Source organism: Tachypleus tridentatus, chromosome 5 (genome assembly GCF_004210375.1).
Source record: "Tachypleus tridentatus isolate NWPU-2018 chromosome 5, ASM421037v1, whole genome shotgun sequence".
Classification (NCBI taxonomy): domain Eukaryota; kingdom Metazoa; phylum Arthropoda; class Merostomata; order Xiphosura; family Limulidae; genus Tachypleus; species Tachypleus tridentatus.
In genome coordinates this window covers 54,824,801-55,108,268 of record NC_134829.1, presented here as the reverse complement: position 1 = coordinate 55,108,268, position 283,468 = coordinate 54,824,801, and the positions used below count along the sequence as shown (strand labels likewise).

The window sequence follows — 283,468 nt, the reverse complement described above, 5'->3', positions numbered from 1 at the left end:
AAAACACTCACAGAAAACGTGGATAGGGTGGATGACAGGTATCGTACTGGTAGAAACTTCACTGAATTTTCTATGGACTGAACACATTTACTTGTTTGGCTCCTAAGAACATAACAGCTTTTATCAGGGTCACATGAATTGTCCTCTTCGTTGTCCTTCAGAGCCGCATAAGTTGTCCTCTTCGTTGTCCTTCAGAGTCGCATAAGTTGTCCTCTTCGTTGTCCTTCAGAGTCGCATAAGTTGTCCTCTTCGTTGTCCTTCAGAGTCGCATAAGTTGTTCTCTTCGTTGTCCTTCAGAGTCGCATAAGTTGTCCTCTTCGTTGTCCTTCAGAGTCGCATAAGTTGTCCTCTTCGTTGTCCTTCAGAGTCGCATAAGTTGTTCTCTTCGTCGTTGTTCTCCAGTCTCATAAGTTGTTCTCTTCGTCGTTGTTCTCCAGTCTCATAAGTTGTCCTCTTCGTCGTTGTTCTCCAGAGTCGTCTCATAAGTTGTCCTCTTCGTCGTTGTCCTCCAGAGTCACACGAGTTGGTGTCTTCATTGCCAGAGAATATGACTAAAGAACTTTATACAGAACTGAGAACTGGACTAGTATTACGATTATACAAACACTGAGACTGATCTAGGATTTCACGTATATGCATTTTTAGTGACTAATCACATCTGATATGTATTGTAAATGTTCAGTGCTACTGTCTTACATTTGGTACCAGTTTCATCTTGTCGGTTTCCACAGACCGAAGTCAGTTAGGATCGTTGGTACTAAACACTAATAATTAGTGTCTAGTTCCGGAATACCAAACGAATAAACTTTCAAAAAGACTGTAATCCAACGTTTCCGAGTTGTTCACAACCTTTTATCAAAATGTATTTTGTTATCAATAACTCCTGATCAAAGCACATTAACCATATAGAAAACAACTAATAACAACTCTACCGATGTGGTAATTTCAAAACCTTTTACTTGTTATTTTCTATCACGGAGTAACATTTCCGGAAGTACACTCTAAAACCATTGAGGTAATGAAGTCGTGATTCTTTGGATTAAACCTGAAAATCCATCAGAATAATTCTCGTGTTATCCAAACACAAACACTATTGAATGTAATCCATCACATGAATTCCATAAAGGGGCGTAATTTTGAAATTTGTTGGACTGGTGTATAACTCTCTTTTTCTACCAGAATCTTGAGAAATGCCTCTATTCTGCATTTTCACCTCTTGCCAGTTTTGCAGTATTAACAAAAAAAAAAAAAAATGAAATGTTTGCAACCATCCAGTCTTTGAATCTCGTCAAATTTAAAAACGTACTCTTTTGATAGTTGTACATTGCGTACCAAGATTTCGTGCCCTGTTTCAGCTTGTTTCTAAATATGAATTCACATAATATACCCTTTCACCTTCGCGGCTCTAGAAACCATTTCCAATAATTTTTTTTTTCAATGTATAGATTTTCGACATGATGTTGTTTTTTGAATTAAGCACAAAGCTACACCACGGGTATCGAAACCCAGATTTAAGCGTCGTAAGACCGCGGACATACCGCTGAGCCACTGCGACACCGTGTCGCAACCAGAAGCATAACTATGTGTACATTCAGTAGAGTAAGCGAGTGTAAGTAAAGCGGGTTACAGTATACTGTACATTCAGTACAGTAAGCGAGTGTAAGTAAAGCGGGTTACAGTATACTGTACATTCAGTAGAGTAAGCGAGTGTAAGTAAAGCGGGTTACAGTATACTGTACTTTCAGCGAGTGTAAGTAAAGCGGGTTACAGTATACTGTACATTCAGTAGAGTGTAAGTAAAGCGGGTTACAGTATACTGTACATTCCTGAGTAAGCGAGTGTAAGTAAAGCGGGTTACAGTATACTGTACATTCAGTAGAGTGTAAGTAAAGCGGGTTACAGTATACTGTACATTCCTGAGTAAGCGAGTGTAAGTAAAGCGGGTTACAGTATACTGTACATTCAGTAGAGTAAGCGAGTGTAAGTAAAGCGGGTTACAGTATACTGTACATTCAGTAGAGTAAGCGAGTGTAAGTAAAGCGGGTTACAGTATACTGTACATTCAGTAGAGTGTAAGTAAAGCGGGTTACAGTATACTGTACATTCCTGAGTAAGCGAGTGTAAGTAAAGCGGGTTACAGTATACTGTACATTCAGTAGAGTAAGCGAGTGTAAGTAAAGCGGGTTACAGTATACTGTACATTCAGCGAGTGTAAGTAAAGCGGGTTACAGTATACTGTACATTCAGCGAGTGTAAGTAAAGCGGGTTACAGTATACTGTACATTCCTATGTCTATGTACTCTATAAAGTGTAGCTATTGGACTTGGAGGCAGTTGTTAGAGAATAAGTGTCACACTTGTGTTTATATATTGTACCTTTTCTATGGAGTAAGAAGAGAACAGTGACGTCATCTATTAATTATGATAATTCTTCTATTAATGTTTAAATTTTACAGATTATGTGACTTTCAGATATCATATGTACCACCACAAAACACATCAAAAATAAAAGCGAAATGTTCATTTAGCATAACATTCCCCATATTGTCGATTTCTCTAAAGTAGTCCGTTAGCGATTCACTAGGCGTGAAGCGACGTGCACCAGAGGGCGTTATTTGGTTGAATTAATGGATGGCATCAGAGTTATTTTGTTGAATTAAAAGTTCGGTACATATTTGCAAAAGGTTCAGTAAAACAAATGAGACATTTCTGAGATGCCATATCTAGTTGATCAAACATCAAATGAAATATTTAAAGGAAATCGGACCAGAACGTAAAGCCTTTCACGTAAAATGCAGATGCCTGCAGTCATTTATTTAAATATATAATTGTCAAAAGACATAAATTCCAGGTTAAGTATAGTGGTAACACAGACGAACAGAAATCGAGATGTGTCACAATGAGATTTAATAAACGCTTTGTTTAAAACATTCAGTGTTAGTGTTGTATATGAATAATTACGTCGCGTGCAGCCAACTTCCCTTTATAAAGATAGATAATGTGATATAGTCTAGGAACACATTCAATACATATAGATGTCGCTATACAAACATAACAACGCGGAGATCAGTGGAGTGTAGGATACAAATCTGATGAAAGTTCACACACTTCAAGAAAGCTGCTGACGTGGTAACAGTACGTATATTTTCCAACATTTTGGTACCAATAAAATGAGTTTAATGGTGTACGGTAGCAGATCGAAAATATGTACAAATATTCGTAAGATAAAAAGCATATCTGTATTCTGAACTGAATTCTACTGAACATTTACTAACTCCAATCTCCTTTTTTGTTTTGTTTTATAAAGTTAACCAAACAACAGCGTTATGAAGGTCTTATTAAGGTTTGTTGGGGAAAATGTTTCAAACCAATTTACCAAATATTTCAGAATATGTATTCACGTCTTAGAAAAATAGAATACCGGTAGACAATAAAGTTTAAAACGTTGTTTCTACAAACTTACACGCGCCTTGCTTCGTTTGGATACGCACGTTGTTTGTAGGGCACTGTATAAAATGTTTTCCAAGTGCTATATGTTCTATTTAATGAATATTTTAATCGTATATGATGACACTGTTTTATTGTGTGTAAGTGTTTCACAACATCTTACTACTAAACTATAGAATTATCTTGTTACACAATAATGAGATACTATTGTGTTCTATGTTTTCAAATCTATATTTCTCCAGCGCTATAAATACAAAGTTGTTTAATTAAAGTTTTTTTTACTGTCTGCTAACGTGGTGTTAATGGTCGAATTATTCATAATTATTAAAAACCTTTCTTAACCCTAAAGGTTAATGCAGCTTAACACTTCATTTTTTTAACTTTCAAGTGTTTGTCAATAATTGTTAAAATTGCTAATCACGCAGTTTGTAAACCGTTCAATATTTTCCAGTTCTTTTTGTACCGTGATATTATATCTTTGGTGCTCAGTGTTAACAGTAGTGCTATGTCTATGTCCTTATCGTAGTTTTCGTATGTGTCATAATAAACTGTTTGAGTTGTTTTATTTTGGTTTAACTGTCATCTTTCTTGTTAGTGTATCGTTTAGGAGTTCAGTCAACTTCACGATTAAACGTACGTGCACATACGAGGGCTGTTCAAAAAAAATACGCGGACTGACGTCATAAAACAAAATGTACTTTATTTAGAAGTTACAGGTCTGGGACCCCTTCAAAGTACTATCCTCCCCAACGCACACACTTATCCCAACGGTGTTTCCACTTGTTGAAACAGTCCTGGTACGCTTCTTTTGTAATGTCCTCCAGCTCCTTCGTCGCATTTGCCTTAATCTCGGGAATCGTCTCAAATCTTCTTCCTTTCAAGGGTCTTTTGAGTTTGGGGAACAAGAAAAAATCGCAAGGAGCAAGGTCAGGTGAATAGAGGGGGGGGAAGAACAGTGATCGAGTGTTTGGCCAAAAACGCATGAGTTCTGAGGCACAAATTTCGCAGCAACGCGGTGCATCTTCAATTTTTCGGTCAAAATCTCGTAACAAGATCCAACTGATATCTCACACTCTTCAGCAAACTCCCTGACAGTCCGACGTCGATTTGCCCGCACCAGTGTGTTGATTTTGTCGACGTGTGGGTCGTCAGTTGACGTGGAAGGACGTCCAGGACGCTCATCATCTTCAATGGACTGTCGACCATCCTTAAAACGTTCATGCCACTTGAAACATGCCGTATGCTTCATAGCAGCATCACCGTAAGCCGTGTTAAGCATAGCAAAAGTTTCAGTCGCAGATTTTTTCAAGTTTAACACAAAATTTCACAGCAAGTTGTTGCTTCTTCAGGTCATTCATTCTGAAATCCGCCAAACGAAAAAATCGCACTTAACTTAAAACCGCGTAGCTAATACACAAATGAAGATATCTGCAATCGGGAAATGGCGTCGTAATCAGCTGATCTGTGCGAACCTAGCGACACCAAGCGGATTCTCCTGGAACCAACTGGAGCCGCGCAATTCAAACAGTCCGCGTATTTTTTTAACAGACCTCGTATAACGGATATTAAATGGTAAATACATTAAACGTACGTGCACGTATAACGGATATTAAATACATTAGGTTCAGCTTGTATATTTTCTCCACTCAGCTGTTTTATTATTGAAAATATGTTTCCTCGACGCTGTGGATATTGAAAAGACACAGTCATTTTCCAGATAATTACCAATACAACCATCTGATACTACTGTACGTATGGTGTTTTCACTCGCCACAGTGAACCTATATTTATATAGGATTATAATTATATGCAGCATTCATGCTAGTAATTAATTTTTGTAAATTATTTAAAAGAGAAGCTGTTTAGAATAAATATGAAGCCCGGTATATGATTGTATTCATCATTTGCACTGAGCTAGAAATACAAATTCACTTTGGTGAGTGAAAGGTAACTAAATACATTATGACATATCATTCCATCACTATATGATGTTTATTTATAACAATACGTGTTAACTTTGGTAAAGAAATCATTCACATAACAGACATTCCATCTCTGAATGATGTTTATTTATAACAATACGTATTAAGTTTGGTAAAGAAATCATTCACATAACAGACATTCCATCTCTGAATGATGTTTATTTATAACAATACGTGTTAACTTTGGTAAAGAAATCATTCACATAACAGACATTCCATCTCTAAATGATGTTTATTTATAACAATACGTATTAACTTTGGTAAAGAAATCATTCACATAACAGACATTCCATCTCTAAATGATGTTTATTTATAACAATACGTGTTAACTTTGGTAAAGAAATCATTCACATAACAGACATTCCATCTCTAAATGATGCTTATTTATAACAATACGTATTAACTTTGGTAAAGAAATCATTCACATAACAGACATTCCATCACTAACTGAAGTTTAATGATCTTTATAATAGTAAAGATTTACTTTCTGGTAGGAAGGGATACTAAACTGGTAGCTAATAGAACATCATTTCAAATGTAGCTCTCACATTTCAACAGGAGAATTAAACATATCTTGGTTGTTATAATAATCTAAGTGTTTTAAAACACATCGAGGTTCTATATTGCAACAGAAGTGGGTGATGTTTAGCATATGATTTACCTCAAAAGACTCGTACGATTATTTTATACATTTGTCACCAAATCCACATAAATTAAAAAAAAAAACGATTTACATTTTATATCAGAATACATTTGAAGGAAATGTTGTAATGAAAAATCTGTGATAACAGTTTTGCTGCCTTCTTTAAAATTCTGTCTAAAGACTTAGTAACTCATTTCTCCAATATTTTGGATTCTGAAAACCTTTTTACATTATTTTTTATCATTTATGTCTCTTGCTCTCTTTGTCAAAACAATTGATTTTTTTGTTTTTACTTTAGTAAACTTTAATTATGAAAAGACTTCAAATTCTGGTGGTTATTCTATTTAGCAATAATAAAAAAGACAATGATATAAACCTGTCATTTAATCTTTGTCAAGAAGACAGATTACACACCCAACCCCTTAAAAAAATGTAAGTTTTCTAGCTACTACCTAAAAAAGTACTAACGTAACTAACTCTTTTTTTTTCAAAACTATCATACTATAAGAGAACTCTTGCTTACATGATACTGGAAAAACCTTTTTATTATGCGATGTGCAAACCCAACTTCGCGAATTGTTTAGCTTGTGTACATGTAGATTTGCAACATGGGTAACGATTTTCACGTTTTGTCTCCGTTTTCTGTCATGAAGAACTCTATTTATTTCCATTTTTAGGGTGCAGATATGACCTTATGAATACATCTCACGCTGGTCTAATGCACTAGCGCCATCTATAGAAATATAATCGTACTGTTTGTTGTATATCCATGTAAATACTTAGCAGTGTTATGAATGTTTTTGGTTTTTTCAACCACTACTTTGTACCTATTGATGACTCTTCACCAAATTTGGCCCATTTTGTGTTTTGCTGTTTTTATAGGCGTTTGGGTTGTTGTTGTTTTTAATTATATATAAAGGAAACAACTTTTCATATCGTAATATAGCCTTTCATTAATCATAAATTTATATAACTTTTGTCCAGGGTACGAATACCCCGGCTAGTTATTATAAAATTCCTGTTTAAAAGATGACAGTTTATAGTTACAATCAATGGAAAATTTCTTTGTCTTCACTAAAAAAAAAATTGAATAGATTTTGGTTACTCGATAGTGATTTCAAAAGAATGTAAGATGTACAAGTCCGTTTAATCTTAAACTGGGTAACTGAGATTAGTATAAAAACAACAAAATGTTTATTAAAATGTTTCGCAAAACATCAATAACCTTTAAGAACATCTAAACAAAATGATTTAGGAAAAATATTTTATTAATTCATTTCAATGTTGATTTCTCCTCACTGAAACAACACAAACATATAGACTCAGAGGAAGGTATAAGTAAGTGTCCCAAAATATCATCATAATATAATAGTATATATACGATATCTGAAAGCGAGAAGTCTCATGATTTTTATGTGCTTCTACAATGCATTGGCTTAAGTGTTCCTCCTTGTTTAACTTCTTACAAATATCTCGTTTATTTCATTTAGGGAATACTTGCAAGCTATTTCTATCTTAAGTATTTCCATTTCTGTTTATAAGTATAAATCAGGATTCAAACTCCTCTAGAAAGGGGTAGAGTACATCACGTAGAAATCAAGGAATAGCATATAACAATCTAATCCTTTGTCTTTCTTTCAATCAAATCTTAACATGGTTTAGTGTTAAAAGGGATCTGACTGAGATAGGATCGGTAAGTGTTGATCTATTATTTATCTTCTCTTTTTGTACTTAATAGTGAACAATAGTAAAGCTATGCATTCTCACAAAGTATGAATCATCTTCAGTTAAGAAAGTTTCCTATTGCTAACATTGTACTTTACTTTTGGAATGGATTGCCTTCATGTGTGATAGCTGTAGTAAATTATAACATATCTTGAGGGAAACGTGATAAATATTTGAAAGATAAAAGCTGTTTAATGGATGGGACAGTCCAGATGGACCAAGAGATCCGTTATTTCCTTCATTGTCAAGTCTCTCTAAGATTCTTTCCAGTAAAAACAAATTACTAAATAAAGAAATGTTGGCAAATGTTGGGTCATATTTATCTAATAAATGTTTACTTTTCTGACATTCTAGTTGGTCTTTGGAAAGCATGTTCCATAATTTCTATTTCACCGACAGTTTGTCGGTTTATTTTACACGAAATATAATTATAATAAATATACCTGAGTTTAATTCTGATTTATATTGTTAATATTCATTGAACAAAATCTTAATTTCTTTCCTAGAATTACCTTCAGGACCAAAGAAAGAAATTTAAAACTCATGGAGATTAAATAATTTCCTAATCCGTCTATATCAATAGTTTTAAACATAAACAGTTCTCTAATTACAAAATACGTTCCACAATTTTAATCTTGGTTGATTTTCAGCTTTGATTTTTGCATCAGTTACTGGTATGTACACTAGAAATATACTGGAAAACTTCTACACAAACAGCAAAACAAAACATGTTGCTCAGCTGATACTATCTTCATGAACACTGTTTAGTTTAATAGTTAATGCACATGACGTAAAACCTTAAAATTCGCAGTTTGTTTGTTTTGAATTTAACGCAAAGCTACTCGAGGGCTATCCGCGCTACCCGTCCCTAATTTAGCAGCGTAAGACTAGAGGGCAGGTAGCTAGTCATCACCACCCAGCGCCACCTCTGGGCCTACTCATTTACCAACGCATAGTGGGATTGACCGTTACATTATAACACCACCACGGCTAACAGGGTAATCATTTTTGGTGCGAGCGGGATTCAAACCCGCGATGCTCGTATGACGAGTCGAACGCCTTAACACGCTTGGCCATACCGGGCCCAAGTTCAAACAGAAAACAAATTCGACTGAACAATACCATAAGGAACAAAACTTGCAGTCTTAAGAATACCACTTAGCCATTGCTGTGTATGACAGAATTAACAATTAAAACCAAAATAATCTACTAAAGTAAAGACATTTTACACAAAGCACCCTTCAGTGTATCTTCTGCTACATATCAAGACGGCCAGTGGATCAGCAATTTCGTAATACAGTTATTTATTATACATACACTGTTTTACCTCGACACACATATCTGAGTACAAATTACACTGCATGTCTGAGAAATTCACAGAAAACATTTATTTTGAGCCTTTATTTGGAAACTTGGTTGTCTTTAGAAACTATGACTGTTAGAAACTTGCTTTATTCCATGGGAATCAATAATTAGCTTAACGACCATCAGACACCAAATGAATCATTAAATGTTAATTTATATATGGGTAGGAAAAAGTAAATCTAATTAGCTACTCTCAAAACCAGGTTGATTTTGTTTTGCTCTAAGTAGTTTGCTTGCTCCTATCAGACTTTAATATTTGTTAAAATAATAATATTAAGCTAAAATTCGACAGTAAAATTAAATGTTTTTAATCCTCGTAGTTAGAGGTTTCATCCCAACAAAGGTAAATCTCAAATAAACTACATATACGAACACAAGAAACCTACATTTACGTTACTTGTGGATTATGGCTGGTTATACACTTATATCATAGCCGAGTAAGGAAAAATCTACCTGTAAGGCTTCACTGATTCAGTTAGCTCATGACCAAAATTATATACGTATGGATTCCTTATATCCAAGTCATACTAGGTCTTTCTAGTAATCGCTGGTTATGAGAATGTTCGAGCATTATCCCAAATACCATGTGTTAGTAAGGAGTACAAACACTGTGAGAAAATGAGAAACTGTCACATTCACAAGTGATGGTAAGGAGCTTATATAGTTCAACACACCTATTCTCAGGGAAAAGATATCAGTGGCTCAAAAATAGTGCAGAAAGATCCTCATAGCAAACAGTCACTCCATACAGTTAGAAAACAAAAATGTACTGACCACAGTAGGGTTCATTATACCTGCAAGAGAACTTGTTATATCAGGAAAGGGTTTGGTTTGTTTTGCACTTCGCGCAAAGCTACACGAGGGCTATCTGCGCTAGCCATCCTAGGTTTAGCAGTGTAAGTCTTGAGGGAAGGCAGCTAGCCATCACCACCCACCGCCAACTCTTGAGCTACTCTTTCTCCAATGAATAGTAGGATTGACCGTCACATTATAATGCCCTCACAGCTGACAGGGCGAGCATGTATGGTGCGATGGGGATTCGAACCCGAAACCCTAGGATTACGAGTCGAGTTTCTTAACCACCTGGCCATGTCGGGCCTTGGAAAAGGGAAAATATTTATGAATAAAAACAATCACTACAGTTGATAGTTTCGTAGAGTCTATGTCCCAAGGGCACTCCATCATCTTCACAACAACTGGACACTTCGGTGTTAAGAAGACACTAGAAAGAATAAGATAATGCTTCCACTTGGTTGAAGGCCGGGTATCTGTAGAGAAGTGGTATAATTCATGTGAACTATGCTGTGATTGAAAGGCCTACGAAAAAACTACAGTGACACTGTACTGGTGCATTACTTGAAGAGAGTAGCTTGTTTGTTTGTTTCCTCATAACAAAGCCACATAAAACTATCTGCTGAGTCCACCGAGAGAAACCGAAACCCATATTTTAGCGTTGTAAATCCCTAGACTTTCCCTTGCCCTATTAGGGAGACACTTACTTCTATCACACTGAAATTTCTTACGCTTCTTTTGGTCTCCTGAAGATGGTGGAATTTTACCTACCTAAACATGTAGTTTTTTTTTTAATTGTATACTTTGCTTTTAACTTAAGGCTCGGCATGGCCAAGCGTGTTAAGGCGTGCGACTCCTAATCTGAGGGTCGCGGGTTCTCATCCCCGTCGCGCCAAACATGCTCGCCCTTTCAGTCGTGAGTGCGTTATAATGTGACGGTCAATCCCACTCTTCGTTGGTAAAAGAGTAGCCCACGAGTTGGCGGTGGGTGGTGATGACTAGCTGCCTTCCCTCTAGTCTTACACTGCTAAATTAGGGACGGCTAGCATAGATATCCCTCGAGTATCTTTGTGCGACATTTAAAACAAACAAACAAGCTTTTAACTTTATGCAATAAATCATTGTATATTTTTTAAACGTTGGAGTTCTTATTTATTTCAGGAAATCTATGCAAAAGAATCGTCATAAAATATATTAAGCTAATCTATTATTATTACATTATTTTCGCAAAATAATATAAAATTTTCGCCTAATGAGCGAACACATTACAAAAATGTAGCTCTCTACTGGAACAGTGGTATATCAGCGGACTTAGAGCGCTAGAAACCAGGTTTCGATTCACGTAGTGGGCAAAGCACAGATAGTCGCTTGTGTAACTTTGTACTTATCTTTTGTTTGTTTGTTTATTCAGTTACTCTGTCACTTATAAGTAGTCAGTGAGGTGTTAACACTGACTAATTCACTCTACCAGATAGAAACAACTTTACTAACCCTTCGTCTAACTCCACATCTATAATCTCCATGCTCTTCTGTCCCCATATTTATAATATATCCTCGAAAGTTCTAGAAAACTTGGCATTAAATCATTAGGACTTTCTAGGCTTAATTTAACGTCATCATAATAACATGATTCTCTCTTTAGCTAAAATCTAAACTAGAACATTAAAAATATAACTTATAACACCACTCTCTTTTTCAGATTGTGAAATCCCTTGGACAATCCTAACAACAAATAAACATTGACCAGTCGCCAAGTCTTTTTGGTGGGTTTTTTTCCTTTTAGGACTATGATATACAGAAGGGATGATGTCTTATCACTGGCCACCTTGTTGCTAAGGGAGTTCTTCCTGGGTAGTTCGTTGAAGGAATTTGCAGGCAGCTCCATCCTTGATGATACTTTAGACAAGAGATGTAAAATACTGAGTTTCTACTACCAAGTTCTTCTCTAGAGTAGCTTTTCTCTTGCTGACATACTTTCAAACATATTCATATAGTATGACATCTGTCATGGATCATTTGTCTTGCTATATTATGTAAACCACTTCATTGATTCTTCTCAGCACAGCATATGACACCTCCTAGCACCTGCTTTGTTTTAAAGCTCGTCTCTTCTTGCAGTGCAGATTGTGTAGTCATTTCATGGCATCTTGATGTAATCCAGTATTATCAACATTGTAGCAACTTTTTATTTTATCACTGATCAATTTAAATCTTTCTCAGGTAAAGTCACACGTGACATCGGTGGTATTCCTCAATCTTTTCACACATTTTGTGTAAGACTCTTCTGAGGAACAGTTCTTTGGAGGTTCAATGACACTTTAATTTCTCTCACAAATGTTATGATGAAGTATTGCCAGTGATGTCATGAACAGTTATTCAGTAACTCATCAGAATCAGAGGAAGATAATCATTCGACATCTTCTGATGATCGTCCACACATATGGTAAAAATGATTTAACAGCAGGTGATGTATCACTACACCTTGCTATCAGAAGATGAATGAAGGGCTGTTATTGTGGTCTTTTCAATCCCAAGGATCTGACATTTTCCTGAGGAAAAAACTTTACTCAGAGTTTCGTTCCTGATTGCAATAAAATTCTATGAGCACACCAAATTTTAGAGAAATCCGTTGACTAATTTTGTCACTAGAATTTCTACCTTTTGGTTGGAAACAGTATATTATTCTGGCTAGTTGGTGAAATCAGTGGTGGGATTCAGCTGGTTCACACCGGTTCATAAGAACATGTTCTTAAAATTTAACGAGTTCGCCGAACCGGTTCTTACCGACTCTTAGCCCTCTAATGGTAGATGTACAATATTTCGACTGTCACTATGGGGATTCATGCTACGTAATCGATTGTCGCTATGGGGATTCATGCTACGTAATCGACTGTCACTATGGGAATTCATGCTACGTAATCGACTGTCGCTATGGGGATTCTTGCTACGTAATCGACTGTCGCTATGGGAATTCATGCTACGTAATAGACTGTCGTTATGGGGATTCTTGCTCCTTAAAGTCACGCGCAATAACACAATCGTAAATTAGTACGATAACTTTTGAGGCCGAATTTGCACGGGCCTCTACAAGTGACAGATCAGCCATCTTAGACAAAGGAAGAAGAGCATTGCCGTAGACTAATGTAGGCCTACATTTTCCTGTGTGAACATTTGGTATCAGTTATCTATCATACCTGAAGCAGACAGAGAAAAGAAGGTAGTCTATGTAGACTTCTACGCTATTAACGTTAAATCGTAAGGTTTAATGTTATTTTGTAGGTTTTACTATTCTAAAGCAAAATTTGGATTGATGTTTTCGTCATCGGTCTTTTCAATACTGATTGGTTAATATTGCTGCCCCTCATCTTTTTATAGGCAAATTGTGCCGGTTAAGCATTTAATTTATTCAGACACGAACAAGTTATTTTAATATGCATATGTCCAAAAATGTTAAATGTAGATGGCGTCTGACCGTCTAAGGGAATAAAATACATCTCATGTTTTTGCCCAGGTTACTGAATCTCTCTTTACTTGAGGCCTGGCATGGCCTAGCGCGTTAAGGCGTGCGCTTTGTAATCTGAGGGTCGCGGGTTCGAGCCCGACCCACGCCAACCATGCTCGCCCTCCCATCCGTGGGGGCGTTATAATGTGACGGTCACTCCCACTCTTCGTTGGTAAAAGAGTAGCCCACGAGTTGGCGGTGGGTGGTGATGACTAGCTGCCTTCCCTCTAGTCTTACACTGCTAAATTAGGGACGGCTAGCACAGATAGCCCTCGAGTAGCTTTGTGCGAAATTCCAAAACAAACAAACAAACTCTTTACTTGTATTTTCATACTGACAGGATACGAAATTTGGATACTAGGCTTAATAAGCTGGTACTCAAGTAGAAAAATATTCCAATAATAGATATAAACATGAACCGTAACACCATAGTACTACATTTGTGTTATAATTGTATGACTTGGTAAAACTATATTTCACAATATTTATACTTGTTCATATATACTAATCATATGAAATCAACTACTGTAAGCGGAACAGCGACACCTAAAAACAATATTTGTAAAAACAGTTAAACGTTAAATTAATTTTCTTTGTTCATATGCCACCAAAAAAATTAGAAGATTATTATAAAAATAATTTGAAAATAATTTATATTTTTAGCCCTTTTGGTAAAAGTTTAATAAAACATTATATTAATACATTTATTTTTGAATAAAGGAATTTTGGCATTTCAGGCTTCAGCCCTTGAAATGAAGCGACAACATGATATACTGGAGTTTGTCAGAAAAACCCCCAAGAACTGAAACTTCAAAGTAAGATCCAACTGAACATCTAACACTTGCAACTTCAAGAAGCGATGAAACTTTCGCTTCTAGTACTGCCCAAACTAGAGATGATTGCTGGAGCGTGAAGCAGGCCGAGTAGTTCAAGAAAAATATGATGGGTTGTTTGTTCGCAAGAAGAAACTTGGTTGTAATGACTGCGCCAAATTTGATTCTATAAACATGAAGGAACCTCACGTATAGATGGATAAGTTACAGTGTTGAAGCATCAGGAAGGAATAAAACTGTCCAGCAAGCATCTCTCAGAATAAAAATGAACGAACGTTTTTCATCGAACGCTTGTTTGTTTTTAATTTCACGCAAAGCTACTCGAGGGCTATCTGCGCTAGCCGTCCCTAATTTAGCAGTGTAAGACTAGAAGGAAGGCAGCTAGTCATCACCACCCATCACCAATTCTTGGGCTACTCTTTTATCAACGAGTAGTGGGATTGACTGTCACATTATAACGTCCCAGAGCTGAAAGGGCGAGCATGTTTGGTGCGACCAGGATTCGAACCCACCACCCTCGGATTACGAGTCGAACGCCTTAACACGCTTGGCCATGCCGAGCCTCGTCGAAGGCACACAATATATGTGTAATACAATTGAGAGATTGTGCAGGTGATGCAGTTACCAAATGCCTAGATAAAATAAACCAAAATACATCAGCTCGACATGTAAAGTTTTTAGTACAATCTACAATGTAGTAAAACGAAGCAGGCCACTTTCTGACGTTGAAGATGAGATTGAGCTACAAGTAAAAAAATGGGTTAAACATGAGAGTGGGACTTCATTCTCGGAAAACTTCTGTTAAAATAGTTGATTACATTGCAAAGGAAATTAAAAATGAAATGTTTACTAAAACAATTGAACAAAATTCAAAACTCTGTCTTATCATTGATGAAGCTTCAACCATATCTAGTAAACCAGTTTTTCTTGATTTGGTTGAGCTGAAAGGACAGAATGCTGAAACTATATACACATCTCTATTAAAAGGTTTTCATGACGCAGGATTTGATAATGGATATTTGAAAAATAATTTGGTCACATTCTGCTCAGATGATGGAAGTTCAATGATTGGCCACAAGTCAGGGGGTCAGCACTAAACTTAAAAATTATTTTCCTGACATCATAATTTGGCATTACTTAAATCACCACTTGCAACTGGTTTTAGATTATTCTATCACTGATATAAAACAAGTGACTCACTTCATAGGCAAAATATACACGATATTTCAACAATCAAACAAAAACCAAATGGAACTTTTCAACATTTTGGAAGAAACTGGATTAAAAATTTTGAAGTTTGGTAGAGTTTTTGGACCCAGATGAGCTACTTGCAGTATAAGATCAACACTTGCTGTATGGCGTGCTTATCCAACATTTTACAAATATTTTTCTCCTGAGGAAAATATTCAGGAATGGCTAGCTGTCTTTGCAACAAATTGTTGCTGGAGGATTTAGCAATAATGCAAGATATAATACAAAACATTATTTTACTTTCTGATGCTCTTCAAGCCAGAAATTTAAACTTAGCAAGACCTGAAAACTAATTTTAAAAAAGGCCATTAAGGCATTTGAAATGCTCAAAGAAAGTAAGGAAACCTTTGAAAAGAAAATTGGTGAAACCCTTGCTTCTGACGCCTTTAAGAATATTGAGTTTGTTGAAAACCAAAGATATGTAGACAATAACTGCTGGAAGCATTAATTAAAAAATATGAAAGCCAGATTGATGGACTGTGATAAAAAATAATGTACAAGAAAATCGCAATAAAATTCATGAACTGATAAACATACTTGAACCAGATTCATGGAATATTGATGAAGTTGTTGTCCCTTAGAAAGCCGCTGAAGTTGTTGTCCTTTGGAAAGCCACTGAAGTTGTTGTCCTTTGGAAAGCCGCTGAAGTTGTTGTCCTTTGGAAAGCCACTGAAGTTGTCCTTTGGAAAACCGCTGAAGTTGTTGTCCCTTGGAAGGCCACTGAAGTTGTTGTCCCTTGGAAAGCCGCTAAAGTTGTTGTTCCTTGAAGAGCCGCTGAAGTTGTTGTTGTTCCTTGGAGAGCCACTGAAGTTGTTGTCCCTTGGAGAGCCGCTGAAGTAAAACTGTAAGAATTCAGTAAGCTCTTTCATCATGAAATCAGCATTAATGATTTCTGTGATTATGTGGAAAATGTTCTACGAAATCGCTATAATCATAAGATTCCAAGAACTGTACAAGAGGTTAAACATATCATCAATACTGTTGCTCTTAGTTCCGCAGAGGAAGAAAGATGTTTTTTTAAAGAATGAATATCATATGTTCAGATAAAAGAATCCACCTTACAGTTGAAAATATGGCAAACCTGATGATAATTAATTTGACTCTCTTCCCATTGGATTCATGTGATCCCACTTCTTCAGTTCAAATGTGGCTAAAAAAACTACACAGCTGATGACAACATGCTCAAACGTGGAAGGAATAAATATTTTAACGATAATGAAGAGGCGATTTGGAAATATTTAATGCATGCTAAATAAATTATTTCAGTAAGATGTTCTTATTATTTTTTCATTGCAAAAAATGGAGGTGTACAGCGAGATAGAAACGGTTGTTAAATTTTTGAATCCCAACACTGGGTGACGTAGTCCATTATATTCGTGATTCACTTATGTATCTTTTGTGTCCACTGAGAGGAACCGAACCACTGATTTTAGTGTTTAAATCCGTAGACTTACCGCTGTCCCAACAGGGAACAGCCACAACAGAAATAGTGGATAAAGTTCTTAACTTGGTTATATATACTAAAAAATTGCCATTAGATGTGAATCGACCAAAAGCAAGCAATTTCAGTGGAAGTTTGGATATGAATAAAGTTAATATTAAATGGGTTCCAAGAATGTTGTCATCTGAGTTGAAACAGATCCGAATTGTTGAAAGCCAACGTATACTCCAATAGACTCGTAACTATATGGATGAAACATTGTTCACCACTTCGACCTAGAGACAAAAATGCAAAATTTGCAATTTTGGAAACGCCCAACTTCACACATTCTAAAGTAGTTCAAGTCACAACCCTCTACTAAGAAGGTTTTAGTTTTTTGTTTTTGTTTTGTGGTGGTATGCTAATGACGTTGTACTACTTATTATTTATAAAGGGACCAAACTATTACAGGCTATTATTATGCATCCTTGGTTTGGTTTTTGAATTTCGCGCAAAGCTACACGAGGGCTATCTGAACTAGCTATCGCTATTTTAGCAGTTTAAGACTAGAGGGAAAGTAGTTATTCATCACCACTCCCGACAACTCTTGAGCTGTTCTTTCACCAAAAAAATAATGGGATTGACCGTCATTTTATAACGCCCTCATGGCTGAAATGGCGAGCAAGTTTGGTGTGATAGATATTGGAACCCGCGACCCTCGGATTAGGAGTCGAGTGCCTTAACCACCTGGCCATGCTGCACCTTATGTATCCTTCATCAACAACTTGCATCAAGAAATCAGAGAAAAAAGAGGGTTGCTTAATATGTTTTTTCATCAGGACAACACCCATCTCACAAATTGTGTGTTGCTTTGTACACTATCCATTATGCTGGCTTCGAATTATTCAATCACTCCATTTTACTCATCAGATTTAGCTCCAAATGACTTTTTCTCTTTTCTGATCTTAATACATTGTTGAAAAGTAGACTTTCTAGTCATGATGACCTCATGCCAAAGAAAAAAGATACTTGCAGAAGGACACAATGGCCTTAGAACACCTTTGGTGCCAATTTGCAAATCCAGAAAGAGCATGTACTGAAGAAATAAATTATAGCTGAAGCAATGTCTCTTTAATTTATATGTCAGGCCACAAGCTATTCTGAAGCAATATCTCTTTAATTTATATGTCAGGTCACAAGCTATTCTGACATCCTTTGTAGATGCTCTACTCCCGATAACCATCAAATGGTCTGGTATCAGATTTATTTTTCTTTTAATTGTTTCTAAAGATAAAAGAAAAATAATTAATAATGATGTTTAAATGTAACGGACTAAAATAAAATGCTACTACAACCAAGATAAAATAAAACCATTATTAAAATATAAACGTTAAATAAACTTACACCTGCACGTCCTTAAAATTAGAGAGGCACTCAGTAGAGTATTTACCTCCGCCACCCAGCGTTGATATTACTCGGCTTCCCAGAAATTCAAAATTATGTCCGTTGTTAACAACAAGCACAGACTATTCTTGGCAGCGCAATAAAGAATAATATTCTACATAAATTCAAGTTTCATCAGTTTATTTGTTTTGTTTAATTTGGCGCAAAGCTACACGAGGGCTATTTGCGCTAGCTGTCCCTAATTTAGCAGTGTAAGACTAGAGGGTTTGGTTTGTTTTGAATTTCGCGCATAGTTACACAAGAGCTATCTGCGCTAGCCGTCCCCAGTTTAGCAGTGTAAGACTAGAGGGAAAGCAGCTAATCATCACTAGCCACTGCCAACTCTTGGGTTACCCTTTCACCAACGAATAGTAAGATTGACCGTCACATTATAACGTCCCCACGGCTGAAAGGGCGAGCATGTTTGGTGCGACGAGGATTCTAAACCGCAACCCTCAGATTTCGAGTCGGGTGCCTTAACCACCTGGCCATGCTGGGTAGTTTCACCAGAATCTGATTATTTCCAACTCTGTTATATAGAGCAAAAGTAGTGTGAAAAATCGGTCCTCGTATTAACAGATGAGGATTTTTTTTCACTTTCGTGACCTTACTTTCCAAAAATTGATCATATATCCATGTTGGGCCATAGATCAAATGTATACCAACTTTCATGCAAATCCATCATCAACCGTTATCAAGAAATTTTGCTGACAGACACACAGAGGAAGGGAAAATCAACGTCCTCTAGTTAAATGATAAGTTAACGTTTTAATATAATGTAAAACACGTAGTTAAACGAAACGATAGAATGAATAATAAATGAGCAGTAAACAACACCATAACTAATTAAAAGTAGAATTCGATGTCTCACAGTACCAAAGAAATTCCAAGAAATGTAAAATATATCAAATGTTTATATTAACAAACACTTATGGTTATCCCTGCATTTTTTTTATTTTTTGGAACAATAACACAAATTCATTTTAACACTCCTACGAAAATTGGGGCCTAATAGGCCCCAAAGCAACTTGAAAGGTTATTAAAATGAGGCTAATAATTTTGTATTTAAATGAAATTGCCATTAACTGACCCTATCCTTTATATTTTAAGGAGCAATAATATTTTGACTTTTCAGACATTTGCGAAATAATATTTTAAAAAAAAAATTAAACATCCACTAAAGGTATTTTGGGGCCTATTAGGGCCCAGATCAAAAAACATAAAAATGACTTTATTTATTTCCTGAATAATTCTAGAACAGGCCTGGGCAACCGAAAAAAAGCAAATTATAGTAAAAATATATTAATTTTACAACTTCTTTTCAAAAGATGGATATTTAGGATAATAACTCTACTCCAACAATAATTTTAGACGGTCCTGATTATTGCCTAGTTTGCCCACGCATGTTCTAGAACATTCTAGAAACTTTACAGAAGTATTTAGAATAATCTAGAATATTCTAGAAGAATCCACAAATCCTATATATATAGGAGCTGAAATCCTCAAACCGTGTCAAAAAATGATATCTCTTGATGAAGCTGTACATTTACTGACCAAATCATCCGACGATGAAAGTGAACATGATAATGTCGAAGACTACTCTGAAAATTGTGATGATGATCTTTCTGAAGCCGAAAATGAAGAACAAATCGCGCCGTACCCTTCTGAAAGTGAAGAAAGTAATCAAGAAGATCTTACTACGATGCCAGTGAACGAACTTTTGTCCAAAGATAAGAATTTTAGTTATTCAACAACACCTTCAAGGATCAACAGGAGAACCGCAGCTCTCAATATATTCAATGGGAACCCAGGCATTACAAGGCAAGCTGCTCCAAGAGTCTCTACACCATTCGAAACATTCAAAATTTTCATTTCTGATAATATGATGGAACAGATCATTCACTCAACAAACACCGTCATGAAAGAACCAATTTTTGAAGAAGACCTCTGGAAATGGATCGCAGCTAATCTTTTCCTTGGAATAAGCAAATCCAAAAATGCATCGATAGACGAAATGTTTTCAACCGAATTCGGTTTGCCATTTTTGCGAAAACTGATTACACAAGACAAATTCAAAAAAATGTGCTCAAAAATCAGATTTGACATCCACTCTCAAAGAAATAGAGAAATCAAAGATGCCGCCATCTCTGGAGTCTGGAATTTTTTCATTGAGAATTGCAAAAACAGTTACAACCCAAGCGAATACCTGACAGTGGATGAACAACTATGTAACTTCAAAGGAAGAGTTGGCTTCAGAACATACATTCCGACAAAGCCAGGCAAATACGGAATAAATATTTGGTGCCTAACAGATACAAAGACAAGTTACCTTCTCAACGCTCAAATTTATACTGGAAAGGTTGGAAATACGACAGAAACAAATCAAGGAGAAAGAATAGTCAGAGAACTGAGTCAGCTATTTCTTGGAAAAGGAAGGACAATAACGACAGATAATTTCTTCACAACAATGACACATGCCAAATACCTACGAACAAAAAAGAACAGGACTTGTTGGAACCATACGGAAATCAAGAACCTTCCTGCCTCCTGAAATAAATGCAAAATCTAGAGAGTTATCACCAAAGTTTTTCTACCATGACGACATCACTCTTCTCAGGCACTCAGACAAACCAGGAAAATATGTACTACTACTGAGTTCTCAGCATCAGTCTGGTGAAGTAGAAGAGAATGGAAAGCCCGAAATCGTCAATCTTTACAATGCAACGAAGGCAGGTGTCGACACTCTCGATCAACTGGTGAGATATTATACAACAAAGAGGCGATCAAAACGCTGGTCAGTCTGCATATTCTATAACATTCTAGATCTTGCTGCGTACAATGCTTTCGTTCTATACTCGACAAAACATCCAGAATTTCTTCGTCAACATAAATCAAGAGCCAGAAGAGAATTTATACGGCAATTGGTGCTTGAAATCAAAGAAATTTACTGCAAAGATAATGACAAAACAACCTCATGTGAACCGCCTGCAAAGAGGGCAAAAAGAGGACGATGCCATTTGTGCGGCAGATCAAAAGATAGACAGTCGAAAATTGTTTGCTCAAATTGTAAAAAAAAATGTTTGTCAGAGCCATTCTAAAGTTGTTTGTAATGAATGTTGCTAAATCACTGTGTTTCTATTGGAAAAATATATGGGGCCTGATAGGCCCCAAAATCACTTTAGTGGATGTAAATATTTTTTTCGTAGGAGTGTTAAACATTCTTAAAATTAATTATCTTTATTGAAATTCTTTTACAGTAAGTTGTTTCTTTCGTTTTTTTTAAGCTTGTCAGACGTTTAGCTCTTTCCTTTACTAGTTCATGTGAAATCGCAAGAAGCGACTTGAAATCCAGTAAAATTTATATGTGGATTTATTTAGTTTAAATTTGAATCCAGATAAAACTGAAATGCAATGACGTCACTCCGTATTTGTGATATACATGCTATGTGGCGTCATATGGTGAAACTATCAAATTAGGGTAATAATATTGTGAGTTGATGTCGTTAGTCTGTATTTTGAGTGAAAGGGAATAAAACTTTAGCAGGTAAAATTGTCTTTATATAATCAGTATGTAATATAATTGTTTATCTATCTAAAAAGCTTATTCTTCCTATACAAAGTTAGGATGGACTTGTGACTCGTTAATTTTCGACATGTTTCGTAAGAACATTAATCATGTGATTTATTAAGCTTCTAAATAATTATTTGAGATTAGTGTCAGACTATTTTGAATTTTATTCAGGAATATAAGTTAGAAACTATAGCAAAATTATTATATGAAGATAAGTAACTTTTGTGACTGCTAGTAATATAAAACATGTAGAAGAGTATATCACGCAAATGAGCTTTATCGATATTTGTGATTATTATAATTGTTATTCGTATTTGAAATTATGTTTTTATCTCTCAGAAGGAGTAGTGGAAATTTATTAATGAAACATTTGATTTTTCTTCTAAATATTTATTTAATATCTTAAAAAATTCCCACCTCAAATTGTTCCTGTATTGCCCAAAATTGCAAAATTACATTTGAAATTGAGGTATTTGTCATAATTTAAAAGTATTATCCAGTGCTTTTCATTAATAGTTCTTGTGTACATTATTTTCACAGAAGTAGAAAGCTCCTGGTGCTAAAAATACTAACTGTACTTGAGAGGATAAATGTTTAACTGATTCTGAGTATGCATGATTGATTTAATCTGTGTAATTACTTTAGGTTTATAATGCTTCATATTGTATAATTATGTTGAGAATGCAGTTCTTTTAATGAATAACCTATTTGTTAGTGGAAATTATTCTTTCAGTGAACCAAAATTTTCAGCACTTACAGAAATAGAAGAGCTTATTGTAGTTTTATAAACTGTTCTGGATAAGAATTTTCTTCTATCCATACACAATATTTTTCAAAATACAATAAAATCCAATAACAAAAGTAATATCTTAAAGCCTGCTGGTGTAAATAACTTAATAGTAATTAGATTAACAGTGATGAAACAAAATGGTCTAAGATCAGCTACATTGGAAAACCTTGCAAAATATATAACACACTGAACAAAGAAATCAACCAAATGGCCATCTACTGTAAAAACAACTTGGGAAAAAGGTTGTGTAATGATAAATAATCAAAAAGTGGTGTTTACCAAGTGATGTATCAAAACTGTAGTAATGTATACATAAGTAAAACAGGACATCCCACAGGAACTCAAATTAATGAACATTTTAGAAGCTGGAAATTAAGGAAAATGAATTCAACCTTTTGTATTCCACCTTATTGAAGCTAAACACCAGTTTGAATAGAAAAAAAAAGCATATTTGTACATATATATATATAAAAGGTAAAAACTTAAATAGTCTAGGAATTTTAGACATAAACAAAAGTATAGAAACAACTCAAAACAAAGTCTCAAATGACCAAACCTCACTTGTCTCAAGGTGAATGTCAAGGCTACATCTAGTTCTGTGATTAAACACATATAAACCTATTTACTAATAATTTGACTGCACTTGATGTTTCCTTTACTGGCAAAGCTGTGGTTATTAATAAATGACTTATTTGTAAAACCTACAATTGTCTTTGTTTTTTTCCTCAGTTCTTTAATTATGGAGTTTCACCAAGTACCGAATGTTTTGAGTATTAGTTGTATAACTACTAGTTTTTGATGATGTCCGGTTATGTGAGCTAAACAAGTCAAGTAATTCTTAATATTTTATTAATATTTCACTTATTTTTCTTTTCAAGAAATATTTTCTGCAAGTCTTGAGTAAAAAAAAGACACGTGAAGAAATTCAATCAATAATGTCTTTGTCGTCCATGGAAAGTATCCTTGAAACTGGTTTTAGTTTTCAAGTTCTGATGATGAAGTTAAACATACATTACTCATTCAGGATAGGAGAAAATATATATTAATTGTAAATAAAAAAGATGTAGTTATCTGATTTTAAGGAAATATGATATATTTATAGATCATTTATAGATTTTGGCAGAGTATCTAACATAAACTACCGTGAAATATCCACTTACAAAGTGTGATCAAAGAGTTCTAAGACTTTACTTTTATTCCGAAGAATAATGTACATACATCAGTATTGTATGCTGTATCATTCAAAGTAATCTCCCCCAACTCATACACACTTGTTCCAACGTTCCTGACATTTTGGGAGGCAATGCTGGAAGTCTTCAACTGTTATGTGACTAAGTTTTGTTTTCACCTTATTACAAATGGTTGGAATGTTCATTAAATATCTTTTATTTTAGCTTGATTTTCGGTAATAGAAAAAAAAATCGCATGGGGTAAGATCGTGAGAATACGGGGGGGGGCGTCACAGGAATGTTTTTTTTCCCGAAAATTCTTGAACAGACACTACAGTGTGTGAAGGCCCATTGTCATAATGAATAAACCAATGACCATTCTCCCACAGCTCTCGGCAGTTTCTTCTAACATACTCCCTCAAGTTTTGGTCATCTGTCAACAGCCTTGGAACAAATTATGCTGACATTCGACACATGCAGAGTTTTTCAATTAAAATTGGCTGACATGATGCAAAAGAAATGTCCAGTTCATCAGCAATTTCATAGATAGTTAACTATCGATCACTTCAATATTTTTTCTTTCACCTCGGCATCCGTTTCATAAGTGGATGAAAGAATGTGGGTCATCTTTGACCGATTCCCAGCCATCTTGGAAGCATTTTATCCACTGATAAATGACATCCTTACCTAAGCAATCATGTTCTTAACATTTTGAGAATTTCTGTTTTCCTTTACCAATTTTCACACAAACCTTGATGCAAACATGTTACTCTTCTTTTCTGTCCATTTTTATTATGACAGGAGCAAAAGATATGTCTGTCTTTAAACACAGGTATAAGGTCTGAAGAAGTGGCTTGTTCTTCGGGTAGATCACTGCCTCTGTACTGGTACCTGTAACAGAAGAAATCTTACAACTTTTTGATCAGACCTCTTATATGATGTCACATTTATTTTCATCTCCTTTACATTGAATATAATTAAACACAACAGAACTTGGTGTATGATTATAATAAACAATTGTATGAATGTAATTTACTTATTTTGCAGGAAAAAAAGAGGTTTTTATGACATTTTCCTGAAGCATTTTATATATCAAGCAACTTTCATGTCTATTAGAATAATTGTAAAACCTCTACCCTTATGTTACTTGATTTTTTAAAAAGATCTATAGTATTCAAAACAGTATGTCCTGCAGTTTGTAACTAATTGTCTCCAACCAGCCAATATATCGGAGAGTTGATTTTCCTACTTGGATGAGCTGACCGTGTATCAGTTTATAGGTCTTGTTCCATTTTAATTTGTTTTATTTAATATAAAACTAAAACTACTTCTGTTAATGAAACATCTTCAACGTGAGTGACAGTTTGATAGAAGAAAGATGTGTTATGCTAATGTTTTGAATCCCTATTTTGAAACAAAGAAAGTGACCAGCTTCACTTCTGAGAAAGCTAGGAAGCTATTTGAGAAACTTCTGAACAAAGAAAGTGACCAGCTTCACTTCTGAGAAAGCTAGGAAGCTATTTGAGAAACTTCTGAGCAAAGAAAATGACCAGCTTCACTTCTGAGAAAGCTAGGAAGCTATTTGAGAAACTTCTGAGCAAAGAAAATGACTTTGCTCCCAATTATTTGTGATGATTTTGCAAGGAAGAAATCTGGCATGGATAGATCTAGTGAAAGAGAGAGAGAGAGAGAGAGCTCTGTGGAAGACCCTTCAGATGTGAGTGCAGGCGGAGGCAAAAAGAAGACCAGTACGTGGAAAATGAAAGAAGAGTCTGGATCTACACCTCACAAGAGGAGAGGGACAGATGTGGAAAGAGATTTTTGGGTATAATGAAGATGAAGTAACATGAAGACCAGTTGAAGAGAGACTGATGTGAACTTTTCATTCCTTATCACGCAACAAAATATAAAGCTGGAATTGGATGAAACCCATTCACAACTGGATTTCTACAAAGTCTGGAATTGGATGAAACCCATTCACAACTGGATTTCTACAAAGATTTTTGTGAAAAAGATTTTTGAGAAAAACATTCTTCCAACAAAATTATCATCTGTTGCCTCATGGATGCCATTTACCTCTTATGAATGGTTAAAGTTTAGTTTTGATTGCTGTGAATTTTGACCCAAGATCAGATAGTATTTGTACACTACTTGACATCTCCATGCATCAGGTGTTGCTAAGGACATATTTGAGATAATCTACTACAGCAAACTTCATACTTGTGAACCAGATGCTGAAAACAAAGAAACAATTGAGCTATTTGTGGAAAACTTGCTTGAAAAGTTCTGAGCTGTCATCTACTCTTTTGAAAACTTATGTTGACGAGATGGTTATCAAGTGGAAAGGTAGATTCAAACACAAGCAATTCAGTGCAAGCAAGTTCCAGATATATCGCATCAAGACTGTTAAGCTTTGCAATTCTGCAACAGACTGTGTTGTTGATTTAGAAATTTATTTTAGAAAGGACACAGCAATACGATCCTGACCTCAACCCCGGCTGTAGTCATGTTGTCTTTCAGGTTTTTTGACACTCTTCTTAAGTCTCTCTATAGCAACTCTTGTAGATTATTTGCACAGCTTCAGTTACACTGGCATGTACAACATCAACTGTGTTGGCTTTGCAGCAGAAATGGAAAGTCAGAAACTTGATCATCAGGAGGTGATGTGGTTTTTGGACTTGGGAAAGAAAATACTGTTTGTTGGTAGGAAGGACAAAAAGGTAAAAAAGCCTTGTGTATTGATATCAACCAAAACTGAAGTGCAAACTATTCAAAAGGAGCAAGAATAAGTACCACTATAAAGCAGAAAGTTATGGATGACTGCAATATATCAGTGAATGTATGTAACCACATGGACAAATCGTAGGATATTATAGTATGCACAACTGCAAAATCCAGAAGTGGTGGAAGAAAATATACCACTGGATTATTAAAGTAACCCCATGACTTTTATGGTTTATGGCAATCAAATGGGTCAAAGAAAGCGAGTCTGCAAGCTTTCAAATAAAATCTCATTGATGGCCTCACAAATATAGCTGTAGAGGTGACAGACACCCAAACACATCATAAGCTGTCCATCAGAGGATTCAAAACATAAGACAGGGGTGAAGTGAATAGTGTGGTTTGAATCAGACATCTTGTGGTATGTCAAGGAAAGGATTGAGACAGTGCACAGTGCAGTGGTCCTGGAAAACAGTGTCATTCCAGTTGTGTTTGCACAGGATGCATGGACAAACCACATCTGTGTTCAGAGAAGTGCTTCTTTACAAGTTAGCACATGATCTATGTAGTACATAGACAATATATGTTTATAAAACACTATCCCTGACTTTATTTATTTATTACTTCCCTTTGGCATAATGCCTACTGATGTACTGTTCTTCAATAAAATTTACGTAACTGATGGTTTCAAGGACAATTATGGATATACGTGCTAACAGTCCTCATCTACCTGCCTTTCTCGAACTTTTCCAGAAGATATTCACCATGGAATAAGTGCTAGGACTTGGTATATTATGGTTGTAGGAATATTTCTTCACCTTGTTTATACCCTTCATAATAAAAAATTTATTTATCTTTCACAAAACCTTCATATTTTTAGAAGAATATGATCTACACCCATTTCGCTTTACCATAATATATAACATTATAAATAGATATTGATAGCTAAACTTGCCTAGATGGCTTTGAAAAAGAAACTTCTTCCAATACGCTTTCTTGTGTCTATTTTTGCTCTGTCAAAAGTGTGTATTTGCTCCAGAGATAAGTTAAAAGGCTGCTGGCAATCACATCTTAGAAGAGGGGGAGGGTCATGTTAATGTTTCAAATAACAAGAGCAGTGACCTCTGGTGAAACATTGCAGAGACACTAAAGCCAAATGTATTTTTTGTACAAAACTAAAATGTTGTAAGTAGTATACTGTATAGCAGTACTGTAGTGTTTTTTGATACCAGAATGGCGTAGTCATTCCAAAACTTTTGTTTCTTAATTGTATGTCTACATAATGTCATTCCAAAACTTTTGTTTCTTAATTGTATGTCTACATAATGTCATTCCAAAACTTTTGTTTCTTAATTGTATGTCTACATAATGTCATTCCAAAACTTTTGTTTCTTAATTGTATGTCTACATAATGTCATTCCAAAACTTTTGTTTCTTAATTGTATGTCTACATAATGTCATTCCAAAACTTTTGTTTCTTAATTGTATGTCTACATAATGTCATTCCAAAACTTTTGTTTCTTAATTGTATGTCTACATAATGTCATTCCAAAACTTTTGTTTCTTAATTGTATGTCTACATAATGTCATTCCAAAACTTTTGTTTCTTAATTGTATGTCTACATAATGTCATTCCAAAACTTTTGTTTCTTAATTGTATGTCTACATAATGTCATTCCAAAACTTTTGTTTCTTAATTGTATGCGTCTACATAATGTCATTCCAAAACTTTTGTTTCTTAATTGTATGTCTACATAATGTCATTCCAAAACTTTTGTTTCTTAATTGTATGTCTACATAATGTCATTCCAAAACTTTTGTTTCTTAATTGTACGTCTACATAATGTCATTCCAAAACTTTTGTTTCTTAATTGTATGTCTACATAATGTCATTCCAAAACTTTTGTTTCTTAATTGTACGTCTACATAATGTCATTCCAAAACTTTTGTTTCTTAATTGTATGTCTACATAATGTCATTCCAAAACTTTTGTTTCTTAATTGTATGTCTACATAATGTCATTCCAAAACTTTTGTTTCTTAATTGTATGTCTACATAATGTCATTCCAAAACTTTTGTTTCTTAATTGTATGTCTACATAATGTCATTCCAAAACTTTTGTTTCTTAATTGTATGTCTACATAATGTCATTCCAAAACTTTTGTTTCTTAATTGTATGTCTACATAATGTCATTCCAAAACTTTTGTTTCTTAATTGTATGTCTACATAATGTCATTCCAAAACTTTTGTTTCTTAATTGTATGCCTACATAATGTCATTCCAAAACTTTTGTTTCTTAATTGTATGTCTACATAATGTCATTCCAAAACTTTTGTTTCTTAATTGTATGTCTACATAATGTCATTCCAAAACTTTTGTTTCTTAATTGTATGTCTACATAATGTCATTCCAAAACTTTTGTTTCTTAATTGTATGTCTACATAATGTCATTCCAAAACTTTTGTTTCTTAATTGTATGTCTACATAATGTCATTCCAAAACTTTTGTTTCTTAATTGTATGTCTACATAATGTCATTCCAAAACTTTTGTTTCTTAATTGTATGTCTACATAATGTCATTCCAAAACTTTTGTTTCTTAATTGTATGTCTACATAATGTCATTCCAAAACTTTTGTTTCTTAATTGTATGTCTACATAATGTCATTCCAAAACTTTTGTTTCTTAATTGTATGTCTACATAATGTCATTCCAAAACTTTTGTTTCTTAATTGTATGTCTATTTGTACTTATTGCCCCTTCTCAACCAGTGTTATTGTCTGTTCTTTACATACAGATATTTTTCTAGGTTACTTTTGATAAATGTAGAAGATTACAAGCAATAACCACGAACAGCAGATCACTAATATATGTTCTTTTTATTATTATTATTATTATCAGGAATTACTGATGAACTTTAGAAAAAGATTGCTCTAGCATAGTGGAGTGTAGCAAATTCCACAAAATATTTTGTTTTATCTTTTTAACATTATGGAAAATGTTGGTGATTAGAAAAAGTAAAATTTGATTAAAGCACCCCTGAATAAATTTATTATATCAAGTAATTATTTTTACTGTATTTTCAAGATAGTGCATACTGGAATAAAAGTAAACTATTTAATATTTTTACAACAGTTTGTAATGAAAAAGGTGGGACTGTAATAAATTGGATTCTTATTATGTTCTTGGACAATATGAAGTTTTAATGTTTAAAAAATCAAGTTTCAATGTTACTGAATATTTGTGATCAATTTAAGTCAGATTTGTTTTGTATATCTCCTTAATATTTGTTTTTGTAAACAGAAAACCTGTTTAATTTAAAATTTGCTGCCAAAGAATTGGTAAGAAATTCTAAAAAATCTGAAAAAGAAGAAAAAACAGAGAAGTTAAAACTGAAAAGGGTAAGTCTCCACAAGGGTTAATATATACCACACTTGAGAACATGGAAGTGTTATAATTGTGACAGTCAAATCCTACTGCTTATTCAGTCAAGAGTTGGCAGTGGAAGTGTCTGTTTTAATAAGAGAAGATATGATCAGTATATTTGATGTTTGGTATTGCATGGAAAATATTGAAACTGACCAGAATGATGTGTTAAATGTCTTAGTCTTATTTCTATAGTGTGAAAGGTTATAGTTTGATAGAAGTTCTAGAAACTCCCACAGGAAAATATGAGATCGTAAACAAAATCAACATGGCCTTACAAAAAGGAAATTTTGGATTTGTCGTGTTTAGATTTTCAGAAACTTGATGATGTACCATCTAGACGTTCAGCTAAGAGAGTCACATAACATAGTTGTATTGAAGGGTGACTCGGTGAGAGAAATCAAAATGTTATTAATGGAGCCTAGATAGACTGTACATTTATAATTAATTAATGGTGTGTAGTAAGTAGGTTCAAATTCACATAATTGGGTCACATGTTTAACAAATAGGAACCAACTCAGTTACATAGCTGATGTAAAGGTTCTTGGCATACTGAAAGATACACCACTGAAACCAATAAGATAAGAGTCCATTTTTAGTAATAAAATTAATAGAATTTTAAATTTATTTACAGACATATTGATTACCACAGACATTGATTATAAGTCTAAAGAATTTCATTGAATAAAGTTCAAGTTGTTTACTTCTGAAATTGGTCATTAAAGAATTCAAGGATCCACTGGTTGTTTACCTCTGAGATTTGTCTTTAAAGAATTAAGTTACCTCCCCACGTTGGTCCAGTGGCAAGTCTATAAAGATTCACAATGCTAAAATCAGGGGCTCGATTCCCCCCTGGTGGCAGATATCCCGATGTAGCTTTGCTATAAGAAAACACACACAGACATTTTTCTAAAAATATTTCATTGATTCATGTAACTTGTAAAAGATATAATGAAGATCTTTTAAAAGAAATTTAGGAGTGCTGAAAAACTTAAAACTACAAAAAATGAGAATGTGTGTAAATTGTTTAAATGCACATGTACAGTATGCTTTAGTTCTGAGAATGTGTGTAAATTGTTTAAATGCACATGTACAGTATGCTTTAGTTCTGAGAATGTGTGTAAATTGTTTAAATGCACATGTACAGTATGCTTTAGTTCTGAGAATGTGTGTAAATTGTTTAAATGCACGTGTACAGTATGCTTTAGTTCTGAGAATGTGTGTAAATTGTTTAAATGCACATGTACAGTATGCTTTAGTTCTGAGAATGTGTGTAAATTGTTTAAAAGCACGTGTACAGTATGCTTTGGTTCTGAGAATGTGTAAATTGTTTAGCGTGTACAGTGTGGTTCTGAGAATGTGTGTAAATTGTTTAAAACGCAACAGTATGCTTTGGTTCTGAGAATGTGTGTTTGTTTAAATGCACGAGTACAGTATGCTTTGGTTCTGAGAATGTGTAAATTGTTTAAATGCACATGTAAATTGTGTTAAATTGTTTAAATACACGTACAGTATGCTTTGGTTCTGAGAACGTGTGTAAATTGTTTAAATGCACGTGTACAGTATGGTTTTGTTCTGAGAATGTGTGTAAATTGTTTAAATGCATGTGTACAGTATGCTTTGGTTCTGAGAATGTGTGTAAATTGTTTAAATGCATGTGTACAGTATGCTTTGGTTCTGAGAATGTGTGTAAATTGTTTAAATGCACGTGTACAGTATGCTTTGGTTCTGAGAATGTGTGTAAATTGTTTAAATGCATGTGTACAGTATGCTTTAGTTCTGAGAATGTGTGTAAATTGTTTAAATGCACGTGTACAGTATGCTTTGGTTCTGAGAATGTGTGTAAATTGTTTAAAAGCACATGTACAGTATGCTTTGGTTCTGAGAATGTGTGTAAATTGTTTAAATGCACATGTACAGTATGCTGTGGTTCTGAGAATGTGTGTAAATTGTTTAAATGCAGAATGTGTAAATTGTTTAAATGTACGTGTACAGTATGCTTTGGTTCTGAGAATGTGTGTAAATTGTTTAAATGCATGAGTACAGTATGGTTTGGTTCTGAAGTTTAAACTGATTAGTTATAACTTAAGATCTAGTAAATATCACATATTTTCACAAAAATAGTTTTTAAATCTAGAATTGACATTCAGTATTAATGTATATAAACAGTTCTAAAAGCTATAGATGAATGCTGTTAGAGTTTAAAGCTGTCTCAAAATGTAGATCTTATAGATTTCAGTAATGCTAATGTTGAACATAAAAATAAGATTTCAAATGACATAAGGTTAAAACAAATAAAAAGCTGTTTTAAGTGTGAGAAGTTTAGTGCACTTGTGTTCTTAGAAGATCCAACTTGTATCATTTATAATATCTTAGATTATCATTTAACTCAGGCTTAAGAATATTTTTTTGTTCTTATATGAAGGCTATTCAGAAGAATAATGTTGAAGGAGCTCGTATTCATGCAGAGAATGCAATCAGACAAAAGAACCAGGCTCTAAACTACTTACGCATGAGTGCAAGGATTGATGCCGTGGCTAGCCGAGTCCAAACAGCTGTAACAACCAAAAAAGTTACTCAGTCGATGGCAGGAGTGGTGAAGGCTATGGATGCAACAATGAAAAGCATGAACTTGGAAAAGGTAGAAAAGAACCCTTCCTTGTCGTGTCAACTTTCAACCTGTTCTATTTAAATAGATACTGGGCATTTTACTGATACATTTTGTTTAAACTGTGTATAAAATTAAATATTATGTTTGAGTGTGTATTATTTTTCTCTTAAAAGTGACATGTTTGTGTGGCATGAACAGTGTTATATGTGAACCCAAACATGTAGACTTGCACGAACTAGTATTTACAGATATGCATAGATCTAAAAAAAAATGTTTTGGCTGAAGAATTATTCAACATGCCCCTACAAGAAAAAGAGTATTGTTCTTAAATTGCTAGTTTGTCACAGAAGATTTTCTCTTGTGGTTGGTAAATAATTCTAGTTGTAATATTTTTTATAAGTAATAAAATTCTGTTTGTTTTTTTTAAACTGGCAGTTTGAAACTTGAATAGTATATTCGGTTTCAAAGAGAGCTATAAGAAATTAAGATATTAAACTTCATATAATAGTTTTTTAAAATACAAACAAAAATATTGTACGATAAAATGACAAAATACCACTAAAATTCTTCAGTCCATGTGCTAATTTTGTAATGTTGTTTTTAGTGTTTTGAGGTTGTTCATACAGGTGTGTACGTAGATTAAAAGTCACATTAGTTTACATCAAAACTTTACTTTTAACTTTCTCATAACAGCGACCTTTATTATGTGGTGTGAACTAGCACTAAAATCATGCTATTTTACACCAAAATGTTTCTTGTTTGTCATAACTATGGCCTCTATTAGGTGATGTCGATTATTATTTAACTTATTATTATTTTAAATATTCTGGTTTAATAAGATGGTTTTATTTGTTTCTTAACAAGTAATTTGGTTTTGTTTGAATGAATTCAGCCAATGTGGAGAACAATAACTCGTTTACATTTTGAAACTTAATTTTTTTTTCTAATTAGAGCATACTAAAGAAAAGTTGTTTTATATATTTCTGGAATTTAACATATTTCAGTTACAACTAACATATTTACAGGATTTATAAAGCAAAATAAAAGTGTAGAATGTATTGTTTTTGTACAAATTAACCTGTCATTAATTTTTGTTCTTTACAACTACAGATGTCAGCGTTAATGGACAAGTTTGAGAAACAGTTTGAAGACTTAGACGTCCAGTCTTCTTACATGGAAAACAGTATGAGTTCCACTACAACAGTTACTGTACCACAGAACGAAGTCGAAGGACTTATGCAGCAAGTGGCTGATGAAGCTGGGTGAGACATCTAACAAAACCATTTATCTAAATAATTATTGTTATTTAGTTGACCATGAAACTGAAATATTATTTCCTTGTAGCTTACTCTCTAAGACCAGATTCAGGTTTATATTATATGGTATCTGTAAAAAACAAACACAAAAAAATTAGAATTATATTGTGCATATCACTGAAATTATATTAATGCTTTTCAAAGTTTGAACATCTAAATTTCATAACATTAGATAACAAATATATTTTAATAATTCTTCTTAAGTTACTTTCAACCATCACATGTATTGGTTTAAAGTCAAAACCTCTCTCTTTCAAGTCTGACTTGAATTATACCTCTTAAAGTTTGACTCAAAACCTACATTTTAACCCTCAGTTCATGGGTGGATAAAAGTGTTTACAAAATGTAATGTAACTGTTTTATTATAAATTTATTTCAATAAATTTGGTATTCAAATGTGGTTAATGAACCGAATTTTAATATTTTAATTTCCGAAGGAAATATTTAAACACATGGCTCAACATTTCTGTATCACATGACTTTTATCACTATGAATCTCACAACATTTATCACTATGAATCTCACACGACATTTATCACTATGAATCTCACACGACATTTATCACTATGAATCTCACAAGACATTTATCACTATGAATCACACACGAAATTTATCACTATGAATCACACACGAAATTTATCACTATGAATCTCACACGACATTTATCACTGTGAATCTCACAAGACATTTATCACTATGAATCACACACGACATTTATCACTGTGAATCACACACGAAATTTATCACTATGAATCTCACACGAAATTTATCACTATGAATCTCACACGAAATTTATCACTATGAATCTCACACGACATTTATCACTGTGAATCACACACGACATTTATCACTGTGAATCACACACGACATTTATCACTATGAATCACACACAACATTTATCACTGTGAATCACACACGACATTTATCACTGAATCACACACGACATTTATCACTATGAATCTCACACGACATTTATCACTGAATGAATCACACACGACATTTATCACTGTGAATCACACACGACATTTATCACTATGAATCACACACGAAATTTATCACTATGAATCTCACGACATTTATCACTATGAATCTCACGACATTTATCACTATGAATCACACACGACATTTATCACTATGAATCACACACAACATTTATCACTATGAATCACACACGACATTTATCACTATGAATCACACACGACATTTATCACTGTGAATCACACACGAAATTTATTCACTGTGAATCACACATTTTAAGCTGTCTTTCCACCCCAGTTGAATATCTGAATTGTATTGCACATTACCAACTAATATTGTAGGTAATGCTTACATTATAACATTCAGTCATTTTACATATATATATATAAAGTTCAAACCAACTTTCTTTGTCTTTCAAAAAGTTTCAGTGATTCTCTCTGACATTTGCTATTATATTGGTTATAACCAATAGAAAGAAAAGATTATAATTTACTGACTTGTAAGTAATGCTGGTTCACTTTCATACAAGTTTTTGAACTATCTTGTGTACAGGTTGAAAGTTTTTATTGCCAAGTTCAACTCGACCAGCTGAGGAAGTTATTTTAAAACATGTATGGCTTAGTTAGAAAGCCGGTTAAATTATAATAGTTATTGAGAATCATTTGCTGAGTGTATGTTATTATTTTGTGTTTAAATTGAATATTTCAAATAACGAATCAATGTCGTAAAAAATTGGGGTTAACTTTTATCAGCACTTAATGTCTTTGACTAAACAAAATGCATGTGATTACTAAAGTTCTTGTTTTTCACACGCTTATATTTTACTTCTTGTTATAGAATAAATAATATGTAGAAATTACAAAGTTACTCAGTTACATAAAAAATATAACCTCAAAAAATTAGTTAAAAAATTCTCCACCAGATATTTACACGAGTAGCTCGTGTTTACGTAATTCAGTTTGAAAAATTTAACTATGTGTTTGCCAGTTGATTTCTAGCATGGTACATAAGTTTAATAGATAGATAGACACTATCAAAGAACATTTGTATAAACTATTATGAGCCTGAAACTGTTTAGGAAAAACAGTTTTAATATTTTGTTGCATTCCATAGTCATTCTAGAAAAATAAAAACATAATTTAGATGTATTTCTTTTTATTTGATGGTCACAAGGTCAATCAAATGGACTGCATGTGTGTAGTGTTAAGGTAAAGATAATAACAGATCAGATGTAAAGTTTTAATTATAAAAAACTTAATATTCATTTAGAAAGATTCTAAAGGCTATGCAAATGAAATTTGAAAACTGTAAGATGGAAAAAAAATTTTTTTAATTATCCATATGAAAGTAACTTTAAACTCTGATATTTTAATTTAGACTCTGACTTTGTAAATTCACAGACAAATCTCTATTAAAAATACTTGACTAAAAAATTAGATTATTTTTGTACAAAAGACTTGCATTTAATAAGATCTTGTCAAGTCTTGTAAACTACACTAAAAGTTTTTTCCCCAAAAGGGAACTAAATGCCCCTTGGAAAGGTTGTCTGTTTTTACCATGTTAGTATATTGTCTGTCAGTCAGTAGACACTAAAACATCACATAAGAGAGGTTAATGTTACAATTTGTACTGTTGTGATATCATTAAAATGTGAGTATGTCATGAATCATGAGAAGCAGTATGCACTCTGTGGGCTAAACACAGCATGACATGTGAATCTCAAAAGCAAGAAATAAACATTTTTTACTCTTCGTCTTCAGACTTGGGTACTTTTAAAACAGAAAACTGTGTTTATAGTTTCATGGTAACCTGGCCATTGCAAGGTTGATCAGAACAATAAAGCCTGAATAGAGAGGGTTAAAATCTGAATAAAAAAACTTCTCTTTCACCAAATATCCAAACATTGTGTACACATACACATATATACTTATATTTTATTATGAACAATGTTTACCACTTCATTCTCTTATTGCTAGAGAGCATTTCAAATTCAAAGTATAATGATTTTCTTTGAAGTTATTTGTAATTGAGTAGGTAGCATATTAAACATTGTGATCAGATGAAAGTCTTTTTATCACATAGGTCATGGTGTTGTAACTTTGCTCTATTTCAGTAAATTGTATAAAGTTAAAAAACTTCAAATTCTTCATTAGAAATAAACACACATTAAATTCTTGTGTGGTACTAAGTTAGTGTTACAGAAATTGTCCATATTTTAACTCTATTAAGCTTTGATGTTTCAAGAATACAGCAGCCACAGTTAAGCCTACACTATGAAATAAAAACTCTTTAACTACAAGATTTTGCCAGTAACAAGATGTCACCTGATAATACAAGTTACTGTGTTTCTTATTTCAATTAGCAAAAAATTCAGAGACACTTTGATTTCAGAAATACTTAAATAAAAGTTATAAAGATTTTTTTTGCAATAAACTTGTTTAAACAAATAACTAAAGTTATTTGATAATAAATTTGTTAGTTCACAGGGAAAAATCCATAATACTTGTAAATGTTTTATGTGCTAACTCTGGAAAGAAAATACTGACATTTTGCAGACTGAAAGTGTAAACATTGATACAAGAAAACTGTAAAGTTAACTACAATAAGAAACAACTTGTGTAAATAGAATCTGTTGTTCTGAGTTTTTAAATATTTTGATGAAATCTTTGTTGTGTATATTATAAAATTAAGCCTTTCAGAAATCTTTGTTATGTATATTATAAAATTAAGCCTTTCACAAATCTTTGTTATGTATATTATAAAATTAAGCCTTTCAGAAATCTTTATTATGTATATTGTAAAGTTAAGCCTTTCAGAAGTCTTTGTTACATAATTTTTAAATATATTTCCTACAGGCTGGAATTAAATATGGAACTACCACAGGGAGAGTTAGGATCAGTTGGAACAAGTACAGCTGTGTCTACAGAACAGGTGAGACTCTTAAAGATTCCTTGATATGACTATCAAATTTGTTTGTTTTAATTTCATGCAAAACTACACTTTTATATACATTTTTATTATTACTTGCATTTATTTTAACTTTGGTCTGTTACATCAGTATTATGTAGACCTCTGTTTATAAAACACATTTATTTGTAGCAACAAATTAAATTTAAACATCAGTAAATATTATTAATGTGTAGACATAGTAAAACAAAGTTACTATTATATCAGGTTTTCAGCATGTCCCTTCTGTCATTACTTGGATTAATTTTAAAGTCACAGTTTCCTTTTTTTTCAGTTTTTTACATTGAATAAACTTTTAAGTTAGTAAATGTAGTTGGTTTATTGTGTTGGTTTAAAATCACTACAGACATTTAGATATGACTTGTACACGCACATCCAAGTGAAATTTTTAATTCAAAGTAACTAAAATATTTTAATGAAACTCTGAAATGGCCAAACCTTTATCATTAGTTTTAATTAATGTCCAAGGCATCAGATAACACAAATGTTGTTTTTAGCACTCCTACGAAAAGACGTTTCTAGTCCTGATTTCTCCAAGCCCATTCCTCTTGCTAGATAGTAGATAGGGACAGTGGGAATCTCGTTAATCCGTTCATTAATGGATTTAAATCACAATTTCATTTAAATACAAAATTATTAGCCTAATATTAATAACCTTTCAAGTTGCTCTTGGACCTATGAGGCCCCACTTTTCGTAGGAGTGTTAATAGACAGCATGTTATCAGTGTACTATTAAGATCTTTACATATGTAAGTCTGATTTATTCTGTGTTAAATATTGAGGAGTACAGAATGTTTCCCGTCCAAGGCTGGTGGTGACAAGTAGACAGGTATAACTTGTGCAAGTAATAAGTAGACTGGTATAACTTGTGCAAGTATTGATTATTCAGGAGTTGCAGTCTACACTTATGTGGAAGGTGATCCCATGTAAAGTCTTGTACAAACATACTGGTTTATAACAGATTAAAGTAGCTAAACTGGACATGCCCACATCAGTTTAAGTATTCCCAGTATCTTTCTGATTTAAACAACAGTCATATTGTAACTACCTTTCTAAAAATTGCTTGATAGGCTTACATAGAAATTTGATTGTGAAGTATCCAGTCTTTAATGAGAGTACAAAAAAGTTTCATACACATTATTAGCAGTTGAAAAAATATTCTGTGTGCGTATGATGTGAATGAATTAATATCGGATTTGTATCCATTCTCTTGGATGTATTTTCTGCTTCCCCTTATAAAGTATCAGTTATTAAATGGTGGAAGAAGAGAGAGTGTTCATGTTAAAATGTGTGAGCCTGTAGGAGAGACTGGCCATTTATAGGCTTTGTTTAAGGTAGATGTAGTCAACGTAGTAAGTTGTATTTTGAATACAAATTCACAAAATTCAGGACTGCAAAATGTGTTGTTTTTTTTTTTTTACATAGATTTACAACCAGGGACATGCTCGCTAGATATATACCAGCTCTGGACAGTCCATGGCATTATGAAACAAATGTGTCAGATTAATTTTTAATTGTGCTGAAAGTTAATTGTAACATATTTTCCAAGCCCCTACTTCCTTCCTCATTATTTATTCTCATCTGTTTGGTATGATTAACCAATAAGCTGTAACAACTTCCTGTGAAAGAAAATGTTAATGTTAGACCATGCATTTTGACAAGTTTTCTCCAGGTCCTCCACTGTATGCTGATATTTCTTAAAAGCACAAAAGTTTATAATGGTTGCATCATCTTAGTGTTTACAAATATATTACTGTGGTTCTAGGTTCTTTGGACCTTGACAAGTATATTGCTGTGGCTCTAGGTTCTTTGGACCATAACAAGTATATTGTTATGTTTCTAGGTTCTTTGGGTCTCAACAAGTATATTGTTGTGGTTTCTGGTTCCTTGGATCTTAACAGTATACTGCTGTGGTTTTAGGTTTTTTGGATCTTGACAAGTATACTACTGTAATTCTAGGTTCTTCAGACTTTGACAAGTATATTACTGTGGTTCCAGGTTCTTCAGACTTTTTTCCATGAAAAGATTTGTTGATTTAATCGTTTGACTATAAGTTTGTTAGCTTCTAGTTTTTGAACTTTTTAAATATCAAATCTTTGTTTATTTATACCAGAAGTTGTTCTCAGATTCATTGCAACAATTTTTTTTTTCAAAGATATAACATTCCTCACCATTGCCTTAACCAGAAGGATGAGAAATTTGCTCTAGAATGGTTTATGATGTAGATGTTGGAACCTTTTGTTGTCCAATGCTCTTCCAGTTCTTCTGCTTGTAAGGAGATATCTGTTGCTTCCTTCTTTGAAATGTAACATTTTTTGGTTATGTATAATCTGTCTTGGTGCTTGAGTCATTTTTTAGTGTATCTATCTATACATTAGTTTACCTGTGGCAGCAGTGGTGCATTGAATGGTTAGAAATTCTCCATGAACCAGATGTAAAAGATGCCAAACTTGTTATTAACAATGTCACAGAACATACTTGTGTAACCATGCTACTGAACACAATTAGTCCCTATAAAGTGTGACTGAATCTCTGTTTTAACCATTCCTCAAATTCCTGTTCCATGAAGCATATGTTATTGAAATATTGAAGTTGTGAGTAGGGTGTTTAGTGTATCTTCATATGTAAAACAGGTGAGTCTCTGGTAGACCATTAGTTGGCTGTCAAGAACTGGAAGGTGAGATTTTTCTTATCAGTCTGTTGTAAGACAATTAGTTGGTCTCTAATAGACTAAAGGGTGAGATTTTCTAACAATTATGTAGGCAAGACCCTTAGTTGGTCTTTTAAAGAGCTAAAGGATGAGATTTTTCTTATGTATCTGTTAGTATCTCCATTTGTTTGTCTCTAAAAGTCTGAAGGATGAGATTTCATTATCAGTCCATAGATAAGACTATCAGTTGGTCTCTTGAAAATCTGAAGGGTGAGATTTTTTACAACAGATGTCATTGACTAGTACTGTATTTGTAAGAGAGGTTCATAAAATTCCTAATTGCAAAAGGTTTTATGTTTGTTATTTACATCTAGAAACCAGCACTGTAGGACTCAAGATCAGCCTTAGGAGGAATCATTCTCAATGTTTCACAGGTTTTGAAAATGAAACCAGCTAAATTTAAAAGTTTTAACAGTATTATACCAGTCACCTACCTGGTCTTTTTAAGTGCTAAGCATATCACATGAGGCACACTGTATCCCCAAAAACGTTTTACTTAAAGTAAAAAACCCTTTGGTAGTTGTTGGTACACCTTTGAAGTGGTGTTTATATTGCCTCACTTATTATTGTTTATATCATCAACTACCATAGTTTCTGTACCCCAATCCCCATTTATAGTGTGCTATTCAAAACTAACTGCTACCATACATTGCATTGCACAGAGGCATACTGCAAGTCTGTATGAACTTCATCTGGTGTATGTGTTTATGCCATACGTTGGTGATTATTCCTGTTATTTAACGTATCAAGTAGATCTGTTGGGAACTTTAGTTTCAAACATTATAAAGAATGTACTGACACCAATAATGGTTTTAGTTTTATTTGTTGACCTCTTTTATTGATTCGTTAAATTGTTTTGTTTTTCTTCATAGGAGGAGATGCTAAAACAAAGACTGTGGGGTAAAAGATTTGTAGTTAAAATATTAATAAAATTTGTATGCATGTGATTTCTTGTTTTATTTTTCATTATGTAATATACTAGGAGGTCATGGTTGAGGAGTTTGAGGCCTCAACTACAACACTAATAGAGACCTACCACTTGGATATGTCAGTCAATCATACAGTTATACTTTCCTTTCCGTCTTCAATTCATTCTTGTGCTGTATACCGGTTTTGAGACTATAATATTTGAAGTTTAATAACCACATTATATACACCACATAGCCAAAAGTGTGTGGACACCCCTTATAATTAGTGGGTTTGGCTATTTAAGCCACACACATTGCTAACAGGTGCATAAAAATCAAGTATACAGCCATGCAATTTCCACAGATAAACATTGACAATTGAATGGGTCGTACTGAAGAGCTCAGTGACTTTCAACGTGGCACTGTCATAGGTGCCACCTTTCCAACAAGTAAGTTCATCAAATTTTTGCCCTGCTAGAGCTGCACCAGTCAACTGTAAGGGCTGTTATTGTGAAGTGGAAACTTTTAGGAGTAACAACAGCTCAGCCATGAAGTTGTAGGCCCACAAGCTCACAGAATAGGACCACTGAGTGCTGAAGCACGTAAAATTCATCTGTCCACAACTGCAACACTTGCTACCGAGTTCCAAACTGCCTCTGGAAACAATGTTAGCACACAAACTGTTCATTTGAAGCTTCATGAAATAGGTTTCCATGGCCAAGCAGCTGCACACAAGCCTAAGATCACCATGCAGAATGCCAAGCGTCAGCTGGAGTGATGTGAAGCACACTGCCATTGGACTCTGGAGCAGTAGAAATACGTTCTCTGGAGTGATGAATCACTCTTTGCTAACTGGCAGTCTGATGGACGACTCTGTGTTTGGCAGATGCCAGTAGAACACTACCTGCCTGAATGCATAGTGCCAACTGTACAGGTTTGTGGAGGTGGAATAATGGTCTGGGGCTGTTTTTCATGGTTTGGACTAGGCTCTTTAGTTCCAGTGAAAGGAAATTTTAATACTACAGCATACAATGCCATTGTAGAGAATTGTGTGCTTCTAACTTTGTAACTGCAGTTTGGGAAAGCCCCTTTTTTGTTTCAGTATGACAATGCTCCCATGCACAAAGCAAAGTCCATAAAGACATGGTTTGCCAAGGATGGTGTGGAATAACTTGGCTGGCCTGCACAGAGCCCTGACCTCAACCCCATCAAACACCTGTGGGATAAATTGGAATGCCAACTATGAGCCAGACGTTCTCACCCAACATCAGTGCCAGACCTCACTAATGCTCTTGTGGCTGAATAGGAGTGTATCCCCACAGCCATGTTCCAAAATCTAATGAAAAGCCTTCCCAGAAGAGTGAAGGCTGTCATAGCAGCAAAGGGTGGACCAACTGCATATTAATACCCATGGTTTTGGAATGAAATGTTCAACAAGCACGTGTATGTGATGGTTAGGTGTTTACATGCTTTTGGCCACGTAGTGTATCTGTACAAGTTTCAAGGCTATAACATTTTAAGTTTAATAACCACATTATATCTTTGTTAACAAGCACAAGTAGTAAACAGTTATTTCCCATGGATAAGTAATGTAGAAACTTTGAGGAAAAGGTTATTGTAACACATAGGTATAGCTTATTACTGATGTAGAAAATGACATGTTAAAGAACCATTCCAACTATCAGAACTCTAAGTACATTAAAAGTAAACTTTACTTGTTCAGGGCAAAGTTGTTTTTGATAGGTTAAAGTATACCACAGTGTGTTCAGAAGAGACAGCAAGAAATTAGTAGGTTTCTATTTTTGAATAATGATGACGATTTGTCACCAGACAGTTTGGCAGGTAGAGGGATTCACCGAGTGATTGTTTATTTCTATCTTCACATTACTTAACGTTATCTTCATTTGACTTTTTTTTTATCGTCTCTTCTTCAGGATGAACTTACTCAACGATTAGCAAAGCTCCGTCAAAGCTAGGATTGAAGTGTGACAAGAGGAGGGGTGCATGCTCTATAAGAAATAATATTCTCTGTCATCCAATATTACACAATAATTAAAAACTAAATAAATTTTAAATATACTAATTTTACATGAAGTTGCTGTAAGAAACAAAACTTTGCATATTTAAGATGTATAAAATCAAAACCAGAACTTTTGTGTGAGGTATATCTGTGTATAAAATTACCTTATAGTTGATAGGTCAGTGTAGAGTATTTTCAATATGTATTATTTTTTTTGTGTTGTCATCATTAAAATTTTTATATCAAATACATAAACTTTTGTTGTTGTAATATTTTGCAATTAAAACCAATGCAGTATTATGGACAATAAATATTTGCATTTTGTGTCTGTTTCAGGACTAAAATGTATAAAAACTAGCTTTAGAAATCATGTTTAAGGATATAAAAGTGGTGTATACAAATAATTTATTGTAATATGTAATCTTAAAGGATAATATAAACACCTTTCTTAAGTGGTAAGACTTAAGAAGGAGATCAAGTGATTAACAAGGACGTTTAAAGAAGCTACTCTATATTATTAACGACAAGTTTACTTAAAGACGTTTCTTGTTGATGGAGTAAGCTTACTCAGTTCAGTTTTTTTCATCTTTAAAATAAAAGGAGTAGAAACTAAAATGTATTATTTGTTGATGTTTTAAATAACTAATAAAAGTTATCTTTAACTTTGTCAGAAATGAAATCTTTGAGAGTTGAATTAATTGATGTTAACTGCTAATCAGAGCAGGCTGAGCACAAAATGAATTTGAAAATGAACTTGTTAATCACATAGCTAATTAAATATACATTTATATAGATAAAGAGTAGAATAAATGTTTCGTCAGTTGGGTACTTTCACTATGAACAATATTTTCAGATGGAATCCGAATTATATTATTTTGCAAGGCCTGGTCATATTAAGAGACAAGCGGTTAGCCCTAAAAACAGATATTAAGCTGTGTAAAAGTCTTTATAATAATAATAAACAATAAACCTAAATAATGGCATCTGACATAAGAGGTAAAGCAATCAATCTCATGAATGAAAGTAACAATAAATATTACCTAGGAAACACAAAAACTAGCTACAGATTTCAAGTACTGGCTTGAAAACAATCATAAAACAATAAAAACCCTATAACCCAAGTTCTTTCAAAAGGTGGACTTCAGTTTGTCCATGAAGAACAGGTGTCCACCATTTCAAAGTACTTGGGTTTTTATTGTTTTATATTAAAACTTCTTCAATTTGCATGTTTTTCTTGCATGTTAAAAAGTATCACAATACCATTGTGGAATAATTTCAGTCCATTATGTACTGTTTAAACTGTATTAATCTTGTATTTGATAGTTGTAAGCATATATGTCTTTGCATTGGCTACAAGGCATCATCAGAGGTAAGCACTGTTGCAGAGCATTTGTTATTTCTGTAGAATATAAATGCTTCAAACTGAATTGTGAAAACATTATATAACTATCTTTTCTTTTTAACTAATTACATTCTGAAGGTTTCTCATCAGAGTTTGTTTGTTGTTTTGTTTTTTTCTGTTAAGCATTTATATTCTCCGAACAGACATTTAGATTTTAACAAAAACTCTATTTTCGTCAAAAATTAGAAATCATTTCCTGTAATGTTATCTGTACAAAATACCTCACATTATAGGTTTGATATTCTTAAAGTTACACCTTGTAAACATTAATTAAGACTGTTATCATTTTTTTTTTCTGAGTTGCTTGAAGCAATAGATCATGTAATACTACAGGCAAGTGATAATTAATTCAATATAATTTAGGGTTTGTTACACTTGAATACAAACCAAGTTAATGTAATTTCATGTCATGGCAATAAAAGTTAAGATCAGTAAGTTTTCTCCTGGGGTGGGGGATTATTTATTTCTTGTCAATGCAGAATTATTGTGTAACTGAGAATTTGAACATATTATAAAGAGTAGAATAAGCTGTTAACTTATTCATTGGTCTTAAATTAATTATTTAGTTAATTTAAATAAATTACTAATCGTTATTGTCAGAAAATTGTAAATAGATGTTTACTAAAATGAACTTTCACATAAGTTTTTTGTCAATATACAGTGTTAAACATGTATTAAATACATAATTTAAAAAGTTACCAATCTGTTATTGAATATACAAGTTTCTGTCACCATATCGTGTATATTTGTAATATATTATTAAATATACAAGCCCCTAATACCATATCGTGTATACTTGTAATTTGATGTAGAATATACAACTCCCTGTTACCATATCGTATATATTTCTTGATAACTACAGTTTTAAAACAGAAACAATTCTGACTTACAGCTTGACTGAAACAACTTTTGTAAACTTGTGTCACTATAGGACAGCAGCCAATATTCGTTTCTTTAATTCAGTGAGGTCAATTAGTTTGTGTAAAATACTGCTTTATTATAAACATCCTTCAGTAAAATTGATATGTAACACTAACGACAGACATATACTCAATAGTTTCATTTGTTGTGTTCTGAATGATTTGCAAATAAATAAATAAAAATAGTTTTTTATAATCCTTCCTATTAGATTCAAACATTTTTCATCTGACATGTTTTTGTCAAAATCCACCATACATATCATGATGAAGAGTAAAGCCAAGGTTGTTCGTGACTTGTCCCTCACAGGACCATGTACCTTTAACCACTGAAATAAATAACTTTTAACAATGTTGGTCTTTGATACTACAGGTAGTTAAAGTAAAGTAGGAGTTATTCTTGACTTGTCCCTCACAGGACCATGTACCTTTAACCACTGAAATAAATAACTTTTAACAATGTTGACCTTTGATACTACAGTTGGTTAAAGTGAAGTAGGAGTTATTCATCACTTGTCCCTCACAGGACCATGTACCTTTAACCACTGAAATAAATAACTTTTAACAGTGTTTACCTTTGATACAACAGTTGGTCAAAGTAAAGTAGTAGATATTCATCACTTGTCCCTCACAGGACCATGTACCTTTAACCACTGAAATAAATAACTTTTAACAATGTTGGTCTTTGATACTACAGTTGGTTAAAGTGAAGTAGGAGTTATTCTTGACTTGTCCCTCATAGGACCATGTACCTTTAACCACTGAAATAAATAGCTGTTAACAATGTTGGCCTTTGATACTATAGTTAGTTAAAGTAAAGTAGGAGATATTCTTGACTTGTCTCTCACAGGACCATGTACCTTTAACCACTGAAATAAATAACTTTTAACAGTGTTTACCTTTGATACTACAGTTGGTTAAAGTGAAGTAGGAGTTATTCTTGACTTGTCCCTCACAGGACCATGTACCTTTAACCACTGAAATAAATAACTTTTAACAATGTTGACCTTTGATACTACAGTTGGTTAAAGTGAAGTAGGAGATATTTTTGACTTGTCCCTCACAGGACCATGTACCTTTAACCACTGAAATAAATAACTTTTAACAATGTTGGTCTTTGATACTACAGTTAGTTAAAGTGAAGTAGGAGTTATTCATCACTTGATACTACAGTTGGTTAAAGTGAAGTAGGAGATATTCATCACTTGTCCCTCACAGGACCATGTACCTTTAACCACTGAAATAAATAACTTTTAACAGTGTTTACCTTTGATACTACAGTTGGTTAAAGTGAAGTAGGAGATATTCATCACTTGTCCCTCACAGGACCATGTACCTTTAACCACTGAAATAAATAACTGTTAACAATGTTGGCCTTTGATACTACAGTTGGTCAAAGTAAAGTAGGAGTTATTCCTTTGATACTACAGTTAGTTAAAGTGAAGTAGGAGATATTCATCACTTGATACTACAGTTGGTTAAAGTGAAGTCGGAGATATTCATCACTTGATACTACAGTTGGTTAAAGTGAAGTAGGAGATATTCATCACTTGATACCACAGTTGGTTAAAGTGAAGTAGGAGATATTCATCACTTGATACTACAGTTGGTTAAAGTGAAGTAGGAGATATTCATCACTTGATACCACAGTTGGTTAAAGTGAAGTAGGAGATATTCATCACTTGATACAACAGTTAGTTAAAGTGAAGTAGGAGATATTCATCACTTGATACCACAGTTGGTTAAAGTGAAGTAGGAGATATTCATCACTTGATACCACAGTTGGTTAAAGTGAAGTAGGAGATATTCATCACTTGATACAACAGTTAGTTAAAGTGAAGTAGGAGATATTCATCACTTGATACAACAGTTAGTTAAAGTGAAGTAGGAGATATTCATCACTTGATACAACAGTTGGTTAAAGTGAAGTAGGAGATATTCATCACTTGTCCCTCACAGGACCATGTACCTTTAACCACTGAAATAAATAACTTTTAACAATATTGACCTTTGATACTACAGTTGGTAAAAGTGAAGTAGGAGATATTCATCACTTGATACTACAGTTGGTTGAAGTGAAGTAGGAGATATTCATCACTTGATACTACAGTTGGTTAAAGTGAAGTAGGAGATATTCATCACTTGTCCCTCACAGGACCATGTACCTTTAACCACTGAAATAAATAACTGTTAACAATGTTGGCCTTTGATACTACAGTTGGTTAAAGTGAAGTAGGAGATATTCATCACTTGATACTACAGTTGGTTAAAGTGAAGTAGGAGATATTCATCACTTGATACTACAGTTGGTTAAAGTGAAGTAGGAGATATTCATCACTTGTCCCTCACAGGACCATGTACCTTTAACCACTGAAATAAATAACTTTTAACAATATTGACCTTTGATACTACAGTTGGTTAAAGTGAAGTAGGAGATATTCATCACTTGATACAACAGTTGGTTAAAGTGAAGTAGGAGATATTCATCACTTGATACTACAGTTGGTTAAAGTGAAGTAGGAGATATTCATCACTTGATACTACAGTTGGTTAAAGTGAAGTAGGAGATATTCATCACTTGATACAACAGTTGGTTAAAGTGAAGTAGGAGATATTCATCACTTGATACTACAGTTGGTTAAAGTGAAGTAGGAGATATTCATCACTTGTCCCTCACAGGACCATGTACCTTTAACCACTGAAATAAATAACTTTTAACAGTGTTTACCTTTGATACAACAGTTGGTCAAAGTAAAGTAGTAGATATTCATCACTTGTCCCTCACAGGACCATGTACCTTTAACCACTGAAATAAATAACTTTTAACAATGTTGGTCTTTGATACTACAGTTGGTTAAAGTGAAGTAGGAGTTATTCTTGACTTGTCCCTCATAGGACCATGTACCTTTAACCACTGAAATAAATAGCTGTTAACAATGTTGGCCTTTGATACTATAGTTAGTTAAAGTAAAGTAGGAGATATTCTTGACTTGTCTCTCACAGGACCATGTACCTTTAACCACTGAAATAAATAACTGTTAACAGTGTTTGCCTTTGATACTACAGTTGGTTAAAGTGAAGTAGGAGTTATTCTTGACTTGTCCCTCACAGGACCATGTACCTTTAACCACTGAAATAAATAACTTTTAACAATGTTGACCTTTGATACTACAGTTGGTTAAAGTGAAGTAGGAGATATTCTTGACTTGTCCCTCACAGGACCATGTACCTTTAACCACTGAAATAAATAACTTTTAACAATGTTGGTCTTTGATACTACAGTTGGTTAAAGTGAAGTAGGAGTTATTCATCACTTGATACTACAGTTGGTTAAAGTGAAGTAGGAGATATTCATCACTTGTCCCTCACAGGACCATGTACCTTTAACCACTGAAATAAATAACTTTTAACAGTGTTTACCTTTGATACTACAGTTGGTTAAAGTGAAGTAGGAGATATTCATCACTTGTCCCTCACAGGACCATGTACCTTTAACCACTGAAATAAATAACTGTTAACAATGTTGGCCTTTGATACTACAGTTGGTCAAAGTAAAGTAGGAGTTATTCCTTTGATACTACAGTTAGTTAAAGTGAAGTAGGAGATATTCATCACTTGATACTACAGTTGGTTAAAGTGAAGTAGGAGATATTCATCACTTGATACTACAGTTGGTTAAAGTGAAGTAGGAGATATTCATCACTTGATACCACAGTTGGTTAAAGTGAAGTAGGAGATATTCATCACTTGATACTACAGTTGGTTAAAGTGAAGTAGGAGATATTCATCACTTGATACCACAGTTGGTTAAAGTGAAGTAGGAGATATTCATCACTTGATACAACAGTTAGTTAAAGTGAAGTAGGAGATATTCATCACTTGATACCACAGTTGGTTAAAGTGAAGTAGGAGATATTCATCACTTGATACCACAGTTGGTTAAAGTGAAGTAGGAGATATTCATCACTTGATACAACAGTTAGTTAAAGTGAAGTAGGAGATATTCATCACTTGATACAACAGTTAGTTAAAGTGAAGTAGGAGATATTCATCACTTGATACAACAGTTGGTTAAAGTGAAGTAGGAGATATTCATCACTTGTCCCTCACAGGACCATGTACCTTTAACCACTGAAATAAATAACTTTTAACAATATTGACCTTTGATACTACAGTTGGTAAAAGTGAAGTAGGAGATATTCATCACTTGATACTACAGTTGGTTGAAGTGAAGTAGGAGATATTCATCACTTGATACTACAGTTGGTTAAAGTGAAGTAGGAGATATTCATCACTTGTCCCTCACAGGACCATGTACCTTTAACCACTGAAATAAATAACTGTTAACAATGTTGGCCTTTGATACTACAGTTAGTTAAAGTGAAGTAGGAGATATTCATCACTTGATACTACAGTTGGTTAAAGTGAAGTAGGAGATATTCATCACTTGATACTACAGTTGGTTAAAGTGAAGTAGGAGATATTCATCACTTGTCCCTCACAGGACCATGTACCTTTAACCACTGAAATAAATAACTTTTAACAATATTGACCTTTGATACTACAGTTGGTTAAAGTGAAGTAGGAGATATTCATCACTTGATACAACAGTTAGTTAAAGTGAAGTAGGAGATATTCATCACTTGATACTACAGTTAGTTAAAGTGAAGTAGGAGATATTCATCACTTGATACTACAGTTGGTTAAAGTGAAGTAGGAGATATTCATCACTTGATACAACAGTTAGTTAAAGTGAAGTAGGAGATATTCATCACTTGATACAACAGTTAGTTAAAGTGAAGTAGGAGATATTCATCACTTGATACTACAGTTAGTTAAAGTGAAGTAGGAGATATTCATCACTTGATACTACAGTTGGTTAAAGTGAAGTAGGAGATATTCATCACTTGATACTACAGTTGGTTAAAGTGAAGTAGGAGATATTCATCACTTGATACTACAGTTGGTTAAAGTGAAGTAGGAGATATTCATCACTTGATACTACAGTTGGTTAAAGTGAAGTAGGAGATATTCATCACTTGATACAACAGTTGTTTAAAGTGAAGTAGGAGATATTCATCACTTGATACAACAGTTGGTTAAAGTGAAGTAGGAGATATTCATCACTTGATACTACAGTTGGTCAAAGTGAAGTAGGAGATATTCATCACTTGATACTACAGTTGGTTAAAGTGAAGTAGGAGATATTCATCACTTGATACTACAGTTGGTTAAAGTGAAGTAGGAGATATTCATCACTTGATACAACAGTTAGTTAAAGTGAAGTAGGAGATATTCATCACTTGATACTACAGTTGGTTAAAGTGAAGTAGGAGATATTCATCACTTGTCCCTCACAGGATCATGTACCTTTAACCACTGAAATAAATAACTGTTAACAATGTTGGCCTTTGATACTACAGTTAGTTAAAGTGAAGTAGGAGATATTCATCACTTGATACTACAGTTAGTTAAAGTGAAGTAGGAGATATTCATCACTTGATACTACAGTTGGTCAAAGTGAAGTAGGAGATATTCATCACTTGATACTACAGTTGGTCAAAGTGAAGTAGGAGATATTCATCACTTGATACTACAGTTGGTTAAAGTGAAGTAGGAGATATTCATCACTTGATACTACAGTTGGTTAAAGTGAAGTAGGAGATATTCATCACTTGATACTACAGTTGGTCAAAGTGAAGTAGGAGATATTCATCACTTGATACTACAGTTGGTCAAAGTGAAGTAGGAGATATTCATCACTTGATACTACAGTTGGTTAAAGTGAAGTAGGAGATATTCATCACTTGATACTACAGTTGGTTAAAGTGAAGTAGGAGATATTCATCACTTGATACTACAGTTGGTTAAAGTGAAGTAGGAGATATTCATCACTTGATACTACAGTTGGTTAAAGTGAAGTAGGAGATATTCATCACTTGATACTACAGTTGGTCAAAGTGAAGTAGGAGATATTCATCACTTGATACTACAGTTGGTCAAAGTGAAGTAGGAGATATTCATCACTTGATACTACAGTTGGTTAAAGTGAAGTAGGAGATATTCATCACTTGATACTACAGTTGGTCAAAGTGAAGTAGGAGATATTCATCACTTGATACTACAGTTGGTTAAAGTGAAGTAGGAGATATTCATCACTTGATACTACAGTTGGTCAAAGTGAAGTAGGAGATATTCATCACTTGATACTACAGTTGGTTAAAGTGAAGTAGGAGATATTCATCACTTGATACTACAGTTGGTTAAAGTGAAGTAGGAGATATTCATCACTTGTCTCTCACAGGATCATGTACCATAAGCCATTGAAAGAAAGAAGAAAATTTCAATACTACCGTTGGTTGAAGCATAAACGATACAGGAGATCTGAGGTTTAATTGCAGTGAAGTTCAATGTATATTACGTTATGTAATTCTAAATTTCTTGAATATATTAACTGTGCTTTTACATGATTGATATGGCTTAGTAAAACTAAGAGTACTATTGGTGGATAAAAAGAGTTTAAAGTTTACTTTGCTTCTCAGCATTGGAACTTAATATTCCATTGTTATCGTTAAAATTAAAGATACATTGAATTCGATGCACAGATACACAGTTGCTGGTTTATATCTTTGTTTGTTACAAAATAATTTTGAATTACCTTGGTATACGTGGTTGTAGTTCCTGTCATATAGCTATTAAGTCGTTTGTTATAATTCTTAATGTGGTATGAGTTTGTATGTCTTTACCACTTCTAGTTCTCAGTGAGTCAGCGGTAAGTTTACAGATTTAAGACGTTGAAATTCATGACTCGATTCTCAGCACCCGGCACAAAAACAAGAGCAACGTTTTGTCATTCCATCTGGATGTAAAACGTTGTTGCCATTGATAACATTAAGAACAGTTTTTAATACTTCTGAAACAAAACCTTTTAAGTCTACGAACACTTCATAAACCAGAGCATTTAATAAACAACGACCTTCATAACAGTGGTTATTATTCGTTTCAGAGTGTTATCACAATATAGCAATCGGATCTAGCGAATTTTTTTATACAGACAAAACTTGATTTCAGGCGAAGCATTATGTTTGTGAAAAGATTGTCTGGCCTTTCGAGATACCCACTTTCTGGTGTAAAGGTAAGTGGTACAAAAACAGCGCGTGCATGTTTACATCTAACTGCAAAACGTGTGTGTGTTTTTATTTTTTTGTTTATCGTATCTGTTTCTTCATGTTACACAAGTAACTTGGAAAGATGTATCGTGAACATATAGTCCAAATTATTATAGTTAATTTTGTGATTGTAGGTCATTTGAATGAGGTCACACCAGTAAACGTGTGTACACGAGTTTTTTATTGCATTGTGTTCGAATAAACTGTACCGTTATTCGTGGGCTTGTAATATAGTTAATTAAACAAATATCAAGTTTATTTGGGAACACAATAACAAGATAAATAAGGACTTTTAAAACTGAGTGCGATTAAGTCCAACTTCTTGAAAAGAAACAAAGAAAACTAATTCCCTTTGAAACGGCTTCGAGAAATGCAACACGGCAGATCTCGCGTAATTCTGCAACGTTTTACATGTAGTTTATTTCTCCTAGCAGCAATTTGTTTTTCGTATTTCTTCAGAAGCTGTCAAATAATAAATCGTTTACGTAACTGTCTAACGCAATGTAGGATGTCCACGTTGAAAACTGGCGGGAAAACGTTCGTATTTCTTTGTGTTTGTTGTTGTTTTCCATTATTATCCGGTCTTACAACTAAATGGCCCGGCAAGATCAGGTGGTTAGGGCGTTCGATTCGTAATATGAGGGTTGCGAGTTCCCCATCACTCCAAACATGCTCGCCCTTTCAGCCACGAGGCGTTATAATATATGGTCAGTTCCATTGTTTGTTGGTAAAAGAGAAGCCCAAGAGCTAGTGGTGATAACTGGCTGCCTTCCCTCTAGTCTTACACTGCTAAATTAGGGAAAGTCATCGCAGAGAGCCTTCGTGATACTTTAAAACAAAATCAAAACCTACGTGATTTCTCTAGCAATAATAATTTAAAGTAACGTGATGATTTGTATCTGACAGACAAATACTATTTATATACGTACAAATTACTATGTATGAAGATACTTAAAGTAAAGACAGAACGAAAATTTGTAATTCTGGTTAAGGCGTCCTCTGTGATATTACAGGTCAAACAAATTCCGATCAACAACTTTGTTTCAAACTATATTTAAATTAAGATCTACCAAACGTTTCTGGAGTGTTACCTATACTAGGGGACTAAACCATCAAAAACAGCAACCAAGGTTGCCAGCAAACCTATATTTTCGTTTCTGCAAGCTGTTTATTTGTTTTAAATTTCGCACAAACCTACACGAGGCCTAATTTAGCAGTGTATGACTAGAAGAAAGGCAGTTATCACCACCCACTGCCAACTCTTGGGCTATTCTTTTACCAACGAATAGTGAGATCTACTGTCACATTATAACGCCCAAACGGCAGAAAAGGTGAATATGTTTGGTGTGACAGGGATCCGAACCCGCGACTCTCGGATTACGAGTCTAGTGCTTTAACCACTGGGCTGTGCAACCTGTTAACCACATGAAAAAGTAACTGAAGAGTTACGTGGTGTACTGGCTATAAACACGTATGTATAGACACACCCACGCTAATTAGCTACAAGGACAGGATTAAATATACCTCTCAGTTCGTTACATCTTTCACAGAAATAACGTTTAACTTGTTACAAAATTTTGAAAAACTATTTAAATAAGTATATTTCATTTTCTATGTTATGAAAAAGATACAATCATACCAGTTCCACAGTACAGAAGAATGTTTTCTTATCACTCGTATCTTAAATGATACTTAACCTGTTGACTGCCAAGTATTTCAGCTGCGACAATACAACTCTAATGCTTCTTCATTTTGTAACTTTTTTCGTGACGCCATTTTGGATCGAAAGTGAAACAATTTGTAAGTAGGTCAATTGCATGATTGGTGCTGACATCTAGCGTTGAAGTTAGGTATTGTTGAGAACGAATTAACTTGTCCGTGGCACTGTGCAAGCCGATCGGCTTGGAATAGTTATCTCGTCTACAGCACTGAACATGTTAAGGTTATTTTAAGCCACGAACATTTGTGTTTAATGAACTTTAAAGAGTGTATTTTCTTATAGCAAAGCGACATCTGGCTATCTGTTGTATCAACCGAGAGAAATCAAACCCATGATTTTAGCGTTGTAAGTCCAAAAACTTATCGCTGTTCCCGCAAGAAACATAAACCGTAGAAGTTCAGTCAATTTTTAATTAATGCAAATGTATGCTGAATGGCTTCTTTATTAAAGCGTACCCACATAAAGTTAGATTTGACCATCTCTTGCCATAAAAAAACAACTTGTATGATGAAATGTGCCTTGTTTGCAGTCCATTCATTGAGCAGTTTGAACTACAATTGATTGGGGGTTAAGGGATGTAATGCTTAAAGTTAAACTTTTTTTGTCCAAAGAAAATGGCTGTGGTCTTGAATTTCGAATGCTACAAATTTAACAGATTACTGTATCATTGTGTCAAAGAAGAAACCTTGTACATCAAAGTGAAAATACAGCTTTATTGGGTGTACTTCACCGATAAAAGAAATGTTCAAGAACGTTCTTCATATATTTGTTCTTCTAAAAGAATCCAAACAATCTCTAATTTCAAATACTTCTCCACACTGTTACTCCACCTCTGTCTTCTTGCAACGTCCGAACAGCACAAGCAAAATTAAATGGCGCACGAGAACACATTGTACACAGTTATTAATACTCTAGGTATCCATGAAGCTCCTGTCTCCATCTGAGAAATCGGTCTTCAGATTGGTAGATAGCTTTCACGGTTTTGTAATGTATTTCGCTTGAGACTATGGGGCGTAACCAGGATTACGGTTGGGGGAAGAGCATAACGTACCAATTTCTGAAAATACTTTTACCTTCCTTTTTTAAAAGGTTAGATCACCTGAACATTGAATAAATATGCAATAAGGATATGATACTAATTTAATGATTTTTATTCGCTAAAACTAAAGTGAATAATTTTTTATCATCTTCACAGAAAATTATCTAGTTAGTGACATTAAGAAACTGCATGCAAGTAGTTATTAGTCGCTATGATGTAATCTATTCTCACTTTAAGCTTCTGGTGTCATTCACAGTAGCGTAATTACTTTTGCTTTTAAATTTTGATTTGACCGTTTCTTGTGGACATGTGTCGCTTGGTCAGTCTGATTTCATTGTTAATCCCAGCCAAGTTTTCAGTCAACACCAATAAACTTGAAGAGGACCATGGTCGCCTCTGGCCCTCCCCTTGTGACGGCTGGAAACAGTTGAATCCTGACCTCTATTGAAGATATCAGACAATTTTATGTGTGCAAAACTTGTTAAATCATCTTTTATATCATCAGCGGGTTCAGAGAATTAATTTCTTTCTAGTAATAAATGCGCACCATTTTGATTGCCACTAGTGTAGTAACGTCCAGTGATAGATGTGTAATAAACAATGAGTAATAACGCTCCTGAGTAATAAACAACGAGTAATAACGCTCCTGACAGACTGGCCCTCAATAATAGAGAATATAGAAGTGATTCTTGATTACGAGAAACCCAATTGAAATAAATCTCAAGATTCAACAAACTACAAAACCTTACACTATACGTACTATATGTTCCCGACATCAGAAGAGATCCTTTCTCCCGACAAAAACATACATACATTTACTGAATAAACACAGTTTTAAACATATCTGTAAAGAATTTTAAAATATGATTGGATAGACTAGGAATTCGGTTATCACATATTCATGAAGTACACTGCATGGCCAAACGTATGTGGACACCCCTTCTAATTAATGAGCTCAGCTATTTCAGTCACATCCATTGTTAACAGGTGCATAAAATCAAGCATACAGCCATGCAATCTCCATAGACAAACACTAGCAGTAGAATGGGTCGTACTGAAGAGCTCAGTGACTTTCAACGTGGTACTGTCATAAAATGTCACCTTTCCAACAAGTCAGTTCGTCAAATTTCTGCCCTGCTAGAACTGCCCCAGTCAACTATAAGTGTTATTATTGTAAAGTTGAAATGTGTAGGAGCAACAACAGCACAGCCACGAAGCGGTAGGCCACACAAGCTCACAGAACGGGACCGCCGAGTGCTGAAACTCGTAAAACTCGTCTGTCCACAGTTGCAACACTAACTACCGAGTTCTAAACTGCCTATGGAAGCAACGTCAGTACAAGAACTGTTCGTCGGGAACTTCATAAAATGGGTTTTCATGGCCAAGCAGCTATGGAAAAACCTAAGATCACCATGAGCAATGACAAGCGTCAGCTGGAGTGGTGTAAAGCATACTGTCATTGGACTCTGAAGCAGTAGAAACGCTTTCTCTGGAGTGATGAATCACGCTTCACTATCTGGCAGTCAGACGGACGAATCTGGGTGTCGCGGATGCCAGGAGAACACTACCTGCCTGAATGCATAGTGCCAACTGTAAAGTTTTGTGGAGGAGGAATAATGGTCTGGGGCTGTTTTTCATGGTTTGGGCTAGGCTCTTTAGTTCCAGTGAAGTGAAATCTTAATGTTACAGCATACAATGTCATTCTAGAGAATTGTGTGCTTTCAACTTTGTGATAACAGTTTGGGGAAGACCCATTTTTGTTTCAGCATGACAATACCCCCGTGCACAAAGAGAGGTCCATAAAGACATGGTTTTCCGAGATTGGTGTGGAAGAACTTGCTGGCCTGAAAGAGATCTGACCTCGACCTCATCGAAGACCTTTGGGATGAACTAGAATCCCCGACTGCGAGCCAGACCTTCTCGTCCGACATCCGTGCCCGATCTCACTAATGCTATTATTGCTGAATAGAAGCGAATCCCCGCAACCATGTTTCAAAATCTGGTTCAAAGCCTTTCCAGAAGAGTAGAGGATGTTATAGCAGCAAAGAGGAGACCAATTCCTTGATAATAAACATGGTTTTTGGAATGAGATGTTCAATAAACACGTATGGGTGTAATGGTCGGGTGTCCACATACTTTTGGCCATGTGGTGTAAATATACTGGGCTTTTGTTGTTTCTGTAAACTTTCAGTTCCTTTCGTTATCACGAGTTGTGAAGGTATTTGTGTATTGAATTATATATGTTTAAAAACTGCAAACATTTTATATTGTTGAGAACACTTCTGATAACTTGAGGTAAGGTAGATAAACGTATACGGTTTGGAGAGGAGCTGGAAAACTTCACAAAAATTTAACATCTTAACAAACGTAAAATGTTTGGAGGTTTTTGTAATACTCAGATGTAAATAGTTTATTTCTAATTGCAATTATTACATGTTTTAAATACAAAGATTGTTACCCTCATTGTGAGAGTAAAACATGTATTAATTCTTTAATTATGAATGTATTTAATTTACAGAAAATGAGTATCCATATACCCCATATTTGAGAAACAAACATTTGCGATCGCTTGGTAATATTTGATTAACATTAGCGATTCATCCGCCTTGTAGTAAATTGTGAATAAAATGTGAAAAAATTTGTTTTGTTTGTTATTGTCGTTATGTTGTTTTTTTTTGGCAAATGCGCAAATTACGACCTTATAGAACAGACTTATCATGAGAAATCATAGGTAATTCGAAAATTAATTTAAAATAATATCATTGTAAAATAAAATATGCAACGTGTGTTGATCCAATGGTTGAAAAAGCAAGTAAATACTTTGTTTATTGTTTTAAAGGTTGTAAGTGATTAATAAGCGTGTCGCTTAATCTATTAGCAACTATCATTCATTAATCGCCCAGTTCTACAACTGTATCCACAATAATATCTTTGTTTATTTGTTTGTTTCTGAAAGTTGCGCAAAATTACATAAAGTCTATCTTTGCTAGTAATTTCTGATTTGAAACATTTAGACTACTAAGAAAACAATTAGCCAATAATTAGACTACTCTAATCAAATAGTGGGATGTGACCGTCACTCTCATAAATGCAACCACATTGCCAGAGTGTAGAGCTTTCTTTCACAAGATACTTTCAAAGTGAAATAGCTATATTTATTAATAATAAACTTTCGTTATAACATAAAATAAATTACAATTTCCAAACACTCATGTTTTGGGTTTTTTCTAATTAGATGAAATTATTATTTATAAGTAATTCTTTTGTGTCTTTAATTTTAATTCAGTACACGTTAGGGTAGTCTGGCATGACCAAGTGCTCGATTCGTAATTTATAAGTCGCGCGTTCGAAGCCGTCGCTGAATTCGTTGGTAAAGAGTAGCCCAAGATTTGGCGGTTGGTGGTACTGACTACCTGCCTTCCCTCTACTTGAGCGTTTGTTGTGCAAGAAAATTAGCGACAAGTATATATTACGTACCAATTTGCTATATGAACAATAATATATATCAAACTTTAAGGCAAGGCAGAGATCCACAATTAACATGATTTTTAGCTGAAGCATAATGACTCATAGAATGGTTATGAAATTTTTGTTTTTTGAAAGAACAAACTTTTAGTTCATAGCTCCGTCATCTATTGGTCAATTCGAAATCTAATTACAGTTCTGAACTCGGGAGGCCGAATCCGTTATGTATTTGATCATGTCCAAGGTCTCGTGGATTAATTTATTCTAATTCCGCTTAAAATAATTTCCGTTTGAGGGTAGGCTGGTAGAAAACCTGATGAGTTAATTGAACATATTTTTCGTCAATGTAGTATATTTGATAATTAACCTTTGTACTTCTTTTTTTCCCTTTAAAATATTGTATCATTCTTATCTCGCAAACTGTTTAATAAACGTAGATTATTATTTAGTTACATGAATAAAATATATGCTGTTTATGACTATTAAAACTTGGACTGTACCAACGTTTAACTTTGGTATTATTGTTCCTCGCTCTCGATTCCTATTTTGTGAAAACTATGCCACGCCTATGTTGTTAAAACTAAGGTAAGTGTTATATGTCTTACGAACTAATTTATAAAATAATCTGGCTAGCAGCTTATGTTTCCAGAAACAAAGATTTGGTTTCTCGTATGCGCAAAATAAACCTCGTACTTAAATATTAGACAGAACTGTGTTCTTTAAATTCATGACTTTTTTTCGGTTGTACATAGTACAACGTTTGTTTAATTTATTCACAAGGTTTACCTGATCTTATCAGGTGGGATACAAGAACTGAATTTGGTTAAAAACTAATGTGAAGTGTAATAATTACATTGAATATATTATTAAATTAAATAATATATAGTGCAACTGCAGAAAAATACGTTAGGCCTATAACAATGATTAATTGATTTTGTTTACCTCTGCTTCAAGCTTGCGTTTTTTAGAACATGGTGACTTGTAAACAGTAATACTATAAAGAAACATTTTTACAACCGACATTTGTTGTTTCCCAAACCTTTTCAGCTTGCCGAGCATTTTTAATATCCAAATTTGTGTCGCATGTTCGTATGACAGGCCTAGTAGACTGTCGCAAAACACTGTTACATAAATGTCTAAATAAATCAAATTTGAAATTTAAAAATTATTAAATTGATAATAAATTTACATTTAATAAATAAAAATTACTTTAACTTCCGCGGCACATAGTTTAGGAAGCACTGCTGTATAGGGTGGCCCGTAAGTCCCTACCCGTCCATATATCTGATGTATCTGTGTGCTGTCCTTCATTCTCGCTACATAATATTATGCGACGCCATGTTCTGCGAGACATTTTCAAGTGTAAATGGGCTTACATCGGCCATATTTCTCTGAAACAAATGAAAAAATTTATAATACATGCGTAATTGAATATAACATATTAACAAATGGATGGGTAGGAACTTACGGGCCACCCTGTAGAACACTTGATTGTGCTAGATTATTATATCCTGTTGTGATTTGTAATAGGGGCGCTCTCTATATAAATTTGTATTGTCGAGTTACTCTAGTACAAACCCAACGTGGGTTGATGTGGTGTCGTTATGATTGTTGCTGAGACTATTATGCACGCAAGTAATCTGTGTTTGTGGAGCAAAGTTAACGTTGCAAGGTTTTGAACATCGTTTAAAGTATCTGTTGTTCTTAAACTAGTTTTAGCTTCAATACACTGACAAATTGTCAGATTAATAAATACTACATCTACCGGGCTTTAAGTACAAATCGATTAAGTTTTCATTTCCGTCCTACGAAAGGATCCACAAAGAGTTTGTTTTAAATCCGCTGTTGGGACAAAAACGAAATAAAACTTGTGGAAGTAGCATGACTGGTTTTGTATCGTTGGCTTATCGCTCCAAATCGCACATTGTATCAATTGGGAGGTGTACGTCATTCGTATATTTTATATAAATTATAGACGACCGGAATAATTCTTTTTTTACCTCACCTTTAAAAACCAGTTAGTGGTAAGTTGACGCCGACTAACGGAAACTAGTTTTATGACTCAATGAATTTTATTGTTTTCGCTCATGTTTTATCATAATATAAACCGGTTCTTTCGAAGAACTATTTGGATTCGTATAGTGTATAGAAGCGAAATAAAACTCCTTGCGAGTTTTCATTAATTTTGTACTTTTACTTTCTATATGTTTTTATATGACGAATATTATATTTTACGGTCTCCGGTTTTTCTATATTAAACATGTTCTCCATTGGGACAGCGGTACAGCTCTAAAAGCAGAGGTTTGATTCCCCTGGGTGGACATAGCCGAATGCTCGACGTGGCTCTGCTATAAGAAAAACGCATACTCCCTCATATTACACCAATTTCATTGTAACCAATAAGAACTAACTGCTTCTAACCTCTTTGGACGTAATAAACAAATGATTATTAATTCAATACTGATTTCTCTGTAATGGGACTATTGTTATTGAAATTTTAAAAATGCAATGATAATATTATAATATTCTTATACCTTTTAACTCGCACCTTCTGTGCAGTAAATCAAACGCTGTTATTTGATTGGTATTCTCTGGTAAGTGGGATTTAACAGCCAATCAGAAAGCATATAATATTTTGCCAAAAAGAGGTTTTTACCAATGAAACTCATTTCACTTACTCTCTGATACTGATGTACGGCGGTGTCTTGAAATACCCACTCCAACTGTTTCCTAAAGGTGGCTGAAAGCGATATTAATTAATATACAAGTCTGTAAGTCAAAAAATCACACTTCAGGTCGTATTTACAGGGTTGCGTGAAGATGAATACAGACGTCATTTTGTTTACTGGCGTAATACTATCACTGTTTTCAGCTTTGATGTACAGCAACGTGAATGGCCAAGAGTCTCTTAACTCAACTCTCTCGTCGGCTGCTAAGAACGAAACTAAAATGGAAACTGTAAAGGTAGGTGTGAAGGAATATCCAGAACATATTTCCAGTAAATTATTAAGATCTTTGTGCAGCTGTGATGTAATTTAAACCATAGCTAGTTTGAAGCTTTGCTATATTCACTGTTATCAGTGTTAAGCTACAAGGATGTTTTGTAAATACCGATATTAATGTCTCTCACTTTCTAACCACGATTTTTGCACGTTATGTAATTAAAATAAACCACAAATTCACGTGATTGTTATTACTTTGATATTGGAACCTGATATCTGTGTATCTAGCTACAATGTGGCATTAGTTTTACTGAGTTCTCGCCGTCACCTCATTCTCGTATATTTTATTTGGAGGGGTAAATTGTTATACTAACCATCTGCAAATAATTAAGTTGTAGCTCTGTCTCCATAATGAGACGAGTTGATCGACAATGTAGTCAGCTAGGTGATAAGGAATGTCAATTATTTTTTTAAAAGGTTAAATATTTCTCTGAAATGAAAACGTAGGAACAAGAAAGATTATTAAACTTTTAGAAGTATATACTGTACATTTATTAAATTGGTTATGTTTCAATACATTATACCAGTAAGTTGTTTAAATTGAAAAAAATTTAAGTTCGTTAAGCCTAACAGTAGAAATTATATACAAGCAGGTTCATCGAATTATTGAATTTTAACATAACCACGACTATTTTCCTATTACATCACACAACAGCAGCTGACCAAGTGATTTTATTCAGTAAAACCTTACACCAAATTACCAACTTTTTAAAAGTTACCTTATAATAGCACAAACTTAAGTTTGCTTAAAACTGAACAGGTTAAAATAAAGTTGCTAATAAAATCAAGGAAGAATTGAACATAAAAACAAAAAAGATATTCTCAGTAACTAAAGGAGTTAAAATAATCTTAGGATTAGAATGACCTAATCTTCGAGACGTTTTAGTATTATTAACAATGTTCCTGGGCGTCAGCAATATCATGCGTGGTGCACGTGTTTACTGAATTCATTTTTATTACTTACCAGGATTTCTTCCAGCTTATCTCAAATTAATAGTACAGATACGATTAGGGTAAATTAATTTGAGACCTTGAATGTGATCAAATACATCAATCGAAAATTGTGATTGGATCTGAAAATGGACAAGAGATGACCCATTTATAAGCCGAGGCCTGGTTGACCATTTTTGTGTTAAAAAAAATGTATGAACCCAAATCAGGCCTTATTGAGTATTCTTCATTTCTTAAAATGTATACAAGAACCTTCATTGTAAATGAGTAACATTGTGCAATTCATGTAACATTGTGCGATTGATGTAATATTGTATTTATTCTTAGATTGAACACTAATTTGCCGCAACACAATAGTAATTGCATAAGACGTTTCTTTTGTATATTCATGGAGGGGTTGGGGTGTTTTATAATATATTTCAGAGCAAAGCAACATAATAAGCTTTCTGCACCGTCCATCGCACATAATTAAACCCGATTTTTAATGTAGTGTTCAACTTGTTATTGAAACACGGTGTTCCTTAAAATTGAACAGAACAAATTTACGCAAGTGTGTTTTGTGTATTAGAATTCACTGTATCTAAATTGTTACAATTTTTTATTATTAAAACTCTGTGCTTTTACTGTGTTCACAACTCATATCCAATTTGTTACATTATAACTAATTTATAATGCTTAGTTCATTTTTTTCTGAAATATGTATGCCTTAAGCAATTTTTTCTAACCGTTTATTTCAAAGACCACAAATGGCAACCAAACTATGTGGACTACATATGATAGCAGTACAGGTAAAATGCAGGATGTTTTGTCTGCAGTGTCAACGTCAAATTCAGTTGAGGTAAGACGTGTACACTATTACACAGTATTTTTTGTAGAACAAGACTTTAGTAAGTTTTCAGTATTTTCCATGTTAGAAATTTAGTGTTATATGTAGAAATAACCATCTATAATTACCAGGATAAGTGAATTGTTAGTTAGTAACCAGTACATGACACACTTTACTGTCAGTTAACATGTAAGACAGTAAGAGTCGATGTCTGAGTCATTGTCAGTGAGTCAGCGTGTGTTTATCAGTCGATTAATGAGAAAATTCTGCTGTTAGGTGTATTAATAAGTAAGACATATGTACAGTTAACCTAGGAAATGTTATTCAAATATTCTGTTAAGTTACGTCTGCTATTGAAAGTAACCTGTAGGAAATGTTATTGAAGATATTAATTTATTATCACGTGGTCTGGACTTCACGTAATTTTTACTGAGTACTTTACAAGAACCCTTCCAATGATAATATGTTAGTGAATATAAAGATTGTTGCTGAATGCAGTTCTTGTTATAATTTTTGAAACAAAACGTTCTTCCAAACTATGCCTAAAGACAATAACACCTTACGGTAATTAGCCGATTATTCAACCACTGTTTCTGTGAATAACAGATAATACATAACTCATGTCATAAATGAAAACAGTTAAAATGAAAACTTTTTAATGTAGCAAACATTGTGAGACAGTTTGCGAAATACATTTTTCATTCCCCGATGGTAAGTACAAAAATCTGGCGAATGTATCATAAACCCAAGAAATGTGTGTTTTACTATCGCGTTTAATGTATATTCTAAGACACAGCTTGGTAAATTTTTTGATTGCTTCTTTTTAAAAACAACTTGCATAGTGTTGGGTCATTGAGTGTCATCTCTCTTACTAGTACATGTATTTAAATGTGTATTCATTTACCTATAGTATTTCTCTGCAGCCGTGACTCTTTCCTCGAATATCTTTATTCTTCTCAAATAACCGAGGTGATAAATATCCAAATTTTATTAACTAGAAATTTTTATAGTAGAACTTAACAATTCTATTTACGTTGTAATGGATTAGTTCGTTTCAGATATTTGAGTAAAATTTTACAAGTCGGTAAACAGTAGCCACTACCAAAATCCTGGGCCACTCGAACCCAATACTAGAGTTCGAATGTCAATTTACAACATACTAACAGCCCCAAAGTACGGAACGCGATTTTTTATGTGTCAACGGGACGCTAGCCAGTAGGTCACGCCACTTCGCTTAAAAATAACATTTACAAGTTACGTAAAAATTATATGAAATGCATATTTTTAGTTATTTTGGTTTATAAGTTTTTATTTTAAAAGGTGTTTAATGATGATGTTCTTTTTTAGATGTTTCGAATTTCAGAAGTTTCTCGATTTTGACTCTTAATTTTATGATGGATTATATTACAAATATATCAGTAAGTTTAAATGTTTTAAAAATTCAAATGACAGTTCTAAGCAAATGAAACCTGTAACGTAGACGAATAGTTTCTGTATAGTTCAGTAAGAAGGTCTTGTTTCTCGAATGTGTGTAATCATGAATTTGAACTAAAAATAACGGATTTTCGTCAGCTTTATGTACTTCCACCTGTAGGATAATAAACACGAAATGTCAGGTAAATTTCACATCTGTGCTCTCGTACTCGTTAGCTGGTTTAAAAAAAAAATTCTGACATATGTCGTTTCTGGAACTAAGTTTGGTGCAACAAAGGCAGGTTTCTAGTCTCGTGTACTTCTAAGTTTTTATATACTTTTTAAACCACGAAGTAATCAGTAAATGCGTAATAATTATTAGTGTTATACCGTAGTAATGTTTATTTTTAATACTATGAATTATTAGAAGGAAACTTGTTTCTTGTTTAACACAAAGCCAAACAATAAGCTTTGAGTTTTGCACACGGCACGTATCGAAATTTTTTTAGTGTTAAGCCTTATACTTACCAACAAACCATAGAAGGCTTTAGGTAGAATGTGTAATAACTAGATTTGTGTGATTTAATATCAAAACGTCTTGTATCTCCAACCATTAAAACTCAACATATGAACAATAAGGGACCATTTAATCATTCAAGGATGTCCTTGCATTCCCATTCTTGAGAAAATAAAATTTTCCAGTTTCTCTTCAGTTTAGAGGAAATATTCGCTTTCTCTCTTCAACCTTTACAAAACACTGTCCTCCATTATTATGAAAGGCAACGGTTTCCCAAGTCAATGACCTTGTAGAAAATAAATGTCAAGCCTGTCTTGACTTTTCAAAGTCTTAAACTCGTGACGTCATGGCCTGTTTTGTTCAAAGATATCTGAAGCCTTTTTCCTATTGATTCCCAGATAATCTTACAAGCATTAAGTATATCGTTGTGACTTCTTTCCATCTTTTCTCAAAATAAACTGAAATATCTTAACCTATCTAATTAAGATGACCCCCCACACACACACACACATTGAGGATCATTACAGTAGTTCTGATCGCTTTTAACAAATATATGCCCTTCTTTTATGTAAAAAATACAAATATTGTAGGTAAGGTTGGTTGGTTGGTTGGTTTGGTGGTTTATGGCGCAAAGCAACAAGGTTATCTGCGCCTTGTAGGTAAGGGCTCTAATAATGTCTGTAGATTGATGTTTATCCCCTTTAACATTAAATCAGTGTCTTTAAATATAAAAATTAGGTTTATTGTTCCACATTAGGTATATCACAGATGAGTCTTTTTCTGTCGCATCCATGAAGATTAAATCAAATGATTTTTGTAATCTAAAGTCTAACCACAGACGTACTTAAAGTAACGTAAGAAACTGTCATCAGTTAGAAATATTTCTACACAGTGATCTTTTACAATAACAATTACTTCTGAATCCTCTTGTCACCACTTAACCATTAATATATTAACTTGCTGACAATTTCAGACTTCAACAAGTAAAGAAGGGAATTCTGGAAGTTCCTTGGGATTTTCCGCAGTGATATTTACTCTAGCGTTAATAATGACGTTGTTACAGTTAGGACCATCAAAGTAGGTCAGTATGATTTCTATATATAAAAAGGTCACAATTACTTAGATGTATATCTAACTTTTACCTGCGCTCACAATTAGTATTTCAAAACCTGAATTGTGTCGAAAGTTTGATTTCGAATAATTCGTACTACTTGGATATAGATTATTAAACTTAGACGAATATACTATTTGCTGTTTTACGAAATTATATTATTAATAGATCGAGCACTTGTGTGAAGAAAATAAACAAAAAAGCTCTGTTATCATTTGGAATTAAATAAATACAATAAGCAGCTTTTATTTTTTATTTGAAATAAAATATTTACCGCTGAAGTCATAGATTTTTCTAAAACTTATAAAACAATAAACCGACATTATTGATCTCAAATCTTTTGCAATAAAAAAACAACTAAAAATCTAGAGTGTTTACAGAAATCAGTGAAATTTATTCTATCTGTTGGGTAAAAATAAAATATAGCAACAGAGGGCGCAAAACTCGAAAATTAATTCAGTTGATTATACTAAAAATACAGTTTCAAATCTCTAGTGAGTATATAAATCGATAAAATGCATTTAGTTGGTAATAATAATTATAATTAATATAAAACTCGGTAAAATTCATTTAGTTCTTTATAATGAAAAACTTTTAATTATTGAATAGTGAATATAATATAAAAATCCTTAATTTTTTTTCAGTTGATTAGTATAATAAACAAAATTCTGTACTAAGTAGAGAAATTTTTAATTTAGTTCATTATGTAGTTACTGTTACTTTATTATTTGATAATTCTCGATCTTTCATTAAAGGCCCAGCTAACCCTAAATCTTATATTTTGAAGAAGTTTAATACAAGTTTGTTTGTTTTTTCTAGCAGATATCTAACTCGAGAGAAAAGGAACTTTTCTTGTCCGACGATCAACTTCTGAGGATACTATATAATGAAACTAAAAGTAACTGTTCAGTTGGAGGTCTTTGACTGCAATCGTGTTTTTGTTTGTTATTGTTTAACTCAAAATAAAGTTTATGACAAGCCAGTCATCCAACAATAAACATGTGCCTTGATTTATTATTCTCCTGAAAGATGGACAGGTGACGAGGCACTCGAATCGTAATCTGAGAATTCGAATCCCTGTCACAATAAACATGCTCACCCTTTCAACCCTGAGGGAGTTATGTGACGTTCAATCCCACTATTCGTTGGTAAGAGTAGCCCAAGAATTGGCGGTGAGTGCTGATGACTAGCTTTCTTCCCTTTAGTCGTGTACAGCCAAATTAGGAATGGCTACCACAGGTAGGCCTCATGTAGCTTTACCCGAAGTTTAGGAACCGAACAAACGAACTTTCGTCATCGTATCATCTGCAGAAAACTGAGGGAAACAATATTAGGTTGTACGTGGCTGTATAAGTCAAATACAGAACGAAGGTATATCTTTCTAGCTTTACAGTTTGTTTATTATTAAACGAGAAGAAGCTTAGCAGACGATAAGATTTTGTGAATCTAGATGAAGACATTTCTAATAATGAGAAAGTCATTTCAGTATGGTTAATTTTATAGAAAAGTGTTTACCACCTCATAAGATTTACAGTAACCAAGTATAAACACAATTATTACTTTTACAGTAACCAAGTTCTATTAATTTTCCGAATGACTTGTATCTCGACCCCTCCCTCCCGAAAATTAAGGTGCTTTTAGCAACCTCTTATACTTCCAACTTCTCACTCTAATTGGTTAAGGCACTCGACTCGTAATCTGAGGGTCGGGGGTTCGCATTCCCGTCGAGCCAAACACGCTCGCCCTTTCACCCGTTGGGGCGTTATAATGTGATGGTCAATCCCACTATTCGTTGGTAAAAGAGTAGCCCAAGAGTTGGCGGTGGACAGTGATGACTAGTTGCCTTCCCTCTAGTCTTACACTCCTAAATTAGGGACGGTTAGCGCAGATAACTCTCGAGTATCCTTGTGCGAAATTCAAAACAAACCAATCTCGCTCTGAAATCTTCAGTTGCCACATTGAAGTTCCTTCCTGCCAACTGCTATGTTTAAAATAATTTATCGAAGTTCTTACGAAGAAATCGGAGTTACCTTTTAACTTTTTTTTCAACATATTATCGTATTTAGTCGTGTTATTAAATTACTAATGAATTAAAAAGTAAATGACCAAAGTGTTTATATAGAAAAAATCGTAGCTTGAAACTGAGGTCAAATAAATTGAAGTATTTAAAAAGTGACAATTTAACAAACCCGACAGTTTGATTGCAATGATAAGTCTGTTTACCAATTCCAATAGTATTTCGTTAATCACTTCACAAAATACTTATGTTAAATTTATATAGATATTTTATACTGGCTAACAGTAATGTAACGTGATTTAACGTCTAATTTTAATGTGTATAACGGGTATATAGCTGAACGACCCCGTGTGGTAAACTTTTGTATAATTTTATATCCTTATTTTTGAAATACAGATTCAAATAATCGCAGAAATTGATTTTAGATAAAACTAGTGACGTATATATAATGTAACATATTCACTTGTTAGGCGGGGTTTTCTGATCATTTGGTGAAAATGTCAAATTCAGTACACGTGACAATAACGATATAATAATGTTTGGCACACGTTACATTCGTAGGCCTGACTTCCCAAACAACACTGCAACAGAAATTCTGAAACCGATGCACGCCTACTTTACTTGTGTGACTAGTCGCAGAATTTCATCACCAATCGACTGTGTGTAATTAAAAAAAAAAACAAAAAAAAAAACATACCGACGAACTCGCGTACACTAACTCTTACAGTCTAACTCACTAAATGACATTGAACTGAATCGCTGATTAATTAAATAAATAACTGAACCGTAACTTATGTCTTTCTCTTATTTCTACGTTTTCATGATCTTTCTAGATAATATGATGGCCATTACCTAATGGTATTCTCACCGTAATAAATACCTCATTAAAATCATAACTTACAGGCTCGGTGGTTAAGGCACTCGACTCGTAATCGGAGAGTCATTGGTTCGAATGCCCGTCGCACCAAACATGCTCGCTCTTTCAGCCGTTGGGGCTTTATAATGTACGATCAATCTCACTCTTCGTTGGTAAAAGAGTAGCCCAAGAGTTAGCGGTGGGTGGTGATGACTAGCTGCCTTTCCTCTCGCCTTACACTACTAAATTAGGGATGGCTAGCGCAGGTAGCCCTTGTGTAACTTTACGCGAAATTCAAAAAACAATACACTTAAATTTAAACTCCTAGTAATATTTGTGACACTGGGATAAAACTACTTTATATATATATATATATATATATATATATATATATATATACACACACACACACACGCAACAAAATAAAAAAAATCCACAAACTTCTAGAATATTTTATAAAACTTCCTTAAAATCTTACATTCGTTGTTATTGGTCGGTTTTTATACTTAGTGAATGTCGGTATCACTTAGTTCTAAAACTAGGTCGCTTTCTGTAATCCATTTCTTAAAAGTAGTACAGGAGTAAGTCTGCGGACTCTCACAGCTGTGTCTCCCGCTGGTATAGCGGTAAGTCTACGGATTTACAACGCTAAAATCGGGATTCGATCCCCGTGGTGGGCAGAGCACAGATAGACAATTGTGAAACTTTGCGCTTAATTCTAAACAAACTTAATTAAATCACGGTAATTCTGAAATATTTTTGGATTTTCAGGTAGCGTAGAACTGGTGTGAAGTGTATATGCAGTTGCGTCGGGTGATTTGCGATGGGGCTGTTAATTCAAAGTTTTATAGTTCGCAGCTCGTTGCCGCAAAAATGAACTCCGTTTTTTGGGTCCATGTTCTTCTTCTACTCTATTAGTTCAAACTTAGGTTTGTTTTGAATTTCGCGCAAAGCTACTCGAGGGCTATCTCTGATAGCCGTCCCTAATTTAGCAGTGTAAGACTAGAGGAAAGGCAGCTAGTCATCGCCACCCACCGTCAACTCTTAGGCTACTCTTTTACCAACAAATTGTAGGATTGACCGTCACATTATAACGCCCACACTAGTGAAAGGACGAGCATGTATGGTGCGAAGGGGATTCGAACCCGCGACACTCAGATTACGAGTAGAGTACCTTAACCACCTGGCCATGCGGAGGCCTCAAAATTAGGTACTGTTCTTTGTTGTTAGTCCATTGTGTCGCTTTGCATGAAAATTATGATAAAAGAAATCGTTATCTTTCACTTACAACTTTATCTTACTCCCGTATTGATGTAATGTAGTTCACTTTACACGGTATAGTTAGATAGCATCCCCAACAGTTACGCCTAATGAATGGTTGTAGCTATGTATCACAGTCATGGCTAACGCGTTGTATTAGCCTCTTGTACAACTTGAAAGAAGCAGATTTCGCATTTACGTCTCGGATAACAAAAGTTTTCTGCAGTTAAATAAGTTTACTTTTGTTAAACAGTATCAGTTCTGATTGTTCTCAGATATCTAGAAAGATTGCGTCCGAATTCAGGTATTAATTACACAGTATTCTCATGCATGACAGTAATTGAACGTCTACAAGTCAAAATAAAAACAACAGTTGTAAAATAAAAGTTGTTTTTTTCCCCTAAAATCTTGTTTATTATTATTATTATTAACATCCGGTTTTCTTTAATGCAATTTCAAACCAGATTACATAGGCAAAAAAACAAAGGCTGACCAAAGTACTAGCTAAGAGCAAGTATTGCCATCTGGTGGTTTGAGAATCTTCTAAATTACTAATAAATCATCATTTTTATTATAATAAAAATGTTAACTTCATTTTGATAGATTTATTCTGCACATAAAAACTTTAAGTAAAAATGAGACATCAACTAATTAAGGTAACTTTTCTTTCACTATGTTTATTTAGAAATACTTAGTATGGTTCTTGTTTGTACTTGACATAAGTTTCTTTGTTTCAATAATAAATCCAATCAGAGACTCTTAAGTAAGAGTTCAGTCACTTTTTTTGCAATAAAATATACGATAATGTGTGTAGGAGAATGACCAATAGCTGACTTGATCACGTGGAAATCTAGTCTCAAAATGACCAATAGCTGGCTTGATCACGTGGAAATCTAGTAAGACATTTTCTGTCTTATTCTGCGTTCCAACATCTCTTGATCATTACGAAACATTTACGTGTGTTTTCTTAATGTAAAGCCATATCGGATTATCCGCTGTGTCCATCGAGGGGAATCGAATGCCTAATTTTAGTGTAGTAATTCCGTGGACTTGCTGCTTTACCAGCGGAGGACCAACATTTAAGTAATTTAATATGTGAGGAAAATGTATTTTAATATTTCTTATGATACAATAAAAAATTACTTCTTAATAATATTCGTTGGATAATTTAAATAAAGTAGAAAGTAAAAAAAACCAAAACGAATAGAATAATAATCACCACTGATTCTTGTACTTTTGTTGGTTAGAAATGGTTTTCTTCACAACTTTTATAGTAATAAAATACTTTGGTTTGTGTTGAATTTCGCGCAAAGCTACACGAGGACTATCTGGTCGAGGTGTCTGTAATTTAGCAGTGTAAGACCAGAAGGAAGACAGCTAGTCATTACTACCCACCGCCAACTCTTGGGCTACTCTTTTACCAATGAATAGTGGGATTGACCGTCACCTCATAACGCCCCCACGGCTGAAAGGGCGAGCATGTTTGGTGTTACATGGATTCGAACCCGCGATTACGAATCGAGCGCCCTAACCACCTGGCCATGCCGAGCCTGAAATGCTTTGGAATCCTCAAACACTTACAATATAGACACAGTTTCAACACTCTATGTTTACTTGTTTATATTAAAGCTATAAAAGTAAATAATAGTCCTATATTTAAAACGACTTGCCAGTGTCTTTAATAATATCGAGGTATATAAATAAAACGTGTGCTTGATATTTAAAGGGAACATATATTCCTAAACAACAACTCCGACTAGAATTGACTTCTTTAATAAAATCTGAAAGGTAGATTTTTAACAAATTTAATAATTGCCTTAGAAACTGTACTTTGGTTAGGTATAATTCCTGTGTGGTTGCCATATTTTTAAACACTTTAGTTTTTGAGTAAAAAATGAAACAAAATATGCGGGTTCTCGAACTCAAGTTCCTCTCGGCTGTTTCCGTGACGTTTTACAACTATGACGTAATAATTGCCAAACACGCTTCGTTGCGCGCCGATACAGGCTGGCAAAATGACTCTATTCAGTTTCCTCGTCTTTTACATATCCACCTGACAAATCTGCGATAAGCTAAGTATGTATATAGCCTGAAAATGCAAAATTACAAACTTATAACTGTAATAGGAAGTCGCTCTTCTCTCCCAGCTATTTTGAAATTCTATAGATATTGTTTTGAATCCATAGATGACCATTTCATGAATATGAGGAGAATATTTTCAAATCACGCAGCTTGAAAAATAATAATATTCAAATCAAAATACCCGGTGCAATGATTGTGGAAGAGCCGAGTATTAGTTACCATAGTCGGCAAAGTATAAACAAAGAAAACCCAGTCTGTGATACCAATAATTTATAAATACCAGACAGGTTTCGAGATGCTTAAAATTGCACGTGAAATAATACAGACTATATTTGTTGTCATGATTAGACTTACCATTCTTCCACTGGAAGTATGACCGACTCGCAACCGGCCTGGGCGCTATCAGTATCACTCACAGTTCTGCTACTCTCGCTCGTGGAACTGTCCTCATCACTAGAACTTGTCAGATCTGTGTCAAAAGTAACTGTTCTAGGTTCGTTCAGAGTAGGTTCGAATTGATATGGTGCTACTCAACACTGTTCAGAACCCAAAGTCAAAACAGACTCCGCCTTTGTTTCTCCGTATGCACTGGCCATGTATATTTTCATTCAACGCGGTGGCGGTTTGTTTGGCAACAATTACGTCACAGTACTTTTCCGAGCGGCAAACGTAAAAATTAAAACATTCGAATTGCCGCTCGGAAAGGGCTCTTTCTGCACAAAGATCTGTTTCATATATTAGCACATATTTTTTATAAAAATGTGAACCTGCAAAATTATTCAGTATGAGTAGTTCTTTTGACTGCAAAGTTTTCTTTTTTCTGTAAAATTCACCTTCAAGGCTAATTTTCTTGTGTATATAAACAAATTTTTTGATTTGTTGTAATTTAGCCAATGACGTAAAGTACAAAACCTTGGCATGCTTGTAATGTGGCTGTATTTTACGGTCACTGCTGAGCTTCCAGTGAAATATTTCACGGTAATAAATAAAATAATAAAAACAGTCGTCACTTTAGCACTTTATTTATAAAATAAAATCTTTCTCCCAGACGTTCAATATATGTTACAGCTATGCATTCGGAACCTCTTTTATTGAGTCAAGAGCATATTTAGGACCAACGTCTAGAAACGTAGTCGTTAGACATTGATAATGAACAAATAAGGGTTTGTGGGAAAACCCTTCTTTCGGCCAATTTTTATGAATATAACCACAAGAACTTTCAAAACCACAATACACATGGTGGAGATAGAACATTTCCGGTATATTGCTGCTCTAAGCACAGAACTTAAACTGTATACCTATAACATTCTTTGGCTATTATATGATGTTTTCAGAACATATTGTATGATATAAAGGCTAATCATAAGCTTTCTATGGCACGCCAATATGTCTGGGGACTTACAACTATGCCCACGATGGGTAGAGCATAGATAGCCGTTTGTACTTGACCTTAAACAAATAAATAGTTTTTAGTTTACAGACTGTAATGGCAACAACGTGTGTTCCAGAAAGTCAGATTACGTTACTCTAATTGCTTAGTTTATCTGTCCATTTTGCTTTAGGCCTGGCATGACCAGGTGGGTTAAGGCACTCAACTCGTTATCCGAGGGTCTCGGGGGTCGAATCCCCATCGCACCGAACATGCTCGCTCTTTCAGCCATGGGGGCGTTATAATGTGATGGTCAATCCCACTATTTGTTGGTAAAAGAGTAGCGCAAGAGTTGGCGGTGGGTGGTGATGACTAGCTGCCTTCCCTCTAGTCTTACACTGCTAAATTAGGAACGGCTAGCGCAGATAGCCCTTGAGTAACTTTGCGAGAAAATTAAATAAAAAACAAAAAACCTATTCTGCCTTGAGGAATATTACAGTAATATATAAGATTGCCTCATTTGAACGCTACCATCAGTTGCCACGTGCACTCGAAAGCGATATGGGTCAACTAGTCAAAAAACACACATGCAGTCGAAATATAAATTTAACAAGACTACTAAAACAATCATTTAAATAAAATAAATATTTATTTACATGGGGAATAGAGCTATAACAAGAGGATAGATGATATAACATGAATACAAAATGTTCGATATGTCAAAGACAAAACACATCATATATACGTATCTACTCTAAATGTCTCATACTTCAGTCTGCATTGTTTGATTTCGAGCTTTTTTCCGATCGTAATGTAGAATTTTTAGCGTGTATATCACAATTCCTGGAATAGTCATTGAATTTTCAAAAATCGAGCCCAGAGTGAGCAGGTTTAACGCAACTCTAAACCTGCTACAATTAACGTCATGAGATATCTATTCCTTCGGACATTGAGTTGTATTTTGGTCTTGTAAACATTCTTGGAACCTTTGCTCTCTTCACAAAGTCAAACCATTTCCTCTTTAATGACGTCATTTATGACCAGATATATGCAATCCCCACTGGGTTTAAAAATAGTCACTAGTTTTCTGTGCAACCGTTAATATAAGTGCCTAGAAAACTGTCTATGTTACTTTAAACCTGACTTGTACAAACGCTATAGCACTTTCTTGCTATTTCGACTACCAGGCATATTTTCAAATTCATTTTTTATGTTACTTCCCAATATCAGGTTCACATCTGAGCTTGATATTTGGATCTTCTGACTTTGCACTCAGAAATTCCCACTTTTTATTTTATTTTAGGACAAAGTGTAATGATTTTAGTCTCTGCAGCCACGTACCGGTGAGTTAAGCAACATATAATACTACAAATTTTACGAAATTTTTGACAGCCGAGGGTTGACAACTTTATATCCGAGAAAGCTTTATAACCAATGACGTTATAACAAAGTAATACTATACAGCATCCAGAATGAACGATTCGGAACTGTATTATCCTTTCGTGGCCAATTATTACGTTGACTAAATGTGACAGCCAATCAATGCTGTGAGGGAAAAAATCACACAAAGAGATGCTGTCAATTGGACATAAAAAGCGAGTTATCCTGTTGAATTCAGGCACACTTTCTTTTGCCAATTTCTATTGGGAAATCATCAAGTGAAGACTTACTTCAAGAAATATGCTTTCGTTCTTTGGAGGAATAACTGTCACTTAGTCTGCGAAGATACATAATCGTGTTTTCTACTTACTTGTTATAATAAATATTTTATAATTTATTTACATTCATCCATAGCTGCTATTTACCACTTAAAGATATTTAGTCAAGTTATTCATTACAGAACACTTCCCATTATTGTTTTTATTACGTCTGCTCGTACTTGCTGGTATGGCCCGGCATGGTCGAGCGCGTTCGGCGTGCGACTCGTAATCCGAGGGTCGCGCTAAACATGCTCGCCCTTTCAGCCGTGGGGGCGTTATAATGTGACGGTCAATCACACTATTTGTTGGTACAAGAGTAGCCCAAGAGTTGGCGGTGGGTGGTGATGACTAGCTGCTTTCCCTCTAGTCTTACACTGCTAAATTAGGGACGACTAGCACAGATAGCCCTCGAGTAGCTTTGTGCGAAATTAAAAAAACAAAAAAAAACAAATACAAATAAATATGAACAAATTTTTCATTTGTCAGATTTTTGGCACATTTGTTTCAGTGCTTGGCTGTGCTGTGAGGGAGCCCTTTTCGACATTAAAACATGCAAACGAAATTTAATCCATAGCAGTTTTTGCCCGAAATATTGAATTATTAAATGCAACTTTATAAATTGTGCCATCTAATGGCCAAATGTTCCCGGCATGGTCGGGCGCGTTAGGCGTGCGACTCGTAATCCGAGGGTCGCGGGTTTGCATCCCAGTCGCGCTAAACATGCTCGCCCTTTCAGCCGTATGGGCGTTATAATGTGACGGTCAATCCCACTATTCGTTGTTACAAGAATAGCCCAAGAGTTGGCGGTGGGTGGTGATGACTAGCTGCCTTCCATCTTGTCTTACACTGCTAAATTAGGGACGGCTAAGGTTTCTCCTCCTGGTTGGGGGTTGTGCGGTAGGCTAACAATCTGCTCACTTAAAAAACCAGCCCGTTAATGAATCCGCAAGCGATTGCGGCCCTATGTTCCTTCATGGAATCGAGTGGTATAATACAATACAATGGCCAAATATACAATCTTAAGGTTAAACTAGATAGCTGGAATATAAGTCTGTTGATAAATTAATGAAATAAAGTTCATAAAAGTACTGTTGTAAAGATGATCTTTGTTGAGGCATTCTTTGTAATTATGTGTAAAATAATTTAAAGTTTAGTCCATGTAAATGACAGCAAATTAATTTATCTCTGATTTGACGCTTTAAGGTAACAAGCTTCCTTCAATTATGACCTAATGTAACAAGGAATATTGTGCTAATTTTTCGATACCAGGTTAAAAATCAGGTTACCTCTATACAGTAACTCAATATTCGTGATCAATAACACAGATAACAACACATAAACACACTGCCTAATTCATTTTACGAGTTTACTTGGGTAATTTATTGACTAGCTAATTTGAATTTATAATCTAACTATGAGGCCTGGCATGGCCAAGCGCATGAGGCATGCGACTCGTAATCTGAGGGTCGCGGGTTCGCGCCAAACATTCTCGCCCTCCCAGCCGTGGGGGCGTTATAATGTGACGGTCAATCCCACTATTCGTTGGTACAAGAGTAGCCCAAGAGTTGGCGGTGGGTGGTGATGACTAGCTACCTTCCTCTAGTCTTACACTACTAAATTAGGGACGGCTCGGTGCAGTGGGCTAACAACCTACTCACTTAAATACCTGTTGAAGAATCCGCAAGCGATTGCGGCCCTATGTTCCTTGATGGAATCTAATGGTGATAACTAACTAACTAACTATTCTAAGTAGAAATACAAAACGCCTAAACCTTTAAAGTTCTAACGTTATTCACTAGGATTACCAGGTCTCCCTAGCAAACAAACAGTAAAAATACAGCTAAAAACAATGTAATAATACGTTATTACTTTGAATTTAAGATGTCCTCTAACTTAAGACGTGTCCAACTTTTAAAAGGGGATTTACAGGAAAAACAAATTAGAAAGGAGTAAATATATTTTGAAAGAATAATCAGTAATGTCGAGAAAACCCACTTGTAGAGAAATATGTATGTAAAAACGGCTCGTTTGGGTTGAGAAAATATTTCAAGTAGAAGAGCGAACAACGTTTCGACCTTCTTCCATTATCCTCAGGTTCACAAAGAAAGAAAGAGTTAACTGACTGGAAGCTGACCACATGTTTGAAAGAGGTTGTGTAACTGAGTGTCGGAATGTAGAGGGCGGTGTTAGATGTATAATTTTATATTATTTATTTTATTATATTTGATATAGGTAGGTGCGTTCCTTTATATTGGTTTATTTTGGCGTTTATTTATAAACCTGACGATGACCGAAGAAGGTCGAAACGTTGTTCCCTCTTCTACGTAAAATATTTTCTCAACCCAAACGAGCCATTTTTGCATATATATTTTGAAAGAGTTTATTAACGAATCAAAAATGCCAACAATGTACTTAAAATGAAATATTATAAAATATACAGTAAATTAAGAATTTTCATTAAAATAATGTTTCTTAATTTAATCACAATGTTTCTTCCTGCTTTCTTTATTTAATCAGAATGTTTTTCCTGCTTTCCTTATTTAATCAGAATGTTTCTTCCTGCTTTCTTTATTTAATCAGAATGTTTATTCCTGCTTTTTTTTATTTAATCAGAATGTTTATTCGGTGTTTCATCTGACTTACTGTTATGTTCTGAAGTTGAATCATTCACTACCGAGCCGTCCCTAATTTAGTAGTGTAAGACTAGAGGGAAGGCAGCTAGTCATCACCACCCACCACTAACTCTTGGGCTACTCTTTTACCAACGAATAGTGGGATTGACCGTCACATTATAACGGCTGGGAGGGCGAGCATGTTTAGCGCGACGCGGGCGCGAACCCGCGACCATCGGATTACGAGTCGCACGCCTTATGCGCTTGGCCATGCCAGGCCGTGAATGACTTATTAATGGACATAAAGAGGTTGTAACTGACCTCTCAATTCACCAAGAATTATCACCAGATCACTGGTTTTGTTCCTTAACCTACTCTTTATTTTATCGGAGAGATGGCCACGAAATGCATTCATTACAAGCAAGCTCTGTTGCTTAAACAATGCACTAGGCTAACATACACACCCCAACCACTCTCACATTAACACTGATGTCATTCATGCATTTTTTTATGCACAAACTATTACATTTTTGTAAACACTTTCTTTTGGCAATGTTTTTCTTGTTTAATATGACATACGGTGGTAATTTATTTCCATCTGCAGTTAGACATAGCATGACACTAACTCTTAACTTTTCATAGCCAGTAATATTGATTTTCATATATTTTTCTCCATTGGCATTTATTGTGTAGTTGTGCGGCGTGTAGAAAAATCTGCCGTTTCATCTGCATTACCGATTTGGTTTAGGGAATATTGATTCATTTGACGTATGCCAATAATGCAACGTTGGTATTCAATAGCTTTTGTTTCAAATCTAATGGCAATTTCTGACTAATTGTTGTCATTCGACTTAACGATAAACCTTTTTTCATAAGTTTCTCACACCAGCCACGACTAGCCTTGAAAGAAACACCACTATTTTCTAAACATTCTTTTCTTGTTAACGTTAACACTTCTCTTGTTACAGGCAGTCCTTTATTTCGTAACTCTCTCGTTAAATCGACGACATCAATTTCAAGATGTCTTCCTTTGGGGGGGGGGCAGAAAATGACTTTGTACTTCTCTTATGAGAAATCAACTTGGTTTTTCATACTACGTCAACTATGTGCATTTGCCTCACTCACTGTATACTTTTTACCGGCTGTACGAGTCCCAATCTGTTCGGCGCACAAAATAACTTTTCTTTTAAATTGTGCATCGTATGAAAAGCGCTTTTTTATGGGTAGAAACTCAGTAGAAACACACACAATAAAAAGCGTCTGAACAACAGGAAATTCAAAGACTAAGGACAGTGGTGTCCAACTACATCGCTAGAAGCACTGACATCGTCAAATTGACGTTTCGTACGTGTGTTTTTTTTTTATTTTCCAAGCTACGTTCTTTTTAACATATAATCCAATTTGTTTGTTAATGCAGGATTTTTCTCGAAAATTTTTGTTGTTCGAGTAAAATGATGTTTCTGAGACTTTTGAAGAGCGAAAAATAATACTTGAATATAAGACGCACCCTAATTTTCAGTTCGGTGTGTGTGTGTGCTTTCGTTTAGCAAAGACACATCAGGCTATCTGATGAGCCAACCGAGAGAAATTGAACCCCTGAGTTTAGCTTTGTAAATACTTAGACTTACCACTGTACCAGAGGGGGAAGTTCAGTTCGGCAAAAACTGTGAAAAAAGGTGCGTTTTCAATTCGAAGTAATACGGTAAAATGTACTTCAGGAAGACAACAGTAGTTGTAATTATGTTGATGTAAGAGTTAAAGTGTTTTACTATATGAAGATAATATGCCAAACTTGCTCGTCTTTCTGTGTGAATTATTACATATAGAAGTCTAGAGGTATTGAGGAACAAAAATATATAATTTAAAGCAACATCTAAAGCAAGTTGGATATTTTCTACCGACAATAATATTAACTGTCAGTTTTAAGTTTCAAAGGCACTGCATTCACGATTAAGAGTCAACATATTTTAGTTTTATCGAAAAACAAGAATAATATAATTAAAACAAATATAAAGAAAACTTCCTTCTTTGTATCGAAAAGTGTTTTAAACTGACGTATTTAAGGTTATTATAAAATTATAACGAAACACATACGTCCTTTTCTCTTTATACTTTTACCCCTTGGTAATTCTATAGTAACTCTAAAAGTTTATAACACTGAAAACTGATTTTGATACCTGTGTGACTAGGGAACAGATACCCTGTAGTGTGAGAAAAACAAATTTGTATGCATGCCCTAAAAAAAAAAAAATGAAATGTGAAACTAGACTACTTTTAATAATTAAAATATTTATAAAGCCTGTTTCAAACACCTGAAACCAGCAATTCATTAGAAATCACAGGCCTAATATTTGTGATGTTAACTACGAATGTATTTTTTCGCATTTATTTTACTTTGTTCATTCCAGATTGAAAATCAACCGTTTAATGGCATTTGAGATTTATATCTGGTTGCGAATTCGAAATAAGTTGTGAAGAATATGATGAAAAGCGTAACAACGTACAGGTGCATACAGTTAACTTGAATGTTAGGCTTAAAATATTTATATATTATATCAGATATATATCATTTTTATAATATACTCCTCGCTAGAGGGTGCTTGCAGTTTTCAAGAACAAAAACGGCGAAAAGCAAATACTGTTTAATCCTCGTGTTGTTTGAGCGTTTACTTTAGGTCTAAATTTTTATAACTCAGCTAATATAGGTTTGTAAGAGAAACTAGAAAAAATGAGTAATGTTAGTGTTTCTATTATGGCGGGGAACAGTGAGGCTGAGCGTAAGCGTTTTATTGCTGCATCAGATAACAATGAACCTCATCAGCAGAGTGTGACAGAAAGAAGTGAACAAGGCCAGGAGAAACCGCCGTCAAACGCACCAACTTCATCAGCTGGTAGTGGTGATGAACAAACTAGACGTTCTAGTAGACGAAAGAAACCGCGGGTAAATGTAAATGAGTGATTATATAAATCTGCTTCTTGTACTATAAGATTGTAAAATATTTAGTGTTAGTGCTTAATAATAGAAATAGTGTTACCAAGAAATCAGTCAGGTTAAAAGATTATAGATGACTCATGCAATAAACAATATTAAATAACCCCAGCAGTTTTAAAAAGTAGACCCCAAAGAAAGAACAGGTCTATCGTCAAAAATAAAGCACACAGATTACACTTGTAATTATGAGTGAGTTAATTGTTACCACCCCTGAATATTACTAAATTGGATAAGGAGCATATTAACCTGAATCTTTCATTTTATGTAATATATTCTTGAGGTCATATGACATCCAGTAACTTAACTCTCCCACAATGCATTATTTGCAAAGCCACTGAACCAAAGGGGCAAACAAATAGTGAAATGAAGGGAAAATTCTGTTCATTCAGTTCATTGCCCATCATCTAGATTCATGTTCGTAACAACTGTTTGTGCTCATGACAATCTTTTGTTGTTCCAGACCTGCAGATATGCTGAAGAGTTGTGTAGTAAATTGCATCAGTAATGAGTTTAATAACTTCTATTTGAATTCACATGAAACGTGTGATAGGACTTTTGAAAAAAAAAGCATTATACAATCCTACAAGGTTTTATACTCATTTAGAAAGTGAAACAAATTTCATATGAACACTGTGAAAAAAACCTTGGTAAGCACTGAATAGGTTCTTGGAGTATATGCTGCAATGTAAAACCTGGATGAAGACATTACATATAGGAGTGATGTCTGTAATAGTTTGAACAATTTTTATTCAGATATCGATTTAATGCTACAACTGCTGCTAAAGTTGTATAAACAAATCTTTCCCACTCTTTTCAGAACAATTATTCATATTGATTGCTATGCAACATAGTAAGACATATTTTTGTTTATTCTAGAAGTATATGTGTATTTAGTACGTGATCACTAGACTGAAGTCATTAAGTGAGTGTTGACCATGTCACAGTGTAGTATTATCTGAAGTCATTAAGTAAGTGTTGACCATGTCACAGTGTAGTATTATCTGAAGTCATTAAGTGAGTGTTGACCATGTCAGTGTAGTATCATCTGAAGTCATTAAGTGTTGACCATGTCACAGTGTAGTATTATCTGAAGTCATTAAGCAAGTGTTGACCATGTCACAGTGTAGTATTATCTGAAGTCATTAAGTAAGTGTTGACCATATTACAGTGTAGTATTATCTGAAGTCATTAAGTAAGTGTTGACCATGTCACAGTGTAGTATTATCTGAAGTCATTAAGTGAGTGTTGACCATGTCACAGTGTAGTATTATCTGAAGTCATTAAATGAGTGTTGACCATGTCACAGTGTAGTATTATCTGAAGTCATTAAGCAAGTGTTGACCATGTTACAATGTGGTATTATCTGAAGTCATTAAGTAAGTGTTGACCATGTCACAGTGTAGTATTATCTGAAGTCATTAAATATGTGTTGACCTTGTCACGGTGTAGTATTACCTGAATTCATAAAGTAAATGTTGACCATGTCACAGTGTAGTATTATCTGAAGCCATTAAGCAAGTGTTGACCATGTTACAATGTGGTATTATCTGAAGTCATTAAGTAAGTGTTGACCATGTCACAGTGTAGTATTATCTGAAGTCATTAAATATGTGTTGACCTTGTCACGGTGTAGTATTACCTGAATTCATAAAGTAAATGTTGACCTTGTCACGGTGTAGTATTATCTGAAGTCATTAAGTAAGTGTTGACCTTGTCACGGTGTAGTATTATCTGAAGTCATAAAGTAAATGTTGACCATGTCACGGTGTAGTATTATCTGAAGTCATTAAGCAAGTGTTGACCATGTCACGGTGTAGTATTATCTGAAGTCATTAAGCAAGTGTTGACCATGTCACAGTGTAGTATTATCTGAAGTCATTAAGCAAGTGTTGACCATGTCACAGTGTAGTATTATCTGAAGTCATAAAGTAAATGTTGACCTTGTCACAGTGTAGTATTATCTGAAGTCATTAAGCAAGTGTTGACCATGTCACAGTGTAGTATTATCTGAAGTCATAAAGTAAATGTTGACCTTGTCACAGTGTAGTATTATCTGAAGTCATTAAGCAAGTGTTGACCATGTCACAGTGTAGTATTATCTGAAGTCATTGAGCAAGTGTTGACCATGTCACAGTGTAGTATTATCTGAAGTCATTATGCAAGTGTTGACCATGTCACAGTGTAGTATTATCTGAAGTCATAAAGTAAATGTTGACCTTGTCAGTGTAGTATTATCTGAAGTCATTAAGCAAGTGTTGACCATGTCACAGTGTAGTATTATCTGAAGTCATAAAGTAAATGTTGACCATGTCACAGTGTAGTATTATCTGAAGTCATTAAGCAAGTGTTGACCATGTTACAATGTGGTATTATCTGAAGTCATTAAGTAAGTGTTGACCATGTCACAGTGTAGTATTATCTGAAATCATTAAATATGTGTTGACCTTGTCACGGTGTAGTATTACCTGAATTCATAAAGTAAATATTGACCATGTCACAGTGTAGTATTATCTGAAGTCATTAAGTAAGTGTTGACCATGTCACAGTGTAGTATTATCTGAAGTCATTAAGCAAGTGTTGATCATGTCACAGTGTAGTATTATCTGAAGTCATAAAGTAAATGTTGACCTTGTCACGGTGTAACACAATCTGAAGTCATTAAGCAAGTGTTGACCATGTCACAGTGTAGTATTATCTGAAGTCATTAAGTGAGTGTTGACCATGTCACAGTGTAGTATTATCTGAAGTCATTAAATATGTGTTGACCTTGTCACGGTGTAGTATTACCTGAAGTCATAAAGTAATTGTTGACCTTGTCACGGTGTAGTATTAGCTGAAGTCATTAAGTAAGTGTTGACCATGTCACAGTGTAGTATTATCTGAAGTCATTAAGTAAGTGTTGACCATGTCACGGTGTAGTATTATCTGAAGTCATTAAGTAAGTGTTGACCATGTCACGGTGTAGTATTATCTGAAGTCATTAAGCAAGTGTTGACCATGTCACAGTGTAGTATTATCTGAAGTCATTAAGCAAGTGTTGACCATGTCACAGTGTAGTATTATCTGAAGTCATTAAGCAAGTGTTGACCATGTCACAGTGTAGTATTATCTGAAGTCATTAAGTAAGTGTTGACCATGTCACAGTGTAGTATTATCTGAAGTCATAAAGTAAATGTTGACCTTGTCACGGTGTAGTATTATCTGAAGTCATTAAGCAAGTGTTGACCATGTCACAGTGTAGTATTATCTGAAGTCATTAAGTAAGTGTTGACCATGTCACAGTGTAGTATTATCTGAAGTCATTAAGCAAGTGTTGACCATGTCACAGTGTAGTATTATCTGAAGTCATTAAGCAAGTGTTGACCATGTCACAGTGTAGTATTATCTGAAGTCATAAAGTAAATGTTGACCTTGTCACAGTGTAGTATTATCTGAAGTCATTAAGCAAGTGTTGACCATGTCACAGTGTAGTATTATCTGAAGTCATAAAGTAAATGTTGACCTTGTCACAGTGTAGTATTATCTGAAGTCATTAAGCAAGTGTTGACCATGTCACAGTGTAGTATTATCTGAAGTCATTAAGCAAGTGTTGACCATGTTACAGTGTAGTATTATCTGAAGTCATTAAGTAAGTGTTGATCATGTCACAGTGTAGTATTATCTGAAGTCATTAAGTAAGTGTTGACCATGTCACAGTGTAGTATTATCTGAAGTCATTAAGCAAGTGTTGACCATGTCACAGTGTAGTATTATCTGAAGTCATAAAGTAAATGTTGACCTTGTCACGGTGTAACACAATCTGAAGTCATTAAGCAAGTGTTGACCATGTCACAGTGTAGTATTATCTGAAGTCATTAAGTAAGTGTTGACCATGTCACAGTGTAGTATTATCTGAAGTCATTAAGTGAGTGTTGACCATGTCACAGTGTAGTATTATCTGAAGTCATTAAATATGTGTTGACCTTGTCACGGTGTAGTATTACCTGAAGTCATAAAGTAAATGTTGACCTTGTCACGGTGTAGTATTAGCTGAAGTCATTAAGTAAGTGTTGACCATGTCACAGTGTAGTATTATCTGAAGTCATTAAGTAAGTGTTGACCATGTCACGGTGTAGTATTATCTGAAGTCATAAAGTAAATGTTGACCATGTCACGGTGTAGTATTATCTGAAGTCATTAAGCAAGTGTTGACCATGTCACGGTGTAGTATTACCTGAAGTCATAAAGTAAATGTTGACCTTGTCACGGTGTAGTATTATCTGAAGTCATAAAGTAAATGTTGACCATGTCACGGTGTAGTATTATCTGAAGTCATTAAGCAAGTGTTGACCATGTCACAGTGTAGTATTATCTGAAGTCATTAAGCAAGTGTTGACCATGTCACGGTGTAGTATTATCTGAAGTCATAAAGTAAATGTTGACCTTGTCACAGTGTAACACAATCTGAAGACAGTGAAACAAATTATTATTATTTTGAACTTTCTGCCATACTTGTGACGTCAATGTTGTCATTACTTTAAGAATAAAATCATATTTTTGTAGAGTATAAAAATATTATTTTGAGAAAAATGAAGCTGAGGTTGGACAGCTCATTTTATCTGTGTAAAAATGGCTGAACTTGATGATGACCAAAGAGGGTTGAAATGTTGTTCGCTCCTCTGCAACCCAAACCAGCTGTTTACATACATATTATTCTCTACAAGTGGGTTTTCTCATCATTATTGAGCTCATTTTATCTATGTATATGTTATGCATCATCAGTTTTTGTGAAGTTAAAAGTGGCAGTAGTTATGCAGTTTACAACAGGAAAACTTCCTGCTTCATTTGAAGCACTTGGGTCACAACTGTACTTGCTTTGCTGTTCTGTGCTCTTTTCTCAAGATGGAAATAACGTCACCAGACAAAACCATCAAAATGTGATAGCACGATGACCTCACGAATATCACAAAATTGGTAAAATAAAAACTCCAGTTAAATGAAATTCATTATTAATGTAAATGTCTGGTATCATGTTGAGTAGGAAACTCGTGGTTCCTGTTGTGTGTGAACTTTACCAAAACTGGGAAGATCAGTGAATTATATTACACATTGTTTGATAGACTGTGTAGAAAGTTATGATGATATGCTGCTTGTCAGGTTTAGTTGTATTCATTTCTGATTACATTTAGCCCACAGGAGAACTATGAGAAGGGCCATCCAAGTTATTGAGTTTCTTATTTGTAATGTTGTAATATCTGTGCCAAAATTTTACCCCTTCTCTTGTTTACCTTGAGTAAACAGCCTAAGACATTGTTATAGTGTTAAGTCAAACAGATTACAAGTTAATGACAGTGTCACTAGTTTAAGAATTAGACCACAAATTTTATTTAGTGTCACTTATATTGACCGTCTGTGTTGATAACTGGACGTGAATTAAACGTTGAGATGATAAGAATCATGCTACACTTGTTTTTTTTCTCAGTGTGCTGTAACACTATATAAATAATCCTTACTAAACAAATTGTTTTAATTAATATTTATAAAGTGTTGTCTCGGAAAAAAAATATTACTTTGTAAAGCTGGGTGAATTATTCGATAACCCCTCGGTAGCAGTTACTGAAATTATTATTAATTTTATGAAAATATCAATTAATTAAAATTAGTGTTTTCTATTATTACCTATTTCTATTATTCCAACAGTCAACTAAGCAAAATTAAAATTAAATAAATCGTCACAAAAATAATTAACAAATCAAAATTTCGGTTTTTGATTCAAATATCAAAATATTGTAAGTATGCGTGTTTGTTGAGCACTAAGCTACATAATGACCAGGTGGGAAAATGTTTTGTAATTTGAGGTTTTTCAGGTTTAATTACCATTACCACTGAAGTCACTTGTACTGTTTTTATTATTTCAAAGCTACTGAGGCTAACTACAGTGAAGACAAGTGAGTGATAGCACACACCATGTAACTTTCTGGCTGAGTAGAAATAAAGTGTAAACTTACTGGCTAGTTTTTCTTTGTTACATTTCTAACTTGATTGCATATATACATTCTTTAACCCTTCACAGTAGGCTCAGTATAATGTACACATTAAGTATTTACCATATAACTTTTGATACAGTATTGTACCTTCACAAAATTTGGCAAACTTTTAGTAAAGATTACAAAGTTTTTGTACACAAAAAAAAGATTTTTTTTTTCTTGAAGATTGTTAAAATACTGAGTCTGGTTACTAGTCCAAGGGCGAAGTGATTTCATGTTATGATTAGAAAACTATAGTTCATTCTAAAAAATCTCAAATATTATTTTTGTAATCTCTAAAACCTCCTAAATACATTTCAAACATTTGTTTTCAGAAATACTTTATATTTTTTTATTTTCTATACCCTGTGTGAAGTCAGTCAACTGACTGACTTCATTGTCATCATAAAAAACTAGGAAATATATTTTTTTCTTTGTGCGAGAATGACTACACATTATAACATGAAAACAAAAAATATTTAGTGTAAGTAGCTTAAGTTTCATAATGATGTACATATATATTTAGTGTAAGTGGCTTAAGTTTCATAATGATGTACATATATATTTAGTGTAAGTGGCTTAATTTTCATAATGATGTACATATATATTTAGTGTAAGTAGCTTAAGTTTCATAATGATGTACATATATATTTAGTGTAAGTAGCTTAAGTTTCATAATGATGTACATATATATTTAGTGTAAGTGGCTTAATTTTCATAATGATGTACATATATATTTAGTGTAAGTAGCTTAAGTTTCATAATGATGTACATATATATTTAGTGTAAGTAGCTTAAGTTTCATAATGATGTACATATATATTTAGTGTAAGTAGCTTAAGTTTCATGATGATGTACATATATATTTAGTGTAAGTGGCTTAAGTTTCATGATGATGTACATATATATTTAGTGTAAGTGGCTTAATTTTCATAATGATGTACATATATATTTAGTGTAAGTAGCTTAAGTTTCATAATGATGTACATATATATTTAGTGTAAGTAGCTTAAGTTTCATAATGATGTACATATATATTTAGTGTAAGTGGCTTAAGTTTCATGATGATGTACATATATATTTAGTGTAAGTGGCTTAAGTTTCATAATGATGTACATATATATTTAGTGTAAGTGGCTTAATTTTCATAATGATGTACATATATATTTAGTGTAAGTAGCTTAAGTTTCATAATGATGTACATACATATTTAGTGTAAGTAGCTTAAGCTCATAATGATGTACATATATATTTAGTGTAAGTGGCTTAAGCTTCATGATGATGTACATATATATTTAGTGTAAGTAGCTTAAGCTCATAATGATGTACATATATATTTAGTGTAAGTAGCTTAAGTTTCATAATGATGTACATATATATTTAGTGTAAGTAGCTTAAGTTTCATAATGATGTACATATATATTTAGTGTAAGTAGCTTAAGTTTCATAATGATGTACATATATATTTAGTGTAAGTGGCTTAAGTTTCATGATGATGTACATATATATTTAGTGTAAGTGGCTTAAGTTTCATGATGATGTACATATATATATTTAGTGTAAGTGGCTTAAGTTTCATGATGATGTACATATATATATTTAGTGTAAGTGGCTTAAGTTTCATGATGATGTACATATATATTTAGTGTAAGTGGCTTAAGCTCATGATGATGTAAATACATATTTAGTGTAAGTGGCTTATGTTTCATGATGATGTAAATATATATTTAGTGTAAGTGGCTTAAGTTTCATGATGATGTACATATATATTTAGTGTAAGTGGCTTAAGTTTCATGATGATGTAAATACATATTTAGTGTAAGTGGCTTAAGTTTCATGATGATGTACATATATATTTAGTGTAAGTGGCTTAAGTTTCATGGTGATGTACATACATATTTAGTGTAAGTGGCTTAAGTTTCATAATGATGTACATATATATTTAGTGTAAGTGGCTTAAGTTTCATGATGATGTACATATATATTTTAGTGTAAGTGGCTTAAGTTTCATGATGATGTGTATAATATATATATTTAGATCTTAAAAAATATGAAATTTCAAACAGCTGGAAGACACAACCTGCCTTTTTGAAATCTTGTTTCAAAGGAACGTGGTAGCCTTTTAATAGATTAAGATGGCTGAGAAAACCACTAGGGGGACATTCTGAACTGTTGATTGGTTATATATTGTAGTAAGAGTGTATAAGGGACCATTTCTAAAAGTGGAAAGACGTGAATGGGCTACTATGTTTGATTCAATTGATAAGCCATATCTCAACAAAATAAAAAGATACGAGGTCCTTATTTTATATTCTAGCTTGTCAACCTCAGTAATTTGAGTTCCTAATTTGTACAAAACTGTAACCTAATATTATGACATCACAAACATCTAATTTTAAACAGTGCTGCTTGCAGCATATCACACAACTCACTAAAATCTATATTAGAATGTGTTTTTTAATATTTATTTTAAATTAAGAAATTAACTCGAACATAATATTAAAGTTTGGATTATAATCTACCATTTGATTCCAAACTTACTGACATAAGTTTATAAAATAGTAGTTCAATAAACTTTTGAATGTAAGTCAACAAACATAATGACATTGTTTTTGACCCATGACTCATTGTGAAAGTGTTAATGTATAAGCAGGAGTCAGCATATTAGTTTGACAAACATTCAGACCCTCCATCCTCTAGTTTCAGTGATAACTATTTCATCTAATATTTTAATAAGTAGACACATATCTAAGGGAGTCCAAACCATTCCTCTTTTCTTTCTTTCCTTTTTGTTTCATAAATTAATAGACAATATGCAATAGAATATCAAATATTATGTCTCAGTTTTTACTTTATCCACTGCTGGTACAGCAGTAAGTCTACAGATTTACAATGTTAAAATCAGGGGTTTGATTCCTGTTGGTGGACACAGCAGATGGCCCAATGTGGCTTTGCTATAAGAAAAAACACACACAAACAAACCATTGGTTATTGTAAAAATACTTTTTCTGATTTTTCTGAAATGAACATAATTATATTATTAGTCAGTAATTAATTATTTTAGATTAATCAAATAATATTCAACTGTATGTATAAAACCTAAAAAAAACAAAATTTCATATCTCCACATACAAAAGTTTAAAATTCTTAGCATCTGATGTCAAGCTGCAACCTGGTACAAAGGTCATACCTAGAAGATAAAATTGTTTGCTTTACTTATTTATTTACTGTTTTATATTTCAAGAAAAGTTTCATAACTTAATTCTAAAGAGTAATAATATATGTACAATAACTGAAATGCAACTTTGTGTTACAAAATACTAGTTCACTAAAACTCAGCCAACACAGGGTCACTTTGTAAAGATGAAAGGTCAATTTCATATTATTGGATACCGTAATGCGAGTGCTTTTGCACTTTGATGTAGGTTATTGGCCATTCCATGTCAAATCATCCAGATTTTGGAAAATTTTCCAGGTAACCCCCTCAAAATGCCTTGAAAAAATTCACATGTGCTCATCTACCCATATAATGAAAAATTACCAAAGATTAGATCAATATCTCTAATAGTTTCTGATTTACAGCCCTGTAATTAATTTTTTTATTTTTTTGGTGAATTCATTTTCGGGCAACTTTGGCTGCTTAAAGCTGCAAGAGTAATGATGGTAGAAAGCTGAAATTGGCTACACTGACTGAATTAATCTCACAGAATTCAAAAATTGTCTCAAACCAAGTTTATCTCTCTTACGATTTGCAGAGTGAGGCTGTAAAATCACCTGAAAACCCAGAATGGTAAAAAGCATTGGTTAATGTAATTAGCCATAGCTCTAAGACTTAATATGATACAAAGCTGTATTTTGTTTTCTAATTTCTTATAACATATCAGTTGATAAATCAGCAATTGTTGTAATTAAAAGTCTATTAGATCTGTAAATAAAATTAGTTGCATGCAACTTTTTATGATTCAGCTAAAAATAGCCCTACTTCAGGCCACAGTTTGACCATGTCACCAGTTATTCAGCCTTTTTAGATATTTACCATATATTCTTACATCTCTGAATATGATCTACAAAAAAATCAGGATGGTGTTCAACCTACTTTTTGAGTATAATATTTTAAAGTATCTTCTGACCATACGTTTTTTTTAAAAAAACATTCAGTTCAGGTGTGTTACTGTGTGCAAATATATCCATACAATTTTAAAATAATTTATGAATCCCATTGAAATATTCTATGAACCTTTACTGGATATATTCTAACATCTCTGAACATGATCTTAAAAAATGAAGATTGTGAGAAAATAATAAATTATTAAATCCATTTCTCTGATAAGTTTATTGACATAACCAGTTCAGATCATTCATGGCTTTATTGTTAATCATATTCAGTATGCATTACAATTATGTAGAGTTTGATCTACTTGAGTGTAAGAAAACACAAAACTAATAAAGGTCACATCATAGCTTTATTCTCCACTATCAGATGATGATGTGTACACAGTTGTAACAGTTGGTAGTAACAGTGAAAGTGATGCTACAGCAGCTCAAATAGGGTCTAATGATAGCAATGACAATTATCAGCCAGGGAAATATGTGGCATGCATATACGATCATGAATGGTATGTGGGAAACATTAAAGATAGATCACATGAACAGTCGATGTGTTTAGTCATTTATGAAGAAATCAAGAAACGAACTGTTCTCATGGCCTGCATTATCTTGAGATGAAACTTGATTCTTAGAACATATTCTTTGTTTGATAAGTGCACCTACTGCAAGGCAGTAGTGCTCACCACTTGTCTAAGTCAAAGTGATCTCAAGATAATCACACTCGCTTTTCAGACATCTATTTAAGCTGTCCATAACAAAGCAATGTTTATTTGATGTTGTTAAGGCTAATTTATCCAAAGCAGTTTTAGAAACATTTCATCTGATGATTATTGTAGTTTGTTGTGACTATAATCTTTCTCAGTTATCCCCTATATGTGCCTCTGTGCTTTTTGTGTCTGATTTACCTTGTATTTATTACATTATGAATCTTAAACTCAGCCATATCTGCATAACTGTAATGCATACACAATATATTTGCATTGCCATGTGGTCAACTAGTTATGCCAATAAACTTGTTCAGAAATGATAGCCTTTTCTTGTTTCTTACAACTTCATTATTTAACATTGTGAAAGACTGGTTATAATATTTCAGTGGGATTCATAAAATTCTACATATTTTTCAAAATTGTATTGATATATTTGCATACAGTAACACACCTGAACTGAATGTTTTTTTAAATAAAAAACGTATGGTCAGAGGATACTTTAAAATATTATTACTCAAAAGTAGGTTGAACACCATCCTGATTTTTTTTGTAGATCATATTCAGAGATGTAAGAATATATGGTGAAAATCTGAAAAGGCTGAATAACTAGTAGCATGGTCAAACTGTGGCCTTAAGTAGGATTATTTTTAGCTGAATCATAAAAGTTGCATGTAAGTAATTTATTTAAAGGCTGATCTAACAACCTATTTACAATTGGATTCATCAACTGATATTCATAAGAAATTATAAATACAGCTATCATATTAAGTCTTAGAGCTATGGCTTATTAAATAAACCAATGGTTTTTACAATTTTGGGTTTTCAGGTGATTTTACAGCCTCACTATGCAAATTCTAAGAGAGATAAATATGGTTTGAGACCATTTTTGAATTCTGTGAGATTAAATCAATCAGTGTAGCAAATTTCAGCCTTCTACCACCATTACTCTTGTAGCTTTAAGCAGCCAAAGTAGCCCAAAAATGAATTTGCCAAAAATAAAAAAAAAAATAATTACAGGGCTGTAAATCAGAAACTATTAGAGATATTGATCTAATCTTTGGTAATTTTTCATTATATGGATAGATGAGCACTTGTGATGATTTGACATGGAATTACCCTTATGTAATGTTAGACAGGAGTGACTGGAAGGTAAATATAATAAAAATAATAAATATATGATGTCATGAGACTTCAACTGTTGAGACTAAACATTTGTATTTTTGTGTTATATTCTATAGTCATTCTAGAATGATAAAAGTGTGATTTATATTTATTTACTCATTTTTTTTATGGTGGTTATGAGGTCAGACAATTTGACAGACCATCACCTAGTTAGGGTAGAGAAAATATAAGAGAAAAGACAGTCTTACTGAAAAGAAACATTGAAATATATTTAGAATGTTTTAGAGGTTACATAAATAATACTTGAGATTTTTGGGTCAAAGAATAGTTTTTAATAGTAACATGAAGACTGTTTTGCACTTGGATCAGTAATGAAACTAATTTGATGTTTTCACAAATTTTTAGTAAAAATACTTGATTAAAAATTCTGATTTCTTGTGTATAGAACACTTTAAATCTTTAATGAAAATCTACCAGATCATGTGAAGCTACACATGCTGCATCGCTAGTTACAGGATAAATATACAATGTGCAATTGAACATAGAAACTGGTGTAGGATATACCAGGCCCATTGCAAAGGGTTAATGGCCAAAATAAGTGGAAATACAAGTGCTGTAACTTAAAAAATATTTATGAAAACCAAAATATTAACTTAGGTGTACACCTTATCATTTCTTGTCTTTAAATGTAATTGTAATTAGTTAACTGTTTTATTGGATTATAACTCAGTTATGCTACTTTTACAATTTTATAGGCTTTCTAACTGATTTTATAACTAAAGTTACAAGTAGTATGCAGTTATAATTAAACACTCGAAGTGATATAAATTTCTCAGCAGTCATGTCTAATCCCACTAGCAATGTCCTAGACCATTCCCTTTCTGAGCAGGTTTCTAAAAGTATGGATCTGTAACAAAGATTTAACATAAATACCCCATTTAGTGAGCTTTGATGTTTTTCTATTTTATGTTTTTGTTATAAACATCATTATTGTGTGTGACTTGAAAAATAATTTTATGTCCAGCAAGGATTTCAGCTGAAACTAGCTGTTTTTCATATATTTTGTTGTTAATGTGTTAGAATTTATTGATGTTATGTAAAAATAGTGTTAAGGAAAATGTTTATTTCTATCAACAAAAATTCGATAATTTCAGTCTGGTCGTCTTATGTAAATTTTTAGAGAGAAACCTGCGTTATGTTTGTAATCATATTATTCTTAAGTTGTTCCAGTTTTGTATGATACATTTTTATGTACAACTGTTTTGAATGAACAAGTTAACTTCTAAATTTTTATAATTGAAGCCAGGATTTTCTCCAGCATTTCTTGTATTTTGACTGCACATTTTAGGCAGTAGTTTGTTAATTCTAAGTATTTAAACAGTTTTAACAAAAGTGATTTTAGTATCAATATTTTGTCGTATTATAACATCTAGTGTAAAGAAAGTAATTGATATTTTAATTTTTGCACCACAACAAAGAGTTTGCCTCCAAACAGAACAACCAATTTGTCAGCTGTTTTAGAATTATTCTAGCTATCTCATAAAATAAATATTCTTTCTTTGGAACCTATCATCCTTTGAAAATATATTATCCATTTCTTAACTCAGAAAGCACTTCCTAAATTTTTGTATGGAAACTTTTCATGGTGCCACATCAACTGTTTTAATAACTTACTAATATTATAGTTATAAATAAAGTGTAAATATAATTGTTAAATATGTGCACGTATGAATTGTAAGGGACATGGTATAGTGATCAAGTAATGAGCCTGTTGGATAATCAGTTAGAAAATACCGCTAGCTGGCCAACTCTGACACACTGGAAAGAAAGAGAAATGAAAAATATTTGTCCTTTAAAACACGTGTAAAATGCTTATTTGTAGTCTTAACATTTTTTGCACTCTTGTTTTAAATGCTAGTATTGTGATAATTGATACAGTGAGTGGTAAGGATCATAAACTTCAAACCAGAAATGGAGTTCATGTAACGTGCAAATGTCAAGAGAACACTTACCCATTCAAGACTGTCCTTGCATTGAGGAAATTAACACTTTAATAAACGTGTTCTTTAGTTTTCAGGAAGTTGTCCTATCCTTTTTTAACCCCTTTTAAGTGCTGAGCTACACTTTTGCCAATAGCAACTCATTCCACAGGCTAATAGCTCTGATACAAAAATAATATTGTTTTGATCCTGAGTCTGAGTTCCATCTGAAAGATGGAGAAGTTTCCATGGTGGCTGAAGCAAAGCTTTTAACTTTTCTCTAACAAAAAGCTTAAATTACTGTCATGGTCCCACTTATTCATAGTGGACTTTGTGTTTTTACAAACAGTTTAGTGTTTAAACATTTGTCTTCATATCCATGCTCAGATGTATTATAGATTGGATAATATTGTAGAATCCAGTGTTCAACCCATTCTAGGATAGCTTGTCACTGTGATTTTCTTATTTAGAGACTCACAAAAATTGAATACTGGAGGAAGTACTAATTACTTTAACAAACAACTTTAGAACCATCAGCCTTCATTACAATTTTTATGCAAGGCTTAAAATTAGATGATTCTTTGGGCTCTGGAATGGTTTTATTTATTCTATAGTTGCCAGAGGATCCTCTCTGTAGAGTAGATGTTCACTGCTCTATAGTTTCTCCTGCTTGAATGCCTATGAGCTAAGTGATACACTAATTTGATCGTTATATTGATACAATTAGCATTGAACAGCTTAGAATTGCTTAACATTATTTCTCTTGGATATTGAAACAATATTGGTTCTTTTCTCACTATCACCCATCTCTATCCAGTTTTTCTGGGTTTCTGGTCATGTTAGAATCTGAAGGAACACATTTGCTGACATTGCAGTCAAATTAATTTCCATTAGCAACGTTACAAATTTAGACTTCAAGTCATCAAGGCAAGGCTTGATAATTTGTGGGGAGCTACATTTAAATAAATTTGTCCAGATAAAATATATTGTGCTCTCAGTAAATGACTCAAGTCATGTATTCCTGTTATTACAATGACTCTGAATGGTTGAATAATTTAAATGTTTTTAACCCTTTAACATTATGACTCATTGGCAGTGATAACACTGTCCATGTTGGTCATGTGTTTAGTTTTGTATGGACCATTGGTTTCTTTAATTATATTTAATGTGTTAACATTATATATAAAATCTTTTTTTATTTTCTATTTATTCTATACTACTGCCCTTCTTACAAAAGAAACAACTGATAGTCTATGTTGTTTTGTACAAAATATTTTAGTTACTCTCTACAGTTTCAGCTGATGAAACTGTTTTTCAAGCTATATATTTAAAAAATACCAAATATATTAACTGAGAAAAATATTGTTTTCACTAATTTAACTCCATAATTCTGGAAGCTTGCAGCATCAGGTGAAGCTACACATCAGATGGTGACAGCAAATGTTTAACAGGGAAATGTTTGAGGCTAATTACTCAGCAATGCTCTCTGTGGGTACCCCTGATGTTGAAGGGAAAGATAAGATTAATGAAAAATGAAGTTTTATGAGGTATGGTGATGATTATTAGGAAATTGTAAAAATAATCCTGGTGGAATGTAAAAGAAATTATGGGTTTAAAAAGAGTTCAGAGTCTCAGGAAAGTTTTAAATGAAATAAATTTCGAAATATAAAGGGTTAAATATTATTGAGTTGGAGTGGTTAAGTTAGTAGTTATGCTACAAGGTGATATTTGAAAAAATATGCCTGCCCAACTGTAAAACCTTTTCAGTTGACCATTAGACAGTTTTGTTTGATTTTATTGTGAAACACCAACATGCGTTTCTGAAACTGTACAAAATGTATGCACAATTACTATGTATGTAGTTCTGTCTGAATTAAACTTTCTTTATCCGTGGTTACTCACTGATATTCTAGAAACAATAATGTAATCGTAGTAGGAAAGTAATTCCTTCATGAACATACTGTATGTATGGTTGACCGTTTTTCTTAGAAGTGATCGATTAAGTGGTTCTGTAAAGAAATCATCTTGTATCTCTTTTTGGTATTGTTCTTGGAAACAACAGAACCTGGAGGTGACTTAGATTATGAAACAAATGTTTGTAACCATGGCATGGCTGAAAAAAAACTCCCTTAAGAAATATGTTTGTGTAGAAAAAGTTTCAAATAAAAAAATCATGTACAGTCTTTGAAAGGAAATCACAATATTTACTGAGAAGGATAATGTGTAATCTTACATCCTGTTTACAGTTGCAAAGCTGACGTGTTTGTGTCAATTAAACTTGTGTTGCTAAACCAAAATAGTTTGTAACTTTCAGCTAGAATTACTCATAGTAGATGTATGTTATGTCTTGAGACTTAACAAAGACCTGGAAAACTTCTGTGGGCAAATTATTATCTTTATTGCAAGAGTACTTCTTTAAATACAAGATTTCTAAAATAATATGAAAGATTTCCAGTTGCATACATGGAGATCTGTAATTTTATCAAGATATGTTATTTCTGGTCATTATTCTCATTTAGTGCTGCCCTCTATTTGCAAAATTTTTATTCTCATGCTAGAAGCCTTTCTCTCTCCCAGACCCCTCCATTCAAATGGTTAAGCTAATTTTTATCATTTAACAAACTTCCCCCAATAGAAGCACCATGCACCCCCTGTGACTCCCTCTATGCTGTTCTACCAAACTGTCACTTTGGCAGTGCTTGTATTTCAATATTTTGTTTGTGCTCTCCTCAGGTTTTGAATCTTTGTATGGGTTTACTCACAAGTAGTTTACTATTTATTATCCAATAGTTCTAATTTGTAACTTATTCTCAGATGGAATTACTTATTATTCCCAACCAGTTACAAAACATAATTGTGAGTTAGAAACTTTTTCACACTTTTTATTTATTTTTACCAACAAAATTATGATTGTTTATTCATTTTAAATTCTGAAGTTTGAGTTATTACTTTGAAGGTTACAACTTCTACCAGCACATTTACACAGTTTTTGGGTAGGAATACCTTGACTATGAAGTTATCAGCATTTATTCATCAAGAGATTGATCATTACATTGAACCAACTTCTTTTCCTGATGTAGTTCGTTTTTTTCTAAGAAACCAAAACCTGTTTGGGATGATGAAGCATTTGACAGTCTTTTTCCTCCACCTGGTTTTGCCATCTTCCCAAGTTCATACTCTGGGATCAAGTAGGCCTTTTATGGCACTTTTGTACAGAGGTTCACAGTTGTGTTGTGTTTTAGCCTTCTCCTTTCCTTATTGTACAATACTTCTTTCTCTCTGTATCTTGTGTTTCTTCTAATATTGGGGTTCTTGCTGAACATTTTGTATCTTGCTTTCTGCTTTAGCCTACCATCAAGCTGATTTTCCATTCCTCGAGTCTCAGCACTTAGAATCATTTTACCCATTTGGAGGCAAACAGTGATTATCCTGTTAATTTATTCCATGCCCAATTTTCTTGTCTTAGTCTCACTCTCACATCTATCCTACAGGGCTTTTCCACCATCCACAGAGATCCTGAGAATTTTTTGGGGGATACATTTGCCCTAATTACATCTATATTGCCACTTTATTGACTTTGGCTCTTTATTTGCACACATTGTTCCTTACGTTTGGGGAGAGATGCAGTTTATTTGCCACCTAATTATCTTAGGGACTTGTCTTGGCCTCTCTTCTCTGTGGTTTAGTATTTGGAGACTTTGGAATTCAGAATAGAATCGGTGAGATAACAATTGACTATTTCCTCGTTGAATGATCATTTACCTCACTCTGAGCCTCAATCATCCCTTATTTCTCTTTCCTATTCTTCACTTGTTCCATCCTTCATGGGATTTTCCTCTTATCATTATATGCAGTGTCACACTGCCACTATCCTGTGGGTTATGGTCCTCAAAACAAAGTTACCTTGGTTTTGGTCTTTGACACTTCAGCCACTTGCACTGACTGTCAATGTATTCAGTTAAGAATGACAGACAAATTTCTATATGTGTCCTCCAATCTGACTTCTTTCAAGGGTGATTTCTAGTATCCACATCACTCTGTGTCAAGTCTTTCTACTTACCTATTTCTGGCAAGCCCAGCCATGGTTTCTGTGATGGCTTTAGATCCAGTCTGCTTCTCTGTGTCCTCTTCCCATGACTCCAACCCTTCTGTGGCAACCTCAGTCCTAGGTACCACATCCAGCCATTTCTAACCTTCATCCTCATGCCTGAATTTTATCTAATTTGCTACAGTTAGTAGCTTAGTTTTTAGCACATTTCATTTGTGCTTCCTTCATGGAGTTTTATCAATATAAGTAGAATACATTTTGTTATAGGTCTTTGGGTGGGAGTTTCTCCCCTTCTTGTCCCACTATTCCTGCTATTATAGATTTCCTCACTTGGTTATTTGATCAGGAGGCTTCTCTCTCCACAATTGTGGGTTATTGGGCTGCTTTATTCCACACTTTTCATTTTTCCTGGTACTTTTCATTCTTGTACCGTATTGCTGTTGTTTCTATCCTTATAGATTAGTTGACCTCCAACAGGTGCAGTTCTTTGGGATTGGGATGTGAAGGTGGTGTTGCACTGCCTTACTTTACCTCCAGTTGAATCTTTGTCATCTTGTGATATGTTTCATTTATCATTTAAGACATATTTCCTTCTCCTTTTGGTCTGTGGAAATCATTGGTTAAATTCGTTTTCCATCAATGTTTAAAGAAACTTTGTACCTTTCCATGGATATTATCCTTAACCAAGATCAATTTTTTTCTTTTTCATAACTTTGGTGGCAAAGAAGGGTGATTCCTCCTCCTCACCTGTTTCCCTTCCTTCTACTTCCTGTTCTCAAAATGGTCTGGATAGACTTCTATGTACCATCCGTGCTTTTCTGTGATCACTGCTCCTACCCTTTCATTCCTTGGGTGCTATTATCTGTTCATGATCTCTCTCGTTCCACCCTTACCAATTAGGTTCAGGTTTTAATTCAGTTGGCTTATTCTTCCTTGTCTCCTTTTTCTTGTAATTTTTTCTAGATTGCTTTCCATTAGATTAGGCTACTTACCTTTTTCCTGATGTCCTGTCTCTGTTTGGAGGAAGTTCTTCAAGCAGGCATGTGGACCAGTTTTCATACTTTATGTGAATTGTGTTGCTGTTTCCTTTTTGTCAGGTTATTGTTTTTCACCTGTTACCATTCTTAATATTGACTATAACTGGGTGAGCTTTCTTTTGTTATGTATATTATTTTCAAGAGCCTATCCCATGATTTGATAAGGATGCTGTTCTGTAGTGAGTGGTACCTGTCCAGATATACCACAGTCTCTTACAGTTTTACAAATAAAACCTGCACTATAAGGCCGTGTTGATTTAACTTTCAAAATTTCCATGTCACTGAATGCATACCATTTGTTACAGTTTTATAAACTACAGATATGGTGTTCCACAAGATTGCTTGTTAGTTATTCCTCCCAATATATTTGTTTCTTAAAAATGTCCATTCTGGACTATATTAACCCATGAACTTTATAGGTAAAGCAGAAGAGAATTGTTGCCCATCCATGCCATTCCTCAGATTGAATAAATGGATTTGGTCTGCTATTACACTGTCTCTGGTGTGTATGTTCCTCCAGACTTTCCAAAGCATTGTTCTGTGATTTCTTTTAGTGGAGTGTGGGAGTCCTTATTAGTATCCATTTCTATGTCCCTTGAATAAGAGATATACGATATAAACAGTAAACACTCCATTCAGTTGAGAGTATGGCAGTGGAGTTCTGCTGGTGTAGATGTTCTGGGGGAATGTTGCAGCTGTTGAGTGAGTCATGACAATGATTTGGATCCATCATCTTACCCTTGTGTAGAAATATGTTCACAGTGGTTGAATTGTGGATTTAGAGCTAAATCAACTAACGTATTATCTTCATGCGTATCATGTAATTGGGATCCCTCATCCTATCCTTGCATGAATGTTGATTCAAAATGGTTGAGTTTAGGATTTAGAGTTCTCACATAGGTCTTCAGGATGTTCCTGGTTCCACAGTCAGTTTTTCTAAAGTGCACTAACCTGATGTTGTGATTCATGGTGGGTGCACATGTTGGTTGCTCTGCATCTTCCACTTGTGCTACTCCTTAATGTCTTTATGCCAATGATGTTGCTGTGTTTGGTATTTGTTTTTTCTGGTCTATTTGATTTGAGTGGTGCATAGCACGTTACAGGGACACCATGTTTTTATTCACCTTGAGGTCAGGTTTCCAGTTCATTATGTACATATATATGATATATCACTTCTCATCTTTGCCCTGTTCACAGATCAGTGGTGGGATTTCTCCCTCTACTTGGCTGAACTTGAATTGAAGACTGTATGATCCTTGCCCTCTCCCTTCATGGATGTTGGTTTTCAGTTATCAACTTTTGGACACAGTCAACTTTTTGTGAATGATCTGTTATTCCCTAGCCACACTCTACAACTTAGTGCCCTTATATAGCTTTGCAAAAAATTAAAAAAAACAACAAAAAAAACCCTCCACATCTTGGAGTTCATCCCTTAATTTATTCACAGTCTGTTTATAAGTGAGATTGAAATTATTAGGTGTGGTTCAGATCACAGCTCAACCTGTGTTTTTTTTTTTTAATAGGATGTGCTCCTCAAATTTTTCCACCCAGATCTGTCGCACCTTTTTTCAAACCTATAAGTAGATTATACCTGATAATGAAGTAGCAAGGTCTCTCGCGTACAATCCCTCCCAATGTGTACTGGTCCCTCCACATATTCATTGTGGGATGCTAGCTGTGTCGGTGAGCAGAAGTAAAGTATCTTGTTGGAAATTATAATTTTCTGAAATGTTCAAAATAACAATTCTGGTATTGTTATGTAACTATACAGACATCTAATGAGTGGGCAGAGCTGTCCTAGTCCTCCCAAAGTTCTTGTGCTTCAAACTATGTCTGTATCAGGATATTATTTTGGGAGGGCAGGACAAAGCATGTGGAGCATTGGGTTACTTATTAGTAAACTGCTCTTATTTTGCTGTGTGGCAAGGTACACAAGGCTGTTGGTTTCACCTGATGGTGCAACAGATGCAGAAGAGCTCCAGGAAGTTAGAAAAAAACCAAGTTGATTGTGGCTACATATTTGGATGAGTACAACGAACAACTTGCACCAAAAATTGTTGTAGTCAACTTAGTTTCCTGGTGGCTGGATGAGTCTTGATATGTGTGTTGAAGTAGAATAGCAAATGATTGAGCAACTAAAACATTGGTAGATCATACAGTGTGTCTGACACTTCAAGTAAACCACCACTAAAACCAGTTGACATAAATTTTACTTTGGTGACTGGAGATAAACCAGACATGAATATTGGGGTCATGCTCCAACTGTTTGCTTACATAATATAGGCAGTTATTGCTGAACTCTTTTCTGTCATCTATCCTTGGAATGAACATACTGCAGATTTGTCTGTGCAAGTGGTGAACTGATATTTTGTGATCATGTTATAAAGTAATATTCTGTGATTTACTACAGAGAAAATCTCAATGTTGTATTATGCAGTTATGTGGTCCATGGATGAAATAGACTATTTTAGTTGTCAAGAAGCAAGCAGCATTACTTGTATGTTTGATGTGATAAAGTTCCAATGTTGTTTTGTTATTAAGGATGATTTGTTATCCAGGTGAACATTAGAATGGCTTTTGGTACAGTTAAGAAAATGGAAATAACCAAAGATAGCAGTGGTACTGGGGCTGTGGGCATCGCTTCACATCTGTTAATACATATGTATCAAAATGTCTAAATTGTTACTTGAGATTTGTTCAGAAAATCTACACTCAACACAGCAGCAGAAACTTATTGATCTGTTGATGGGATATACTAATGTATTTGTGAGACAGATACAGGTGATGTACATCCAATTAGCCACTGCTCAGGCTTTTCTTGAGCACTATGATGTAGCTAGTGCTGAATTACAGTCAGTGTTAACTTGAAAAATGATACAGCCTTCAGAGATTGCTTGATTATTTCTACCATTGATTGTTAGGAAGAAGGAAGGTGTGCTCAGGTTCTGCATTGAACAGTGTTGCTCCCATAAATGCTTTTCCTTCATTGTGAACAGATGAATGTCTTAATATATTGAAAGGGATCCATATGCTCAAGATATTAGGCCTGATATCTGGATACTGGCATGTTGAGAGCAGACCTAAGATAGGTTTCATTATTAGGGATGTCCAAGTTTTGAGTCATATTGTTCAGTCTATGTAGTGTGCCTACTACTTTCATGTACTAGAGCATCTGCTGAAGGATATGAAGTGGTTCATCTGTATTGATGTCTTAATTTATGGTTTCTCATTTGAGTCTTTGGCTGAAAACCTTAAAATGGTATTCTGAATGGTTAAAAAGGCAAGTTTGAACCAGGAAAATATTTGTTCTTGTGAATAAAGGTGAAATATCTGAGTTGTACAGTAGAATCTCTGCAGATCCTGTTAAAATAGCACCAGAGGAATGACCTTAACGTGTGACCAAACAGGAAATCCACAGTTTCCTAGAACCTGTTATTGGCAAATCAACAAGAGGATTGTGAATTTCTACTAGAAATTGATGCTAGTTATGGTGGAACCAGAGTAGTAGTATTCTAGTTTGCACATATGTGATTACTTAGGTTAGCAGTGCACTAATTACTTCAGAACACAGATGCTCTACAACAAAGAAAGAACTTCTTGCAGTTTTGGTCTTCATAAAACACTAAATACAACACATATGGTAGAAAGTTTACTGTTTGGCTAGACCAAAACATGATGTATAACAGCATCACAGGATATCGTTTAAACATTGCTTCTCAGCCAGAATAATTGTGTTAATCCCTTTGTTTTTCCAGTCCACAATGTTCTGTATGCTGTATTCTCTTTAGTACTACTAAAGAATTCTCTCAATGAATCGGTTTAGTATCATAAAATGTCAAAAGAAACTTGTTACCTATTTCAGTAGTAGGATTAATTGCATTATTACCTATTTCAATAGGGTAAGTAGGATTAATTGCATTTTTTTTCAGCTAATAATTTTAGCTACATTTATCTTAAAAAGTGAACATTACAGAACAGTATGTAAATATTTCAGGTTGAATATAAAGAAAATGAAGAGAAAGCCTCCAACATATCAGAAGAAGAGTATGTTTCTGATGAGGAATCCAAGGTCAAGCAGGAAAAGCAGAGTGCGATAGCTCCTGTGAAAGCTCCAGAAGAAGAAGAGGAAATAGACAGTGAACATGATGATCCAACAGGCCTGGAAGGCGCTGCTTTCCAGAGTCGTCTTCCATTTGACAAAATGACAGCACAGGAGGCAGCATGCTTTCCCGATATCGCTCAGGGTCCTCCTCAGACTCAGAAAGTCTTCTTGCATGTCAGAAACAGGCTGGTAAGACTATTGGCTATACTTTCCAACTGAAATCTGTTTTATTGCAAAATTATTTGGGTCCTGATATTACCTCATTCCTGGTTGTTTTTTTGCCATGCCTCTTATTTTAAAACTTTCAATTTTTGCGGTCATTAGGAATGATTAATTGTAATTCTGTGAAACATTTGTTTACCTTGTGGACAATCATCTGAGATCTCATTTGCTGTATTGGTTTCTCAGATTTGAAAGAAATTCCTATAAAAATAAACATTGTATTTGACAGCAGGATAGAAAACACTGGAATTAACCGAGTTTTATTAAAATGAACTGAAAATAATTTACTCCCTTGATTTGTTTGGTTTATTCCATCTAAAATAGCTACTAATTTTATCTTTCCATAATCATGACAGAATATATTTTTTATTGAGACACGTTCTGATTCTTTTTCTAAGTTTCCATGTGCTTTCTGCCTGTTGTTATTGGATGTCACAAGGACGAAAACATGTGCTATTCCTTTCATACAAGTAAAGGTTACATACAGCTACAGCAGACCAGCATGTAGATGTTTATATATGAATCTTCTGTTTAAACAGGTGACACAAGAAACTTGTACAAATTGGATTAGAATGATTTGGATTACATGTGTACATGTGTAGTTGAAATATGTTACATAATGGTGTGTATAGGATATGTCATTAAGTGTTTTGCCTGATTATAAAAGTATGGTACCATGAGTCTGTTGTTGGAGTCGTGTTCTTGGTTTTTCTTATGTTTTTTCTTGTCTTGATATTTGTAGGACTTCTCTTCACCCCAACATCCGATTACAATCACCAGAGTATAAAGCTGGCCTTTCAGTGATGGAAACAAAATAAAGATTTGCTTCATATTATTTTCTTTTTAACCCTTTGCTGTGAGTATTATCAATATTTTCTGCACTACACTAGTAGTTGGTGTAATAGGAGGTGACACATCTTGTGCATACAGTGATCTCAATTTACATTGGAACATAGGCCTATTCTTTCTTTGGTTCTGCTTTTTTTTTTCTTTGGAATTGATGGATTTCTTGCACTAATTAGGAGAAAAAAAAGATTTTAATTTGTTTTAATCACATTTGTAATTTTGGACATGTGTTCCAGTGTGCATGAGAAATATTTTTTGCCAATACTATTTCTCATTTTAATTCAGTGTGCATACTGGTTTTGTTATGTACTTTTCAGTTATGCCATACTAGGTCTATGTGTAACAGACGTATACCAGATGGTTGTTTTCTTTCTGTTCATGGATCCAGGATTCTGGATCTCCTGAGGATTTTTCGTATACTTTGAAATTTTATCAGCTGACATCTCATCTGTGTGGTTTATTTTCTTTTTTGATAAGAAGTTTCACCAAGTTTGTCATCTCCTGCCTCATGGAGTTACTCCTTTTCCTAGTTCTCTTGTTGCTATTCAACATTTTCTCTGATGGTTGGCAAGTGCAGGTTTTAGAGCAACTTGTTTCTGGAATTCTCTCCCACCTTGTACACTTACAAACTTCTTTTGCTAAAGACTACTGGGTCACTCAGCTGCTTTTCCTTGCCCTTGTACTCTCTATCTCACATGGTTAGAGCACCATGAAATGGTTCCATGAATCTTCTCTGAGGTTTTATTCCCATGAAGGCTGGAGATGAATTAATATCACACTTGAACCAAGTTTGTTCATTCTTTGGTGTCAGATTAACAGTTTTTGTTTTTCTTCTGAGATGGTTATTCTCCCAGGATGTGGATGACCAGAAATATTGTGTCGGATGCTTTATCTACAGCCTGGTTTGTCCACTTACCTTTTACTTCCTTCAGTTCTTCCATATAATCAAATATTTTTTTCACAGCTCTTCTCTTGAGGTTGGTTATGGCCCTCTGTGTTTTTAATTAGGTGTGATGAGCTGTTGTTCAGATATTGCATGCTCTGTTCTGTTACTATGTAGATGTATAGCCTATTCTTGCTCCATCTAAAGTGGAATCCATTGTTATGACCTCCCTTTCCCTTTGATAGTCATCTCACTGGGCCCCTTAAGGTAGATTCCTGTACATGGCGAGGGGACCTCCTAGAGAATGTTCTGCACTTTCAGTTTATCTCCTGTGGGATCTTAACATCCACTCAAATGTTTATCATGTGTGGCTACCCATGATGGGGAGGAGAAAATCTTGGTTGTTGAGAGTTCCAACCCAAACTTGCCACTTTAGCTTTGAATTCCTGTAGATGGGCAGTCTTGAGGTGGCCCCCCAGAGTCATTTGAGTGGTCCTATTAGGCTAGGGTCAATTGAATACCAGTGTTGAATGTTCTAAATGGGTGTTATGGACATTGCAGTAACATCAGGGTTTCATGAGCACTTTACCCAAACATCAATATCGAACACAATGTCCTTGTTTGTCACTGCAGAATGTAGTGCTTCAGTGGGGGTGGAGGTCAATGGACACCAAATCTTTTTTCTCTTATTATGGATCCCCCAAAAATAAAATAATAAAAACTATTACATTGCTCTTCAGACTCTTCAAGATGTGGTTGTTTAACAGTCTTCATCTTCTTGTAAATTTGTACCTCATTTTCAAACCATGTGCAGAGTCTTTTGTTCTCTTTGGATAAGTGTGTTGACAAGTCCATGTCTACTCCTGTTTCTATTCTCATCATTTCTTCCAGCGACTATTTGGGCCATCTTCTTTGGCCCCAAGATGTAGAATAGTTATTCGTTCTCACTCTCAGTCGCTGGACTCTACATATACTGACAGAGACTTGGCCAAGCGAATCAGAGCAGAATCTGTAGAGGTTGAAAGACCTCCTTCTAATAAAGAAAAAATGACATGATTGTATACAGAAGGGTTCTTCACCCAATTTTTCCTCACCTAAATAGAAATGACCACATTGATACAGTGGAACTCGAGGATTCCATTCTAATCTTGATGACATTAAGGCCTTGATTGAATCCTATCATCCTGTATATTTTTCCTTACAGGAAATGTTTCTGAAACCCTTCGATACAGTCACCTTTCAGCAGTTTTCCTTATACTAAAATGACAAATTGTGTGATGGACAAGTTCATGGATGGATGACACTCCTGGTCAGCTAACACGTGCTTTCCTGTTTTTGCCACTAGATACACTTGTGGAGGCTGTTACCATCTAAGTTTCCTTGGGTCATATTATCACCGTTTCTTTTCTCCACCTGTCTCCTAGAGAGATCTATGATCAATCAGACTTTGATGCTGTCATTGAACAATTGCTGTTTTCCCTTTTAATCCTGGGGGACTTTAATGGACATAATCCCCTCTGGGGTGGTGCTAGTATAGATGGGAGGGGTTGTTCCAAAGAGCATATGCTCTTGGATCACAAACCTTTCTCTCTTCAGTACTGGTTCTTATATATATTTTTTTGCATCTGGTCAGTCATTTACTGCTGTTGGTTTTTCCATCTGCTTTCCTTCACTTTTCTTTCACAGGGCAGTGATCATTTTCCTGTCATTTTGAGGAAGACTGGTTGTGGCTGAGGCTACCCATCTCATACACCTCAGTGAAAATTGGATGAGCCCAACTGGTCTTCATTCACTGCTCTCTTTGAACTAGATCTTGCTGTTGTCTGTATGGTGCTGATAGATGACTGTATTGTCCAGGTGGCTGCTATCATATTCCTAAATCTTTAACATGTATTCTACAGTATCTTCATCCATGGTAGAGTTCTGCCTGCCAAATGGCATGGAAGGCTCAAAAACAGGCCTGGGATACTTTTTTTCAGGTATTTCACATTTTCAAACTTCATTGTTTTTCAGAAGGTTCAGGCTTGTGTTTGCCAGGTAAGATGTTAAAGCCAGAAGGAATTTTGGAACCAACATCTCTTTTACCACCAGTTCCAAAATCATATGGGACAAGATACGAAAGGTCAGTGGATGGTATGCTTCCCTCCCCCATTTTGATTTTGCTTTTCAATAGCCATGATTTGCTGATGCCCAAAGCATCATCCTTACTCTCAGTGAAGGCTTTTTTCATGTATCAAGCACTTCAGTTTCACCTCCACCTTTTTGGTCACCAAGTTTCAGGTAGAATGATTGTCTCTTCCATTTTGGACCCATCATTTCTATGACTATAATCACCCCTTTAATTTTGGACCCATCATCTTTATGATGATAATCACCACTTTCCCAAGGTGGAACTCAAGCTTGCTCTTTATCAGGTTGGAAGTACATCAGTCAGACCAGATGATATTCACTATAAGATGCTGCGCTATCTCTCTTTTGCTATTCATTTGGTAGTTTTTAACCAGATGCAGCAGGGAAATGTTTTTCCTGTTGCTTGGTGGCAGGCTATTGTATTCTCTTTATCTAACCTGGGAAGAATGCAAAGATTCCTTCTACCTATTGCTCAATTGGTTTGATGAGCTGTATTTGTAAGGTCTTAAAGAGGATGGTTAATACTTATCTTATTTGGTTCCTAAAATTAAACAACTTCCTCTCCCAATGTGGGTTCTGACAACAGCAGTCCATTGTTGACTATCTGATTCAACTTGAAAGAAATGTTAATCAGAGAAGCCTTTCTCAAGCAACAGCATTTTTTCCTACATTCTTTGACTTTCCATGTATTATTGTAAACCTTCTCAGGTACGACATTTCATGAGACTTCTGCTTTTTAATGGACTTGTGATTCCAAGTCTGTGTGGGTTTGACACTTTCATGTTCTTTTCCACAAGAATGTGGAGTCTCCTGTGTTTTGCATGTTATGCTTTTCAATGTGAAGATTACTGCTATCACAGCACAACTTCCTCTTACTGTTGCAAACAGACTCAACATCAACAAATTCCTTATCTCATGTAAGTTGGGGAGCATGAGGTTTGTTGAGCATCAGCTTCAAACTACCTTCAGTCATTTGTTGAAGTGGACCACAGCAAATGGTTTTATCTTTTCTTTCTCTTAAACCATTTGCATGCTCTTTTGTCATCATTAGGGTATTTGCACCGATCTTGAGCTCTGTTTCAGTGATGATATTCTTCTTATGGTCCCTGAGGAAAAGTTCTTAGTGCTTATCTTTTACCACAAGCTGACCGTCATTTCACACATCAAGTAGCTGTGTGTTAACTATGCAAAGGCAATGAACATACTTTGTGTCCTTTCTTCCATCTTTTGGGAAAAGAATTGATGCTGTGTGCTAAATATCTATAATGCTTTCATTTGATCCAAACTAGACTATGGATCTCTGGTCTGTGGTTCTGCCAGGACTTGTGCCTTGAAGATGTTAGACCCCATGCATCTTCTAGGGCTTTAGTCACTTCTCCAGGCTAGAGATTGAATATACCGAGTCGTATGAACCTCCTTTTTGCCTTTCTCTGCTTGCAACTTTCTTTACTGTATGCTTCAAAACTTTGATTCTTACCACAGCATTCCACCTGGGGTTGTCTTCCTTCTTCAGTGAATTATACTATTCAGGACAAATAGTCTGCCATTCTTCCTTTTGGCTTTCATGTCCAGACACATCTCACTGAATTGGATTTGTCCTTGGGTGATCTTGCTGTTTCCACTGGTCACTCCATCCCACCATGGCTTATTACTATCCCCATCTGTGACCTTTCTTTAGGTAATCTGAGGAAGGCAGATACTCCCAATTGGAAGTACCATCTTCTATTTGCCTAACAAATCATCTTTCTATTCCCATCTACGTGGTTGGTTCAAAATCAGGTGACTCCCCTCAGTCATTTACTGAAGTGGACCACAGCAAATGGTTTCAACCTTTCTCTTTCCAAAACTGTTTGCATGCACTTCTGCTGTCAACAGGGTATTCACCCTGATCCTGAACTCTGTATTGGTGAAGCTGTGCTTCCTATGGTCCCTGAGGCAAAGTTTTTGGGGCTTATATTTGACCATAAGCTGGCCTTTATTCCACACATCAAGCAGCTATGTGTCAAGTGTATAAGGGCACAATAGATTTTTAGCATGGAACATCAATCTGTCTCCCAAAAGATGGAAAAGAGGACACTGAGGATGTTCAGCCTTGAAAATGTTGGATCCTGTTCACCATCAGGGGCTTTGGCTTTGCACAGGGGCCTTCCTCACTTTTCCAGTCCAGAGTTTGTACACAGAGTCTTATGAACCCCCTATACACCCTCATTGTTTGCAACTATCTTTAACTTATACTTCAAAACTTTAATCTTTACCCCAGCATCCCACATGGGGTTGTGTTTTCTTTCCTCAGTGAGCCACACCTTTTCATAACAAATGATCTGTCACTGTTCCTTTTAGCTTTCATCTCCAAGTGCAGTAGGATGAATTGGGTCCATCTTTGGATGACATTGAGGTATCCACAGATCAGCTCATATTGCCATAGCTAATTACTGTCCATAAATGTGACCTTTCTTTGAGTCATCTGAAGAAGACAGTTACTCCTGATTGGAAGTATCACTTTCTATTTGGTGAACATCTTTTGAACTATCCTACCATTTCCATTTATACAGATGGTTCGAAATAAGATGACTCTGTGGGCTCTGCCATTGTTTGCAGTGATTCAGTTGTTAAATGCAGAATTTCTTCTACAGTTTCTGTGTTCACTGGCAGATTGTATGCCATTTCTCTTGCCCTGGATCACATAGAAGTTATACAGTGCAGGAACTGTACTATTTATACTGATTCACTTAGCTCTCTGTTAGCCTTAGAATTGCTTCATGTCAGTTCTTACCCTGTTCTCTTTGATATTCAAAACTGAATGGCCCATTTTTCTTTAACATCTGCTTCTATCCACTTCTGTTCATGTTGGTATTCACGGGAATGAGCTTGCTGACACTGCAGCTAAGCCGGTCTAATCTGGCACTACCACTGCTGTGCCTGTTCCATACATGGACTGTGGTCCTGTATTCAAGTCTAAGCTCTGTGCAAATTTGCAGTCGACTTGGAGTGAGAAACGTGAAAAAAAACTTTTCCAAATAAAACCCTTACACAAATGTTTTTAGTTTTTTTGAAGGCCATTGACCTTTTTAACAATTTTTAATTCATAAATTATTAGACCTTTCTTATTATTCCTTTTTGAAGTACATCTAGTTTGATATAGAATTAGAAAATGGCTGTAACGTCAAATAACTCGAAACCAGGACTGGAAAGACGAACTTCAGGTGACTAACGATGATGTTTTCACTTACATGTTAGTCATCCTGGAGAGTTTTAATACTTAAAATTATACAAGAGAAAGTCTTTCAAAATGTAATTAAAACTACACTATTATCATTGTATATGGTTCAACTCAGCATCAAAAGATTGCTAGCAAATGAAGTGTTTACTGCTTAATTTTATAAGGAAACAGTTTAAAAAATCCCCAGTCACCAGATTATAAGATTTGTAACATTTGATCTCTGGGTCTTCTTTCTTCTGTAATTTATTTATTACCTCTTCAAGAAGCACAGGATTTAATGTAAATTACACACTATAACATAGTTATTGTTCAGGCAATGCATAATTTTTCTAGCTTTTAACCATAAACTAAAAAATCACACACACTTGCCATGTCTATCTGCAAGATCCTGTATTTTGCAAACTGCCAATAGTCCAATCAGACATTGTACACATTATTATTATTAATAACCAATAGAAATCCATAGTTTTGACCTGTAAAGTGACATATTGCAATGCGTTTTGTACAGGGTATTAATTAATTTGTTATTTAATTTCAAGTTTATGTGTATGGAAAACACATCAATGACCTTAGCTGTCTTTTTAAAGGCTTTTATTTCATGTTGAAAAGCCCTAAAATCTATAACAGTTATAGAACATTGTTTTTTTGTATTTATTGTTCTGTGTTCTTATTTGCAGTATATAATTAAATAAAATATTTGGTGTGATAGTACCATTAGTATGAAAATATAGGCTTAAGTTTCATTTACAGTCAACAACAATAAAAACATAAATACTCAGGTAAATGCAATAATACCTTCATATGCAAATATTTCATAAACAAAGTTTCAGTATAATGCACTTTGGATTTGTTACTGTTATTTTACATTGAAGTCCAAAAATAAAACAATAATAAAAACAAACATAATAAGAAATAGATTCTTGAACATCAAGATAGTCAAAATTGTTTATTAACATTTATCTCAGCTGTCAGGTTTTGTGTTGGGTGTGATTCCTTACAAGAAGTGTTTGTGAATTGTGATAAGGCAAAACATCTGGTATTTCATTCCTTCTTCTAAACACAATGTCCCTCTTCACCAATGGAGGAAAAACCTTAACGTGGACAGTCATCATCTGTGGATCCTTTCAGTTTCTTATTTTGATACTGTTCTGTATGACATTTTCATGTAAATTTTCTTTATTTACAATATGAATATTAAGTTACAAATGCTGGGAATACATCCTTGTGGTAATAATAAGTTATTTATTTTATATGAAGTTTCATTATATGAATGAAGCTCTAAAAATGCATCTATATCATATATTGAGGTATTACTCTACCATATTTCTTGTTTTTCATGTATTTGCTTTACTTATTATTATAAAAGTAACTAAAATGTAAAAATTAGAAACTTGTTAGGTTAGATTAGTTACGATAAAAAAATGAGGTATGTTTGAGAGTAGCTTGTGTTATGTAATTCAATATGGTAATGTGAGCAGTGTATTTGCCATGTGATTTATAGCTTGTGTGGTGGGATTATAAGTTAGATACATTTCAAATGGTAATAAAACAATAACATTAAGTATAAATAAATTTGTACTTTTACAAGCATAAAATTATTTAAAATAAACAGTTATGGTTTCCTGTTACAATTGAGTCATTTTTGGAAAAAAATGAAAGGTAATTTAGACTTATTTTCTTATTGTGGTTACCATGTCAGTCAAATTGTGGTTACCATGTCAGTCAAATTGTGGTTACCAGGTCAGTCAAATTGGGTATAGAATTAAGTTAGAGAAAATAACAGGTAAAATATGAAATTTTTCTCAGGAAAAAAATGTAATATTTATGTTGGAGGTTTTAGAGATTATGCAAATGAAATTTGAAAATCATTTCATATGAAAAGTATTTTTATCATAACATGAAAATCACTTTGCACTTAGAACAGTCAATGATTTCATTCTGTATGTAAATTAACAAATTTCTAGTAAAAATACTAAAAAAAATTCATTTTTTGGTCTGCAGAAGACTTGTTTACAGAAAGCTTGCCAAATTTTCTGAACATCATTAAGTTATTTCATGGCTAGAGAACCCAAAGCAGCAGCTTGTCATTTGGACAAAAACTGTCATAAAACACTATACAGGTTTCCAATTATCCACTGTGAAACATATTTTTCAGTTACAACTGTGGCTAGAGAACCCAAAGCAGCAACTGGTCTTTGAGAATGTACTTCCACAGATAGAGTCTCCTTACAACAGTAAGTAAAGTTAATGAGCAAATGTTTCTTTAGAAACAGTAATTAAATTACATTCAGTTAATTGTTATTAGAAGTAATTATCACAAAAGTAAAAACCTTGAAAGATAAATAAAACAAATTTACATTAGAAAGAAAATAAAAATAAAACTCAAGTATTTTTAAAATTTAAATTTTGAAAAGCTTAATTTTAGGTTTGTCTTTTTCTAATGTAGAGGAGCAGCAGACACTATAGGTTTAGGCTAGAGTCAGTGTTTCAGTTTTATTGTAGAGCTACACTGTAAACAAGACAGGTGATGTACTTACTTGTATTGAATTGTTCAAAGTAGCCATCCCGAAGCTTGCAGTGAAATGCTAGAAAGGCACTAGTCAACACTACTAACTCTTAGGCTACTCCTTTAATGAATAGTAAGATTGACCATCAGATTATAATGCCTCCTTGACTAAAAAGGCAAGCATGTTGGGTGTTTGGAATTGAATCTTCAAACCACAGATTACAAGTTGAGAGCTCTAACCCCCAGACCATGCCAAGCCCAGACTATTCTTGATGATGAGAAACCCACTTGAAGTAAAAATGTATCTCAAGACAGCTGGTATGGGTATTAAAACTTTAATTAAAATAAAGTACAAAACAATGTTTCAAACTTCTTCAAACAAAGAAGAAAAAGGTTAACCTGAAGATGACCTAAGAAGGTCAAAATGTTGTTCTCTATTTTAGTAAAAGTTTTAATACCCATATCAGCCATCTTGAGATACAAGTCCAGACTAGTTTAAGAGATTTTAAATTAGGACTGAATCAATACATTTGTTACCAAGTACAAATTACAGAATAACCTTTTAAGAAATTTTTAGAGATGATTGGAGTATTGAGGAAATTTAAGTGTAACATTTGTCTTTTAACCCATTCCACTAAAGTAACCAAACTGTAAATTAATTTCTTAAACAACACAGGAATTCAATAATTATTTGTGATCTTCAAATGTTGTTCATTTATCTGCAACAGTATCCATCAAATAATTAAAGTAAAGAATTCTAAATGTTGAAAGAAAAAGAAAGGAAAATCTTAAATACATCAAAACATTATAGTTTTGTTACTATCGTTGTGATATATTAAAATTTGTTAATCACCAAAACAATATAGTTTTGTTACTATTGTTGTGACATATTAAAATTTGTTAATCATCAAAACAATATAGTTTTGTTACTATTGTTGTGACATATTAAAATTTGTTAATCATCAAAACAATATAGTTTTGTTACTATTGTTGTGACATATTAAAATTTGTTAATCATCAAAACAATATAGTTTTTTTACTATTGTTGTGACATATTAAAATTTGTTAATCATCAAAACAATATAGTTTTGTTACTATTGTTGTGACATATTAAAATTTGTTAATCATCAAAACAATATAGTTTTTTTACTATTGTTGTGACATATTAAAATTTGTTAATCATCAAAACAATATAGTTTTGTTACTATTGTTGTGACATATTAAAATTTGTTAATCATCAAAACAATATAGTTTTGTTACTATTGTTGTGACATATTAAAATTTGTTAATCATCAAAACAATATAGTTTTGTTACTATTGTTGTGACATATTAAAATTTGTTAATCACCAAAACAATATAGTTTTGTTACTATTGTTGTGACATATCAAAATTTGTTAATCACCAAAACAATATAGTTTTGTTACTATTGTTGTGATATATTAAAATTTGTTAATCACCAAAACAATATAGTTTTGTTACTATTGTTGTGATATATTAAAATTTGTTAATTATGTAAATGGTATTTTTTGTAAAACTGAATAATTTGAAATTTGTTTGAGAACTTTCCATTTAAAATATAAGATAGCACTTGTTACGGTATTTTTCATGTACCTGATTTCTGATAATTAAAACAATATATATTGTGCTAAACTTTATACAATCATATGCTGTGTGGACATCATCTGTTATGTTAATGATTTGAAGCATACTCTGTTTTCTATAATGAATCCTGTTTTACAGGTGATGGGCCTATGGTCATGAGAATTCATGCATACCTTGAAAGACATGGCTACATTAATTTTGGTGTGTTTGAAAGATTAAAACCCTTGCCAGGTATAGTATGGAATGGAGTAGCATCATCACTTTGTGAGAACACTTTAACCATCACTTAATGTATGTTCATCATGATGTTGAATTAATTGGTGATTTTTGATGTTCTAAGTATGCCAATAATTTAAATTCAAAGTCTCATTTGTTATAAAAACCGTAACTTTGATAATGTTTTGGTTAAGGTTTTTAAAAATGTGATGGATACATTTTATTGTTTCTTGAAAACTTATAACGTGTGGTGAAAGTTTATAAGAATTGGTAGATTTTTAATGACTTGTACTTTAATGTTTATGGAAGAGAGTGTGGCATTATGGAATTGCTTTTGACTAGCTCCTCTTGTTCATTCCTTTCACATACATAAGTATGAATAAAAAATTACAATGGAGAAAAACTTAAGTCTTGCACTCATAGTCATAGGCTGAATGAAATTTGTATATGTATGAAACTTATTTCTGTTAAATGTCTTAGAATCAAAGGTGTATTCCAACAGTCATAAACTTTTGTCATACTTCAGCAAACTACTTTTTTTCCATTGAAATTACTCTGCACAAGATGTTTGAAGTTTTAATATGTTAACTTATGTTGTAAAATTTGATATTCCTTGTGTTGGATACCATAAAGTGATAAATATATTATCAGTTCTTGTTGTGGAAATATTCTACTTGTTTTTGGTCATTTTCTTTTGTTGCAAACCAAAGTGGCTAGAATTCTTCAGTATTGTATGCAATGATCATCTTGTGGTTTGTACTGTATAAGAATTACTACTTACAAAGACAGGTATTTGTAACTTTGAGATTTGAACCTTTACTTGATAGTAAAAATTCACTTGACAAACAGTAATCTACATTTTGGCTCTACTTGACTTAAGAGTATATTATGTCAGAATATCATTCTTTTCTAAGATTACTCTCTACTTTTCTATATTACATTTGAATTTATTGTTTGTATAAAAATCAGTAGAACATTAAACATGTTTAGAAATATAGAAAAGTAAATTAAAGGAGTTTTATTTAAACTAAGATTTTTGTGTTTGACATCCTGTAATTTCAGTATCATGTGGAGTAACTTATCAGTTTAAAATCAATGTATTTAGTGAAACAAGTTAAAACATGTGACTTAAAAACTATTTATAATTTCAAGTTAGGATGATAAAGAATACACTACTTTAAAAAGATTTCTACATCTTTTATTGGAATCTTTGTTGTATGAAACATACATTTAATTACTCAGTTCATAGTTATTTAGAAGACACAAGCTTATTTGAACGTGTAATCATCTTTTGATGTAGTAAAGAAACATGGAAAAGTGATTGTGATTGGAGCAGGAATTTCAGGCTTAGCAGCTGCACAACAACTTCAGCAGTTTGGAATGGAAGTAATAGTTTTGGAATCACGGGTATGGTTGTCACTTTCTTTATTTTGTAATGCCAGTCCTGGATGATTCAAAGTTTATTTAAACTAGTTCTAGCTGATTTATATTTATATTTAAACTAGTTCTAGCTAATTCACAACTGTATTTAAATCGCATAGACCAAAACTTTATTCAATGAAAAATGTACTTGTGTTCTGGGTCAAACACAAGACCCGTTTTTTTGTCATTTTCCAATTAAAATTATCGAAACATATTTTACAATATAAAGCACTAAAACTAATCAATGGTGACTGATAAAATATTGTTAAAAGATTGTTGAAAATTTTCCGAAGTTCTAGAAATACGTAAACATTTAAGCAAGTATGTGTAGCCCAGAAATGAAAAACCTGAAATTATAATGCTTGAAGCAACATTAAAATATTATTGTGGCATAAGTTGTGCTTATAAAACATAAGGCATTTTTACTAATGACAGGGATATAAATACAATAAGAAATACCACTGAAAACAGTAAGAAATATTTCAGTAAGAATAAAAGATATTGAACTTTACAGATGTATCATATTTGTTTACATTACCACAGGATCGAGTTGGTGGAAGAGTTGCTACGTTTGGAAAGGGAAATTTTATAGCCGACCTTGGAGCTATGGTTGTTACAGGCTTAGGTAAGTGAGCGCATTTATATTCAGTGTGTGTACTGAATTTTGCTGCATTTTGTTTTCATGAAATAACAGAATTATCTGTTATTCTGATCAAGTAATAAGGTCTTAAGATCCATCTTTGAGGTAAATCAGGATGAATCATTAAGGATCTGCTTTCAATGTTTATCTGATAATCTTCTGAGAGAATTGTCTGTGTTTCACTAAACATATCTGTGATCAAGACTAAACTTACTTAAACTGGTCTTTGGGTTATTTATTTAAAATATTAGTAAGTTCAGTATTCAGGAATGTATTTGTGCTATTTGAAAACAAGAGAGGCATCTTTTTATTATAACTATTCAGGGTAAGATTTGATCTCCTTGCACTCTTCCACAGAAGCCTCTTTCAGTCATAAAGTGAAAAGAGTTTTCAGTAATATGGTTTGTTTGAATGTCAGGATAAACCAAACCCCAATTCTATGGTTTCGTTATTGACGATAGTTGAACAGAAATGATGATGTTATAAAATATGAAGAATTTAATTAAACCAACATTTGAAAATCTTTTCTATTACTTTGTGTTTTTATTGAGAACAAAAATAAATATAGACACTACAAATATTAAAACTACCTTTGAAAAAGTTAAATATTCAGTGAGAATAAAAATATACAAATATCAAATAACTATCAGTTACTTTACCAACTTAACTTTATTTTCAATAGGTGGAAACCCAATGACTGTATTGAGTCGACAAATAAACATGGAATTGCACAAAATACGTCAGAAGTGTCCATTGTATGAATCTAATGGAAACACAGTAAGAAATGTTACGAGTAGTCCACTTCAGTAATATTATTTTCTGGTTAGATAAGGCTGGTTGTATGTGTGTAAAAAAATAGTACAGAATATTTGAAAACTTTATATTTGGAGTTTTCTTATTTTTGTGGGAAGATAATGATAAGTAAGGCTTTACAGAGCTATAAAACTATTTATTTTGTGTAAGTTTTATTTATGGACTTGAAGCGAATGATATAATATTTGGTAAATAAATAATGTTGTGTTATTAATTCTACTTTAAATTCTTATTTGTAAGTGACTTAAATAAAGTAACTTAACTACAGTTAACTTGCTTAACACCTGTCTGTCATATTCCAGCCAGCTTGATGAAACCTGGTTCTGGAAAAGGTCTGAATGTGATGCATGTCTGAATGTGATGCATGTCATGTGTGGCTGACGTTGTAATGGATTCTCCCATGTTTTCATCCATCAGCACTGAATGTGATGCATGTCATGTGTGGCTGACGTTGTAATGGATTCTCCCATGTTTTCATCCATCAGCACTGAATGTGATGCATGTCATGTGTGGCTGACGTTGTAATGGATTCTCCCATGTTTTCATCCATCAGCACTGAATGTGATGCATGTCATGTGTGGCTGACGTTGTAATGGATTCTCCCATGTTTTCATCCATCAGCACTGAATGTGGTGCATGTCATGTGTGGCTGACGTTGTAATGGATTCTCCCATGTTTTCATCCATGGGTTGTTAGAATTAATAATTTGGTATCTTCACATTGTCTCTGTAGTTGTTTCACCAGTTATTATGAGTGATAGAAAAAAATTAATTCCAATAAATTGATATAAGTAATCAGCATTACATGTTAAATGAATGAGTGTGCTGTTGAGTTATTAGTTCTCATCCTAAAGATTTGTAAATGTTAAATAAAATTATATATGTAAAAATGGCTCATTTGGGTTGAGAAAATTTTTTACGTAGAAGAGTGAACAACGTTTCAACCTTCTTTGGTTATCGTCAGGTTCACAAAGAAAGAGAGAGGTAACTGATCGGAAGTTTACCACATGTTTGAAAGGGGTTGTGTAACTGAGTGTTGGAATGTAGAGGGCGGGCTTAGATGTTTGAATATACAATTTTATATTATTTTTTATTATTATTTATTATATTTTAATATAGATATAAAGGTGTTCCTTTGTATTGGTTTATTTTGGGCTTAAGTTGTTGTATAAGTGAGGCTTCTTTAATTTTGCATTTAATAATAATTACAATCCACTTGCACTGGACATGGCAGATTTGGTGTGATTAACACAGCATATTCTCCACTGCTTCATTCATTGGTTATTTAGAGCCACTGATACTTTATCTTAAAAACAAAAGTTTTATAAAATAAATCTTACATGTGGAGTCTTTGTTTTGTTAATCTTATCATTGAATGTCAATCAATACTGAAAGCTTTACAACATTACCTGAAATATTGTATCTGATAATTGAATTCAAAATAGCCAAATTAAGAGGAATGTAGGGTGTATATGTATATGTAGTTTATGTGATTTTTGTTATAAATTTTAGGCCTTTTGGTTTCTAATGCTTTGTCAGCTTTCGGCATTTAGGCATAACTTTTTAAGTAGTGATTTCATATGTAAATAATGTTTCGGAAAATCTGTTGTCTTAAGTCGTCAAGCCCATCTGATGTGTTATGTAATTGAATGAAAGGTTTTTTTAGCAGAGACCTACAGGAGATAACTAAAAATGGTATTTTTTGCACTTTTGATTTTTGAACCTGAAATAAATAAATTTTAAAAAATGTAACAAAAAAATCTAGTTTTAGATATTTTATCTGTTTTAGGCCTATAGATTATGATTCTGTTTAAATATTTGAACTTTCTGCAGTATTATTTCTAAAACAAAATGGAATATACTACTAAAAAAAAAATTTTACATCATTTACCAAAGTGGCAAAACCACAATTTTGAGTGTTCAAACTGGCATCTTCCCACAGTACTTTGTGGTATATCAAAATGTTTAAGCAATATAAATTAGGAGAGGTTGAAATGTGGGGTAAAAATTATAATAATACTGTGATGATAAGAGGTGAATTCAGATTATTTATGAAGTGTTTTCATGAATATGGCTATTTTATTATTTTTATGTAATCTGAGGTGAATTCAGACTATTTAAGAAGAGTTTTCATGAATACGGCTATTTTATTATTTTTATGTAATCTGAGGTGAATTCAGACTATTTAAGAAGAGTTTTCTTGAATACAGCTATTTTATTATTTTTATGTAATCTGAGGTGAATTCAGACTATTTAAGAAGAGTTTTCATGAATACGGCTATTTTATTATATTTACGTAATCTGAGGTGAATTCAGACTATTTAAGAAGTATTTTCATGAATATGGCTATTTTATTATTTTTATGTAATTTGAGGTGAATTCAGACTATTTAAGAAGCGTTTTCATGAATATGGCTATTTTATTATTTTTATGTAATCTGAGGTGAATTCAGACTATTTAAGAAGTGTTTTCATGAATATGGCTATTTTATTATTTTTACATACACTGCTGGCCAAAATCTTAAGGCCAAGAAAGAAATAGTATGCATTTTGCATTGTTAAACTCAACTTATTTGAGTAGAGCTTTGAGGGTGGATGGCAAGAGAAGTCCGTAGAAATGGACGTCAGTTCCAAACAGTTCATGATCTTCGTGAAGCCATCTTCACCACTTGGAATAACATTCCAGCCAGCCTTCTGCAAATGCTTATATCGACCATGCCAAAGCAAATGTTTGAAGTTATTCACAATGACTGCCGTGCAACTCACTACTGAGACCTCTTGTTTAACATTTCCTACCCTGTTTAGGGCTTCTTTTTGGTATGGTCTTAAACTTTTGACCAGCTAGTATTTACGCTAATTTCATAGTGTTTACATTTTCTCTATTAAATGCAAAAAAAGTTTTTATTTTCCCTTTTCTTATTTTCATCTTTCGAGGCTCTACTCAAATACGTGGTTGAGACTAACAACGCAAAATGCATATTTTTTTCTTTATGTTCATTGGCCTTAAGATTTTTGCCAGCGGTATATTTTATTATGCATGAAATTAATTTTATCTGGGAATATCCTTAGGTCCAGTAACCCAGGTGGTAAAAAACTTGTTGATATACATATTACAACTGTGTTATTGTTGTCGTTAGATCTGGTTTTTCAAATACTACAGTGGCTAAATAATTTAAATTAGCACTGAAGAGTTCTTTTGAATGTGATTAAAATCCATGTGAAAATAATGAAATTGTGTGTATGTATATATATATATTTATTTGTAAATAAATACATCAAAAATTTAACTAAACAATTACAAAATGACCAGGAATAGAGTAATAATAAAGTGGTCACTGTAAGAGACCTTTATGACCCAAAAGGTAGCCATGGGGAAATTCAAGTATTATGGAATACATAATGAGAATAAAACGAAGCCATATATTCCAAAGCACTTAATTAGTCCAAGTTCACCTCTTATACTCATTGTACTTTTATCACTTTGCCTCATTATTTTCACATAGATTTTGTGACATTTAACTACTGTATTTCTACCTACTTTCTGCTTGTAGTGTGTAGATATTTTGATATATCACGAAGTACTGTAAGAAAATAATTTTGTGCTAACAGTTCAAACATTCAAAACTGTAGATTGTCATTATGGTAGGTTATAAAAAGGTTCTGCATTTTTCTTTTTTTGTAATAGTAGTTTTGTTTTCATGAATAATACTTATAATTAAAAATATTCATATAATTTAATACAAACTGTGATACTGGGAAAACATGTAGGTTCAAAAAGTCAATTGAACATAAAAAATACAAAACCCTAACTCTTATTAAAGTTTTATTTTTGTAAATACTTTTATCTTGATGTTTTTGGTTATTATTCTGCCCAGTTCTTATTTAGAATTATGTTTGTGAGAAATAGTTATTTGGTTAAAATTTGATATAGTTGTCACATCTATGGTACGAACATTATTCACTTTACCATGTTCCTAGAGGAATGCACTCCAGAAATATTCTTTGTATAATTTTCTATAAAGTAATTAAAATGAACTGGGTCATTAATTTTATAAAGTGTTACAATAGGAAATATTTCTAATTAATTAAAAATTGATTCTTGAGGAATTAAGTGTGAGAAAAAATGCAAATAAAGAAAATTTTTATGTCAATAGGTCCCTAAAGACAAGGATGAAATGGTCGAAAGAGAGTTTAACAGACTTTTAGAAGCAACATCCCACTTGTCTCATCAGTTAGACTTTAATTACGTTCAAGGAAAACCGGTGTCTCTTGGACAAGCTTTGGAATGGGTGATTAAGTGAGTATTGTAGAAAATTGGCTGTGGATGTACAGTAAACCTTCCACTAGAAACGTGAGAAGCTTATACATTTAAACTTATATTGTGGTCAGGATACTCTTACAAAATCACTGCCAAAGGAAAGTATCCTGACAACAAGGACAGTAGTTACTTACAAAATCACTGCCAAAGGAAAGTATCCTGACAACAAGGACAGTAGTTACTTACAAAATCACTGCCAAAGGAAAGTATCCTGACAACAAGGACAGTAGTTAATTTTCTTTTTTTGTATCATAACATTTTTATTATTACTTTTTTTGCAAAAATTATTATTACCTGTACTATTGAAAATTTAAAAAATCCAAACTGACAAATAATCTTGTAAGTTATTAATACGTAGGTACTGCATCAAGTGAGCTTATTTATGGATTTAGGTTTATTATTCAGTTTTCTTACCAAACATTTGTTGTGTTTGTTAGTGTTAAAACAAATAGTTACCTCATGGACTGTAACAAACAAAGACCCAATAATGAAGTGTAAAATCAAGAGTCTGCTAGTTCTAAAAAAAACCAAAAAAAAAACCTTGTGGCTTAGCCATGAAGATTCTTCTCTGCTAGTATCGTTTTTTTGTCCTTAAACGTGAAATGTAATAATGTTAGGTTCTCTACCAATTTTTCAAATGAAAACAACTTTGTAGTTATCTGTTGTGACTCCTATTGGTAAAATCAACTTCAGGTTGAGCTGTGACTAGCATGTACTTCTAACATGGTTAAAAGAAATTGTCATAATTTAAATTTCAATTTATCTTTCTGTTGTATTGTTTATTTTTTTATAATATTTAACTGTAATATACGAAATATATTGTTCCTTTTTCTTTTTCAATACATATAACTCACCAACTTTGATTATAATACATTTTAAATTAAACTGTTATTTTATAATTATTTGAATTGAGTTCTCTGTCATTTTGTCTATACCATGCATATGATAAAATAGAAATTAATGTAATTTGATTAAAAAATATATTATTACACTCACAGCATGTACACATGAAAACAATTAAAACATTTTATGGTAAAAAAAGTTTGATTCTGATATTCGTCACTTGGTGTCAGTCAGTGTCATTATCTTTACATTGCAAGTCCTATCCAGTTTCCCTATTCTATTCTGTCTTTAAATAAAAATCAGGTTTTGATGTCAGTTAAAGAGTACAGCATAGCTAGCCCATCATGTCACTTTGTGTTTAACAGCAAACAAACTGACCATTATCTAGCCAATCAGAACAACAGAGAGAACATCATACATTATATTAAACTAGACAGATATATAAATACTCTGTTTACCAGTTTTATACCAAGTTATTAATTAGGATGACCTAATAAACAACTAGCGAGCAAATATCAGCTCTATTGTTTGTAAAGTCACTTTCAGTCACTTCTCATTCATTCTTTATACCATATATTAGTACCACCCAATTGTTAGTAGTACATCGTACAAAGTGACACCTATTTTAGGACCCTACTGTTCACTTTTGTAATGAGAAGAAAAGAAAGCACTGTTTTGTATAAAGTTTTTATTTCTGTCTTAAATTTGTATTGTTTATGTTGACCCTAATTACTGTTTGTTTGTTTTTTGGAATTTCATGCAAAACTACACAAGTGCTATCTGCACTAGCTGTCCCTAATTTAGCAGTGTAAGACCAGAGGGAAGGCAGCTAGTCATCACTACCCTCCGCTAACTCTTGGGCTACTCTTTTGCCAACGAATAGTGGGATTGACTGTTACGTTATAACACCCCCACGGCTGAAAGAGCGAACATGTTTGGTGTGATGGGGATTGGAACCTACGACCCTCAATTTATGAGTCGAATACTAAATACTGATATTATCTTTGAGTCAAAGAAAGCTGTGTATTTAGAGCAAAATAATCAGTATAGCTAGTTAGTTCATTGTATGTTTCTTACACTGTTTATCTTGGATATCAGTTAAAGGTTTTCTTACACTTAACAAAACTTAACATAAAATAAGTGCCATCTCAGCAACAAAAACATAATTTACCATAATATAATACAATATTTCAATCCCTTTAATACTAATATAAGAAACAGATGTATACAGGCAACATGAATTAACATGAAAATTAAAAGGGTTTTCCTTTTGTCAGTGGTCACAGGGCATATCATCATGTTTGTTGATGTATGTTCAAAAGCTCATTGAACTACTATTTTATGGATTTAAATTAGGAAGTTTGGTATTGAGTTGTGGATTATGGTCCAAACTTTAGAATTATAGATATTTTCTTAGTTTAAAAGTAAATATTAAAAAAAATTCCAACTATCAATTTTTTGTGTGTTATGTGGTATGCAGGTTTGGTTAAAATTAGATGTTTGTGATGTATATAATTTCTTATGAATTAGAAACTCACATTACTAATAGTGACAAGCTAGAACAGTGATATTTGCCACAGCATGCTCTTCATCAGTGAGTGTTCATTCCTTCTTCTAACACATTGTTAGACCATTAAGATGTTATACTAAATGGAAAATTGTAAGGCAAAATAATAGTCAGTTTCCTATGGCATAATACTGATAGATATTACTTTTAAAGCCTTAAAAATTTTTGTCTGCTAGTTAAGAGGTAGGTCAGATCAACCAAACCCACACAGAGGTAAAATAGTTATTTTCTAAAGAATGTGTGATAACTATCTGGAGGTTATTAGGAGGCTCTAGAGGTTTTGCATGTGAAATTTGAAAATTTTCTGATGCATATAAGTTTTTTTTATCTTAAAATCAAAATTACGTTGCATGTTGTATAGCCAGAATTCAAAAATTAAATTGCCATGAGAAAAACATTACTTTAACATTCTTAAAACTTAATAAAAAAAATCTGATAATCTGTGTATAAAAGCTTTGTTTGTTGATAATCTACAGAAAACTGTAGTGAGCACAAAATGATACGAGGTTGGTCCCTCGAACCAAGCCCCTTGTGACAGGACTAAATAATGTATAGAGAAAAAAAATATTAAGTTTTTGGTACTTTTAAAGTGGTGGATCAAAATGTACTTTTGTACCTCTAACTTTAAATTTCTGTTTCTCAATTTTTAAACTGCACAAATTCTATAGCCTTGTTTTATACAAAAATATTAGACTCTTGTTATATGTTTTTCTTGATTTGTTATATTGACATTAATTCCTGTTTTTTGACATTTTCGTAAAGTCAGTTTCTAATACAGTAATAGAACATGGACTTAGAGGGTATACTACCCTTATTTCTGGAATCTTTATGATGGAAGTAATTTATTAATGATATCTTTTGTTTCATAAAGAAGGTGGTATAAATATCAATTCTCTTACCCTTTCAAAACAAATATTAAAAATAATTATAATGACATATAACTTTTACCAGTCTGAATAAGTTGGTCCTGTTTATAATGACATATAACTTTCACCAATCTGAATAAATTAGTCCTGTTTATAATGACATGTAACTTTCACCAATCTGAATAAATTAGTCCTGTTTATAATGACATATAACTTTTACCAATCTGAATAAGTTAGTCCTGTTTATAATGAATATAACTTTTACCAATCTGAATAAGTTAGTCCTGTTTATAATGACGTATAACTTTTACCAATCTGAATAAGTTAGTCCTGTTTATAATGACGTATAACTTTTACCAATCTGAATAAGTTAGTCCTGTTTATAATGAATATAACTTTTACCAATCTGAATGAGTTAGTCCTGTTTTTTGTATTTTAAATAATGTGCTAGAGACTAGATAATTTCACATTAGCACAGATACATCTGTGTTTTAATGCTTACATTATTTTTGCTCGTGTAAACTGTGACAATTCATATAAATTTTACATAACCCTAAAAAGTATAACACATAATGCCTTTTTTTCATCAGCTTTTATCTTACTTTTAAGCTTCTGTTAGCTTTGTAACTAAGAAAAGGTATGACTTTCCTAACGAATGGTGAACTGTCAAGTAAAATTAGCATCCAAATGCATTTTTAATGGTTGCCTTTTTAATCTTTTAGGCTACAAGAACGTCATGTTAAGGAAAAGCAATGTCAACATTGGAAAGCTATCTTAGAACTTCAGGAAAAGCTGAAAAACAACCAAAATCAAGTATGTAGCATGTGGCACTTTGTTTGTAGCATGTAGCACTTTGTGCCATTTGTAAGAGTATTAATAACTGTTAGAGTGTTGGCCTTTTTTTTTCCTACCTACCATTACTTACCACTAATTTATTTGTTCTGTTTTTGATAGCCTTCCAATAAAAAAAAATTTTGTGTAACAAACTATTTGAAGAGCTGTAATATATGGTATTGGATAACTACCACTCTAATAATTGACAAGAGCTGTAATACATGGTATTGAATAACTACTACTCTAATAATTGACAAGAGCTGTAATATATGGTATTGAATATCTACCACTCTAATAATTGACAAGAGCTGTAATATATGGTATTGAATATCTACCACTCTAATAATTGACAAGAGCTGTAATATATGGTATTGAATAACTACCACTCTAATAATTGACAAGAGCTGTAATATATGGTATTGAATAACTACCACTCTAATAATTGACAAGAGCTGTAATATATGGTATTGAATAACTACCACTCTAATAATTGACAAGAGCTGTAATATATGGTATTGAATAACTACCACTCTAATAATTGACAAGAGGTGTAATATATGGTATTGAATAACTACCACTCTAATAATTGACAAGAGCTGTAATATATGGTATTGAATAACTACTACTCTAATAATTGTTAACAATGACAAGGAAAAAAATTCTCATTGGTTTGCAACAACAAGAAATGTTAATGTCTATTACTGATATTATAACCAGCCAATCAGATTATTTTCCTCAACCTTTTTTGGTTTTATCAATTGAGTAGATGTGAACATGGTACTTGTGGTTAGGCTGATAGGTAGTAGTATGCTTTTAAACAGTGTGAGGTGACTAAACTCAAAACATTTGTTTTTCTGGTTAATATTTAGAGAAGAAAAAGTATTATATAATCACTTTCTCTACTGTTTTCTTTCTTTAAAATGTATCAATTTGCTTAATCTAATGTCTTGTACAAACAAGTCTAACAAATAAACTTCTGTTCAAAATGTAATTTTTGTCATTTCATGTTTAAAACCAAAAGTGACTTTCTTGCAAATGAGATATTTTGGTCAATATAACCTGAGATCAAAACTTTTACATCTAAAGCTGTGAATATTTCTTGTTTAAGTTAAGTTACATGAACAGGATAAAATGTTTAACCTTTTGTTACTCCAGATGCTTGAGCTACGAGAACATATTGAAGAGCTCCACAAACAGCACAAGGTCATGTCTGAATCTCCAAAACACAGAGACATCACTCAGGAGTTTGCTTTACGTAGTACTCTCAGAGATCTAAATGCAAGTTGCAAGGTAATGTGCAAAACCTTGTGAACGTTGTTTAGATTGACAATTTCAAAGTAAAAGATTGCTGTGTGTGATGTGTGTTTGATATATATTGTAAAATATGTGACAAAAAATATATGTAATTGTATGAATGTAAAGACACTGTAAATTATAAATCAGTAATAATGAATCTCATATTTTTATTGTGAAAAGTAACAATATTTTGTAACTTTAGTTATGGGTTAATGCTGAATATAGATGACATATTCTATGTTTCTAATGAGAAAATTATTCATTAAAAAGAAGAAAAGGAAGCAATCTTCACGATTTTTAATCAGGATTTTTTCTTTATTTCTTGTTATTTAAGTATATTCAGTCTGTCCATGGAAATGTTTCTTTTCCTTCAAATACATCGTGTTTCCTTGATTAGAGTGGAAATTAATGTACGTCAGGAAGTGTATGTTTAAAATTACAATATCTTCTTTCAATAATTTTGTTATATCAACTTTCTTCTATCTTCCTTTGTTTTTCACACTTGTCAGAAATGGTAACTTGGAGAATATTTTTAATGTGAATTGTACCTGCTTTTAATTTTAAATTTTTTCTACAAGACATCTTGTGGAGAAAGTTTAAAATTAAAGGTAGGTACAATTCACAATGAGAACAACCTTATTTGGTTAACAAGCAACATTAAAAGACTAAATATTTCTCTAGCCTTTCACTGTTATCAGCTGAAGTGAAATATACATGACAAGTGGTGTTTGTTAAGAAAAAGGCTTAACATGTACACTTAGCAAGTGGTGTTTGAAAACTTGTTTTGTGCAATGATATCAAACATCAAATGGCATCTCCCTCATCATTATACATTACTTTCCATTATCAGTTCTGTTCATATATTTTGTCTGTGATGTAATGTAATGAAGCTTAACAGAAAGAGATAATTACACAATGTTAGGCCTGGCATGGCTTGTTGTTTAGGATGCTCAACTTGAGATCTGTAGGTCAGGAGTTCAAGTCATGTCACTGAACGTGCTTACCCTCTCAGACAGGGGCAGTATTGCAATGTGATAGTCAGTCCCATTTCTTATTAAAATTTAGCTCAAGGGATAATGGAGGGTAGTTCTGACTAGCTGCCTTCTGTCTGGTCTGGCCTATGGTAAGTAAGAGATGGCTAGCATTGCTAACTCTTTGAGTAGCTTTGAGTGAAATTCCAATGGTATTATGTGCAGTTAACAGGTACATAAGATCCGTTACAACATTCTTTGTTATAATTTAATTCAGGAATGGGGCCAGCTGTCTGAACAACAGAAGGAGATTGGAGATAAACTGCAGGAGTTGGAAGCATCACCACCAAGGTTAGGAAACACAATGATCCTTTTACATCATCTTCCAAACGTAGCTGTTATTTAAAGAAAGCTTTAGATTAGTGTGATTGGTTCTGTACTCTCTATAACAAAAGTTTTGTAATGATGGAATCCTGAGTCTGTGATTTTGTTCTATTGAGATGAATTGAGACTTGGTACTGGCAATATTTGTGATTGTTTGTTCTTAAAGTAGAAGAAGATTTATCTAATAACATATTAAATATATTCTTTTTTTATATGTAATATTTTAGCCCTGTGAAACTTTTGATTAAATCAACTTTTTAGGGGAAAATTTAAGAATATTTTAATGTTGCCTGAAAATAAAACATATCTGTATAAGGTATTTTAAAAAGGCTACGGTGTCATATTTGTGGATTAATTTTGATTAGAATGGGATATTTATGTGATAAAATTAAGTTTTGATTTGCTTTTCTTTTCCAGTGATGTGTATTTGTCATCTCGAGACAGACAAGTACTAGACTGGCATTTTGCTAACCTGGAGTTTGCTAATGCCACTCCTCTGAATAACTTGTCGCTGAAGCACTGGGACCAAGATGATGATTTTGAGTTCACAGGAAGTCATTTAACAGGTTAGATTTTATAGAAAATGGTACTGTGTGTGCATGTGAATGTGAGGAGGTGAATTTTATTGAAAAAAATTGTTAATATGTATGAAACAGCTTGTATTTTATAAATTGAAACTAATTCCACTGTGTGTAACAGGCTGGATGTCATAAACAGAAACCTGTTTACACTTGTATGACAGGTTGAGTTTTATATATATATATAAAATTTTGTTTGTGTGTAACATATTGGATTTTGTCTTTAAGAACTGCTGATATATCTAAGGGTTTATTTAATGAAACAATTCAGAAGAAGAAAAGAATTGTCGCTGAAGGTTGTTTTATAAATGTGTTTTATGGTAAAAAAGAATTATTTCGTGATTGATTTTAATGAAACATTTGGAGTTCTTCAATTATTTAACATGAGATAATAACAATATAGCATCCTTCTTTTTTTAACAGTAGATATCATGCACATAGTGTTAAGTATCCTATTATTCAAATAACATTGTTTATTTAAAATCATACAGGTAAGATTAACTTGGTTTGTCTCATCCACTTGTACCTTTTATACATAAATTATCCATGATAAATTTAAACTTCTAATACAGAGTTAGAATAGTTAATAAATTAATTTAAAAGTTTTAAAGCAAGACAAGTTTTAATTTAATCAAAATAAAGTTCATAAAAACTTGAAACATTTTAATGAGTACTTTACCTTCCATGTTGTAAAAGCAGAACACGTTTAAATTACGAACTTAACTATGTATTACCAATAATTTATGTGTGGTAAAATAGAAAATTGATAAAACTTACCTTAATGCCATTGGATGGAGTTTTTTTATTACAAGTAGAAAATTAAATGTTTATTTTTCTGAGTTGACAGCAATAGTTGATTGATAAACTTACAGTTATTACTTAACGATTGTTAGATATTAGTAGCAGAATGTGAAGTTATTACACTCTGTATCATAAAGCATATGGTATACAATACAAGATTTTTACAAAATTACTTAATTATAATTAGTCAGTTAGAATAGAGGGATTCTGAATGTGGTCTTTGGTTGGACAACCCAAAATTGTATATGCTTCTGAGAAAAATGATGAAAATAGATAAGTTATTTAATCCTGTACTTGAAGCTAATGAAAGATTAAATTAGGGGCATGGCTATCATTTCTAATGATAACTTTGATTTTGGCACTGATTGATTTTTTATTTAACTGAAATATAAAAATGAATCATTTTTCTATTCACAATACATTTTATTATGGCGCAGCCTAAGAAAGACAGAAGTATAAGTTATATTTTTTTATCATTATTTGTCAAGCATTATTATGTGACCTTAACCTTTTGTGTACATGTAACTTCTGACCTGAAAATTCACCTTTACTTTGAAACTTCCTACTTCTTCAAGTGACTATTGAATATGGTTCTTCTTTACATTATTTCATTATGGACATTGTTTGTTGTAAAACAACCAACTATATCAGTTTCATTATTGAAAGAAAGTTTAATTTTAATTGGTCAGAAAATTTAATTGGTCAATACCAGATGAAGCATTGGTGAATTATTATTCCACATTTTTCTTAACATGTCACCAGTTGACCAAGTTGAAATTTAGGTTGTTCAAGATTTTTCCAACTTAGTTGTAATCTCCAGCCACCAGGTTACTCTGTATAATAGTTACTATGTTGTTAGTTGTGATCTCCAGCCACCAGATTACTCTGTCTAGTAGTTACAATGTTGTTAGTTGTGGTCTCCAGCCACCAGGTTACTCTGTATAATAGTTACTATGTTGTTAGTTGTGATCTCCAGCCACCAGGTTACTCTGTCTAGTAGTTACAATGTTGTTAGTTGTAATCTCCAGCCACCAGGTTACTCTGTATAATAGTTACTATGTTGTTAGTTGTGATCTCCAGCCACCCTAATTACTCTACCTAGTAGTTGGTATGTTGGTATATACTGTTAAGATTCCATATTTCAGGGTGGGTTACTATTGAATACACTTCATATTTTCTCCTGAATGTGTGTTACAAAAGTGATAGTCAGTCCTACTATTTGATTCAAAGGGTTGGGTAAAGCCCTTGTGGTTGCAGGGGCTGCTGTCTGCACGCCCTTTCGTCAGTAGCTCAGACATAGAGATGTCCGTACCTCTAATCTAAAGAGTCTCTGACTTGGCCATGTGTCCGAAACTTCCAGTTCCAAATAGACACATAAAGAAAACATTTTTTCACAACACACCAATAGTTTAATTGCAGTGGAACAAATTGGACCTGAAATGTTGTCTCTGGCAGAGAAATGACTCATAATTGTTATAATTTGGTGAATGTGAAGCTTAGTGTATGTTTATATATATGGGTAATATATACCAGTAGACATTGCAATGCTTGGTCAACATAACAGAATGGAATTCTGAAGTTTAGATGTGTATTGTAGGAAGTTGGATGTTGAAAGTTGCCTCCTGCTGTGTGTTATATATATATATAGTTGTAAACATCACTGTACAATAGAATACTCCTTGATTACTTGGTATGACCATGCATAGGTTTTATGGAAGTAACTATACATTAGTTTCATAATTACTTTTCTGGATAATGTAGTCAGACATTAGTGTTTATAAAGTAAATATTGGTAGGAAACTTGGGCCAAATGTCATGACAGTACAGAACTTAATATATATTGATAGGAATCTTGGACTGTGAGTTACCATACTATCAAACTTAATGGATATGAGTAAGGATTATAGAATAAACATATAACTGTACTAAATTAATTAGATACTGGTATATATCTTTGGATTGTCGTGAAAATAGCCCTGTACTCAATAGTTATTAGTAAGGATTGTGGAATAAAAGTTCCAATCGATTGTTTATAAATATAAAGCTGAGAACAAAAGATTAATATTCCATTTACATAAGACTTGTATTTATTCTAAATGTCACTTGTAGTAATGACATTTCTTTATACAGTAAAATGTGAACTTTTCCTTTGATAGAACAGTACATGAAATATTACAAATAATCTTGTACCTGGTGTCAGGGTTAACACTTTCTTCACCACCTACAGGTTATGATATGGTCTTTTTTTTTCACTTGAATTATCAAAGAATACATCTTTTTTTGTTTTTAATCTAAACTATGCGAAATAGCTTTTGGTGTTACAAATTTGTTGATTATAGTGTACCTAATTATATAACAAATAACAGAAAAAAAAATTCGAACAAAACTCTGAGCAGTATTTCACATTTGATCAGTTTTGCACAATTAGTGACATGATGGGTTAAAAATATAAAATTATTCAGTATGTAGACCCAAATGGTACTGAACATTATGAAGAAAAACTAATTTTAGTCTTAAAGTATTTTGATACACATAATTTCTAAATTTAACGATGATGCGTTTCAGTATTAGTTGGTTCAGTAAACATACAAGTTTCTAACGTACTTAAAGGGGAAAATAGGTAAAAAATGTTTTGTATTCTTGTTAGTACAGCTGATGATAAATAAATAGGAAAGAAATGTCTAAAGCTGATGACACCATGTGCTTCGTTATGTACAGTCTCATGTTGCAGACACATCCTGTGCTTCATTACATGTAGTCTCATGTTACAGACCCATCATGTGCTTCATTACATGTAGCCTCATGTTACAGACCCATCCTGTGCTTCACTACATGTAGCCTCATGTTACAGACCCATCCTGTGCTTCGTTACATGTAGTCTCATGTTGCAGACCCATCCTGTGCTTCGTTACATGTAGTCTTATATTACAGACCCATCCTGTGCTTCATTACATGTAGTCTCCATGTTGCAGACCCATCCTGTGCTTCGTTACATGTAGTCTCCATGTTGCAGACCCTTCCTGTGCTTCGTTACATGTAGTCTCCATGTTGCAGACCCATCCTGTGCTTCGTTACATGTAGTCTCCATGTTGCAGACCCATCCTGTGCTTCGTTACATGTAGTCTTATATTACAGATCCATCATGTGCTTCATTACATGTAGTCTCATGTTGCAGACCCATCATGTGCTTCATTACATGTAGTCTCATGTTACAGACCCATCATGTGCTTCATTACATGTAGTCTCATGTTACAGACCCATCATGTGCTTCATTACATGTAGTCTCATGTTACAGACCCATCATGTGCTTCATTACATGTAGCCTCATGTTGCAGACCCATCCTGTGCTTCATTACATGTAGTCTCATGTTGCAGACCCATCCTGTGCTTCATTACATGCAGCCTCATGTTACAGACCCATCCTGTGCTTCATTACATGCAGCCTCATGTTACAGACCCATCCTGTGCTTCATTACATGCAGCCTCATGTTACAGACCCATCATGTGCTTCATTACATGTAGTCTTATGTTACAGATCAATCATGTGCTTCATTACATGTAGTCTCATGTTGTGAATCTCTGTAAGGCCTAATGTGTAAAGCATTATATGAAATAATACTTTAATAATATATTACATGAAAGAAATTTGAATGTATATGAAAAACAATCAAATTCTCGGGTAAGTGATTATTTAAGTTGTTGGTGAAACATTTTAACGATTGTTTGTAGAAATCAACAAAAATCGTCTTTTTTTCATGGCGAGTCGTTCTATCTAGAGTAAAAGTAATAGCTACTTACCGCCATGTTTTATTTGCTAGGACTAAAATTTATGTGGTTCTCTGTCTTTCCCAGCAATGTTCTGCATACACTGTTTCTGCTGTAACTTTTATTACGTTACATCAAATTAAAATTAAAAAGCTGAGAAACTATTCCATCAAAAGCAGGCACTGTACTTCCAATTTTAGGTTCCCACCGCCCAGCTCTTGTCCAAAGTCGTTAACACATGGTTCTAGTCTGTGAGAAAACTTTATGGTGGGTCGTTTAAGGCCAGACTCTGTGGCTAGCTCGTTAAGATAAGGATAGGGGTGTTGGAAAGCCGCCTGTTGAGGCTGCCTTTCCATTTGTCGTGTCTTCGAGTCGTGATGCCACAAAGACTCTACCGTTATCAGTTTCCGAGTTCGTCTGAACCGCGAAAACGATTTTCTAGTAGACCTAGTGAGTTAAAGGTTTTGTTGGTAATAGAGTATTACACCTCGGCTTATCAAACGCCCAATTAACTGTTTCACCTCTATACGTCCGTGGTGCAGGGCGTTTAAAAATCGCTCGATTCTGAATAAGTCAGCTCAGCTGGGTGGAGTGTTCACAAAATGTGAGCATTGAAGTGTTATCTCACAACGTTTTTGGAGGAATGTGGTAGTTAAGCACACGATGCACGACGCTGTAAGGCGATTTTTACTATTACATACACCAGAATTTTCTAGGATGAGATCGAGGAACCTGCTATATCTCCCTGCCTGTTCTTATCTTCGTATTTAAATTGTTACTTTTCAAGTTTTTGTCTTATTGTTGTTTTTAATACCAAGAGAAATCAAGTTGAGACAGTATCGTGCAACGACGTCGTCATGAATCTTTATCAGCTGTTTTGTAACTGATAAATCAGTTAGCCAATTAACACAGTATTTGACCAGTACACAGTTTGTGTGAAAAAAATCACTGCCCGATTTTCTATAGTTATTTACAGAAATAGTTATTCTGGTATGTTATAACTTCGTTTTTACTAAAACAATTAACGCATGAAACTAATATACCACTAGATGGCGACAGTATATCTAACAATTTTTTTAACGTTGTGTTTAAGTGTAGTAAAATCAAAGATTGATTATTTTTTACTGTGACCATTTTTAACCACCACCACCACACCTACTTACAATCGTTTCTATACTTACGTACCTACATTTTATAGAAGAAATGTCGTGAGGCTATCCAAGTGTACGATATTATGATGTATTACTGTGGACTGTTACTGTAGTCATATACTTGTACAGTTGAAAGTAGGACTTGTACTGTATTGTGATGTACAACTACTGTTACTGTGCTCGTACTGTATTGTGATGTACAACTACTGTTACTGTGTTCGTACTGTATAGTGATGTACAACTACTGTTACTGTGTTCGTACTGTATAGTGATGTACAACTACTGTTACTGTGTTCGTACTGTATAGTGATGTACAACTACTGTTACTGTGTTCGTACTGTATAGTGATGTACAACTACTGTTACTGTGCTCGTACTGTATAGTGATGTACAACTACTGTTACTGTGCTCGTACTGCATTGTGATCTACAACTACTGTTACTGTGCTCGTACTGCATTGTGATCTACAACTACTGTTACTGTGCTCGTACTGCATTGTGATCTACAACTACTGTTACTGTGCTCGTACTGCATTGTGATGTTCAACTACTGTTACTGTGTTCGTACTGTATTGTGATGTTCAACTACTGTTACTGTGCTCGTACTGCATTGTGATCTACAACTACTGTTACTGTGCTCGTACTGTATTGTGATGTACAACTACTGTTACTGTGTTCGTACTGTATAGTGATGTACAACTACTGTTACTGTGTTCGTACTGTATAGTGATGTACAACTACTGTTACTGTGTTCGTACTGTATAGTGATGTACAACTACTGTTACTGTGTTCGTACTGTATTGTGATGTACAACTACTGTTACTGTGTTCGTACTGTATAGTGATGTACAACTACTGTTACTGTGTTCGTACTGTATTGTGATGTACAACTACTGTTACTGTGTTCGTACTGTATTGTGATGTACAACTACTGTTACTGTGTTCGTACTGTATAGTGATGTACAACTACTGTTACTGTGCTCGTACTGTATAGTGATGTACAACTAGTGTTACTGTGTGATCGTTACTGTGCTGTATTGTGATGTACAACTACTGTTACTGTGCTCGTACTGTATTGTGATCTACAACTACTGTTACTGTGCTCGTACTGTATTGTGATCTACAACTACTGTTACTGTGCTCGTACTGTATTGTGATGTACAACTACTGTTACTGTGCTCGTACTGTATTGTGATGTACAACTACTGTTACTGTGCTCGTACTGTATTGTGATCTACAACTACTGTTACTGTGCTCGTACTGTATTGTGATCTACAACTACTGTTACAGTGCTCGTACTGTATTGTGATCTACAACTACTGTTACTGTGCTCGTACTGTATTGTGATCTACAACTACTGTTACTGTGCTCGTACTGTATTGTGATGTACAACTACTGTTACTGTGCTCGTACTGTATTGTGATGTTCAACTACTGTTACTGTGCTCGTACTGTATTGTGATGTTCAACTACTGTTACTGTGCTCGTACTGTATTGTGATGTTCAACTACTGTTACTGTGCTCGTACTGTATTGTGATGTTCAACTACTGTTACTGTGCTCGTACTGTATTGTGATGTTCAACTACTGTTACTGTGCTCGTACTGTATTGTGATGTTCAACTACTGTTACTGTGCTCGTACTGTATTGTGATGTTCAACTACTGTTACTGTGCTCGTACTGTATTGTGATGTTCAACTACTGTTACTGTGCTCGTACTGTATTGTGATGTTCAACTACTGTTACTGTGCTCGTACTGTATTGTGATGTTCAACTACTGTTACTGTGCTCGTACTGTATTGTGATGTTCAACTACTGTTACTGTGCTCGTACTGTATTGTGATGTTCAACTACTGTTACTGTGCTCGTACTGTATTGTGATGTTCAACTACTGTTACTGTGCTCGTACTGTATTGTGATGTTCAACTACTGTTACTGTGCTCGTACTGCATTGTGATGTTCAACTACTGTTACTGTGCTCGTACTGCATTGTGATGTTCAACTACTGTTACTGTGCTCGTACTGCATTGTGATGTACAACTACTGTTACTGTGTTCGTACTGTATAGTGATGTACAACTACTGTTACTGTGCTCGTACTGCATTGTGATGTACAACTACTGTTACTGTGCTCGTACTGCATTGTGATGTACAACTACTGTTACTGTGCTCGTACTGTATAGTGATATTCAACTCCTGTTACTGCACTCGTACCGTATTGTGATGTACAGTTTCCGTTACTGTACTTGTCTGTTTCTTTTATGTAACATAAAATAGTTTTTTTGATAATGTACGTATTTCAGGCTGGTGGTTTATACTGTATGACTAGGTAATATCTATCTTGTAGTTTTTACATCACGTTAATAATAGCAGTATTGCTTCAGGTATATTGTATTGCAAGAGAATAAAGCTTACTTGAATGTTGATCTGTGCATTTTGTAGCTCATAAAACAATATAACAATATCGGTATTAAATAACATATGAGTAATATAACAATATCTGTATTAACTAACGTGTGAGTAATATAACAATATCTGTATTAACTAACGTGTGAGTAATATAACAATATCTGTATTAACTAACGTGTGAGTAATATAACAATATCTGTTTTAACTAACGTGTGAGTAATATAACAATATCGGTATTAACTAACGTGTGAGTAATATAACAATATCTGTTTTAACTAACGTGTGAGTAATATAACAATATCGGTATTAACTAACGTGTGAGTAATATAACAATATCGGTATTAACTAACGTGTGAGTAATATAACAATATCTGTATTAACTGACATGTGAGTAATATAACAATATCTGTATTAACTGACATATGAGTAATATAACAATATATGTATTAACTGACATATGAGTAATATAACAATATATGTATTAACTGACATATGAGTAATATAACAATATCTATATTAACTGACATGTGAGCAATATAACAATATCTGTATTAACTGAATATATAACAATATCTGTATTAACTGACATGTGAGTAATATAACAATATCTGTATTAACTGACATGTGAGTAATATAACAAAATCTGTATTAACTGACATGTAATATAACAATATCTGTATTAACTGACATGTAATATAACAATATCTGTATTAACTGACATGTGAGTAATATAACAATATCTGTATTAACTGACATGTGAGTAATATAACAATATCTGTATTAACTGACATGTGAGTAATATAACAATATCTGTATTAACTGACATGTGAGTAATATAACAATATCTGTATTAACTGACATGTAATATAACAATATCTGTATTAACTGACATGTGAGTAATATAACAATATCTGTATTAACTGACATGTGAGTAATATAACAATATCTGTATTAACTGACATGTGAGTAATATAACAATATCTGTATTAACTGACATGTGAGTAATATAACAATATCTGTATTAACTGACATGTGAGTAATATAACAATATCTGTATTAACTGACATGTGAGTAATATAACAATATCTGTATTAACTGACATGTGAGTAATATAACAATATCTGTATTATCTAACATGTGAGTAATATAACAATATCTGTATTAACTGACATGTGAGTAATATAACAATATCTGTATTAACTGACATGTGAGTAATATAACAATATCTGTATTAACTGACATGTGAGTAATATAACAATATCTGTATTAACTGACATGTGAGTAATATAACAATATCTATATTAACTGACATGTGAGCAATATAACAATATCGGTATTAACTGACATGTGAGCAATATAACAATATCGGTATTAACTGACATGTGAGTAATATAACAATATCTGTATTAACTGACATGTGAGTAATATAACAATATCTGTATTAACTGACATGTGAGTAATATAACAATATCTGTATTAACTGACATGTGAGTAATATAACAATATCTGTATTAACTGACATGTGAGTAATATAACAATATCTGTATTAACTGACATGTGAGTAATATAACAATATCTGTATTAACTGACATGTGAGTAATATAACAATATCTGTATTAACTGACATGTGAGTAATATAACAATATCTGTATTATCTAACATGTGAGTAATATAACAATATCTGTATTAACTGACATGTGAGTAATATAACAATATCTGTATTAATTGACATGTGGTAATATAACAATATCTGTATTAACTGACATGTGAGTAATATAACAATATCTGTATTAATTGACATGTAATTGATATAATAATGCTGGTATTCATTTACAACTATCAGTATGCAAATATTTAAATAAAACTAATATTAACGTGTAGTTGCTAGTATGTAAGTATTGTAACAGTGCTGATATTATTAGTAAATAATGTACAAGTATTATGAAACGTCCAACCGTCTGGACACATCTTTAATAGAAAATGGCAAAATCCATAGACACAACGCCCCAAAGACAACTGGCTATTATTTATGCCAAAGATAGTCACATTAAGTGTTAGCGTTGAATAAACTTAAACGTTATTTGTGTATTAACTGTATAGTGCCTGCTTTATGCAGAGTGCATGTTGCGCTTATAGAAACCACGCTGAAACTGCGGGTATATACAAGTATACTCATTTATGCAATAATTTGTTTCCCTCTGCATGATAGGCTTACATTTCTCTCACGCACGTGGCATGTCATCGCACGATGTGTTTTCCATGCCATTGGTTTCATTTCTCTGTTTATTGCTGTAAATGTTGTTACAATATTATTGTTTAGATATTGCACAATTACTGTAACAATTTATTATTCCACAAAGTTTTTATTTCTGTCCGAGAAAATATTTAAAACCGTAATGAAAAATTCAAGAAGTAAAAACTATCTGATAGTTTGATAACTTTTAGATTCAATGAGCAAAATTCGTGGCTCGATCCTCGCGGTGGACACATCTCAGGTCGACTGTTGTGCAACTTTGCGCTGAAATAAGACATTTACATATATATTGCGTCTGTATGTCGCAAGGTAATTTGCAAATAAAAAAAATAGTCGTATACATATATCAGTAAGTCAAGTCAGTATAGAAAGATGCTTACCTTTGACTAATAACCCCAAGTGGCTCGGTAGGAAGTCTGTGTACTTATATGTTAAAAACCTGGTTTCGATACCCGTGGTGGGCACATCACAAACAGACCATCGATTAACTTTGTACTTAACTGCAAACTAAAAACCATCACGCGATATATTCATTTTGGACGAAATAGGTAATAGGAAATAACTAGTTTTTATTAAGTTAATTTACATTTAGGTTCAACTTTTGCCATCGATAATACAATATTTTCTGTCAAGTGAAGAACTAATGATGTAGTTTCTTGTAATTACACAATGTAACAAAATGTTTACTTTTTCTTGTTCCTGGGCAGAAAGTGTTATTTACCAATTACTTAGGCCTAACGTAAATGGAAAAGACCATTTTTCTCTTCAAACTTTGCTTATGTGACCTGGGTATGTATAACGAAAACATGATGGGAGACTGTATTTGGGGGTTAATACGTGAAAGTGATTTACATTACAGTCGCAAATCTCGAAAAACTACTAAACATTTTTGTATAACTTTAGTATAAATACATGTAAATCTTGAATCATATGTTGTTTTATTCAGACCTTATGTAAATGAAGATGTGCAAATTTGTCCGTTTTTACATAGAAAATAGATTAATTTCTAAATTTGAAGGGAATAATGGCCATTTTCTGTACTTTTACAACATAAGCAATCAAGAAATAACATATGCTATCCAGGAACAAAATTTGTGTTACATAGTGTAATAACACATACTATCCAGGAACAAAACTTGTGTTGCATAGTGTAATAACACAATATTTGTGTTACATTGTGTTATTATTGCAAAAGTTTCTATTTATTACAAGCTGGAGTATCTGACCCCTGGCGGAAGTTATATAAATCATTACTAATGAAAATTTGGACATGAAAAATTGTTTTCCTTATATATAATTGTAAAAACACTTAAAAAAAACTGCCAAATGCAAAACTGTAAATTTGTATTTGTCTCCCAATGGAACCAACAAACTTTCATTTAATATTTGGTGAAGATTTGTTAATAGGAGACGAAGTGGTAAAAAATATACGAAAGCGTAAAAGCACCAATAAAAACCGCAAAATGCAAAATTAATAATTCATATTCACCCTAGCGTGGATCCTGTGAACCTCTATACCAGTTTTGGTGAAGATACATTCTCACCATATGAAGGTTAGTTACACTGACATACAACAGACAGTACTGTTATATTTATATAGATTAGTATTGGTAAATCGTTCCGAAAGAGAAAAAAAAACTCTGAAGCCGTAATGGCCAAACTTTGGCTGAAATAGTTTTATTTATTATGAGCTGTAGAATAATTTTTTCTCTTTCCCCAACTTTATTGTCTTTAGAACTCACAACATAAGTAAATTAGTGTCTAAAAGTATTGGTTGATTGAAACACGTTTTAAAGACCGATCCTAACGACATCTGGTATTAAAGCTGCAGGTTTAGATGTATCAATCTTTACTCATTAGTAACAACTTGATATACTTTGTGTTTGACTGTATGGTATTGATGAACCGTGAATTCGAAGAAACTAGTATGCAACAGATTAGATCACGTCATTCATGGATTCCTTAGATGAAATGACGTCATTAATATTAAAGCTTTTAACCGGTAAGAAAACAGTGAAAACGAATTATGAGAAATACAGATTTGAGTTTTTACATAAACTGAAGAACTGGAACTTTGACCTTTGTAGCTGTATAACAAAATAGATATTTTACACACATTATAAACATAAACGTTCAAAACTGAACAAGTACTTCGTTGTGATACACTTGAGGAAACAAAGCACGGACACCGCTATTGTACAAAGTGTTCCAACTGATAAACTATATCTATGACATAGAGGCCTAATATATTCTTTAATCTGCTGTACCCCGTACTCTAAACTTAACCTGTGAGTGTTATATGTTAAGCACAAAACTGCCTGCTGGGTTATATGTGCTGTGACCACTACGAGTGTTGAAACCAGGTGGTTAGCAGTGCGAGCCCTCAGACTTGCCACTGTGTTTTTTTAATTTTAGTAGATTATTACCAGATGAAAATGCATAGTAACGAAATTTAATATTTGACCTAATGATGATTTAATAGAGGTTACTTGGAAATAAAATCTCGTTAGTTTGGTAAAAAAGTAACACATACGGGAAAACGTTAAACAACAATATTTATTCACTGATGACAGTTAACTCGAATGCCAAATGCCATTGATCGTTGAGTAACGATTCTTTGTAGAGCTATCGGTTGGCTCGAACTGAATTAATTAGAATTGGTTTGCTGCTTTGGGTCTAATTTAAATTGGTGCTCGAACTGTGGAAAATGATCACCTTTACCTTGTAGTCCAATCGTTTATTGAAACAACATAAAAAAGACCGTTACTGAATATATTTAATTTCAATTTTAGGGCATATTTTGGCAATGATCAACTTGAAGTCAAATTTTCAGATTACAGTTATGACAACCATTTTGTATTCCCCTTGACTTTTTAATTACGCATTTTGTCAAAACTTTTGCCATAATAGATTCAGGTTTTATACGTATTATTTGTAAAGTTGGTGTTAGTTTGTTAAAAGTACAGGTTCTGTACGTATTATTGTAAAGTCGGTGTTAGTTTGTTAAAAGTGACTTTTATACGTATTGTCATAAAGTCGGTATTAATCCATTAAAGATACAATTTTTATACGTATTGTTATAAAGTCGGTATTAATCCATTGAAGGTATGGTTTTTATAGGTATTGTTGTAAAGCCGATGTCAGTTTGTTAAAGATATGAGCTTTGTACGTATTGTTATAAAGTCAGTATTAATCCACTAAAGATACGGTTTTCATACGTATTGCTATAAAGTCGGTATTAATCCAACTAAAGATACGGTTTTCATACGTATTGTTATAAAGTCTGTATCAATCCATTAAAGATACAATTTTCTTACGTATTGTTATAAAGTCGGTATTAATCCATTGAAGATACGGTTTTCATAAGTATTGTTATAAAGTCTGTATCAATCCATTAAAGATACAATTTTCGTTGATAAAGTATTAATCCAAAGATACGGTTCACGTTGAAAAATACTTACTTACACCAGAGGTACGCTACCATAGTTATGTTTGCTATTATTATTATGTAAATAGTTTTATCGCTTGAATATAACTCTGTCGAACTACTTGGGTGAATTTTAAAACATTGATGTAAATCTCTGTGATTTAATATAATACATGGTTTACTAGTATGTTTTGTGACATTTAAATAACAATAGTAATGCAACATGTAAACCACGAGTATTTGTTATTGGAGAAATAGATGCTTTTCTACACATAACCATCATGAGGCCCAGCGACCCATGGACCAAAATATCATGTCTGCAAAAATAAATAAATAACGAATATTCTCTTTTTCGAAAATATGAAATAAAGTGATAGCCGTGTATGAAGTACTTTAATTTACTAGGAAAGTGAACCCGTAGATGTATTGTTCGCAACCCGTTGTTGTAAACTTTGGGGTGTTGTATGAGTGTCGGTAAAATTCGGCCACTTGGTATGGTAAGAGTCGGCGGTAGGTGTTGTTGACTAGTTGCCTTCTTCTTAATATGACACTTTGTAATAAAAGATTATTACATGCGTATTACCTTTATGTAGGGCCCAGCATTGCCAGATGGTTAAGGCACTCGATTCGTAATCCGAGGGTCGCGAGTTTGAATCCCCGTCAAACCAAACTTGTTCGCCTTTTCAGCCGTGGGGACGTTATAAAGTCACGGTCAATCCCACTGTTCGTTGGTAAAAAAGTAGCCCAAGAATTGGCGGTGGGTGGTGATGACTAGCTGCCTTCCCTCTAGTCTTACACTGCTAAATTACGGACGGCGAGCGCAGATAGCTCTCGTGTAACTTTGCGCGAAATTCAAAACAAACGAAACCTTTATGTAGGTTTATGCGAAGTTTTGAAACATAGCAATAGAAGTATCAGTTTTCTGTATATTTTAATTAACAAATTACGTCTTGTTTGAAAAAAGGTGTTTGAAGGAAATAAAAAGAAATATATTTTTCATAACTTCAGAATTTGTCGATATTTGAAATGTTTTGTGTGCTCCCCTAGTGGCACAGTGTTAATTAAGTCTGCTGACTCACAAACGCTAGAATCGAAGTTTCGATAACTGTCGTGGGCAGGGCACGGATATCCCATGGTGTAGCTTTGTGCCTAACTTCAAATAAACGTGTTTCAAGTAATGGTTTTATTTGGTTCACATGTTAATCTCTGACTACATGGGCTCCAATTGAGAAGGTGGGTGTCTATCATTCGAGTATGTTCTTAAACAAGCCACTGATATTTAAAATGTATTGGGTGGATGAATATATGTGGACAATCCTTCATATGTCGAGACAATAAAAATCGTTTCTATTAAGGTCCTAAGACCTTATAACTAAGTTAACATACAAAAACTTCAGGTGAGGTTTAGTGCCTTTAGTAATATACCCTTGTAAATTTAAAACTTGTGTGTATCTCTTGTTCATTATAAACCATCTCTCTTTGAATATGATTCAAGAATTTCTGGTATTTTTTATGAATTTAAAATTGTTTATATCCTCCTTTTTGTTTATTTTAGTCGGAGGACCTTCGTGCTGTTATTTGGCTAAAACTTTCTTATAAAGTATTGATTTAACTGTTGGGCGGTGTACCCTTAATTATAGCGGTTCGGCATAGCCAGGTGGTTAAAGCACCGGATTCGTAATCTGAGGGTCGCGGGTTCGAATCCTTGTCGTACCAAATATGATTTGCCCTTTTTCAGCCGTGGGGCGTTATAATGTAACGGTCGATTCTACTATTCGTTGGCAAAAGAGTAGCCCAAGAGTTGGCGGTGGGTGGTGATGATTAGCTGCCTTCTCTAGCCTTACATTGCTAAATTAAGGACGGCTAGTGCAGATAGCCCTCGTGTAGCTTGGTGCGAAATTTAAAAAAAGAAAAACAAACAAACGTCTTAAATTCCAAGTAAATGGTCAGGTGGCTACGCATCTGTGGGTCGTAGGTTCGAGTCCTCACCCTATCAAACATCCTTGTTCTTTCAGCCAAGGGAACGTTATAATGTGACGGTTGATTAATTATTCGTTGGTTAAAAAAAAAGTAGCCCAAAAGTTGGCGGTGGGTGGCGATGACTTGCTGTCTTTTCTAGTTTTTTGCTGCTAAATAAGGGATGGCTGGCACAGTTATCTTTCGTGTAGCTTTGTGCGAAATTCAAAACAAACCGAATAGATCCAAATAAACAGTGGGATGTGTAACAAACAACTCGTGCCATTAGAGAACATATATACGAAAATAAACGTTGGGTTTATGTTCAATTTGGTTTTTGTATCTAGTTAAAATTTTCTTTGGAATTTATTTCTGATATGTAAGGTTAATGAATGATTTATTTGTAATTATTTCTAACATGAAATATACCTTTTCTTTCAAAATATATCTCGGAACGGCTGGTGTGGGTATTAACATTTACTGATAAGAACAACGTTTCGAACTTCCCAGGTCATCTTCAGGTTAACCTGTTCTCTGCGTACCAATAAGTGTTAACACCAGACATTCTGAGATGCATTTTTATTTGAAGTGGGTTCCTTGTCATCAGAAACCTTTTCTTTCAATTATAATAATTTTTCTAAAAGCAGAATTTATCGAGGAAGAAGTCATAAATAAGTTATTTATGACTGATGTAAACAGTTTATTTGATATTGTTTCCTAGAAGAAATGATAAAAATTCATTGTTTGAGTATAAAGATGTTTATTTGTTTATTTTTGAAATTCACGCAAAGCTATACGAGGACTGTCTGCGCTAGCCGTCCCTAATTTAGCAGTGTAAGACAAGAGGGAAGGCAACTAGTCATCACCACCCACCGCCAACTCTTGGGCTACTCTTTTACCAACGAATAGTGGGATTGACCGTACCATTATAACGCCCCCCACGGCTGAAAGGGCGAGCATATTTGGTACGACGGGGATTCGAACTCGCGACCCTCAGACTAAGAGTCGAACGCCTTCGCCCACCTGGCCAATGAAGACGTGAACATTATCAAAAACAATATTACGAGATCCAGTTTGCGTATTTCCCAAACCTTTCAGTGATAACTAACGAGCGGTACCATTCTTAAACTGAAACAATAACATATGAACAATTTTATTACTGAACCGGCGCCAAAATGAACACTGCAAGAGAAACACGTGCGTGATTTATGCTGAAATAAAATGGCGCCATTAGTCTTACGGCTGCCATTTTAGTTGTTGTTGTTTTTTTTTTATAGGGAAGTAAACGCGTGTGTTTTCGATACCTTTTTGCATTAGAAGGTCTAATTCGAATGTTTATTTACTGTAAACTTACTTCCTTTTCGTTTCCTTGTGAAGTTAGGACTATAATTTTAGCTATCCAGTGACCGCGTAAGACTTATCGAGTGTTTGGATCCTTTACTACAATTTGTACAAACAAATAATTTTCACCATGTTATCAGGAACACGTGCACCCGATACCCATTCTCTCAGGAGAACGTTTTCCATAGCGATATCACTGCTATGTCATTAATACCTAACTGAACTACGTCTTATTGTGTAACTTATCACAGAGGTTCGACGAGACACATTAACGGAACTTTTGAACAATGTCACTAAAGTTAACGGATTTGCTATTGTTAAGTAGTGGGAATGTTGCGTTTTTTCTACAGTTTTATCGTAAAAGTTGTTCTTTATTAGCTGATCCTGGAAAGCTTGAAACATTTTAAGAAAATGCTCGTGTTAACGTTCGTTAAATGTGTAACGAGTCGTATGTATAAATACTTTAATTAGTTCTACATTTAGACTTGTCGTGTTGACCCCCCCCCCTATTTTTAGTTACAGAATAAGAGTATTATTTTTCTTTGAGTTACAATTTAAAACCTAACTATCTAGTCATAAATACAAAATTATATTTGAAAATAAAATATACGTGCTATTCAAGATAGTTGACTCAAGGTCGTCGTTATACCAATAGGTTTATATAAGATAGGCTTAACGTTAGGTGAACAAAATGGTGAGGCTTAGTTTGACCACTTTGTTACAGGTTTTCCGTCATGGCGAATCTGTATGTATGTACTGATGATAGGGTTAATTTGTCTCATTATATACTTAATGTATGCGGTTAGAAATACCTAATAACAGTAGCACGTGATACATGTGTAAAGTACTGTTCGATCTAGTCTGGTATCAACTATACTGTCGGAAAGGTGATTTGTTTTAAATCAAAGAAAACATACAGTTAAAAATTATTAATATAACTATGTAGTAATTACATTTGGGTCTGTGTACATGATGGATAAGATAATTATGAAGCAGTTTTCCAGTATTTAAAAAAAAAAAAATGTAGATGAGAATTGTCAACCCCACGTTATGTTTTCTTAGCCACATTCTGTTAGTAGCAATTATATATATATGTGTGTGTGTGTGTGTGTGTGTGTATGCAAACGAGCTTAGATATCTCTACTGTCATTTAGATGTGAAAAATCTAAGTTATCCATACCTGTGTTTTATTGAACGGCATTAGTCACCACAAGTCGCTAACAGTGTAATAGTCGTTGGTTTGTCGAGCTGCAGCTCGAAGAGTCCAGGGTTCGAGACGTGATTACGCTGAACACAAATTGCATTCTCAGCTATAGGCATCAGATAAAACGACAACTAATACCACAATGTGGTTGAAAGAGTTGACAAAGCTTTTGCAGCGGCGGGTTTTGCCTGATGGCCACTGTCCATCTGGTCAGTGGTTTAAAATTAGCAGTGGCTATACCTGAATCCAAGGGTCTCTGATCTTGCTAATTAGCTCATGTGTTCTGCAGTGCTGTTCAGACTGAAATTCCCAGTATCCATTTCCATGGTCACAAAACACTAAATCGCATATTTACAGTTGCATACTATTATGTGTATGAAACTTGTTTTCTCTAACACGTACGTAATTGAAATGAGTTAAATCGCTCTTTGTGCTTTTAAGAGTTGTTAGAGAGTATACAGGTATCAGTTAAGTCGATATCTTTCGTATGCCAGTTTTCTTATTAAAAGGTTCCATAAACATACTAATTTTGCTTTATTTTACAAACTATATTTTTAAGCTGGTCGTGATTTAGTCATAACGTACCCTATTGGGGATCTAAGAGTCTGTGTGTGTCGTTGTTGGACCTAACGTAGTTATAATGTACCATATTGGGAATATAAGAGTCTATGTATGTCGTTGCTGGACCTGACTTAGTTATAGTGTACTAGATTGTGGATACAAGCGTCTGTCTGTCTTGTTGCCTAGAAACAAATCACGCTCCTCTCTTTGGGGTCGTAAGTTCGTTATACAGTTTATGGTCAAATCCCAGTAATCAGTTTTAGTAATTCAAGAGTTGTTTTTCCTCTAGACTATCATTTCTAAATTAGGAACAGCTGTGTATGGATTACCTTTCTATCGCTGAATGTAACTCTTCTCCTGTGTCGTTATTTCTTATCTGTTTTAGAGTTTCCCACCGTCCCTCCCCTGGATTTGAATTCCCTGGGTCTTCAGCTGAAGACTGTTTGTAGCTGTACTAACGCATAGGTAAAACTCCATGTACAAAGGGGGGTATGAATAACAGTTGTAATATACAATCTACAAAATAGCGTTAATGCGGCCAAAGGATGTATTTGGAGTTACTATCACATAATAATAAATGTTGGTTATAAGCTTCGATTTCGTGATGACGAGAAACCCACTTGAAGGAAAAGTGTATCACAAGACGTAAAATAGAAAACGTTTCCATTTTCTCAGATCAATTTCGATTTTGTTTTCGTCCATATTTTCTTACACCCTAAACATACCCATTTTTAACCACATGCACATACCGAGAGACAGACAAACAAGACATATTATGAAGAATATATTATTATTTATAACCTCCAACGGTAAGCACTCTAATAATTTCTAAACAGCTCTAAGTATTAGTTTCTAACGGATAATATGACGCGTAAAGGCTTAGAAAGGAAATGGGCAGTTGCTGAGAAATTATTAGGTATATATGTTTATAATTCCCCCCGAAGTTATATCAAGTTAGTGAGGAATGGAATAGTTAAGTAAATCTGGGGTTGGGGGGTCGTTTGATGATGGCTATGCTCTTCAAACTTTCACGCCTTGTCTAACACGCTAACTTCGGAATTAGCAGGAAATGGAAGTCCGGTTTTTTAGAGACACGCCGGCGTGATGTGGTCTTGGAGGAGACAGGTTCACTCGTAAATATATTTGTATGTTTAGATAGCGCTGATGGCTGTAATAAACCTTGCATTTTAAGAGCAATCCATAGTCACTATAACCAATATACTTACTGTTGTGTGTGTGTATATACATCCATACACCAACAATGAGCGCAGTACACCGCTTGTGTTTGAGTGCCCCCTTTGGGGAGACATACCCTCTAGGGCTTAGGTTTTCATACCTCGAGTACAGCGTTTACCTGGTTGATTTATGGAGTCCCGTTGGCAGGTGTTGTTCACGCATGATGGTCGTGTAGGCGTTCAACCAAAACATAAACCTGGAAAGCAAACGCCCCCTCTCTCTCTCTCTCTCTCTATATATATATATATATATATATGCAGGTAATGTGACGCTTTTCAAGTGATGGTGGCATATTGGCTGCCGAAAGCATCCCCGGAAAGTCGTGTGTGTCGTAATCTGGTATGCTTTTTGAGTTCGTGACCCCTTTGCGCTCTTACAATATAGTCTGAACAACCTGGTTCATCCTCCCCCCTCTATATTATCATTCTCCACCTTCTTTTGACCTTTGGTTGGTACATTTTTCCGGAGTAGACGTTTAAGGGTGATAGTAATCACGAATTCGCTGTTTCGGCCTAACGCATGTTGCTTCATGAAGGGGGAAAGGGGAAGATGCTTTCGCATCTGTGATAACTGAATAATTGCCTCTTTACCTTTAGAAATGTGAGTTTGTTCGTGTGTTACCTGCGTGGGGTTTAAATCACGTAAGTTGTCGCTATCGCAATTTTTGTCTGTGTTAGAATGTAATCAAACATATCGTTTCATCTGAACATAGATTTGGTATTTTGTTGTACACGGCTGTTTTAAAACATTGAGATTAACATAGGTCGTTTAGCTCAAAAGAAAACGAACTTTTTATTGTTGTTGCTGGAAAAAAAACAAAACCTTCGTCAGAGGAGTAACTGACGGTTTCGGTGAATAGCATTGCAACTAAAGAACTTTGGATCGCGTGCTTGTCTTTCACAAGAGCTTTATGTAGAGAAATGTGCATTATTATAAGAAATAAAGTGAAGACACTTGATGCATTTTGTCGTTTCGCAACGAGCATGTTTCACAAACTGTTACTACATAGAATCTGTAGATGTGGAAGTGAGTAAAAATTAAAAGTAACGAGAATGATTTTGTGAAAGGAGTTTGTTTACTTCTGAGAGACTTCACTCGTAGATAACCGTTGTAAGTAACTTGTAGGAAAACAAAATATTCATATATGTTGTCATACCGAAATTTCTTTAAACGTTAAGCTTCCGTTTTCCTCCTACTAATTACTTTTTGTTAAAGATGTATTCAAACAGAAACTATTACTGAGAAATAACATCCTTATATGAGGGCCTTGTTTTATACCTGTGGTGATGTAATCAAAACGAACCACAACTTAAACGGTGTCGTGTCTAAAACCTTATCATAAAAGAAGGAAGTGGATGAAATTGCACCATTGTTACCCACGACTTAGATGTTGACATTGGACCGAGGTGGGACAGGATAGGTGGTTGCGTATGTGTCGTTCGTGAATATCTGTGAAAAGGTTTCAGTTTTGTTTTCTTTTTTCAGTGACTTCTTGGCAACTATGGTACAATTAAGTTGTATATACAGCCCGTATCTAAGACCATTATTGTTGTGCGGAAATTGTTCGGGTTTAATCTAGCGTTATGATTCTTGCAACTAAAGTTCTAATGGCCCTACAATTTATATATGTGAAGATATTTTAGTGTTCTGTCTTTAGAGACATCTTTCAGAGATGAGACGATATAGATATAAGACATTCATCATAACTTAAGCGTAAGAAGATATGCTTAAAAATGCTTTTATAATATATTGCTGATAGGAAAAAAAATGCAAAAACAACCATTTCTAAACGGACTCGGACACGATCTTTGGTTGGTAATTGTTTCAAACGCGAGATGTTATTAATTTTTAACGCGTTACAGAAGTTTATATTTTGTGATTTATATCAACCTAATTGTAACTAGTTACAGTATGTTTTATACGTCAGAAATTTTCCTGGGATTTTTTTCAACTCCACAATTATTTTATTTTCACCATAACACATGACACCTCATACATACAGGTCTAGAATAGTTCATCCAACAAGGGAAAACTTTTCTAATAAATTCATTTGTTCATCAATTCTGAAATGGAATTTTATAATCTTGTATATATTTTTAACGTTAATCTATCGAGTTCATACAGAGGAATTCTTAGTTCTACAAATGTTTTTACATTTCACAATTTATGATCAACTGCACACGGGAAAACCCGTGTTATATATACACATGTATATATTAATCAACACGTATCGAGCGAGAGGGGTTTGTGTTATTGATGTTACACAATGTAGTGTGTGGTACGGACTAAACAACCTGCAGGATATATTATGTATTATTAACATCAATGATAGTTTAACAATTTTCCACCTTCCATAGCTCGACTTTGGTAATACAAACTATCAAACAGTTTCTATGGATGTGTTCTACTGTACTCTTACTTCATATACTAAATTTAAAGGCAACTCGTTAAGAAATACATAAAATATAAAATCTCCAATTTTGGCACAGTCTGTGGACTTGCAACTCTAAAACTTGTGTTTCGCTACCCGTGGTGAGCAGAGCACAGACAAAACTTTTATTTTCTTTGCACCAAAAGTGCGGACAATTTATGTGGTAGAAAAACATATTTAACTTTTATTCATTTTTTTAGATTTTGTATAGTAATAGATCTTTACAACCTAAAATTAGGTACCAAATTTGTTCTTTTTCTTTAACAAGCCGCATGTTTAAAGCTATGATCCCAAGACTAATGTTGGTTACTGTTCGAATGTCACTTTCTTATTTGGTGTGGTTTGTTGGTACAGAAAGTTCTGATGTCTAATCAGAATACCTTAGGTGTGGAATAAAGGTGCGACTCAAAAAGGATGAGGCATTTGACTTAAAGGAATGAAATAAAAATTGACTGTCAAAATAGTAGCTAGGTCAAAGTAGTAGTCATTCCCCAAGTTAGAATAATTTATTGTTACAGATTTCTAGTGTACAACCCGTGACTTAGTTACATTAACTTTATTCACGTTAAAAGTCACATTCATAATGTTTCTACACACACAACACTGATAATGTTTACATGTTTTTATAGTGTTAAAAAAGCATCCTTATAGATTTTTTCAACATTTTAGTTACTGTTGCATCATACAACATTCTAAAACGTTTTGCATTTCTATTTTTTATTAATCTTGGAACTTTCGCACGTTAGTAATAGTAGGGCTATATGCAGTCCAGTTTAAGCATTAGGCGTAATATATAAACGTAACTTAAGGCTTAGCTGAAACACTGCTTCATTGAAATCTTTGGTAACTTTTATTTTGCTTCTGTTTACAACTCAATATAAAAAACTTAGATGTTCAGTAACCTGAAAATATATAAATGTTATTAACTAATCACGATGTGATACGAGAGCCTAAAGTACTATTTGCTTTGTAGTTAAGCCTAACTTAAAGATGTGGTGTGCAATAACTTTTAACCTAGACCCAATTACATAAAACTCATCATTGAAGAAAAAAGTACCAATTATAAATCTAAATCACTTCTGAATTAAACTGTGTCATTGAATTATAAAAACAAATCTTTCTAACAAATTAACACGTATATTAACCATCCAAAATAAAGACTATAGTTGGCCTAACAACAATATCAGTTGGTAGTTAAGCAACGAAGTAAATTATAGAGCTATACCAAAAACAAATGTGGCACGAAGACAGAAACGTTTATTATATATATGTATTAATTAACCCACGTAATGAGTTACGGGAGTGTATGTTATGGTGTGTATTAATTAAGCCAACATATAAGTATGTAACGATTTAGAAAAGCATTTAAAGTTAGCCTAAATTATGAAGTATATTATGAGTTTTAGGCTCTAATTTGTACGTGATATAACTTTCCAGTGGTTACCAGGGGAATGAACAGTTTTTATTTTTAGGGACATGATAAAGGGAACAAGTATCGTACGTGTGATTTTGGAATCCTATCTTGCAATTTGAATATTTACCGACTAGTTTCTTCTCTATCTAGTAACAAAACATGTAAACCATAATCGAATATGTTACTAATTGTACAGTAACAAGGACTTTACGGTGTCCCATACTGTGTTTTAGCCCATCTTCTCCAACGAGTTTTTTTGTGAACATAATTTTATCACTGCATTCCCGATTTTCGCAAAGCGGTTGATAACATCCGAGAATCATTAATTCTTGTTATCTATAAAGTTCTGTTTGTTTGGTGCCAGATGTCTAATGTTATGCACTGCACTGCTGAAGTCATGACATATTAATATCCAACATATTTATTGGATGAAATTCCTTTGTGTGTGTGTTAGGCGTACCGCGAGTGATGTAAAGTGGTACACACTGTGAGAAAATACTGTAGCCATAAACAAAGACGACGTTTTCCTCTTATTCCATATCCCCATGGCAACAACGTACGATTTTTTTAAATAGTGCGTATTGTTATGAAGTCAACGCTTCTTCCCAAGTAATAACATTTTAATCAAGTTTGTTTTTTAATGTCCTTCAAACCATCAACTTGCAAATCTGTTCATATCTGTTTAAAAAAGAGTAACTGAAAGAGACCAAACCTTTTTTGCTAATGACCTCCGAGGTATAAATTTTATGGTTTATAATGCTAGAATTCAGGGTTCGAACCCTGCGATAGTCCCGGTGTATATGGTCTGTTGTATAGATTTGCGCTTAAAAACAAATAGTTTTTTTTTAGTATAAAGAAAACAGTTATGTAAAAGTGAAACTGATTTTTGAAATAGTAGAACTCTTTATAATCTGCCCTCTGTGCTCTACCCACAACGGGTATCGAAACCCGGTTTTTAGCGTTGTAAATCCGCAGTCATACCGCTGAGCCACTGGGGAGCCATTCAAAACAACAACTTCATAATCTGAAACTGGATTTTTGTTAAGTTATTCGTCGTGAAAGGTGTGCTGCTAAGAGAGATGGTAATTGACGAGACAGTCGTTTTCTGAACGTTAACCAAAAAAATATTTATATATAAACCGAATATTTAATTCGGCTACAACTGTCGATTTTTGCATTTTGAATGAAACGGTAAAGTTGAATTTTCAAAGTGAAAAAAATAAAATAATTTGTAAGCCGATGTATTGTAAGTAAAATGTTTTTTTTTATATTGTTTCTAAACATTTGATGTGTTGGATACATGTCAAGCTCGTGTTAGCCTTTTAGGTCAATAAATCAAAGTTTTGAAACACACAATACACTTTATTTTATTTTTTTCCCATTTTACGCCCATCTACTAACCACGTGGTAAAATGTAAAGTTTGAAAGTAGTTTAGTCGCGACTTGTATTGAATAACAAAAATATCCTTTTCGATGAAATTGTACCATACTAAGGGAATTGATGCCCGAGATACGTGATGCAAATCATTAGACCACTGTTTTATCTGTTTTGTGTTTCATGGTTGCTTTCATCCTTGTGTATATCGGTAAAGAATGGCTCTTTGGGGTAGTTGCTGGTTGTTAACAACTCCACAACTGTGATTGTTATTGGGAAATAGTTCTTTAAAAATATGTATACCCGAAAATCAAGCCTCGGCTTTGAAAACTCGCTTCTTAGTGGGCTGCAGTTATTGGATTTCAGATGCGCGGTGCATCAAAGGTCTGAAAGCTGGTAGCTATGTTGAACTGCATTTGCTTGTTATTGATTTATTATAGTGTGACCTTTTTGTTTTCATTATTATTGCTAGATATAAAGTTCTAGGTATTTATATTTTATTACTAATTGCGAAGTAGTAAGAATATTGGTTATTGTACAACATTTTCTCTTCGTGTTAACAAGATAAATAACAAAAATTGGGAATTTAAAAACCAGCAAATGTGGATCTTAAAAAATTAAAAAAATAATACAAAGCTGTTTGTTGGACTTTTATTCCTAACTGTGGACAAAGGAGTGCTTGATATGATAATTAACTTTGTATGTTGTAATGATAATAAACGTAGCTAGAAACTTGCTGATACGGCTTGCGCTTCATTCACACTATAGAAGTCGGCTCCCTAAAGACACCGATTGCATAAGGTACAAAGTTGTGCGTTAAAGGTTGTAATATCCGCTTCCTTACAAAATTCAAACAATGTAAAAAATTGACACTTACTGTTACTGTATGCTTCACTGGATTAGATATAACTGTCTAAGTCAGTAGTTAGGCCTAACGTTACAAACTAGATAGTTGTGCCTAGTATTTTGAAGGCTTTAGATGTGAATCTGAGGGTTTACGGTTCGCATCCCGCTTTTGAGAACCCCATTTTGGAGCCGTGGGTGCGCTTTAAGAGTGACAGTCCAGTCCTACTCTTTGATTAGACGAGAGTTGGCACTGGGTGCTGTTGATCAGTTGCCTGCCCTCTGGTGTTTCCATTCAAAATTAAGGACGTCAGTGGGCAGGGAACCCGTGTGTATTTGTGAGAAAATTATAGAAAACAAATAAATCTATTCAGGGGAAAATATTTAACTGTTTTGGTTTTTTTTCATGTTTAGTAATAGAAGAAAAATAGGATATATATATTCCTCTTGAAATTTCTCAGATATGTTTCTGATATCTGTTCTGGGCAAATGATTTTATTTTGCTGTTTGTACGTGAAATTACTTAGAACAAAGGTATAAAGTACGATCGCCTAAAAACTACTACGCCCTCTATTATATTTTAACGCACGTTTCTGCATGAAGAATTTTGATATTGTGTAAACAATTTCCAGAAAGTCCACCAGTGACTTAGTGGCTAGTTTGAAGGATCATAACGCTAAAATCTGGGTGGTACACAACACGAGAAACCATAGAAACCGTATTTAGTATATGGTAAACAGCACTAGAAACCATTTCAATCGTGGAGGCGTTATATTCGTTCGTAAAAGAGTAGCCCAAGAGTTGGCGGTAGGTATTGAGACTAGCTTTCTTCCCTTTAGCCTTTCACTGCTAAATTAGGGATGGCGCAGATAATAGCTTAGCGTGAGATTTAAAACCAGATATTTCCCAAATCTGCACAATGTGTAGTGTATGAGCTTGTCCCCAGGTGGCTGAGCAGTAAGTGAAGATAATAACGGTAACTTTCTTGTTCGATCCCCATGGCTGTTGCAGTACAGGTAGTCCATTGTTTAACGTTACGTCAAAAACAGTAGCTGCTAAATAGTATAAATAACGTTAACACATATTGATCAAAGATTAAATTGTAGAAGTCTTACGGGAGTGTGGTCAAGTTTTGAATAAATTCTCCATTTGGTATTAAATCACCGTTTAACCATAATTTATATCAATATTACAAGAAAACTTTTAGCTAGGCTTGGCATGGCCAGGTGGTTAAGACACTCGACTCGTAATCCGAGGGTCGAGGGTTCGAATTCCCGTCACATCAAATATACTCGCCCTTTCAGCCGTGGGGGCGTTATAATGTAACGTTCAATCCCACTATTTGTTGGTAAACGAGTAGCCCAAGAGTTGGCGGTGGGTGGTGATGACTAGTTGCCTTCCCTTTTGTCTTACACTGCTAAGTTAGGGACGGTTAGCGCAGATTGACCTCGTGTAGCTTTGAGCGAAATTCAAAATAGACAAACAAAACAAACCTTCAGCTATTCATCTTCCTATGTAACTTTGCTCGTGCCCCCACCTTTATATATATATATATCAAGAACGATCACATTTTTTCCCGAATTCATTCTAGTATTAAACAAACCTTTTAACACTTAAATATTCTGAAGCACAACCGAAACGTCTTCTGTTAAGATCGCTTAACGTTTCTAAAATTTCATCTGTAACCAATAAGAGTCAATGACTATTTTATAGTGAACATGTGAATCGTATATATTATTTTATTATCGTTAAACTTGTAAAAAATTACTTCGAGCTGTCTTACTTAACATGTAGAACAAGGCTTAACTCTTGGCATTATTAATCGTGTTATTACTGTGGGTTTACCTTTAGGCTACTGTACTGTCTGGAACTAATACGATTCCCCGAGGACTAACCTTCTTTTGATAGGCTTAATTTGAACTCTCTAACATTATTTCTTGCTCACTTCCCCAAGCGGTTCTTCTTGGAAACATAATCCGCAAGGAACATTTGTGTTAGGCTTAAGGTAATAACTGTTATCGCTCTCCAAGGCGTTGTACCTTTCATAATTCTTAGTTTTGAAAACCAAAACTGTGTTTTCATTTTGTTACCAATAAACGTTACTTAGTGGCATCACTTCTGACTCTTGTTCTGTGGGAATTATAAACCAAGTTTTTAAACCTCTTTCATAACGAGAGACATTTGAATGTACAATTGTATGAATGGTAGTAATATCTTGGCTGACGGGTAGAAACTAGGGTCCATCAGATTACTTGAGTTAATCTGGTATCTGCATAAATTTGAACGTACGTCTCACTTACACTGGTTTCACATGACTTTCAACTGTGCTTGTGTTTTCGTATCAAAACTTGTATTACACACTTACTACTATTTTTAGTACTGAGTGAGAATCTGCTTTGATAGAAGAAGTCTAATTGGGGAGAAATTTATATACAGAAACTCAGTTCAAAAACACCTTTCGTTGTTGTTAAATATTTTTTATCAGTAATATACGTGTAATAGTACCAAATTTTTATGGAAGGATCAATTGATTGATAAATGAAGCCGCTTTTATATCGAATTTTTAGTTCGCATAATCTGGGCTGAACCGTAGAATTGTTGATGGAGATTTCTTAGCTGTTTCTATACGAACTTGTTTGTGGATTTACAAACAGAAACACAAATAAAACGGTAATGAATCCCGTTAATCACAGCTGCGTTTACCCATAAAATGAGTGGTTTCGCCCAATTTTTACTTCGTCAGTTCTGTACATTTGAGTGATGTATCATGGGGTTGGGGGATTCGAAACATGACGTAATGCTTGGGTCTGACTTAAAGTATGTGGTAATAATTAAAACGTTTTAATTATTTTGAAGGGTTAAACAATGACTGACAGAATTATAATGTTTTGTCGAATGTTTCCTGTTTGTTGCCATGTGAGTGAATTAATAGTCATAATGATTCACCAATTCAAGTATTTTATAAATGTTTTACTAAGTTACTGAAACTTTTGGTAACCAACGGTCATTTTCGACTGATCGTTTATCTTCCATCTTGTGGGTGTCATGTGCCTTGTATTGGACGTTTTTGTGGTCAGTGATACTGTTTTATGTACCGTCATCGCTGGAGGTCGTCCTAAAGGTCAAGAGAAGAGGGGAGGATTTGTTCTGTTGTTTACTGCCTTAGTTGACTCACAGTCACACGCTGTGTGACTATAAAGTTTGATATTAAACAGGAATTTCCTTATAGCTGTTCCTTCAGCTCAGGCACAGCGTGGCTTCTGATTTCGTCTTAGAAATTCAAACGTCACATGTTGTAACACAATAAGTCCATAATATGACGTGAAAGTAGATTATTACAGCATGATTTCATATGTCACCTGACAACAGTGATGCCATTCCTAGTTCGAAACGAGACCAGAAAAAAACATGACAGCGTGAATTATTCACAACGTGAGCTAAAAATGAAAGAGCGACCCTGTCGGTCGGAGTATTAAACAGCGATCCCAGCAGATAAACAGATATTACCGACAGACTTTCAGAAATATCTGCATGCAGTGATGCATTGAAGATGAAACGGGATGTTTTTGGAAGTTATGCTTACATGGTTTGGTGTGTGTGGGACATACATGCTTTCTATGGGGGTTATATTTACCTCTTGTTGTTTGTAGGAGCTATACTTACAAGTTTCTGTCTATGGGTTCTATTTTCAAGGTTCTGTCTGTAGGGGTTACATCTACAAGGTTGTTTCTATGAGGTTAAAGTTACGGTGTTCTTTCTATTGGGTTACACGTGTATGGTTTTGTCATGGGTTCAACGTATCATGCTTCTTTGGGGGTTGTACATACATGGTTATGTCTCTGGGTTATACTTATAAAGCTCTTTATTTAGTACTTCAGTATTAGGGTTCACCAGTATGGCCGTCTGGCGATGTGAACTGTCAAATATTATAGGTCGTTGTACATAAATTTTCCTTTATAAAATGCCGTATACCTGAACAGTTCGTCAAAGTTTAGTATTTAATACACAATAAACGAGGGCATAGATTGGCCCTGTGGTAGAATTATCGATTTCAGAGATGCTGAGCTGAGTTCGAATCCATACAATAATACGACAAAATATTCCCCCGCTTTTTAAAATATGGGTGCATTATAAAAATGACAGCCAATTCCTTAAAATGAATGGTAAGTGGTAGGGTTCTTGTTGGTTTTTTCTGGTCAGTATTTAGTGGTGACAGACTGTGCAGATTTTTAGAGAAGAAACTGGAATTAATGTCACTAGCAGAAACGCCGCCCTGCGGACGGTTGTTTGTACTAGTAATTGCTGATTCTAATACTAAACTGTAATGTTTTTGTATGTTAAAAGCGGTATCGTTTGTTGAAAAAAAAAGTTTTTAAAAAACTCCAATTTCTTATTATTATATGTAAAAATAACACCAGTAAAGATATAATCAAGCCCTAATATAAAAAAAGGCCTAGTAAAAGTTATGGTCTTGTTGTGAGAAATGATTTTATTTCAGATTGTGTTCTGTGACAAATGAATGGTTGTTGCACATAACACAGTTATTTTACTAAATGTTTGAATCTTGAATATCCGAAGCATAAATTATTTACAGATTTTTGTTTGCGGTGCCATTCAGTATAAGGCGCAGGAGTTTTGGTTATATACAGAGATATTAACATACACGCTACGTCTATTATGGTAAAGTTATTATATGTATAGAAACCATATCGTAACTATGCATACATGACATTTGTAGAACCGGCCGTTGTGCATAGCTTACGTGTTATTATTCCAATACAACTGGGTTTGTAATATGAAGCTAATGAATATCTGTTTCTTCTAATAGTGATCTGAAATATTCAGTTCATATTGGTGAGCAGGTCAACTGAAATTAGGGGTATTATAAGTGTCTGCAAGGTTTAACTTTTACTTCATAAACTGTAGGCTTAACCGTCTTTCTAGGGTAACGCAAAAACACATTTATTATTAAAGTGGATTCATGAGCACGTTGCTTTAAGACGGTTGATGTACATAAACGATACATATCTCAAAACTCCATGTTTCAGGTAACTGTTCCTTGTCTCTACATGGGTAATATACGTGTATACATATTTGACTAACCTGTACGTTAGAAATTCCAAAGGCACTGGCGTGACAAGCGTGCGTCGTAAATCCAACGAAACCAGGACCAGAACTGTGATTACATGTAGGAGCTAAGATATCGTGACGATTTAGTGGATGAAGTTACGACCCATGCGTATAGCAGCTGGTAAAAAAAAAAAAATTAAACTTTACGACAGAAATCTTTATCACGTCATATTACTCACTTTATTATCCGTAGACTTTATTATTCACCTTGTAACTATACAAGTAGATTTTCTCGAAGTAGTTAGTTGCAATATTTAAACATGGAAGATGACGAAGTTATATATTGATAGGGGAAGGGGGAGATAGGAAGATAGACAGATATGTAGATTGATAAACTTATCTTGCAACTTTTTTTTACTGTAGGAGGGATACAGTCAAAGACTTTCAGAACTCTCGCACATTCTCTGTTATGTATGACGTCACAACGTGATTTATTTCGATTTTATTATTTACCCGAGAATTATGGGATAGTGTAGCTTTCCCATGAAAGGGAAATTAAAAATCGTAAACAAGCGCTATTGATTTTGGTGTACGATATTTATATCGTTTTGAAATTATTTGTTGTGAAAACGTGAGTTCTGTGAAATGTGTAGTTTTAATACAGATCGTATTAAAGTTATCACTGAGTGTGTAAGGATTGGTCGAGAGAAGAAAATGGTCACACTACGATACTTTAGATAACTATTAAAATTGAGTTATAGCTTTAATGGAACATCTAATTACCATTACGAGTGTTTCCCAGTTTATGAGACTCTCGGTACCATTGAAAAGTGAGGTTAGAAGTGAGAACTGGCTAAAAGACAAAGTGTTCATTTTCTTTTTTCTTCTTCCACGCTAGCGAAAAACAAAACCAAAACAAAATGGGTGAAGGTTTCGCAATGGTTTTAGTACGACAGAACGGAATTTTAAGAGCAATTACAAAGAGGCTTCAACATGTTTAATGTGTAGGCAGACATCGAGGATGTAATGGTCGCTACATTCATTCTGTTACTCTATGATGCTTACAAATAACTACTAAAGTTGAGTTATGGACTTATCTGAGCACCTAATTGCTATCATCTAGTGTGTTTCACAGCTTATATAACAATAATACTATTCTGTTTTTCTACCACACGTATTTTTGTCGGGAAAGAGTTAAAAAAAAACAACAAAAACTACTAAGTAACAGTGAGCACAATTCTTAAACATATATTATTTCCATATTTCATAAATAAATAAAAGTTTTATTTTTGGTTGCTAGATGCCTGGACAAATTCTTATATAATGACCGTTTGTGACTTCATTTATGAATATGGTATCTGCCAAACAATATTACAAAATAAATGATAACCGAAATTAGTATACAAGGTATCAAGGAAATCGAGTAATCATGCAATTGACAGATCTGTCTTCATGTTATTCGTGTCAGAGTTTAAAGACACCAATTTCTTAATGAAAACAACACATTGTATAGCGGTTTACTTCAAAATTTCACTGCAAAAAATAAGCGTGATTCAGAAATGGCAGTGCCAAAAATTACGTAATATATAAATTCAGGTTTGAGTGGAAGCATTTAAACTTAATAGTGCTGTACAGTCTTGCAGTGGTTGGTAATCAGAAACTTGTAAGATTGTCTCAGTACAACGAAAGACTAGAAAACACACTGAATATTAAAGTCGAGTATATCTCGTCTATCTATAAAACTACTATTACTATACAACAACAGGACCAAAGGGAACACAAAGAAAATGAACTAGATGACGTTCGTTAAAGTGTACAGTGTACCAAAAAACTTAGCAACTTTTAATATCACAGACCACCTGGTAACTTGATCACTCTTATTTACCCTCCTGGGAAAGGAGCCAAGACGGCTAGAGTTATTTGAGAGGGCCTGAATGGAGGGGGGGAGGCAGTTTGGAACATGTGGACAGTAGACTGTCACACTCAGTTAAATATTTTACTGCATGGGCGGCCGAAAAAAAACTTCCAGTGAAAACTATTTCGTTTTTGTTCTTTCTCTTTCCAGAAGGAACACGTGTATGTTGGTTCATCCAGTCTCACGTGCAGATCCAAACCTACTTTTGACAAACCCCTCTCAGTGGAGAAACTTGTTTCTTTTTCGTTTCCTAATATCTCTGCTTTTCATTAAATAATAATAATGATTGAAGTTGCAAAGGTAGCTGGTGAAGATATTTTTTAAAAGCTGGAAGAAAATCACATTTTGCTATCATCAAATTTTTCAGTATGTACTTTCGATGTCAATGCCATAAACTAAATTTTAAAACTTACACATGCTTTGAATATATAGGTGCGCACACATTATGACGTATATATCTAAGAGTTCGTTTGGAGTTAATTATTTAAGTTTATTGTAATTACCTAAATTTTGAATTTGCTCTTATACTGAAGAAAGAAGTTTATCACACATTACCTCATGCACTCCCTCTAGTGTTGAACACTTGTACGACTTTTATTGTTTTGACAAACACCCTCTCGTTACACTGTAGTTTCACTCTCTACTTTAAGACTTAAAAGTTGTTTCGATTTCCTGTAAGTTTCGTTTTCTTTTGTTTTTTTATGACAAATAAAATCGAGTAGTCTGATTGGTAGTTGAGATTTTATCATATATTTGTTCATTATCGGTGAGGCATGAACATGCCTTTACAGTACATCATCTGAACATTAATATGAATCACATGACTTACTCGAGTAAATGGATGACCTTTGACATCAGATGAAATGAGGCTTTGTATTCCAACATCTTCGCTGTGTACTTACATCAAGGAGGGTGCTTTGTAGAAACACACACATAGATTTTTGAACTTATAATTAACGTTTATCTCCATAGGAAGGTATATTAAACGCGCGAGTATACTGTGTATTACTGTTTAACGCCATTAAGTTAAACATCGTGTAAAGTATGGGCCTACCTTTTACAGTTTAATGTAATTTACTTAAAGTATATGTGATAAAAAATAACGTAAACTGCAGGAGTTTTTTTATTAAAAACAAGTGGAAAATTAAAAACACATGCACAGTTTACATTGTTTTAGGCCTATTTACAAGTTACAAGTTTTAGGCCTATTGGCCTTTAATGATTCGTCCTCCTTCGGAATTTAAACCGCAACTTTTAAAATATACTTGAGTTATAACAATACATTTTAAAGATATATGTACACATACACACAAAGTAGGTTTGATACAGTTCTTGTTTAAAAGGCGATAGTAATTCAAAATACATTTATATGCTTATCATGTTTTCACAGTGATTTATAAATTTAGTCACAAATTAAAAAATCGAAACTTTGGAAAATAAAGGTTTATTTTTAGTTGAAGTGAAAGGTTTAATTACTCGATCAGAAACACCTCACTTCGCACAACAGCTACAAAAACACTTCGTATTATTTTAATTATTTCACTTTTCACTGTACGCCCCCATCCGAGTATGTATGCGGATTTACGACGCTAGAAACCATATTTCGATACCTTTGGTGGGTACAGCACAGATAGCATATTTCTAGTCTTGTGCTTAGCTACAAACTAAGAAGGCCCGGCATGGCCAGGTGAATAGGGCACTAGCCCTTTCAGTCGTGGGGTTGTTATAATGTGACGGTCGATCCCACTAAAAGAGTAGCCCAAATTACGAACGGCTAGCACAGATAGCCCTCGAGTAGCTTTGCGCGAAATTCAAACCAACCAAACAAGACTTATTGTAGTATTTCTTCAGATTCAGACTTTTAATAAATTAACCGCTCTATCGTCAATGAGATTATATTGAATCACGTTTCTTATAGATATATGTGTGGTCATGGTGTTGTGGTTAGCATTCTGGGCTGCAGAATAGAAGGTCTTAAGGCTCGAACCGAGAGCTGTCATGGGCCCTGGAAATGAATTGGTATGTGAACTCCCTTCTCTCAACTTTCTCCCGGCCTCCTCGCCGACCAGGCATAGCCAGATGGTTAGGGTGCTCGATTCACATTCTGCGGGTCGTAGGTTTGAATCCCAATCACAACAAGCATACCTTTTCAGCCGTGGGGGCGTTATAATGTTACGAACTATTCGTTCGTAAAGGTGTAGCTCAAGAGCTGATAGTGGGTGGTGATGACTAGCTGCCTTCCCTCTAGTCTTACACTGCTAAATTAGGGACGGCTAGCGCAGATAAGGCTCTTGTAACAAATTAAAGCAAACAAACAAATCTACTCGATCTTTCGATGCGCAATTACACCACTGACCATATAAAATACAGTATATTTACTCTAGGATTTACGCAGCTGGGCAGAACATAGTAATTAGTGTGACAGGATACGTTTTGGAAGATCCAAAGTTTGTACCGCGGTGTTTTGCCGATCACATGAATAACGTGTAAAGACACTAGAATATTACCATTAGCGCAAATGTAATAGTTCAAACATAATAGTCGCTTTGTTTTTCAACGAAGTGTTGTTTCTCGGTAGGTCAGTGCTAAAATCCAGAGTTAGATTCCTCACGGTGGACGGATAGTCTCTTGTGTAGCTTTGAACTATAGCAAACATACAATAAAGTATATTATTGTTGCTACATCCTGCGAAATGAGCAAGCGGTCCCTAAAGTTATAGGTTTTAATTTTTTTTATAATTGAAACAAGATTGGTACTGTGTAATAAATACGACAGTATTTCTCGAACTTTAACGGCCTTGTTTGGACTGGTTTGTCGTAGAGTATATACGTATATGTAGATCATTTCTTCTATCAGTTCACTAAACGGGTTTTAAGAGCATTCTACAAAGTAGATCAAATACCTTACATCGTGGAGTAGGCTTGTATAACCCGAATAACGCCTGTTATACAAATGTATCGTGAAAGTTATTGGTTTTGTTTTACATGGATAAATAACTGCCATTCACTAATGTAAGTTCGTGCAATTTCTGATGGAAACTTTCAGTTTATGTAAAGTTTGTTACGTAACTACACCTGCCCATGTAAACCAATACTTTCCGTTTTTCCCGTGGTCGAAACAGTATTCCTGCGTAATAGAAACTCACAATTAATACTATGTTTTTCCTACATTTGTATATAAACTTCAACGATTTTCAGTACAACAGCTGTTCCTCTTGTCTTTGAAAGCTGTTTAAAAGTTTTGGATGAGAATTTTTTCTTTTGCTTGTAAAGGCGGCTGGTACGTTGTTTGGAAAGCCTGTGTTCTGGAATAGCACGTGAACACGTCGTCTTGTGCCTTTTGGCCCGTAATTTTATCTGCGTGATTCTCTCGCTGGGTATTATTGAGGGGTTTCTCCCATGTAAAGTAACCAGTCAGGCATGTGATGTTTGAGAACGGGGAGTATCGACTTCAAAAATGATCATTTATGTACACCGTTATATTATGCTAAACAGATGTTCGATTTGCTGAACAAAAATAGTCGTTTTGGTTTCTGTAATAGAGATGAGCTTAAGTTATTATATTTTCGCTGTTATTTCTTTAGAAGGTGTTTATGAACTAGAAAATAGAATTGTATATAACATGATGTATGGTTTACGTCTCTGTTCAATGGCATAATTTATTTGGAAGGTAGATACAAGAAAACTTCCAAAAAAGTCTTTTTTTTTTCTTTCAAATGATACAGGTGGCGTATTTTGCCAAGGCTTACCTTTAGTATGTAGACATGCTTATATTAACCAATGACTATATTATAATAAAGAATCAGAACACAAGTGTAACTGCTAACTTCCTAACTAGACACCCCTCCCTCCACGGTAAACGTTTTCCATTGGCAGTGTTTGTAACCCTCTAATCATAAGGGGAATATTTGTTGCTTCATGTTCCCAGATATACTCTCGTACCCAAACACTAGCTATCTATCTACCCTCTGACACTGTTAGTCCACATAAAACGTTGATACGTGTGAATTAATCAAAACTTATATATGACATGATTGTTTTAGATACTCACCGCTAGAAGTATCATATATGTCTATTTAGATGGGCTTTCAATGAGTCTTTAAACTTTTTAAGGCCCTACACAGCAAGAGTTTTGAGAGATTTACAAAGGTTGCTAGGTTACAGTATTTACGTTTTCGCACGTGACTTCTGTGAAAATAACACAAATCATTTTACGTAACTAATGTATTCATTGTACAGTGACCACTTCGATTCTACGCTAATATCTAAACATTTCCACTTATTAGGATTTATTTGTTCTGTGATCTGGAGTCGTATATTGTGCTGAAATTGTACAGCGTGTATAAACAACACTAATAATTAATACATTATCACTGACTTTTACTGTACCAATTCAAAATTAAGCTTTAGTAATTTCGACGCAAGTTTCAATGACAGTTTTTCATTTTAAAAACGTTTCTTTCGCCTGCTGGTAATGGAACAAACTAAAGTAAAAAATAGAACATACAAACCTGATATTCATAGAACAAAACAATATTTTTATTAGAACACAGAACATTCGTAGAATACTCATTCTGAACAAAACAATATTTTTATTAGAACACAGAACATTCGTAGAATACTCATTCTGAACAAAACAATATTTTTATTAGAACACAGAACATTCGTAGAATACTCATTCTGAACGAAACAATATTTTTATTAGAACACAGAACATTCGTAGAATACTCATTCTGAACAAAACAATATTTTTATTTGAACACAGAACATTCGTAGAATACTCATTTTGAACAAAACAATATTTTTATTAGAACACAAAAGATTCATAGAATACTCATTCTGAACAAAACTATTTTTATTAGAACACAGAACATTCATAGAACACTTATTCTGAACAAAACAATATTTTATTAGAACACAGAACATTCGTAGAACACTCATTCTGAACAAAACAACATTTTATTAGAACACAGAACATTCATAGAACACTCATTCTGAACAAAACAATATTTTTATTAGAACACAGAACATTCGTAGAACACTTATTCTGAACAAAACAATATTTTTATTAGAACACAGAACATTCGTAGAATACTCATTCTGAACAAAACAATATTTTTATTAGAACACAGAACATTCGTAGAACACTCATTCTGAACAAAACAATATTTTTATTAGAACACAGAACATTCGTAGAACACTCATTCTGAACAAAACAATATTTTTATTAGAACACAGAACATTCGTAGAATACTCATTCTGAACAAAACTATTTTTATTAGAACACAGAACATTCGTAGAATACTCATTCTGAACAAAACTATTTTTATTAGAACACAGAACATTCGTAGAACACTCATTCTGAACAAAACAATATTTTTATTAGAACACAGAACATTCGTAGAATACTCATTCTGAACAAAACAGTATTTTTATTAGAACACAGAACATTCGTAGAATACTCATTCTGAACAAAACAGTATATTTATTAGAACACAGAACATTCGTAGAACACTTATTCTGAACAAAACAATATTTTTATTAGAACACAGAACATTCTTAGAACACTCATTCTGAACGAAACAATATTTTTATTTGAATGCAACTCACTGAGACAATTCTCCAATCATTGGTTGTATGTAACCTTGTAGGTGAGATGTATTTCAAGACAATATTTTTACTGTGAGGTTGACACAGAAAAAAATACAAACAATGTTTTGTCATTTTCCTTAAAGAAACAAAGGCTAGTATTTGTAGGACAGTTCAAGGTCGGATTGGAATCGTTGTGTTAATAGGACCCCGGAGTTTCGAATGAGTTGGTTTGTTTCTGGGTTTACTGATTGTTTAACGTCATGGGAGAGATAGACATGCAAGGTGTTATCGTATGTTGTAATCAGTTACGTTTGTGTTATTACATTGTGTTAAAAGTGTGTGAAAAAAAAATTTCAGAAGTCTTGAGAACTGTAGCACGACAGATCTCACGTTATTCTACAAGGTTTTTATGCAGTTTATTTCTCCTAGCGGCAAAGCTGGCCGACAATAAATCGTTTACATAATTGTCTCACGTAATGGAGGATGTCCGTGTTGAAAACTGGCCGAAAAATGTTTGTATTCGCTTGTGTTTGTTGTTGTTTTCCACTGTTATCCGGTCTCACAATTTAATGGTCCCGCATGACTAAATGGTTAGGGAGTTCTACTCGTCATGTGGTCACGGGTTCGAATCCCCTTCACACACAACATTCTTGCCCTTTCAACCGTGGAGGCGTTATAATGTCATTTTCAATCCTACTATTCGTTGGTAAAAGAATTGGCGGTGAATGGTGATGGATGACTAATTGCCGCCCCCCGCTAGTACAGCGGTATGTCTCCGGATTTACAACGGTAAAATCAGGGGTTCGATTCCCCTCGGTGGGCTGAGCAGATAGCCCGATGTGGCTTTGCTATAAGAAAAACACACATGACTAATTGCCTTTTCCGTAGTCATACACTGCTAAATTACCAATGTCTCACGCAGATAGCCTTCTAGTAGCTTTGTGCGAAATTGAAAACAAACTTAGAACTAAATAGTATATCTAAAAGAAATTAAAACTATAGTGAAAAAAATTATTTGTGTTGTGTTATACTTTGTGTTTAGGACTACGGGATGTGTTGTCATATGTTATTTAGTTATTATCTTTCGTTGTACGTTCTTACAATCGTTTTATGATCGAACATTTCCGTCTCGGTCCGTTCCAGGTTGCAGTGGAATATTTCTGTCGTAATTGTCGAACTACTGGACCATTTTGAAATATTTACATGTAGATGTAAATAGCACTTCGTATAATCCTTTGACACACATCGTCCAGACGAAACAATAACTTGTATTGAACGAAAATCCTGTTGGGCAGTGACTTTGGGGTAAAATAGATAAATCTGATACACAGTTGTTTCACGTGAGTTCCAACCGCATTATAAAAATTAAGCGAATTATTCATGTATGTGTAGAAATAGTTCATAAGTTTTCCAAACATTAATAGGTGTTGAGATATTTCTGTTTTAATCCTAACGTATAGAATTTCGGATCAAAATATGGCTTAATCATGATCCCGTTTAATACACTTACTGTTGTGTGAACCACTCGTGCGCTGTGTTTATTAGCATATGCATGTGATCTTCTGTTGTTTTGACAGTTTCGGTCACGTGCGTCCAAGTTTCTTTGTAACAGAAAGGCCCGGCATAGCCAAGTTGTTAACGCACTCGACTCGTAATCCGAGTGTCGCCTGTTCGAATCCCCGTCGCACCAAACATGCTCGCCGTGGGGGCATTAGAATTTTCGGTCAATCCCACTATTCGTTGGTAAAAGAGTAGCCTAAGAGTTGACGGTGGGTGGTGATGACTAGCTGCCTTCTCTCTAGTCTTACACTTCTAAATTAGAGACGGCTAGCGCAGATAGCCCTCATGTAGCTTTGTGCGAAATTCAAATCAAACAAAACTTTATAATACTAATTTATAGACTAATCTAGTGCAACCAAGATAGGAGGCGACCCTGTTTAGTTGAAGCGTTAAAAATATAAACACTTAAAAAACAGCTTTAAAAAACGTACATCGTTTTATCATAGTAAACGTGACATCATGTGATACCGTTCCACGGTGGACAACCTTGTTTACGGTGTAAAATGTAAAAGATTAAAATGTGTTAAAAATACAAACAAAGAAACATCAACGTTTTTCATTGTAAACGAGACATTTCTCACCGTTTCATTGTAAACGAGACATTTCTCACCGTTTCATGGTGAACAAAGACTATATTGTTTCATGGTGAACAAACACTATATTGTTTCATAGTGAACAAACACTATATTGTTTCATGGTGAACAAACACTATATTATTTCATAGTGAACAAACACTATATAGTTTCATAGTGAACAAACACTATAGTCTATACAGTGTCACAGTGAACAAACACTATATATAGTTTCATAGTGAACAAACACTATATATAGTTTCATAGTGAACAAACACTATATATAGTTTCATAGTGAACAAACACTATATAGTTTCATAGTGAACAAACACTATATATAGTTTCATAGTGAACAAACTATATAGTTTCATAGTGAACAAACACTAAATAGTTTCATAGTGAACAAACACTATATAGTTTCATAGTGAACAAACACTATATAGTTTCATTGTGAACAAACACTATATTGTTTCATAGTGAACAAACACTATATAGTGTCACAGTGAACAAACACTATATAGTGTCACAGTGAATAAACACTATATATAGTTTCATAGTGAACAAACACTATATATAGTTTCATAGTGAACAAACACTATATATAGTTTCATAGTGAACAAACACTATATAGTTTCATAGTGAACAAACACTATATAGTTTCATAGTGAACAAACACTATATATAGTTTCATAGTGAACAAACACTATATATAGTTTCATAGTGAACAAACACTATATATAGTTTCATAGTGAACAAACACTATATAGTTTCATAGTGAACAAACACTATATAGTTTCATTGTGAACAAACACTATATTGTTTCATAGTGAACAAACACTATATTGTTTCATGGTGAACAAACACTATATTATTTCATAGTGAACAAACTATATAGTTTCATAGTGAACAAACACTATATAGTGTCACAGTGAACAAACACTATATAGTGTCACAGTGAACAAACACTATATATAGTTTCATAGTGAACAAACACTATATATAGTTTCATAGTGAAAAAACACTATATAGTTTCATAGTGAACAAACACTATATATAGTTTCATAGTGAACAAACTATATAGTTTCATAGTGAACAAACACTAAATAGTTTCATAGTGAACAAACACTATATAGTTTCATAGTGAACAAACACTATATAGTTTCATAGTGAACAAACACTATATATAGTTTCATAGTGAACAAACACTATATAGTTTCATAGTGAACAAACACTATATAGTTTCATAGTGAACAAACACTATATATAGTTTCATAGTGAACAAACACTATATAGTTTCATAGTGAACAAACACTATATATAGTTTCATAGTGAACAAACACTATATAGTTTCATAGTGAACAAACACTAAATAGTTTCATAGTGAACAAACACTATATTGTTTCATGGTGAACAAACACTATATTATTTCATAGTGAACAAACTATATAGTTTCATAGTGAACAAACACTATAGTCTATATAGTGTCACAGTGAACAAACACTATATAGTGTCACAGTGAACAAACACTATATATAGTTTCATAGTGAACAAACACTATATAGTTTCATAGTGAACAAACACTATATATAGTTTCATAGTGAACAAACTATATAGTTTCATAGTGAACAAACACTAAATAGTTTCATAGTGAACAAACACTATATACTTCCATAGTGAACAAACACTATATAGTTTCATAGTGAACAAACACTATATATAGTTTCATAGTGAACAAACACTATATATAGTTTCGTGGTGAAAAACACTATATATAGTTTCGTGGTGAAAAACACTATATATAGTTCCATAGTGAACAAACACTATATATAGTTCCATAGTGAACAAACACTCTATATAGTTTCATAGTGAACAAACACTCTATATAGTTTCATAGTGAACAAACACTCTATATAGTTTCATAGTGAACAAACACTATATAGTTTCATAGTGAACAAACACACTATATAGTTTCATAGTGAACAAACACTATAGTTTCATAGTGAACAAACACTATATAGTTTCATAGTGAACAAACACTATAGTTTCAGAGTGAACAAACACTATCTTTTCATAGTGAACAAACACTATATAGTTTCGTAGTGAACAAACACTATATAGTTTCGTAGTGAACAAACACTATATATAGTTTCGTAGTGAAAAACACTATATATAGTTTCGTAGTGAAAAACACTATATATAGTTCCATAGTGAACAAACACTATATATAGTTCCATAGTGAACAAACACTATATATAGTTCCATAGTGAACAAACACTCTATATAGTTTCATAGTGAACAAACACTCTATATAGTTTCATAGTGAACAAACACTATATATAGTTTCATAGTGAACAAACACTATATAGTTTCATAGTGAACAAACACTGTAGTGTCATATTGAACAAACACTATATAGTTTCATAGTGAACAAAGACTATATAGTTTCATTGTGAACAAACACTATATAGTTTCATAGTGAACAAACACTATATAGTTTCATAGTGAGCAAACACTATATAGTTTCATAGTGAGCAAACACTATATAGTTTCATAGTGAACAAACACTATATATAGTTTCATAGTGAACAAACACTATATATAGTTTCATAGTGAACAAACACTATTATAGTTCCATAGTGAACAAACACTATATAGTTTCATAGTGAACAAACACTATATATAGTTTCATAGTGAACAAACACTATATATAGTTTCATAGTGAACAAACACTCTATATAGTTTCATAGTGAACAAACACTATATAGTTTCATAGTGAACAAACACTATATAGTTTCATAGTGAACAAACACTATATATAGTTTCATTGTGAACAAACACTATATTGTTTCATAGTGAACAAACACTATAATTTCATAGTGAACAAACACTATATAGTTTCATAGTGAACAAACACTATATAGTTTCAGAGTGAACAAACACTATCTTTTCATAGTGAACAAACACTATCTTTTCATAGTGAACAAACACTATATAGTTTCGTAGTGAACAAACACTATATATAGTTTCGTAGTGAAAAACACTATATATAGTTTCGTAGTGAAAAACACTATATATAGTTCCATAGTGAACAAACACTATATATAGTTCCATAGTGAACAAACACTCTATATAGTTTCATAGTGAACAAACACTCTATATAGTTTCATAGTGAACAAACACTATATATAGTTTCATAGTGAACAAACACTATATATAGTTTCATAGTGAACAAACTATATAGTTTCATAGTGAACAAACACTGTAGTGTCATATTGAACAAAGACTATATAGTTTCATAGTGAACAAAGACTATATAGTTTCATAGTGAACAAAGACTATATAGTTTCATTGTGAACAAACACTATATAGTTTCATAGTGAACAAACACTATATAGTTTCATAGTGAACAAACACTATATAGTTTCATAGTGAACAAACACTATATATAGTTTCATAGTGAACAAACACTATTATAGTTCCATAGTGAACAAACACTATATAGTTTCATAGTGAACAAACACTATATATAGTTTCATAGTGAACAAACACTATATATAGTTTCATAGTGAACAAACACTATAATTTCATAGTGAACAAACACTATATAGTTTCATAGTGAACAAACACTATATAGTTTCATAGTGAACAAACACTATATAGTTTCATTGTGAACAATGATACTTAGTATCATTACTGGATACTTAGTATAGTTCGTTGAGTTGTAAATGCTTCAGAAAATTTTTATATTCATTTCTAAAACGTATAGAGTTAGTTAATGGTTTTCTGTGACCAGAAGTCGTTTTGGGCTGCTTACTGAGAGACGATGAATTGCAGGTGGCTTAAAGTAATCTTTAGGCGTTAATATAATTTAGTTCTAACGTTGAAGCTGGAAACAAAAATTAATTCACATTACGCCAGAAATTTGATTGGGTTTCAGTAATTTTTGTTCTGTTCCAGGTAAATGACGGTAGTTTTTTTGAAACACAAGTAATTGAATTTCTGGAATTGTGGCTAAATTTTGTTAAGCCTCAAAACGTGGTCTGATGATGAAATATTGTATTGATAAGGTTTGTGCCTAACATGACATCAGCTTATGTTTTCTGAGGTATATAGGCATATTATAATAATCCTGTATTTTCAGTAGTATTTAGAACTTGTAAAAACTTGTAGTAATCCTGTATTTTCAGTAGTATTTAGAACTTGTAAAAACTTGTAGTAATCCTGTATTTTCAGTAGTATTTAGAACTTGTAAAAACTTGTAGTAATCCTGTATTTTCAGTAGTATTTAGAACTTGAAATAGCTTCTATTAATCCTGTATTTTCAGTAGTATTTAGAACTTGTAATAGCTTCTACCAATCCTGTATTTTCAGTAGTATTTAGAACTTGTAAAAGCTTCTACCAATCCTGTATTTTCAGTAGTATTTAGAACTTGTAAAAGCTTCTACCAATCCTGTATTTTCAGTAGTATTTAGAACTTGTAATAGCTTCTACCAATCCTGTATTTTCAGTAGTATTTAGAACTTGTAAAAACTTGTAGTAATCCTGTATTTTCAGTAGTATTTAGAACTTGTAATAGCTTCTATTAATCCTGTATTTTCAGTAGTATTTAGAACTTGTAAAAGCTTCTACCAATCCTGTATTTTCAGTAGTATTTAGAACTTGTAATAGCTTCTACTAATCCTGTATTTTCAGTAGTATTTAGAACTTATTTATCCTCTAGTGAATTGTTTTAACCTTATTACAATGTGATGTGACATAATTAGTATTGATGAGAAATCACATTTCACCAACTTGAGTCATATCACACGGTAACAGATTTTGTGAATAGCGTCGTAAATAGTATTGTGTTAAATTGATAACAGGCGAAAGACCTGTCATGTTGGGCAGAAGGCACTGCATGTGTAGTGTACATAATATATTATTGTAGACTCTTCTTTAATTTCCTCAGAAAATTCCAATTAAGAACGTATTTCTTGCTGTTCCGTGTTGTGTAGCAGTTGATGAGAGGCCGTAGTCTGGCCTTGGAAATATACATCCAATAAATCTGGTATTTATCGTATCTTTCAAGTATGGATGTCGGGTCACAGCCTCTGCACTTTCATTCGCCTCAGTTTGTTTTATTTTGATATATTCACTATTCACAGAGCGGCTACTTTTGAAGAGTATGTTTGTGTCTAATTAGTTTACATATATATACACACACCATTATCGCGAAGGCAACCAATGTAACTAACTGTTATTATTATTATTATATCATTTAACTGTTGAATGGTCATCACGAAATTCTACCATTCACTACTGCTGGTGTCTACGTTTTATTATTATTCAGTAATTTTGTTTTACTTCCAAAAACTCTTATTATAAAGCATTAATTATTCTTACTGAGTAGTTTTGTTTTTGTCTGCTACAATAGTCGTTGTGAGGTATTGTTTTTGTTACTGAGTGGTTCTGTTTTGTCTGTTACAATAGTCAGTGTAAGGTATTGTTTTTGTTACTGAGTGGTTCTGTTTTGTCTGTTACAATAGTCAGTGTAAGGTATTGTTTTTCTTGTTGGGTGGTTTTGTTTTGTCTGTTACAATAGTCATTGTAAGGTATTGTTTTTGTTCCTGAGTGGTTTTGTTTTGTCTGTTACAATAGTCAGTGTAAGGTATTGTTTTTGTTACTGAGTGGTTCTGTTTTGTCTGTTACAATAGTCAGTGTAAGGTATTGTTTTTCTTGTTGAGTGGTTTTGTTTTGTCTGTTACAATAGTCACTGTAAGGTATTGTTTTTGTTGCTGAGTGGTTTTGTTTTGTCTGTTACAATAGTCACTGTAAGGTATTGTTTTTGCTACTGAGTGGTTCTGTTTTGTCTGTTACAATAGTCATTGTAAGGTATTGTTTTTGTTACTGGGTAGTTTTGTTTTGCTTATTGTTTTGATTTTTTATTTCGCGCAAAGCTACATGAGGGCTATCTGCACTAGCCTTCCACAATTTAGCAGTGTAAGATTAGATGGAAGGCAGCTAGTCATCACCATCCACCGCCAACTCTTGGGCTACCCTTTTACCGATAAATAGTGGGATTGGACGTCACACTATAACGTCCTGACGGCTGAAAGAAGGAGCATGTTTGGTGCGACAAGGATTCGAACCCATGACCCTCAGTTTACGAGTCGAGCGCCTTAACCACCTGGCCATGCCGGGCCTTTTGCTTATTGAAACACTCAAATTAAAATATTAATTTTTGTTATTGAATCATTTTAATTTCCTGGTGCCAACACTCAGTATAAAACATTGCATTGATCAAAACAGAACGGTGTAAAACCATTTGTTTTTAATATGAAATTTTTAGGGAACCTTGGGTAATCAATATTAGTGCTGTTTTATTCTTTGTGGTTCCTGTACTGTTAGAGCCGCCCCTGTAATCAGTAAATCCGTGCTCAAATAATTGAGACAAATGGATCACATCTCTTCTTCTGGAGTTAACAAACTTCCTCTATAACAGTAATAGATTCAGCGTTGTAGAATAATGTAATTTTCGACAAATTGTTTTCCATAAGGACAAGAAGCTTGACAAACTAAATGTTAGAAGGTTGTCGGATACGAGTTGATATTTTTAGTCGTTGTTGACAGATGTGGCAGGTGTATATTCTGTTAAAGTCACGCATCATATCCATAAAGAGTCATTCCAAGCTTGTGAATTCCATACCATTGATTCGTTTTTGTCCATTGCGAAACGATGCTCATCGATTTCGAAATATCAAACCTGCTTACTACCTTGGTTGCAGCTGGTATTGTATTCACGGTAGACGTGTAGGTAGGTGTATTCTTCATCTTATTACATATATCTTCTCTGGATAGTTGATTTTAAGTTCTGTTATTATTTTTGGCCTGAGATCGCAATGTCTGTTAAAATTTGGCAAACCATGAAAGGAATAGTTTTGTGGATAGGTTTTAACAGTTATGTAAACACTGTTTGCCAGTGTTTCAGTATTTAACTGGAAAAGATGAGAAACCGTGTAGTAACCACAAAAGGACAGAACCGGTAATTTAAAAAAAAAAAAAAAAAAAGAAGAAAAAGGTTAAAAAAGAAAAGTCTGTCGGCAGCCATCTTTAGGCTTAGTGATAGTTTCGCCCACATCTCTCAGTATCCGTTAGTACACGTTATGTTGGGTTATATTGTTCACAGACCAGCTGCAGAATGCTTTCCTTATTGCCACTAGCTTTAACATTATGTCGGTATGTATATTCACTACAGCCTGGCCAATATGGAAACACCTGTGGGTCAACAAACAAAGACGGTCTGTTTTTGTTAAACTGGCTGGCTAGGTACAGTTTACCAGCCCAGGAATACATAAACAGTAGCTCTTTTGTAACATTATCGTGACGTGCTCTCACATTTCGACAAGTTCACCATATTTCCCTCCTGTACCGGAAGCAAGATACTGTCATTAAGTGAAGGAAAATAAAGAACCGTTTATTCAACCGTTTATTCGTGTTTACAAACCAGGATGTGGGAAAAACAAGAAGTGTGGAAGGGAGTCACAGCGTTAACGTAGCTCTAGTTTTTGTAGTTAAGAATAGAAACAGGTCGATGAATAACCTGTTAATTGTGTATCACACGGACAGATAATAGCTATCTATCTAAAGAGAGGTTGTAGCTGTAATTTTATAAACCACAAACATGATTACTTCAAAAGCCATGTTTAGTGCAGCCATATTAGCTGTCTATATACATATATATCATCTTAAACATATTCTGCACCTCGGTTAAAATGGTAAATATAATGAATAGCCATTTACACTGAAAGTCAATATAGAAAGAAATTGAAAGTCTACGTTCAAGTAATTACGTGAAACGTTACAGAAGAAAGAAACGTGAGATGAATTGTTTACACTGAAAAGTTCTGTTAAGTTCATTTCTCTATAAAATATGCCTTTTTTCAAATAATCAAAACGGTTAGTCAGTACTCTTGTGATGACAAAAAAATTTCAACACCACACGCATACGCAAGTGATGACGTAAATATTAATAATTCCTGTGTCTGATTTTAACACCAGTTGTACCTGTTTATTTTGAGTGTCAACCATAAGCCATAAAACAACGGAATAGTTTGTTCTGTTTGATGAATTCCAAGCTCTCTCGAAAACAAACGTTTATATATAAATACGTTTTTGAATTTACCGCCATAAGAAACGCACAGCTTGTGAGGTTTTGGTTTTTTTTATGAAATCACGCCCCCAGAAGCACAGCTGTATGTTTGCGGACTTGCAGCATACGCTGCTAGAAACCGGGTTTCGATACCCGTGGTGGATAGAGTACAGATAGTCCATTGTGTAGCTTTGTGTTTAATTTCAAACAAACCCAACCAACGAGTTTATGAAACCACAACTTGAGATCAGAATTTTGTTATTCCAAGGTGCATTGCTACTCAAACAGTCAAAAAAGAAAACATTTTGTATATATCTGACAAGATATTGGTGTAAAACGTTGAGACTTGTTTTTCATTGTGCACCAATATATTTTGTCGGTTTGAAACAAGGTATTTTTTTATGTGCCGTTTATTATGAAATTTCTTTCATAACTCAATTTTTATTTAATATCTAACCAAAATAAGATTTAACTTGCATGTATATAGAACTTTAGATTCAGAACCCCAGTCGTCGAGTCCTCAATAGAAACTACTAGTTTTGGTAGAAGATTAGCCTAGTATCACGTGTATTTAACAGAACAGCCGTGTTGGGCAGAGCACAGATAGCCCATTACGTAGCTTTGTGCTTAACTTCAAACAAATCAACATGAAAGATCAACTCTTTCTAAAGAGCTCGAAGAGTCTTCGTTTCTACAATTTCACCCACGTGTTTGTAAACATGGTTATCAACTGTTTATATCACTATTAGCAACAGAACCGTTAAGTTATTTGTGTTCCATCGTGGAAAAATAGGATCGATAAAAGTGACAGCGACCTCTACATCATTTGTAGACCTTGCACAGTTTTTACATGACGTCATATATCAAAAGTTGACGATCCTCCCTGTGTCAGTTGTGAGAATGACGACTAATATATATAAACTGTTGTACTTTTCACACACCTTTTACACTGTAAAGATAAAATATAAGAATAGAGTTGCAAACTTTATGAGTTTTTTTTGGGTCTTGGCAACACCTGAAATAAGTCAGTTTCGTATGTTTTGTGAGTCTGTTAAACTCTTGTCCAACAGTATTTATGATACTTAAAGGCGGGGAGTAGTGAGAGAGATTCGCCATGCGTTGTCACGTTTGGACGTACGTACCTTTCGGAGATTTTTTTTTAATTTATGGGCTTTAGTTGTAGGGAAATTAGCAATGCTGATGAAATATGTTTTCTTCTTGTTATTTGAATAGAGAGTGGGGTATAAATTTTCTGAATTAAGTCTATGTACTGGTGAAAGGTTTAGTCGTCGGATTGTTAGGTTTAAACGATGAAAAACATTTACAATTATTTCTAGGAATGCCGTAAGTACGTATACCAATGTAAGGCTCGAGAGGCATACGTAAGATAAGGAATTTGAAGGTAAAACAACATTCCTCGTACGCTGTTGTCGTAAGTACTGGCAGGGGGGTCGTCACTTAGATTAGTCCACAGTATGTACAAGAAAACCGCTAAGGCTTGTGTTTGTTTTCCAGAAACATATCTCGACACTGTTACCACTGTGAAATATAAATACAAGAGTTACATTAGTGTGCTTGAAATGTCCACTGTGAAATATAAATACAAGAGTTACATTAGTGTGCTTGAAATGTCCACTGTGAAATATAAATACAAGAGTTACATTAGTGTGCTTGGAATGTATTTCCACAAATCATTTTCTTTCGGCAGTTGAAATGCAAATGTGAACCTAACCCTAAAATCTTCTGTATGAGACCCTAAACTTAGAAATTGTGTGAAGTCAGGAAGACAAGCTTGCTGTCTCACCAGTTCTGTTGAATAATGTCAAGGATATGTAAGTTCTTCAAATAAATAAATAATATGCTATTATAAATCCTCACCGTAATTCTCATGTGTTGTGACGTAAGCAAGCTCGATGAAGTTTATAGTACAACAACCCTGACATCTGTTGTCAAGAGATCTGCTAATGTAAATATTGTTTCAACATTCCCTAAACTCTGGTGTTGAGCGAAATCACTACATGTAGCAGACATAGTCTGATTGATATGTGATTGTGACCCCCCTTCATCATTGGTCTGTCTGCGGACTCGTACTGCTAGGAACCGGGTTTCGTTACCCGTAGAGGCAAACCACAGTTAGCCCATTGCGTAGCTTTGTGCACAATAACAAAACAAACAAATAAAAATGTGACCGTACACTCATGTTTACTTTTGCTCAGATGTTCTCATTGATTATTATGTAGTTTTTGTGTGTTAACAGCGGTGGACTCGAACCCGGTTCAACATCGCAGTAAGCCCTTGTAACTGATCTCATTCATATCGATATGTTTGTTTTGTACATGGAAGAGTTTATATTGTTCCATATAAGGAAATAAATAGTCGTTTATATCAGAATACAAACATATTCATATACTTGTGATAACGGTTAGGCTTCACTTGTATAATACAACAAACCACACCTAAGTTCTCAGATTGCAGTCAAAGAAGGTAGGTGTGGTTTGTTACATATCTGTATACTCACACGAGTGTGTCCGTATTCAAGACAAACTACCGAACGTAAATCAACTTTCCGAATTGATTGCCGAGTTACCCACATTTACTTAAGAAATGTTTGTGTGCGTGTGTGATATTTCACGTTTGGCAATCTCTCGGAGCTATTCAGTCTTTCAGAGCACGTTAGCATTTGGATAAAGTCCTTGTTTGTTTAATACCAGTTTTCCTTGTTGAACTTGAACATCGAATTGTTTATTGTTTCAAATTAATGACCGTATTGACAAACGAGTATTTTTGTTACCTTCTGTAGCCGTGTTAACACAGTCTGACCAATTAGATTCGACTTTTTAACTTAATACCACGTGTGTGTTGCTTTGTGCTCTCTGGCAATTAAAGCCTTGTTATAATTACCTGCCTTTCCTAGCTTTAAAAAAAAAATGTAGCAGGCAGTGACGCCCGGGGCTGGACTGTTACCGCACAGTCCTAGTTTGAGGCCAGCGTCCTTACAACACCGGTGAGTGATGACGTGTCATAATATTAATATTGTCATGTCTGAGGTATTGATAAATAGATAGGAAATACGCACATTCTGAAATCCAAAGAGAGAACAGGTTTGCTTCGGGTTACACATATATATGAATTACAAAATAACCAACGGAAGCTTAATAAATCCTCGATTCAGTGAGAAGTGTATCGCCATGAATAATAAAACTAACTACGTTACGTTATTGGCTTGTTGTAACAAATTATAAAACTAGAACTTTTGTACATGAATAAATTTGCTCTTGGTTCCGATTTGTGGCAAACGTACGAATTACAATTATTTGGTAAAATTCATAGCTAAATAAAAAGCTGTTTAGGGCTGGCTACTAAGCTTGAAAAAAATGAACCAAACAAGACAGGGATTGACATACCACTTGACCGGTTAATGATTTCATAGCAAACTAAGCTGTCTGGACATTACATGGAAAATAACTTCCCTATATTACTGTCTTCTCCATTTTGCCGCCCCTCGCTGGAACCGCGGTAAGTCTTCGGATTTACAACGTTAAAATCAGGGGTTCGATTCCCCTCGGCGGACACAGCAGATAGCCCGATGTGGCTTTGCTATAAGAAAAATACGCATACACACACTCTGCACTTTATTGAAAACTTGGTGTTTGAATATAATCTCAGCTTTGGTCATTATAGCTTTTTTTTATAACACTGTTTTTATGACTATTTCACAATAGTGTAACATTTTACAACCTGAAATTCTCTTTGTTTTCCAGTGAGGAAGCCACTAATATAGGATTATCATTCTACATGTAAAGTCCAGACGGCTTGATCTGCTGTGTGATCATAAGCTGGATCACGTGATATTCCCACTTCCATCCTTATCCTTATAGTCAGCCCTACGTAGTTTACTTTATTTTTTACCATAATTCTTCTTCATTTATTTTTTGATAAGATGGTTACGTGGGTTACTAGATTATAGACTATATTATAAAGCTTTATAAATTTCACATATAATAATAAAATAAGTAGTTAAAGATCTTGAAAACTGGCTGTATCAAATTAGGATAACGTTATAGTTACTCCTGGAACTACTAGATTGGCGCTAGGCCTACTGAAAAAAGTGATGTGGAACAAAAATTAGAAACGCAATGTGTAACTGAGACGTGACATATATACCAGAGTTAGAGCGGTTACGTCAGGTAGCTTTTCACTTCTAATTTCTAGTTACCTGTGTAAGTATCGATTTTTGTTTCACTCTTTCGCTTTATTCGTAATATAGGAGTTGGCGCTACAAAGTCACCGATTGTACAGTGTACAAAGCATTGAGCATTCTAAATGTTGCAGTCATTTAATATTCAATTCGTCTGTTATTGGCTGGTAATTACATGTTTCGCACTATATTTAGGCTTTTTAAAAGAGACACCAAATTTCTGTAAGAAAGCTAACTTCAAGGGGCAATAACACCGTTTGCGCTAGAATTATACTTGATTTTTTTGTTAAATTTTGCATAAATTAATAATAAACTCGATGATCATGAAGATTCTAACAAATGATTATAAAGTTATAGTTATTGCCATAGCTAGCTGGGCACTAGACCTGTTCAAGAAAAACGATGGCAAATGAAAACAAGAAATATTGGTTTAGCTATTCGCTGATTTTCAATTATCGGACGCTCTGGATAGCAGAAAAGCGACGTATATACCAGACATAGAAGCTTCTGATGACCTATATAGAAGAAAATCCAGATGACTTTTGTGTCACTTCATTTAATACAGGCAACTGTGCCACCCTTACAAAGAATGTTATCACACTCTTAAAAAACTGTTCATGTGCTATAATTTGACTATAGGTTTCTAAACGTATTATTATTACTATTAAAACAATAAATAAATGTAAAAAATGTTTGATTGATCCATATATTGTTACTATTAAATGGTTATTTTATCATCCTAGCCAGCATGTTGTTTTCTGTAAAACCATTACCATCTTAGCCAGTGTGTTGTTTTCTTTAAAACCATTACCATATAAGCCAGTGTGTTGTTTTCTTTAAAATCATTACCATCTTAGCCAGTGTGTTGTTCTCTTTAAAACCATTACCATCTTAGCCAGTGTGTTGTTCTCTTTAAAACCATTACCATATAAGCCAGTGTGTTGTTTTCTGTAAAACCATTACCATCTTAGCCAGTGTGTTGTTCTCTTTAAAACCATTACCATCTTAGCCAGTGTGTTGTTCTCTTTAAAACCATTACCATATAAGCCAGTGTGTTGTTTTCTTTAAAATCACTACCATCTTGGCCAGTGTGTTGTTCTCTTTAAAACCATTACCATATAAGCCAGTGTGTTGTTCTCTTTAAAACCATTACCATCTTAGCCAGTGTGTTGTTCTATTTAAAACCATTACCATCATAGCCATGTGTTGTTTTCTTTAAAACAACTACCATCTTAGCCAGTGTGTTGTTCTCTTTAAAACCATTACCATCTTAGCCAGTGTGTTGTTCTCTTTAAAACCATTACCATATAAGCCAGTGTGTTGTTCTCTTTAAAACCATTACCATATAAGCCAGTGTGTTGTTCTCTTTAAAATCACTACCATATAAGCCAGTGTGTTGTTCTCTTTAAAATCACTACCATATAAGCCAGTGTGTTGTTATTTTTAAAATCACTACCATATAAGCCAGTGTGTTGTTCTCTTTAAAACCATTACCATCTTAGCCAGTGTGTTGTTCTCTTTAAAACCATTACCATATAAGCCAGTGTGTTGTTTTCTTTAAAATCATTACCATCTTAGCCAGTGTGTTGTTTTCTTTAAAATCATTACCATCTTAGCCAGTGTGTTGTTTTCTTTAAAACCATTACCATATAAGCCAGTGTGTTGTTCTCTTTAAAACCATTACCATCTTAGCCAGTGTGTTGTTCTCTTTAAAACCATTACCATATAAGCCAGTGTGTTGTTTTCTTTAAAATCACTACCATATAAGCCAGTGTGTTGTTTTCTTTAAAATCACTACCATATAAGCCAGTGTGTTGTTTTCTTTAAAATCACTACCATATAAGCCAGTGTGTTGTTTTCTTTAAAATCATTACCATATAAGCCAGTGTGTTGTTCTCTTTAAAACCATTACCATATAAACCAGTGTGTTGTTTTCTTTAAAATCACTACCATCTTAGCCAGTGTGTTGTTCTCTTTAAAACCATTACCATATAAACCAGTGTGTTGTTCTTTTTAGAATCACTACCATATAAGCCAGTGTGTTGTTCTCTTTAAAACCATTACCATATAAGCCAGTGTGTTGTTCTCTTTAAAAATCACTACCATCTTAGCCAGTGTGTTGTTTTCTTTAAAATCACTACCATCTTAGCCAGTGTGTTGTTCACTTTAAAACCATTACCATATAAGCCAGTGTGTTGTTCTCTTTAAAACCATTACCATATAAACCAGTGTGTTGTTCTTTTTAGAATCACTACCATATAAGCCAGTGTGTTGTTCTCTTTAAAACCATTACCATATAAGCCAGTGTGTTGTTCTCTTTAAAATCACAATCATCTTAGCCAGTGTGTTGTTCTCTTTAAAAATCACTACCATCTTAGCCAGTGTGTTGTTTTCTTTAAAATCACTACCATCTTAGCCAGTGTGTTGTTCACTTTAAAACCATTACCATATAAGCCAGTGTGTTGTTCTCTTTAAAATCACTACAATCTTATCCAGTATGTTGTTCTCTTTAAAATCACTACCATCTTAGCCAGTGTGTTGTTCTCTTTAAAATCATTACCATCTTAGCCAGTGTGTTGTTCTCTTTAAAATCACTACCACCTTGGCCAGTGTGTTGTTCTCTTTAAAACCATTACCATATAAGCCAGTGTGTTGTTCTTTTTAAAATCACTACCATATAAGCCAGTGTGTTGTTCTCTTTAAACCCATTACCATATAAGCCAGAGTGTTGTTTTCTTTAAAATCACAATCATCTTAGCCAGTGTGTTGTTCTCTTTAAAAATCACTACCATCTCAGCCAGTGTGTTGTTTTCTTTAAAATCACTACCATCTTATCCAGTGTGTTGTTTTCTTTAAAATCACTACCATCTTATCCAGTGTGTTGTTTTCTTTAAAATCACTACCATTTTAGCCAGTGTTTTGTTTTCTTTAAAATCACTTCCATCTCAGCCAGTGTGTTGTTCTCTTTAAAACTACTATCATCTTGGCCAGCGTGTTGTTCTCTTTAAAACCATTACCATCTCAGCCAGTGTGTTGTTCACTTTAAAATCACTACCGTCTTAGCCAGTGTGTTGTTCACTTTAAAATCACTACCGTCTTAGCCAGTGTGTTGTTCACTTTAAAATCACTACCGTCTTAGCCAGTGTGTTGTTTTCTTTAAAACCATTACCGTCTTAGCCAGTGTGTTGTTTTCTTTAAAACCATTACCATCTTAGCCAGTGTGTTGTTCTCTTTAAAATTATTACCATTTTAGCCAGTGTGTTGTTCTATTTAAAACCATTAACATCATAGCCATGTGTTGTTTTCTTTAAAACTACTACCATCTTAGCCAGTGTGTTGTTCTCTTTAAAACCATTACCATCTTAGCCAGTGTGTTGTTCACTTTAAAACCATTACCATATAAGCCAGTGTGTTGTTCTATTTAAAACCATTACCATCATAGCCATGTGTTGTTTTCTTTAAAACAACTACCATCTTAGCCAGTGTGTTGTTCTCTTTAAAACCATTACCATCTTAGCCAGTGTGTTGTTCTCTTTAAAACCATTACCATATAAGCCAGTGTGTTGTTCTCTTTAAAACCATTACCATACAAGCCAGTGTGTTGTTCTCTTTAAAATCACTACCATATAAGTCAGTGTGTTGTTCTCTTTAAAATCACTACCATATAAGCCAGTGTGTTGTTATTTTTAAAATCACTACCATATAAGCCAGTGTGTTGTTCTCTTTAAAATCACTACCATATAAGCCAGTGTGTTGTTCTTTTTAAAATCACTACCATATAAGCCAGTGTGTTGTTCTTTTTAAAATCACTACCATATAAGCCAGTGTGTTGTTCTCTTTAAACCCATTACCATATAAGCCAGTGTGTTGTTCTCTTTAAAATCACTACCATCTCAGCCAATGTTCTTCTACTTAATACCATGATCATCTTAACCAGTAAGTAGAAAGTGATAAAGTAAGATAACCCAAACCTGTTTATCCGATGAGTGTCAACTCTCAAACAAAACAATTTAAATAATTATGGTAAGGTAAAAATAATTTTGTGATCGAAAAATCGTGTGTCTTAAGCTTCCAGAGTCTAAACCTTACATTCTACAGCTCAGAGAGACCATTCATAAAAACTCTTAACACTCCTACGAAAAGTGGGGCCTAATAGGCCCCAGAGCAACTTGAAAGGTTATTAATATTAGGCTAATAATTTTGTATTTAAATGAAATTGCCATTTAAATCCATTAATGAATGGATTAACGAGATTCCCACTGCCCCTATCTACTATCTAGCGAAACCACAGCCAGGGGTACGGGCTTGGAGAAATCAGGACTAGAAACGTCTTTTCGTAGGAGTGTTAAAACTCTTGAATATCTGAATCAAGTAATCTAAGTTTCATTCTTTAACTGCACGTGGAATAACTTCTACTGACCCCACACAGAAAAACAACCCAAACTAAACACAGTGTACCTCTCTGTACTTTTCAGTACGTTTTAAACAACTTCTACTGACCCCACACAGAAAAACAGCCCAAACTAAACACAGTCTACCTCTCTGTACTCTTCAGCACGTTTTTAACAACTTCTGCTGACCCCACACAGAAAAACAGCCCAAACTAAACACAGTGTACCTCTCTGTACTTTTCTGCACGTTTTGAACAACTTCTGCTGACCCCACACAGAAAAACAGCCCAAACTAAACACAGTGTACCTCTCTGTACTTTTCAGTACATTGATACTCCTGTCGTGAAGGGCTTCATATGAAAACAGTCACTCGAAAGTTTTTGAACCCGAAAATTCACGCGCTGATTGTTATGTTATCAGAGTAATGGAGTACCATTTTAAGTAGCAGTAAACCATTTAGTAACATTCATATTTAGTAAAGTTTAAAGCTATTTATGGACCAGACAGACCACTGATATAGAGAAGATGAAAGAAAACCAAATTATTCAGTAACAATAAAAACTAGGACCGGTACTCAGTTAGCTCCAACCACGCGACCTCGTCTTTCACTGAAGACAATATTGAATCTTAAAGTAACAGTCCATCTGTACTAAAATAGTTAATTCAGATCTTAATGTAGCAATACAGTGAACATGTATTAAATGCTAATCTTTTCCCTCTATTTCCAGAATGAAATATTTTTTCTGCACGTAACACTTAAAATAATACAGGTTTCTTTACCAAAATGACATATTTTTGGCTCAAAGTAACCACATTTGTACAATTACTATTATTTCCATTGATATAGGCCCGGCATGGCCTGGTGGTTAAGGTAATCTGGGGGTCGCGGGTTCGAATCCCTGTCACACCAAACATGTTCACCTTTTCAGCCATGGGGGCTTTATAATGTGACGGTCAATCCCACTATTCGTTTGTAAAAGAGTAGCCCAAAAGTTGGCGGTGGTTGGTGATGACTAGCGGCCTGGCCCTAGTCTTACACTGTTAAATTAGGGACGGCTAGCGCAGATAGCCCTCGTGTAGCATTGCGCGAAATTCAAAACAAACCAAATCCATTGGTATATAAAAAGAAGGTATTTTAATAAACTGTTTATCTTATTTCTATGATTTACTTATTGACCTCATGTCAGGTAAGGTCACCATAGCTCGTGACTAGAGTTTTCAAAGCGGCTACATTCACACGTAACAATCCATATTTTTGATGCACACACACATACATACATCTGATTTGGTACTGTACAGGAACATTGCCAAATATATCTTCTAAATTTAGTCCGATTCGAGTATATATATAGATGACAACCAAATACTTTTTTTGTGACGCTTTGTAATACCTGTGCCGTTATGTTACTGGAAAATTATTATTACATTATTGTTTTACAGTTCTTAAAATTTATTTTAGTATCAACATTGTCCAGTCAGTTATTGTGTAGAATGATCGATATAAGAAAGAAACTTGAGATAAAAAATGTTTCTTGTGAAGGAATTTTACAAAAACTAGGAATTACTTCGTCGACTGGTTGAAAGTGGTTCATAATATAGATTGCCTATTTAGTTGGGTAGGTTTGGTTTGTTTTGAATTTCGCGCAAAGCTACACAGGGTTATCTGCGCTAGCCGTCCCTAATTTAGCAATGTAAGACTAGAGGGAAGGCAGCTAGTCATCATCACTCATCGCCAACTCTTAGGCTACTCTTTTACCAACGAATAGTGGATGACCGTCACTTTATAACGCTCCTACGCCTGAAAGGATGAGTATGTTTGGTGCGACGGGGATTCGAACCCAAAACCCTAGGATTACTCCTATTTGTTTTCTTTATTTTCATTATTTAATATTGTTCCGCCTTCCTACAGCACTAATTAGTGTGAGTATTGTAGTAAAACCTGGACAGTATTACTAAACACATCATTGCGCATTGTGTAAGATTGCCTATTTAGTTGGGTAGGTTTGGTTTGTTTTGAATTTCGCGCAAAGCTACACAAGGGTTATCTGTGTAGCTTTTAATGAGGTTTATATGGAGCCTCATAAACTGCTATATGTACACCTATGCAACTGTATGCATGTCATGGATGTAATTTTATGTTTATATAGCAGGCATGACACATGTATCATCGCGATTATTAACTTATTGTTGTAACTGTGTTGGTGGCGCGTATCACGTGTTTATATATTGGGTTTCTGTCCTTTTGGATATGACAGTGTGGACAGGATCAAAGAGATTTTTTTACCACTTCATGATCTTTAAGTCGTAATTTAAGAGGTGGTACCAAGTTCAGTTTCGAGTATCGGATCGGCAATTACGATTATGGCTGATGGTAAGTGTTGATTTATAGCTAACGCTGCATGGTTGACCATTTTGTGGCTTCTTATAACCACCCTTGAACCTGACTGTAAGAAGTGGTAAGAATCGTGCCATCAGGAGATGGCGGAAATGATGATGATTCTATGAAGTGGTAAGAATCGTGCCATCAGGAGATGGCGGAAATGATGATGATTCTAAACAGAAGTGAGCCAGACATTCTTTAGCTATATATTGTGTTTAGGAAATATTTAGTCTTTAGACAGGGCGAAACAGCGACGGCCCACCAGAGTTTAGGGCCGATCCAAACTACATCAGAAATAGAGGGGGTATGATTTATTAATATAATTAATTTGTAATTGTTAATTAACACATTTCGACCTTCCAGAATGTGAACAGTGTCATTCTAAGAAGAAATCTGGCAAGTTTAGCAAAACTTTGACCAGTCTTACTGTGGTCAGCGGAGAGGAGAAACGAGAACCACAACAACCATAAGAAATATTAGAAATGCTTGTTTGTATACATATGCTGTTATATTATGACATACTCTTTTATATATGCATTGAATATATATAGCTGTACAAGGTAAAACATAAAGACTGCTTACAGACCTATATATGTATTTTTGTACGTGCAAGCACATGCAATGCGTGTTGGCCAGTACCGTGTTTCTCCGATAATAAGACCTACCCATAAAATAAGACCTAGTGTGATTTTTGGGGATAGTTTTAATATAAGCCCTACCCTTAAAATAAGCCCTAGTTAAGAGTGGCAGGAAGAGGAAAGAAATAAAAAAAATTAATTTATTAATTAGTTTAATAGTTAGTTAATTAGTTTGTTTAAGTATTAATCCGTTAGTTTAATAATAGTTTATTTTAAATGGTTAGTTTAATAGTTTAATAATAGTTTATTTTAAATGGTTAGTTTAATAGTTTTACTTTGTAACTTCATTTTTTTAATATATCAAAATAAGACATCCCCCGAAAATAAGCCCTAGTGTCATATTTTGGAGTGAAAATTAATATAAGCCCTGTCTTATTTTCGGAGAAACACGGTACGTTTGTCCATTGTAAAGAAAGTTGGTGTTTATTCCTCATAACAAAAAAAGCCTACGAGTTATTATTTTGATAATTATGCTTTCCAAACATTTCAGCGGGAAGTCTCAAACAAGCGTCCAAGTAGAATATAACATCCCTACACTTATTACATAGATGGTTAAAACATTTCTGGTCATAAGCATTTCCATTGTGTATTACCATTTCGTTGCTAACGTACCTGGAAAGTTGTTTAACGAATGAAAAAAAAACAATAAACAGGTTATTAATTTTACTAATTACTGTATTCGAGTCTCTTGGTTTACATTTCCAGTTCTTAACTATATCGTTTTAACTTGTATGTACTTGACTATGGTGTTCTCACATGTGTATCGCACTAGATTTCTCATGATATAATGAAGCCGGGGTAACCTGTTTGATTCATGGCTGTACTGTATATTTAAAGGAGATACAAGGTTTATGTCCCAAGGCGATAAAAAAACTCTACATAGTTCTTTCTTAACCAGGTTTTTTTGAGAAAATAAAGACATTAACTGCTGTTCGAGATCTTTCCAGTTACATAATAACGTGAAAGTGTTCATTGACTGGTTGTAAGTACTGTTAGAAAAAGAGTGAATATATTCTTGTAATAATTCATATATATAATGTATTCCAACGTACTTAGCTACTTTATCGGAACATTTATCAGGGTACATTTGTTTGTTTTGAATTTCGCGCAAAACTACACGAGGGCTATCTGCGCTAGCCATCCCTAATTTAGCATTATAAGACTATAGGGAAGGCAGCTAGTCATCACCACCCTCCGCCATCTCTTGGGCTACTCTTTTACCAACGAGTAGTGGGATTGATCGTTACATTATAACGCCTCCTCGGCTGAAAGGGCGAGCATGTTTGGTGCCACCGGGACTCGAACTCGCGGCCTTTAGATTACGAATCGAGCGCCCTAACCACCTGACCATGTCGGGCCTGAGTCTACATTTATTAACCACTGGAAAATTCGAATTGTAATTACCGTGAAGTCCTCACAGCGTGTGTTTGTATTTAGTAGAACCCGTGATCACATGCAGATGGATAGACATTGCTGGGAGGAAACTGTAATTCGATATCGTCACGTGCTATCGATTCTATTTATCCTTATACATGCAGATCTAACTCCGAAACTTGAGAAGTGGAAATTTCAGATTTTTGTTTGGGATAAACTTAGTGTCCTTCTCGTGTTTTGCGATAAATTTTAACATAGTATAAGAAGAAGCGTCATAGATTTGATAGAAGTGGATCAGATAACAGTAACACCCAAGGGCTCTCTCTTCTAATGTGATTATTTTGGGGAACAGTACGCACGTATATGAAAAAAAAAGAAGCGTAGTTCGCATTTTGTGAATGAATCATCATCAAAACTATAAGAAATAATTATAAAAAATAAGTCCCAGACTGGCTTTCACCTTTAAAAGTTTTAAAAACACCAACCAGCATTTGATCCGCCAGTAAAATTCGCTCACGGCCTGGCATGGCCTCGTAACCCGAGGGTCACGGGTTCGAATCCCTGTCAAACATCCTCGCAATTTCAGCTGTGGGGGTGTTGTAATGTTATGGTCAATCCCATTATTCGTTGGTAAAAGAGTTGGCGGTGGGTGGTGATGACTAACTGTTTCCCCCTAGTCTTGCATTATTAAATTATGGATGGGTAGCGCAGGTAGCCCTCGAGTAGCTTTGCGCGAAACTCAAAAACAAACAAAACACTCGATCTGAGAATCGTGGGTTCGAATCCTCTTGAAACTAAATATGCTCGTCCTTTCAGCCGTTGGGGCGTTATAATGCGGCGGTTAGTTCCACTATTGGGTAACGACTAGCTGCTTTCCATGTAGTCTTACACTGCTAAATTAGGGATGGCTAACGCAGATAGCCCTTGTGTAGTTTTGCGCGAAATTCAAAATAAACCAAAATTCGCCCTCATTTAATTTATAATGATACAATCTTCGGAAGACGAAAACCATGTATAAGAAGGAGGTAAAATTTTTCGTATTAAGTATTTACAGTTTTAAATACACACAGAAAAGTTAGAGTGTAATTTGAGACCTTTCCGTTGCTTTTATGTTTCTGTCAAAAGTCGATTAATATATAAAAAGGTCGTACGTATTTTGAATATTCCGGTAGATGGCGGTAGACGTGATTTATCCCTCGTCTCAGTCTGCAAGTGATAATACATACTAAAATCTAAGAACGTTACATCTAACTTCTAAGAAAATGACGTAAACTCTTTCGTGTAGTTCATGTTCAAACTTTAAATTGAATATGTTACCTGTTGCATACCCAGGAAAGTTCGTAACGTTTAATGTGTATTGTTTGATTCTGTTATTGCTTGTGATCAGATTGTTCATGTAGCTACAAATAAAAAAGAGAGATTGGGGTTGTTGGATCGCTGGAACGTCTATAGTACCGCAGTGGTCTTCTGGATTTTCTGTATTAATTCTGATGGTTGCTATGTAAGATGCTACACATTAGTTACATAATTTCACAAAATGGTTATTTTGAATATTTTATAATTCTGTCTCAATTTCGGGCCGAGTTAACTGCTTAGTTTGGAGAGGTTGTTTAACGCAGTGAGATTTAACTTCTTAGGTTCGAGTATGCTTAATTTCGCACAGTGTAAGTTTAATTTCTTAGGGTCGAGTGGGCCTCGTTTCACACTGTGTGTGGATTTGACTGTTTCACACTGTGTGTTTAACTGCTTGGATTCTAATGGACTTCGTTTCATATTTAACTGCTTGGGTTCTAATGGACCTCGTTTCACACATTGTGTAGGTTTATCGTAATAACTTATTTTGCATGTTAAAATGTGTTGATTTACACCCTCTCCTCGAAGTTTCCGTTAAAAATAATTGGAAGTGATCTTTTGTCACGTGCATTGATTGATCATGTGTGCAACTCTTCTCCTGGACAAATTGAATTACGTCATCGGTATGCAAGTGAAGCGGCCTAGTGGTTAGGACACTTGATTCGCAATCCACAGGTCGTGGATCCGAACCCCGTCACCTACCATATTTCCCCTTTCAGCCTGGGAGAGGGTGTATAATGTCACGGTCAATCCTACTTTTCTTTATTAAAAAAAAACCCACGAGTTGACAGTGGATGATGTTGACTTGACTAGCAGTCTTCCCTCTGATCTATTGCTAGCGCAAATATCCATATAATATCTGTGCACGAAATTCAGCAAACAGACGTGAAATATGACATGTACAGTATACGTGAATATTCTCTGCATTAAGAAAAGTTGAACATCTAATAAACATGGTGCATTGAAGACTTCTGTACATGTAAACAAGTATATTAAAACTCCATCTTTTCTACATGACTTGAACCGAAATATAAATTTACAAAATACTGTGCAAACCGTATGTACGTACTGGTAGAGAAGGATTTGGTAATTTATTTTAACTTTTCATTATAATATCTTATTTATAGTAGTACATTTAGACTGCAGAAGTTCTCGAACGAAATGAAGAAGTATGTTTGTACCAACGTTAAGGCAGCGTGATTAAATATCAGAGTTCGAGACGCGTGGCATCGGAATTCCATGTTATATATGTATTTAAAAACGCGCAGAGCGCGTGACACCGTACTGATTTATTATAGTAGGTATAATTAACCGGGTCCCAGACGGAGATATCGAGCAATTTGATTTGTCCGATTCTGGTTTTAAGTAAGGGTAAAACAGTCTTTGGTAAATGGAGACTATGTGTTTGTTATGATTTATTTCGTGTATGACAGCACAGTAAATATCTGAGAGATCTCGTGACGAAGGTCTGATTTCTACACAGATGCATTTGTCAACCTTCCGCCAACTCAGTTGAATGGCTTATATGGATGTAGAATTAGTATTTTTTTTATGTGTGTGTCTTTGAACTGATTTCACCCTTGTATAAAGTTTTGGTTAACGTGCTCATCAGGTCAGACTGAATAACAAATTGATCGAGTATGGCTGCGTTATAAACCGAGTTTCGATACCCGTCATGGGCAGAGCACAGATAGTCCATTGTGTAGCTTTGTGCTTAACTTCAAACAGAGAACTGTAGAGGCTTGTTTTGCTTTCTAACATTAACTTATTTTTAACTATTTTAAGAATCCAGCGGAACTTCTTACGGAAAACTTATCTAATTATTTGGTTGTTAAAAATCACGCTAGGTGCTGCGTTCTAGTTTGTTTTTTTTCCTCTGTTGCTACTGGGCCGAGTAGAATGACGCTTTTGTGATTTTTTTGAGGGAGACCATAGGTAGGACCTATTTTAAGGCCGTTCACGGTTCTTTTTTTTTTTGTCTTCGGGTTCAGTAATCTGAGGAAGTGAACAAGCAAATCCAGCAAACGTGATCAAAGACAAAGAAAATAAACATTTTGGGGGGTAAGACTCACTTTTTAGAAAATAACAACACCAGGTGACTGTTAAATAATTCATCAATAATTCCGTTGAAATGTTTTTCAGTCTGGCTTCATTATGGTAATATAATTGTTAAATTCACCACTAGGTGACTGCTAAGTTCAAAGAATTGTTTGAAACTTTGCAGCATTATTTTGTTATTATTATTATTAAAAACTTAATTTTTTACAGTTTCTTGTAATGGGAAGAACTCGTTATAAATCAGTTTGTTTCGGATACTAGTGCGAGCTACAACAAGAGCTATGTTGGTCAGCCGTTCCTAATTTCTAACTTACAGACTAGAATGGAAGGCTAGTCAGCAGCACAAACTGCCAACTCTTGGGTTAAAATCGATTTTTTCCAATGGTGGCATTCACCAGTCAGTCACTCTCATAACCTTCCTTGGTAGGACATTGGTAAGTCCTGGGATTTACAACTCTGGTTTCATGGGTTGGATTCCCCTCTGTGGGCATAGCAGATAGCCAGATGTGGCTTTGCTCTAAGAAAACATTCTCATAACCGTACCTACGGGTACAAAGAACGGAGAGCAGTTTAATAGCAGTAAAACACGGAACTCTTGAATTACAGGTTAGCCCGACCTTCATTTCACATATTAGTAATTAAGTAACTCAGTTTGACTGGAGGGTTATTTTGGCAGAAAGAAGACGTAACTTTAAAATAACTGTCTTTATGTAACATAACCTTAAAAACAAACATCGTGACTGGTTATTAATACTTTGGTTTGTGTTTCTACTGTAAGCTATAATACTTGACCCATACAAGTAAGGACAACTGTCAAAGTAAATATTTACTGCGACAGAAGATTTCTTTCAACAAACCTTCAAGGTCAGTGTCTTTCTGTTATTTTTATGTTAAACTGTGACTTGAGAAACAAAAAAGACCGTAATATTGGTATGTTACAAACTTCATGTTTATTTAGTCATGAGCTAGAAAATAGAATTTGCTTCAACGTTTTTGCTTTGATGTGCCCCTAGTGGCACAGCAGTATGTCGGTGGATTTACAGCGTTAGAATCCGAATTTTGATACCCGTGGTGAGCATAGCATAGATAACCCGTTGTTTAGCTTTGTGTTTAATTTCCAAACAGAAACAACATGCTTTGTTAAGTCGGTTTATTCGTTTTGGTACACACGAGTTGTGTGACTTATTAAGGTCAAAGCAGTGACTAGCCTGAAGTGGTTGACCGTGAATATATTAATTATAACCTTGACACCAGTTCTTGTTCTTAGGTAACATTCATTGGCTTTTATTACTTTATTATCTAGTGAGATATATATAGTCTTACTGTTTGTAATGATACGGCAGTGTTATTTATTGCACTTTGAACGAAATTTATGACCTTACACCATGACTGGCCCAAGGAGAACGATATTCGAAACCACTTATTTCTCTTAGCAGAAAAATACAAATTTTATTAATTTCAAATCACAACAACTGCTGCTTAAAGAATACCTAATATAGTCATATTACTAACACTTGAAACTATAGTATGTTGGTTTATATTTTACTGAATATTGAAGCTTTTTACTGTCTATTTCTTGTTAACCAGTTTGATCATAAATATACATATCCTCTGCAGTAGCCTCCCAGCTAGTACAGCGGTAAGTCTACGGATTATACAACGCTAAAAGAAGGAGTTCGATTCCCCTCGGTGGACTCAGCAGATAGCCCGATGTGACTTTGCTATAAAATAAAACACACACACACACCGTTGCAGTACTCCTTTAAAAGACAAATTCCTAATGTATGTTACCGATTTCTCTCTTTTTTTGTAAATTGTAGTGTACTTTGTTTTGGCCATATCACAGTATACACTTGCAGGCCAATTGATTATTGGTAGAAACTACCTAATACACTGGTGTTTATGTCTTCTATTTTATTGGCCGAAACGAATAAAACGCATTTGGTTTCTTCCTTTTTCTTCGAAACCCTATAATTCTTCGTAGGTATAAAATGACGGAGATCTGTTGATGATGTGGTTCTCTGGCAGTAGTCCTGGGATTATTGACATAAACAGCGCTTCTAATACACGCACCTGCTCCCTGGATCAGTCCATCCTGTGACAGGAGTCTTTATACGGCCAGAAAGCTTGATTTCCTTCCCCGGTGTTAGAGAACAGAGAAATCTAACACACGTTTCTCAGTGGAATTTTGTATTCGTGGTGGGGGTCTTCACCTGCCCTGTCCTGTGTACTTAACCACGCTAGGTGAGCCGTAGTACCTAGGGGGAAGGTCAGGAACTAGTTGTCCTCACCCTGCACCAAATATCGTATCTCTGATCACCGGCTAAGATCGGTTTACGCCTTATCTCAAGTAGTTTCTGTTTTGTCATGGGCCTTACGTTTTCCTTCTTGGAATTTGGCCGATTGACCTCGGGGAAGACAGCCAGTCTTTAGCAATAGTGGATGACCGAAGGGTCGATAGAGAATGTTTTTCCACATTTCTGCTTGTCGAACAAGATTTATGTTACAGTAAAAAGTTGGTGACGTTGATCGAGGTAGTGTGATGGCACATAGATGGATAACGTTGTTCTCAAACTGAAATGACGTTTATTAGATACAACTACTGGTCAGGAAATACGCTAAAAGTACAGTTCATAACCCCCTAAAAAATCTTAAATTAATGAAACCAGTTCCTTATGATAAACTGGCTAGAAGTGATTTGATAGCATAAGCGGCCTATCAAACACCACAATGGCTGATATACGTACCCCAGCCGTCTGATGAGCCATGATCTTGACGAAAGGCCTCGTTGATAGTGGATACAATAGATATGGTGTGTGTATTTGACACGTCATTTCTTCTCTCCAATCTTTTAAAGTTCTTAGAAATAGATATTTGTATTATCTGTATGTATTTCTTTCATATTTTCCGACCTGCTTTTAATTTAACGGTTTTCATTGAATATTTTTTCCCGATGAAACTGTCGAATTACTTGTCACAATCTAAAGTTCGTTGTATTGTATTGAAGTTAGCAAGGAGCTCGTGACTTCTTACTCTGCCCTTCATCTTGGAACTTTAACCTTTTCACCTGCATAAGGTGTTGCCTACTGTCAAGCGTTGGTTTTGTTTTTAAGGTCATGTTATCAGCTTGTTCTCACCACGTGATATCATACTATGAAAATTAGATTCCTTTACAAGAAATATACGTCTTTCTTGTCTGAAAATTGATGCTAAGTCTCAGCTACTTTTGCTCCTCACTTCAGTTTCCAACTTTACAAAAGTACATAGAACGGTTGATATAGTGGGTTATAGTTACCCTTAATTTATTGATATAACTACATACATTTAATGATTGATATTGTGAATTATAACCCTTAATTTATCGATATAACTACATACATTTAATGATTGATATGGTAATTATAACCCTTAATTTATTGATATAACTACATACATTTAATGATTGATATAGTGAATTATAACCCTTAATTTATTGATATAACTGCATACATTTAACGATTGATATGGTGAATTATAACCCTTAATTTATTGATATAACTACATACATTTAATGATTGATATGGTGAATTATAACCCTTAATTTATCGATATAACTACATACATTTAATGATTGATATGGTAATTATAACCCTTAATTTACTGATATAACTACATACATTTAATGATTGATATGGTGAATTATAACCCTTAATTTATCGATATAACTAAATACATTTAATGATTGATATGGTGAATTATAACCCTTAATTTATTGATATAACTACATACATTTAACGATTGATATGGTGAATTATAACCCTTAATTTATTGATATAACTTCATACATTTAACGATTGATAATGTGAATTATTTATTTGTGATTTTCGTTGGTGCCAGTTTTATACTCGGAATGCAGTTCAGTCAGATCCCAATAAGAACGTGTTTCAAAGATCTTTTGATTGCTGACCTAAATCAACCTGTTCGTATGATATCATTATATTTCTTACATATTTGCTTGTCTGTTTTTAACAACTTAAGTATATTAATGTTTCTTATTCAGTAGAATTATGATTGTTTAAAAAGGTTGTTCTACAATATTATATAATTGTAATCTAGTTGTAAAAGTCCAGTGTTTTACCGATTATTATATGGTTTTACATCTTTATTTATTAAATTATTAAACATATAATCCCTGATTTACTTTACATTATTAGTAACATTCATTGTCATTTCATTATTTTTAACGCAGATTTATTTAATAAACTATACAATGTTAATAGCCACTCTGGTGTCCTGGCATTACTTTTAACAAATGTGTGTTCCTTTTTAACAATGTTATTAATCCGCTAGTATCGCCACGTTATTATGAACAGGTTTGTTTTTCTAACGTTATCACTTAACCTTGTACCATTACAATATTTTTTAGTATTTCAAAACTGTGGGAAAATTAGTTTCAATGTTAAGCAACTATAATTTCATAAGAAATATATGGTTTTACAATTGTACAATGTTTATTATTGCTTTGAATTTTTTCATTCCCCTCTAAAAAGATAATTTGCTATATGTTTTTAAGAAGTCACAAATTCAAAGTAAGCAGCAAAGGAAAATACGAAATTACCGTCCATATCATAAAAAAAATGAGAAAACGGATTAAGTGCAAAACATAAAGTTTGTAATTCACAACATGGAAAGCTATCCATTGGTACACAGCACGCGCGGTTCCCATGGCGATCAGAGTTTGGGAAATCAGTAGCTGTGAAGAACATTTAAGTGCTTATCAACCCATAAAAATTAAGCGTATAGAGAAAGGGGTTTTAGAACCCCTTAGAGGCGAATAACTGATATGTGATTAGGGAACGGAATGTTGGATAGTTTTCGTTACGGACAGACAGATATACATACACACAAACGCTTGTCATTTTCTAGTTTCACTCTATTATTGTTCAGTCTTGTGCCATTATTGGTGAGATGTTTGTTTTAATATCGCATTACTCTGTGCTCTAGTGTTACAACAGTTTTGTTCAGTCTTGTGCCATTATTGGTGAGATGTTTGTTTTAATATCGCATTACTCTGCGCTCTGGTGTCACTACAGTATTGTTAATTCTTGTGCCATTATTGTTTTTATGTTTGTTTTAATATCGCATTACTTTGCGCTCTGGTTTTACTATAGTATTGTTCAGTCTTGTTTCATTGTTGGTTACGTGTTTGTTTTAATATTGCGTTACTCTGCACTCTGGTGTTGCTACAACATTGTTCACTCTACTACCAAAACATCACTTATACAGTATATTGGCACAAACTAACGTATTCAGAACACTAAACTTAAGGCTTAGCATTTGTATGATATTAAACTTTTATCGTACTTTGTTGTCGCCATATCTATAAATTATTCACAGTAGCTTAAACGTAGTGTTTAATGTGTTTAGATAAATGTTTACATCACACGCATACTTGATGATACGTTTGACCATTAGTTTGATCCATTCGCAACGTCTTACATACATTATCGTCCAGTCTAAAGGGGTTTGGTATGCCAATACTAAGTATTTCGTGTATTTTCAGTATCGTAGTCCATTTTGTAGTTTTTAAAAGTACTAGAGTATAATATAGTGTGTTAAAATATGAGCATATATGCGATTTAAGTATAGGATATTTGATTTAGTGTATTGTCATATATTTATATAGTTTTAACGTTTTTGAGGAACTAGTCTAGTTTCCCGTGTTAAAACGTAAAGAAGTTTGTATTAACTGTACGATAATGTATTTATTGTAGTGTATTATAATACTGAAAATGACTGTATTTTAATGGTGTATTAAAAGACAATACTCGAGCTTGAAGTATTATAATATTTAGATACAACTTTTATGTGTAATTTGCGTTTATACAAATTTATACATTGTATATGATCTTTACTATCCGAATGTTTTTGACCTTTTTCACCCAGTTTTTAATTTCGTATGGAAATCTAACGTTAGAGCCAATCCGCTCATTGTATTCAAAATCTTGAAAGATATACACGTTCTGTCGACAATAAGGCGTCCTGTAATACCCTGTAAACGCGAATCGCAAGCGACATCTTCTTCAAGATGCATTTAAACATTTAGGTAAATAAAGTTTTTAAAATAAGACTGGATACTGTGTATACAGCTGCAGTGTGGCAGAGTGCTTGTGTCGGTATCTCTAACAAGTCTTACGTAGCAACTGACAATATTCATTGTATAGCTTTCGTAAGATCGATCGAAAGAGGATATTTAGAGTTGCTGCCGGGAAACCTAATGTGATTATTGCCTTTATATATTACCATCACATTTGTGTGTGTAATTTTTCTTTAGCTGTCTTAACGGATGAGGTGCCATATGATAATTAGAGCTCGTTGTCTATAATTCACCCCGAGCTGGTATTTAGCCTCGTGACATCAAACCTTGTTTAATTAATGTTTCTAGAACTTTCTATTTACGGCCAATCACAGCAGAGTTGTCGAACTGCGAAAATTAAAGCAACGTATGATGAAAGTTATTTAATTTATCTTTGTTCGGCAATTGTTTAAATCGTGTATTTTGCGTTTTTTATGATGTTGTAATATGCGCGATCGTATATGTGTAATGTTACAAAAATATGACAGCAGACCGCGTCCATTTGGTTTTTATGCCCCATTACTTAGTTTCCTGCTTTGAAGGTGTTTATGGCGTTGAATCCTTAAAATGAAATTCGTCATACAGTGTTATTAGCCCTTTTAGGGTACTGTTCTACTATACGTCCATTGTTGCAAAAAATATCTTTACCGACGTACCAGAAGGATCCACCATGTATCTTATTGTTAACAACAACTTTGGTCCTTGAAATTGACTGAGAGAGTAAAGGAAATCAGTTTCGACACTCCTCTGGTGGATAGCGGTAAGTTAACGAACTTACAACGCTAAAATCCAGGGTTCGATTCTCCTGATGGACACAGTATGCAGCCAAGTGTGGCTTTGCTCTAACACAAACAAATTAATGTGATTAAATGTCTCTACCCTCATTTTCTACAAATTGGAGTTTGTTAATTTCGAATAATGTGTGATATAAAGAACTTGATGTTTTATTTAATAGGATTTTGGGTAAATTCAGTTGTGTATTTAATACGTGTACTTCTGCCGCCTTTACTGGACTTTTCGGTTTACTTTGTGGTGTTGTCGAGTGTGCTGTCCTGTTCTAACCAGCTGTAGTATTCTAAAACGTTTGTGTATTTCGTATTTATTTTAACAATAAATTAAATGTTGGTGTAACATCCTGTTAAATATATAGTGTTAAACAATGAGTATTGCATTACTTTATTTGAATAACTCAAGTTTTAACTTTTTTGACGCTAATATTATAAGAACGTATAATGGTGTAGACTGAAATAGCGGCGAATAGAATAGAGCTAATATTAAGTCAATAAGAAATAAAAATGTGACTTTCATTTCTTTTTTGTCCGTGTAGTCATATCGTTCATATATATGTAAAAACGGTTGGTATGGGTAGAGAAAGCTGTATGTAGAGGAGCGAACAACGTTTCGACTTTCTTCGGTCATCGTCAGGTTCACAAAGAAAGAAAGAGGTAACTGACCGATAACTGACCACATGTTTGAAGGGGGTTGTGTAATTGAGTGTAGGAATGTAGAGGGCGTGCTTAGATGTTCGATTATATTTATTAGTATAGGTATAAAGGTGTTCCTTTGTATTGGTTCATTTTGGGCTTGAGTTGTTGTATAAGTAAGCCTTCTTTAATTTTACGTTCCTTTATGTTTGTTTCTTTATTTAGTATTTAGGTGTTTTCTATGGTTATGTTGTGTTTATTTGATTTGCCGTGTTCAAAAACGTGTGAAGGTGACTTTTTGTGTTCTTTGAATCTGGTTTCCATTTTTCTACTTGTTTCTCCAATATAGAAGTCGTGGCAGTTGTCACATTGTATTTTATAAATTATGTTGGTGTGGTGTTTGTCAGTGTAGTATTTACATAGTATAGACCTTAGTTTTGTGCCTGGTTTTTGAATAGATTTGGTATTAACTGGAATGTCATAGCTTGGGTAAAGATTGCATTTTTTGATCCCGCAAACAGAATCTCGTGATAGACACAGCACAACAGAGATATCAATAAACATGTGTTTTGTTGTAATATCATAGAACATTGTCTCTTGGGGTACGCTTTTCTTTTACCAAACTATTGCTTCTTTACTATTCGCAAGGGCTCGGTTAAGGCACTCGACTCGTAATCTGAGGGTCGCGGGTTCGAATCTCAGTCACACCAAACATGCTCGCCCTTTCAGCCGTGGAGGTGTTACAATGTAACGTTCAATCCCACTATTCGTTGGTAAAAGAGTAGCCCAAGAGCTGGTGGTGGGTGGTGATGGCTAGTTGCCTTCCTTCTAGTTTTACACTGCTATATTAGGGACGGCTAGCATAGATAGCCCTAGTGTACCTTTGCTCGAAATTCGAAAAACAAAAACAAACACTATTCACAAGAAGGTTCACGTGTTTCTACTTACGTAATAAAAGTAAATAACATTTGGGTTGAAAACCTTCCCATTCTTTGTCAGGGCGAGTTTTAGGTTTTCGTAATGGTGTTTCTACATTTACCTATTTAATCTAAAAAGTTTTTTTTTTAAGATTAATTCTACTATTTTGTAAGTAGAGAGATTATTTTTAATAAACCCTGGCACCAGTGCATTAGATCCGCGTGTGATGCATTCATGACGTCACATCTGCAGCCTGAGAATGAATAAAAATAAAGTTTTCCGTGACGGGAAGTGGCAGGAAGCGGAGGCCAAACTGGAAAGTTGTAACCCCTATTGTAAATCTACATGCACACAGGATACAAATTTCGCGATGTTGGGGTTTACACATCGCGTTATAAAAATTTTTCTCCAGTATCAAATAAGCAAGAATTCCATTATAGTGCGTTATGCTTAACTTTTGAAAGTTTTCTCAAAGCAAAACGGAAATTTTCGTTATAATAAAATGTCTTTAAAACTATCTGTTGCTTAGAAACTTGTGCTTCGAAAGTTGTTATTTATGTCGGAGACTGTAAAAGTATTTACTTTGATGAATGACAAGTTTGATATAGCTTAGAAAGTGTTTGTCCATTTGATGGACGAAATATGATATAACTTAGTAAGTGTTTGTGGAGCAATGTTGTTTTTCCATTTAATGGGTGGCATTTGATACAGCTTATTGAGTGTTTGTAAAGCATTATGGTTTAGTCCATTTTATGGTTGATTGGTTGATTTGATGTTTTATGACACAAAGCAGCTAGATTATCTGTGCCCCATTTTATGGGTGACATTTGATGTAGCTTAGTGTTTGTGGAACAATACTGTTTTGTTCATTTTATGGGTGACATTGATATAGGTTAATGTTTGTAAAGCGTTGTGGTTTAGTCCATTTTATGGGTGACATTTGATATAGCTTAGGAAGTTTGTACGACATTAGGTCAATAAATTCATGACTATATTATATTTTCTGTTTCCATTACATTTCTTTGGTGTTATTATTCCTGTCAATTTGTTGTCGTTTGTTCTCTGTTATCCATGTATTGGTATAATGTTCGCGTATTTTCTCAGTTTCAAGCCTTAAATTAAAGAAAGGTAAACTGGTGACCATCCAGTTTAATTATTTCTAGTTATTAGCTTGATATGTTGATTTCAAGTAAAAGATCAAAATGAATCTTGCCGAACTTGAGAAGTTGGAGAATTATATGACGTGTTTGCTGTGAGAAGAATTTTACTCTCGTTATCTGTAATGATTGATTTAACTTGCATGTTTAACATTGTTGACCTTTCATACGTAACTCCTTCGGTGTAACACATCACGTCTCTACGACCCGGTTTCATTATACACTTTACACGATTCTCAAAAGCACGTCACGTCACAACTGTTATCTTTTTATATCGCTGCCAGTCTTCGACTGCGTTTCTGGTGTAAACGTGTCACGCCTCTAAAATCTAATAACAAAGCTGGCAGCATCCATTTCAAAAAGGAAAACTACAGTAGTTCTAGTGACTTGAGGATTGGGACGGTTGACATGCGTAAAACCTTGTATAGCAACAGCTGTTGGAGAGGGTAGAGTCAACCGAGACCACTGCATATCATTGTCATTACCGTTATATCTTATCCTTTATATCCTTAATGAATTCATTTTTGCTTTATCAAAATATTAATAAGCAGTTGGTGAGAAAATGGCAGCTGTCACGTGGTTTGCTAATGGAAAACAGGGTTCGACTCGAATTCCAAGATATTGATCAATAAGTGATCTGGGAAGTTTTTAATTAATTCTTCTTTTAAAGAACACAACCTTATTTGATTTCACTTTCTTCATTCTGTACAGCCTGTTAAACTATACGTTAAAATATATAGTTAAATCTTCGCCCATCGATTTGTTTCGATTTCTTATCAACAGCCAAAACTGACTTGTAATAAAATGGTTGAGAAACTACAAACTTGTTTTGACCCTGAAATTTCATAATTTAATTAATTTGCTTGTTGCAGAAAACTTTAATTAAAATATACTTCTGCACATTAACTGAGAATTCACAATCCAGGTAGTATTTATAATGATTTCTGTCTGAGAACAAAATGGAGTTTTTATTCAACCATGTGTTTTATCTTTAGTTGTGTTGTTCTGTTTCTACTCTCTGATGGTATGTTAAACAATACATATTAAAGTACAATGAACTGCATGGTTTATTTTTTTCCGTGCGTTCGCTAATGTCTCTCTACATAATACGAACCAAATATTTCTTCAGAGAAGACAACCATTCACAATGTCCCTCTAAGGACTTGACTAAGATAAAAGACATTGCTGTAATCACAGTATTTGCATTCGAATACTTTAAACTTTACATGTTTACAGAGATTAAAGAGGGAATAAAAGAGGTGAGGACGTGGGGTCTCGAATTAAGTAATCAATAATGATGTTTAAAATAGTTTTCTGGGTGTTAGAAACCAACGTTTAGATATATCAAATAGTTTTCTGGTTGTTAGAAACCAACGTTTAGATATATCAAATAGTTTTCTGGTTGTTAGAAACCAACGTTTAGATATATCAAATAGTTTTCTGGGTGTTAGAAACCAACGTTTAGATACATCAAATAGTTTTCTGGGTGTTAGAAACCAACGTTTAGATACATCAAATAGTTTTCTGGGTGTTAGAAACCAACGTTTAGATACATAAAGTAGTTTTCTGGGTGTTAGAAACCAACGTTTAGATATATAAAGTAGTTTTCTGGGTGTTAGAAACCAACGTTTAGATACATAAATAGTTTTATGGGTGTTAGAAACCAACTTTTAGATACATAAAATAGTTTTCTGGGTGTTAGAAACCAACTTTTAGATACATAAAATAGTTTTCTGGGTGTTAGAAACCAACGTTAAGATACATAAAATAGTTTTCTGGGTGTTAGAAACCAACGTTTAGATACATAAAATAGTTCTCTGAGTGTTAGAAACCAACGTTTAGATACATAAAATAGTTTTCTGGATGTTAGAAACCAACGTTCAGATACATAAAATCATTTTCTGTTTGAAATCTGTATATAAAGTCTCGAGAAATGTGCATACATAATGAATACATAGCTAGTGTGAATATTTTATTTCCTTGCGTGTGGTAAAAGGAAGATAAGTTTAGTTTCAAGTATTTCATGAGTTTAGTAAAATAACCTTTCCGTTTGTGTTTAGTTTCAAGTGTTTCATGAGTTTAGTAAAATAACCTTTTCGTTTTTGTTTAGTTTCAAGTATTTCATGAGTTTAGTAAAATAACCTTTTCGTTTTTGTTTAGTTTCAAGTATTTCATGAGTTTAGTAAAATAACCTTCTCGTTTTTGTTTAGTTTCAAGTATTTCATGAGTTTAGTAAAATAACCTTTTCGTTTTTGTTTAGTTTCAAGTATTTCATGAGTTTAGTAAAATAACCTTTCCGTTTTTTGTTTAGTTTCAAGTATTTCATGAGTTTAGTAAAATAACCTTTTCGTTTGTTTAGTTTCAAGTATTTCATGAGTTTAGTAAAATAACCTTTTCGTTTTTGTTTAGTTTCAAGTATTTCATGAGTTTAGTAAAATAACCTTTTCGTTTTTGTTTAGTTTCAAGTATTTCATGAGTTTAGTAAAATAACCTTTTCGTTTTTGTTTAGTTTCAAGTATTTCATGAGTTTAGTAAAATAACCTTTTCGTTTTTGTTTAGTTTCAAGTATTTCATGAGTTTAGTAAAATAACCTTTCCGTTTGTGAACATAATTCTTAAGAAGGATAAAAAACAGCACACTTGAGGTTGGGGATGAATACACGTTATGGAAGTTCTTTGCTAATGACAATAATTTCCCAGAGGCTCTAACGAAATTGTCTTCGAATTAAATAAAACTTTTAAGAATAGCTAAATAGGAAAGTCGAACCTATTTTACTTGGGAATGTTGCAGTTTCAGGATGTGTGCGATATTAAATATATCTTCTTATTACCTTGATATTAAATGACTCTTAAAAATTAATATAAATATTGTAATTAACATTAATTACACCATTTTTTAGATGTAATAAGATTTCGCTGTATAATCTCCTATCAGATTGGATAATCTAAAGAAGCTATGGAAATTTTACACGGTTTTCCCTAACTTAATAAATATGATTCGAAGAAATTTCGAGAAATAATATAATCGAAAATACCTTAGTGATTTTACCGAGTTTTTTTTTTTTTTTTATTTGGAATGGTGTATTTTGTTTTGAAGGAGGGGTGGTGGAAGCTGTGGTGTAGTGCGGATTTGTGTGTATTTTGTTTCAGTTTAAATTGCTTAGGCGCTTTATAAAACTTGCTTTGAACTTTGTTTCGTGTTCGTTTTTGTGAAGTTTAATATTACGATTCCTAATTATTTTAACCGCAATCAAAACAAAATTTAAAACACGCCTGACACATATAATTAGTAGTCAACTTTGGACGGGTCGTGTTGCTAGGGTGATTCAAGTTTTCAACACGTACAATCAACTTTTTTCATTCTGTCGCATATCTCAAGAGGTGTGTGGTTATATTAGGGTTGGCGTTTAAGAACAAAATAACTTGGTAAACGTGAAAGATTTACTGTAGTGCTAAAAGTTATTCGGTGTAACCAAGTTAAAGATTAATATTCCATAATTTTACCATCTTCTGACCCTCAAAGCCATTACCTTAAGTATCCACAAAAGTTTATTAAATACCTATATAACAAGTAGGCCAATTTATATTCTCAAACTGTTCAGTGGACTTATTTATCCATTCATTCAGCCACAAACTTATTTCTTCTTCCATCCACTAACTCCATTTATCTACCACCTTCTGGTTTTCTTATCCGTGCAACCATGATCTATACTTTCGTTTTGTCAACACTAATACTACCATGTTTACCAGTCAACAGTCGGTGGCCACTTGTATAAAAGCCAACTGAGAGACTGGCTGCAGCCTTGCCACGTTAGTTTGCGTTTGGCTGTAGCTTCCTTCGAATAAATGAGACGGGCTTGGATATAATTGGTGTACCACATGCACGAGTCTTTGAATTAAGAAACATCTAAAATATCCCGTGTACAATAGTTTCGTAAGTTTCATTGAAAGTTACTACTTACATACATTAAACAAGATCCACAGTCACCCTTGTATGACAATATATAACACTTACCTATGGCAACCCTTTTACAACAATATCTTAAGTTTCAGTGTAAGTTACTTAATTAACCGAAGGGCATGACGTACATATATTAAATATACTAACAAGTATCCATGAAAACCCCTGTGTGTGTGTTTATATATAAGAACAATAACTTAAGTTTCTCATAAATCTATTTAATGAATCCATGGAAGCGCATTAGGTACTTAAATTAAAAGTATTATATATTAAGTTTCAATACAAATAACTTACTCAAATTTCTTTGCATACATGCGTGTGTTAAATAGACGAAGAAACTAGTTCTAAGAACTCACGAGTGAAAGTAAATAACAATACGTCACCTACCTTATATTAACTACCACGAGGTCCTTGTGTAATACAAGAGCTAACCAGGTCGACTGGGATATGATTGACACACACTGAGACGATGTTTGTAGTAATTATCGAATTTTATGAGTAACAACTGTTATGGTATGAACCAGATTAAGTTAATAAAAGTATATTCATTTTTGTTGTATTTTTTTAAAGCAAGGCTACATAATGGGCAGTACGCTCGGTGTCAACCACAGAGAATCGAACTCTTGATTTTAGCGTTGTAATTCCGTAAACTTGCCGCTAACCCACACGAAAACATGGACACTAGTAAAGTATACGACATTTTAATACATAACGGTTATACATATGTGTTGTCTTACGTTTGTTAGAGGTTGCTATGTCGATCCCGTCCATAAATTTTCCTAACTAAATAAAAAAATAAATATTATCACACATATGTCCAGATGTAATAATTTGGATACAGACTGCAGTTTGCTCATTAGGGTGCTCGGCTTGCAGTCTGAGGGTCACGAGCTTGAATCCCCATCATACCAATCATCCTCGCCCCTTTTACACGTGGGGCGTTATTATATACGGTCAATCACATTATTAGTTGGTAAAATAGTAGCCCAAGAGTTGGCGGCGGATGTTGATGACTAGCTGCCTTCCCTCTAGTTTTACACTGCTAAATTAGGGACGGCTAGCGCAGTCAGCCCTCATGTAGCTTTGCGCGAAGTTCAAACAAAATCGAAACTGTTCTGTACAATGAACCATAAAAATTGGATCTTCAAATCCATATCCTGAAGTTTCGATAATTTAGTCAGTCACCTGGAAAGTTATGTCTTCCTGACACAGTTCTGGATACTTTTTTTTCGTTCAATCGAATTTTTGAATAACTGGGATCGTACCTCAAAATATTAGAAGGTTCCTGATCACTGGCTTCAACAACTATTATACTATGATTCACTTTCAGTTCTCCAAACTACAGCGATTCCAGGTTTGATCCATTCACCGTACAGCTAATAACGTGTGATTTCCTACCTAAATATTGCGAAGAGTTTGATCTTTCTAACCAAACATTTGGTTTTTTTAGACTTTTTTTTTACTGTAAACTTTAGTTGTGATTTTTAAGGAATGTCTTAAGCTTTCCATGAATCTTATGTCCTTTCCTTGAAACTTGGGGCAGTTAGTTCATTTTTACGTCTAGAAGTTAGTGAACTTTTATCAAGTATCTAATACATCATAATCGTTCTCTAAAACCACAATATGTTCCAAGTATGTATTTAGAAATTGATGGTCAGAGATATCCACTAAGTCATCTCGAAAGTCTGGATTCTTCCTCCAAACTTCTTGGGTTTCGACTATGTATCTTGGAGGTTATTGTATTAGCTTCAAGCAGACGTCAGCAAGGAGTCAGCAGCTAAATGTTGACTGATGAATAAACGTGTTTTAGATACAATTAATTTACATTCACGACTAGACAGAGTTCAAACTTAGTATACTTATGTACTTCACACAGTCACCTGAACTTTATTACTTTGGTTTTGATTTTGGCATAATATATTGATATTTCTCCATTATGGGAGTATTACACTTTTAGTTTGTTTCTGTAGCAACAAATACACAAATAGTGAGACAGATAAACTGTTGGAAACTGTGTTGAATTATAGACGAAAACACTAATGTATTCTTAGGGCATTGAGGCCTACATTTTACAATTGTGGTAGTGAGCCAGAAGAAATCCAGTTCGGATTTCTGACAGCCTTCTCTGCACCACTGTTTGTTATTACAGCACAGTGAACTATAATAATTGTGACGCATACAAGTTTCCCATTATAATACGTATAATAGTTTATACACTCTAAGTAACTTATGTATGAAAGAAAGATGTGCAAAATGTTCTGTGTCTCACATCGTGAAATCTGTGTGACCACAGTGTGATGTGTCTCACATCGTGAAATCTGTGTGACCACAGTGTGATGTGTCTCACATCGTGAAATCTGTGTGACCACAGTGTTCTGTGTCTCACATCGTGAAATCTGTGACCAAAATGCTCTCTGTCTCTCATTATGAAATCTGTGTAACCACAGTGTTCTGTATCTCACATCGTGAAATCTGTGTGACCACAGTGTTCTGTATCTCACATCGTGAAATCTGTGTGACCACAGTGTTCTGTATCTCACATCGTGAAATCTGTGTGACCACAGTGTTCTGTATCTCACATCGTGAAATCTGTGTGACCACAGTGTTCTGTATCTCACATCGTGAAATCTGTGTGACCACAGTGTTCTGTGTCTCACATCGTGAAATCTGTGACCAAAATGCTCTCTGTCTCTCATTATGAAATCTGTGTAGCCACAGTGTTCTGTGTCTCACATCATAAAATATGTGTAACCACAGTGTTCTGTGTCTCACATCGTGAAATCCGTATGTCTGAAAACATGGTTTTCTTCAATTAATTTTTAAGATTTATGTTTCTAAATTCATCGGGGGGTCTGCTGTTTCGTTTAGCGTAAAAGTAAACAAAGAAATACAATGATCTCTCTTATTTAGCCAGAGGAATAAATACTATATACCATAAGGGCGTCTTTTGAAAAGGTTTTGTGCTTTGGGGAGATATTTGACAATAGAGACCAGCCCTTACGTCATGGTCCAAAACGGTCGCTGTCTATAGATGAAGCTGTTTTAGTGCATTTATGGAAATTTGTTTGAATGGACGTCCATAGTGTTCTTGAAGCTGGTTCTAAAGGGACTTAAAGTTCTTATTCTGGGAACGTAGGAGATTTTCCTTTGTTTAAAGATAGTGGGGCCCAGTGACAGACACAGACAAAGAAGTTGCTAAGCCTACTTAATGTGAAGGCTTTGATAAGTCATTTATTGGAACCAAAGAATTATTCATTGTTATTTTTTTCTGGTGATCAAAATATGAAAATGTGATTTTGTCTGAAAGAATCATGAGCCAAAATTTTATTTCATCACAAAAACAAGCTAAAACAATCCTTTTATTATTATTATTATTTAGTGTTCAGCGAGGGTTTGTGGACGAAGACGGTATATTTAGTGTAAAGTATTAATATGTTTGGGCAAAGTGTTTAATGGCAAGTGTTTGAACACAACACATACTTGACAATACACTCAAGAAAAAGTTCGTTCATAAACAAAACATTTTGTTACTTGCAAATGCATTCTTCACAAGAACACCTTGTTAGTAAATGGTCAAGTCGATAAGATGTGCGAATTTCGGAATACAGTCATGTATAAAACATGTTCTTGCTCACAAATACGATCAATGAACAAAAGTTCCGTCAAATATTTATTGGTCTCCCCCATGGGACGGCGATAATTCTTCCAAATTTACATCGCCAAAATAAAAGATATGATTCTCTTTTGTGAACACAACAAATACTCCGTGTGACTTTTTGATAAAAAAAACATAAACAAACATACAAATAAACAAACAAATATTTGTTGACCCGCGAGATGCAAACTACTGTAAAAACTGGCCCGGTATGGCCAGGTGGTTAAGGCACTCGACTCGTAATCCGAGGGTCGCGGGTTCGAATCCCCGTCACACTAAATATGCTCGCCGTTTTAGCCGTGGGGGCGTTATAATGTGACGATAAATCCCACTATTCGTTGGTAAAAGAGTAGCCCAACAGTTGTCGGTGGGTAGTGATGACTAGCTGCCTTCCCTCTAGTCTCACACTGCTAAATCAGGGACGGTTATCGCAGATAGCCCTCGTGTAGCTTTGCCCGGAATTGAAAACAAACCAAACTGCAAAAACTTTGCCGTTCCGCAAAAATAAACCTAGCCAGAAGATCTAGTTAGTAAAGTATGATAGTTTCTACCTAGCCAGATCTAGTTTGTAAAGTATGATAGTTTCTACCTAGCCAGAAGATCTAGTTAGTAAAGTATGATAGTTTCTACCTAGCTAGATCTAGTTTGTAAAGTATGATAGTTTTTAGCATATGTCTCGGTGAATTCGAGATAAACACCAGATAAAACTTCGGTTACATTTGACAAAATATAAAATACATGAAATAATGTACAGCACAGTGGGTTAAGTAGAGACAAGCGTAGATTTTTATACCGTCTAGTAGAGACAAACTTGTACACTTTTTTACACTACAAACTTTAGACAAATTTTTATGCTGTCTGTGAGACAAGAGAGTACTAAGTTTTACTGGTTGTACGAACAAAACATTTCGGACCCCTCGTAGATGAACGGTTAGTTTAAGGACTTACACCGCCAAAATTCTGGGTGCATTTTCCCGTGGTGGACAGAACATCGTTGTGCAGCTTTGCACTGTGAGCAAGAACACTTAGCACTCCACGATGACAACTTCCCGATAGTAAGTAGCTGAATTAAGATAAATATATTAAAATGTGTTCTGAAGTGACTTGTCGGTAGAAGTTTTACAGCTAATCGTGGGAAGTGCTTTCGAACGAATGTTTGTAGACAAATGTGTCAAGTACTCATGAAAGTTCTAATATCGTCAAAGGGAAATGCATAAGTAGTGGAACCAATGCCCGAGTGTGACACAGTTACTGTGACAAGTAGTTATTTTAACATAGTATGAATCATATATATAAGGTTGATTATTTCACCAACAATATACTCCTGTTTACATACGTTTCTCTAAATTTTCACTCTGCACTAAAGTCATCTTCTTATGTCTCAGCAATAAGTCAGTGGGCTTAAAACGTTAAAAATCTAGTTCCGATACCTGTGTTGAGAAAAACACACATATCCAAACAAAATAAACAAAACCACCAAATTGCTAGTCGGTCACCGACTTTGCTAAATACAGGGTCTGTGATAACACATGGATAACACACTAACACCATCGGTGTTGTATTACCAATTATTTCCTCTAATTGCTGCTGGATTTCCCTTTGTAGTTTAACATAGAAAGCTAGTGAAATCATTAACAGGCAAACACTTTGTTACTCATTGTGATACATTATGTGGTCCCTGTGGTAAACTAACTCCGTGAGAAACAGTATGTAGACTCTACTAGTAGTGAACAATATATAAACAAGTTAGTAAACTAACTCAGTGAGACACAGTATGTTGACTCTACTAGTAGTGAACAATATATAAACAAGTTAGTAAACTAACTCCGTGAGAAACAGTATGTAGACTCTACTAGTAGTGAACAATATATAAACAAGTTAGTAAACTAACTCCGTGAGAAACAGTATGTAGACTCTACTAATAGTGAACAATATACAAACAAGTTAGTAAACTAACTCAGTGAGACAGTATGTAGACTCTACTAGTAGTGAACAATATACAAACAAGTTAGTAAACTAACTCAGTGAGACGGCATGTAGACTCTACTAGTAGTGAACAATATATAAACAAGTTAGTAAAATTACTCAGTGAGACAGAGTATGTGGACTCCACTAGTAGTGAACAATATATAAACAAGTTAGTAAAATTACTCAGTGAGACACAGTATGTGGACTCTACTAGTAGTGAACAATATATAAACAAGTTAGTAAACTAACTCGGTGAGAAACAGTATGTAGACTCCACTAGTAGTGAACAATATATAAACCAGTTAGTAAACTAACTCAGTGAGACACAGTATGTAGACTCTACTAGTAGTGAACAATATATAAACAAGTTAGTAAACTAACTCAGTGAGACACAGTATGTAGACTCTACTAGTAGTGAACAATATATAAACAAGTTAGTAAACTAACTCAGTGAGACACAGTATGTAGACTCTACTAGTAGTGAACAATATATAAACAAGTTAGTAAAATTACTCAGTGAGACACAGTATGTGGACTCCACTAGTAGTGAACAATATATAAACAAGTTTACTCAGTGAGACACAGTATGTAGATTCTACTAGTAGTGAACAATATATTATCAAGTTAGTAAAATTACTCAGTGAGACACAGTAAGTAGACTCCACTAGTAGTGAACAATATATAAACAAGTTAGTAAAATTACTCAGTGAGACACAGTAAGTAGACTCCACTAGTAATGAACAATATATAAACAAGTTAGTAAAATTACTCAGTGAGACACAGTATGTGGACTCCACTAGTAGTGAACAATATATAAACAAGTTAGTAAACTAACTCGGTGAGAAACAGTATGTAGACTCCACTAGTAGTGAACAATATATAAACAAGTTAGTAAACTAACTCAGTGAGACAGTATGTAGACTCTACTAGTAGTGAACAATATATAAACAAGTTAGTAAAATTACTCAGTGAGACACAGTATGTGGACTCTACTAGTAGTGAACAATATATAAACAAGTTAGTAAACTAACTCAGTGAGACACAGTATGTAGACTCTACTAGTAGTGAACAATATATAAACAAGTTAGTAAACTAACTCGGTGAGAAACAGTATGTAGACTCCACTAGTAGTGAACAATATATAAACAAGTTAGTAAACTAACTCAGTGAGACACAGTATGTAGACTCTACTAGTAGTGAACAATATATAAACAAGTTAGTAAACTAACTCAGTGAGACACAGTATGTAGACTCTACTAGTAGTGAACAATATATAAACAAGTTAGTAAAATTACTCAGTGAGACACAGTATGTAGACTCTACTAGTAGTGAACAATATATAAACAAGTTAGTAAAGTAACTCAGTGAGACACAGTATGTAGACTCTACTAGTAGTGAACAATATATAAACAAGTTAGTAAAATTACTCAGTGAGACACAGTATGTATACTCTACTAGTAGTGAACAATATATAAACAAGTTAGTAAACTAACTCAGTGAGACACAGTATGTAGACTCTACTAGTAGTGAACAATATATAAACAAGTTAGTAAACTAACTCAGTGAGACACAGTATGTAGACTCCACTAGTAGTGAACAATATATAAACAAGTTAGTAAACTAACTCAGTGAGACACAGTATGTAGACTCTACTAGTAGTGAACAATATATAAACAAGTTAGTAAACTAACTCAGTGAGACACAGTATGTAGACTCCACTAGTAGTGAACAATATATAAACATAAGTTACTAAAATTATTTAACAAAACACAATATGTGGAATCTGGTAGTACTAAACAATATACAGATGACTGTAGTCTGTAAATTGAGGGTTATTGGATTAATAGTTGCGTGGTTATATGTATCGTTATTTTCTGCACATTTGGATTATCTGGGATTGTTTTACTTGGAAATAGTACAAACAATAATTTCTCTACTTAAAGTTGTACGTATTCCTCGTCTCATTTCAAACAGCTGGCTTAACAGAAACCTTTTTATTCGATAGTATTTGTTTTCTGTGTATCCCTAACAATGAGTAACTTCAAAGTGAAAAGCAATAGTTCCTTATTTTAATTCTGTATCACTAATTCCAACTGTTTACAAAAAGAATGATTTATACTAAATGTACGATTGCACTGGATGCCACACAGAATAAAATATATTTAACTGATTTCGGTCAGTTAGTGTCTTAGAATCTCTCCCACATGTGGTTGAGTTTCTTCCTAACGGTTTGGTTTACTGTACGTCCATATATTTTGTATTCAAGACAAATATTTTTGTAGTTTCGTTCAGGCCTCTATGTTTCCACCCCTCCGCTGTCTGATATTAATTGGAATACTTCTAAGACGAACAGATTATTGAAACATATGTTCGTACTTTGTGCTCGAGTGTATGTGCAGAATTTTCCCGCGTGACCCGGAGTAATCACATTTTAAATGTAATACTGAGTTAACTCAAGTATCGAACTTCAACAAGGTTATCGGTTTACTATCCTTCACGATTTAAGGTCCTATTACTCTCTTATCACTTTGCTGCAATACATAAGTACATACCACTATCACCGTTCAAGTCAATTTTTGGAAATTAGTTTTCCTTTTAACCATGACTTTTCCTTTTCTCGCGATACAGCAAGGTTTGTTCGGCTCCTTTTAAAGACAAGAGAGTTCAGAGTTACATTTTACGCAGCCAAATGTTAATCATCTGTTTATAAACAGTAGATAAAACGGCCGTAACATAAATTATGCTAGTGTTGATTGACTCCGTGTAAGAGCAGTTGTTTATTGTAGTGTCGAAATGTGATTTACATTCGATATCGAGTTACTAGATAACACATGCTAACAGGGCAGTCTTGTCATAGTTTTCTTCCTTGATCTTCGACTAGAAGGAATCACAGATGGTAGTGTCAATGAATAACGCCCCTTCCTCCCCAAGAAAAAAATTCCAATTTCTATCTATTAGTGTCTGTGTACAATTAATTTTCGCGGTTTATTTTTGCCTGGAACATTAAAGCTTGCAGGACTTCTGACGATAAGTAGTGTGCTACAATAGTGTCTTTGTTTAGAAGCTAATGACACATTTGAGTGTCTAGTGTCTCCACAACCTTTTATTTTAAGCCTTTTTTTTTAAATAATCTTTCTAGACAGGATATTTTTTTCATTTTTTTTAACCTGGGGTATACTGTTAGAGGGTGGGGCAGTAGTTTTTACTCAGTAACGATTTAATCGTACTTGTAAATATTTAGCGTCTATTTAGTTTCATTTTGTTTTTACAAGAGACAGAGAAAGTTAGTTTTAATTCTTTATTTAAAAGATTAAACACAGGAACAACAGTTGATCTCGGACAAGCAAGCAAGAAAACCACAAGTCGTGCGTTTATTGTTTTTTATGTAACATCGGTGAGGCATAAAACTGTTCAGACTGTTTTTCATGTAACATCGGTGGCGAATGGGTGAGGCATAAAACTGTTCAGACTGTTTTTCATGTAACATCGGTGGCGAATGGGTGAGGCATAAAACTGTTCAGACTGTTTTTCATGTAAGATCGGTGGCGAATGGGTGAGGCATAAAACTGTTCAGACTGTTTTTCATGTAAGATCGGTGGCGAATGGGTGAGGCATAAAACTGTTCAGACTGTTTTTCATGTAACATCGGTGGTGAATGGGTGAGGCATAAAACTGTTCAAACTGTTTTTTTATGTAAAATCGGTGACGAATGGGTGAGGCATAAAACTGTTCAGACTTCATTTTGGCTCCACCTTTTTTATTCTGCTGCTTCTTTACTCCATTCAATAAATACTTAATGGCACAGTGCTCCAAATTCCACATGCATAACTAGAAATTTATCACAAAAGATGGGCCTTCTTATACACTTCTTACATAGAACCAGTCTTAAGGTACAGACAGACAATGGAATAAAAGCAGCTATTGACTGGCGTGTTACTTTGCAGTATACATAACGCAATATTTATTAATGCACCCCTGAAAGCTACATTACATTATACTCACAAAGCTTATTGGAATTGCATTCTGGAACTGAAAGTACGAACCTTTTTACACAGAGTAGATGAAAAAAAAAAAAGCCATGTCTATTTCTATCGTCAATAGTCCTTATATATCTGTAATATTTCTATTGTCAATAGTCCTTATATATCTGTAATATTTCTATCGTCAATAGCCCTTATATATCTGTAATATTTCTATCGTCAATAGCCCTTATATATCTGTAATATTTCTATCGTCAATTGCCCTTATATATCTAATATTTCTATCGTCAATAGTCCTTATGTATTGTAATATTTCTATCGTCAAGAGTCTTTATATAGCTGTAATATTTCTATCGTCAAGAGTCCTTATATATCTGTAATATTTCTATCGTCAATAGCCCTTGTATATCTGTAATATTTCTATCGTCAATAGCCCTTATATATCTGTAATATTTCTATCGTCAATAGCCCTTATATATCTGTAATATTTCTATCGTCAATAGTCCTTATATATCTGTAATATTTCTATCGTCAAGAGTCTTTATATATCTGTAATATTTCTATCGTCAAGAGTCCTTATATATCTGTAATATTTCTATCGTCAATAGCCCTTATATATTGTAATATTTCTATCGTCAATAGTCCTTATGTATTGTAATATTTCTATCGTCAAGAGTCTTTATATATCTGTAATATTTCTATCGTCAAGAGTCTTTATATATCTGTAATATTTCTATCGTCAAGAGTCTATATATCTGTAATATTTCTATCGTCAAGAGTCTTTATATATCTGTAATATTTCTATCGTCAAGAGTCCTTATATATCTGTAATATTTCTATCGTCAATAGTCCTTATATATCTATAATATTTCTATCGTCAGTAGTCCTTATATATCTGTAATATTTCTATCGTCAGTAGTCCTTATATATCGGTAATATTTGTCCACCACATTGCTTATTAAATATTCATAATCCTAACAATTAGAATCTTTTAACACATTAAGTACAGTGTTTTTTATTTAACGTTTTTAGTGATTTCTAATTCTCTTTAACTATAATTTGAATGAAAAAAATATGTACATTTTTATTGCCGTATCGAAAAAGAAATGCAATATGAGTGTTTGTGTCTTACGTTGTTCATACTAATTTTAATTGAGAACGTGACAGAAAACTTTTACGTTTTAAACCTTTTAAGTTCTCATAAGAGTCAAATACAAGGTTATAACAGTAAACCAAACTTCGCTTGCGTTAAAAAAAACTTGCATTTTGGCACACCGAACACAAATTAGTTACAAGTCTGAAATGATACGTGTATAAAGAAATAATAATTATACATCAGTTCATTGGCCTTTATTTCTCATGCATTTGTGAAGACCACATACAAAATTGCTTACACTTGAAAAAAAACCAAAACTAACTCGTTCCATAAAATTCGTTTCTAACCGATTAATTAAGAACTGTTCCGATCTTTAAAAAGTACATTCCGTTATTAATGGTTAGGATCACATGCACGTGTTGGTAAGTCTTACAGATTTCAATCTGCACAACACAAAACGTATGCCAGTGTGCAGTTATGATACTCTCGATAAAAAAAAAAAAAAACTGAGGGGAACTGCTCCCCTATTTGACGTGATCACAAATAATTTGGGTTAGGTTTTGGAATAAATTTAACGGAGGGCAGAAATCTCATTTGTTTTCTCCTTGTCACTCGTAGCCTGTTCCTGGAGTTTCGTAACGAATGTTGTGTCACGTACAACGTTTGATTCTTTTTAAAGCTGGTTTCGAATCCTAATGTGTCATACACTAACATGTTAAGAAGAAAACAGTAAGTACAATATTATATTTCATGCTTCCAAGCTCACCCTAGTGGTGTAAACCTGGTGGCGATGACTTAGAAATCTCGTCTTGTATCACTGATAAACTGTACCAGTAATAATGCAAAGTGGAGAAAACGTTTTATTAGCCCAAGCGAGGTAGGGGGGGAACGCTGTATTAGTCCTAAGAAAAATGACGAATATACAGTTTTTCTTTCCTCCCCCAACTTTTCTACGGATTCGTTTTGATTGTCCGGTATGCCTTGTTGTCTTCGTAAAACTATTCACTTTAAACATAATCTAAGGAATTCTATTGTTCACAAATCCTGACATGATAAAAGACTAGTTTACATATTGTGTGTTTGATAACCGTTACAGTTAGGCTTAAAAATGATCAAACCAAAATACGTCACGTACCATTGCATTCAGCGGTAGCTGCCAGAGTAGAAGTCTGTCCGAACAACTAATATATAAATATAAACTACTACCTTATATGACTTTTCCCAAAGCAGGTAGTAAAGACTGCATATATAGAAGCATCACAGCTTATGGTTGGCATTTCAAACATATAAATTATTTTAAATCTTAATAAACATGCTATACACACGCCTAAATATTTACAGGTCTGTTTGATCCCTTTTTACAAAAGAAAAACATTAAATCGTTAACTGCCGTATATGGACTCACCACTTGTTGACTTAGATTGTTAAAATGTTCGTCGTCACAAAATTTGTTTTGTCAAATATGTACGGCTACACTTGTGTGGTCTTGACGGCGACGTTCGGACGTTCGTTGGCGAATGTCTGGCATGGCGTATCGCAACTTCTCCCAAAACAGTTTTTCTCCCCAGCGAAGGAATGTATTATTTTTTATCCACGATCTAATCTCGGGGTCTAGGTCTCTTTGTATCACCTTTCCTAGAAACACAACAATTAACCTGTGTTTGTTGGAGCGGAGGACTTCGTGATGGGCAGCCTTAAACTCGTATCTACACCACTCGCTCTTTAGGAAGTTTTCCGACAATATCACTATAGTTCGACGGCTGCTTTCCATGGCCTCAGTAATGGCGTCCGACATGTACCCGCCGACGGGCAGGTCGCGGTAATGAAGGCACAGACGGTACGTTGGGTTGCCGTACTCCAATTCGGGCGTTAAAATCTGAGTCACGAACGTTTCGTCCTTTTTACTGTATGACACAAAAGCATCAAAAAGTTGTTCTTTCTCTGTCTCGTTACAGCGGTGAAACAGTCGAATACCATACTTTGTGTAACACCACAGACTCATTCTCTTACGGAACACTAACACTAAAGCTACGAGAATTAGAAGGATCACGAGCAGAGACGCGGCTGTGATAGCGATGTACAGAATGTCTTGTACTCTGTCCTTTCTTATAAAACTAGTAGAAGCAGTGATATTGTTACAGGAAGTGGTATTGAAATCTAACAGCTGAACCGTGAGACTTTCGTTAAAGACGCACTGTACTTCAGCTATATCTTCTACAAAATCCACCCCTTCTTGAAACCATTGACTAAAAGTTTCGAGAAACTCGCATTCACACGACCACGGATTATGAGCTAGCCGTAATGCACGTAATTGTATATTGGGATCAAAACCGGGAAACTCCACGAGCGAATTGTGTTCCAGGTGGAGAACCTCTAAGTATCTCAGTGCTGTAAACGTCGTGTTGCTTATGGCCTTCAAAGAATTGTAAGAGAGGTCTAACTTTACTAGCAGCGTAAGTCTGTCAAACTCAAAACCATGTAGAGTTCCTATCTTATTATGCTGTAAATTTAGTTCTTTTAAAGCCCTAAGTCCATTAAAAGTACGATTGCTGATCACGCGAATGTTGGAATTATTGAGAAAAAGAATTTTCATGTTTTTTCGACCGATGAAAGTGTGACTATACAAGCTGGGAAAGTCGTTGCCGTCCAGGTAAAGTTCAGTAACGTCCATGGGGATTTTCGGAGGTACCACACTCAGGTGGAGAGAGCTGCAGTCCACAATGTTTGTACTCCAGCTCTGATCGTAGTAACATGTACAATTTTCGGGACACACCATTTCACAATCACAAGCGTCAAAGTCGCAGCAGTGACACAGTGCGAAACAGTGACTCCTGTACTGACAGAGAAACTGTGATGAATTAGCTTTGATGAGCGGTACAGAAGCTGGCAGTCTGGTAGACAGTTGACAAACGATTTTATCAACATCGACCATGTCGGGATATTGGCGAGATTCGCCCAGTGATTTCAGTCTTTGCAACCATTCCATGTTGCAATCACAAATGAAAGGGTTTCCAGAAACTGAAAATTCAGGCAGCGGTTTTCTAGAAATCACAGCTGAGAGTCGAAAAGAGTTCATTTCTAGCGTTTTTAGTTGGTTCTCTCGAAGATCTACCCTAGTAAGATTGGCTTTGCCAAGAAATGTGAATGGTTTGATACTGTGTATCTTATTTTTAGCCAAGTACACGATTTCTATTCCGTGTGGTAAGGATGAGCTCTCAAGCTGATGAATTGCGTTCGAGGATGCATCTAGTGTCCTCAGTTTGAGGACCGATTCCAACTGAAAATAATTACCTAATTCTTCTATTTCATTTTCATGAATATCTAGCCATTGTAAGCCTATAGGAATTAAGGCATAGTCAAACCAGCCTATTTTGTTAGCAGAAACGTTTAACATAAGCAAGTCATGGAGATTACTAAATAATCCATTTATGTCTGTGAGAAGATTGGAATCGAGTCTTAGGGCGTGCAGATCGGGGACGTCGTCTAGCGTCCCTTGTTCCAGTGCTTGTATTTTATTTCTGGATAGATCAAGAATTCGTAAGGAAGGCAGGTTCTGGAAAACACCATTTGTTAGATTTCCAATCTCGTTTCCCATCAGGCGTAAACTGTACAGTTGATTGAGCCCTTGGTAGGAAGCATTGTGGATATCGGAGATGCGGTTGTCTCCAAGCTCCAGGCTTCTCAGTTGTCTGAGAGATTGCAGAGAGAGAGGAACACTAAACAGATGGTTATTTCCAAGTGATAATTCCATTAAACTCGTGCAGTTCCTAAAAGAATCTGGATGGATGGCGTTGATGTTGTTATGGTCGAAGGACAGCACACTCAGCACAAATAGCCCATTAAGAGTCAGGTATTCTATCTGAGTAATACGATTGTGACTTAATATGAGAGTGTGTAAGTTGTAGAGCGATGCGAAGGTGTTTTCAGCTATGTTTTCAATTTTATTATATTGTAGTCGAAGCACTTGAAGGCTGTATTGAGACCGGAAAGTTGCCGTTCCTATCTCGGTTATTTGATTATGGCTCAAATCAAACACAACTAGACGAATTAAGTCCGCGAATGTGTCAGAATTAATCCATTGACTGGAAATCCTGTTGTAGCTCAGATCAAGGGTCACAAGCTTTTGAAGTCCACTAAACAATCTCGGGGGTATTACGCTAATGGAGTTGTTCTGTAAATGTAATTCGGATAATTGGTCCGTGTGTTGAAAGAAGCTGGGCGGAAGGGCGACCAGTTGGTTATGAGATAATTCTAATGTATGGAGTTGGTTGAGACCTTCGAGGGCGTTGTCCTCAGCGCGCCCTATCTGGTTGAACTTGAGAGACAAAATTTTCAGTTTAAAGGACCTACTAAACCCCCGGTTTGGCAGCACTTTAATCCTGTTGTGCGAAACGTCCAATTCTTCTACAACCGTATTACACGTGGCGTGAGTTTGATGTAAGGCCAAATCAGATACTTCGTCGAAGAGGTTTGCTGTGAGGTTAACGTACTCCAACTTTGGTAAGCCACAGAATACTTTTGGTGGTAACACATCAATATTGTTAACACTGAGATCAAGTCTTTTTAGACTACCAAGATGGGAGAAACTGTCAGGAAACACTTTCAGGGGAAACTCGCCCCACCTGCTGTTGTAAGTTCGTAAAGTTAGGTTTACAACCTTCGAAAGGCCTGTGAAAGCTAAGGTTGGTATCTCTCGCAACTTGCAGAATTCTATGTCAAGGTTTTTTAACTCCGACAGGTGTGCAACTGCATTGTTTAGAAGAGAACTTTCAAACAAAATGTCCTGGCACTTCACTGTCAGACTGATAGTGTGTGCTGACTGGATGACACTGAAGTTGGTGTTGTCGAAGACACCATTGAGGGTCCTGAGATTACACGTCAGGGACACGTCGCTGCTTCCAACACCACCGAGAGGCTCCCAGCGGCAGTCCTCCGGTGCCACGTAATGGACGGCACACGTTGCCGAGACAAGCAACACACAAATAACCCATAACAGTCGATGTTGTTCGTCCATGTTGGTGATTCATATGTTATCCTGAATCACTCTGAGGCTGTAGGATAGTAGGGTCTAGTCCCAATTTCCAGCTAAATGCGTTTAAGTCCATATCTGTAAATTATAAGATCGTCCACGGTAACGGAAGAACGAGCCCTCCGAGGACAATAGTGCCTAGAAGAGCAGTTAAGTAACTTAAGACTTTACATAATGACATAGTGACACGTTGTAGTTAAAAAAAACAACAACACGAGTTCGAACTAGGATCACTAACAGGACATCTTTGTGTCTGAAGGAATGTTCTACCCTAACGTTAACTGAGAGAATTATTAGTTACTAAACTTGAACAATCACAGCTTCAACGTACAGTGCCGTTATAACTAACTCGACTGTTGTTGGCTCAGCTCCCAGCTAAGAAACTGGACGCGTCTACTTGCAGTAGGGGGGAGACATCTACTGGCAAAACTGGTCCCTGGTTAAAACGGGGCTCCGCCTCCAAGGCCGGACAGCATTCCTGGAAGCAATTTTTAAACCTGTGCACTTTTTATGGGTGGCCACTATTTACCTTATCCTGTTGTGTTGTGAACAGGAATGAAATAACATGTGGGATTTGTAGTTATTGTAATTGTGAAAGCAGTTATGTAACATTAACCATTGTACTGGGTCGAAGTCCTTTGACACTGGTAATTTTATTACCTTCTTTCTCTCTTTATTTCTACTGAATATTTTAAATTCGTAAAACCAAATCTTCCTTCGTGACAGCTTTAAAAGTATCCCAGATATAGTTGTTTACCATTGTCTGATCTCAAGATAATAGCATGACGTAAGCTAAATTTTGACATAGAATTTTCTGAGCTTTACTTAGTACTAACTGAGATTGTTATTATTTCTTATCTGTTCGGAACTTGATTGTAGTTGTTTAGTATTGTAAAATGTGTTATATACTTATTTGTTGTTCTGTAGTCAAAACTGTTTCGCGAAGAAAAGATACGTAAAAACAACGCGCACTTATTTCTAGTTATAACCTACACAATGTTTATACCCTTGTTATTATAACGAAGTAACTGTTTTGGTGCTGTGAAAACATTAAAATACTTATCGTGTGTACGTGTACTGGTTGACATCGTAAACTAGTACGGATGTTAAACAGAATCGAACGAAGGTAAATTTCATACTACATATTGTTTAATGGTGCCTGAGGTTGGTTCATATACCGTATTTAGCCTATTGTTTAATGGTGCCTGAGGTTGGTTCATATACCGTATTTAGCATATTGTTTAATGGTGCCTGAGGTTGGTTCGTTTACTGTGGACAACATGTTATTCCATAGTCGATGGCTTTTGTCAACAGCAAGACTACTCAATTAATGATCCAATTCACTATTTGTTATAGGTTGTGGTTTTCTTGTGTATTGATTTCTGATACATTTATTCTACAGATTGGCTTCATTATACAAGTTGGTTTTTTTTATTATAATATTGATGTTCGGAAACTGTTGAAGTTAGAGAAAATTCCTTGTGTCATCTGTTTCTTTAATTATTGTTTCTCCTCACAAGCATGCATGCATACATACGTAAGATATAAGTATGCACTTTGCTCGATTGGTTTGCTCTGCGTTAGACTGAAATACCAGTAAAGTGCCCAAGATAATGAAGGAATTTCAATATCTTACGCTCATATCATAGTTTCATAGAGCAAGGTTAGAATTTATAATGGATAAATACGTCAATTATACAAATTTAGAATCAAACAAGTAGTATATATATACATATTGTAGTTAAAAATAACAAGTAAAAAACTTGTACCAACGGAGTTTAATCAGATTTTGTAATTATAACCACAATAATTTTAGTAACGCGAACAGTAAAGAGTAACTGGAGAATACAACAGTTCCGGAAACTATCTCATAATGAAAGAAGGACTTTAATTGGTTGTGATGGACACGTTCAACACAATAGAAGTGTCATTGTACTATTAGATTGAAATAGACTTCGATCACCCATCGTGCTTTTGAAGTCGTGTCCGCACAGTATATCGTTTTGTTTCTTCTGGTCACTGTGAACTGCCTGTGTTCGCTTTATTTTTATTCTAAGTTTTGCTATGCGACTGGCAATCAATAGTGCTGTTACAAGTATTTATTGTGTGGTCGTTGACACATGTCTCGCTACTAACTGGTACTACACGTTTCTTATTGTCACGTGCTCATTATCATCCCAAAGTATATGTATTTTTAAAATAACAGTGGTATTAAACCTAGCGATATGCCTTGATCAACTTAACTTTACGGAAGTATATAAATGTTCATCTGGAAGTACACAGGAATGAACGCTCATACTTAATTGTATAGGAGAGAAGCAGTAGTGCGTAACAAGGCTGCTTAATTCAGGATTAACAATTACAGATAATTATTGTGACGAATATGGTTCTGTAAAAATACGTTTTTTTTCTTTTGTTTTTTTAAAGAAAGCTTTATACTAGGGAATAACTTGAGATTGGCCGAGAAGAACGACTTCAAATTATTTAGTTTTTTTTTTTTTAAAGTCAGATCCAAATAGGTAACTATTTTAAATGTATATTCTACAGACAAATTATAAAAGGCCCGGCATGGCCAGGTGGTTAGGGTGCTCGACTCGCAATCTCAGGGTGGCGGGTTTGAATCCCTGTCACACCAAAAGTGCTCGTCCTTTCAGTCGTGATTGCGTTATAATGTTAGGATCACTCCCACTGTTCGTTGGTAAAAGAGTACCCCAAGAGGTGACGGTCTGGACTTACACTGCTAGCCCAGATAGTTCTCGTGTAGCTTTGCGCGAAATTAAAAAACAAACAAATTATAAATAAACTCCACGTAAATAAATTTTATTACTCGTGTATTTCAGCTTTTTTTAACAACTGGTAAGTAGGTTCGTTATGATAAAACGTGAATTAATATATTTCACGATAGAGTAACAAATCGTTTAAGAACTAGTAAGAATTTTCCTGTGTCGTTTAGTTCTCGCAAATTAACTAGTCATTAAATTACAAACTTTAGTTCATTTAAATATTAAATAAACTAAACGTTATATATTCAAATATTTATTCTGTTTTTTAAGAAGTAATATTTCCATTACGTGACAATTAGAGAATAATGTATCGTATTATTGGAAGATGTTTGTTGCTTGATTGATTAGTAATAAATAGGAAAACACGCACGCTGATACTTATACATATACATACATATAAAAAACGTTAAACCTAATCCTGTTTTTATTCTGTTTCAGTTATGCAAATGTGGTCGAGTTCTTGTTGGTTTTAGTAGTGATTTTCTGTCGAGTTTGTGAGGTTTGCTGGTCCTTGTTGTTTTTGTATGTAGGAATGTAATTATTTTTTTGTAATTAATGTTAATTTTATGGAGGTATATTCATTACTTACTTCATAAATATTACAGGAAAAATGAATTTTTTTTGTTAAATTTTGAATTTCTCGAGCATTAATTTATTTTAAGTTATTTGTTTAAGTTAGCAGAAGAAACGTAGCACGCGGAGCTCACGAGCTACGTGTAAAACCTGTATTTTTTTGTTAGCTTGAGAGTAGGTAGTGTTGGACGGCGGGTAATGTGGCTAGAATTCTTCATAACTGTCAAGATAACATCGCCTGTACGAGGACTTGTGTTACTAGTTTTTCTCATCATTAGAACTGAGGTGTACTTGCTTGTCAGAAACCTTTGAATTTGTTATTGTATAGTGTTTGCTATTGTGGAATCGTTTTTGTTTTTTGTTGTTTTTTTTTCCTTCTTTTGGTGTTCCCTCCACGGCGGTGTTGGCAGACAGCCGGGCCTATTTGCTACGCTCTGGAAAAAATGCACAGAGACGTGTGTATTAGCAAATGTCTCTCAGATGTCCTCCAGATATGCACACATACGTCTTGTGGTGTTTGTACGAGTCATCTCTTATTTCGCTCATCCTGGAAGCTGTGTACAATATAATATGGATAACGTGCAGAATGTTTATCTGGATGTATTAACATACAGTTGTTTGTAAGCATGAATTACACGCTTTCACGCGTGGTAGTACGTATTTATACATGCTATCATGCTATGAAATGCACTACAGTATTTTTAGAAGGGAAAGGCCAACCAGATGAATCAGTCTAATTTATTAGTAAAGGGACCATTTACAAATTTCCAGTCGCTCGGGACTGTGCTTGTCACACAGTTTATATCTTTTAATTGTTTTACCTGCGTGACAATCTGTGAAATGTATTTAAAAAAAACTCATGAAAATAAAAGCAGACAATTATAATATTCTGGGGGAAATTTTTTCAGGGTTGTCCCCCTCTCTCAATCGTGTGTGGCAAAACCTAATATACAAAGTAAACATTTAGGTGGTATTTTACCAGTTCTCAGTGGTAGGTCAGCGGTAAGTTACTGAGTTACAACGATTAAATCCATGGTTGGATTCCCGCGGTGATCACAGATGGTAGCCCATTTTGGCTTTGCGCTACACTAATCAGTTTTTATGTACATAGACTGGGCCACGTGATACCGACGAATAGTGATCTGTTTACAAGTGAAATAGATTTTAAGTCACAACATCTTTGGAAACCGGAAACTTTTAACATTAGAACATCAATCCCGATTGCACTGTTATATTCTGTGCGAATACGACCAGACGATTTCCTCCATGTTTTTTATAAAACAATCAAACTGTTGAAGATACCCTGTTCTACATTATATAAAAAACAACGTTGATACTTATTTTGAACCAGTGGTATGACAAAGCTGTATTGTTTGGTGTCGCACTTTATACTATTGTATTATATTATTATTATTATATAGACAGAATGTGTGCCGTGTTAACCCTACAGTGTACTACAGCTATTGGTGTTCACTCTCTAATGTTGTAATATATATTTAAACAGACAAGACAGAATGTGTTCCATGTTATCCCCACACTGTGGTACAGCTATAGGTTTTGATGTCCGATTCTATAATATTTTAATATATATTTAAATAGACAGGACAGCACGTGTTTCATGTTAATCCCACAACAGTTCGTTTCACTTTGTGACAACGGTAATTCTTCGAATTTACAACGCTACAATCAGGGGTTCGATTATCTTCGGTATACACAGCAGATAGCCTGATACGGCTTTGCTATTTAACAACAACAACAAACAACACGTGTGATTTAGCTATTGGCTTGGATCCCATTTTATTCGTGCATATAAAGAATTAGGACAGTTTATGCCATGTGTTAAAATAAACACGATTTGATAAGTTCCTTGTTTTTGCTATTCGTTGTGTGTAGCAAGTGTAGTACCAGAACCTAATACTGTATGCATATTATGGTTGTACACTGCCCTACCAAGTGTACACATTGCTAAAAATCCTTCCATGAATCTCCTCGAAATAATGAACGACATCTAGTGAGTTAAACGTATTTTATTTACAAACTGCCTCAGGTCTCGACCGCCTGCCTTTGAACGTGCTTGTTACCAGTAGAGAAGACCGGTTTGGTATAATACCCTGTGTCCTATGTAGACGCACTGGTTCCTCGCTTCGCTACGCATTCACTTTAGTTATGTATCAATGTTGGAGGTATCCAGTTTTAGTTAGGCCCTTGGATTTAATTTTTTTATTCTACCATTGCTTCTAGTTGCAGCTATTAATGGTCACATTCAACGTACTGAACAAAGGAAATGTTTTGTTTTTTTCCTTAATAAGAGACAGGCAAAAAAAATTACTTGTACAAAATAATTTCACTACATTATATGAAAGTACCTCGTGTGCGTGTGTTCCGATGTGTAAAGTGAAAACACATTCCGTGAACGTAATCACTTTAGTTCCTATCCGTATGAGGACCACCAACAAGTCAGTCAAGGTTTCGTTATTCAATGGATTTATTTATCTTCGCTTCGTAAAATCAGTTTTTACGCTCAGATAATACGCACGTGATACGTAGGGTGTTTTCTTTGTTGGATGTTAAAAGGTTTTAAAATCCAAACGTTACAGAACCGTGATTTTAGTTTCATGTTTTGGGGGATATTCAAATATCACAACGTTAAAGAAATCTGAAGATTAGATGCGTATAACACAAAACTAATATTTCAGTCCTCATTGTTATATAGTATTTAGTCAGTTTGTTTCAGGTTTTCAGTATATTATATACAAGAAACAAACTACATAACTAACTGTGTGTATGGTCTCGACAGGGTTATATGTTTCGGAATATTTTTTTAAAGTTGTAGAGTAAGTACTACGTAAATATGCATGAGTACACTAGATGTCGCTACTGGTGATCGCTTTGTGTATTGTTCCACTGGTTCATACTTGTAACATTTTCCTAAAAAAAGTTTTTGAATATGTCACAAAATAAGTTACATCGGCTAAAGCATTTATTCACCATACTTAATAAAACTAATTTTTTTGAAAATTATCTTTTCTCCTTCCAAACGAAATACAGAGTTAGAAATACAAAATACCGTAATGAAACAACTAAAGGCGTATTTCATAAATAGATATAAAACTCGCAGTTCTTTAGTAAATATAATATAATATATTTTTAAATAAAAAGTCTTTAAGAATTCCTTTTCTTTGTTTCTTGTAATAAGAACCGAATTCTGTTTTAAAACCTTAACCCTTGCAAAAAGACATTTAGGATTTTAAGTATGATATTGCATATTATTTGCCTTCTCGGCTTTAATACAACTTTTTCTTTATAATATGTGCAAGTTGTTTATTTGTTTGTGGGCGTAAAGAACGCTTAAAATGGTAGTTTGGTTGTAAACCTCAGAGTACTGAAAGTACAGCTTTAGGTGACGAAAGAGGTTGGTAAAAAAAACAAACTTGAATGCGGTTATTCTTAGGCGCTGCAGGCAATAGTTTGTTGGCAGTTACTACATGTGGTTCAGAAACGGCAACGTAAAAGTACTGCTGTTTGTACAGAGGTATTTATTGTGCGTGAAAATTGTGACAAGTTATATACAATAACCCAAATGAGGGGGGCTCTCGTTACTTGTCCTTTATGTTTGTTCTTGGTAATGGTAGTTGATTATTTTCGTGGGTGAGTGTGTGTGTGTGTGTTTAGCTCTGCTGTAATGTAACGTGAGATGATAAGAGAGATTGTGGTTATCAAAACAGTACTTAGCCTAGCGGATAGTGCCCCGGTATTTAATCCCGAGAGTCTGTGGTTTGCGTCCCTTTGTCCCAAAACCGCTCTTAGATTGTAAATGCGTTATAAGAATGACGTGCAAATTCCACTGTTCGATTAGTCAGCACTTTAGTGTGTCAGTTCAACATTAGGAACTCCTAGCGTGGATAGCTTTTGTGTGGCCTTGCGTGGATATCCGAAACAAATACGAAAACACTAGTTTGTCAATATATATTGTGGTTAGGGTTAAAGGTAGGTGCAACAGATTTCTCTGTAGCCAACTCTACGACATACACTTGTAAACGTTAGAATTAACTTACAATGTGTTGGTGGGGGAAGGTTCAAAACAACAGTACTTAATCAACGTGTTAAAGTCAAAACAACAGTACTTAATCAACGTGTTAAAGTCAAAACAACAGTACTTCATCAACGTGTTAAAGTCAAAACAACAGTACTTCATCAACGTGTTAAAGTCAAAACAACAGTACTTAATCAACGTGTTAAAGTCAAAACAACAGTACTTCATCAACGTGTTAAAGTCAAAACAACAGTACTTAATCAACGTGTTAAAGTCAAAACAACAGTACTTCATCAACGTGTTAAAGTCAAAACAACAGTACTTCATCAACGTGTTAAAGCCAGTACTTCATCAACGTGTTAAAGCAGTAAAAGATATATATTACTCCCACTTCCCTAAAAGTGATGACCACTGTAAGTAAACCACATGTGTGTAATGTGCAACTACTACCGTAAAGTATTGGAATATTCGTTGTGTCAGGAATTGGAGAGAAAAAAGCGATTTGTTTAAACATACCTTCGTTAATTCATCATATTAGAAACGTTTGCTTTCATCTCGTTCAATTAGTAAAATACTTTCAATTGTCCATAAAGGACAGATACAACCTAGTAATTCATAATGACGAGAAACTCACTTGAGGTATCTCGCGCCACCTACAATCCCGTTCACGTTTACACTCTTGTTCCTAAGACGCGTCCGACAACAGTCAGTTGCAAACTGTCTCTTTATTAACCTGAAGATGACCTGTTTGTTTGTTTTTGAATTTCGCGCAAAGCTACACGAGGGTTATCTTCAATAGCCGTCCCTAATTTAGCAGTGTAAAACTAGAGAGAAGGCAGCTAGTTATCACCACCCACCGCCAACTCTTGGGCTACTCATTTACCAACGAAAAGTGGGATTGACCATCACTTATAATGCCCCCACGGCTGAAAGGGCGAACATGTTCTTTACTTTACTTTTATAAAAGGCTTAAAACCCATACCAGCCGTGTTGAGATACATAGCTACAACCTACATTTCTGTGTTAAAAGTCATAATATATATTTCTTCTTACAGTTAAAAAAACAACAACAACATTTTCGGATCGTTAGTCCTTATAAGCTCATCTGGAGTAGGTATTTATAGTAAATATTCTGTGTGTGTGTTAAGAAACTCAAAGAGCACCGTAAGTTTGTTTCGTGATGTAATTGATTTTTGTATACCAAGTTATAAAAGTCTGTACGCGTGACAAGAACATACTGGCTTTGTTGTCTGTTGCGTGACAGCTCGTGTCTTGTGTGCTGACTATTGTATGTCTGCACTTTGACCTTTAACCGTTTGATATTCAGCCATGCGTTCATAGTACTTTCGTTTGACGAAATCGATTCTGTTATTTCTTATTCATACGTTTTTGGTAATCAAAATTCCTTCAGGACGTATTCGTCCGTGATGTGAACGTGAACACTTACCTTGTGAATTTCTTGGATATCCCGCTGTACGGGGCTCAGTTAATAACAAATCTCTCCGACATAACCTTTCTTGCAGACACGGACTCTGAACAGTTTGGGATATGAGGATCGAATTTATAAGGAGTCGTTTTTGCTCTGAATTTCGTCTAAGTATTTGAACTGCGGCGTTTCGCTTCTTTGTTGTGTTTTTTTTTTTTGCCAATAGTTTATAATCCAACGTTTCTAAAATTATCAAATTAATGACTGAAACTCTACAATGCTCCACCTAGCGAGAAAAAAAAAGGTTTGTTTAATAGAATTGTTACTGTCAAAACTGCGTAAGTTGAATTAATATCCATCGAAATAGAAACAGAAACTCTTGTCTCGTGCAGGACCGTATAATTAGCAGAAGGATTGAAGGGGACATATCATCTGTATTTATATAAGTACTGATTTTCGTCGCGCATTTTTCAAAAGGGGAAGGAAAAACTTTGGTGAATAGCCTCTTAATAGTGCGTCATGATATATTTTTAAGTTTAGGTTTTCTTACTTTTCTTTGTCCATGTTTTATCCTTGAAAGTGCTATCTAATAAGTGAGGTATAATTTTAACTGTCTCTTTTATTCTTCTCCTATACTTTAAGCTAACTTTAAATCTTTTATTTTTCAGAAGTATTTTTTTCGACTGGTTTGGTCTTTTAGTCTTAAACTTTTAAATATATATATATAATTTATTTTAATTCGTGGATTTTGTGTTTTAGGTCTGAAAGGTTAATATAATAAAATAAAACACACACAAGCCAGAATAGTTCATATAAACACAATAACTGAAGCTAAGTGTTTCTTTTCCATACAGGGATTATCTGTGTACAGCTAGCCATAATTTTGAACTAAGACAATAGGGAAAGTAGCTAGAAAAGAGAACCCACTGATAACTTTTGGATTACTTTAATTGGTTAACGAGATTCAATTGTCACATTTTAAAGCATTCACGACCCTTAAGTGGGATTGTTCTTATTGTGACAACGGGACACAAACCATGGAACTTCGGGTTCACAGACCGGCTAACTGAACGCCATTATTTTGCAAGAATAACGTTTTTAGTGCTTCGTAATCGTTCATTTTAACTTCGGCCGTTTTTCTCCACCCAATGTAGCTTTCAACGCAGTCATGGGCATGTGTAACACTGTCTTCCTGACTTAGGCATTATTTCACTAACACGGCTGTATAAAAATTGTCTGTCAACCCCCCTTCCCCCATCATATGCTTATTTAAACCTCTGATAATAATTGCGGTCAACAAACGTAATGTCCAGAGAGAGGGTGAAGAATAGCCACACTATATATATATATGGTATATCCACTTCTGGCGAGACCTTTCGCATAATTCCAGTGGGTTGGTGGTGATATGACAAACACAATAGTGACAAAACATCGAATTACATGTCGAATGATTGCGTTTGTAATGTAATTTTTCAATGTAAGGGAAAATAGTAACTCCTACTTTCTCCAGTTGATTTCTGTTGTAACCGGATATTGTGCTCAGTTACGTGAAGTAAAAGGTACGCAGCGTCTTGCACTTTATTGTCATTGCTGAAAGTTCTTCACTTGAAAGTCAAGCCAACTTGCTTTCTAGTGTAAGTAGGGAGAGCATTTTGTATGTACAGTCTATATTGGGAACATACACAATTATTTCGTACCGGTCTTATGGTAAAATAATCAATGGTAATGAAAAGCGCATCTTGAAGCAAAAATGTTTATATAAACGTCTCCCACGAGAGATTTGCCTCACAAATAAGACTGAGAAATCCGTTTTTCGTAAGGGTAAAATTGTGAATTTCGGGTCTTATAATGATATCCGCATTTAAATATAGACGTTGATAAAGCTCCTAGCAGGAATTGTAGGGTGATTTATTGCTAAGGTCTTAGAGTGAACAATAATTCAAATATAATGCCGAAGAGGCTTTTCGTACAATACCATGGCTCTCATGGTTGGCTGTGATAGAACAACATACAAAGTATTAGTTGAGACAACAACCAATACTTTGGAATAAACAACAACTGTAAGGTGACTTTTGTATGTAGAGCACACAGCACAACCTGAATTTATGCTTAAGTTATATCAGTTCCATAAAGAGTTTAAGCTTATGGTCCCTCCCTGTTTATCCGTTATTGAAAATGCTATATTAGTAACAGACAAACTAAGCTTCTCAAGTATGTAATGGGTGTGACACCGTATGTGAATTCTAAGTGACAGTCACTTTAGTCTCTTTGATAGGAAGAAGAATGATATAAACTACTGTAAACATCTTAACTCAGGATAACCAACCTGTGGAAAACAGATTCTGGTAATTTGTAGCACATTACTGTACAAACAACGCAATGGACTGGACACCATATTTTAACTTGCTAATCACGTACTGTGTCATCTGTAAAGCTAATGGAAGTGTTTCGAGTGGCTTCGCTGGATCAGCTCTGATAGAAATCAAACAGTACCACTGAGCTTGTTTGGATTTTCTGCTAATGGCAGGCGGGGCTATTTCTAAATGGACGTGGTCATGTTTAAATGTCTCGTTGACAAAAACAAGGCGAGAGAGCATCGTATGTTTTAAATTTTTTCTACGGATTAAACATAAAAAGCAGTGGCCTTGTATCATGAAAACTTTCACACTATAATAATTATAAAATTATACAACCGGTTCTAAATAACTTAATTCCAAACTCATAGTTAAGTTCCTTGCTTGTTAACAAGTCACAGCGAAGTCTATTTTTTATTTTTATTTTCTGGCTATGTTGCAAGTAAAATAAATCGAGAACATTCACGAATAATAAAATTATTTATTGACTTAGGTACTGCATAAACTCGTGTAGTTATTTACAACGTATACAAAATTACTGAAGGATAATGTTTATTAATCACCCGCTATGATTTTAGTTATTTCTCTGGTATGTATGATCAGTAATAAGTTTCAATTCTAATTTGAATATTGAAATGTCATTAGTTTTGAAACTAAAGATCGTACACCAAAATGGCTGTTGTGAAAATATAGACAGACGCTGAATGTTCCAATAAACATTGTTAGACTGTCATTTATAAATAAGCCTGAGAGGTGGCCGACATGAGAATAATGTTGAACTTTTGAAAAAACAGTATTGTTGTGAGGCTTAAGTGGCCTTATTATATGGATAACGTTATATGAAGTATTTATTTCCGATTTGAAATGTCTGTGTGTTATAGCACGTGTGTAAACTTGTATAAGCAGTCTTAAAATAACAGTACATACAATAGAAAACGGCGCCCTTCTGATGACGTATCAACGCCGTGAATATTGTGTAGCTTTAATTATACTCATATACTTTAATTACTTTTACTAAAGCTGTTTATTTATTTTGTTTTAAACACTAAACAGATGAAGATAAAAAGATGTTTGAACGTCCAGTGTACACGACTTCTCTTCAGTTGATACGTGTATTGAATGTACCTTTGTTGATAGGGAAACTGTCGTGAATTCTGTTTCATTGTACCCATGTGTACAGTAACTAGGCTAGAAGTCAGCTGTAACCATGCCATGTGGGACTGTGGGGATAGAATGTAAAGAAATAGAAGTTCCAGTGAACTTTTACTAGACACCTGTGTAATTTTTACTAGACACCTGTGTAATTTTCTCGCCGTAGCTTTTAGTAACAGTAACTCTCGCACAAGGGCTCATTTTATGGTTTAGAAATGCGTCGCATGAGGTAGCCCCTTTAGGCCCATTGAGCTAAATAAACATTCAGTACTTTGTTTTTGAATTTTGTGCACACCACACAAAGTAAGAGCGTAGAATATGACTTGAAATGAAGGTTGAAAGAAAGAAGACTCGCTGAATTGTGTAACAGTTGTGCAGTAGAAGACTCGCTGAATTGTGTAACAGTTGTGCGGTAGAAGACTCGCTGAATTGTGTAACAGTTGTGCGGTAGAAGACTCGCTGAATTGTGTAACAGTTGTGTAATAGAAGACTCGCTGAATTGTGTAACAGTTGTGCGGTAGAAGACTCACTGAATTGTGTAACAGTTGTGCGGTAGAAGACTCGCTGAATTGTGTAACAGTTGTGCGGAAGATGACTCGACTAGTTCTTGATGACGAGAAACCCACTTCATATTCAGGTTAACCTTTACCTGACCTAGGAAGGTCGAAACGTTGTTCTCTGTCTTATTAGTAAAAGTGTTAATGCCCATACCAGCCGTTCTGAGATAGAGAGTCTTGAAGTGTCAGTAGATTAATGAGATGAAAACAAGGATCTCAAAGTGTTCTACAGTTATATCTAATAACATTAGTTTGTGACTGAAAATTAGTATATCTAATTACGTCACTACTGGTAGAAAACTGTTTGCTATTAGCGTTTTACTCTCCCAAAATTGTTGTCATTTATTTATTAGAGTTTTATTGCTTTATCACATGAGAGGGGGAAAGCCGGTGTAAATATGGTCAAAAACTATAATTTTCCGCCACACAGTGGGGTCAACAAATAAACGAGTGATAAAGGTAGAGATATAAGGTTTCGAAAACGCCCTTTGTGCTATAAAAATAGCAGAAGTTATAAAAGTAAATAAGAAATTTACAACAAGTTGGCTATCAGAAACAGCTGGGTATGGAGAGATATAAACGGTGGAGTTAGAGATGTACAGGAAGCTGTGAGGAAGGAAACAAAAGACAGGAGGAACAACGGGGGGGGGGCACATGGAAACGTTTGTCCTATGGGAACGTTTGTCCTTGGTTGTTATGGTCTATTAGAGGGTTAACAGAAAAATTTCATGAAACTGTAGGGACCCGAGACTACTTGTTCGAGAAAAAAAAGGAGAGCTTCAGATCCCATGCTTTATGGGTACTGCATGTTGTGCAGCTGTCTAACCTACTTGGCACCCTACAACAGATGGGTGAAAGAATTATCTGTAAGCCATCTCCGTTAATCTTTCCGCCAAAGCGCTCTTCTAGGGTTCTATTAGTTTGAATTAGAAATGCTTTATTGTGTGTGTAATTTTAAAGAAATGTATGGGTTAGGGTAATTCTTCTCTTTCTTTTAATGCTAGTAGAATTTTGATGTATGTAATTATATTTCCTTTAAGTGTTCCAACGTTAAACGAAATAACCGGAGCTTTTACTTCATTTAACTGGACACGGATTGGAACAAGTTTTCAGATTCGTACAGTGAGTGTTTAAGGAGCTTTTATTTGTGATATTGGCGCACAAAATTTACATATAACTCAGAGTCAAGAAACCATGTTACAGTTAGGGTTAACATATATCTCATTGCCACAGAGACCCCGCTACAGTTAGGGTTAATTTCTAAAGAAATGTTGGGCAATCGAATCATAAATAAATATGAGAAAATAATTCCAGTTGAATCCGCAAGTGGGTCTAATATAACCGAATACCTTTCAAACACATTCGTTTTGAAATTCACAGTTGCATGGAACATTATCACAAATGTTTCTGCTAGATTTCTGTCCCACCCCCTCTAGCGACGAAACTGCTTGTAAAGCAATTTGTCTTTCCTGGACTGTTTGCTTACTTTGTCATGCTTTTATTGCAGTTACTTATCGTACCCTTCCGCTAACCAGCTGCATGGGAATGATATATAATCCCTCCATGGAGCGTCGGACCTAGTTTATGGTCAACAAAGGTGTGTACGGCTAGAAACATGCACTTGTTGACCAACGTCTGACCCCTCAGTGGCTAGATTAGATTATTTGCTCTAGTTCTACACTATAGCAAGTTGCTCTCGACCTTTGAAATTACAAGAGCGTCGCATTATTTTCGTTGCCCCTCGTTCTTGAACAAATCAGAACAAAATGGCGGCTATTATGGCTTGTGTGAGTTGCATCTGTTAATATTATTTTCATAAGTACTTGATTATGCGATTATTTATTCTTCCCACGTGGTTCAGTGGTAAGCGAGGCGGCCTATAACGCTAAAATTAATAGCTCTATCCCTAAAACGGGCTAAGCGCAGATATCCATTGCGTAACATCGGGCTTAACGACAAACAAATGAATTCTATGTATCCAGTGAAGTTCGTTTAACATGATTCATTACAGGTTCGATCTCTGTCGCCGAGTTCAACGTAATGGCGTTTTCTAATAACGTAAAAGACGTCCCCACTGACTCAGCGCTAAGTTTGGATATCATACGATGCCCAATAACCGTTCTGGGCACATCACAGTTAGCCCATTTTATAGCTGTACGCGGAAAAGAAGTAAACAAAAAGGCTAAAGGTAGAATTAAATAAAACAAACTTTATGTGCAGGAATTTGTGTACATTACAGATATTTATGTAACATACACATGATGTTTCCGAAATGGAAGTCCCCCTGCTGGGACAGTGGTAAGTCTACAGATTTACGACGCTAAAATCAGGGGTATTATTTTTTTTGGTGAACACAGCAGATAGCCCAAAGTGGCTTTGCTGAGATTAAATACACGTACGCGTGCCGATATGGCCCGGCATAGCCAGGTGGTTAAGGCACACGACTCGTAATCCGAGGGTCGCGGGTTCGAATCCACGTCGCACCAAACATGCTCGTCCTTTCAGCCGTGGGGCGGTATAATGTTACGGTGAATCCCACTATTCATTGGTAAAAGAGTAGCTCAAGAATTGGCGATGGGTGGTGATGACTAGCTGACTTCCCTCTAGTCTTACACTGCAAAATTAGGGACGGCTAGCGCAGATAGCCCTCGTGTAGCTTTGCGCAAAATTAAAAAAACAAACACACCGAAATGGAAATTGGTAGTTTTTAATTAATCTGGTGTTTACGGTGTTTCTGTTGTTTTTTGCGCGCGTGTTTTATATGAAACCTTTGAACACTGTCGTTTTGGAATTTTCACAAAAAGATACACAAGAGCTATCTGATTTCAGTCGTCTCTAGTTTTTAAATTATATACTAAAGGAAAGGCAGCTAGTTAACAGCACTCGTCGCCAATTTTAGGGTTACCCTTGTCTGACTGAGGATTTTATATTCATCATTGCGCAATCATGGCACCAAAGTACTGATAGCATTTTTCTAGCAACGGATAACGAATAATGAACCTTCGTATTCATAGTTCGAGTATGTTATCAGCTAGTCCATGCCGGTCCAACTTGTTGAGCACATAACTATCGTTTCTATAAATTTGGTTTATTTTGAATTTCGCGCAAAGCTACACGAGGGCTATTTGCGCTAGTCGTCCCTGTTGTAGCAATGTATGACTAGAGGGAAGACAGCTAGTCGTCACCACCCCACTGCCAACTCTTAGGCGACCCTCAGATTACGAGTCGAGTGCCTTAACCACCTGGTCATGCCAGGCCTAACTTCTATAAATTAAACAAACCTTACAGGATTTGTGTTTGTGTGTGTGTGTGTGTTTACTGAATATGGAATCCATATGAAGAGAAACTGGTAAAAGGCCAGTGAACACTTACTAAAATGCTTTTAGAGCACAATAAGTGATCCTAGAACATCAGTGTCGGTGCCTGTGTGAAAACTGTTTGTTCTGAAAGAATGAATTTGAAAACTAATCAGTGATTGTTTGTGAAAGAGGAGTTTATTATTACATGTTATCACGAACGATAGATTTTTTCTTGTTACCGAATAAGATATATCGATATATTTTATGTTTTTCTCTTTTGGCATTTCACTAACCCCTAATAAAAAATTTGATTTAAGTTTTCCACTCACGTAGCTAAAACGTGTAAAAAGTCAATTACTCAAATCTGATTTGACGTGAGATGTCTAAATAATATCAAATTATGTTCAAAACAAGTTATAAACACAAATAACACACAACATTAGAATAGATGATGAGATGTCTAAATAATATCAAATTATGTTCAAAACAAGCTATAAACACAAATAACACACAACATTAGAATAGATGCACAATTTTGTAACTCGGACTAATCTATAACTTCTAGAAGGTTAACTCGACGTAATCGTCAGAAGTAAAACATCAAGATATATTAATGCGTATGTGTATACGAGGGCTGTTCAAAAAATACGCGGACTGTTTGAATTGCGCTGCTCGAGGTGGTTCCAGGGAAATCCGCTTGGTGTCGCTAGGTTCGCACAGATCAGTTGATTACGACGCCATTTCCCGATTGCAGATATCTTCATTTGTGTATTAGCTACGCGGTTTTAAGCGAAGTGCGATTTTTTCGTTTGGCGGATTTCAGAATGAATGACCTGAAGGAGCAACAACTTGCTGTGAAATTTTGTGTTAAACTTGGAAAATCTGCGACTGAAACTTTTGCAATGCTTAACACGGCTTACGGTTATGTTGCTATGAAGCGTACGGCATGTTTCAAGTGGCATGAACGTTTTAAGGATGGTCGACAATCCATTGAAGATGATGAGCGTCCTGGACGGTTTTCCACGTCAACTGACCACCCACACGTCGACAAAATCAACACCCTGGTGCGGGCAAATCGACGTCTGACTGTCAGGGGAGCTTGCTGAAGAGTGTGGGATATCAGTTGGATCTTGTTACGATTTTTTGACCGAAAAATGGAAGATGCACCGCGTTGCTGCGAAATGCAGCCCTCAGAACTCGTGAGTTTTAGGCCAAACACTCGATCACTGTTCTTCCCCACCCCCGTACTCACCTGACCTTGCTCCTTGCGATTTTTTCTTGTTCCCCAAACTCAAAAGATCCTTGAAAGGAAGAAGATTTGAGACGATTCCCGAGATTAAGGCAAATGCGACGAAGGAGCTGGAGGACATTACAAAAGAAGCGTACCAGGACTGTTTCAACAAGTGGAAACACTGTTGGGATAAGTGTGTGCGTTGGGGAGGAGAGTACTTTGAAGGGGTCCCAGACCTGTAACTTCTAAATAAAGTACATTTTGTTTTATGACGTCAGTCCGCGTATTTTTTTAACAGACCTCGTATATAAACTAATCAGTTTGTGCCTTCGTATGACGCTTCTATTTCTTAATGATCTACAATTTATATTGTTACTTAGCAACAAAACTAGCAACTGATATTGTTGTTAGGCCAACTGTAGTGTTTATTTTGAATTAATACACACTATAACATATACCCCTGTCACTTGTTACATGGGTTAATTAATATATATAATATACGTTTCTGTCTTCGTGTCACATTTGTTTTTTGGTATAGGTCTACAATTTATATTGTTACTTAGCAACAAAACCACCAACTGATATTGTTGTTAGGCCAACTGTAGTGTTTATTTTGAATGGTTAATATACATGTTGATTTGTTAGAAAGATTTGTTTATATAACTTCGCTGATATAACAGCCAAATAGATTTATTCAGAAATTATTTAGATTTATAATTGGTACTTTTTCTTTGATGGGAAGTTTTATGTACTTGAGCCTAGGGTAAAAGTTATTGCACACTACACCTTTAAGCTAGGCGTAATTACAAAACATACTGTACTGTAGTCTCTCTCATACCATCGTGCTTAGTTAAATAACATTTAATTTACGTAGTTATTAATATTTCTTTAATATTACATACTTTGTTACATGTGAAAGTTCGAAGATTAATATAAAATAGAATGTTGTATCATGCAACAGTAAATAAAATGTTGAAAAAAAAAACAATTTCTATTAGGACGCTTTTTAACACTATAAAAAACATGTAAACCTTATCAATGTTGTGTGTGTATAAATATTATGAATGTGACTTTTAACGTGAATAAAGTTGTTACTAGTTAATTTATAGCAACCTTTAGAGAGTTTATAACGCCCGCTATATGTTAGTGTATATATAATAGCCAAATGTCTGTTACAGTCTATCTCCTTAAGGGTTGGTTAATTATAGGAAAAAAAAATCACATATCAAAATGTTTATTTCAAGAGTACATTACAGAGAAACTTCATTTTTTGCAATTCCTAAAATTATCTTATCGATACCAACATTAATCTGTTAGCATGTGCTGAATGAAAATAACAGAAATATCACTTGTTGTGATGGAATGCCACAAAAAATGGACTTTCTTCTTCAACTGATTGAAAGAAGTATTTTGAGAATAGGAGCGTGAAGAGAGGAAAGTGTTTGAGAGTATATTTGTTGTTCGGTTCATATATATATATATATATTTCCTTTTCCATACCATGCATGGATGATATTATTGTACCATGTCGAATAACTTGATTTTACTGTAATTGAATATCTCCTCTTTGACATTTCTAGAAATGAAAACTGTCGAAAAGTACTCATTGAGGTAGCGGTCTTTTCTTGTGCTCAATTAAATGACAAGTAATAGTGGCATCCAGCACAAAAAAGAAATCTTCATGGCTGCTTAACGAACCAGAGCCCTCTGTTGTGCTGGATACACCAATTGCATCAAAACCCAAACTATTTTTGCCAAAAATGATTACAGTCAATTTCCTTTCGTTAATAAAAACAAGTAAAAAAACTTAAAGCAATTATCCTTATGGAAATTATACTTAGAGTGACGAAAGATGATTGCAAACTGCCCACTAGACAATCATATTGCATGTACACTCTAATCCAAGGGATTAGGTTAAATACACATTTTATATTCATTCATCACTATTTTTAGGAAAATTACTGTTGAATTATTTCAACGAGCTTGTAGCTTAAAGTTTAAACCTTTTGTAGCGAGGTCATCTTTACTATTTCTGCAAGGCCCGGCATGGTCAAGCGTGTTAAGGCGTGCGACTCGTTATCTGAGGGTCGCGAGTTCGCATCCCCGTCGCGCCAAACATGCTCGCCCTTTCAGCCTTGGGAGCGTTAATGTGACGGTCAGTCCCACTATTCATTGGTAAAAGAGTAGCCCAAGAGTTGGTGGTGGGTGGTGAAGACTAGCTGCCGTCCCTCTAGTCTTACACTGCTAAATTAGGGACGGCTAGCACAGATAGCCCTCGAGTAGCTTTGTGCGAAATTCAAAAACAAACCAAATAAACCAGTTATTAAATCTGAAACGTATGACAAAATTCAACACCCCTTTTTAATTTTATGGTAACTATATTTTAAGGTAAATAAATTAAACTTTTAGAGAGGGAAAATCACCTTTAAAAACTATTATAATGATTTATTAACTTTGTCAGTTACCGAGAAGTTTGTTTTGGGCTTGAAAAAGAATGCTTGCTCGAAACGTCACCAGGTGAAGAAATTATTACAATAGTTTTTAAATAACTTTTGAAGTAATATGTAGGTCAAAATTAACAATCATTCTATTAGTGGGTCTAGCTAAACGATTATAATGCATTGCTTCATTAGTTGGTTACCGTTACGATACTGTCGGCTGTAAACCGAATAACATCTCACGAGTTTCGGACATCTGAGAGCAGTGGTGCACAAACATTTTGAGTCAGGGGTCACAAACAGACTTCTCGTAACCGTTAGGGGCCACAAAAAAGTGAAGATTAAAATCGTCCCACAGTTGTTTCACACAAGATGGACATCACATTTAAGAACACACAAATAACGATTACATCAGAGCGTTTGCACATTATTCTAAGAAATGTTATGATACGTCAAAAGTCGCAAAGTCAGTGCGATGGATGGTGCTGTATGTCATCTACGAGCTTAGAAATGTCCGGCTTGATGTTTGACGTTGAAAGACGCAAGGCTGCTTCCAGATGATCATCAGTCAGCTGATTGTGAGTGTTGTTTTTGTTTAGTTTCATATGCGAGAAAGCCTGTTCGCAGCAGTACGTGCTGCTAAACATGCTGGTGTGGACCAGAGCATTCTCTTTCAGATTAGCAAATGTATCAGGTAACGTTTTGTAGAAGTCAAGCAAACTGTTTTCTCGGTAAATAGCACACAGTTCATCAGATGCCTGGAGATCAGTGAGTTCGAGCTGATATTCTGCTGACAAATCATCCACTGACACACTGAACGGATCAGCAAAAAGTTTCATCAACAATCTGCATTGGTCAAAGTCATGAAACCGTGAGTTGAAGGATTTAATCAAGGTATCTAGCTTCTCAACGTAAACTAGTGTGTCAATGTCCTGATTTTTCTGTAGCTGTGACTGAAAAGTGGGAAAGTGCACGAAGTTGCCTGATGCTGCTTGCTGCTGGAACAATTGCAACTTTGTCCTGAAAGCTGAGCCGTGATTTGCAAGCTGACAGACAAGCTGATTTTTGCCTTGCAACTTCAAATTCAGATCATTCAAGTGTTGTGTCATGTCGACCAGAAAGGTCAAATCAGCTTGCCATGCTGGATCAGTCATGAAAATCACTTCTGTATCTTTGTTCTTGCTTCTGAGGAATTCTATCACCTCATCAATCAACTCCCAGATTCTTCTGAGCATCTTCCCTCTACTCAGCCAGCGTACTTCACAGTGATACACAAGGTCACCATAGTCTGAATCAATTTCTTCAAGAAGACATCGAAACTGACGGTGATTGAGCTCTCGTGATTTGATGAAATTAATGGTTTTCGTCACTAATGCCATCAGTGCCTGAAAACCAAGTTATTTACTGCACAGGTTCTGTTGGTGAATAATACAGTGCAACTTCACCAACTGTCTGTTCTGCTTTCCTCGATGCTTCATCAACAGTGCTACCAGCCTGCTACTTTCTCCAGTCATGGCTGGTGCTCCATCAGTTGTCACACTTACCAGTTTCGTGAAATCCAATGAAACACTATACACAGTCGTACTGTCTCCTCAAATAGACCAGATCCAGTTGTCTGACCCTTCATGGAACCCATGCCGATTAGTTCCTCTGTGATATCAATCGATGACGACACACCACGAACAAAAACTAGTAGCTGTGCTGTTGAACTGATGTCAGTCGACTCGTCTGCTGGCACAGAACAGTAGACAAAGTTGGCTGCTTTATTTGTAAGCTGCCTTCTCACGTCTGCTGAGAGGTGTGAAATTTTTCGTTGAACTGTCATACGATTCAAAGCCACCATCTGTAGCTTGTGAACTGCTTCCGGACACAACTTTTCCAATGCAGTATTCACACATTGCTTGACAAAATCACCATCAGTGAACGGTCGGCCAGATTTCGCTATCATAACGAAATATCGCAACTGACCTCACATGCTTCACCTAAATCTGCTGACTGCTTTGAGAAAAAGTTCTGCTGGTGATTCAGCGACCGCCGCAGAGATTCAATTCGACCTGTTCGTTCATCACCGACAACGTTGTGAAAATCTTTATGCTTCGACTCATAATGACGCTTTATATTGGATACCTTCGCCACTGCTACCGTCGAATGACACAGCAGACAAATCACGTTCTTCTGTTGTTTAACAAAATAGTATTGCGCAGTCCAATCATCATGAAACTGTTGGTTTTCGTCGTCAACTTTTCTTTTACGATTAGGTGTCATTTTTGTTACGAAATAATATCAAAATAGGGCTCGTAAGTAAATCTGGAAGAACAATTGAAACACGTGAGATTTCGTAATTACGGAAATATTACATCATTGTGCCAGTGATTAAATGCATTAACGAGATTTGCTTATTAATTTTTTTTATTGCTTGACACAAATATGGAACCATCCAGTATCTAATCTAATGAATATTCTTCTATAGCGCTTAATCTTCGCGCAGGCGCGAACTCCCCGTGTTTGACTTTCCCGTTGGACATTGCGGGCCACTTGGCGATTCGTCGCGGGCCGGACTTTGTGCAGCACTGTCTTAGAGATAAGGCTTAGTCCTAAATTCATGGCCTAGTGGGTTAAAGCATTCGACTTGTAATCTGAGGGTCGCGGGTTCGAATTCCCGTCGCACATGCTCGTTCTTTCAGCCGTGGGGGCGTTATAACGCACGGTCAATCCCACTATTCGTTGGTAAAAAAAGTAGCCCAAGAGTTGGTGGTGGGCGATGACTAACTACCTTTCCCCCTAGTCTTACACTGCTAAATTAGGGACGGCTAGCGCAGATAGCCCTCGTGTAGCTTTGCGCGAAATTCCAAAACAAACAAACAAACCTGAATCATATATTACGCTAACAATTCGAAATAATCTCTGTAAGAACAGTATATTTAAAAATAATGAAATAAACATTCTTCTAATCCAAATACTGTTAATTAAAGTAGCATTAAAGAGTAAGTATAATATATCTAAACTTAGGCACCAGTTTGTATTTCTAAGCCGTGTCATACATTCAATATTTGTAGTTTTAAAAAGTTAAAGTGAGATTATGTCTGTAATTGAATAGAAACTTGCATTTTCTGGAGATCGTTAAAATCAGGTTTTACAAGTTATTGCCCTTAAACCTTGTGATGATACTTTTGAGTTTTTTGTCAGGTTCATTCTCATAAACGAACTTTGACAACTTAATATACATAGCGTTGCTTGTCGCCTTCTAACTTTTAATAGACTACAAAGAATTAATCTACTCTTGCGTGGCTTCGCAGGTGCGAGTTATAAGCACCGCTAATTTGTTTAACACCAGTAGCCCATGTGTGTATGTGTGGATTTTAGTGAAAAAGCAACTATTCTGTGTACATTACTGTCACGCTTAGGTCTTTTACTGATGAAGTTTCATGAGAATCCTTTTCAGGAGAAGAACACAACATTTGAAAGAATAGAGTCTTTAGGGGTCTTTTTGGAAGTACGAGAACAGGTACATTGGAGAGTTTAGAATATTAGCTGGTTTCGACACTGTGCTTCAGTCTGACCATGGGCATTTCAATATCAAAGTGAAGGTTGTGGTAACGAAAGAGAACTATCCAACCCAAAAACCATTGCAATGAAACATGGCATATCTCGTGGTACCGTTAACAGTATGTGGGCTTTGTGACGTTATTCTGTTGTCTTGGAAGTCGATGTTCAGGCGAAGAGACTGTGGAAACTTTATTAGGGTGCTTGGTCTATTAACGAGCTGGCCATTCTTCGAAAAAAACTTGTTACAGCGGAAATCTTGTCTTCGAGTGATTGTGTGGATCATGGTCATTAGGGCACGACCGACGACAGTGGAAGTACACTGAAGGGCACTGCAGGACATGTAACATAAGTATTGGTTATTCTGACAGTATTATTACGTGTCATTATCTGAAAGTAGAGTAAGTGATGCACATCTGTACAAATCTTTTAAGAACAGTTTGGAAGTCAAGATACTCCAGGGCTAAGTTTGGTACTTATGAAAAACCATTTAAACAGGAATTCGAGGCCTCTTTCAATACTTTTGAGTGTATTACCCTTTGTTACACTTGTTAAGAGTACATAGTCTGTTTACTGCTATTTGTATCTAAGGTTTTCACTTAAGGCTGTTTTGGTTTAAAAATAATGAATTATTCATCACAGATATCGCGTGTTTTTAAGGGGGAATCCATTTTGTCGTACACGATTTGTTTTCCCCTGTGGAACCACGTGGATGATTTGTCTGTCCAAACCGAGTAGATGTGACTTTCCATATTTGTTTGCCACATCTACTGTTGTGAGTGAATAATCAATGTGTCGTCTCTTATTAGTATTATGTGCCCAGCAAATAAATATATAAAATTATGCGTGTGTTTTTGTGTTTAGAAATCTGTGGTAATAATACTCAGTTTTTCTGTCCTTATAAATGCGCGTGCACCTTACTACCTTGACGCTCACGGACTACTTTTTAATTTATTCTTAGTAGACATCTTGTATAGCAACATGGTAAAACCTTATCAAAGTTTTTGTAAAGGTATAACGTTGCGTCTTAGAAAAATATAAATGTACAAGTTTAGCCTTAATTTAAGTAACAAAACGCATTCACAAATTACAGCGATTTTTTACTACTTTTATCGAGTATAGGCTGTACATTGTAAAGGCTTAACTAATATTAGGCCTAAGACAAGTGGACTGGTAGATTTCGGTGTCTGCAATTAGAATATCTTTTTTTATTATTCTAGATCCTGTATTGAAAGAAGTATTATAACAATAGAGAAGCTAATTTGACTCCAAATGTTTTGTAGCTTAGGTGTGTATATACACATGCATAAATGATTTGTGTGCGAGTATACATACACAACTTGTGTGTGAATATACATGTTTTTCTATGATTTATGTAGGTATATGTATATATGTTTCACGTTGTCTATTATTAAATAGAGCTAAATGTTATACTATTGAGTGGTAAGATCCGTTTTCATAACCATCTGGAATTTTATAACATATTTGCTAGCCTTACAATTACTTTATTTATTTGTATACTGTTCACTGTCAGTAGGGGTCCGTCCTCATAATGCTGCGTCATATTAAGTAATTTTAAGTAAGATTTTACCTGTCACAACGCTCCGTGTGAAAAATTCACAAAATAATTGGGTGAAATCAGTCTTTTTTTTTTTTCTGTCAAACATACTTGGGGATTCACAGCGTTAATTAGTGCAAGTAATTTTGATGACAACAATATTTTTACTTCGACATTTGTGTTTGGCTGGTATTAATTAACATTAATTTCTGATAACAGCAAGTTACCTACGTAGATCAGAACTAGATTCATTCCACTAATGATTGTAGCTAGTTTAATATACTCTTCTTACGTTCGTATTAGAGAGAATGGAATACATTGTTTTATCAGTTGGGGACCTTCCTGTTCGCAACATTTTCGGCAGTAAACCCAACAATATCACACGAGGTTCGGCCTAGTTAGAAAATTTAACTGAGTTCTAAATCCACATATTAAGCTAACAATGCAAATTAGTAGTCTTTATTGTAGAGATATGATAATATTAAATGCAAAATAATTAAAATAGCTTCAATTAACTGTTATTAGAGGCCCTGGAGTATTGAATATTACATTTAAATAGTAGCAAGAAATACTGTCAAGTGCCAAGCATATTGTTTGTATAGAGACTAATCAAAATACCTGGTTTGTTGTTTGAATGGAGACTAACCAAACGAAGGTACCTTAGCATGTTGTGTAGATAGTGACTGATCAAAGAAAGTTGCTAGCTAGTTTGTTGTGTAGATAGTTTTATGTCGGTACCCGTCATGCTAGATTAAATACATAAGTTACTGGCTTAACGGTAGCCAACCTGGGCGTCGATAAATATTCAATAATATTCTGGTCAAGCAGATAACTGGACGTTGGTATTGTTAAGTTTATAGGTACGAATTTTGACAGAATCAATTAGTTAGGCGCTCTCAATAATCACGGAGTATTAATAAATGTCACTTTTGTCAATAGTGCATGTTGATGCATTTAAAGAGTGACCATTGTGGCTGAGGACTCATGTTTAAATTCGTTACTGGACACTGAGCAGTTTAGAAGGACAGACAGTAATAAAAAAGGTAACTCTGTTCTATTCAACGCCGCGTTACCCCTAGGGCCACACGAGTCACTTTCCCGTAGCGATGATTTATGAGAAGGTAATTAATCCTGAATTTTTCATGACGGCTTACTGGGGGAGGGGGTGGGGGGCACCGCGTGACCCCCAACAGGATGCGGAGTTAAGCCGCCGACCTGTTAAACTGCAAGATAGCAACATAGGTATCGGTTATTTCGTTAGGGTAGTGACAAGGTATTCTGGTCTGGTGGTTTCTGATATAAAGTTTACTTTCGGAGATTACTTTTTTGGGGGGTGGGGGTTGCGTGAGCCTGCTAGAAAAATCAATAGTGATGTAAGTTTTATAACTCATTGTTAAATTCTTGGATTCTGTTAAGAAGCGATCACGGAGAGGGTGTTTTCTTATACGTTCACCTACCTGAGTGATAGATTACTTTAAGGATGGGTGTAACTTGCTTCGTTTTAGGACACTTATGACAAGAAGGTTATTTTGGGTGTTTAAACAGACAGTTATAGTAGAATCTATAGAACAGCACAGTCTTGAGGTAATAGCTTGATTTTCTATCATCTGAGCTTTCACGTAGTTTTTGTTTTACCTCACTTGAAGATAAAACGCTGACGTGTGTGCCATCTTTATTTTTGACGCGTGGTTAATGTATGATATTTAACGCTGCTTAAACTGCCATTGCAACTCTCCAGAAATCCCTGTAATTTTCCGAATCTATTTTACTATTTGGAACTATTCTCTCGTCACTTTAACGTGTCGTCGGTGAGTATTCTGCCTTTGGTCGCTTCTGTTGACTGACGAGTTTTGAAAACTTGTAACATTCTTCTGTTGTAGTTTCTTCCGCCGACAATAAAATCAGTTACGTACAAAAAACAACAACAAACGTCGTTGTTACGTTTCTCAAACTTGAAAGGTATTACTGTCACTTGTCTCCTTCCCCTTTTTAAACGGAAAAGAAGTCTATAATAAGTGAATTTTATAAAACTCACCTACTGCATAATACAGACACACACACACGTGTTTACTTTCAGATTTTGCTAGTATGTCTGTGCGGTTAGATCGGAAGACGACCAGTTGAAAACAACAAATGAACAATTATGGTGGACGTCCCTTATTGATTAATTTGCCCGACTATCTCTTAAGTTCCGTGGTTCGATTCCTGTTATGACAGAAACATTGAAGGAGTGAATGCGTTATAAAAGTGGCGAGTGCTGTTGACTGAATTCCCCCTCTATCTAGTCTTATCACCTAAAGATTCGAAACGTCCAATGTGCAATTCTACGAAGTCGAACAAAGAAACGGAAAAAGAAAATATTCAGAACGAACTGATTTCACGAGTTTTAAAATGAGGTTTTATTAAACTCTTCAGATACGTACATTTATTTATTACTAGTTCACGTAAGCTCGAATCCGCTGTTAAAAATTCATTTTATAGTGTATCGTATCAGTTAAAAATTTATTAAACGTGGTTAACTCTGAACGTGCTAAAAATACTTCATTCACAAAAATAGAAACTCTGTTTTGGCTGTAGTTTAAATATTGCAAGATGCACATTTGTTTTCTTATGTGAATATTTCTTTTATCCTATAAAGGATTTACACCAGAATATTTTAATATAAACAAATCTCAGCGAGTTTTATTCAAGCCTTTATTATTGTCGTTTTTGTCGGTTTAATGTTAGGTGTTTGATCGTGTATGACGTGCCAAAATGATAAATTAATTTGTCTAGTATATACGAATGAGAAGCAGCCATGGAGAACGTGAGTTTCAGCGCTTTTATTTGGTAAAAGAGTAGTTACAGCCGTCTGTGTAGAGTTCACTCAAAGACCCAGTTACTGGTGAGGGCTATATGTGCAGCGTGACTTGGAAGGTTGGCATGTGAAGACTCTTGTCTCTCGCCCTTATTTGTCTACAGTTGTGAAAATTCTTTTTCAAACAGACTGTGGCTTCAAGACTACTTTCTCGGCCTTCGAGGTTGCCCCTGGGGTTCTTTCTTACGATAGTGTTAATGAAAGAGGGATGACTACCCATGAGGTTTTACGAGCGTGGGGTTAACGTGAAAAGTAACCATGGGAACCAGTGTACAGACACCGGTTTGTTTGATATGCGGAAGCACCAGTGGTTTATTTACTTGCACTGCTAATGTTAAGCTTTCTCTGTAAAAATTAGTATATTATGTTGGAACAACAACGCCCGCGATTGGAAGAGACGTAGCTGTCCGCATAATTCTACGTTATGAGCATATGTGTAACGTAATTTTCGAGAACTGTAAAAGAAGATGTCACAATGACGGAATTATGCGCAGTTTATTGGAAACGTTTCAGAAGCGCCACATGGTGGCCACGAACCGGTTTATGTGCTGATCAGATTTATCACGACTGTGTCAACTTAAATTGTTTTGACTGTATGATTTGTTGCGGAATGTAACTTACTAACGTACGTGTTATTTGCATTTCGTACATTAGACTTTGCATAAACGCAACGTATTTCGTCTTCTCTTATCGGTACGCGCAGCAGTGTTCTTACTTGACACGTAGTTCCAATATCATGTTCTGGACTATGGCTCTATAACAACGTAAAATGGTACAGACACCATTTATATGTATAATGAATTTTACAGCAAAACTGTTTTTAAATATGTTATACTCATCCGAGTATATCTGTTAACAACCTAATTTCGTTGTACTCGTCACGAGTATGGGTGAAAGTTCAAATTTTGCACCTTCTATCTGCTAGATTATTGAGATCATTACGAGACACAGTACTTGCACTAATATTCTTTTTTCGTATTCATACACCCAACCGTATCACACACCTCATATAGAAGATAAAAATGAATTCCTGAAACTGTCTTGTCCTAGATTGTACCATATTGGAATATTACACATTGTTGGTACTGCTGTCTTCCCCTCCACCCGTTTTTTTTTTTTTTTTTTCTTGTAAGATTTATAAACAGATCCATAGAGAGACTTAAAGTAGGCTCCCCATGGCTCGTCGATTATAGAAAATGTTACGTTTCAGCACACTCAGGTAATTAAAACCATCTGTTATAACCGCTCATCTTGTGAACTGACTACAACCCCCCCGTGATAATACAAGTAAAACATCCCGAATACTTTTCCTCGGATTGTTCTGTTTTTGCTACTTGTATTCACGTGGTTCGGTAAGTTGGGTTTGTTCAGAGGTTGACTGCTTATGATGAGAAAACGTTGTGTAGTTAAGATGAATGTAACCCCCCCCCCTTCCAGTCGGACTGTAGTATCGACCTTTTACACGCTGTGCACGAGGCATCTGACTAGAAATTGTTGATTATGTGTGACATAGGTTAATAATAAGGGTTAACAAGATTGGTGAAACAAATAGCTTAAAAAACAGTTTGGTATGTGAATTAAAAAACTATCTGTGTGTTATAAGAACACGTGGGTGAAAGTAAAGAAAAAAATATTTGTCAGTACATTTGGTACAGTTTTTACGAAAGCTCGGTTACATATTATTTTATTCTTAAATAAGGGAACAACACTGTAAGAGTTCGGTTGTCGTGAAGTTAAATAAAATCATACTAACTCCCACCTAAAGTGTATGACACTAGTGGCTTAACATAGGTGTCGCTAACATCAGCCTCGTTTGGTTCTTTTTTAGAAGTCGATATGATAACTGTCTGTTATCGACTTACATGGACTTGTGATAGTTAACATGCTCTTTCAACAGATTTTGGATTGTAAATGTGTTGCGCGTTGCGCGGTTTCAAAGGAAAAAAATCATATCATATTGTACGTTAAGCCTATATTCCGTAATTGTTTGTTATTTTTCTTTTCGTGGAGGATTTTTGTTTTCGAAATAAAAACGTCATTGAAAAAACACCCGACCGTGTCGACGACTTTCGCCGCTCTGTAGACACACGTTGAAAGATTAATAATATTAATAACCTCTCCCGATACACTCAACATGTTCCATTTGTCATATATGCATAACTTGTAGCTACACTGTACACTATGGCTAGCTTTACGTTCTTAATAGACTAACCGATGATTTCAAAAGTCACAGGTACACTATGAAACAAAAGTTGTGACCGTAAAGTGTCACAGGTTATCTATGAAACTAAAGTTATGACCGTAAGGTATCACAAGTACACTATGAAACAAAAGTTGTGACCGTAAGGTATCACAAGTACACTATGAAACAAAAGTTGTGACCGTAAGGTATCACAAGTACACTATGAAACAAAAGTTGTGACCGTAAGGTATCACAAGTACACTATGAAACAAAAGTTGTGACCGTAAGGTATCACAAGTACACTATGAAACAAAAGTTGTGACCGTAAGGTATCACAAGTACACTATGAAACAAAAGTTGTGACCGTAAGGTATCACAAGTACACTATGAAACAAAAGTTGTGACCGTAGGTATCACAAGTACACTATGAAACTAAAGTTGTGACCGTAATGTATCACAGGTACACTATGAAACAAAAGTTGTGACTTATCGTTGTGCTTGTTTGCTTGAGTAAATAAATAAATGTATTTCTATTTTTATTCTGTTCCTGAGCTGTTATTGGTTCTAATTTTTCTCTTTTTTTTTTTTTTTTACTAAACGAATATTAAGGTTGCATGATGTACCTATTTTAAGTTATTAATTGGTCAAAATCTTCTCCGAACTGCTCTTCAAATAATTACGTTATGTTTGATTTATTCGCAGTACGGAATGGCTACTCTTGTGTTCCTGTTGCACTGGCTGAAGGATTGGACATCAAAATGAACACAGCTGTCAAACAGATCCGATACTTATCTCAAGGTAAGTTCAACCATTCCTTGCGTTTCGGGCCAGGTGCTCGTAATCCGAGGGTCGCGGGTTTAAATCCCTGTCACAACAAAAATATTCGCCCTATCAGCCGTGGAGGCGTTATAATGTGTGGTTAGTCCCACTATTCGTTGGTAAAAGAGTAGCCAAAGAGTTGGCGGTGGTGGTGATAACTAGCTGCCTTCTCTCTAGTCTTACACTGCTAAATTAAGAACAGCTAGCGCAGATAGCCCTCGAGTAGCTTTGCACGAAATTCAAAACAAACCCAAGCTTATGCTTCGATGTGTGACTTGAGTGACATATTAACGCTCGTAGGTTACTTGTTATTCAAAATAATGCGATCATTTTTCCTATATGTATTTTCCACGTATGACTACAGTTTGTTGATATTTAAACGTAAGAATATAAGGAATGATCAGTCGTAGACGTCCTTCTGTGGGTCAGCGGTAAGTCTATGAACTTACAACGCTGAAATCCGAGGTTCTATTCTCCACGGTGGACGCAGCAAACAGTCAGTCGCGGTGTGTGTTTGTCCAAGAATAACATTATACGGTTATTTGCTAATTCGTTTAGAAAGCATTATTCGAATTGAAGAACATTTGCCCAGAAATGTAGTAAAAACTGTGCACATGTTAATGCCTTACATTTGTAACAAGAACTATTGAACTATAAACAAAACGTGGAATAAACTTATAGAAAAGCTATGAATGATTGCGAAAGCGATTATTGAAATTCTGAGTTTTTTAAATGTCGATGGAATTTGACCTCTGACCTTTTACAAAGAAAGTCGCACCTAGACGTCATTAGGTTTAGCACCAAGTTTTATTAATTGTAATAAGGCTAACTCACACTGTACACACAGCCAAAATAAGTACAACTTGAAAGTATTTCGAGTGCTTCTCGCTAACCAGACGACATATTTGTTCAGTGCCTTACATTATTTCGTAATCACGAGAAACATTTCCTGTGGATGAATCTCACGGGCGACGTTGCGCTTACTTGCGAGTTTGGCTGCGTTCACTGTTGAGTTCTCTGAGTTAAGCATGCTTTTCTGGACATTAAGCCGCAAATGGCCAGAATGTCGCCAGCAAACACTTTAACTGAAGCAAATAACTTTAGCAATAATATTTTGTGTTGTTTATTAACAGTTTAACTTGGAATGCTAAGTAAACTGTATTTCTTGCAACCCTGACAAGCGGCGAGATTTGGAACATTGTTTCACATTTAGTCCGTATACACAATACCCATGTATAATCCATTGACAGGCAGCGATTCTTCAAAACCCCTACAGTACCATTGGCCCAGTTATTACTGATTCTCCTAGGTGTTTGTTATTAATTTTGCGCATAACTGCACGAGGGCTATCTACTGTATCCGTCCCTAATTTAACAGTATAAGACTAGAGGGAAGGCAACTAGTCATTATCACCCACCGCCAACTCTTGGGCTACTCTTTTACCAAGTAAAGAATTAACCATAAAATGAATGGCTTGAAGAGAAAGGTGAAGTACTCTTCTTACTGTCGGTGTATCTTAAAGAAGTAACGACTTGAGGATAACACAAGAACTGAAACGTCAGATCATAGACTGTACACATGCGAGATACAGCAGTCTGCAGTAGCTGTAAGAAATGAAGATTTCGCTAGTAATTCCGTGGTTAGGGCTCTTGACTCGCAATCCAAGGATCACGGGTTCGAATCCCTGTCCCACCAAACATGCTCGCCTTTTCAACCGTTTGGGCGTTATAAAGATACATCAATCCTACTGTTCGTTGGTAAAAGAGTAGCCCAAGAATTGGCGGTGGGTGGTGATGACGAGCTGCCTTCCCTCTAATCTTAAACTGTTAAATTAGGGACAGTCAACGCAGATAGCTCTCGTGTTGCTTTTTGCGAAATTTAACAAGCAATCCATTTTATGTGTGCCAGTTTTTTTAAATAAATGTAGTTAACAAATATAAATTGGTCATAAATTACCAGAAATCACTGATGTTTTACAGAAGGGATGAACAGCGGCGTCACAAGCCCTAATGTTTAATAGTTTCTAATGATCCCAGCTACCTGCCTGACTTTCAGTTTGGCGAACAGCGGCGTCACAAGCCCTAATGTTTAATAGTTTCTAATGATCTCAGCTATCAGTTTTTGAGACCGAACTGGAACCAGTTTATAAGACTGTTAATTTCCAGTCCCTCAAGGAAGAATCAGTGAGTTTTAACTTGAGTGATTTTCTTACGACATCATGGAGTTTGGTTTGTTTTTTTTACAACAGAACTAACGTATAATCTGTGCCGATGTTTTCCATCACTGCTATCTTGAGTGATGTACTTTGTAAGGAGTTTTGATTTCTAGGACATGTGAATATGTATATTAGAGCTAGGCACATTAATTCTATCTGTATATAGTCATTTAAAGCATTCTAAAGCATTAATAAAACTAATATTAACAGCAGCTGACAATTTCAAAAAAGGTTTCTCGAACTCGAAGCCCCCTTGAGTCAACCCTGGTATATCAGTTATATTATCAGTTATGTCCTCTCAACATTTGACACAAACGTCAGATAGTGTAATACTTAGTTAACTATTCCTGTCTGGATTTGTAGGGATTTCACTGAAAGTCACCAGTAGTAACAAGTTTACTAATAATCCATCAAATATGTTTGAAACAAAATATTGCTACGAAATCGTAAAACAGAAATTTCCAAGTTTAGAAAAGTGTACGTTACCCTAAGCTCATAACAAAAATCTAGTTTGTTGTGAATTTCACAAGAAACTAATAATGTAGCGGTGATAAACAAGAAACAAGGCGCCTAGTTAACAACGCCCATCGCCAACATTTGGGCTATTCTTTTACTGACGAATGGTGGAATTTACTGTACATCATAACGTCCTCTCAGCTAAAGACGAGAATGTACGCTAAGGGGTATTCCAACCCTCTACCCGTATATGGCGTGTCATGCTCTCCAACCACCCGACTAAGCCACATATAAGTAATATTATTAGCTCGGTAAACAAAACAGTACCGCAAGCTTAGACAACGCGATAGTTTAAAATATTTTATTATTCGATCTATTTTACAGTGCCTGTCGATTAGCGCAAGACTATAAAGAGAGAGTGACACTTTGTTGTAGCAATATTGAACATGCCAACTTTTAGAAAATTACCCTGACACTAAGAAATTCGAAAGGAAGATTTCGTTTTGCTTAGTGTAAGCAATGGTTTGTATGTTTAGAGAAATCTGCCTTTGGGGGGTTTGTTCTAAAGTGTTGTTTTATATGTTTCCTACAACCTTGTGAACCACAGTGTCTTTTTCTACTGTCAAATACAAACCGCTTAGTTAGTAATGTTAACACGAATACCTGTCATTGTTGTTGGTCCTCAAATAAATTTAAAGACAGAAATGTAAAATAAATCTTGCTTTCGAGCTCAGATTGTGATCGCTGTGTACTTAAACAATACGTTCTGCGTCATCTCTTCGTCAGTTGCGTGCTGACCACAGCCGAGTTTGGTATGTTTTCACCTCGATTTTCGATGTTTTACGTGTTGTTGTTTGTTTTTTTTCTGGGTATTTTTTTACAAACGTTTTGTCATCACCGTATCAGTTTGTCTGTGTCTTTATTTTATGTGTCACTTAATCATTTGATATATACATCTGAACAAACACGTGAGATTTAAGATCATTTATCAATTTATCAAAAAATAATTACAAATACCCTTTAGATGTTCGTAGAGAGTGAATTCCAAATAGCTCATTCTGTATCTTTGCACCTAACAACAAACACACACAAAATCAACTTCAATTTAGTGGCTGGATTATCATTATAACGGGTACACTTACGACAAGTTGTAATAAATATTCTGACTCGTAATCCGAGGGTTACGGGTTCGAATCTCCGTCGCACCAAACTTGCTCGACATTTCAGCCGTGGGGCGCTATTATTGGACGGTCAATTCCACTATTCGTTAGTAAAAGAGTTGGCGGTGGGTGGTGATGACTAGCTGTCTTTTCTCTTGTCTTATACGGATATTGCATATAGCCCTCGTGTCGCTTTGCCCGAAATTCAAAAACAAAACAAATAAATAATTTTAAAACTGATGATTGGTTTGTTTTGAATAGATGACATGTTTCAGTTTAACAGTGATCTATCTATTTGATGAAGTAGATGACGTGTTTCACTTTGACAATGATCCATCTGTTTGATCAAGTAGATAATGTTTCACTTTGACAATGAATTATCTGTATGATCAAGTAGATAATGTTTCACTTTGACAGTGAACTATCTGTATGATCAAGTAGATAATGTTTCACTTTGACAATGAACTATCTGTATGATCAAGTAGATAATGTTTCACTTTGACAATGATCTATCTGTATGATCAAGTAGATAATGTTTCACTTTGACAATAATCCATCTGTTTGATCAAGTAGATAATGTTTCACTTGGACAATGAACTATCTGTATGATCAAGTAGATAATGTTTCACTTTGATAATGATCCATCTGTATGATCAAGTAGATAATGTTTCACTTTGACAATGATCCATCTGTTTGATCAAGTAGATAATGTTTCACTTTGACAATGAACTATCTGTATGATCAAGTAGATAATGTTTCACTTTGACAGTGAACTATCTGTATGATCAAGTAGATAATGTTTCACTTTGACAATGAACTATCAGTATGATCAAGTAGATAATGTTTCACTTTGACAATGAACTATCTGTATGATCAAGTAGATAATGTTTCACTTTAACAATGAACTATCAGTATGATCAAGTAGATAATGTTTCACTTTGACAATGAACTATCTGTATGATCAAGTAGATAATGTTTCACTTTGACAATGAACTATCTGTATGATCAAGTAGATAATGTTTCACTTTGACAGTGAACTATCTGTATGATCAAGTAGATAATATTTCACTTTGACAATGAACTATCTGTATAATCAAGTAGATAATGTTTCACTTTGACAATGAACTATCTGTATGATCAAGTAGATAATGTTTCACTTTGATAATGAACTATCTGTATGATCAAGTAGATAATGTTTCACTTTGACAATGATCTATCTGCTTAATTAAGTAGATAATGTTTCCCTTTGATAATGATCCATCTGTTTGATCAAGTAGATAATGTTTCACTTTGACAATGAACTATCTGTATGATCAAATAGATAATGTTTCACTTTGACAATGAACTATCTGTTTGATCAAGTAGATAATGTTTCACTTTGACAATGAACTATCTGTATGATCAAGTAGATAATGTTTCACTTTGACAATGAACTATCTGTATGATCAAGTAGATAATGTTTCACTTTGACAGTGAACTATCTGTATGATCAAATAGATAATGTTTCACTTTGACAATGAACTATCTGTATGATCAAGTAGATAATGTTTCACATTGATAATGAACTATCTGTATGATCAAGTAGATAATGTTTCACTTTGATAATGAACTATCTGTATGATCAAGTAGATAACGTTTCACTTTGACAATGAACTATCTGTTTCATGAAGTAGATGACGTGTTTCAGTTGGACAATGATCTATCTGTTTCATGAAGTAGATGACGTGTTTCAGTTTGACAATGATCCATCTGTTTGATGAAGTAGATGACGTGTTTCAGTTTGACACTTATCCATCTGTTTGATGAAGTAGATGACGTGTTTCAGTTTGACAATGATATATCTGTTTCATGAAGTAGATGACGTGTTTCAGTTTGACAATGATATATCTGTTTCATGAAGTAGATGACGTGTTTCAGTTTGACAATGATATATCTGTTTCATGAAGTAGATGACGTGTTTCTGTTTGACAATGATCTATCTGTTTCATGAAGTAGATGACGTGTTTCAGTTTGACAATGATATATCTGTTTCATGAAGTAGATGACGTGTTTCAGTTTGACAATGATATATCTGTTTAAAGAAGTAGATGACGTGTTTCAGTTTGACAATGATCTATCTGTTTCATGAAGTAGATGATGTGTTTCAGTTTGACAATGATATATCTGTTTGATGAAGTAGATGACGTGTTTCAGTTTGACAATGATATATCTGTTTCATGAAGTAGATGACGTGTTTCAGTTTGACAATGATCTATCTGTTTGATGAAGTAGATGACGTGTTTCAGTTTGACAATGATATATCTGTTTCATGAAGTAGATGACATGTTTCAGTTTGACAATGATCTATCTGTTTGATGAAGTAGATGACGTGTTTCAGTTTGACAATGATCTATCTGTTTCATGAAGTAGATGACGTGTTTCAGTTTGACATTGATATATCTGTTTGATGAAATAGATGACGTGTTTCAGTTTGACAATGATATATCTGTTTCATGAAGTAGATGACGTGTTTCAGTTTGACAATGATATATCTGTTTCATGAAGTAATGACGTGTTTCAGTTTGACAATGATATATCTGTTTGATGAAGTAGATGACGTGTTTCAGTTTGACAATGATCTATCTGTTTCATGAAGTAGATGATGTGTTTCAGTTTGACAATGATCTATCTGTTTGATGAAGTAGATGACGTGTTTCAGTTTGACAATGATCTATCTGTTTGATGAAGTAGATGACGTGTTTCAGTTTGACAATGATATATCTGTTTCATGAAGTAGATGACGTGTTTCAGTTTGACAATGATATATCTGTTTGATGAAGTAGATGACGTGTTTCAGTTTGACAATGATATATCTGTTTCATGAAGTAGATGACGTGTTTCTGTTTGACAATGATATATCTGTTTGAAGAAGTAGATGACGTGTTTCTGTTTGACAATGATATATCTGTTTGAAGAAGTAGATGACGTGTTTCTGTTTGACAATGATATATCTGTTTGAAGAAGTAGATGACGTGTTTCTGTTTGACAATGATCCATCTGTTTGATGAAGTAGATGACGTGATAAGGTAATTTGTCCCTTTGCAACGTGAAAACCGATGATTTATTAAACATCCTTCTTGAGTACAATGTATAAGATTCGTTGATGTTAACGTGTTGATAGTCTATTGAACTGTCCCAACAGTAAACATGCTAGTATCAGTTGACTGAACGTCGATACTATCGTCAACGTCCATGTTCTTAGCCCCAGTATTTCAATCTGATGTTTTCACAACAGTTTATTTTAAGAACCCAGAGAAATGCTTTGATTTCAATTAGCCTACAAAATGATTAATCAAGTTTCTCTTCAGTTGTGGAGTCGATAAAAGATATCTTTGAAGTAAGATAATTGATGATATGGAATGGCCGGGTCAATCACCTGATATCAATCTGATTGAAAATTTTATGGGCTGAGTTAAACCGATTAACGAAGGATAGCAAGCCAAACAGAGAAGATGAATTTTTTGAAGGACTCAAAGAACGATGACAGTCAGTCAGTCACTCAGGACCATCTGTACAAACACTTTGAAAGCATGTCATGTTGATGTGAAGCAGTACTGAAATACTAGGGAATGATTACTAAATACTAACTTGTGAAACTGGTTTGTGTCATCTTGAGATTCATTTGACTGATGACTTTGTAGGCTAATTGGAATAAAGAGATGTAAGAAACTACAGCAGGTGTACAACAATTTTTATGAGAAAACGTAACTAAAATCATAAAATGTTCGGGTGTGTACGATAGTTAGTGTTAAAACTAGGATTTAGGATCATATTTGAACAGATCTCGTCGAATACGTTCTAAAAACATATAGTTTTACATATTTATCTATTATCTAATAAAGGATATAACAAATTATAACATTTTCAAGGAGGACACTTTGTCCATTCCTTATATATATATGAGCAAATTTGAAATCAGTCTAATTTTCCTTCTGTAAGAACCATGTTCTAAGTCATGTAATGAACCTATAAACAGATGACAGTTTAGTCCTCGCCAAGGTAAATAACGAGCCGGAATCACGCATGATCAATGACATAAGCGGCCTGCAACCGTAAGGCTAAGTTCCTAAAAAGATAAATAATACCTGTTAATTGGGGTTTTTAAATGTTTGGCTTGAATTTCGCGCAAAGCTACACGAGGGCTACCTGCGCTAGCCGTCCTTAATGTAGCAATGTAAATCTAGAGGGAAGGTAGCTAGTCATCACCACCCACCGCCAACTCTAGAGCTTCTCTTTTACCAACGAATAGTGAGATTCACCGTAACATTATAATGCTCCCACGGCTGAAATGGCGAGTACGTTTGGTGCAACGGGGATTCGAACCCTCAAATTACGAATCGAGCGCCTTAACCACCTGGCCGTGTCGGGCCGTTTTCAGATGTTAACCGAAGGACGATATTTGGAAAATGTAGGAGTAACAAATCCAGTTTGGAGTAATGTTTGGTAAACTGTGTGTAGCGAAAATCTGGATCTTAATCCACGGTGAAATTTAATTCGTTTCAAAGCTCCAACTGCCCAAATTAAAATGTGAAACTTATCTCCTAAATAAGCGTTTAAAGCTCCATTTTATTGTAAATTTTGGATGAGACACCACGTGTTAAAAAGTTCTAAAAACAAACTTGCCGAAAGGTAAATTAGAATTGCAACGCGCTTCGTTTGGAACGTTAAAAAAGAAAAAAACAAACTTATTCCGCGAAGATTTAAATACCATTGAAACTCATTAAATATATTTAGCAAGGCCTTTGTGTTTTACTAATGTTATAAATTAACTTGTAAAAAACGACATATATATGTGTGCTTATCTAATGCGTGAGATATTTAATTCAATTTTCACTTACTTTTAAGCACGTGCGTTTCTCTAATTTGACTATTTTACGAGAGAGTTAAGCCTTTGTCGCTGTTTCGTGTCTTTAATCAAGTTGCACTTAACCGTACTAATTAAATTTTGTTTCTTTCTGCTCTGTACTGAATGGTATTAATGTAATAATATAATTCTTATATTGTCGTGCCACTCGAAACATTGGGTTACTGGTGCAATTTTAACTACAGGGTGTCTCCAAAGGCACTCTCTCCCACACACACACACACACATTAAAAGGGCCGAGGATGCTGGTATATGGTTGTGCGGGTTCGCGTCTTGTCATCGTTCGGGGACGGTGGGCACTTTATAAGAGTGGTGAGAGTTGGCGGCGAGTGCTTTTAACCAGCTACCTCCCTTATAGTCCTATCGGTTCATACAGACCGTGAGTATTTTTAAGCGAACATGCAAGACCCCATTTAACATTACTTGTCCTAATCAGACACACGACACTGAAACATTATAATTCCCTGACTTGCTTTCTCTTCAGATCAACATTGTATTAACTGTTTGTCATCAGTTTTAGATTGGTACTTGAAATAACATACTAACCAGTGTGAGGGATATCAAGGAACTAGATGCTCGGGGGATGGGGGGGCACATGTCCCCAATAAGTTCTGAACAACAGTCTGTGTAAAACATAATTAAACTTATTGGTACTGTGTCGTTATTTGCCCCCCGCTAGTACAGCGGTGTGTCTCCGGATTTACAACGCTAAAATCAGGGGTTTGATTCCCCTCGGTGTGCTCAGCAGATAGCCTGATGTGGCTTTGCTATAAAAAAAAAAACACAAACAAATGTCGTTATTTTAAAATCAAAGAAATATGATGGACGGTAGCATTATATTTATCTGGTTTAAACACAAAATATACATTAACTTTCATTCCCCACTGTAACAATTAATGTTCATTTATAAAACAAATCTTTTGTTGTTATGGGTTATAAATACTTCACTTTGTTAAGATTTGTCTGTTAAAGAATGGGGGGAAAATATTCTGGGGTTGAATACATTCCGATGTTATTTGTTGTTTTGTAGTAAATCCAGATAATGCTGTCGTTTTCAGATAATCTTACATGTATAAATTTATCTGTGCATTATAAAAATCTCTTATATGTATAACCCCGTCGCATCAAACATGTTCGCCCTTTCAGCCGTGGATACATTATAACGTTAGTGATGGTCAATCTTACGCTATTTATTGCTAAAAGAGTTGGCGGTGGGTGGTGATGGCGAGCCAGCTTCCTCTGTCTGTTACTGTTGAATTAGAGACGGGTGACGGAGATAGAGCTCGTGTAGCTTTGCGCGAAATTGTAAATAAATGTAAATGGATTGTTTTTTGCCAGATGGTAAAGTACATCCTACGTTATTTTCTCAGTTGCATTTAAATATGGGTATTAAGAGTGTGGTCAATGGAACTTTGGCAATATAACTGAAAAAAATGTCATAACTTGGGCTCACGTCACCCCAAATAGAAAAGGTACTTCTACGACCCTGGGTACAGATAGAAGTACTCAGACCACATGGTGGGTATGAAGAGGTAGCACATTTAATAGTTCACAGCTTTGAAACACATTTCACAATGTGCCGTATAAAACCTATGATTTTCAGTGTACTTCTGGTAAAATTCAGTTTCCCTGGAGTAAGTTGTCTGTGAAGACGTAATTAGCCGTCCTTATCTAACCATCTAATATGTTATACAGGATAATGGTACAGATATGTATATTTCTGTATCAGCGTTTACAAGCACGTGTTTAATATATCGACACGCCAACAGTATTGAGTTATTTATTCATCAAAACCCTGAGGACCATGCGTTATCGTTTTAGATTCATCCAGTGGCTCAGCAGCTGAAATCTTTGAAAGCTAAACCTCGGGTTTCGATACCCACTGTGGGCGTGGGTACATCGCAGATAGCCCATTGTGTAGATTTGTAGTTAAAAAAGAAAAAAGTGTCACTAATGTGTTATTTGTTCGGTAATTATCTTACTGCACGTGGATAAATAAAACGTGAAAGTCTCAATAAAGTACCACCTGGTGGGTCAGAGAGGAAGTTCACTAACAACGCAAAAATCCGGAGTTAGATTTTGTGCAGTGGACATAGCCTGTGGTGCACTTAAGACAAACAAAATGAAATATACAAAGACGACAATTGAAGACGTATATTGATTTAGGGTCATAAGGTGGATGGTAGGCCTGGATTTGTTAAAGCAAAAAAACGTAAACTTTTCTTTTTTCCTTTGTTGGCTTGGCTTGGCCAGGTGGGTTAAGGCGTTCGACTCGTAATCTTAGGGTCGCAGATTTGAATCCCCGTCACACCAAACATGTTCGCTCTTTCAGCCGTGGAGGCGTTATAATTTGACGGTCAATCCCACTATTCGTTGGTAAAAGAGTAACCCAACAGTTGGTGGTGGGTGGTGATGACTAGCTGCCTTCCCTCTAATCTTACACTACTAAATTAAGGACGGCTAGTGCAGGTAGTCCTCGTGTAGATTTGCGCGAAATAAAAAAAAACTTCCTGTGTTGTTGAAATAGATACAAAATAAACCTCGCTTTTATAAAACAGACTTGTTCAAAGTTATTTTGTACTTATTTTAACCACTTTTAGGCTTACATTTTGTGTAATAGTAATTAGAACAGATTGAACATTGCGATTGATAACAGCCATTTTTCTTTAGGCTTATATTTTGTGTAATAGTAATTAGAACAGACTGAACATTGCGATTAATAACAGCCATTTTTCTTTAGGCTTACATTTTGTGTAATAGTAATTAGAACAGATTGAACATTGCGATTGTTAACAGCCATTTTTCTTTAGGTTTACGTTTTGTGTAATAGTAATTAGAACAGACTGAACATTGCGATTGATAACAGCCATTTTTCTTTAGGCTTACATTTTGTGTAATAGTAATTAGAACAGACTGAACATTGCGATTGTTAACAGCCATTCTTCTTTAGGCTTACATTTTGTGTAATAGTAATTAGAACAGACTGAACATTGCGATTAATAACAGCCATTTTTCTTTAGGCTTACATTTTGTGTAATAGTAATCAGGACAGATGGAAAATTACGATTAATAACAGCCATTTTTCTTCATCAGGAGTTGAAGTTCTTGCTTATAATACCCGTACAAATGCTGGACTGATGAGTTTTAAGGGTGATGCTGTATTGTGTACCCTCCCTTTGGGAGTCCTCAAACAAGCTGTTCAAGGGAACCAGTCGGTATTAAACACAGTTCAATTTGTTCCTCCACTGCCAGACTGGAAAGTGGCCGCCATTCAGAGATTGGGATTTGGTAACCTTAATAAGGTAAGTAGCTAACTTATGATTTTGAAATCTCCAAACGCATGACCAATCACTTGCTTATTGCAAAGAAGTTCTTACGTTATGTTTTTAATGCGTCTCCAAGTGCATAATTTATAAGCTTTGGTTGTCACCACACAAATATTGAGATACTGGTTGTTATGGGACTTTTTCTAAAGTGTGCTTAGATGTGGTTGTTGGTGCTTTGTGAAGATTTTTATATGCACTTTATTGTTAGAATCATAATATGGTTAAAATGATAAACCACAGTCTAACTGTGCAGAATATAAAAGTATGCTACGCAGACTTATGCTAGAATATTGTTTGAAATTTAAATATTTTGGTTTGTACATATTAAATAAGCATTGTTTTGTTATTTTGTTTGGCCATCACAACAACCAAAGATCAAATCTGACAAACCGGTAGCAGCTGAAGAACTGATAAAAGTAAACGTACTACAACGAAATCATTTCATACAAAATATTTAAGTGTTCTAACTGAGGCCCATATCCACAACTAGGGGACTGTCAGTTGATGTGGTCCTGAGTTTAAACTAGTCGTGTAATATATTTGTTTGGGAGATATATAAGTTAATAAAGGATCTTCATTGTGCATTAAGGTTGAAACGTGTATCACTACTCTCTCTTGATAATAATAAACCATAGTCAGATTTGATACATTAGTTCTGACACCAAACATTGGCCCGGCATGGCCAAGCGTGTTAAGGCGTTCAACTTGTAATCCGAGGGTCGCGGGTTCGAATCCTCGTCGCACCAAACATGCTCGCCCTTTAAGCCGGGGGAGCGTTATAACGTGACGGTCCATCCCACTATTCGTTGGCAAAAGAGTAGCCCAAGAGTTGGCGGTGGGTGGTGATGACTAGCTGCCTTCCCTTTATTCTTACACTGCTAAATTATGGACGGCTAGCGCAGATAGCCCTCGAGTAGCTTTGCGCGAAATTCAAAAACAAACAAACAGACACCAAACAATTTTTTTCCTGAAACTGAATACAGATAAGAAATTCAGTATCTTGGACATATCCTTACAATACAACGACCATTGCTTATTGATAACAGCCATTTTTCTTTAGGCTTATAAACTACTAGTACTCTAGTAGGTAGTAAATATGCCAATGGGGTATCGTCAATATTTTTTATGTTTATTGTTTTACATATATATATATTTATATTACTGTGAACCGTGGTGTGTATGTGTTTATTTGAGCGTTCGTCTGTTTCCCGTTTGAAAAGCTGTACACGCAGGCAAACCTCAACATTCACTTTTGAAATGCCGGTAGAACAGACATCAATAACAATATTTCACAAGCAGGATATTTTACAATAAATTATTAGGAATTAATCACAGTATCAGTCATGTTTCAAAATGTGACGTTTGTTTTGTTTTTGAATTTGGCGCAAAGCTACACGAGAGCTATCTGCAATAGCCGTTCCTAATTTAGCAGGGAAGGCAGCTAGCCATCACCACACACAGCCAATTCTTGGGCTACTATTTTACAAACTAATAGTGGAATTGACCGTCACAATATAATTAGCAGGGAAGGCAGCTAGTCATCACCACCCACCACCAATTCTTGGGCTACTATTTTACCAATTAATAATGGAATTGACCATCACAATATAACGCCCCTACGGTTGAAAGGGCGAGCATGTTTGGTGTGACTGGGGATTCGAACCTGCGATCCTCAGATTACGAGCCTAAAATTTGACGTAAGTTACAGAATAAAAATGTAGATTTATCGTATGTTATTATTGAGCAGTTCTTAGCATGACTGAAATACTCAACAATTACTTTTCACAATTGGTGGTATAAATAAACATTTTAAAGTTCATGAAATAATTTAAATTGATAGATTAATTTACAGTTTTCCCGTCACTTTGGGGCCCGGCATGGTCTGGTGGTTAAGGCATTCGACTCGTAATCCGAGTATCGCGTATTCAAATCCCCGTCACACCAAATATGCTCGCCCTTGCAGCCATGGGGGCGTTATATTTTGACGGTCAATTCCACTATTCGATGGTAAAAGAGTAGCTCAAGAGTTGGCGGTTGGTGGTGATGACTAGCTGTCTTCCGTTTAGTCTTACACTGCTAAATTAGGGACGGCTAATGCAGATGGCCCTCGTCTAGCTTTGCGCGAAATTCAAACCAAACAAAGAAACCGTCACTGAGGACGGGTACTTTTGCTTCAACATCTGTAAAGAAGGCTTAGGTGAAGGACTATAATAGGTCATGTGAAACTTTTGATGAATTTCATCACCTTCTGGGGCTATGGGTTGGTGTGGGAATTTACTATAGTAAGCAAGCGATCAGTTTGAGTACAGTAGATTAATTCGTTAAAACCTGTCGGTCTTGTGTCACGTGTATGTATACGGTCGTTACGTATTTCTAGGTGGTACTTTGCTTTGATCGAGTATTCTGGGATCCAAATGCCAACCTCTTCGGCCATGTCGGTAGCACCACGGCCAGCAGAGGGGAATTGTTCCTCTTTTGGAACCTGTATCGTGCTCCTGTTCTTCTTGCACTCGTCGCAGGTGAGGCGGCCGCCATCATGGAAAATGTTAGTGATGACGTCATCGTTGGTCGTTGTATCGCCGTTCTAAAAGGCATTTTCGGAAACAGTGCAGTTCCACAAGTAAGTTGAGTTTGTTCTTACATACTTGTTTTGTATTTCGCTACGGGAACGTATATACAAAGCTTGTCGTACTTGTAATCACGATAAACTGCTGTTATGTTATGTGTGTGTGGTAAGATATATACAAATCTAAGTACGTAAAGTGTAACCCTTGTTTTGTATAATTTTCATCAGCAAAACTTTGTTGTTTTTCTTTTCTGTTTTTAAATTATTACATTTATTGCCCTGTTAACAACAACACACAAATACAACAGCTATAAGCAACAACTTAGCATTCGTTGTATTTCTTCTTTTAATTCTATACCTGTTGTTCTTACCTTAACACAATCCTGTTGACATGTCTGAATTCTGTACCTGTTGTTCTTACCTTAACACAATCCTGTTGCCATGTCTTAATTCTGTACCTGTTGTTCTTACCTTAACACAATCCTGTTGACATGTCTTAATTCTGTACCTGTTGTTCTTACCTTAACACAATCTTGTTGACACTTCTTAATTCTATACCTGTTGTTCTTACCTTAACACAATTCTGTTGACATGTCTTAATTCTGTACCTGTTGTTCTTACCTTAACACAATCCTGTTGACATGTCTTGATTCTGTACCTGTTGTTCTTACCTTAACACAATCCTGTTGACATGTCTTGATTCTGTACCTGTTGTTCTTACCTTAACACAATCCTGTTGCCATGTCTTAATTCTGTACCTGTTGTTCTTACCTTAACACAATCCTGTTAACATGTCTTAATTCTACACCTGTTGTTCTTACCTTAACACAATCTTGTTGACATGTCTTAATTCTACACCTGTTGTTCTTACCTTAACACAATCCTGTTGACATGTCTTAATTCTACACCTGTTCTTCTTACCTTAACCCAATCCTGTTGACATGTCTTGATTCTGTACCTGTTGTTCTTACCTTAACACAATCCTGTTGTCATGTCGTAATTCTACACCTGTTGTTCTTACCTTAACACAATCCTGCGTCATGTCTTAATTCTGTACCTGTTGTTCTTACCTTAACACAGTTCTTACACCTACGTAACTGTCATAATAGTCCACTAACTACAGAAGGAACCACTACAGAAGGAAACAACTGCCTTAAAGAATTTTGCTGAAACTGTTAAATTACTAAGTTTACATTTTTTTTTCTATTTAGCCCAAGGAGACGGTGGTTACTCGTTGGCGAGCCGATCCATGGTCACGTGGTTCTTACACGTATGTCGCAACTGGCTCTTCTGGTGAGTGGCAGTGCTGATTTCATCGAAAAGTTTTAAAACTTAGATCAAAGCACAAAGTTCGTGGCATCCTATGAGTTACTTGTATCTTGTGAGCGTATTTATGTGTATACATGGTTAATCTTAACATGGTGGTAATGCTGGCGTATTTCGTGAGTAACTGTGGTAACAGGTTATCCTGAACACACGCAGGCCCATTTTACACCTTTTTATAGGTGGTGCTACATACAAAATTAGGTAAAATTTATCATTATGATTTTTAACGAATTGTCTGTTTATAGAACTTCGCGCAATGCTACAAGATGGCTGGCTACTCCTAGTCGACCGTATAGTAGGTTTTAACCGTCATTTTAATGCACCCCTGAAGTGCTGTTGGAGGAGGGGAAGAGACCTCAGCCCCCGAGGCTAGCACACTAACCAGTTTTTATTAAAGTTATGCACAATCAAATGTATCTAATGGCAGGTTTTGACCGTTACTCTTATAACGCTGTTTTGAGGTTAGCACACTCACTAACCAGTTTTTTAAAACTTGTGTACACTCAAATGTATCTAATTGTAGGTTTTGACTGTCACTCTTATAACTCTATTTGGAGGAGAGACCTCAACTCCGCAGGTTAGCACACTAACCAGTTTTAAAACGTATGCACAATCAAATGTATCTAATGGCAGGTTTTGACCGTTACTCTTATAACGCTGTTTTGAGGTTAGCACACTCACTAACCAGTTTTTTAAAACCTGTGTACACTCAAATGTATCTAATTGTAGGTTTTGACTGTCACTCTTATAACTATTTGGAGGAGAGACCTCAACTCCGCAGGTTAGCATGCTAACCAGTTTTAAAACTTATGCACAATCAAATGTATCTAATGGCAGGTTTTGACCGTTACTCTTATAACGCTGTTTTGAGGTTAGCACACTCACTAACCAGTTTTTTAAAACTTATGTACACTCAAATGTATTTAATTGTAGGTTTTGACTGTCACTCTTATAACTCTATTTGGAGGAGAGACCTCAACTCCGCAGGTTAGCACACTAACCAGTTTTAAAACGTATGCACAATAAAATATATCTAATGGCAGGTTTTGACCGTTACTCTTATAACGCTGTTTTGAGGTTAGCACACTCACTAACCAGTTTTTTAAAACCTGTGTACACTCAAATGTATCTAATTGTAGGTTTTGACTGTCACTCTTATAACTATTTGGAGGAGAGACCTCAACTCCGCAGGTTAGCATACTAACCAGTTTTAAAACTTATGCACAATCAAATGTATCTAATGGCAGGTTTTGACCGTTACTCTTATAACGCTGTTTTGAGGTTAGCACACTAACTAACCAGTTTTTTAAAACTTGTGTAAACTCAAATGTATTTAATTGTAGGTTTTGACTGTCACTCTTATAACGCTATTTGGGGAGGGGGAGATCTCAGCCCCGGAGGTTAGCACACTAACCAGTTTTTTTTTTTTTAAATATATGAAATGTAAACCCAAGTTATACACATTTCTTATCCTTTAGTGATCGTGTCTGTGATGTGCCCAGGTATATGATTTGTATTTGTAGTAGATAAACGCTAAGTCTTGAAGTTTATTTTTTAGCAGAATTCCGAGAGGTTTAGAGCATAAATAAAACTTCATTCATTTTTACCAGGTGTCATATTCAAGTATATTGCATAACGTGTACTTTAATCTCAAACCACGAGTTCCACACGTTCGTACGCACGTAGACACATCTGTTTACATAGGTATATTTCATTAACAATCTTGTGATCCAGAGCTGAATTCTGACTTTTAGTGGCCAGGTGGGTTAAGACGTTTGATTCGTAATCTAAGGGTCGCGGGTTCGAATCCTCGTCGCACCAAACATGCTCGCCCTTTAAACCGGGGAAGCGTTATAACGTGACGGTCCATCCCACTATTCGTTGAGAAAAGAGTAGCCCAAGAGTTGGCGGTGAGTATCTGCCTTTCCTCTTGTCTTACACTGCTAAGTTAGGAACGGCTAGCGCAGATAGCCCTCGAGTATCTTGCGCGAAATTCAAAAAACAAACAAATTGACCTTTTATTTCAGAGAACCCCTAACATCCTTACCTCACTTAATTTTAGGTAACGTATATTTGTACAGTATATACTTCCTTAAGAAGCGGCCAGGGGTCTAGATAAAGCAGGTGTTAAGATTTTAACTTGACAAAGCTTAAATAAAATACACGGAGATGTTTGTAAATAAATGCAGAGAAATATTTCCAAGAGGTTTGCCCACCTCTTATTTTTTCATAGCACAATTCTAAAATAAGCTGGTATTGCTGGTTCGAGAAATATAACAGTTTTATGTGAAGTATAATTTCATCTCATCAAGAAGATGTCAGAGGTTAACTGTGTCTTTGTTCTCAACAGTTTGGATGAGTAAATACGGACGAGAACAATGTCTCTTTTTGTAGTCTTATTGGTTCGTTAATATATCGTTAATGACGTAACGTTTGCCCCTGGTGGTTAAACGGTAGGCTTGAAGACTAATGACAGTACGGTTCGGGGTTAAGTTCCTACTGTGGTGTTTGTTGTTTGATGTCTTTGCAGGAAATTTGATTCATTAAATACAAATGAAATGGCAATTTCATTTAAATACAAATTTATTAGCCTAATATTAATAACCTTTAAAGTTGCTCTGGGGCCTATTAGGCCCCACTTTTCGTAGGAGTGTTAAGTCTTTTGTTAGATTAATGCGCCATATAAATGAAAACCCAAGAAAGTTTCGTATTGTAATGTAACTTCAAAGTTCAGAAGATACGTGTCTGACATATTTTAAAGCTTGTTCATATGTTCAACCTTATAGGATTAAGTTAGGTAATAACTGTAAATCTTCATAAATGTGGGCTGATGTGATTCATTCAGCCTCTTTGTTTACCAAGAGCGCGAACTACTCTGAAGCCAAATTTCCTGCCCTTGGTCAATGTGGGGTGGATAGTGTGGCTCACAATCACGTGGTTATAATTCTACTTGTGACAGGAATGGAATTTCTGGAACAAGTAGCGCGTTTTCATTACAAATCTTAATAGAAAAATAAAACTAATATTCCGAAAAACTAATAATTCACTTTCTAAAGCTTTTAACGGCCCATTTTAAAATACAAAAAGAGTAAATATTACTGTTTAGTTCACCAGCGCATAATTTGATTTATACTCTGTACTATGGAGATATGTATTAGATATTTTTTAAGACTTAATACGAAACAAAACATAAAAACCTTCCAAGCATCAGACCGTACACACGGGACTGAAGACAGGATCGCACAACTTTCCTGTTCTAAATAGTTACGTACGTACCTTCTCGACTTCTGGTACATTTATTGGTCAACATGAATATTTACTACCGACTGTTCGTGACTTTTGTATTTTATATATGGGCTAGTGATTAAAACTGTCAACTTCGAATCCTAGGGTTCGTGGTTCGCACCCCAGCTGTTTCAGAAATTCATTTCGCATTCTAATGTCGTTGGTGCATTATAAGAATGACAGTCAACTCCTTTAATTTCATTAAAACAGACAAGAGTTAGAGTGATGGGTGCGGTTGACTAGGGATCGTGCGTCTGTCGGTTCAAAGTTAGGGACTACCAGCTCAGCTTGCGTTTGTGTAACTTTCGAACGTAACCACCTTTCAACTTGCATTTTCCTTTTTGCAATGACATATGTAACACTTTCCTCAGCTTGTAATGTTGTTTAATATAATCAACAAACTCTACAATATCAAATAATAAATTATATGCAATGATATAATACTATTCATAGTTCCAGATTAATATAAGCTATTAAATTCTGAGTTAAGAAGGACCTAAAATATTACCTACATATCACCACTATAAAAGCCCTCGCTCTGTTTCACTGGTTTAATGACCCATGCTGTATCCACGAACCATGTTTGCATGGGCGAAACTTCTGTGAACAGTGTGTGTGGTTAGGGTAGGAAATATGTAATCAGAATCATACGTTATTTTCGGTGTGAAAAGTGTGTGTGTGGTGAGGGTAAGAATCCTTTCGTCAGAATCGTGCGTATTTTAGGTGGGAAAATTGTAAACTGTGAGGATAAAAGTAATTAGATAAACATTAATAATCTTGTTAGGCCTAATTAACCAACTAATTAAAAGGCTAACTTGCTAGTTTTTCATCCTGTAGTCATGAAGGTGGTCTTGTCAGATGAAAGAAAGTTATTACAGCCTTGGTTTGGTACATATTGAAAATCATATACAGTTTGATAAAGAACTACATTATAACTTTGTTTTAACTATCTGACTGGACACATCTTCCTATGCAACATTTCTGGATTTTCTTAGTGACGCCAGTTCTAATCTGTTTTGTATTTTACACAGGGAACGACTACGACATCTTGGCCACACCTGTAACTCCTCCTTCTGTCATTCCGGGTCCACCCAAGCCACCTCCATGCCTCGCCTCTTCTTCGCCGGGGAACACACCATCCGAAATTATCCAGCCACCGTCCACGGAGCCCTGCTTAGTGGGTTGCGGGAAGCTGGCCGCATTTCCGACCAGTTCCTCGGTTGTCCGTACGCTTTACCACGGCAAACGCCCCGGCCCCTGTCAACTGTTCAGTGATTGTCTTCAGCGTCATTCATTCGATTTAAATCTAGCTGTGTAAGAACTGATCTTAAACGTTTTGTTCGTATCGTTAAGGTCATAGGTCATCAGTATCACTGCCTTACAAGGGTCTGTATTTTCTGGGTATGTTCGTGAAAAATTGAAGAAATCAACAGACTTATTTAGAAAACATCTGTCACTAAAGGTATTAGCCAATCGTTTTAATCTGTTGCACAGTGAATATAATTAGAAATTTATTAACGTAAACAATAAACATGCGTATTGACGTTTAATGGAATACTGAAGTAACTAGCAACAGTTATGTTTTTTGAGTCCATAATTTACCCAAAGTAACTATTTCCATACACTCAAAGCATTTAAACCCAACGTCTGCCATATTTTAAAAAAATAAAATATTAGTATTCTGCCATAGTCTGCTATAAGAACAATGGGTCAATTGTCTGCCATAGTTTGATATAAAAACATCGGGTCACTAGTCTACCTTAGGTCCAATAAAAAACCATTTAATCAATAGGCTGCTTTAGTCCAATACTAAAAAATTTGGGTCAGTAATCTGATGTAAAGACATTGAGTCAATAATCTACCTCAGACTAAGGTAGAAACATTGGGTTAATAGTCTGCCTTAGTTTGATGCAAAAACCTATGAACCAACGTTTGTTTTAATGCAATAAAAATGAGATACTTTGTGAAATCATGTACTGAAATTTTACTACCACCTTGTGGAGACTGAAAACGATATTTCTTAGCCTTAAGAAGATTTTTACAAACATGTTAAGCTTCTTTCTCCTAATTGTTTTCCCACACAAACCTGATAATGTTTTCTTATATTTTATTTTTCTTATACCCACAGTTCATTTCAGAGTATTTAGTAAGTTTTAAAACCAGGCAGGAAATAAGAACAATTTCACAACAAGGTGTCATTTTTTTACAGCAGTTTTTTTTTCGTGCGTAGTGTTTTTATGTAAAACATTTACCAAAATTACACTTTCTGTTTTAACTATTACCCAAACATATTTATTTGTATGTAACAACATTGAAAAAGTAACCCAGTAATAACTCTCAATACTTCCATGTAACAATATCAAGAGAGTAATCCAGAAGTAACTCCCAATTTTCCCATATAACAATATCAAGAGAGTGACCTAGTAGTAACCAACATCTCTGTATAACAATATCAAGAGAGTGACCTAGTAGTAACCAACATCTCTGTGTAACAGTATCAAGAGAGTGACCTAGTAGTAACCAACATCTCTATGTAACAGTATCAAGAGAGTGACCTAGTAGTAACCAACATCTCTGTGTAACAGTATCAAGAGAGTGACCTAGTAGTAACCAACATCTCTATGTAACAGTATCGAGAGAGTGACCTAGTAGTAACCAACATCTCTGTGTAACAGGATGAAGAGAGTGACCCAGTAGTAACCAACATCTCTGTATAACAGGATCAAGAGAGTGACCTAGTAGTAACCAACATCTCTGTATAACAGTATCAAGAGAGTGACCCAGTAGTAACCAACGTCTCTGTATAACAGTATCAAGAGAGTGACCTAGTAGTAACCAACGTCTCTGTATAACAGTATCAAGAGAGTGATCTAGTAGTAACCAACATCTCTGTGTAACAATATCAAGAGAGTGACCTAGTAGTAACCAGCATCTCTGTGTAACAATATCAAGAGAGTGACCCAGTAGTAACCAACATCTCTGTATAACAGGATCAAGAGAGTGACCTAGTAGTAACCAACATCTCTGAATAACAGGATCAAGAGAGTGACCCAGTAGTAACCAACATCTCTGTGTAACAGGATCAAGAGAGTGACCTAGTAGTAACCAACATCTCTGTGTAACAGTATCATTAAGAGTTAAAGAAAGTTTAATGGACACTTTGGTAACCTTCATATCCAAATGTTTTGTTGTTGGTAAGAATATCACTTCATCATGGCAACATGATTGGTTGAGGGTTTGTTATTAGGATTATGAGAATCCTTCAATCCATGAGTTCCAAGGTGAGTCTGTTTGTTTTGTTGTAATTCTGCTATAATTGTCTTAAAAAGGTTTTTGTAAAGCAACTTGAGAATGTGGATAACAAGTACAGATGTTTTAAAAATGTACTCGGACAAAATACAATTCACTCCACACTTGTACAACATAAAGTACAAGTGTCTCTTCTAGTCTGTCCCAAAACTGCTGTTTCAAGAATCATCTTCACTCTAGTGTACTCTTGCACAATTTGTGTTTCATGTCAATTTGGGGTTTCTCTAGCCAATGTATAGATTGAATACTGAAAAATAGCAAGGTTAGCTGATATTTTCTTTGTGTTGTAGACTCTTTGAATAAAATCAGAGTTAACAAAATGAACGTTGGTTTGACAATTTATTATGAAAGTTTCTTTACTACATGTCTAGAAGGTTATTGAACTAATCTGATTTTCATGTAAACATGTTGAAACAGACCTTCAGTTTGTTAAGTGGCTTTATCTCAATATCGTTCACCCATATTTACACAAGTGTAAAAATTGTTTGATCAAATTCTGTTGAAACCATAATCAAACACAGAAGTTTTGTATAACACACTGAATATTATTAGTTGTTGACACACACTGTATTATCAGCTTCAATATGGAAATGGTATATTGTTAGTTTTAAATTACAAGATGTTACCTGCATGAAAAGTGTAAAAAGAGGTTTGTTAATACTAGACAGGGAGGGTATAATTGTGACATGTTTTACAAGTCTACATGTGACTTCATTTAGTAAGACTGTTTGATACTGGACATGGTGTTATTCTATGTATCATGTTGTATGAGTCTACATATGACTTCATTTAGGAATATTTTAATACTGGACATGGTGTTATTGTATGTATCATGTTGTATGAGTCTAGATGTGACTTCATTTAGTAAGACTGTTTAATACTGGACATGGTGTTATTGTATGTATCATGTTGTATGAGTCTATATGTGACTTCAGTTACTAAGACTGTTTAATACTGGACATGGTGTTATTGTATGTATCATGTTGTATGAGTCTACATGTGACTTTATTTAGTAAGACTGTTTAATACTGGACATGGTGTTATTGTATGCATCATGTTGTATGAGTCTATATGTGACTTCAGTTACTAAGACTGTTTAATACTGGACATGGTGTTATTGTATGTATCATGTTGTATGAGTCTAGATGTGACTTTGTTTAGGAAGATTTTAATACTGGACATGGTGTTATTGTATGTATCATGTTGTATGAATCTAGATGTCACTTCATTTAGTAAGACTTTAATACTGGACATGGTATTATTGTATGTATCATGTTGTATGAGTCTAGATGTGACTTAAGTTAGTAAGACTGTTTAATACTGGAGATGGTGTTATTGTATGTGTCATGCTGTATGAGTCTATATGTGACTTTATTTAGTAAGACTGTTTAATACTGGACATGGTGTTATTGTATGTATCATGTTGTGTGAGTCTAGATGTGACTTCATTTAGGAATATTTTAATACCGGACATGGTGTTATTGTATGTATCATGTTGTATGAGTCTAGATGTGACTTCATTTAGTAAGACTTTAATACTGGACATGGTGTTATTGTATGTATCATGTTGTATGAGTCTAGATGTGACTTCATGTAGGAAGATTTTAATACTGGACATTGTGTTATTGTATGTATCATGTATGAGTCTAGATGTGACTTCATTTAGTAAGACTTTTTAATACTGGACATGGTGTTATTGTATGTATGATGTTGTATGAGTCTAGATGTGACTTAATTTAGTAAGACTGTTTAATACTGGAGATGGTGTTATTGTATGTATCATGTTGTATGAGTCTAGATGTGACTTCATTTAGTAAGACTGTTTAATACTGGACATGGTGTTATTGTATGTAACATGTTGTATGAGTCTAGATGTGACTTCATTTACGAAGATTTTAATACTGGACATGGTGTTATTGTATGTATCATGTTGTATGAGTCTATATGTGAATTCATTTAGTAAGACTGTTTAATACTGGACATGGTGTTATTGTATGTATCATGTTGTATGAGTCTAGATGTGACTTCATTTAGGAAGATTTTAATACTGGACATGGTGTTATTTTATGTATAGTGTTGTATGAGTCTAGATGCGACTTCATTTAGTAAGACTTTAATACTGGACATGGTGTTATTGTATGTATCATGTTGTACGAGTCTATATGTGACTTCAGTTACTAAGACTGTTTAATACTGGACATGGTGTTATTGTATGTATCATGTTGTATGAGTCTAGATGTGACTTTGTTTAGGAAGATTTTAATACTGGACATGGTGTTATTGTATTGTATCATGTTGTATGAGTCTAGATGTGACTTCATTTAGTAAGACTTTAATACTGGACATGGTGTTATTGTATTGTATCATGTTGTATCAGTCTAGATGTGACTTCAGTTACTAAGACTGTTTAATACTGGACATGGTGTTATTGTATGTATCATGTTGTATGAGTCTAGATGTGACTTTGTTTAGGAAGATTTTAATACTGGACATGGTGTTATTGTATTGTATCATGTTGTATGAGTCTAGATGTGACTTCATTTAGTAAGACTTTAATACTGGACATGGTGTTATTGTATTGTATCATGTTGTATCAGTCTAGATGTGACTTCATGTAGGAAGATTTTAATACTGGACATGGTGTTATTGTATGTATCATGTTGTATGAGTCTAGATGTGACTTCATTTAGTAAGACTTTAATACTGGACATGGTGTTATTGTATGTATCATGTTGTATGAGTCTAGATGTGACTTCATTTAGTAAGACTTTAATACTGGACATGGTGTTATTGTATGTATCATGGTGTATGAGTCTAGATGTGACTTCATTTAGTAAGGCTTTTTAATACTGGACATGGTGTTATTGTATGTATCATGCTGTATGAAGACGTCTATATGTGACTTTATTTAGTAAGACTGTTTAATACTGGACATGGTGTTATTGTATTGTATCATGTTGTAGGAGTCTATATTTGACTTCATTTAGTAAGACTGTTTAATACTGGACATGGTGTTATTGTATGTATCATGTTGTATGAGTCTAGATGTGATTTCATTTAGTAAGATTTTAATACTGGACATGGTGTTATTGTATGTATAGTGTTGTATGAGTCTAGATGTGACTTCATTTAGTAAGACTTTAATACTGGACATGGTGTTATTGTATGTATCATGTTGTAGGAGTCTATATTTGACTTCATTTAGTAAGACTGTTTAATACTGGACATGGTGTTATTGTATGTATCATGTTGTATGAGTCTAGATGTGACTTCATTTAGGAAGATTTTAATACTGGACATGGTGTTATTGTATGTATAGTGTTGCATGAGTCTAGATGTGACTTCATTTAGTAAGACTTTAATACTGGACATGGTGTTATTGTATGTATCATGTTGTACGAGTCTATATGTGACTTCAGTTACTAAGACTGTTGAATACTGGACATGTTGTTATTGTATGTATCATGTTGTACGAGTCTATATGTGACTTCAGTTACTAAGACTGTTTAATACTGGACATGTTGTTATTGTATGTATCATGTTGTACGAGTCTATATGTGACTTCAGTTACTAAGACTGTTTAATACTGGAGATGGTGTTATTGTATGTGTCATGCTGTATGAGTCTATATGTGACTTTATTTAGTAAGACTTTAATACTGGGCATGGTGTTATTGTATTGTATCATGTCGTATGAGTCTAGATGTGACTTTGTTTAGGAAGATTTTAATACTGGACATGGTGTTATTGTATGTATCATGTTGTATGAGTCTAGATGTGACTTCAGTTACTAAGACTGTTTAATACTGGACATGTTGTTATTGTATGTATCATGTTGTACGAGTCTATATGTGACTTCAGTTACTAAGACTGTTTAATACTGGAGATGGTGTTATTGTATGTATCATGCTGTATGAGTCTATATGTGACTTTATTTAGTAAGACTTTAATACTGGGCATGGTGTTATTGTATTGTATCATGTCGTATGAGTCTAGATGTGACTTTGTTTAGGAAGATTTTAATACTGGACATGGTGTTATTGTATGTATCATGTTGTATGAGTCTAGATGTGACTTTGTTTAGGAAGATTTTAATACTGGACATGGTGTTGTTGTATGTATCATGTTGTATGAATCTAGATGTGACTTCATTT

The 283,468-nt window shown here is 34.6% G+C and overlaps 3 protein-coding genes, 1 long non-coding RNA gene and 1 pseudogene across 12 annotated transcripts; 3 read left to right on the top strand and 2 right to left on the bottom strand.

Moving 5' to 3' along the window:
- Positions 1-21,791: 21,791 nt before the first annotated feature.
- On the top strand, positions 21,792-45,774 carry Chmp1 (charged multivesicular body protein 1). 2 transcript variants are annotated; one of them, XM_076502623.1, is made up of 7 exons: positions 21,792-21,946; positions 23,642-23,720; positions 29,956-30,053; positions 32,504-32,719; positions 33,800-33,951; positions 37,839-37,914; positions 43,503-45,774. In XM_076502623.1, exons 2-7 carry the CDS (start codon positions 23,699-23,701, stop codon positions 43,542-43,544), a joined length of 606 nt encoding a protein of 201 aa, XP_076358738.1. In that variant the 5' UTR covers positions 21,792-21,946; positions 23,642-23,698; the 3' UTR covers positions 43,545-45,774. The 2 variants fall into 2 exon arrangements, with proteins under 2 accessions (XP_076358738.1, XP_076358739.1); XM_076502624.1 differs by having other exon boundaries at positions 21,873-21,891.
- Positions 45,775-59,746: 13,972 nt separating this feature from the next.
- On the top strand, positions 59,747-68,118 carry LOC143251198 (uncharacterized). Of its 6 annotated transcripts, none has more exons than XM_076502619.1 (5): positions 59,747-59,885; positions 62,109-62,264; positions 63,993-64,091; positions 66,983-67,090; positions 67,940-68,118. In XM_076502619.1, exons 2-4 carry the CDS (start codon positions 62,121-62,123, stop codon positions 67,088-67,090), a joined length of 351 nt encoding a protein of 116 aa, XP_076358734.1. In that variant the 5' UTR covers positions 59,747-59,885; positions 62,109-62,120; the 3' UTR covers positions 67,940-68,118. The 6 variants fall into 6 exon arrangements, with proteins under 6 accessions (XP_076358734.1, XP_076358736.1, XP_076358735.1 ...); XM_076502621.1 differs by having other exon boundaries at positions 59,776-59,885; positions 62,173-62,264; XM_076502620.1 differs by lacking the exon at positions 59,747-59,885 and adding an exon at positions 60,876-61,324 and having other exon boundaries at positions 62,173-62,264.
- A 13,487-nt stretch (positions 68,119-81,605) lies between these two features.
- On the top strand, positions 81,606-279,635 carry LOC143251196 (lysine-specific histone demethylase 1A-like). Of its 2 annotated transcripts, none has more exons than XM_076502615.1 (18): positions 81,606-81,957; positions 105,008-105,304; positions 114,572-114,650; positions 116,664-116,756; positions 118,042-118,148; positions 118,707-118,788; positions 119,486-119,580; positions 123,769-123,911; positions 127,931-128,021; positions 129,198-129,332; positions 130,587-130,660; positions 131,111-131,259; positions 256,653-256,748; positions 268,597-268,805; positions 271,207-271,449; positions 272,607-272,688; positions 277,038-277,320; positions 278,682-279,635. In XM_076502615.1, exons 1-18 carry the CDS (start codon positions 81,745-81,747, stop codon positions 278,701-278,703), a joined length of 2,493 nt encoding a protein of 830 aa, XP_076358730.1. In that variant the 5' UTR covers positions 81,606-81,744; the 3' UTR covers positions 278,704-279,635. The 2 variants fall into 2 exon arrangements, with proteins under 2 accessions (XP_076358730.1, XP_076358729.1); XM_076502614.1 differs by having other exon boundaries at positions 81,607-81,963.
- Positions 129,482-165,137, bottom strand: LOC143251197 (uncharacterized). Its single transcript, XR_013028533.1, has 3 exons — positions 164,974-165,137; positions 162,537-162,681; positions 129,482-130,704 (listed from the first exon to the last, which is right to left on the bottom strand). It is a non-coding gene; the product is annotated as an uncharacterized LOC143251197 (long non-coding RNA).
- Positions 219,144-226,451, bottom strand: LOC143251195 (toll-like receptor Tollo pseudogene; annotated as a pseudogene). The gene is made up of 2 exons (XR_013028532.1): positions 222,341-226,451; positions 219,144-219,687 (listed from the first exon to the last, which is right to left on the bottom strand). The product of XR_013028532.1 is annotated as a toll-like receptor Tollo pseudogene (transcript).
- Positions 279,636-283,468: the final 3,833 nt, after the last annotated feature.

Coding starts and splice junctions, on each gene's coding strand:
- Chmp1 (XM_076502623.1), top strand. CDS start 23,699: ATGTCTTTGTCGTCCATGGAAA. Junction 23,721..29,955: donor GTCTTTGTCGTCCATGGAAA/GTATCCTTGAAA, acceptor TTTTGTAAACAG/AAAACCTGTTTAATTTAAAA. Junction 37,915..43,502: donor CAGCTGTGTCTACAGAACAG/GTGAGACTCTTA, acceptor TCTCTTCTTCAG/GATGAACTTACTCAACGATT.
- LOC143251198 (XM_076502619.1), top strand. CDS start 62,121: ATGAATACAGACGTCATTTTGTTTACTGGCGTAATACTATCACTGTTT. Junction 62,265..63,992: donor CTAAAATGGAAACTGTAAAG/GTAGGTGTGAAG, acceptor TTTATTTCAAAG/ACCACAAATGGCAACCAAAC. Junction 64,092..66,982: donor CAACGTCAAATTCAGTTGAG/GTAAGACGTGTA, acceptor TGACAATTTCAG/ACTTCAACAAGTAAAGAAGG.
- LOC143251196 (XM_076502614.1), top strand. CDS start 81,745: ATGAGTAATGTTAGTGTTTCTATTATGGCGGGGAACAGTGAGGCTGAG. Junction 128,022..129,197: donor TGAAAAACAACCAAAATCAA/GTATGTAGCATG, acceptor TTGTTACTCCAG/ATGCTTGAGCTACGAGAACA. Junction 131,260..256,652: donor CACAGGAAGTCATTTAACAG/GTTAGATTTTAT, acceptor ATTTATTCGCAG/TACGGAATGGCTACTCTTGT.